Genomic DNA, 288,358 nt, shown 5'->3' with positions numbered 1-288,358 from the left:
TTTTTGGTTGCATCAGGAGAAACAATTCTATTCAGTATGATAAACTCTTGACTTAGTGGATTTTGGAGAAGTTGGACAGAGCATGTGTTCAAATGCCATTCATGAAAATAAGGCCCGCAGTATTGAAAGGTATTTTGATAGATCATGAATATTTACATAAATTATATTGCCCTGGCAGCGGAGTGGCTAGAATGCAGTATGGCAGGTAAACTCTGCCCACAGTCTGAAGTTCAATCCTGATGGGGCTCGAGGTTGACTCAGCCTTCCATCCTTCTGAGGTTGGTAAAACGAGGACCCAGATTGTTGGGGAAATATGCAAAAATGCTTTTAAAGGGCAAAAAAAAGAGAGGCTCTGATGATCACAGCTGAGCCACCTGATCATCAGGGCCTTTTTTTTTTACTTTTAAAAGCATTTTTTTTACAACCAATTCATCCAAATGTCTTTACATGTAAATAGCTGAGCAATTCCCATTCCATTTCTTCCTTCTCTCTTTGTTGACCCAAGCTAACTCCTTGGAGCAATATATAACAGTCCTATAATTCAGTGTGAGAGCCCTTTGGTGCTGCTCTCAGCAGATTCCTTTCCTACACTTCTCCAATGTACAAATCCCAGCAATAGTAATATCAAGATTTAGAACATGACTATTTTTAGTCTTCTATTGTTGCTATAGTTCTTGCTCCAGGGGTTTATTAATGGGGGTTGGGATTGCCCTGTTTGCAGAGGTGGGTACAAACATGTTTCTCTGCTCCAGCATTGCAAGTGTTTATTTTTGGTTGCATCAGGAGAAACAATTCTATTCAGTATGATAAACTCTTGACTTAGTGGATTTTGGAGAAGTTGGACAGAGCATGTGTTCAAATGCCATTCATGAAAATAAGGCCCGCAGTATTGAAAGGTATTTTGATAGATCATGAATATTTACATAAATTATATTGCCCTGGCAGCGGAGTGGCTAGAATGCAGTATGGCAGGTAAACTCTGCCCACAGTCTGAAGTTCAATCCTGATGGGGCTCGAGGTTGACTCAGCCTTCCATCCTTCTGAGGTTGGTAAAACGAGGACCCAGATTGTTGGGGAAATATGCAAAAAAATGCTTACATTGTAAACTGCCCAGAGAGTGCTGTAAAACAGCATGGGGTGGTATATAAGTCTAAATGCTATTGGTTAATGTTTTTTGCACAATTATATTACTTGGGTCAATTTGCAATTTTTACCCAGTGGCATAAATTAATGCAAATGATGTAACTTGATGCAAGTGATACAACTTTGAATCAAACAAACTGACATTTCTGGCTTTAACCGACACTTTTTTATCTTGGAACATTCCACTAAGTCAGGGGTCCCCAACCTTTTGCACCTCAGAGACCACTAAATTCATAATTTTAAATCTCACAGACCACTAATATGACCTGCCCAATGACTGGCTGGGTGGGCGTGGCTAGGTGGTCATGTGATTGGGTGGGCGTGGCTAACTCAATGGCCAACTCGATGTCATTCACATCGAGGGGCTCCTCGCTGGCTTCTACTCACCCCTTCCCTGCCAGCCAATCCTCGCCTCCCTGCCTGGGCTCCTTAGGGCCCCAACAGGAAGAAGTTGTTGGAGCTAAGCAGCCACCACAAGAAAGAGTTGGCAAAACAGCTGGGTCAGTTCAAATTGGATCTGACTGAGAAGGAGGCACAGCAGAAGCACCTCACTTAGGACTACGAGCATAGGCTTTCCAAGCAGAGGGTAGACCTGCAAGAGTACAAGGCCAGGTACTGGTGCCTGGAGGCTCAGGGGCTGAGATGGTCAGCCAGTCCCACTGGAACAAGGCCCTCTGGCTCCTTGCCACTTCCCTCCAGCCTTCACCCAAAGCCCCGCACCAGGAGGCTGAAGCAGACCCCAAGTTGGAATTTCTGCCCCCCTCCAACCCACACAAAAAGACCCTGAAGGGGGAGACTCTCTGCAGCAACACAAACATTCATTGTATGTATCTGGCCCAGGGGCTGCAGTTTGAGGACCCCTGATTTAGTGCAATATAAAAAAAATGTAAACAATTTTTCTGCAGACCACCAAAATTTTCTTACAGATTACCAGTGGTCCATGGACCACCAGTTGGTGACTGCTGCATTAAGTTATACTGTACTGTATATAGTTATACTGTATTGTACTGTACTATATCAGGGGAGAAATAAGGAAGCAATCCACATCTTGTGAGCTTCTAGCAAGAGCCGTTTGGTATAAGGGTTAAGGCAGTGCTGAAATCCAATTTTTTTTACTACCGGTTCAGTGGGCATGGCTTGGTGGGCATGATGTGGCTTGGTGGGCATGGCAGGGGAAGGGTACTGCAAAATCCCCATTCCCTCCCCACTCCTGGGGGAAAAATATTGCAAAATCTCCATTGCCACCCCACTCTAGGGCCAGCCAGAGGTGGTATTTGCCAGTTCTCCGAACTACTCAAAATTTCCACTACCGGTTCCCCAGAACCTGTCTGAACATATTGAATAGCACCCTTGGGTTAAGGGTCCAACTAGAAATCAGGAGACCATCAGTTCTTCTGCCATTTTAGGCATGAAGCCAGCTGGTTGACCTTGGACAAATCACTCCTTCTCAGCCCTAGGAAGAAAGCAGTGATGGGTTTCAAATTTTTTTACCGGTTCTGTGGGTGTGGCTTGGTGGGCGTGGCATGGCTTGGTGGGCGTGGCATGGCTTGATGGGCATGGAAGGGAAAGGATACTGTAAAATCTCCATTCCCTCCCCAATCCAGGGGAAGGTTACTGCAAAATCCCCATTTCCTCCCAATCAGCTGGGACTTGGGAGGCAGAGAATAGATGGGGGCAGGGCCAGTCAAAATTTTCACTACTGGTTCTCCGAACTACTCAAAATTTCTGCTACCGGTTCTCCAGAACTGGTCAGAACCTGCTGAAACCCACGTCTGGAAGAAAGGTAATGGTAGACTACTTCTCAAATCTTGCCAAGAAAAATGGAGGGACTTATCTAGGGAGTTGCCAGGAGTGAGGAGTGAGAAGTAGTAGTAGTATTAGGAGGAGGAGGAGGAGCAGGATAGCAGCATTGCTTTTTCCCCTAATCCAGATGGTCAGAGGGATGGGGAGCACCTCACTGCATCCATTTAGAAACCATTAGAAACCTGGGAACTGCCCTTCTGCTTGAAAAAGGTGGTGTGAAATCAATCTATCCATCCATCCTGTATTAGATGTTTTCTTAAAATCATTGACTAATTAAAATCTCAGTGGCCATAAATTGTCCACATCTTTGTAAAAACAATGCCTTTGCTATTTGGGAAAAAAAATTATTGGGAGCTCTCATTTAGTTTTCAGAAATTAAATTGAATGTATAATGTGTAATTGCATATTGGTATAATTTACTAAACCAAGAGAATATCATCAGAAATACGATGCTGTTTAAATTAACACTTTTCCAGAATAAATATGGATGGGGTGATGTGGTTCTAATTAGACAATGTGGTAATTTTCTGGCAGAGACAAAGAGAAAATGTTCCCTGCTTTGAATTCCTAAACTCAATGTCAACTGTTTCTCTCTTTTATTTATTTTATTCTATGCTTTTTGAGTTGCAGGAGGATAAAGGGTTAATTTTAGTTCCTAATCTCTGGCAAATTGCATTGCCTGAATTGGACTCTAACTATTTAAAAAATAATAGATAAAATAACAACCTTTCTAGCTAGAAAAAGATGTTCTTGTATGTGGTGGCAGAAGATCATGCTAATTATGTTTGCCTGCACCTTTTAAAGAGGAACAAATGTTCCAGTAGCCATATGGGCTTCTGCTGCAGGTTGAGAAGGCCAAATGAAATGTTAGAAATGAAACATGGTGTCTTCAAAATCATGTCTTTCTTGGAGTGGGTGATTGTAATAGCTTTAGCAGAGGAGAATCATTAGGTAATTTTCTCACACCCATTCAGTTCCTGAATAAATGCCACACCACTGTTTTTAGCCAGGATTTTATGAAAACGTTCCTCCTCTCAGCCAGCTTGAAAATCAGAATGGAGCAGAAGTGGAAACGGTTGTGGATGGCGGAAGAGGATGGCAGGAAAGCTGCACAGGAATAAAATGGGAAAAAAAGTCAAAAATCGTCACTCCCACCAAGCAATTGTCGTCTACAAACCTATATACTGCACGGGTCAGAAATAGGGCTGAGAAAATATCTACAGACCCCTCACATCCTGGACATAAACTGTTTCAGCTCCTCCCCACAGCTACAGAGCAGTGATGGGTTTCATTTTTTTTTATTACCGGTTCTGTGGGTGTGTCTTGGTGGACGTGGCTTGGTGGGCATGGCAGGGGAAGGATACTGTAAAATCTGCATTCCCACCCCACTCCAGGGGAAGGTTAATGCAAAATCCCCATTTCCTCCCAATCAGCTGGGAATTGGGAGGCAGAGAATAGATGGGGGCAGGGCCAGTCAGAATATATATTACTTGTTCTCCGAACTATTCACAATTTCCGCTATCGGTTCTCCAGAACTGGTCAGAACCTGCTGAAACCCATCTCTGCTACAGAGCGCTGCATGCCAAAACAACTAAGCACAGAGACAGTATCTTCCCTTGTGCCATCATTCTGCTGAACACCTAATTCCCACTATGCTGTCTTATGTCTAAGTATATTTACTCATGTAGTATGGCTGTATTACTTTTATCCTTCTCATCTTGTCAACGATCTTATCTTATTGGTATCATTACATTTAACCAATAAGGTATTCTATATATCTAAAAAAATGTCCCTGTCCATAAACTCCCAGTAACTGTAGAAAAAGATTGGGACTATGCATCAGATGGTCTCAGGTGGTCCAGAGTTTTGATCATTTATTTTCTTTCAATGCAAAGAACAGCTTTATAGGAATACTTTTCATTAGACCTCAAGTGAAGGAGAATTGGGTCAAACTCTCTTTGCCAATTGGAATCAAGATAATTAACATACTCCAACTAAAATCTGTGATATGTCTTTTAATAAAAAAAGATCTCCCCCTCCCTGCCTCTCTGCAGGCCATGTTTTATATCAGATTTAACTCACCTAGCTCTGTAGACAGCTGATCCAGAAAGATCAAACTGTTCTACAATATGCATGCTGTGGTCAACCTTTATATTTGAAATGTCCATTTATAAAAACATGGGCACGATTTTATAATCCCTGAAAACAGCATTCCAGGAGCTGCAGAATCTGTTGGATTTGGGCTGCAAAAATATTCTCAACAACCACTAGATGGCAGAAAACAGATTTTCTGAATCACTTTGCTGCAGTCTAGTGGTCATTTGCATTTTTGCAGCCCAGTTCCAGTTCCAAGGATTACGCTCCATTTTAGAGGGAGATTTCTAACTGCAGATGATCTGATACTATCTGATACTATTGTGAGAATCAAAAAATATAGCCTGTTGATCTATTAGATTCAATAAGTCCTATGGATGATAGCAGGCCCAGAAGAAAGAGAGATGAACCAAAGTTTTCAGCTAGGATGGTTTCAAAATGTACCAGAACTATTTGTAATCCTGCTGAGCCGTTGCTAACTGTGAAACATGTTTTTGCAAAGTATGCACTTCTATGGATTCATTTAAAACAGGAAGAATGAAACTGTTGGAAATGAGGAACTGAAAACAGGTGTTTATGGAAAGTGACAGTGAAGTTGTGAAGCATGTATGTGGTTAGAAAAAGAGCAGAAAGGATAGGGTTAGAGATCAGCTCTGAGCCCTTTGATTTATAGCAGTCCATGTAAGATCTGCTGTATATCATAGGACCACATTGCAATGGCTTGTTAATACAAGTGTATTACTGCTATTTTATTTTTTATATCTATTCATTTCTGATGTTCCAAATTATTAGAAACAATAAACCTCTGAATAAACCTTATAAACTTTATAAACCAATAAACCTTAAAGTAAGAGTTATAGCTTGTGTTGTTGTCTTCGCTTCCTATTGGAATTTTTATGACACTATTAAAACCTGCCTTTCAAAATCACACACACACACACACAAAAAGCAATAGGATGAGGATTAAGAGGGTCTAAGGATTTAGCAGAGTCTTAAAATGTGGGTATAAGGACCTTTAAGCAGGACCTTTAAAAGGACACTGAGAAGGCGGTTGGTTGGTTTCAGCAGGTTCTGACCAGTTCTGGAGAACCAGTAGCGGAAATTTTGAGTAGGTCAGAGAACCGGTAGTAAAAATTCTGACTGGCCCCACCCCTATCTATTCTCTGCCTCTCAAGTCCCAGCTGATCAGGAGGGAATGGAGATTTTACAGTATCCTTCCCCTGCCACGCCCACCAAGCCACGCCCATCAAGCCATCCCAAGCCAAGCCATGCCCACCAAGCCACGCCCACAGAACCGGTAGTAAAAAAATTGAAACCCATCACTTCAGGTACTGTATATAAACAGAGGGCAAACCCCACTTCCTTCTAGCATTGAAGATGTTACCTAGGAAGCAAGCAAACAACTAAATTCAGACACCACTACGGCCCACACAATACAGCCTTGAGCTACTGATACTCTCTTCTATTGGTACCTTAAGAGTCCCTTGGAGAGCCAGTATGGTGTAGTGGTTAAAGACACCACACTAAAAACCGGAAATTATGAGTTTCAGTCCTGCCTGAGGCATGAATCCAGCTGGGTGATTTTGTGTCAGTTCCTGTCTCTCAATTCTTGGAAAGGTAATGTCCACTTCAGAAACCTTGGAAGGAAAACTGCAGAGACTAATCTAGGCAATCACCAGGAGTCAACCTTTGACTAAAGGGACAAAAGAAAAGGCCCTCTTGTTCTAAACCAGGAGTCTCCAACCTTGGTCCCTTTAAGACTTGTGGACTTCAACTCCCAGAGTCCCTCAGCCAGCAAAGCTGGCTGAGGAACTCTGGGAGCTGAAGTCCACAAGTCTTAAAGGGACCAAGGTTGGAGACCCCTGGTCTAGACCATATTTGTAAATGTAAGGTAAATTTACAACAGAAGATTTTTTTTCCCACACGCACACTGAATTAGAAACAACAACAAATGCCATCCCTTTCTGTTTCCAGTTAACCACTGCCTAGGCTCACATTTGTAGAGTGCATGGTTACTAAGTTGGGCCTCTGTGGCTCAGACTGGTAAGACAATCTGTTATTAACAGCAGCTGCTTGCAATTATTGCAGGTTCAAGCCCCACCAGGCCCAAGGTTGACTCAGCCTTCCATCCTTTATAAGGTAGGTAAAATGAGGAGCCAGATTGTTGGGGGGCAATAAGTTGACTTTGTATATAATATACAAATGGATGAAGACTATTGCCTGACATAGTGTAAGCCGGCCTGAGTCCTCGGAGAAGGGCGGGATATAAATGCAAATAATAATAATAAAAAACCTAAGTTGGCCATCTTGACCTATCTTATAACTCTATTAAAACTTGCTTCAGTGATAGAGTCAAGAAATTATGGGGCACCACCCTTGATGCTTCACTGCATATCAACATAATAACTGTATTTTTAGCTGTTTCGTTCTCTCTTTCCTACATACGTGTACTTTCGGTCATGCCTGGGTGGTCTGGGAGAAGGTTCAGCTAAAGTGCATATCTCGCACCTGTGACACAGCCCACGATGTAAACTTTTCCTATATACAAATGCTTGTGTGAATATAAGAGGAAGTACAAAACTGTGTGGACGTGCTTGAAATGAACGCTGAACATGCTGGAACGAACTCTTGCTCAATAAATGATGTGTGAATATGCATTTGCTCGCACACTGAAAAACATCTCGAGTCTTGTGTGCAATCATTGAAAACCAACATACATTATCTCCTAAGCCATTATTTCTTCTACTGTCATTTATGGAATAAACCATAACTGCACTGGTTCTCACAAATGCCATAAACACTGGATTATAGCCAAAATGAATAAACCTCATTATCTTGGGAGTCCACTGAGGCATTGCCCCGATACATAAATGGTGGGAATATTTTACATCCTTTGCGCCATGAGGCAATGGATGCAGATTACATTATATGTATGCCACTTACGCAGTGAGGTCAGGAAGTATGTGACATCTTCAATTACAGGGGTCTCCAACCTTGGCAACTTTAAGACTTGTGGACTTCAACTCCCAGAGTTTTGCTGGCTGAGGAACTCTGGGAGCTGAAGTCCACAAGTCTTAAAGTTGCCAAGGTTGGAGACCCCTGTTCTATTAGACACAGGTGCATATTTGTGAGACCAGTTTGTCATGGACAGCAGGACCCACTAAAAATTGGAATGTTCCATTACCCCAGAAGTCCTTTGGCAGGCACTGGTCTAAAAACCTAAGGAGGCTGCAATAGTTGATAATCTGGCCATCTGGAAAAATGGCAAAGGGAACTCGGTTCGTGCCCTGTAAATGAGTGCGATGCTGGCAACAAAATGCTCAATAAAGCATCCTTATTATTTCATGCAGAACTGGCTTTCATCCGTCATTGGTGCATTCCGTTTCACCAGCCTGGCAACAGTCATTTAATCTGCCAGGCTTCTCGTGCGACCATTTTTATTTTGTTTGCTAATATGGATTTGGCAGCCAAGACCCAGGCTCCATTAAGCAAGGAAAATATTGGGCTTTTTTTTTTTAAAAAAAGTTTTCTTGCAAGAGCTTGTTTAGGGACGTCACAACTCAATTATGCTCCCACGCTATACAAGTGCTCAGGAAAATTATTAGCAAAGATATTACAAAGGGCCAGATGTTCAAAATGCCGAACGTGCACAAATCCTGTCCCCGTGAGGTTCCTGCTGGTGGAAACGTGAAAGGAAAAAAAACAAAATAGTCCTTTGCAGGTGCTGAATAGTAGAGCGTGGAGAGAAAGGATGACGCTTAAGGGATTTGGTCTGCCCATTTTGACAAGAAGACATCCATTTATAATGAAAAGAAAAAAGGTCACTCTCCACGATTGAGTAGCAAATGTGATTGCAGAAGGGCTGAGCACTGCCATGCATAGGAGAGAGCGAAGGAGATGATGAGCAATGAAAAAAAGGGGAAAAGAGCGGAAAGGAACAAGAGGAACAAAAGGGAGGGTGTTGTGCCTCGTCCGCTTTCCCCGCAGCCGGGGCCTTCTTATCTGCTTCCGAACGCTGAGGAATGTCCTAGCATGCCTCCCGGCCCCAGCCCTGGCTCCATGCCCCAGCCCTGGCTCCATGCCCAGACAGGCTGAGGAAGAAGAAGCGCCTCCAGCCCCCAGCCCTGGCTCCATGCCCAGGCAAACGGAGCAACTAGACCCCCTCCCCCTCCCCCACAGCATGTGAGTCTGAGGAAGGTCAATTACCGACAGCTGCAGACTGGAGTGACCCTCGCTTCAGGAGAATTGATAAGCGGCGTCAACAGAAGGAAGGGAGGGGCAGGCCGGGATAAGTGCTGAGTCATGGAGCCACACCCCATGGCCTATATAAAGGATCTGCTTTCTGGCATTCTCTGAGTCAGGCAAAGTCTACCTTATCTTGCTGAAGTCACTTTCTGGTCTCCTGCCTGCCTTGAAAACTTTGCTAGGACTTTGGCAGAGCTGCAGAGGCACGCCTGATTCGGATTTCCCTGACCCGGCCGTCAGCGGAGGAGTGGGACATGACAGAGGGTGAAGTTATAATGTACGTATTCACCAGTTTGTTGGAAATCAGGTTGAGAAGCTTGGAACAAGCTTGACAAGATTTTGAATGTGAATGAAACTGAGGGTATACAGTCCTCAACTTGTGGTTGGTCACTTAGCACCATTCAAAGCTATGACAGATCCAAGAAAAGTGGACTTACAACCTGAATCAGAAGTTCTAGCAGTCCCACCCACCTCAGGCATAAAACCAGTTTGGGCACTCAGGAGCACAGCTGCACATATAGCCATTTGTATTGTCCCATGGGTCCCATAAGAATGTTTTATATTTTTGCTGAACAGTGGCAAAACTGCACCAAAGTGAACAATGAGTTTGCTTAATGACTGCTGCATTCACTTTATGACCTCCAGGTTTGCTTAATGAACACCTCAAAAAAATGGGCAGGCTCCCTTACGGTTGTAACTTGAGGACTGTTGTATACTGAAGGATGCAGAGCAGAGGTGGTATTCAGCAGGTTCTGACCAGTTCTGGAGAACTGGTAGCAGAAATTTTGAGTAGTTTGGAGAACCGGTAAATACCACTTCTGACTGGCCCCACCCCCATCTATTCTCTGCCTCCCCAGTCCCAGATGATCAGGAGGGAATGGGGAATTTGCAGTATCCTTCCCCTGCCATGCCCTCCCAGCCACGCTCACCCATCCATGCCATGCCCACCCAGCCATGCCCACAGAATTGGTAGTAATTTTTTTTGAATCCCACCACTGATGCAGAGGGCAAGATTATTGTCATAGTGATAGCTTTGGGGGTGGGGGTGGGGGGGTGGTAAGATGAAAATATTCTCTATGTGGCTCCCCACATCCTCCCTGCTGTCTGAGAGTATGGGAGAGGGGTGAAGAGGCCAAAGAAATCCAAAGACTTATTCAAACATACAATAAAATAATGCTGCCAAAATTAGCAATATACATCTTGAGCAGTGCGTGTGGTGGACAAAAAGATGGCAGGAGATCTAGGTAGGTGGTAGGTTGCTCACTTCTAATTTAAAAGTGCTAATTGATCATCAGATACTCTTAATAGTCCCTCCCCTTGCCCCCACCCCAAAACCTGGCATGGAGATAGGGGCATTGGCAAGCAGAAGCCTCTTGTCAAGTTTGTTATTACTTGAACACCTACAACTTCTGGAGGTAGGTCGTTCCACTGTACAATCAATCAGTGGAATGACTTGCTTCCAGAAGCTGTAGGTGTTCCATCACTGGAAGTTTTTAAGATGAGATTGGACAACCATTTGTCTGAAATGGTATAGGGTTTCCTGCCTGAGCAGGGGTTGAACTAGAAGACCTCCAAGATCCCTTCCCACTCTGTTATTCTGAGATCAGAGCAAAAGATTATATTATTGGCATATGGGAAGGAAGTCAAACCTTCCCTGCCATTCAATCTCCCAGTAGATTCAATGCCATTCTGTTGTGGGAACCTAAGCCCCAGGATCTGCTCCAACAAGAGAAGATAATGTGTGGACTTACCACTTTAAATTTCAGGAGAGGTCAACTAGGCTTAAGGATCTCCCCAACCGATCTTCAAGCACATTAAAATTCTAAGATTTTGGCAAACAAGATTTCAGTCCATCTCCTACTGTGCTTTTTGCTTACTTTCAGAAAATTAAAACAAATGGAACACTAGATAATCAAAACAAATGTGAATCAGCTATTTTCTGAACCCGGTTAAGATTTTCATTCTGTTATTTACAGAATTACAACTTTTTTCCCATTCCAAAACTTCTAAGTAGATCCAGTCTAAGAATAATGTAATATGTAACATAGACTTTCCCATTCATTTAGTTCTAAGAAGCAACTTAGAATTAAGGAGAAATTTCCTGACAGTTAGAACAATTAATCAGTGGAACAACTTGTCTGCAGAAGTTGTGAATGCTCCAACACTGGAAATTTTTAAGAAAATGTTGGATAGCCATTTGTCTGAAATGGTGTAGAGTTTTCTGCCTGGGCAGGGGGTTGGACTAGAAGACCTCCAAGGTCCCTTCCAACTCTGTTATTATGTTATGTTAACTTTAAAAATCCTCTAAACTGGCATTGCCAGATTTCTTCCAAACTCATTTCTCACTATACAACAACCCCTTATAAACAGTAACATGGAATGACTGACATTTTAGATTAAAATATAGTCACAGAGATCTTAATTCAAAAGTCTCATTGGGATCAGGGGTGCCATGCTCAAATAAGAAGACAGGACATTAATGAATGCAGCTCTGAGATTTATTGGGGCTGAGAACATATGAAACGTCACATCAAAGCTAATTGTTTCTTCACAAGCCTTTGTGATTATTATGATTTTTTAAAAACAGTCACACCAAATCTCATTAGAAAATGGAACTGTTCAATGAAGTCCGCTGGGGATGCCATGAACAAAGGAGCTGAAGTCTGTTTCTGATGTAGATGACATCACCCACATCCAAACCAGTGGTGGGATTCAAACTTTTTTACTACCAGTTCTGTGGGCGTGGTTTGGTGGGCGGGCATGGCATGGCATGGCATGGCTTGGCTTGGTGAGCATAGCTTGGTGGGCATGGCAGGGGAAGGCTACTGTAAAATCTCCATTCCCTCCCCACTCCAGGGGAAGGTTACTGCAAAATCAACCCTCTGAATTTTGATCATGTGATCATGGGGATGCTGCCACGATCGTTTGAAAAATAGTTATTTTTTCAGTGCCATTACACTTTCAAAAGGTCACTAAACAAACAATTATAAACCGAGCTCTACCTTTGGAGAGCTATTTATGGTCGCGATAAGTGTATTACTAGCAATGCTCTTATATTGCTGCACACTCCCCATTCCTTCTCCTCTGATGGAGCAATGTATTTTGAAAGGAGGGGGAAAAATATATCCAAATTGTCTTATGTCTCCCTATAACATTTGAAGCACATTATTTCCAGGTCGGTGAATTTCATGAAGACTCCAAGGATGGGGATTAATAAATTGTCACTGAATTGAGAAATAACAAGGTGTTGTCCCAATACAAAACCTGATCTTTCAGCGAACTAGAACTATACTATATATTTTGAGAAATATATTTTGAGAAAAAGTGTGCCTTGTCGCTATGATTTTCACAGGGCTGCATCCATTTTCAGATCATCCCCTGTAGAGAAGCTTTATTTCCTTAATCTGCCCACCACCCCATTAACTCAAGTTAAATCTAATTACCCTGGCATTTTGCTTCCATAATTAACCTTGAAAGCATAGCTGATTGCTAAAATAAGCTACTTGCGATGCCAAATTGGGGGAGGGGGGCACAGATCCCACCAAACAGTAAAAATAAATGCAGGTTTCCTTAACAGAACATCTGCCGATACAGCCTTGAATAAAATAAACCTATTCTCAAGTTCTTGCATTTTAGGGATTGCTTTCTTTCTCCACAGAGAGCTGTCAGGAAGGCAAGGTTTGGGGCGGGTTGTGTGGGGTAGGTAAACAATTGTAAAAGTACTTTTCTTTTAAAGTTATGTTTTGCTCTGTATCATTTCATTTCCGGTTTCTGTGCATTGGGCATTTGTTTTCTGAAGTATTTGATGTTGATGATCTGAGATATAATATCCTCTTAATGTTAGTCTCAAGCTCCTGTCAGTAAAAACAAACGAACTTGCATACATAAGTAAAGGTAAAAGTAAAGGTTCCCCTCGCATATATGTGCTAGTCATTCCTTACTCTAGGGGGTGGTGCTCATCTCCGTTTCAAAGCCAAAGAGCCAGTGCTGTCCAAAGACATCTCCATGGTCATGTGGCCGGCATGACTATACACCAATGGCGCACGGAACGCTGTTACCTTCCCACCAAAGGTGGTCCCTATTTTTCTACTTGCATTTTTTACATTCTTTTGAACTGCTAGGTTGGCAGAAGGTGGGACAAGTAACGGGAGCTCACCCCATTACGCGGCACTAGGGATTCGAACCACTGAACTGCCGACCTTTCGATCGACAAGCTCAGTGTCTTAGTCACTGAACCACCGTGTATACCCTTGCGTACATTCAAGTATGCAAATCTGTGCAAATCTGTGCAAGTCTTCAATGGATAGTTAGGACTGCAGAAAAAACAATTGTAACCAGCCTCTCTTCCCTTGATGACCTGTATACCACATGAGACAGAAAGAGAAAATATCTACAGACCCCTCATATCCTGGACATAAACTGTTTCAATTTTTCCCCTCGGGTGCCACTATAGGGCATTGGATGTCAAAACAACTAGACACAGGGACATTTTTTCCTCTCTGCTAAACACATAATTCTCAAAGCACTGGCTTATGACTACAGATATCAGTAGGATTGTATTAATATTATCGTTCTAATCCTTCCTATTACCTATTCCTATTGGTATCTTATGACTATTGCTTTGTTGGTTATATCTTATGATTTATGATTTATGACTTTGTTGCTTGTATGTACACTGAAAGCTTATCCACCAGAGAAAAATACCTTGTACGTCCAATCACACTTGGCCAATAAAGAATATTCTATTCTATTTCTATTCTATTACAAAAGTCTTGTAAAAATGAATGAGATATAGAAATGTATATAACCGGGTAAAAAAACCCAGAGATCTAGGATGGAATGGATACTGGAATCTGCAGACTGCCAGTGTGTTGCTATTGGTTTCATCCTCGCCTTGAGTTTCTGTGTAGAGAAAATATAGGACTGGTGAGGTATGACTGCTTTTGACCATAACATTTAGAAGTGCTTATTCAGAAGAAAGCGATGCCTTGGATTTTCTTCTCCAAAGTCGAGAATTTAACAAGGCCTTTAAATCCCTGTAAACTCAAGAAGATGCAGTAGATGTGAATCATGCAGCTTTGGACTTAAGGAAAGTTCTAATGAGAAATGCCCTTTTAAAACACTGGTGCTAAATATATTACTCTGCTATGAATGATGGGAATGCATTAGAGCCTATGACTAGCCACCAGCCAGAAAAGTTTTGAAAAACTAACACAGGCCTGAGAGAAGTGGATTTATTTATTTATTTATTCAAATTTATATACCGCCCTATCTCCCGAAGGACTCAGGGCGGTGTACAGGCATTTAAAAGACATATAAATACAATATAAAACAACTAAAAAACTGATTCTAACAAGCCCGTAAATTTAGAATTAAAATATCAAATAAAACCCAATTTAAAACCAATAATTTAAAATCTAGCTCAGCCCTGCACAATTAAATAAATACGTTTTAAGCCCGCGGCGGAAGGTCCGGAGGTCCAGCTGACGAAGTCCGGGGTAGTTCATTCCAGAGGGTGGGGCCCCCACAGAAGGCCCTTCCTGGGTGTCGCCAGACGACATTGCCGCGCCGACGGCACCCTGAGGAGACCCTCTCTGTGAGAGCGCACGGGTCGGTGAGAGATATTTGGTAGCAGTAGGCGGTCCCGTAAGTAGCCCGGCCCAATGCCATGGAGCGCTTTAAAGGTGGTTACCAAATTAAAAAATTAAGAACTTAATAAGGGATTTCAGATTTCGGTTGTGTTTAAAACCAAGTATTGGGAAATTGATAGGTAGTTGATAGATAAAATCCATTCTGTAAAACTCCGTATAACTGCGAATGTGGATCTGGGGGTATTTCTTTAACAATTATACTTTCTGAAATTTGATGGAAATGGCTATTTGAAAGGTGGGAATTTGTCTTGCCTTGGATTTGCTTTTCTTAGCTCCCAGCAAATGTGGGGGGGGTGTGTGTGTGTAAAAGAAACCAGTTGAGTCTCTTCAGGAAGTGAGTGGCTTCAAATCCAATTTTTTCTCCACCTACCTATGTGCTCAAAGCAGTCAGTTTTCTAGCCTAGCTATTTTAAATAGACCACACCAGTGGTGGAAATCCAAATTTTTTTACTACTGGTTCTGTGGACGTGACTTGGTGGGCATGGTGTGGCTTGGTGGGCGTGGCTTGGTGAAGGATACTGGTGGCTAGGGGAAGGATACTGCAAAATCTCCATTCCCACCCTACTCCCAGGGGAAGGATATTGCAAAATCTCCATTCCCACCCCACTCTGGGGCCAGCCAGAGGTGGTATTTGCTGGTTCTCTGAACTACTCAAAATTTCTGCTACCGGTTCTCCAGAACCTGTCAGAACCTGCTAGATTTCACCCCTGAACCACACCCTGAGGTGTAGTCAAAAATGGTCAAGATGGTTTCTGCAATGAAGTGAAGTCTCACTCTTTCTTTACATGCACCAATACATAAGAAATAGTGAGGCTTTAATCACATGATCACAGCTACCATTTTGCTCCCCCCACCTACCCCACCCACCCCCGTTCCTTCAGATGCCTGTTGCTATTGAATTTATGATCTACATTTATTATTCCATTTTGAATTCTAAGATGATGATGGTGGATAGCAAGTTCTGAAAATTTGGCTTCAAATTCCTGGCCATTTATGGATTCCTTCGGTGGCATAACTCTCATGTTTTGCCTACCCACTGATAAAAATGAACAGCACACACTTATTATCAAGTAACAACTCAAAGAAAGGATGTACATTTTACTTCTGCTGATAGTTTATTTGTTTATTTAATTAATTTCTGTAGCTGCCCATCTCATATACATGATTCAAAAAATGTAGAAACAATACAAAAAATAGCCAAAGACAGAACAAAACTTTAAAAACAAGACAAATTATTTAAACCATAAAAACATAATGCATGTACTCTTTGTTGGAAATTCCTCACTTCTTTAAAGTGCCATAACCAGTAGAGTCTCTCCTTGCTTCTAATTTTTTAAAAAGAAGCTTACAGAATGGAGTTGTGTTACGTTACTACTGTCAATATTCTTTAACCAGAAGTTTTATCTATTGCTAATGGCTTTAGATCCAGTTCCCAGTTTGCCCAGCAATGTCAAATCATTATTAAAGGCTTTTTCTCCCTTCAGACCAGCATTCAAACTTCTGCCCAGGTATTAATTAAATAGGTCAGATCTGTAAATCAGGAAAAAAAGGCAGCAGATCCACATTTGCATCCTTATTTGTACACAATGACTGTCAAGTTGCCCTAAAATGATACTCTATTAACTTATAGTTGCTGATTTCTTTACACCTGTTAGAGGTTGGCTAAATGGAGTCTAGAATGAAGTCGGGGGCCAAAACAATTAAAATGTGTTGAAATGCCTCTGCTTCATCTCAAGAAAGTAAGAGCTGAAAGAAAGGTGACACCTTTCCAGAGGTAGGATTAGAAATTCACAGAAAATCCCTCTATGCTGTCCAGCTGTGCCACTGAAAGCAATCCTGGAGGACTCTCCGACAGCAGATGTGGTAGGCACATGTCTAACTTTTATTTGCCAATGGGCCTCTAAATAAATAGGCTGGAAACTATGCTCTAGAAAAGGCCAGGACTGAAAGACAAAGAAAATTAAACGGAATGCAGTAACTGCTATTTAAAATTAATTAATTTTAAAATCAATTGCCTATAAAATAAGATACTTTGTAAAATTGTTTGATTTCCCTATGTCTACATTCATGCACCCAGAGACCATGCAAATCTGGATTCAACATTCATAAAAATTGACACACTTGAGTTCAATAGTGTTTACTTCCTGGTAAGAATCTATAGGAAGCTACTATGGAAATTGGAAGAGATCCTTGGAGTACTTAGTAGATTATGTTGGTTGCCAAAAGGAACTAGATCAGTAGAGACTTTTGGTGTGTCTCAATTCTAAGGAAGTCTAAGATTTACATGTTGCAAATCTTATGCCCAAAGGCCCACAGCAAACTGAGATTTTGTGTTTTTTATCAGGGCAACCTGGTCTACTCAAATATGGGATGGAAGTTGCCCTGATAAAAAGCACAAAATGTCTCCCCTGGTATAGCTGACAAAGCGAGGAGAGCCCATGGCTTAGAGGTTAATACATCTACCTAATATGTAAGTAGCCCAGGTTCGAATCCCAGAAGGGTATGGCTAGCTGACTAGAACTAAATAGCTTGAAATAGAGCTACCATATTTTTTCGGTGTATAAGATGCATTTCTATACTCACACCCTCAAAAGATGGGTGGAAATGTCTATGCGTTTTATACAGTGAATGTTGCCAAAACCATGCCCACCCACCCCCACCCTTTGGCCTCATGCCTCCCAATAGGCGGTGGCAGTGATCCTGCACGGAGGTGCAGAGGCCGAAAATGAGACGTGCAGTAGGCGGCAGCAGCGATGGGTGGCAACGACAGTGACAGGCGGTGGCAATCCCCACAGCCTGGAACAGCTGATAGGTGCTATTTTGGGAGGCTGATCCAACTGCCAATCAGCTACTTGTGATAAATCAGGCAGTGCTGAAGCTGACCAGGCTGTTTGCTGTAAGGAAGTAAATTGCTGGGAGGCAGAGGCAGATTCCCCCCCCCCATTTTTCTCCCCAAAAGCTAGGTGCATCTTATACTTTGGAGCGTCTTATAGTCTGAAAAATATGGTATATTAGTCTCCCTTTATTTCTTTGTCGGTAAAATATAAATTTAACACAAACTGAGATTTTTTCAAAAGACCAGAACATGTAGCCGCAATGCAGGCTTTTCTCCTTAAATATTTGCTGGCGATGTTACAGTGCCAACAGAAACAGGACTGAGCGTGCATCACAGGGCATGTTTTATCAGACACCTATAAGTGAGCTAATCGCTCAGTGTCCTAACCTAATTTTTTCCAAGTCCTTTTGCACTTGAAGCACCCTTCATAGTTAGAGGAGACCAGTGGTGGGATTCAAATAATTTAACAACCGGTTCTCTGCCTTAATGATTTCTTCCAACATCCAGTTCACCAAACTCTCAGAAAGTTAACAACCGGTTCTCCCGAAGTGGTGCGAACTGGCTGAATCCCACCACTGGAGGAGACTCTCTAACACAAAGCTTCACCCTCACACACAATGGACAACGTGAGGAAGGCAGGTTTACCTTACTTGATACAATAAGGACATCTGTTTCTGTGTATCAGCCACCTGCTTTCATTATTTACACCCTCAATTTATTGAAATGCTTTCAACCACTTCTTCTTCTATTATTGTATTGTATTCCCAGTAATAAGAAGAGGGCTGGGTTAGTGTCACCAACACAGAGCACCTCTCACTCGGACAGCTTGAAATATGGCTACAGCTACTTTCCCAGGCACTCTCTCACAATTGCCCAAGGTTTCCCTTACACACTTAAAGAACATTAATCGGTGGTTGTGCTTCCTTCTGACTAGTGACACTTTATCTGGGGAATCCATCAACTGCTGTCCTCAACCTGTCTCCCACTAAAACTGTAAGGACAGTATATTCATTTCCTTGTTATTGAGGTAGTAGAGACTTCAGCCATTGGGGCAGCATCCATCAACCGAGGACACTTTTTTTTCTGCTGATAGGAGGGATATGTATTATTGAGGCTTAGAAGGACAAGTCTTCAATGAATAATATTAAAGACAATTCATAGATAGTACTTTCAAGGGGAAAAAGGCTCATCATCGTTGTTGTTGTTTTTGCTGAAAAATATGCCTGAAAACTCTCTGGAAAATTCTCTTGAAACAGATTGCAGAATGAACTGCTTACTTAAAAAAAACGATACTATGGCTTTGTGAACTTCCCACCAGTTATTCAACGCTTTCTCAAATGGTCCCCAAATCACCTCCCCACTTTCGCATTTTGAAAGGTTTATTTAGAATAGAATAGAACGGTGATAGCTAACCTTTTTGCCACCGTGTGCCAAAAGCAGGGGGACCGCGAGGGGGGGGTGGTCGTTTGTGCATGTGTGCCCACACCCATAATTCTATGCGTCCTGCCCTCCCTCTCATGCGCCCACCCACCCCCCAGCACTCCCTCCACTTTTGGCGTGTGATGGCCCAGTGGGCCTGGTAGGCTTGTTTTTTGCTCTATCCAGGCTCCAGAGCCTCTCTAGGAGCCTGGGGAGAGTGAAAATGGCCTTCCCCACCCCCCCAGAGGCCCTCTGGAGGTTGGAAATGGCCCATTTCCCTACTTCCGGTGGCCCCAGAAGGCCTGAAAATCAACTGGCTGACACGCACATGTGTGCCAGAGCTGAGCTCAGGTGCCCACCAATATGGTTCTGTGTCACCGGATGCCATAGGTTTGCCTTCACGGGAATAGAATAACAGAGTTGGAAAGGACCTTGGAGGTAAGCTAGTCCAACCCCCTGCTTTGGCAGGAAACCCTACACCACTAAATCCTAACCACAAATGGTTATGCAACATCTTAAAAACTTCCAGTGTTGGAAGATTCACAACTTCTGGAGGCAAGTTGTTCCAATTGTTTTAACTGTCAGGAAATTTCTCCTTAGTTCTTTGGGGCTGTTGTATTTCCAGTAACTCACTTGTCCCGAGGGGTTCATTCTTATCGTAGAATGGATCAAATGTTCCCATAGGATTATTTTATGCCAGAATTGTTCTGATCTGTTTCTTCCAAGGACAGCACAAAGGCTGAGTTACCCGCCCATTGCAAAAGCTGGCAGGGCCTGCTGAAATCTAGGTGGTACCTCTGTAGGATGCTGGCCCTGCTAGGAAGACCCACAATGCTTGGTTCTTCTTTTTAGGAAATAAGCCATGAGCAACACTAGTGAATTCCAGATGGATGCAATTAACTCACCAGCTTATTTTAATTCCCCTTTGCAAACCTATTAGCGCCTTTGTAGCCTTTTTTTCTTCTTTTCCAATTAGTATACGATAATCTCTCCCAACTGTGCCTGCTGACTTTATCTGACTTTCTCCACTGACTAGCAGCCATTCTCTGGAGACAATGATCATTTTAGCACTAACTCCGGCTCAAGACTGTGGGGCCAAAGCAATTAACAAGCCTTTGGCTTTGAAGAAGCACGTAGATCCAGGATAAACTCAAATTGAACGAATTGGGTCCAACTCACCAAACTGGTAATAATGAAGTTATTTTGTGTTTGTGTGTATCCAGCCGCTGATGCCTGTGCTTTGGCAGAACTCTCTTTCATTTTTCCTAGGTTTCTTTACTCCTTTCTCAACTATAAAGTAAAACATTTTGTTAAGCGCTGAGAACAAAATGTATGTTTTTCAACGGTTGCTTTTGTAAGACTGCAAAGCTCTCTTAATTAGAGATGCTGTTAAGATTAGAAGGACAAAGGATGTGATTTATTAGAAAAACAAGTCCAACTAACCTATTTTTACTTGCAATGTGCGCTCACAGCATGCTTTCCCTTGCTCAAATGTTGAGGCATATATCTGCAGCTTAATATCCCCCAGTTCTTTTGGACAAAATTTTCTCCTCACATTTAGGAGACTCTTTAAGGTGTTGTTGTCTTTCAAGAGGTTGGCAGATTTCATTAAAAGAACATTAGCTACCTCTGTGAATCATGCATTTGCCAATTTGGCTATCTATAAATACAATCTTAATACCAGCTTGGAATGCAAAGTGCTTTTTGGCTAATGGAAACAACTCATTCCAGAATAAGCATTTAAGCAGTGCAGCTATTAAAGTGAGACAACAAAAAGATGATTAGGGGACAGGAGGCTAAATCATGCAAAGAAGGGTTGCAGGAACTGGGTATGTCTAGTGAAAACTTGGGGTGACACGATAGCAGTCTTCCCATTCTCAAATTCCCATATTTGAGGAGCTGCCACAAATAAGAGAGGGGGTCAACCTTTCTTCAAAGCACCTGAAGGCAGGACAAGGAACAAGGGATGGAAACTAATCAAGGAGACAAACTAAAAATAAGGAGGAATTTCATGACAGAACAATTAACCAGTGGAAAGGCTTGTCTTCAGAAGTTGTGAGTGCTCCATCACTGGAGGCTTTTAAGAAGAGGCTGGGCAACCATTTGTTTGAAATGGTATAGGTCCTGCTTCAGCAAAGGGTTGGCCTAGAAGATCTCCAAGGTCCCTTCCAACTCTGTTGTTCTATTATCTAATAGTTGTGTTTTTCAAAATACATTCCCAGGTAACTAGCTGAGCTCTTTTATAACTGGGAACATTATCACAAAACAGCTTCTGGAACTATCCCTAAGGAATTGGCTGCTCTCAATGGTTCAACAGTCTAAAGCTTTGTTGTATTTATAGACCAGCTGAGCTCTTGGTTTCCAAGGCTTCTGCTTGGTGTCTCCAACCTCTCCAACTTTCCTCCTCCTCTTCCTTTGAACTTGTACACCATCTACCTCTGGAAAGTTCACAACAATAAAATAAAATGCAAGAAAACCAAGAAAAAATAAAGATGGCAACTGCAGTGAAGCAAGAGGTCTCATTCTCCCCTGACAGTGGCTCTTCTTCAGAGTTGGAATCATCCAGATCTTGGGGGCAACCTGGTCCCAGAGATCGGGCATGGCTTCAGTGGGCATTCATCCAGGGTCCCAATAGATGACTCTGTTTAATAGAAAGAGCCTTGCATATACCAACCCAGCCAGAATGAATTGGCAGGAGTGATGTTAAGGCAACAGGCGGTCCCATAAGTAACCGAGCCTCTATGTCATGCAGGGCTTTAAAGATGACAACCTGCATGTTGAATTGCACCTGGAAGTAAAGTAGCAACCAATGCAGCTCACAAAACAGAGGTGTTACATATCCATTTCTGCTGGTGCTATTGCATTCTGGATCACTTGAATCTTCCTAATGGTTTTCAAGGGCATCAGAACTGTTCTTTGTAATACTAGAAACTGAATCTAGTGGCCAATTATCAAACAGGCATCAGAGAGTCGCTACATCAGAAGCTTTTGTCATGGACATGCCTCTGGCCTCCTTTCTGGACATGAGTTTGGGGGTGGGGGTGGAGGAGGAGTCAGATGCTGGCATCTCTGGGGAAGGGATTGTGTGGGTGCCTGGAGACATGGACCAGGGAGTAGAGGGTCCCATCTTATGGAGCAGCCACAGCCAGAATGATCAGTTGGGCAGCAGGCTGAGTCCAAGCAGAGGGAGCCACACAGTGTTGGGATTCAACCGGTTCGCACCAGTTCGATGGAACCGGTTGTTAAATTGCTGGCTGGCCCCTCCCCTCCCCGCCCCTTCCAGAATTTGCCCCACAGACCATTTTTGCTCCCAGGAGGCTGCAGGGAGGCTTACTAGGCCGAAAAGGGGCCCCCCATGGCCTATTTTTGCTCCCAGGGGGGTGCAGGAGGCCAAGTGCTGCCTGTTACACCCCCTGGCCATGCCCACCATAGCCATGCCCACCCAGCCAGTCATTAGGGCAGAGAACTGGTTGTTAAATTATTTGAATCCCACCACTGGAGCCACAGCTACAGCAAGTCAACCTGGAGGCTTCAGGTGAAAAATGGGAACAGCTGCCTGCAGCCAGCAAGGATGAGGAGGTGTAGTGTACACCTTCCCCCCCCCCCAATCAAGGATGCACAGGGTGGAGAGGTAACAGGCGCAACACTGCTGGTCAGTCAGTTACTCTTGAGGAGGCAGCTTCACCCATCATAAGAGGCCATACTGGTGTTGCCTATTTAATCCCGCCCAAAGTAATGGGCATTGGTGGAACAATGTGTGCGGATTCCTTGCTTTATGATTCCTGCTTCTTCGTTTTTGCCTTCAAACTTGTGTTGAACTTTGGACCTCTGGTTTGTGCCTTGACCTGGTGCCTTGCCTCGTGGACTAATTCAAGGTTTTGAAACTTTTGCTTTGTTGAACCCCTTGTTCTGGCTTTTGCCTGGGAACTGAGACCGCCCCTCTTGCCGGCTCCTTAGAATTCCTGGTGGAACTTCGAGGGGATATGTGAGCCTTTGTTATTCAAGAGCTGCTGAGGACTATACACTTGGACTCCAGCAGTCAATAAAGACCTAGTAATCTACCATTGTTTGTGCATGTATGAGCACAGCTTTGTGGGAAGTTTACATTTTATTTTTCTTTGACTAACAGATAACCCTTTTCTAATTATATCTCTTCCTCATGAAAAAAAAAAATTCCCATAGTCTTAATATGCAATCATATCCGTACATTTTTAAAGTAAAACAAAAGCAAAACAGCTTTTTACTTTCTTCGAGAGAAGCCGAACACTGTTCTGTCCCTTTGAGGAAATTAAAGAGGTCAGGATATAGACAATTCTTTCCAGATATTGCGGACCTTACACTGAACTCAAATGTCTCATCAAGCTTTTGAATCCCCTGAAAGTATTTCAAAGCAATTGGGGTTAAATGTCAGCTGAAAGACATCATTAGAATCCAGTCCTCAAGAGACATGAACTCTGACTCTGTCTGATGGAGTTTAAGCTCAGTTTTAAGCCAGTGTTGTGAATCAATAGACGGTCTGTGTAAAAATCCTTTCATAACAGAAGTGGGATCAACATTCTGACAGGCGATCAAACTGATGGCAGTCACTGAAGTCTCAGAAATTTGATGGAGTGAAAAAAAAAAAATGAGCCGTGGGTGGGTGGGGGAGTAACTCCAAAACAACAATAAGAACAACAAAGCTTTGACAATTTTATTGTGAAGACCAGTATTTTAGAAGATTTATGAGCTCCCAGGAAGAAAGCTGACCTTTCCTCAAAGATGTGACATGGTTATGAAAGAGTGACATATGTAAAGATTCCCATTGATAAAAAGAACTGTGACCACCTTCAGGGGGGAGAATTTGCTTCCAGCCAGAACTGCAACACAATCTGTCATAAATAAAGCTCCGCTTATTAGAGAACGTCACTCAAAAGAAATTATAATTTAGAATGGCCAAATAGGCAAGGCTACCTCTTGTTCGAGCAAGATCTTAGAAAAGTTATAGCTATGTCACCATGGGCTGATACAGGCTGGGACACTACAAAATTTAAATTGTGCTTCCAAATGGCCTAGGCCCTAGGACAAATGACCGAGAATATGTAAGATTAAGGACTTCCCAAGATACCTTAAGAATACCCATCTCCTGTGTTTTTGAACCACTGTTTGGGTGGGCTTTTTCTAATGAAGTAATCAAAGCTAGAGTAATCAAATCATCCAGTTTCATATTTGTGACAGAGGGATTTATCAGCAGTGGAAGAAGTTAGACCAGAGCAAAACATCATGTGGAGAGGCCGAAGATAGCCTCCTGTGGAATGTATGCTTTGAGTTTAGAGATTTATTATTCTGCAGACTTCCTCTGAATATTACTAAAAGTGTTTCCAAATGTTTTGGGTCAATTGGCACACTCATTGAAAGTGTGGCATTAGTGCTTAAGAAAATGGCTGCCATGACTAATTTATCTTTCACAAACAGTTGTCATAATGTGTACAAATGAACATCAGCTTACCAGACAAACACCAATTTACTGGAAAACGAACTGCTAAGGAGGCTTCCTGTTACTTTCTCCAATCAAAGGGATGATGACAACTGAACCCCTAGTTAGTTAATCTTCAGTACATACAAAAATCCCTCTTAATAAAAAAAGTTCATATTATTTATTTGTCCCCAATTGCAGCTGCTTACATTTGACTATACTTCGTTATTTTCTCACTTATTTACTCTCAAAACATATTATTTTAGACCTGATTTCCAAATCAGTTAGGTTGAAAACAATTTTTTGTGGGTCTCTGAGAAATTCAAGTGATTATGTATCATCAAGTCACTGTTGAATCTTAATGACCAGTAGAAGGACCTTCATCAACTTACCTGTTCCTTCAGGTTCCTCAAAAGTGTACCAACAAAAGAGAATATCTGTGACTCAGGGTTGAACTGTGGGGTCCTAAGCAAGAAAACAACCACCTTCAAAGTCTGTAGAGATTCTCAGTCATCCAGGTCATGGTTGTTCCAAAGGTGCTTTTTTGTGGGAAGGGAAGGATTTATATGCTGACTACAGGAACCAGGAGCACTACTCCAGTGACCCTGAGGACACGAATAAACCTCCAAGTGAGTCAGCAACCCTCTAAAAGGATGCAAATGACCAGCTGTCTGCAAGGAATATAAATCCTTCCATTCCCCACCCTCCAGTCAGAACTGAAAAAGCTTCTCAGATGAGAAGTGAAACATCTTCAAAGAAAAACAAGGAAGTCCAGTTGCCTCTTGAAAAAGCAGCTTTGGGAATTACTTATAGATGGTTTTCTTGCCCTTTGTGAAGAGAGCAACCTTCTCTGCCTGGAAAATGAGGGAGACTATTTTGTGGCTGTAAGGTAATATTTGTTCCTTGGAGAAAAGATCTAGCAAGAGGATAGGAAGGAATTGGGCCATAGGGAGATTGTGAGGGAAAAAGACAGACTGATGTATGAAATAGATAACATTGAGGACCCCTTTCAAAAGATGGATTCCCAAAGAAGAAGATATATACAGGGAGTCCTCAACTCACATCTCTTCATTTAGTGACTTACCAAAGTTACAATGGCACTGAAAAAATGACTTATGACCATTTTTCACACTTACAACTGTTATAGCATCTCCATGGTCACATGATCAAAATTTAGAAGCTTGGCATCTGGCATGTATTTATGATGATTCTGCAGTGGCCTGCATCATATGATCCCCTTTTGTGACCTTCTGACAAGCGAGGTCAATGAGGAAGCCAGATTCACTTAACAACCATATTACTTACTTAAGTGTTAAGTGATTCACTTAACAACTCTGGCAAGAAAGATCATAAAATGGGACAAAACTCACTTAACTGTCACGCTTAGAAACAGAAATTTTGGGCTCAATTGTGGTCATAAGTGAAGGACTATCTGTAGTCTCCTTAGCACCCAGAGTCATTTGGAATGAGGCATTTGTAAAGGTTCCCCTCGCACATACGTGCTAGTCGTTCCTGACTCTAGGGGGGTGGTGCTCATCTGCATTTCAAAGCCGAAGAGCCAGCGCTGTCCGAAGACGTCTCTGTGGTCATGTGGCCGGCATGACTCAACGCCAAAGGCGCACAGAACGCTGTTACCTTCCCACCAAAGGTGGTCCCTATTTTTTCTACTTGTATTTTTTATGTGCTTTTGAAACTGCTAGGTTGGCAGAAGCTGGGACAAGTAACAGGAGCTCACCCCGTTACACGGCAGCACTAGGGATTCGAACCGCCGAACTGCTGACCTTTCGATTGACAAGTTCAGCGTCCTAGCCTGTGAGCCACACCCTTGAGGCATTTTTACATTTGCATAAATAAATACAGGAAAAGAAATATCACAGCACTGATGGGGCAAATAACATTCTGTTGGTTCATCTCTCTAAACTGTGGGGGTTAAAAATCAGAAGGAAGGGCTAGAGCTATAATTCACCAAAGCTGAAGAATTAACAAAACCTTAGGAAGAAATGGAGAAACCAGAACATATTTTATGTCACCATCATTTGGAATTGATTTTGATTTACCTCTGTTTAAGAGAAAGAGAAGCAGAGGTGGAGGAGAAGGGCATTTTTGAGAAAATGAGAAAACACTTTGGCAGGCAGAAAAGAACAGAGGCTAAGACATTGTTTGCCAAAGGAAAATGAAGAAGCTCTTTTGTAAAAAAAAATAAAAGGCCCATTTGTTTGGCACCTTCATTCAAAGTGGAATTGCTATGTAAGATAACAACAGGCTATTTTGATCATTAAGTTTTTGTGACCAGTCATCCAAGAGACCATTTTCTAATTTCAATGAATAAAACTAATAGATAGCCATGATTAATCTTGACCACAATAAGCCCCTCGCTGTTATATTGATTTGACCCCACTGATAAGACGACCATAGATCCAGCTATCATAATTGGCAGGTTAAAAATATGGCTCTTTCCTCACCATTATTCAGTCACTACCTGAATTATTTCTTACGATGCTTATAACAGAAGATTAAATTGCACTGTTGGGGGGGAGGCAGCTTAAAGAAACATATCCCAAAATACCACTAGACCTTTTCTGTGAATCTTTCACACTTTCTTCAACTCCCTCCCTCCCTCCAGCTCAGTTCTTTGACATCTCAATTTGAAATGTACCCAGATGAAACATGATTGAAATCTTTTGGATGGCAAGTCATTTAAAGTAATGGAGGTAATATAAGGCAGGGGTCTCCAACTTTGGCAACTTTAAGACTTGTGGACTTCAACTCCCAGAGTTCCTCAGCCAGCAAAGCTGGCTGAGGAACTCTGGGAGTTGAAGTCCACAAGTCTTAAAGTTGCCAAGGTTGGAGACCCCTGATATAAGGGGAAACCTAGAAGGACAGGATATAAAAAAGATGCAATGACTTGCTCACAAATTTATTGGTGGCATCTGGAATGGTGGCATCTGGAATGGTCAGCTTTTTTGATAAACAAATCCATTCTCTTGTCCAGGACTGGCAAGGTTTGTAAGCCTCCTCTGATATGAGCCATTCATAGATTCTTTTTTACATTCGAGGGTGGACTAAGTGTAGTTGCAGTTATACGGCCTTCTCTCAGATCCACTTTGGGATAAGATCAAGAAGATGTGTGGGGAAAGGGTGGGGATGGGGAAGTGGGATCTCTTGTCTCATGAGCGTGAGACTCACCCTTGTTGTGCATTTATTGACTTAATCAGAGAAGGAAGGACAAAGTCTTCACTGGTTGTGCTTTGATTGAAGCCTAGCAGGAAACTGAAAATTATCCATGAAAGTTGAAGACCTGTATAACAAATTTGAATTAAATAAACTCTACTTTTTGTTTACTTTTTGTTTCTTTCTTTTTGTTTCTTTTTGTTTACTTTTTGTTTCTGAGAGTCCCTTGGACTGCAAGGCAAACAAACAAGTTAGTCCTAGAGGAGATCAACCCTGACTGCTCTTTAGACGGCCAGATCCTGAAAATGAAACTCAAATACTTTGGCCACCTAATGAGAAAGAAGGACACACTGGAGAAGAGTTTAATGCTGGGGAAAATTGAGGGCAAAAGAAAAATGGGATGACAGAGAATGAGGTGGTTGGATGGAGTCACTGAAGCAGTAGGTGTGAGTTTAAATGGACTCCAGAGGATGGTAGAGGACAGGAAGGCCTGGAGGAACATTGTCCATGGGTCGGACATGACTTCGCAACTAACAACAAAAACAACTTTTGTTTGAAAAAATGCAGAAGCAGAAATCTATTCAAATCCTGAGACAACACAGGAGGAATCTGCCTAATCAAGAAACTCCTTTAAGAGTTATTCCAAAATGGTTGCTACCTTGCTTCAAAATGCCAGAAGAGACATCTGGATTGTGAAAGGAACCTTCTTTATGACATTCAGCCTTTCATCCTCTCTGTAAACCCTTATTTGAAGATGACTGACATATTTCTAATGCTGTGCCCTGTTCCAGGCTTCTCCAGGTCCTTAGCTGGACCTCAGCTGGAACTGTTTGGTAAATTTCTTCATCAACCCTCCAGCTGTTCAGGGTTCCTTTTCATAGGTTTTGTGCTGCTCCTAGAGCAGCAAGTGGGATAAAGGAGGGGATCCCCTTTGTCTTTCTTTGCTTCACAGGGGACTCCCTGCTTGCCTCTTCCAGCAATGGATGTGATCCAAAACTCAAAAAGGTCATAGCAACAGATGGTACCTGGAAACATGAGTTTTCATTTATTGTGATACTTCAACCAACTCTGGCTCTTTACCATATTTAGCAATCCTAAATTAGAATAGAATAGAATAACAGAGTTGGAAGGTACCTTGGACGACTTCTAGTCCAACCCCCTGCTTAGGCAGGAAACCCTACACCACTTCAGACAAATGGTTATCCAACATTTTCTTAAACATTTCCAGTGTTGGAGCATTCACAACTTCTGCAGGCAAGTTGTTCCACTTATTAATTGTTCTAACTGTCAGGAAATTTCTCCTTAGTTCTAAGTTGCTTCTCTCCTTGATTAGTTTCCACCCATTGCTTCTTGTTCTACCCACAGGTGCTTTGGAAAATAGCTTGACTCCCTCTTCTCTGTGGCAACCCCTGAGATATTGGAACACTGCTATCATGTCTCCCCTAGTCCTTCTTTTCATTAAACTAGACATACCGAGTTCCTGCAACCGTTCTTCATATGTTTTAGCCTCCAGTCCTCTAATCATCTTCGTTGCTAAAGGAACTGGGATCAAGGGAAAGAAAATGGGAAAGAGAGTGGCCAATTGAATCTACACCCTAACAGAGACCTCACATTTAGGCAGGGATGGCCCACTGTGAAGATTGTAGCCCTTCAGTTCACTTCTTTCTGGACTGGCTTTCCAGTAGTTGATTGGCTGTTGCATGTCTTTGCTGTCCAGCAAGGCAACAACACTCCATCTCTCCTGTGCCAGGAACAAAGGGAATTTGCTCCCCATTATCAGGGAAAAGAGGGTTTCAGCTTACAGGTTCAAACCATTCTACTTTCCTATTTATCACAGATATTTGATATCTACTTTCTCATTATATTTCCATCTTTCAGATAATTTAAAACAACCAGTGAATCCTGGTCATCACCTATAGCATTTTAGGCCTTGTCCCAAACCCAGATTTGATTCAAATAGATCTGGGACCAATATTACTCTTGGATCCCAATTTTTAAACTGGAAAAGGGAATCTCATGTTAGTCTTAAATGAGGCATGTGAGACTGAGAGGCAGTTAAAATAGTGGTTTATTGGGCTTAGATGAGGTTCAAGTCTAGCCAATTAGCCTGTAATGTCTTGCTCAGCAAACTATGATTTTAAAATCCTGAATTTGCCTTATTTGTGTGCAATTTCATTAACTTCTTTCAGACTCAAATGGAGAGCTTTACTTGTAGATCTAAGCTGAGATCTACATCCATTGCCAACCCTCACTCCAATGTATAATGAGTTCTTTTAGTGAAGTGTGGCTTTTAATGGGAAGGCACATACTTTAAGGAAATTTTTTCCAGAAGAAAATCAGTACAATAGAAATATTCATATCTGCTAATACATCAGAATCAGAAAAGGGAAATACTTATTGGAACTAATTAGCATCTATATTATGTCACCAATCTGAAAAGATGGATCTCACAAAACCAGAGAGGAACTAAAATAGTACTGGAAATCCTTGCTTAACAATCTGTTGTTTTATGACCGTTTGAAGTTACAACAGCCATGGAATGGGTGCTTTAAGGCACATAAAGGACCCCCAATTGTTGTAAATGGTTGCACAGAACCCACTGGGGGTCACATGTTTAATCTTAATGTGAACCGTTTAAGATTTAAGCTTAATGTGAACCGTTCCAATCTTGATTGCAGAAAATATGACTTCAGTAACAGAGTTGTTAATGCCTGGAATGCACTACCAGACTCTGTGGTCTCTTCTCAAAATCCCCAAAGCTTTAACCAAAGACTATCTACTATTGACCTCACCCCATTCCTAAGAGGTCTGTAAGGGGCGTGCATAAGAGCACCAGCTTGCCTACCATTCCTGTCCTAATGTTCCCTTTGATTGTATCCAATTCGTCTATTATTTCATGCTTATGCTTATGTATACGCTTATATATCATATAGTTATTTCATGCTTATACTTACATATACTATTGTGACAAATAAATAAATAAATAAAAATAAAATAAAACATGTCTGCATATCAGATGGGTCAAGCTTTTGGTGTTCTGCAGTCACAGGATTTGTGATGTTTTGTTATGGTTTCCACCATTTTTTGCTGTTTTTTGGTATTCAAATGAATAGTTTCAGTTAACAACCATTGTGCTTGCTTAACAGCCATGGCAGTTGCTTAACGATGCCTGGAAAAAGGGCTAGAAAATTACTTCTAGTCATGTGAGTGCCTCAACTTATGACCTCAATGACTTACTACCATAATTATGGTCATAAATCAAAAACTACCTGTAATGTTTGCCATTATTGGTGAAGGCTTCCCTTTGGTGTAGTGGTTTTATTTTATTTTTTTATTTTTTATTTTATTTTATTTGCATTTATATCCCGCCCTTCTCCGAAGACTCAGGGCGGCTTACACTGTGTCAAGCAATAGTCTTCATCCATTTGTATATTATATACAAAGTCAACTTATTGCCCCCAACAATCTGGGTCCTCATTTTACCTACCTTATAAAGGATGGAAGGCTGAGTCAACCTTGGGCCTGGAGGGACTTGAACCTGCAGTAATTGCAAGCAGCTGGTGTTAATAACAGACTGCATTAGTCTGTTGAGCCACCAGAGGTTAAGGCATTAGCCTTGAAATCAGGAGAGTGTGAGTTCTAGTTCTTGCTTTAGGCATGAAAGCTGGCTGGGTGATTTTGGATCAATCACCTTTTCTTAGCCCTATTCACTTCAGAGTGTTGTTGCTGTGGTGAAAATAGAAGGAAGAAAGGAGTAATGTTTTCTGCTCCGGGTTATTTATAAAACTGAAAAAGGTAGGATACAAAAGTCTTAAAAAATGCATGAAAGTTAGTTGGAACTGAAGGAAAGTTTACTAAAACTAGTGGCTGACTTGTGTGCCCATTTTTTAATTTCTATTTCACTGCCAGGAAATATCCTGCATACAATGTAACTGCAACTGTCATTCACAGCAAATAGCAAATTGTGCAGCAAAGGAAAGGAAAGCATTGTTCTACATTCACAGCTCTGTTTGTTCCTGAGTTGTACTAAAAGCTCACTAGTGTGTCAGTTAGAGATGGGGAGAATTCCAATTCCTGTGATTTCGTCTCTCTCTGTGTGTGTGATACCTGACAATATCTATATCTATATTGTTGCCATTACGGAAACTTGGTGGGATGAAACTGACAAATGGAACATACAGCTAGAGGGATATAAATTATTTAAAAGAAATAGACCAAATAAAAGAGGAGGTGGAGTTGCACTATATATAAGAAATAACTACATCTCTACAGAAATAGAGCACAACAATGATGAAAATCATCTTGAATGTATTTGGGTCAATATAAAAGGGGTGAAAAACGATATTGCCATAGGTCTATACTATAGGCCACCCAACCAAACAGAGGAAGTAGATGAACTTTTTGCTAGTCAGCTAACTAAGGTATGTAGGAAGCACATCACAGTAGTAATGGGGGATTTTAACTACCCTGACATCAACTGGGAAACAAACTCTGCACCAAGTGGAAGATCCAACAGGTTCCTAACAAACCTAGCAGACAATTTTGTTTCCCAAAAAATAGAGAAGGCGACAAGGGGATCAGCTATATTGGACTTAATTCTCACTAACAGAGATGAAATGATAGAAGGTGTTGAAGCTACAGGAACCTTGGGGGCAAGTGACCACACAATATTGGAATTCAACATTAAGCAAATACAAGTAGTAGAACAAAGTCAAACTAGAGTCTTGGACTTTAAGAGAGCTAATTTCAATAAACTTAGAGAGAGCTTGAGAAGGATTCAATGGATGAGAATCCTCAGGGGGAAAACAACTCAAGAAGCTTGGGAAATTTTGAAAAGTGAGATTATAAAAGCACAGTCTAACACAATACCAATGAAGAAGAAAAATAGTAGATCTCAAAAGAAACCAGCATGGATGCATAAAGAACTATCTGACAAATTGAAAGACAAAAAGGACAAATATAAAAAGTGGAAAGAGGGGCAAATAACTAAGGCAGAATATCAGCAAATAGCCCAAGCCTGTAAAGATGAAGTGAGGAAAGCTAAGGCTCACAATGAACAAAGGCTAGCGACAAAAGTAAAAAATAACAAAAAAAGCTTCTTCCAACATGTTAAAAACAAGAAAAAAGTCAAGGAAACAATTGGCCCACTGCTGGGAGAAAGTAGCAAGAAGATGACAAGCAAATTCTAGTAAATCTTTGTTGGAAATAATTGATCAATATGGGAATGTCTCAGGGTTTAAGGTAAATCAGAAAAAGACAAAAGTGATAATAAAAAATATGGCCAGACAACAGAAAGAAAAACTAGAGGAAGTAACAGGATTTGAAATTGTAAAGAAGGTTAAGTACTTAGGGGTTTATATTACGTCGTCAAATGTGAAATTGTATAAGAATAACTATGAGGTTTTATGGCAAAAAGTTCAGAAGGAGTTGATTGTTTGGAAAAAATTGCAATTATCTTTGCTGGGGAGAATTGCTGCTATTAAAATGAATGTTTTACCTAGATTTTTATTCCTCTTTCAGATGATACCAATAATTAAGAAAGATAAGAATCTTGAGGAATGGCAGAAGCGAATTAACAAATTTATATGGGAAGGTAAAAAAGCTAGGTTAATTAAAAAGCTAGGTGAATTAAAATGAAAATAATTCAAGATTCTGGGGAAAGGGGAGGTTTAAAAATGCCTAATTTTAAATTATATTATGAAGCAGCTGCTCTCTCTGCAATAAGTGATTGGTTTAATTTAACAGAGGACAGAATTTTGAATATAGAAGGTTATGATTTGCTATATGGATGGCATGCATATTTAATTTATGACAAAAAAGTGGATAAGGCCTTTAAAAATCATGTGCTAAGAAATGCCCTTCTGCGTGTTTGGAAAAAATATTCTTATAAACTAAATTATAAGGTTCCTATATGGGCAAGTCCTAGACATACAGTAGAAAATATAAACATAGAACAGAATCAGGAAATGATTACATATAAAGATCTTTTGTATACTGAAAGAGGTAATTTGCAGTTAAAATCTCTGCAAGTATTAAGAGAGGAAGGGAAAAATTATACTTGGTTTCAATATGAGCAACTACGTGCTAGATGGAAGGGAGATCAGAAAATTGGTATAGAGCAGAACGAGGGAAATTTGGTAAAGCAAATTAGAAATCAGTCTCAGGAGTATATAAAGAGATTGTATAATGTGTTACTTGAAATAGATTCTGAAAGGGACTTGGTAAAGGACTGTATGATAAAGTGGGCACAAAATTTTCAGGAGCCAATATTATTGGAAACGTGGGAAAAATTTGGGTTAGAAATGTTAAATTCACGAGGCACAGAATCTGAGAAAATTTTATAAAATGTTTTATAGATGGCATCTAGATCCTAAAAAATTATCGTGTATGTATCCAGAAATGCAAGCAAAATGTTGGAGATGTAATTGTGATGACGCTACATATTTTCACATTTGGTGGACTTGTAAAGACATAAAGGCCTTTTGGATAAAAATTTGGTGGATTTTACAAAATGTTTTGAAAAGAAGATAAAGTTCCTACGTAATTTTTCTTGTTGGGAATTATTACGGATTGTACAGTAATTGAGACTAAATTGATTTTAAATCTAATAACTGCAGCAAGATTACTAATAGGACAATATTGGAAGAAAAAGAAGTACCAACAATAGAAGAATGGATATTGAAAGTTGCCAATTTGGCTGAGATGGCTAAGATATCAGCCTTTTGAAAGACAATACGCAAGAAAGATACTTAAAGGAATGGAAAAATGGATTGACTATATTCAACGTAGATATCAGACTAAGAGTTATCAGACTGTTTTGAATGATTATGATGTATTATTTTGATTGCTTTTGGGGAAGTTAGGAATTGATGATTGTAGGGGTATAATCAAGTTGGGACGAAAATTTTTAGCATATGTTTGTTTTATTTTAACTATACCTTGTGCTCGTTCCGGGAAGTCGGGGAGGGGTTGCGAAGGGAGGGGAGGAGGGGGAAAGGGAAATTTTGTAAAACTTTTTGAAGAAAAAAAGAAAAAAAAGAAACACAAGTTAAAATAGGGAAGAAAATGGTAAGTGAACACCTGTCTACCCTAGACGAGTTCAAATCACCAGGACCGGATGGATTACACCCCAAGGTTCTGAAGGAACTGGCAGACGTGATCTCAGAACCACTGAACTATATCTTTCAAAGATCCTGGGGCACAGGGGAGCTGCCAGAGGACTGGAAAAGAGCTGATGTAGTTCCCATCTTCAAAAAAGGAAAAAAAACAGATCCAGGAAACTACAGACCTATCAGTCTGACCTCAATACCGGGGAAGATTCTGGAAAAGATAATCAAGCAACGAATCACCGAACACCTAGAAGCAAACAAAGTAATAACCAAAAGCCAACATGGGTTTGTCAAAAACAGATCATGCCAGACTAATCTTATCGCATTCTTTGACAAAATGACAAAATTAGTAGACCAGAGGAATGCTGTCGATATAATTTACTTGGACTTCAGTAAAGCATTTGATAAAGTAGACCATAACCTACTACTAGATAAAGTAGAAAAATGTGGGTTTGACAGCACCACCACCAGATGGATTCGTAACTGGCTGACCAACCGCACTCAACGTGTAGTCCTCAACGGAACTACATCCACATGGAGAGAAGTATGCAGTGGAGTACCCCATGGCTCTGTTTTAGGCCCAGTACTCTTCAACATCTTCATCAATGACTTGGACGAGGGGATAGATGGGGAACTCATCAAATTTGCAGATGACACCAAGCTGGCAGGAATAGCCAACACTCCAGAAGATAGGCTCAAGTTACAGAAAGATCTTGACAGACTTGAACATTGGGCGCTATCTAACAAAATGAAATTCAACAGTGAAAAAGTAAGGTTCTACATTTAGGCCAAAAAAACAAAATGCACCAGTACCGTATATGTGGTACCTTGCTCAATAGTAGTACCTGTGAGAGGGATCTTGGAGTCCTAGTGGATAACCATTTAGATATGAGCTAGCAGTGTGCAGCAGCTGTTAAAAAAGCCAACACAGTTCTGGGCTGCATAAACAGAGGGATAGAATCAAGATCACGTGAAGTGTTAGTGCCACTTTATAATGCCTTGGTAAGGCCACACTTGGAATATTGCATCCAGTTTTGGTCGCCACGATGTAAAAAAGATGTTGAGACTCTAGAAAGAGTGCAGAGAAGAGCAACAAAGATGATTAGGGGACTGGAGGCTAAAACATATGAAGAACGGTTGCAGGAACTGGGTATGTCTAGTTTATTGAAAAGAAGGACTAGGGGAGACATGATAGCAGTGTTCCAATATCTCAGGGGTTGCCACAAAGGAGTCGGGCTGTTCTCCAAAGCACCTGAGGGTAGAACAAGAAGCAATGGGTGGAAACTGATCAAGGAAAGAAGCAACTTAGAACTAAGGAGAAATTTCCTGACAGTTAGAACAATTAATAAGTGGAACGACTTGCCTTCAGAAGTTGTGAATGCTCCAACACTGGAAATTTTTAAGAAAATGTTGGATAACCATCTGACTGAGATGGTGTAGGGTTTCCTGCCTGGGTAGGGGGTTGGACTAGAAGGCCTCCAAGGTCCCTTCCAACTCTGATGTTATGTTATGTTATGTATATCGGGCTTTACACTATGAATCAGGGGTGAAATCCAGCAGGTTCTGACAGGTCCTGGAGAACTGGTAGCGGAAATTTTGAGCAGTTTGGAGAACTGGTAGTGGAAATTTTGAGTAGTTTGGAGAACTGGCAAATACCACATCTGGCTGGCCCCAGAGTGGGTTGGGAATGGAGATTTTGCAATTTCCTTCCCCCAGGTGTGGGGAGGGCATGGGAATTTTGCAGTATCCTTCTCCTGTCACACCCACCAAGCCACACCACTCCCACCAAGCCATGTCTACGGAACCGGTAGTAAAAAAATTTGGATTTCACCACTGCTATGAATCCCATAATAGATCATTGAGACCTCCCAGGCACATGGGTGTTCTTTTTCAGAGGGTTTTATGAATTGGCTGCCTCTCTGAATAATATGAGGAATTAAAAGTAGTTTTGTGATGCTTTCGCTTGGATTTCTGGTTGGGCATTGCTGAACCTGTAAGATGTTGAAAACACCAAATTGCTTTGAAAAGCAAGAATTGGAAGACTTTTAAATGGGTTTGGAAAAAGACAAGGCCATTCTGGGGGAAAAAAGTCCTTGTCTGCCATTAAATCCTCAAGTTGCATTATCTTTCAATCCCACTTGAGTATCTGGTTCTGATCTTTGCATTCCCTGCTATTTCCATTCACCAAGTGCAAATGAGCTCCTTGTTTTTATTTATTTTATTTGTTAAATTAATTTGCCACCCATCTCGTTTTATTTGGTTCTATAGGAAAGGTCATGGGCTCAGCCCACTAGAACAGAGGTCTCCAACCTTGGCCACTTTAAACCTGGAGGACTTCAACTCCCAGAATTCCCCAGCCAGTTGCCAAGGTTGGAGACCCCTGCACTACAAGATCTTCCTTATGTCCTTCAGGTGAAGGTGCCAAAGTAGAAAAGACAGGTGACAAAGCTGTTATTCCAACCTCCTTAAGGGACAAGCTGAACCCTCTCCATGAAATGAAACAACTTTCCCCGGGACAACTCGCCCTGGGAGTTAAATAATTAAATTGAATTAAATAATTCAATGTAATTAATTATTTAAAATAATTAAAAATTATTTTGATTTTTGTCATACACATTTCAGTTTGTCCCTCCTTTTGCATCCTTTCTTTAATGATACCCTTCCACCATTTCTTTGGTAGTAGTGTAAGTCTTATCTCATGGTGTGTTGTCCTGTGGCTAGTTGGCCATAGCAAGCTGGCCATAGCAAGTTGGCCAAGTTGAGTTGTCCTAGAGCCACTTCTCCATTTGCTCTTTCCCATTAGGAAAAAAACTGAGACTTCCTAGGATAGGTTTAGCAGGAGGAGTGGCAGTATAACTCTGACTGTATCAACCATCTCTAGGAGGTATGTACATTATCCAATACTAATTAATACTATATTTCAATTATTTCTTTGATTTAGAATAGATTTATAGGGAAGATACTGTTCTAAGTGCAGAGAGTGGGAATCAAGCTCAGTTTCTGAAAATGTACATTTCATAACTTACGAGTAACCCTTTTCTGTATGCCCATAAAGGATATTCTGAAAGCCGCAAGGCATTTTTTCTCTTGATCTGAAAGTCTTGACAGGTTCATTATGGGAGAGGGAACACCTCAAATGGGCAATCTCTAAGATTAACACTTCACATCCTATTCTTCTTTAGTCTCATTCACACATTATTCACACATCTCACTTGCCTAAGCAGGCAATTCTAATGAGCTAGCTTTGCATGTCCATGTCTTGCATGGCCTATGCCTTTGCATGTCCATGTCTATGTAACATATTAAAAACAAATCAGAGATTTGCTCTCTGGCTGAATGAAGCTACTGTTCATGGGGAAAAAGCCAATTGTTACTTTCAAGTGTAGAATTTGTCATTTACTCATAAGCCCAGGTAAGTGTGATAAAATGAACTTGGTCTTTCCATCAGTTTCTTTGCAAAGATACAGTTTGATGTGAGGAATGACATAATGTCTCTAAAACATCTGGGTATAAAGTTATTTGATGTAATAATAATAATAACAACAACAACAAAAAGAAGAAGAGTTGGAAGGGATCTTGGAGGCCTTCTAGTCCAACCCCCTGCCCAGGCAGGAGACCCTACACCATTTCAGACAATGGTTATCCAACATTTTCTTAAAAATTTCCAGTGTTGGAGCATTCACAACTTCTGAATAGAATAGAATAGAATTTTATTGGCCAAGTGTGATTGGACACACAAGGAATTTGTCTTGGTGCATATGCTCTCAGTGTACATAAAAGAAAAGATACGTTCATCAAGGTACAACATTTACAACACAATTGATGATCAATATATCAATATAAATCATAAGGATTGCCAGCAACAAGTTATAGTCATACAGTCATAAGTGGAAAGAGATTGGTGATGGGAACTATGAGACGATTAATAGTAGTGCAGATTCAGTAAATAGTCTGACAGTGTTGAGGGAATTATTTGTTTAGCAGAGTGATGGCCTTCGGGAAAAAACTGTTCTTGTGTCTAGTTGTTCTGGTGTGCAGTGCTCTATAGCGTCGTTTGAGGTAGGAGTTGAAACAGTTTATGTCCAGGATGCGAGGGATCTGCAAATATTTTCACGGCCCTCTTCTTGATTCGTGCAGTATACAGGTCCTCAATGGAAGGCAAGTTGGTAGCAATTATTTTTCTGCAGTTCTAATTATCCTCTGAAGTCTGTGCTGTTCTTGTTGGGTTGCAGAACCGAACCAGACAGTTATAGAGGTGCAAATGACAGACTCAATAATTCCTCTGTAGAACTGGATCAGCAGCTCCTTGGGCAGTTTGAGCTTACTGAGTTGGCGCAGAAAGAACATTCTTTGTTGTCCTTTTTAATGATGTTTTGATGTTAGCTGTCCATTTGAGATCTTGCGATATGATAGAACCCAGAAATTTGAAGGTTTCTACTGTTGATACTGTGTTGTCAAGTATTGTGAGAGGTGGAAGTATGGAAGGGTTTTCCTAAAATCTACCACCATTTCTACGGTTTTGAGTGTGTTCAGTTCCAGATTGTTTTGGTTGCACCACAAGGCTAGTCGTTCGACCTCTCGTCTATATGCGGATTCGTCATTGTCTCGAATGAGACCAATCACTGTTGTGTCATCTGCGAACTTCAGTAGCTTAACAAATGGATCATAGGAGATGCAGTCATTGGTATACAGAGAGAGAAGTGGGAGAGCACACAGCCTTGGGGCCCCTGTGCTAATTGTACAGGTATTTGATGTGATCTTGCTTAGCTTCACCTGCTGCTTCCTGTTTGTTAGGAAGCTTGTGATCCACTTACAAGTCTGTTCCGGTACCTGTAGCTGGTTTAGCTTAGTTAGAAGAATGTCTGGAATGATGGTATTGAATGCTGAACTAAAGTCTACAGAAAGGATCCTTGCATAGGTCTTTGGAGACTCAAGATGTTGTAGGATGTAGTGCAGAGCCATATTAACAGCATCATCTGTTGATCTATTTGCTCGGTATGCAAATTGCAAGGGGTCTAAAAGCGGATTCGTGATGGTTTTCAGGTAGGAAAGCACTAGCCTTTCAAAGGTTTTCATGACTACAGATGTTAGAGCAACTGGTCTGTAGTCATTCAGTTCCTTGATGGTGGGCTTCTTGGCACTGGGATGATGGTAGGCGTTTGAAGCAAGAAGGAACATAGCACATCTCTAGTGATTTATTGAAAATATGGGTGAAGATGGGGCCAATTGGTCAGCACAGACTTTTAAGCAAGAAGGAGTTATCTTGTCTGGGCCTGGAGCTTTTCCTGGCTTTTGTCTGTGAAATAGGTCCTGCACTTCCTTTTCTGTGATCACTAGGGTTGTGAACCCAATGAAATGGGGTCAGTTGTAGGAGGCTTGGCTGTTGTTGCTGTGTCTGAGATGGGGTTGTGGAGATAGGTGGCTGTAGTTTCCTTTCAAACCTGCAGTAAAACTCATTCAGGTCATCTGCCAGTTGTTGATTACCTTCAGCCTGGGAAGGAGGTTTGCCATAGCCGGTGATATTTTAAGAGTTTTCCACATGTTTGCTGGTTCATTTGCTGAAAATTGGTTCTTTAGCTTTTCAGAGTAGCTTCTTTTGCTGCTCTTATCTCCTTGTTAGTGCATTTCTGGCCTGATTGTACAGCATTTTATCACCTTTTCTGTAGGCTTCCTCTTTGGAATGTCGTAGCTGCTTAAGTTTAGGTGTAAACCAAGGTTTGTTATTACTGTGTATTCGCAAGTTCCTTGTAGGTACACATAGGTCTTCACAGAAGCTGACATATGATGTTACAGTATCTGTGAGTTCATCCAGGTCTGCAGAGGTATCTTTAAAAATATTCCAATCAGTGCAGTCAAAACATGCCTTTAGCTTTAATTCTGATTCCTCCGTCCAGGTTTTCACTGATTTAATTATTGGTTTTATGGCTTTAAGTCTTTGCCTGTAAGCAGGTACAAGGTGAATCATGCAATGATCAGAGTGTCCTACAGCTGCACGTGGTAAAGACCGATAGGCATCTTTTAGTGTTGTGTAGCAGGCAAGTTGTTCCACTGATTAATTGTTCTAACTGTCAGGACATTTCTCCTTAGTTCTAAGTTGCTTCTTTCCTTGATCAGTTTCCACCCATTGCTTCTTGTTCTACCCTCAGGTGCTTTGGAGAACAGCCCGACTCCTTTGTGGCAACCCCTGAGATATTGGAACACTGCTATCATGTCTCCCCTAGTCCTTCTTTTCAATAAACTAGACATACCCAGTTCCTGCAACCGTTCTTCATATGTTTTAGCCTCCAGTCCCCTAATCATCTTTGTTGCTCTTCTCTGCACTCTTTCTAGAATCTCAACATCTTTTTAACATCATGGCAACCAAAACTGAATGCAATATTCCAAGTGTGGCCTTACCGAGGCATTATAAAGTGGTATTAACACGTCACGTGATCTTGATTCTATCACTGATGAGGATCTCACATCATTTCCAACACATTGCCTGGAAAAAAAAATAAACATCTGCCCTTAGAGTCAGTTCTGAAGATAACTGAATTGGCTGTCCATATTTGTGTGTGTGTGTGTTGTTGTTGGTGGTGGTGGTAAGGGATACAGGTGACTAAAACTGTTGCTAATCTTTTTTGACACCTGAAATGGAAATAACTTCTGTACACAGTAATGTAAAAAGAAATGTCTTTAATGATGTCCAAGATCTGGGACTTAAGGTGAGTCCTATGATGCTGAGTCATGTAAGGGAAGCCTCTTGGTGCTTGCTTTTTCAAACTGAATTCTGTTGGAGACCTTAGTTTTCTCCACCCATATACTCCATACCAGCCAAATAAAATCCCATCTTTATCAGCTCAAAGAAATGGAATGTTGAAGCAAACATTCCATTAACATTGTGCACACCAGAGATGTTGTAGTAGATTTTGTCACCCTGGTTGTTAAGAATTGCATGTTGCCTTTCTCTCGTTCATTTATACACAAATACAGGATTGTTATTTAACCTCCTGTTCCTTTTATGTGCACTTTCACTTTGCTTTTTTAAATATATTTTTGAAAACTTCCTGGTATCTGTCAAGTTGATGAATTTAAAAGCCTTCTAAAAGCTAACCTCTTCACCCTGACATGCTCAAACCAATTTTTCACTTCTACCTCCCCTTTTCTATCTAGACATGAAAGAAAAGGCTCTGAATATTTTATGTGCAGTGTATAATTACTAAAGGCACAAGAATCAGGATGTTTTTTTTTTTACCTTTGTCAGTTGGCAAGCTGTGTTAGCTAATGTTTATGCTGTATTTTAGTTTTAGTGTTAGCCTGCCTTTATAGTATATATTTATTGTTTGCATGCCTGTGTTTTCTCTCAACTTCTCATTTGTGTAGTCTTGCATTTATTTTGTCATGATTTTGCACCAGTTTCTGTTTTTTTCCCTCCAGCAAGGAAAAAAAAAAGTACACATTTTCAGATGTGTTTCCCCTGATACACTTATTTGGCAACAGTCACATTTTTTGCAAGCAGTTTCTCTTAATGTAATGTATTTTTAATCATCTTTTCTAAGACTGCATATACTGTAGTTTGCTGTGCACTGTTGCTAAACATATCAATATTTGCACATATATATATATATTTAACCTGAGAAAGTAGTTTTTGGTTGGTTGGTTTTAAATAAAATTTGAGTTGTAGTTTAAGGGGAATTAAGTGTAATAAAAGGCTTAGAATAATTAATTTCTTTTCCTATATACTTTAGTAAGAGATCTCATTCTTAAGGCAAAAGAAGCAGAAAGGAGGAGGATGGGCACCACAAGTGGTAGATTATCTACTTCTTCCCTACATCAATATGGGGGGAAGAAAGCTGGAATAACAACTTAGTTCGAAGTAGTGATGTTGCTAAGTCTTGCTAGAGTCATACTCTAAAATATGAAGGTTGAAACCAGTGGTGAAATCCAAATTTTTTTACTACCAGTTCTGTGGGCATGGCTTGGTGGGCGAGGCATGGCTTGGCTTGGTGTGCGTGCCAGGGGAAGGATTCTACAAAATCCCCATTCCCTCCCACTCCTGGGGGAAGGATATTGCAAAACCTCCATTCCCACCCCACTCTGGGGCCAGCCAGAGGTGGTATTTACTGGTTCTCCGAACGACTCAAAATTTCCGCTACCGGTTCTCCAGAATCTGTCAGAACTTGCTGGATTTCACTCCTGGTTGAAATCAAGAGACCTTCTGTCTTGAATCTACTGCCCAAGCAGTCTTGAGCTAGGAAGCCTGGTGCACAAAATCAAACTAGAACTGGAACCAGAACTGGGACCAGAAATGATGTGCAGAGTTTGAGACTATATTCAATTGCATATTGGCAGGGATTCCTTTAGAACATAGAATAATAAAGTTGGAAGGGAGCTTGGAGGTCCAACCCCCTGCTGGAGCAGGAGACCCTATATCATTTCAGACAAATGACTGGTCCAGTCTCTTTTGGAAAGCCTTCAGGGATGGAGCACCTACAACTTCTGAAGGCAAGTTATTCCATTGGTCAATTGCTCTCACTGTTAGGACATTTGTCCTTACTTCTAGGTAGTTTGCTTATTAAACATACTGTACTGCTTTCAGTCAGATACCTTTTTGACACTTATTCTTAAAAGGTAAAGGTAAAGGTTCCCCTTGCACATACGTGCTAGTCGTTCCCGACTCTAGGGGGCAGTGCTAATCTCCATTTCAAAGCCAAAGAGCCAGCGCTGTCTGAAAACGTCTCCATGGTCATGTGGCCGGCATGACTAAATGCCAAAGGTGCACGGAACGCTGTTACCTTCCCACCAAAGATGGTCCCTATTTTTCTACTTGCATTTTTTACATGCTTTCGAGCTGCTAGGTTGGCAGAAGCTGGGACAAGTAACGGGAGCTCACCCTAGCTCACTAGGGATTCGAACCGCTGAACTGCTGACCTTTCGATTGACAAGCTCAGTGTTTTAGCCACTGAGCCACCACGTCCTTATTGTTAGATAGGCATTAAATACGGACTTAACTTTCAGTGACCAATTATTCATTTTTCAGTTAAATCTGAAAATACAATACATGGATAAGAAAAAAAAACATCTTCAGACTTCATATATCATATAGGCTTCTGCATTGGCCGACTAGAGCTGGCTACATCTTTGTGTCAAGTGACATTTTGTTAGCAAACCCAATTTTGCAGCCTGGCAATGCACAGAAAAGTCCATAGTCCCATTTTATGATAGGAATTTCACAGGAAAAGATGGGGGAGGAGGGGGAGAGTATGTAATCACTTTTATTATTACTGTTTGCTTGTTTGTTGTTGTTTATTGGCTGTGACTCCATTTGAAAAGAACATGGTACCATTTGAACCCACATCATGCAGGAAAAGGTAGCAGGCAAGTTACAAACAAAAGTTACATTCACAAAGTCTCTACTTGAAGTCACCTTCTGGTTGATTTGGAAGGTGCTGCATGCATTCGAGAGAGGGGGAGGGAGAAAAGGAGAGCTCCCTCCCCTTATTAGAAAATGCCCACCTAATTACATGTTCTGCTCTGTTTATTATGTGAGTGGAGTGTGAAAACAAGCATGGTTTTAAAAAGACATTGACTGAAAGATGTTGCCGACGGAGCACATAGAATCGCGGTTAACACGGAGTCAAACGTATACAGAGGTAACGGGATCAGATATAAGTAGGACATTACATTCAGATCACAACAAGAGATTCCTAATGGTTGATTCTAATGTTCTAAGAGCCTGTTTGAAAGAATGCATTAAACATCACTGGAGTGCTGTTTCTTGGTCGAAAGTTAGGGCAGATGGAAACAAAGCTAACATATTGTCCTGGAAACAGAGATGGAAATTCCCAAAATGATATAGCACACAATCTAAGGTTTTGCTTCCTGTTTGTTTCCTTGTTTCAAACACAGAATAGCATTGTGATTTAATATTGCAGTCTGATTTTATATGGCTTTCTCTAAGGATAGATGCAAATTCATGAAGCTCCACTGCCAAACTTAACTGATCCCTTGGCTTCTCCCAACCCTCAAAGGGATTAAATACACTGCTTTATTTATATTTAATTAAACAGAGATGTAGGGGAGACAACACAGAAATGAGGGGAACTGTTCAAACTTGGGTAATCAATGAAAAGCATTTGTACCTGAGATAGAACTTATCGAGATGGAATTTCAAAACCCAAATAAATGTTGAAAAATGTTATGTATTCTGGAGGAACAAAAAGGATATGCAGAATCTACGGAAAGAATCACACTTCTCTTTGGTCTTCTTAATGTGTATTCACTGGCTGTGTGCTAGATGTCAAAATTTCCGGAAATGGTCCCAAAATTTATACAAATTAAAAGCTGAGAACCCAGGGACTGCGCTGATCTTCCTTTTCAAGGTGGAAAGCGCCCATTATAATTGTGTTCACACAACCACCAGCATGTTGAGGGAGACAACCCCTCAAAACCGGCATTGCTTTCAGGTATAAATCACATGTTCAGCAACAAGTCCAGGGTATGTTTTGTCGGTTCAGATTGAATGGGATGGAAGAAAAACATTTTAAAAAAATGAAAAGCCCTGCATGCCAAAAAATCCCCCCACCCGGATTTCCTTATTTTTGACATCCCAGTGGTAAATAAGTTAATACAGGAAAACACTGAGATTAGACCTATTTAATGCTTGAAGTAGAACCATCCTGAAAGGATCCCACCATATAATTTCATCATAGTTTGTCCCTAAGCTTACTTTAATAGAGCTGATTTAAGAGAAATACATTAGCTTTTCCTCCAATCTTAGATTTTTTCCCCCCAGTGATCCACCATGTATGTTTTTATTTGTTAAAAAAAAAATAGGAAAAATGTATGGCTTTAAATCCTATTGGACACAAGATGGAATTGTAATAATATTCTGGGCAGGGGGTTGGACTAGAAGACCTCCAAGGTCCCTTCCAACTCTGTTATTATTATTATTATTATTCCCTTTATTTTAGCAGGGACAAAAGCTGATCTGTTTCAGAAGCTCCAAACTGAACTCAAATCAGATTCAAAAGACCAGCGTACAGAATTATAGCTGGCTATCACAGGTATGATCTTTTAACCTACAATGAAATAATATATTTCTTCTCATTTTAATGAAGAATGAAACCAACCCTTAAACAAATTGGATTTTGCAAGAGGCAAAACCGGTTGCATTTCACACCAGGCAAGGACTGACTAATTTCAAATACAGAGATGAGCATTGCTGGAGAAGACCTGGGCTCATGTTCAGTGCACCAATATAATTAGGGGAAGGTGACTTTTTCTGGCACACAAAGCCATGTTCCCAGCTGCCTGAAATTACATGAACTAGTCAATGCTTACTGTTTGGATAATCGTGTGAGATTTTGGTGATGGCTCATTGGAACTCATCATCTTTGAAGGCAGATTTGACCGTTGCACTGACTGCTGCTATGTTTAAATCATTCTTTTACATTTTTAAATTTAATTTAGAAAATGCAAGAGTTGTATGGATAGTGCTGAATGGCCAGGCATTGAAAAACAGCAATCATTTGCTGTGAACATTAGCCTTGGCAAGGCATTTAAAATTCTAAGCATGGAAGAGAAGCAGGAATACCTGACCCAAGTCAGCCCTACTTCCTCTACCTCTGATCTCATCTTAATGGCAGGGAAGATCTGAACTGAATCTTGCTGAATGTGGCCTGCACAGCCAAGAACCCTGATTGGGCATATCTGCTGACCATAGAGTGGATTTGATTGTGGTCATAGGAATATGGCTTGAGGTTACCTTTAGATCAGGGGCCTCCAAGCTTGGCAACTTTAAGACTTGTGGACTTCAACTTCCAGAATTCCTCAGCCAGCAAAGCAAAGCTAAATAAATAAGGCCACGTGCTCACTCACAAATTTAAATGGATTTAAAAGTAATTCCTTGAGAACTATAATTCTGGGTAAGAAGAGGACACCAGGAAGCTAATCAGAAATCCTTTTTTTCCATCTTTGCAAAAGTTCATTTTCTGAAATTCACGCGGGGAGCTCAGATCAATTAAAATAGCGCATGAAAAGATGCTTTCTTGTATTCATACTAAAGATAGAACTTCAGCGGCCTGAGCTTTTAACTAAATCTGAGAAGGAACAAATAAAGTTAGGTAATTGCTTTTTGCCAGCCTGGAAAAATAGGAAAAGATGCTGAATTTGGAAGTTGCTGGCTAAATTGAGAAGCATGAAGCAATATCCCTCATCCAAGTATATTAAGAATCTATTGAAATTAAGAGACGATTTTGGGAAGATCACCTTATTGTCATGAAGGCCTCTATTGAGACTTTCCTGATGATGGAATGAGGATGCTGGGACCAAAGGCTTGGATTGTTTCAAATGACCCTTTGAAGAAGTACTCTGTAGCAGGGGTCTCCAATCTTGGTCCCTTTAAGACTTGTGGACTTCAACTCCCAGAGTCCCTCAGCCAGCAAAGCTAGCTGAGGAACTCGGGGAGTTGAAGTCCACAAGTCTTAAAGGGACCAAGGTTGGAGACCCCTGCTCTGTAGGAATAAAAATTATGTGGGTCCCAATGGCTTTGAAAAGCTGGCAAGGAACGTGGCATTCTTGACCTTAGGATTCGTAGGTCTAGAATGTTGTTTTCTATCATGGTAGCTGTATTGTATATACTTGTGTTCCTGTCAATAACACTGCACTTTTTTTAAAAAAAATGTTTTTGTTATGGTTTCTATAAACTACCTTTTAAAACTTGTAATGGGAAATGTTATAAGTCAGGATTTTTCAAACTGTTCTGGAGTTCTATGAGAATGTAACGGTTTCTAAGGCTAAAGGCAAAACAAAATTAAAAAATTGAGTGCAACCAATTCTTTGCATCGCCAGAGCTTTGTTTCCTGATCAGGATTTCTAGATTAAAAAAACAACAACTAACTAATAGTTTAACAGTTTTTAAAGTTAGATTTTGTTTAAGCAACACAGCCTGAAAAAGTTAGAAAACTCTTATGGTAAGTGACTGAGGAAATAACTAAACAGAAAATTTATTTCCCCAATCTAGTCACTGGCACATGGGGGAAATACTGTTGTTCTTAGAAATGGAAATCAAATAATTAACAAGAAATAAAAAATGAATCATGTGCTCAAAGTCAGATTTTGAAGAGAACACAAACAAGGTTTAAAAGCTTCATTTTTCTTTGCTTAACTGGGTACAATCCCAATGTGATAGAATTACAACTAGGTGGGACTACAACTAATTCTTACTTCAAAATTCCACTATTGCCAACCCTAATGTCAACACATATGAAGGATTTGGAAAAACTTTTTAGGGGAATTACGCTCAAGTGATTCCTTTCTTGGAAACTGATACCTCTTTTCACAAGAGGGGTTGCCAAGATTGCACGTTAAAAGAAAGCCCAATGATCTCTTTCCCTTCCCCATTTAGAAATGCTGTGCTCATCCTTGTAATCTCAATAATGAATGTCTTTATAATTTAAAATAAAAAGTTTCAATATGGCTGCACCACTCGCCACTTAAGCACATTATTTCCTGACAAAACTTGCTGGGATGATTCCCCCACTGAGCTTTATTATAGACATCAGGAAGATGTTTTGAGCATTCACGCTTTCTTTAAAACCCATTAATAAGCTGTTTTATTCAGTAAATTTATTGCCATGCGTAGCCCATTATGCAATGTAGCAATAGCACTTAGACTTATGTACCGCTTCACAGTGCTTTGCAGCCCCTCTCTAAGTGGTTTACAGAGACAGCATATTGTCCCCAACAAACTGGGTCCTCGTAATGTTACTTTGGCTAACAGGGACAGGAAATTATTTGAATGCTTCCCCCAAACAAAATATTTCACTTCAGGAAACCAAGAGATTCCCAGACATGTTAGCTTTTTTTTTTGCTTTTTTTTTTGGTTAAAAAGAAAGATATATGTAAAGATTTTTTCCCCCCTAAATGTAAAAATACATTTCTTCTACATTATAGTCATTCCCACACCTGACTTCCCTATATAGGCTGTAGTCATACAAAAAGCGACACTATCACATGATGCCGCAGATCATGGGGCCCAGTTCTGATTCCCATACTAAAGTGAACACAACTGTCTTTTCCCACTGGGTATAGGTTAGGTATAGGGAGACACCAAGAAAACCTTGAGGAAACTATTCAGAGTTGATTACAACAACTGATGCAAAAACAGAGAAAGGATCAGGCTGAATCCTCCCTGATTCCTGGGATATAAGAGAGAAGAAGGGAAAAAAACATAGTCAGGATTGGTAAGACACTGTTATGATAACTAAGTGATTCTCAAACTCAGCCTCTTTAAGACATACGGACTTCAATTCCCAGAATTCTCCAGCCATCCTGCTGCTGGAGAATTCTAGGATTTGAAGTCCACAGACCTTAAGGTTGCTGAGCTTGAGAAACAAGAGTCTATTTCAGTTGATAATGTTCTACTCGAAAACTCTAGACTCGTTTCCTGATCAGATCAACTTCAAAGGACTAATATTGGTAGTTCCAGTTCTGATCGTGGGCAGGATTGATGAATTTGACTTGATGCCAGGATACTAGAGAACAGAAGCAATGCAGAGCAATCTTTTGCAGTTTTGCCAAATCTGGGCTACAAACATCCAGATGATCACCAGATAGCACCAAACAGTATAGACATATATTCTTAATTTTAAAGGTCAGGAACTGAATTTAGGATTGTAAAAAAAATAAATAAAAATACATAGAATATTGCTGAGCTATTAAACTATAGACATTCCCTGATTTTGAACCAGGCTTTTAGTCTGCTTAGTTTTAGTAAGTGGCTATCAGGCATAAAACAAGGATTTTTATTATGATGGCACGTAAAAGCACGTAGCACGTAAAAGATAACTGACATAAGCCAATGCAAATTGGACTCTGAATCAGTATGAACCATTGTCATTTAGTTCCTTTGATTCTCTTTGGATGGGAATTTAGGTGTTGTACATGTACAATAATAGTACAACTAATAATATGTATTTATCTGGAATATGTTGGCTTCTGTGTGACCAGTGACATGGAATATTGGCCTACAAATTGATCTCAGGCCTTAAATTGTTAAATGACTTTGAATTTTTTTTTAGGATTAGTTCAAACTTCAGTGAAGAAGCTTTTAACACCTCTGAGGCGCTATGCCTCTCAGAGATCCCTTTAGTAGCTAACACCCTGATTGTTATAAAAAAAAGACAGAGAGAGAAAGAGAAATTTAACAGGATAACTCTACCTGCCTGTTAACTAAAGAGTTAACATAGAGTTACCAGTTGTCCAACAAAAGAACAACATGAACTCCTTTTTGTCTATGTTCAATGTCCTCCATCCAGCAGGCACAGTCTTAAAATCAAATATTGTCAGGCTTTTTGAGCATCTAACAGGCTTTCTCTGCAGCTTTATAATTGTTTTCCAGTTGCTAAGTTGTATCTGACTTTTTGTAACCCCATGGACCATAGCACGCCAGGCCCTCTGTCCTTCAGTGTCTCCTGGAGTTTGCCCAAATCCATCAATGACATTATCTAACCATCTCATCCTCCTTATCTTTCTCAACATCTGGGACCTTTCCAGTGAGTCCTCTCTTCTCGTTAGATGGCCAAAGTATTTGAGCTTCAGTACCCGTTCTTCCAAGAACAGTTTCTCTAAAAAGTTCTAACAAGTTAACCAGCACAGTTTTATGACCTTGGTTAATTAAGTGCCTCCTGGGCTTGTGCTGCTGCCTGAAATTGACAAGACTTTAATCAGTTACTTGATGAATATTTTTGCCTTCTCACGTCTGATTTGGAAGAAAGGGTATTTCTGATGCTGGGAAAGATGATTTTATATACACATAAGGGAAAGTCCTTTTTTTTTTTTTTGCAGTTTATCACTGCACTGATTTTTGTTGTAGATGTCAAGAAAATAAAAATTAATCTGTCCTCCATTCCTCTCATTTGTCCTCCTTTTCACTTGTTAGTGTCCCCCTTCCATCTGTTCAGATATCTGGTAGCCCTAGCTTTGTAGTGTTTTGTATTTGATATCAAAATATATTTGGAACCTGCAGAAGCTCGGACACACTATCGGTTTATGACATCTTAAATCAGATGAATCCCTCCCTCCATCCCTGGATTATGTAACTGTCCTTTTAGCATGGGGTGGCCACAACTCCCATTTTCATCAAAATTGCAAAAGGGGCCTCCCGCTAGAAGTCTGTCTGATGTCACAACCCAGGACTAGGTACAGGGCTTGAAGTGGGGTCAGCACAATGTGACTTCCCTCACACTGACTGGTTGGATCCCTTCCTGGGGATGTTGCTGACTTCCAGAGTTGAACCTGGTTCTTCATGGTCCCCCTAGGATTATGCTAGAAGGGGAAAACATGCTATAGGGTGTGAAAACAGCTTTTAAACTTAAAATTCATTCATTTGTATTAACTCTTCGCTATGGCTATTCTCCCAGTAAAAGTGAGTTGCCAAAATGATTTTGAGAGCTTTGATCCTTATTGAAAAAGTACAAGTGGGCCTCTCTATCCCATATGCCCTTGGAGTAAAACATATTTCTGACTACTCTCTTCCATAAAGTGTGTATACTTTACTACTAATGTATAAGCTACTAATTTCTCTCGTTTAGAAGATAAAGACAGAGCTGAATAGTCCCCCTTGTGTGATTAAAAAGGTTATTTGATGGAGATGAATATGGAGTTGTATTTTGGAGAATATTCCATTTTTCTTGTTGAAGTTACAACAAGATGTTGCACACAAGAACAACCTTTGCCAGATGTTCTGCTCTGCCTTCTCTTTCCCTTCCCTTCCCATCTGGTTCTGGATTCTACTTATTTCAGTTTTCTGAGCTTATAATCATAAAGTGATTAGAAAAGATATATTAACTGGGACAATGATCAATAGTTTTGCCCCCCTCCCCCAGTGACAATAGGAGGGGGTAAAAAATTAAATGGAGACTGAGGATAATGCATCACTGAGAAATCACATGAATGATCCCAGACAATCAGGAATCAAAATGTAATATGTGGATTGTGTGTAAGAGGAACTGACAGAGGAACGTAACAACAACAAAAAAGGATATGATTCTTATGTCTTAAGGTATGTGATGAGGCCAAATAAAATTACGAGGTGAGAGGAGAATAAAAAAGAAAAGAAAGGGAAAGGAACATATACAGTCAATGTTTTCATAGGCATCATACAAATTACAGCTAGTCCTCATTAGCAACCACAATTGGGACTGGCAATTCTGTTGTTAAGCAAAGCGGTCATTACATGAACCCGCAACTGTGCTTACAACCTTTCTTCAGCTCTCTTTTGCTTTACAAACTGGCAAAAATCGTAAATGCGAGGATTGATCTCAAAGCTACCTTTTTGTCACCGTTGTAAATGTGAACGGTCGCCAAACAAGGCGGTCACTTAACGAGGACTACTTGTACTGAAACAGGGATGGTTTGGGTTTTTTTTCTCCAGAGACTGTCAAGAGTTAAAAATGACTACCTTCACTCTGCTATTTCTCTCTCCTACACTGTGATGTTGGGGACAGCCTAATTCCTTCTTAGACTTTTCCTGGGCAGGGAGAAGCTACCTGTAGCTCGCTTTGGCTGAAGCTTTCTTCTTTCCGGAAGAGGCAAACTAAATGTGCCCCTCTCCCTTTCTCTGTATAAGAAAACACCTGTCCTTTCGTTTAAAAACACATGTAAAACTATGGCTTTAGAATAATAATAAGAGGAATAAAAAGTTGTGTAGACTGCAGCTCATTAATCTTTTCCGTCCCTTTGGAGGCATCGTCTAGAAGTGAGCATGTACAAAATCAGGAATGGAAGGGAGGGCGGGGCTCAAGGGAATGCCTGGGATTGGAGCAGAGCATGGGAAGGGAAGGGGCGTGAGAGGTGGTGGTAAGTCTAAATTCCCCATTGGTCAATGAGAAATCCATTGCTTTACTGTCCATGGACAGGCTGGCAGTCTGTCGCAGTTTACTTCTTAAACATATCCTGGAGCGGACCCGGCAGGTATTTAATAACGGTATCTAGGATGCTTTCCTCTTCCTCCTCGTCCTCGTCCCCACAGCCCGGAGGGATGGCCTTCTTGGGACGCGTCAGGCTGCCTTCTGCATTTGCTTCCAGGGCGGCTTGGGCCTCTGCTTCTCTTTCCTCCTTCTTCTTAATGCCATACTAGAGAAAGGGGAGAGAAAGAACAGGGGGTTTAAGCAATGGATGGAAACCAACCACGCAGAGAACTAACCTAGAAACAAGGAGAAATTTCCTGACAGAACAATTAATCAGGGGAACAGCTTGCCTTCAGAAGTGATGGGTGCTGCATTGTGGGAGATTTTTAAGAAGAGATTCGACAGTTATTTGTTTGAAAGGGTATAGGGCAGGGCAGGGCAGGGGTGGGTTTCAATTTTTTTTGCAACCGGTTCTGTGGGCATGGCTTGGTGGGCGTGGCTTGGTGGGCGTGGCAGGGGAAGGATACTGTAAAATTTCCATTTCCTCCCCACTTCAGGGGAAGGATACTGTAAAATCTCCATTCCCTTCCCAATCCAGGGGAAAGTTAATGCAAAACCCCCATTTCCTCTTGGGAGGCAGAGAATAGATGGGGGGCGGGGCCAGTCAGAATTTTTACTACCGGTTCTCTGACCTACTCAAAATTTCCACTACCGGTTCTCCAGAACTGGTCAGAACCTGCTGAAACCCACCTCTGGGCATGGCTGTCCAATTCCCAGCCCATGAGCCAGATGCGTCATGCATTGGCCACGCTCATGCCCAATTTAGCAAAGATCCCAATATGTCATGTGACGCCGCTGTCATGACGTGAGATTTTACACCTGTGGTATAGGGTCTCTTGCTTGAGCAGGGGGTTGGACTAGAAGACCTCCAAAGTCCCTTCCAATGCTGTTTTTGTGTTATAATCAGAGAAGATTACCGGCTGAATGTCAACATTTGCTTTAGGGCAGATGACATCATGCCAGAGCCGATTCTGGCCAATGTTGCACTCAGCCTTTCAATCAAATAATAGTTTTAAATGTCAGGCCAGGTGGTGAATAATAGAGCTGAGGAAAGAAGGGCTAATTTCTCCTTAAAGCAAAGAAACATTACAAGCCAGCTAAGCCCTTAGACTCTCCTGCTCTGCCGCATAAACATTAGAAATGCAGAATTCCTCTTTAAAGCCCATGGTAGTCCTCAATTTACAACCCATAATTGAGCCCAATTTTGTTGTTGTTAAGCAAGATAGTTAAGTGAGTTTTTTTGCCCCATTTTACAACTTTTCTCACCACGGTTGTTAAATATATCACTATAGTAGTTACATTAGTAACATAGTTGTTAAGTGAACCCTGCTTCATCCGTTGACTTTGCTTGTCAGAAGTCTCAAAAGAGGATCACATGATCTTGGGACACAGCAACCGTCATAAATACGAATCAGTTGCTAAGTGGCTGAATTTTGATCATGTGACCATGGTCATGCTGCAACAGTCATAAGGGCCATGTAACTTTGAACAGTCACTAAACGTATAGTTGTAAGTCAAGGACTAGCTATAATGTATTTAGAGACTATGCAACCATACACATAAGTTAGACATTTGTTAAAGAATTTTGCCCCATTTTACAACTCTTCTTGCCTCAGTTGTTAAATGAATCACTTCAGTTGATAGGTTAGTAACCCAGTTGTTAAGTGAATCTGGCTTCCCCATTCACTTTGCTTTTCCGAAGGTTGCAAAAGGGGATCACATGATTTTGGGACACAGCAATGGTCATAAATAAACTGTGAAAAATGATAATAATTTATTTCTTTCAGTGCTGTTGTAACTTTGAACAGTCACTAAAAAAAACTGTTGTAAGTCAAGGACTACCTGTACCACTCGACAGTGCTTTATAGACCTCTCTGAGTGCTTCATAATGTCAGCACAATCTGGGTCCCCATTTTATTGACCTCGGAAGGATGGAAGGCTGAGTCAACCTTGAGTCTCATCAGGATTGAACTGCTGGCAGTGGGCAGAGTTATCTTGCAATGCTGCATTCTAACCACTGCACCACCAGGGCAGTGAGTATGGTATGAATGAATTGTTCCAGGAACCAGTCTAGGCTTTTCCCAATTTGGGAAAGGCTTTAAATGGCACCTGCCCATGGTATCTTTCCCCATCAAGAATCATATGGGTGCCAGGAGCACTTACAGGATCTGATTCTTTCACCTACATGACAACCAAAACCATGTTGTGACCTTGAGCCGCAAATGCCACTTTTTGTAATAAATGTGTGCAACTCTATGATCATCTTCTCCCAGCCAGGATTGCATTCCAATCTATGGAGCTTTATCATGAAAATGGAATAGGCCAATAGTTGCTAAATAATAAAATGCTTGCACCTCATTTTAAAAATTCCAGAATAAAGAGTTTTGGCTTTTTAAAAAAAAAAACAATACAAAAGAGAAATCTATCAAATCCCCTGCCTTCAGCTTTGATTCTTATGTACAGACTCTCAGTCTTGAAAATATCCTGTGGTGATGAGGTGTCATTTCAATTATGCAGCATTAAGGATGCACTTCACAAGCAAAATGACTTAGAGAGGTCAGATCATCTTCTATAAAATTATTCATCTGTCGGATCCAAAGTAATTGCTTTCCCTGAATGGTCCCTACACCTTTTCTGTTTGGCTTTGCATTCTAATTAAACCACTGATCATGATGAAACTCAATATAGACATGCAAAAGGGTAGTTGGTGAGGGGAACACTGTTCAGACTAGCAAAACATGTGATGAGAATAAGTGAAGAACCTGAAAAGAAATTACGTGGGATTTCAAACAGATTTAAAGGATTATTTCAGGACAACACTTTTAAGCAATGCGCACGGTTTGAATATGTAAAGTGCAGATGTTCCTTTGATGGCTTATTTTTTTTTTTATAAAGAAAAGAGAGCTATTAAATTAAGTCGGAGTGATTAGTGGCGCTACCGATAATTCATCTCCATAAGTTAGCAGATAAACAAACTATATCTTTCAAATGAAGAATATACACCCAGCGAGGCCCCAAGAAACCCCTCGATAGTTTTCATAGTAATTAATTCATGCAGCCACTTGATTAAAGGCCAGTTGCTTCAAAGGTCAGCAATCAGCATTATGATTGCAACAACTTTAACTACTTCCCCTGAAATTAATGAGATTTTATTCTAATACTATCATGGGATTACATGCAGAGGTGGGCGGGACATGGATTAACAACCGGTTCGCCCAGCACCGAACATGTGAGTGTGCGCGCACGCATGATTGCGGCCTGCGCATGCACTTTGCTCATGCGTGCAGCTTGCATGCATGCACGCGGCTTAAAAAAACGCAGCTAAATAGGATGGCATAGCGCCAGGGTGGGTGGGCGAGGGCGGGCCCACCTGTAGGTCGCAACTACCTGTTCGCTTGAACTGGTCCGAACCGGCTGAATCCCACCACTGATTACATGATCTATTCATGCAGATCTTGGATGGAAAGAAGTAACCTTAATAGTTGCTTCCATTGCATCTTATGACAATTTCAACTTCCCCTGCTTTATGAAAACCAACCAATGTTCTCTAGATGGCTTAGGCTACAACAGATCCCTACAACAGCCTAAACCATCTAGAGAACATTGGTTGGTTTTCAAAGTCAAGGCCCGGGGACAGATCTGGCCTGAGGGGTGCTTCGATCTGGCCCACAGGGCCATCCTGGAAACAGGACTGGCCCACAGTGCCTCTGCCAGCAAAAACTGGGCTCTGAAGGGCCGCTAGTGGTCCTCCCTAGCTCCATTTTCTCTGGCAGAGAGTTGCAGGAGGCCATTGCAACTGAAAATGGAGCTCAGGAGGTCATTTTCTGGCAGAGCACTCAGGCTACCACAGGTGTCCCCGACTTGAGTGATGTTGAGCTGGCCATGCCCACCCTGGCCATGCCCAACCCTGTCCCCCTGAAATCAAACACAACCCTGATGTGACCCTCAATGAAATCGAGTTTGACATCCCTGGGCTACAGTTTCCACAAGTTTTCCTCATTAATAATGCTGCTTGGGATTGATTGGAGCTGAAGTCCAGCTGGGTTACTTTTTCTAAAACTCAACCATTCTTCTTCATCCACAAAATGATACAGTTATTACATTGATCAGTCTAAAGTACAGGACACATTGCATTTTATCACTTGAATGTGGAAACTTTCCTTCCAGTGAAATAGTAGGTATGTGAGGCAATAGGATCCAGTTTTGGAATGCAGTCACTATGGGTAAAGAGTCAAAAACCAACCTGAAGCCCAACTGTTTCAATTATGGTCCTAATGTAACCTAATTCAGATCTCTTTTGCTCTAAATGTTGGATGGATGGGTGAATGGATGGATGGATAGATAGATAGATAGATAGATAGATAGATAGATAGATAGATAGATGATAGAGAGAGAGAGAGATACTGCATTTAGCATGGCCCCAAGAAACAGTCCAAAGAGTTGAAACTCCTTTACAAAAGTTAACTGTAATTATTTTAAAAAATCCTAACTTCAATAAAAATATACTGCAACTACACTGAAGCTGAAGGCTTATATATTGCATTTCTGTTGCATTTAGCATTGAGTAGCCCCCGTCCTACAAACAATAGAATTAGTAAAGAGGAAGATAATTCCATGGACAAAATGGAGATCCTCCATGTAGGTTTTGAACCCTGAAACCTTTATTCTGCTTAAAAATAGTTCACTGCTCCTTCCCCAAGGCAAGGCAAATTTATGGAGGGAGATACTCTCCACTCAGACAGAAGAAAATCAAATCATTCCTTGCAAGACAATAACTTTCAACAGACTCAGTATACAATATTGGCAACTGCTCAAACAGGATCATGCATATTTTGAGTCCGGGATTTTTCATCCTCTATTTGATGACTACCTTTTACCGTGCATGTAATTTGACAGGTGCATCCATTTCTGCAATTTTCTCATTGCAAACTATATTATGAGTTTTCCCCCCTCAATGTCCTTGTTGATTTCTTATTAGTTTTCCACTAACTTGAGTGAGTCCAGCAGGAAAGGAAGCTGGGCATTTATCAGGATCCAAGAGTAGAGACGTGGGAAGACCACAAGTAATGCTAGATGATTATTTTTTTATTTGTATTAACTCAGTGGAGATCAGCCCCTTTCCCCCATCCAGAAGTAGTAGTAGTTTGAATTAACTCATCACAGCTTATGTGGAGCTTGAAATTAAACACAACAATGACTCTCATTATTCAAAACCGTTCCCTACCACTCTGCAACTGACAGCCCAGTGTTATGCCTGGTTAAATGGAAGTAAATTCAACTGAGTTCAGGACGACATGCATCCAAATAGAAGGAGATAAAACAGGAATTTTGGTATTTATATATAACAAAATAACAGAGTTGGAAGGGATCTCAGAGCTCTTCTAGTCCAACCCCCTGCTCAAGCAGTAGACCTATACTATTCTAGCCAAGTGGCTGTCTAGTCTCTTTTTAAAAGTTTCCAGTGATGGAGCACCCACAACCTCTGAAGGCAAGCCATTCCACTGGTTAATAGCCTCACTGTTAAGAAATTTCTCCTTAGTTCTAGGTTGCTTCTTTCTTTGATTAGTTTCCATCCATTGCTTTTTTTTCCTGCCTTCAGGTGCTTTGGAGAATAGGTTTTTTTTAAATTTACATTTATATCCCGCCCTTCTCCGAAGACTCAGGGCGGCTTACATTGTGTAAGGCAATAGTCTCATCCTATTTGTATATTTATATACAAAGCCAACTTATTGCCCCCCCCAACAATCTGGGTCCTCATTTTACCTACCTTATAAAGGATGGAAGGCTGAGTCAACCTTGGGCCTGGTGGGACTCGAGCCTGCAGTAATTGCAAGCAGCTGTGTTAATAACAGACTGTCTTAAAGCCTGAGCCACCCACGGTTGACCCGCTCTTCTTTGTGGCAGCCCCTCAAATATTGGAACACTGCTCTCATGTCACCCCTAGATCTTCTTTTCACTAGGTTAAACATGTCCAATTCCTGCAAGCGATCTTCCTATGTTTTAGCCTCCCGGCCCCTAATCATTTTTGATTGATACTTTAGGCTGTTCCCATATATGGGACTTAAAAATCATATATACATTTGGTTGTGCGGGTTAGGTCCCTGGGAATGTTGGTGGGGATGTATTCTAGTCAAAAAGAGGGCCGTGAAAATATTTACAGACCCCTCGCATCCTGGACATAAACTGTTTCAACTCCTACCCTCAAAACGACGCTATAGAGCACTGCACACCAGAACAACTAGACACAAGAACAGTTTCTTCCTGAACGCCATCACTCTGCTAAATAAATAATTCCCTCAACACTGTCAAACTATTCACTAAATCTGCACTACTATTAATCTTCTCATCGTTTTCATCTCCCATCTCCTCCCACTTATGACTGCATGACTCTAACCTTGTTGCTGGTATCCTTACGATTTATATTGACTGTTTCCCTATGACTATCATTAAGTATTGTATCTTATGATTCTTGATGAATGTATCTTTTCTTTTATGTAGACCGAGAACATATGCATCAAAGACAAATTCCTTGTGTATCTAATCACACTTGGCCAATAATTTTTTTTATTCTATTCTATTCTATTCTATTCTATTCTATTCTATTCTATTCTATTCTATTCTATTCTATTCTATTCTATTCTATTCTAAATAGCTTTTTGTTCAATAAGGGCTGGAAACATGGTTTTAAAAAACCATTGAGGTAGTTCTCTCAGGGCTCCTCCCTGACTCCATCCTTTTTTACATAACAAATGATTTAATATTCATTTCTGGACCTTAGGGACAGATCAGAAGAATAAACAGGTGGACAATAACGAGACAGAAAAAGATATTTAGGAGGTGCCAATGCCTTAGCAGATCCTCAATGCCAGCCTTGCTTTACCTCACACCAATCTCCCTGTAATGTTATTTTTAGGCTATCATAAATCCAATGGACACCTTTATAAAAACATCCCAGGCAGAAAAGATATCATGCATTGAGGGTCACTGAATCCCCAGCTGCCGGTTTGTTTCCATAATTAATCCACCCAAGAAAAGGAGACGACGATGAACCATAATTATGCAGAAGAAAAAGGAGATGAAGCAAAAGGAATAATTAATGACTATACATAATGAATTTTATCCTGAATATTTGCCTGTGGTTATTTTGAGGACAAAACAGGGAGAGGGGATTTCAGAGGCCTCTGCTTGAAATGCCTATATGCATGTTTTCCAGCCTCTGAAACATAATTGAAAGTTGGATGGAGGTATTTTTAGACCAGATGTAAAGTTTGCTCTCTCTCTCTCTCTCTCTCTCTCTCTCTTACTCTTTTGTAGGGTCTTGCCTTCATTTTGTTCATATTTGCTGTCTGCTGTCTTTATTGGCTTAAAAATAAGAGATCTGTCAAGTTTCATTTCTCATTGTTTCTCAATAATGCATTCTATTCCAACTGGCCTTCGGAACTCAACTTCCAACGAAGGGCAAAAAACCCCAAAAAACCCTTTTCTACCAAAAAGGCCATGATTTCTATTGAAGGTGTTGATACAGCATCTGTCAATTCCTGACAAAGTCCCCTCACACTAGTTCTTCCTCACTTGCTCAGGCCCTGGCCAAAGTAACAATGAAGAGAAATATCTGTGTCAGCCCTTAAGGGAAGGACAAGTCAAGAAACAGGCATGGTATGGATTCCAGACAGACTTTATACTATGACAAAAAAATAGAATTTCATATAATAGTTTTGGGAAAAAAAATTTTTTTAGCATATGTTTGTTTTATTTTTAACTATACCTTGTGTTTGTTCCGGGAAGCCAGGGGGGGAGGGGGGAGGGGGTTTGTGAAGGGAGAGGGGTTGGGGGGAAAGGGGGAAAAAATTTTTTTTGTAAAACTTTTTGAATTAAAAAAAAATAGAATTTCAAAAGTCTGTCCAAGTTTCTCTCTGCCCTATTTTATACTAAACAAAATCAAGGCAGAGTAATTTTGAGTTTCTTTCTCACATTCTCCTCTTTCTGAAGGCTTTCTAAAACACACACAGACACACAGAGACACACAGACACACACACACACACACAGACAGAGAGAGAGAGAGAGAGAGAGGGATTTAATTGTTCACCCCTTCCCTATTCTCAAGGTTAGCGTCACATTATTTCTCAAACTGCCCCTTCATGCATCCATATCTGGCTTTCCTGGTGCTCACAAAGGTCTAAAGGCAAATGGTGATGCCATCCAGCATTTGATCAAGGAATTGAACTGAATATGTCTAGTCTAGCTAAGAGAAGAGCTAGAGGTGACATGATAGCAATCTGCCAATATCTAAGAGCTGTCACAGAGAAGAGTCAACCTATTCTCCAAAGCACCTGAAGGCCAAACAAGAAGAAATGGGTGGAAACTAATCAAAGAGAGAATCAGTCTAAAACTAAGTAGAAATTTCCTGACAGTGTAAACAATTAATCAGTGGAAAGGATGGCCTCCAGAAGCAGTCGATGCTCCATCACTGGCTCACCATTTGTCTGAAATGGTATAAAGTCTCTGGCTTAGGAGGTTGGGCTAAAGACCTCCAAGGTGCCTTCCAATTCTGTTATTCTGTATTCTATTCTGTATCTCATTATCTTCTCCTCTAAAAGGTAGCTTACAATGTTCTAGGGATTCCTGAACAGGCAGTACCAGGCTCAAAGAAGAGTCTCCAATGCTTTATTTTTCAGAATGTTAATGTCATGGCTGTATATGAAGCTATTTGAGTACCTGGAGCCATGGTTAGGTTAGGATTAACTAGGCACGACACATTTCCTGCAATGCTTACAGGAATGGAAAGATTTTAAAACAATTTGTCATCTTGATAAAGGTGCTAAACAGAAAAGGACACACCAAAAGAGAAAAAAAACACAAAAAAGTGAAGTGTACCAGGCCTTGTTTTCTTTCCTAGAAATATTAGACCTTTTAAAGGTTATTTAGGGTAATATTACCTTAGTACAATTAAGCACCAAAGATGCTCCATTAATTTACATTAGGCATCTGTTTTGGGGTGGGCTGTTTACCAGGTGTGAAGAGCTCAATTTCCCTTCTCATAAGCTCATTCATTATCTCCTTCATTAGCCTATGAACAGGATTTGCAACAGGAACATGGGCATAAGGCCCATACGGATTGCCTTGGCAACAACATGGAGATAAGTCAACAAATTGGCCATCTTGCCTTTGCCATGAAGTTGGGCTACTGAAGCTGCAAATGAAATATATACCCTCCTGCCCTCTGAGTGAGCACAAGGGAGGAAAGGACAGCTGAGAATGAAATCCATGGAACATTTGTGTTGTTTTGATGCTCTATTGGCACCTCTTTGGCATTCTGGCTAGAATTTCCCTTGCCAACCCTGGCCATGTTCTCATTTCTGCACTCCTCTCAGGCAATCTACTTTTTATTATCTTCAAACATCGGTGACATTAGTGTATCACAATATCATTCAACCAGGCACAGCCAATAGGGAATCTTGGGCTTTTGCCTACAGGGTAAAAGAGAGCAAACAGGAGAAATATCAAAAAGAACATTGATCCATAATGAATGCATCCCCCCACCCTGAAAATGCCTGGAAAAAAGAAGTCATCTAAGATGTAAATACTTTTCTATGTTATACATATAATGATATACATATGCTTTCTTCCTAGCAATAGAGATGATGATCTTAATTACGCAGTTTTAATGATGAGCAGCTCCAATGATGCATTGCTATAATACTCCCCATTTCCTTTTCCCTCAAAGTAGAAGAATTTGAGAACTAGCTGTTGCCTCCATTGGTGAAGTTGCTTGAGTTGAAAAGCTCAGCAGAGAATAACAGGAAAACCAGCAGAGAACAGATACACCAGGTAAAGGTAAAGCTTCCCCTCATACATACATGATAGTCGTTCCTGACTCTAGGGGGCGGTATTCATCTCCATTTCTAAGCTGAAGAGCCAGTGCTGTCTGATGACAATTCCGTGGTCATGTGGTCGGCATGACTAAACGCCAAAGGCACATGGAACACTGTTACCTTCCCACCAAGGTGGTCCCTATTTTTCTACTTGCATTTTTACACGCTTTCGAACTGCTAGGTAGGCAGAAGCTGGGGCAAGTAATGGGAGCTCACTCCAGTAGGGATTCAAGCCACCGAACTGCTGACCTTTCTGCTCGACAAGCTCAGCGTCTTAGCGACTGAGCCACCGCGTCCCCCTACAGAGACACTAGGACTGAGTCAAATCAAAATGAAATCCTCATTTGTTCCGGGGAATGACCTTGAGCAAATTACTGACCCTTAACCTACCACACAGGGTTATTGGGAGAATGAGAGTATAACTAAAACAGTTTAGAAGAAAAACAGAAATTAATTTTAATGGTCAAATAACATAGAATGGTGGCGTCCAGCTTCCGCCTTCACTATGAGAATTTTGATGACATCACTTCCTTGACTTCCTGGTTGACTAACTGTACTCTGGACTCGTTGCTCCTGTGAGTGCCCCCTGGTGGATCCGGAGGAAATTACAAGGATACTGTGCCTGCCTGAGGATTTTGTATTTTTTTTTCCTTAATGGCAAAAGGTCAGAGACCAACTGCTGGAGAGATGGAGAGAATTTTGGAAAAGTTATCTAATATGGACAAGAAATTGATGAAATAAGAGCAGAAATTGTGACTATCCAAAAGGATTTAAAGGATACTCAACAAGTTTCAGCAGAAAACAAGCAGAAAGTGGAAGGTTTGAGGGTGAGATGCGGGCAGTGCAGAAAAGAGAGGAGACGACAGGCAATGCTGTGCTTGACCACAGATGGATAAAATGTCTTATTTCCTTAGGTTTCAAAATTTGGAAGAAGTGGACCAAGAAGACTTGAGAGATGTTGTGACTAAATTGTTGGGAGAATTTCTTGGGAGAGGTGTTGATTTCATGAATTGGGATGTGGATCGAGTTTATAGAGTTAATTGCAATATGCACGCATGCAGTTCCCAGAGAGGTTCATGTCAAATTTGTGAGAAGAGAGACGAGAGATGAAATTCTTAGAAAACATAGGAGTGGGGCACTGATTTACAGGGGCAGGAGATAGCCATTCTGAGGCAGATTCCCAGACAGGTACGTGAAAAAGAAAGAAATATTATTTTTGTCAAGCAAATTGTACCAGAAGGAGTGGGCTTCAGATGGCTGATGCCAGAGGGATTGATGATTTTCCGGGAGGGCATTACGAAAAAATCAGTACAATTATGGAGGCTACGGCCTATGTGGAGGAACACAAAGCCCTCCTGGAATCAGATGACCCAGGAATTGAAGAAGGGAGGTTATAGATCATGGGGCGGAAGCGGCTGCCGCTGTTGCGGCCCTGGAGTTGGGTCAGGCTGAACCCAGAGTTCTGAGATCCAAAACTAGGAAGTGATAAAGATATTTGGGATTGTGTTGGTTTTCCTTATTCTCTTTTGTACGATATTCTGTTTATTCTTGACTCTTCTTTATTACGTATTTAAAATTTGTAAACTTAGCTACTTCGTGTCACCTGCTTGCCATATGGCTGTTGTATGTGTTAAAAAATTTGAGTAAAATTCTTATTTTAGATAAGAAAAATGAAAATTTACCATACCTGATATGTATTTGTATAAACCTTTTTTTGACTAATAAAAACTTTTTGAATTAAAAAAAAAAAAAAAAAAAAAAAAAGGTAAAGCTTCCCCTCATACATACATGATAGTCGTTCCTGACTCTAGGGGGCGGTATTCATCTCCATTTCTAAGCTGAAGAGCCAGTGCTGTCTGATGACAATTCCGTGGTCATGTGGTCGGCATGACTAAACGCCAAAGGCACATGGAACACTGTTACCTTCCCACCAAGGTGGTCCCTATTTTTCTACTTGCATTTTTACACGCTTTCGAACTGCTAGGTAGGCAGAAGCTGGGGCAAGTAATGGGAGCTCACTCCAGTAGGGATTCAAGCCACCGAACTGCTGACCTTTCTGCTCGACAAGCTCAGCGTCTTAGCGACTGAGCCACCGCGTCCCCCTACAGAGACACTAGGACTGAGTCAAATCAAAATGAAATCCTCATTTGTTCCGGGGAATGACCTTGAGCAAATTACTGACCCTTAACCTACCACACAGGGTTATTGGGAGAATGAGAGTATAACTAAAACAGTTTAGAAGAAAAACAGAAATTAATTTTAATGGTCAAATAACATAGAAGTCTTCAGGGATGTACACAATGGGTAGGATTATCCGGTTAATAGCAGCTTCCATGACATCTTCTTACCTAAAAGAAAGGGAAAAGGGGAAGGTCCACCCATTTATAGCTTGATACTAAGATTCAGCCTAAGATCTACTACTGAAGAGTAAAGGACACAACTTTCACCCATCTAAGCATTTGTATACAGGGCTTGGGTTGTCAAAGGCATAGCTATACAGTAAGGCGGGGAATGTTCTCAGCACATAAATCAGGATTCTCTTTGGAAAGATTTGGAAACAAGTTAGGTACGTAAGAGATAGCAGATGTCCATACAATTGTTTGTTTACATTTTCCGCCAGTTTTTGGCTCAAGGCCCCAAATCCATTATAGAAACATAACTTAGCAGTGTAAAACAGTAAGCCCAGTTATTGGATTCCATCTCATATATGGCTTGGTGTCTCCCCAGAGTTACTCCAGCCTCTCTGTTCATGCCAGGAAAATCAGCTGGTTGCCCCCCATATTCAGGAGGTGTTGGGAAACTGACAGCAAGGCAAGGAGGAGGGAATCAAGCAGGGAATTAGCCCTGAGTTGCTGTGCAGCTGCAAGAGACCTAGAACTGACCCCTCCCGCTCCCCAAACTCCATGGAACCTTATCTATCTGTTTCCAGGAGAAGATAATTAGATAATTATCTTAGATAATAATTATCTTAGATAATTAGAACTGCAGAAAAAATAATTGCTACCAACCTGCCTTCCATTGAGGACCTGTATACTGCACGAATCAAGAAGAGGGCTGTGAAAATATTTACAGATCCCTCACATCCAGGACATAAACTGTTTCAACTCCTACCCTCAAAACAACGCTATAGAGCACTGCACAACAGAACAACTAGACACAAGAACAGTTTTTTCCCGAGTGAAGGCCATCACTCTGCTAAACAAATAATTCCCTCAACACTGTCAAACTATTTACTAAATTTACACTACTATTAATCTTCTCATTGTTCCCATCACCAATCTCTTTCCACTTATGACTGTATGACTGTAACTTTTTTGCTGGCAATCCTTATGATTTATATTGATATATTGACCATCAATTGTGTTGTAAATGTTGTACCTTGATGAACGTATATTTTCTTTTATATACACTGAGAGCATATGCACCAAGACAAATTCCTTGTGTATCCAATCACACTTGGCCAATAAAAAATTCTATTCTATTCTATTCTATTCTATTCTATTCTATTCTATTCTATTCTATTCTATTCTATTCTATTCTATCTATCTATCTATCTATCTATCTATCTATCTATCTATCTATCTATCTATAAGCAATCTGGAGAGATTCTTGTATTATAAGTAGAATTGCAATGAATTAGTTAATTTGAATTTTATATGTGTGGATCTGGTTGCTTGTTAGGTTAGATGGGCTGAAGCCCAGAAACATTATTTTCTGGTGATGGAGCCAGCCCTTTGAAATGATCTCCAGTTGATGATTCATTTGTCTCTGACAGTGTCTACCTTCCAGGAAAAAAAGCTGAACGTGAAGCTTTTCCAGAGAGCTATTGGGACTTGATGCCATATATTTTGTTTGGGCTGGATCTTTTCTTAAGCTTTTTACATTGATATATTGACCATCAATTGTGTTGTAAATGTTGTACCTTGATGAATGTATCTTTTCTTTTAAGTACACTGAGGGCATATGCACCAAGACAAATTCCTTGTGTATCCAATCACACACGGCCAATAAAAATTCTATTCTATTCTATTCTATTCTATTCTATTCTATTCTATTCTATTCTATTCTATTCTATTCTATTCTATTCTATTCTATTCTATTCTATTCTATCTATCTATCTATAAGCAATCTGGAGAGATTCTTGTATTATAAGTAGAATTGCAATGAATTAGTTAATTTGAATTTTATATGTGTGGATCTGGTTGCTTGTTAGGTTAGATGGGCTGAAGCCCAGAAACATTATTTTCTGGTGATGGAGCCAGCCCTTTGAAATGATCTCCAGTTGATGATTCATTTGTCTCTGACAGTGTCTACCTTCCAGGAAAAAATGAAATCCAGAGTTAGGAAAATATAAAGATTTCCGGTTGAGTCCTGTCCAACTCTAGGGAGCTTTGCTCATCTCCATTTCTAAGCTGAAGAGCCAGTGCTGTCTGATGACAATTCCGTGGTCATGTGGTCGGCATGACTAAACGCCAAAGGCACATGGAACACTGTTACCTTCCCACCAAGGTGGTCCCTATTTTCTACTTGCATTTCGAACTGCTAGGTAGGCAGAAGCTGGGGCAAGTAATGGGAGCTCACTCCAGTAGGGATTCAAGCCACCGAACTGCTGACCTTTCTGCTCGACAAGCTCAGCGTCTTAGCGACTGAGCCACCGCGTCCCCCTACAGAGACACTAGGACTGAGTCAAATCAAAATGAAATCCTCATTTGTTCCGGGGAATGACCTTGAGCAAATTACTGACCCTTAACCTACCACACAGGGTTATTGGGAGAATGAGAGTATAACTAAAACAGTTTAGAAGAAAAACAGAAATTAATTTTAATGGTCAAATAACATAGAAGTCTTCAGGGATGTACACAATGGGTAGGATTATCCGGTTAATAGCAGCTTCCATGACATCTTCTTACCTAAAAGAAAGGGAAAAGGGGAAGGTCCACCCATTTATAGCTTGATACTAAGATTCAGCCTAAGATCTACTACTGAAGAGTAAAGGACACAACTTTCACCCATCTAAGCATTTGTATACAGGGCTTGGGTTGTCAAAGGCATAGCTATACAGTAAGGCGGGGGAATGTTCTCAGCACATAAATCAGGATTCTCTTTGGAAAGATTTGGAAACAAGTTAGGTACGTAAGAGATAGCAGATGTCCATACAATTGTTTGTTTACATTTTCCGCCAGTTTTTGGCTCAAGGCCCCAAATCCATTATAGAAACATAACTTAGCAGTGTAAAACAGTAAGCCCAGTTATTGGATTCCATCTCATATATGGCTTGGTGTCTCCCCAGAGTTACTCCAGCCTCTCTGTTCATGCCAGGAAAATCAGCTGGTTGCCCCCCATATTCAGGAGGTGTTGGGAAACTGACAGCAAGGCAAGGAGGAGGGAATCAAGCAGGGAATTAGCCCTGAGTTGCTGTGCAGCTGCAAGAGACCTAGAACTGACCCCTCCCGCTCCCCAAACTCCATGGAACCTTATCTATCTGTTTCCAGGAGAAGATAATTAGATAATTATCTTAGATAATTATCTTAGATAATTAGATAATTATCTTAGATAATTAGATAATTATCTTAGATAATAATTATCTTAGATAATTATCTTAGATAATTATCTTAGATAATTAGATAATTAGATAATTATCTTAGATAATAATTATCTTAGATAATTAGATAATTAGATAATTAGATAATTAGATAATTATCTTAGATAATTATCTTAGATAATAATTATCTTAGATAATAATTATCTTAGATAATTATCTTAGATAATTAGAACTGCAGAAAAAATAATTGCTACCAACCTGCCTTCCATTGAGGACCTGTATACTGCACGAATCAAGAAGAGGGCTGTGAAAATATTTACAGATCCCTCACATCCAGGACATAAACTGTTTCAACTCCTACCCTCAAAACAACGCTATAGAGCACTGCACAACAGAACAACTAGACACAAGAACAGTTTTTTCCCGAGTGAAGGCCATCACTCTGCTAAACAAATAATTCCCTCAACACTGTCAAACTATTTACTAAATTTACACTACTATTAATCTTCTCATTGTTCCCATCACCAATCTCTTTCCACTTATGACTGTATGACTGTAACTTTTTTGCTGGCAATCCTTATGATTTATATTGATATATTGACCATCAATTGTGTTGTAAATGTTGTACCTTGATGAACGTATATTTTCTTTTATATACACTGAGAGCATATGCACCAAGACAAATTCCTTGTGTATCCAATCACACTTGGCCAATAAAAATTCTATTCTATCTATCTATAAGCAATCTGGAGAGATTCTTGTATTATAAGTAGAATTGCAATGAATTAGTTAATTTGAATTTTATATGTGTGGATCTGGTTGCTTGTTAGGTTAGATGGGCTGAAGCCCAGAAACATTATTTTCTGGTGATGGAGCCAGCCCTTTGAAATGATCTCCAGTTGATGATTCATTTGTCTCTGACAGTGTCTACCTTCCAGGAAAAAAAGCTGAACGTGAAGCTTTTCCAGAGAGCTATTGGGACTTGATGCCATATATTTTGTTTGGGCTGGATCTTTTCTTAAGCTTTTTACATTGATATATTTGATCATTAAATTATATGTACCACGAAGGTCTGTGATTACTGCTTTGCAAAGAATCAGAAAACATAGGAACCCTCAGGGAAGCTAAGATAAAATAGAAGACAGAAACGAAAGGAAGTGATAAGGTATTTGCTGTTAGAAGTGTTGGAGCCAATGGAATAAGGGCGTATGGATAGAAGAGCTTTGTGCCAGGAAAAAAATGAAATCCAGAGTTAGGAAAAATATAAAGATTTGATGCTGCAAGTGCAAAACATATAGGGGAGAAGTGGGAGGAGGAAAGAGTGGAAGGTCCAGGGAGGCAATCATCTGGAAAAAAGGAAATAGATGAAAAGTAAGCAACTCAAAAGGGATAAGGGAATGAACTGGATGGGCTGTTTATCTCTTTGGAATAAGGAGGTCTAGCCATGATTAAGCAAGATTAAAAGAGAAGAACATGTTTTTCTTCCTGTAGCGCACTGCCCATCTGGTGCTCTAGAGGGCAAAGGGAGTGACCTTGAGGGACAGGAGAAAAAGTCTCTCGTTATCCCTCAAAATAATGATCAAATAAAAGAAAGCTAAGTATGAGGCAGGAATGTATCTTGAGTGAATGTTACAGAAAAGAGCCCCCCCCCACCCCCAGTTCTCATGAAAATAAGGGGAAGAAGATGGGAACTGCACCCAGATTTGCAAGATTCTGGTACTACTGTATAGTTTTACGTTAAAATTAGTAGTGACTTACCTAGCATTGGATTCCTATTCTGAGCTATCCAGAAGGACTGAAGGTGCCCACTCTCTGTAGCTAAGGGAGAGGAGGGACAGCCCAGGTTGCAAAGCAATAAGGGGTTTCTCTTGGCAACACCTGGCCAGATACACAGAGAGAAACTGGCAGATGTTCACTAGGAAGAAAGGCACGGATTGGATTGATCATGGAGGAGTCAAGGCTTGAAGACCCAAGAGTAGAAGTAGACTTCACCAGGCAGACTAGCATTGAAAAGATCCAACCCAGAAGCAGGGTTCAAGGGCTGTCCAAGCTGAGGAATTCAAGGAAAACCATAACATTAGACATCTGTAGACCCAACAATTGATTTGGGACATTATTCAGAAAAGCTGGCTTTTTGAAATATGTACTCTAACCCTTTATGACTTCTCAGGGTTGTAGGAGAAGGAGACACAAAATTCTAATTCATGACAAGGTTCCTCTACAGGAAAAAAACAAAACAAAAATTCACCTCATTTATTCCTATGCCTGTGCGATAATGTCTCAATTTCTGTATCACTATTATTTTATTTATCACAGGCAGTAAAGTTATTCTGACAGGCCAAGAGGATGATTCGAAAAAGCACACTTTACCAGATATACAAACGTGATTTTTCAAATTTCTGATCTAGCTTACAACTCTAGGATTCCTAGTTAATCCCTCATCCAACTACTAACTAGCTGTAACCTTGTTTCATTTCCAAACCCAAATAGGTCAATAGCATCTGTGTGCATACCAGTCAGAAGTAAACTCTACTGAAATATACATGAGTAACTTCTCTACGTAAGATGTGATCTCCTAGGAGCTTCTCTCTGTGTGCTGGTAGTTGTTCTTCCTCCCTCTTTGAGTTCAGGAATTGAAATAATTTGGGCCAAGCTGTAGGAGAAGCAATGGTAGCGCATACTATACATGCTGAAAAACTGTTTCAAACCACAGATGGTACTTTCTTCCATACTACCGTGTTTCCCTGAAAATAAGAACCTGTCTTATATTTGAATTGGCAAAATCTGTTTGCAACCTGCATAACCGCTGATGACCTCTATAGAATCTTCCTACTTGAAATCAATAGAATCATTAAATTATATGTACCACGCATGACCACCATGCCCAAGAAAAACAAACTACCCATATCAATAAAAAAGCTTCAATCAAAAAAAAAATCCCTCTGGAAAAGAAACAAAAAAGGCTATGTTACAAACTTCAGAAACCGTTACAGAAACATATGCAACCAAATAAAAACTGAATGCACAAATTACCACACCAAGCAAGAAGAAAACCTTCTACGCACAAATTCCAATCGTGCCTTTTATAATTTTGTCAACAGTAAACTTAAAGATTCAAGATCCATCCCACCACTAAAAGATTCTAACAACAAAGAATGCAATGACGAAACAGTCAAAGCAAACCTCTTCAACATTTTCTTTGGCTCAGTTTTGTTAACTCCGATAACACATATCCAACATTCCACAAACGAACCAGCAATGACTATGATGTTTTAACTCATATAGATTTCACAGAAGACAACGTTGGTAAAGCTCTTCACAACTTAAAACCATCGCTTTCTATTGGACCTGATGGTCTATGTGCATATTTCTTAAAAACTTTCCATTAATATAGCTGAACCCCTAAGTATTATCTTTGATAAAGCTTTCACTACCAGTTCTCTTCCCAAACTTTGGTCACTAGCCACAGTCATCCCCATCTTCAAAAAAGGAGACCCCAGCTTAGTCGAAAACTACAGACCGATCTCCCTTTGCTCGTCACCTGCAAAGTCATGGAATCTATCATCAATCAATCCATTACCTCACACTTAGAAACTAACAACCTACTCTCCAACAAACAATTTGGTTTCAGGAAAAAGTTATCATGTAACTTACAACTTCTCCACTGCAAAAACATATGGACTTCAAATCTAGATCAAGGCAAATCAATAGATGCAATCTACATAGACTTCTGCAAAGCTTTTGACTCAGTAGTACACGATAAACTTCTCCTTAAACTAACATCCTATGGCATCTCAGGACCCCTCCACAAATGGATATCTGCTTTTCTGTCTAACAGACAACAAGTGGTCAAAATTGGCAATGCTTTATCAAATCCTGTTCCTGTCAAGAGTGGCGTTCCTCAAGGCAGCGTCCTTGGACCAACACTCTTTATTCTATACATTAATGATCTTTGTGACCATATCTCAAGTAATTGTGTTCTCTTTGCTGACGATGTCAAACTATTTAACACCACAGACAACACTTCTATCATTCAAAACGACCTTGACCATCTAACCGCTTGGTCTAAAATTGGCAGCTCAAATTTCAACCAGCAAATGCTCAGTCTTACATATAGGAAAAAGAACTCTAAAACTAAGTACATACTAGATGGACATTACCTTACAGACGACCCCATCCCGTTAAAGACCTTGGAGTTTTCATGTCAAATGATCTAAGTGCCAAAGCCCACTGCAACTACATAGCAAAAAGCTCTTAGAGTTGTAAACCTAATTTTGCGTAGCTTCTTTTCCAAAAACACCACACTACTAACCAGAGCATATAAAACATTTGCTAGACCAATTCTAGAATACAGCTCACCTGTTTGGAACCCTCACCACATCTCTGACATCAATACAATTGAACGTGTCCAGAAATATTTTACAAGAAGAGTTCTCCATTCCTCTGAAAACAACAAAATACCTTATCCCACCAGACTTGAAATCCTAGGCTTAGAAAACTTGGAACTCCGTCGCCTTCAACAAGACCTAAGTTTAACTCACAGAATCATCTATTGTAATGTCCTTCCCGTCAAAGACTACTTCAGCTTTAATTGCAATAATACAAGGGCAACCAATAGATTTAAACTTAATGTAAACCGCTTTAATCTAGATTGCAGAAAATATGACTTCTGCAACAGGATCATCAGTGCTTGGAATACTTTACCTGACTCTGTGGTCTCTTCCCATAATCCTGATAGCTTTAACCAAAAACTTTCTACTATTGACCTCACCCCATTCCTAAGAGGACCATAAGGGGCGTGCATAAGCGCACGAACGTGCCTACCGTTCCTGTCCTATTGTTTTTCTTTTCTTTTTCCTATATATGTTTATATGTGTATATACTATATAATCTTTTTGTATGATGTTGTGACAAAATAAATAAATAAATAAATAAATAAATTTTTTTGAACCCCGAAATAAGCAGTTGGTGCATGGAGCAAGACAGTGCTCCTCTTGCCATCTTACCTGATTTCCAGCTCTGTCTCCCTAACTAACCAGAGGAAATGGCAGGGACCGACTGTGCATATGGTTAAATATTTTTGGGGAGGGCCTGTTTTTTTTTGGGGGGGGGGCTTATTTTAGCGCACGTGCTCAAAAGCCCAATTGGGCTTATTATCAGGGGATGTCTTATTTTTGGGGAAACAGGGTAGCAGGGAGCAGATGCTCTAATATATTAAGGTTAACAAACCCAAGATAATATTTAGAGGGCATCTAATTTTCAGAGCTGAAGTTTATTCAGCTGAAGTTGCCAAGATTGAAGAACCCTAAATTAGAGTTGCCTTATCCAGAATGCAAAATTCCGAGCAACTATCAGAGGGGAATAAACAGTTACTAATAATCCTAACATTTTACTGGAGTTTTTCAACCCTGATCTTATATTTCTTGGACGTGCGGAATTAACCATATGTTATCTGCTCCTTCCCTTCTCTTTGTTTTTCAACTGTTCTATGCTCGGCTGAAGGGCTGCCTCAGAGTGGACATGGAGAGGATCGAGCGCCTTTCAGGCCTGGTTCTCACCATCCTTCCTCCCACATGCTGCCCGCTCGCCCTTCACCTCGTTCGAGAGATGCGCCAGTCCCTGGCTCTGGCCTTTGCAGTAAGGCCCAAGAAAAATAAAAATAAAGCAGAAAGATTTAATTAATAGAAAAGAGAAAGAATAGTAAGACATCCACTAACTGACTGGTTTGAAAATGCCTTTCAAATGTGTTTTCATTTACAGTACAATGGATTGGAAATATTTGCTTGACTATGTGCTTTAATGTTCAAAAAGAATAATCTTTATCAGTATAAGCAGAGATGTATTCTTCAAGCTTCAATGTACTTTGCAAAAATCATTATGAATGCCACTGAAGAACATCATTTCTCACCAAAAATGCAATTTAAAAGTTAGATTTTACACTTAGGCAAGAAAAAACCCAAATGCACAGGTGGCTCAATTGGAAGTAACTGTGAGACGGATCTGTGAGATGGAAATTTATCAAACAGATCCAACCTAGAAATAGGAAGAAATTTCCTGATAGTGAGAACAATTAATCAGAGGAATGGGATGCCTTCAGAAGTTGTGGGTATACCATCACTGGAGGTTTTTAAGAAGAAATTTGTCCATAATAGTCTAGGGCAGTGTTGGCAAACATTTTTGGCACCAAGTACAAAAACAGGAGCACGCGCGCACGCACGGGAGCACCAGAAACCAGAAGTGCAATTCCCTGGCAAGCACACACTGGGAAACTGAGCTTCCGGTTTCTGGCATGTGCATGCGCACCAAGGAGCTGCTCTTCCGGTTTTTGGTGCTTCCGCACTTGCAAAGACCAGCTGTCCAGTGCTCATGGGTGCGTCAGAACCCAGAAGAGCAACAGGCGAAGGCTGGCGTACTCGGAGAGATGGCTCTGCATGCCACTTTTGGCACGTATGCCATAGGATCGCCATCACGGGTATAGGGTCTCATGCTTGACTAAAAAACCTCCAGGGTCCCTTCCAAGTCTGTTATTCTTTATAAATCTCTCCATTCAGTCTTACCAAAGAGAATGGTGATGAACAATATTTGGAAGTGTACATCAGGTCGCCTGATAGCAAAATCTCATCTTATGGATTAGTATCAAGGGGAAGATGACTGTTGTGACTCCGGCTCCCGAGCCTGTCCTCATGGAGGAAGATGACTCTGAAAGTGAAGGGGAGGAGCTGACAAGGCCTCCCTCTCCAGGACCCTCCTTTCTGGCAACGCCTCAAGTTCCAGCTGAAGGCCAGGAGGAGGGCATGTCGGAGCACCCACTTATAGGGAGTGATGAAGATCAATCTTGCAGTGTCGGAGGGAGAGGCGTGTACAGCAAAGGAAGAGGTGTGGAAGGGCCAGAGATTGCTGAGTCACTGAGCCATGCCCCACAGGGGATAAAAGTGCATGGGGTTGCTCTGCAGGCTCTGTGACGGACAAAAACTGCATATCGTGAGCTTCGGATGGGATATTTTTCAGAATTAAGGCTTGGACTTTGTGAATGATTTCAGACTACTCTTTGAACTCTTGGTTGCCCCAGCAACAGACTACAGATACGCTGACTCCTGTTTCTAGAGGTGATAAGAAACTTGGCAGGCATTCAGAAAGTGGCTGCCAGAACTTTTATCTGCTAAAGGGATTCAGGTCGGCTTGTAAAAATAAATTACTGGTAGATGTCGTTTGCTCGTGTGTCTTCCTATGTGAGGTGGGGGGACAGAACAATGACTTTGAAAAAGCTTCCTCTCTCACCATAACATGCAAGACAAGGCGAGGACTGGCTGGGAGGGGCGTGGCAAGGAGAGGCCAGGCGAGGCGCCACTAGATGTGAATGACATCGAGTTGGCCATGCCCACCCAATCACATGACCACCCAGCCATGCCCACCCAGTAGTCATTAGGGCAGAGAACCGGCTGTTAAATTATTTGAATCCCATCACTGCATATATCCATCATATTCCCCTGAACAGAAAAGTCATAGAGAATACATGCTGATTCTAAATGCTGATTTGGAATACCAGCTAAGAGCCAATATGTTCAGTACCAGAAATTTGTCAGGGTCTCAGTCATTAAGGGGCAAGCTGAATCCCACTGCAAATTCCAAGGCAGATTAATCTCTGATTGCATTTGGAAGAAGGAAATTAATTCCATTGTTGCAAACATCAATTTCTCTGCCATTCCCCACTTCAGTCTCCACGTTCCTCCAAATCTATTTAGCAGCAGCATCCCTAGCTCTCCAAAGTATATTTGTGGAACGCAGGAGGGGTGGGGCAGTGTGTGTGTGTGTGTGTGTGTGTGTGTGTGTGTGTGTGTGTAGGAAATCAGAATGAGTCTCAGACCAACAAGTTTTATTACAAAGCTCATCTGATGCAGCTGTATCCCACACCATTTAAATTGGGATGAAGTAGGGGAGAAGGGGGAGGAAATCAAGGGTAGTTAGCAGTGGTGGGTTTCAAAATTTTTTACTACCGGTTCTGTGGATGTGGCTTGGTGGGTGTGGCATGGCTTGGTGAGCGTGGTTTGGTGGGCGTGGCAGAGGAAGGATACTGTAAAATCTCCATTCCCTCCCCAATCCAGGGGAAGGTTACTGCAAAATCCCCATTTCCTCCTGATCAGCTGGGACTCTGGAGGCAGAGAATAGATGTGGGCAGGTCCAGTCAGAATTTTTACTACCAGTTCTCCGAACTGCTCAAAATTTCCGCTACCGGTTCTCCAGAACTGGTCAGAACCTGCTGAAACCCACCTCTGGTGGTTAGGTAGATGCAGGTTACATATAAATGAATTTGTAGTAACAATTGTAGCATGTTAGAAAGTATTGTGTTTGTTGAGACCTTTTGAAATGGCCTGAAACCTTTCATAGAGGTTGAGTTCAGCAGCCTCTTTCCTTGGCTGTGCTATTAAAATATATATCCCCCCTCAAAAAAAATGGCTACTTTGAGATCTGCAGTGGAATGTTTCAAAAAGTTGCTATTCTTTAATATTGCTTTGTCCTTGTTTGAGTGCTGTTGTCCGACATCTGATTGCTGAGAAGAAACGTGTTGGATTTTTTTTGGACTGATTGAGCACTGATTGGATTGGATTGAGCACTGGTGATGTTACCTAGTAGTTAGGGTAATGAAACATCTGGAAGAAAACAAGCAAGTTCAGAGAGCACCGAGGACCCCCCCTTATTCGATTTTATCCAGGTGGTTTCCAGGAATGCCCTTGAAGGGAGCTCCTTTCCCTCCCTCTCCAAGAAAAATGAAAACCACCCACATATTGCAGTATAAAATAAAGTGAAATTGCTGTGGAGTCCTTGAGCTTGGTTGTTTTCTTGCAGATGTTTCATTACCAAACTAGATAATTACCTAAATAACTAATTACCAAATGACTGGTAATGAAACTGTCTGCAAGAAAACAACTAAGCTCAGAAAGTCACCAAGGACTTCACAGCTCAGCCCTGTGCTACAAAAATTCTATCAGTAAGATGAAATTGCACTAATTACAAGGCTTCGGTTACCTATGTTATTCGTTCTTTTCAGAATTCCATTATGCTTATGAATGTGTTATTTTCTTGGGATCGGAGGTTGAAGGACATAAGACAGGAAAGCAGTCACTGGACTTAAACTTGACCGCCAGTATTTATACCTGATAGAAGATCAGACATGGACCTCACTCATCTCAATCGATTACTTTTATAGCATTGTTTCCTTAAACTTGTTTCTACGCATCCAGATGGCAGAAACAAACATTGTTAAGATCTGCATACTTTTTTTACTTGGACAAGTATCTGTATATTCTGTTGTGGTCCGCCAGCAGCCTGCGGAGCTGGAAACGGAGTCAGACAGCAATGAAGCTGAGGAAGAACATGAGCCAATCATGGAGGCTGGGGAAGGCCTGGATGAGGGCTCTGCATCAGAGGCAGCGGTGGGGCCAGGGCCATTGGGGAGTGATGTACAGACTCCAGAGCCTCCAGAGGCTGAAAGTAGCGAGGCAGAGGAACAGGAGAAGTCTGTTCCTAATGCATGCATGAGAAGAGCGGCCAGAAGGCAAGAGCAGCTAAAGCAAAGAGGATGACTCGGGAGTAGGGCCAAGAGATGATTGGCCCCTCCCATAAGGCTTAAAAGACCAGCAACGGCATTTGAGCTCTTGGCTGGAAAACAACGTTGATAGCTTTGTCTTGCTGCATTTGTTTCTTATCGGCGTCTTCTGAACTTTTGCCAAGAAAGGCCTTTGGCAGTTTGCCTAATTAAGACCAAGGCTGGTGATAAGACTGAGGAATTATGTTGGGAAGAATTTGCTTTGAATTAGTTTGGACTACGCTGAGAATGAGTTAATTCTCAGCTGTTCTAATAAAGCTTGTTTGTTTTTATATTGACTGAGTTTCCTACTACCTACTTGGGCCTGGGTCACAACATATTCTATCTCTTGCAACTTGTAAGTAGTTGCCCTCCTCTTCTCTAGCCAGTTGTGGAAACAACTTGGCCCAGAAAGAGGAGGTCAATAGAAGAGCAGTGGGGATGTTCTTGCTAGGAATAGGACTCATTCAGGAAAAAGATCCCAGTGAGCACCTCTTGGTCTTACCCAAGTATCCTCACCTCCAATAAAAAAAGGGCAACCCCATAAATGCTTTGATGGAGTTGAACTTTGAGATTTATATCTTCAAAATAGCCCTCTGTGCATGGTACACAACCAGAGGTGATATTCAGCAGATTCTGACCAGTTCTGGAGAACCGGTAGTGGAAATTTTGAGTAGTTCGGAGAACCAGTAAATACCACCTCTGACTGGCCCCGCCCCCATCTGTTCTCTGCCTCCCGAGTCCCAGCTGATCAGGAGGAAATGGGGATTTTGCAGTAACCTCCCCTTGGAGTGGGGAGGGAATGGAGATTTTACAGTATCCTTTCCCTGCCACACCCACCAAGCCACGCCCACCAAACCATGCCATGCCACGCCCACCAAACCATGCCTACAGAACCGGTAGTAAAATATTTTGAATCCCACAACTGTACACAACAGAATAAAATCCAAAGTCTATCAAGTGCCTACCATGCTAATTCACATATGTGTAATGTGCAAAAGCCTGCATTAATAAATTAATAGAAGTCAAGTTGGCATTCCCCTGCCCTATTGCTCTGCATTCTAATAATCACAAAATCATTCTGCTTCTTTTATTTACTAGCACAGGTAAAGAAAAGTTTAATTAAAGATGGGCACTGTGGTTTTTATTTTCAACAATCTGGTTCTTGGTTACCCGTCTCTTCCTCCAAATCTAACTAGTTCAGATGTTCATGAATATTCGGTTTTTGGCAAAGGAGACATGAGAAAGGAAGACCACACGTGCTCTGTTTGTAACTATGATTATCTAGGATATTAGTAAATACTTATTGTGTTTCTTTTCCTTAGTTTGTCTGCTTTCATTAAATGGCTTTTTTTTTTTTTTGAGAAAACCAAGGATATTTCTTCCAGCTCTTTTTTCAAAATGAATGCAGGTCACATCTGGAAATTAACATTCATGCAGCATCACTGGTACACCTGTAAGAGCTTTATAGTATATTTACAGTATATAAAGTGTCACAGAAATGATACTAAAGTGGGACATTCTAGGTAACAAAAATGGCAAACAAGACAGACACTGAGCTCAAAAGGTTCATGTTTAATCAGTTGGCCTTGCTGTGGTGTTGCCCATCTAAGATGTTGCATGTTGATTTTTTAAATATATCTTGCTGATGAATAATCAGCCAATTCTCATAAACAATTTTGAATTGTTAAAAAACAATCTGCATCATATAAATAAGATCCTTAAGGCAAGTAACTCATTCCTGAAATTCTGGAACTTATTGTACACAGCTGTACTTTATCACAGCTATGATGTAGGAAAAGGACTTTTTCTTAATTAACTCATCAAAAAAAGAAGCTGGAAAATTCTGACTATAGTTTCCAAGACTGTTATTTAACCCTGACTAGTATTAAAGATATCATTGTGAATATCATTGTGTAATTTTTGTTCCTTGGTTGTGCCCAATTATGGGATCAGTCCACAGGGATCTGATTTGATCCAGATGCTGCTACTGGAAGCTGCCTGATCATCTTCATGTTAGACTGGTAGATCCTTGCCTTGGTTTAGATCCTTTCTGGGAGTTGAAGGCCACACATCTTAAAATTGGTCAGGGTGGGAAACCCTATCCTAACTTAATAAAGGCATCAGTCACAGAATGGGAAAAGACCTCAGGGATCACCTAGTCCAAACCGTTGTTAGGTGCAGGATCGGCTAAAACAAGTTGACTGATGGCTATCCGACTTCAGCTTGAAGGTATCAAATAAAACTCATCACTTCATGAAGCAATTTAATCACCTGGTGGACAGCACTAACCATCAGGAAATCCCTCCTAATATCACACCTACATTAGTTTCTCTGTGGTTTCCAAGTCCTTGGTTGTGATTCAGTAGAGAATATCTTCATTCCCTCCTGCATATCCTTTAGCTGCTTGGAGTCATACTGTATCTCCTGTCAAACCTTTTGTTTGCTTGTTGGGTAAACAGATCCAGTTAACTCATAGGACTGATTTGCTTGTCCTAATCACAATTTAGTAACCTATTCATTCCAGATTTTCACTCACCATCATGCCAAGCTAAGGCAGAATAGAATGGGGCTATTGCTTCCTGTGATTTGAAATCTATCCTCCTATCAACTCAACCCAAAGCAGCTGGATTCTTTCAAATGCGCTACTACTAGTAGCGATTAAGGCATCAGGCTAAAAACCGGGAGACCAGGAGCTTTAACCCCACCTTAAGCACATGCCAGCTGAGTGACTTTGGGCCAGTCACTTTCTCTTAGTCCTAGGAAGGAGGCGATGGCAAACCACTTCTGAATAAAACCTTGCGAAGAAAACTGCAGGGACTTGTCCAGACAGTCTCTGACAATTGATCGAACAGAAGGGATTTAAAAAAAACCCAACACCTACCAATCTACCTCTCCCCCATTCTTGTAATTGTGCCTTTTTTCTGTTCTCCCCAGAAATAGGATTTTATGTTACTGTAAGTTGAATTTCATACTAGTTGGGCCCAGAATTCAAGGCTATGAGATCCTTTTGAGTATTTTCTTTCTTTCTCTCTTTCTCTTTCTCTCTCACCTTTTAACCACTTCAGATGTAAGAAGAAAATAACTGATCCCTTTCTATATACAAAAGCTAATGGTGATAAAAGTCCAGGGAACTGAAAGCAGAAAGCTCAGGTAAAGAACATTGGTAGGAATTTGTTATTCAATTTTCACTTCCAACCTCTTGTTCTCTCACCCAATATCTCTTACTTGAAACAACTGCTTTACTCAGCCTTATCGCAGCGCTGCTTTTGCACGCCAGTGATCTGTGTCAGATTCCAGATGCATATTTGCAATTTGCAACTGGAACAGCTGCAGGTTGTCAGCATTTGATAGAAATAGCACTTCAGATATATATTTTTTCTGTATTAAGAATCAGCTAATTGGAATATCAAGCTTATTGGAATCAGTTTCATTTCCCCCAGAATTTACAAAATTGCATTGCTTTCCATAACCCAAATCCTATCCTTATCCTCCTGAAAAGACAGTGCCTTGACTTTTAAACTGCCTTAAAGACAGAATTATTTGTCCACTACTGAATTATTTCTCTACTACTGATTATCTTAGCATGTTTCTTTAATTATGTATATGATTGCAAGTTACAACACATGCATATGGCCATGGCTATTTGAAGTTTATTTTATTCATCAGCTTTATATGACTATCCATCTCGTGAAAAAGTGGCTCTAGTTGCTGTACAATAAAAATGCAATAATAAAATTGGGATTCTATTCTATATTCATGTCTTATTTTAGAACAGAAAAATAACCTTGGCAGATTTGGGCAATCTGTCTCTATCTCTCCCTCCCTCCCTCCCAGTCCATCTCCCTCCCACCCGCCTCTCCTCTGACTGATAGAATATTTGATTTTGAGCTATGGTGGCGCAGTGGTTAGAATGCAGTATTGCAGTCTAACTCTGCCCACTGCCAGGAGTTTGATCCTAATTTGACTCAGCCTTCTAAGGTCGGTAAAATGAGGACCCAGATTGTTAGGGATAATATGGTGACCTTGTAAACTGCTTAGAGACGACTGTAAAGCACTATGGAGGGATAAATAAGTCTAAATACTATTGCTATTGCTATCTTCCATCATCTTCAGTTCCAGATGGACTATCTGTAAAGGATAGACAAGGTCCCATGGCACATCCTGTTCTTTGGATGTTGAATCACATTTCTGTACAACCATCTTCCAAGTAATTTCCAGCAAACTGACAAGACACTATCAATATATTATAACACTGTCCAATTCAGTTTAGATTGACCAATTCCTTCCTGAAACCACCAAGTTCCCAACATTCATCTCTGTTTGAATCCATTCTAGTCTCTCACACCTCCATCATGTTTTCTCTCCCAGTTCTCTTTCCAAAATTTCCCATAATTTAAAATTCTACTTTTCATGCAGTCCAACAGCCCAATGAATGATTTTTTTAACAAGATAAAAAATAGTGGAACTTTCAGAGAAGTATTTTCCTGTGAGGATCTGAACCAACTCTAATCTCAGTTTTTCTTATCAGCTAGCTAGCACAAAGTTTATTTATTGGCATGGATTTATGAACAGACAAGAAAAAAAGACATGGCTCAATGCAAGTTCAGAAGTCAGAAATGCTTTCATTCATTTCAGAGAATAGAATGGAATAGAACAGAACAGAACAGAACAGAACAGAACAGAATAGAATAGAAAACAGAGTTGGAAGGAACCTTGTAGGTCATCTAGTCCAACCCCCTGCTCAAGCAGGAGATACCATTTCTGAAATGTCTCTTCTTGGAAGCTTCCAAGATGAAGCACCCATAACTTCTGAAGGCAAGCTATTTCATTGATTGATTGTTCTCAGTCAGAAAATTTCTCTTTATTTCTAGGTTGAATCTCTCCTTGATCAGTTTCCATCCCAAAAATAGGTTGAGCCCCCTCTTCTTTGTGGCAGTCTCTCAAATATTGGAACACTGCTATCATGTCGGGTCTGGATGGGGAGAAACAGGCTCAAGCTCAATCCCTCCAAGACGGAGTGGCTGTGGATGCCGGCATCCCGGTACAGTCAGCTGAGTCCGCGGCTGACTGTCGGGAGCGAGTCATTGGCCCCGATGGAGAGGGTGCGTAATTTGGGCGTTCTCCTGGATGCACGGCTGTCTTTTGAAGATCATTTGACGGCCGTCTCCAGGAGAGCTTTCCACCAGGTTCGCCTGGTGCGCCAGTTGCGCCCCTTTCTAGACCGGGATGCCTTGTGCACAGTCACTCACGCCCTTGTGACGTCTCGTCTGGACTACTGCAATGCTCTCTACATGGGGCTCCCCCTGAAGGGCATCCGGAGGCTGCAGTTGGTCAGAATGCAGCTCTTGGTGATAGAGGCCTCGTGGCTCCCGAGTGACACCTATCCTGCAGGCTGCACTGGCTACCTGTGGCCTTCGGGTGCGCTTCAAGGTGTTGGTGAGCGTCTTTAAAGCGCTCCATGGCATAGGGCCGGGTTACTTACGGGACCGCCTGCTGCTACCAAATACCTCTCACCGACCCGTGCGCTCTCACAGAGGGACTCCTCAGGGTGCCGTCGGTAGCGACAATGTCGTCTGGCGACACCCAGGGGCAGGCCTTCTCTGTGGGGCCCCGCCCTCTGGGCAGCTCCCCAGGACTTCGTCAACTTCCGGACCTCCAGACCTTTAGCATGAGCTCAAAACTTACTTATTTATCTGCGCTGGACTGGGTTAGTTTTTTAAGTTATGGGTTTTTAAATGGGTTTTACTTCCAAATTTTAATTATGGCCAATTTAAATAAGTTTTTTATTAGTATTTTAATTGTATGTATTGTGCATTTTACTTGGCTGTGAACCGCCCTGAGTCCTTCGGGAGAAGGGCGGTATACAAATTTAAATAATAATAATAATAATAATAATAATAATAATAATGTCACCCCCTGGTCCTTCTCTTCACTAGAATAGCCATGCCCAGTCCCTGCAACCATTCTTATCTTATATGAAGGTGCTCCATGGAATAAACTATTTTGACTGAAGCCTTTCAAAAAAACCATACCACTGGTTAAAGGAGAAGAATGTTTCTTCCCTGAAGACTTCTTGTTACATAGAATAGACCAGTCTAGCAAACACCAATGCCTTTTCGCCACACGTCTTATTCTTGTATATAAAACTTCCTATCAAAGTTCCTATTTTGGGCTTCAGAATTGGACCTTAACCGCTGATATATCAAGGGGTCATCTCCACCAACTGGTCTGGGCAAATGGTAGGAAAATATTGGCCATCTTCTTTTTTTGGTTCTCCCAATTACTGAAAAGTCTCCAAAATTACTGTGAGGTAGATTAGCCTTCCTCATCAAAGAAGTTCATTTGAACTTGAAAGCAAGGATGCTAAAGGTACAGAAATTTCAGCAGCACTTCCCTCAAGAGCCTCCTTCTTCTGCTTTGCTATTTAAATCTGAATGACCCTGCCAGAGTGGTTAATACATGCAATTAGCACTGAAGCAGATCTGCAAGTTAAGAAGAAGCCGCTCAAGTCTTCCTCCCAAAATGAGTAATACAATATATTACCTACCAGACAGCTATGCTTTTAAAACTGCAGTCTGAGCAGCAGGAGTTCTTCATCATCAACAATCAATTATGATCTTTTGGACTTGCCTATTTTTCCCTGGAGGATGTCCCGAGTTCTTATCTAACAAACCAGTGGGCCTATCCTGACCCAGTTATAAGCCGTTACTATCTCCTGAGCTCTGGTTCTTTTAAGAAATGTACAATGCTATGGATGTAACAAGAGTAAAAAGGTAAAGATTTCCCGGTTGAGTCCTGTCCAACTCTAGGGAGCTTTGCTCATCTCCATTACCTAGTGAGAAGGCCCAGCGTTATCCAAAGACATTTTCCATTGTCATGTCGCCAGCCAGCCAAAGGTGCATGGAATGCTGTTACTTTCCAACCAATGTGATATCTATTCATTTATTTACATTTGCTACAGCTAGGTGGGCAGAAGCTGGGGCAAGGAACAGGGGCTCACCCTGCTGCAGTGTGCTCGGGTCTTGAACCCAGGCTGTCGGTTTTCTAGCTAACAAGCTCAGCATCTTTAATCGCTGAACCATCACGTCCCAATTAAAGAGTAGATCATTAAATTAAGGACAATTTGTGATAATCGTAACATCTGTGAGTTTCTAAGGGACATCAAGAACAAGTCCTACATCTATTTAAATGAATAGTTTCTAAATGGATTTTTTCCCCCCCTAAATGGATGAATTGAATTATTTGGGATGCAGATGGGAGAGTAGGATAAGATTGAAATAAGAGAAAATAATGTTGCATAAATAGAAACATTCCTTACTTCAGATGGGAACAAATGCACCAGAGCAAACAAAACACTAGAAAAATGAGACTGCCTAGGTAACATTTTATGACAAAATGGATACCCACACAACTTTATCAAAAGTTCCTGACCACTCAACCCAAGATAGCAAACATAAACCTTAAAAAGATGATGTCACATATCAAAAGCATCTCAGAAACAATCAACAGACTATTTCAACCACATAGCATCACCGAAGCACACAAATCAAGTAAAGTCCTACAAAATACCTTAAACCAAAACACCCAGCAACCAAAGAAGAAAAAAACAGTAGTCAACTAAAATTATGGGGTGTCAAACTCGTGACGACATGTGATGTATCACAACTTTTTTCCCCTTCACTAAACCGGAAGTGGTGATGGCCAGCGTGTGACGCATCTAGCCTGTGGGCTGTGAGTTTGACACCCTGATCTAAAACATGCAGCGTAAGGACTGTAATCAGGGGTGGGCTGCTGGGGGTTCGCAGCGGTTTAGGAGAACCTCTAGCTAAGATTCTGTGCAGTTTGGAGAACTCCCAAATCCCACTGGCCCTGCCCACCCTGTCCCTCCCAGGAGTCCACATGCGGCCTGTTTTAGATGCAGGTAAGTGTAGGGCGTGCACGGAGGCTCGGGGAGGGCGAAAAATGGGCCTACCAGAAGTTCAGGAAAACCAGAAACAGGCCTGTTTCCGGCCTCCAGAGGGCCTCTGGAGCCTGGGGAGGCCATTTTTGCCCTCCTGGAGGCTCGAGAAAAGCCTCCACAGCCCAGGGAGGGCAAAAACGCCCCCACACCATGGTGCAAGAGGCCGACTAGGCCATGCCCACCATGGTCACATGCACCCAGCAATTGGACAGAGAACCCCTTACTAAAATTTTGAAGCCCACCCCTGACTATGTAGTCACTATGTAGGACAAACAGGTAGAATACTAGCAGAGTGCATCCAGGAATACCAACTAGCAGTCAGAAGAACACAATGAAAACTACTTAATCTCACAATACATGAACAGACTCAACCGTAGTTTCAGCGGGGAAACTGTGAGCATCCTAAACCAAGCTAAATCCAAAATTGCTAGGGAATTCCTGGCAACATGGCATTGAGACAAATCAGCCATCAACAGATACATTTAATATTATTCAAGACAACAAAAAGCTAAGAAGGGAACAAAAAACACCAGAACACACCCTCACCAGTTGCCAAAGCCTCAGATCAGGGATCTGCAAACTTGGCTCTTTTAAAACTCGTGGACTTCAACTCCCAGAGTTAAAGTCTCTGGGAGTTAAAGTCCACAAGTCTTAAAAGAGCCAAGTTTGCAGACCCCTGATCTGAGGCATAGCAATAGCACTTAGACTTATATACCGCTTTAAAGTATTCTACAGTCCTCTCTAAGCGGCTTTACAGAGTCAGCATATTGCCCCCCAAATTCTGGGTCCTCATTTTACTGACCTCAGAAGGATAGAAGGCTGAATCAGCCTTGAGCCTGGTGAAATTTGAACTGCGAAATTGCAGTTAGCTAGCAGTCAGCAGAAGTAGCCTGCAGTACTGCATTCTAACCACTGCGCCACCTAAGCAAGAATTAACCCAAACAAACAATCAAACAGAAAGCAATACCCCAAACCAGGAATTATGGAGAAAACTACACACCCCATGAACACTGGCAGAGTAAACTATCATATACAAACAGGGATCAAATCCAGTGGTGGGATTCAAGTAATTTAACAACTGGTTCTCTGCCCTGATGATTTCTTCCAACAACCAGTTTGCCAAACAGCTCAGAAAGTTAACAACCAGTTCTCTCGAAGGGGTGCGAACTGGCTGAATCCCACCACTGATCAAATCCCACACTCACTAGCATTGATGTTACCTGGTTGGTAATGAAACATCTGCAGGCAAACGATCAAGCTCAGAGAGTACCAAAGACTCCATATTCCTTACTGTTTGCCTACTAGATTAATTATTGTTCCTAAAATTTCTGGTTGTTTTGACTTTAATGAGGAAATGGTTAAGTGAATATTATTTATTCATCTTTCTCCATCATGGTCTTTTGCTAGATTTTTAACAGGAAGCAGAATGTTACCACAAACACTGCAATTAGGAGGAGGAAGGTGTGTTGGATACCTTCTCCATCTTGAGTTATTTGTAAAAACAATACAGGTGGGACAATCTTTCTCACTCTGCTGCTGTTTTTAAAAATGAAAAGCAGTTTGTTTTCCAGGCTTATTCATCATTATATATCACCTCTAGCTAATATAAAGTTTTGATTAGAGTTTCTGGAAATGGATGTTAAAATAGCTGGATTAGATTGGAGAAGAAAGTTCTAAGGACATCAGAGAGTACTTTTAAAGATCTCTGTTATCATGCCATCCTATCATTAATATTTTTAGCTGAATTTCAAACCTTACAATTGATGACAGAATGGGCTTTAAATCTGAATGGCTAAAATGATGCTTGGAATAGGTAGACTTCACTGAGTCCCTGTTTTCTCATCTTACTTGGATATACAGGTACTTCTCAATTTATGACTGGTTGTTTGAAGCTATGACAGACTTCAAAAAAGCTACTTACAATCACGTTCAAGATTATGGCTGCCACCTCCCCACAATCACACAATTGCATTTCAGATGTTTGGCAATTGGTCTCACATTTATGACTGGTTGCAGCATTCTGCAGTCCCATGACCACAATTGTGATTTTTTTTGGGTGGGGGCAGCTTTCTGGCAGATGCTGGTTTCACTTAAAGACCACACAGTTTGCTTAGCAACTGCGGTCACTCCATTTATGGCTGCCATAAAAATGGTCATAAAATAAAGTCCTATCGTGGCCTTGACTTACTGTACCACAACTTAAGGACCAAAATTCCAGGCTCCATTGTGATCATAAGTTGAAGACTACTGTACCTGTAACAGATACATTTGTGAAATACTGCTAGACCAATGTGTAAAAATAAGTATGAAAGCCACCCCAAAGGCTCCATGATGTCCAGAGAGGCTTATGGAAGTTACGGAAGTAAAGATGATAGATGGAATCAAGGGAAATGGGTGGAACTTATTGTAAAGGCAGAGATAAGTCTAAAATGCTTTGGAAGGAATTCTCTGTTTTCCACCCCTCCACTACATAGCGAAACAAACACACCAAATCCAGACTCCAGGTAGAAATAGAGACATGTACATAATATGCCCTATTCTTTCACATCTAATACTCTTCCTGATATTTCCTTGTGCACCTCATTTTTCCCCACCCAATAGGAGTGAAATCCAGCAGGTTCTGACAGGTTCTGGAGAACCAGTAGCGGAAATTTTGAGTAGTTTGGAGAACCGGCAAATATCACCTCTGGCTGGCCCCAGAGTGGGGTGGAAATGAAGATTTTGAAATATTCTTCCCCCAGGAGTGGGAGGGAATGGGGATTTTGCAGTATCCTTCCCCTGGAGTGGGGTGGGAATGGGGATTTTGCAGTATCCTTCCCCTGCTATGCCTACCAAGCCACACCACACCCACCAAGCCACGCCCACAGAACCGGTAGTAAAAAAAAATGGATTTCACCACTGCCACCCATTCCTTGGTTCATGCTTAAGAGATGGATGGTGTTAAGATCTTTCTACTTACCAGTGAGTAAGCTGTATTATAATGACAAGCATCAGATTCATGGGTTTTCTTTATTCCCAGGACTTCTCAGGAAATAAAATTTGAGACTGGAAGGAGCAGATGCTTTGTCAGGCAGGTGATTACCAGTTTTTTTTAAAAAATAACATTAAAATGCTTAAAAATTACAGGAGGCCTCATTTACTCATTAATTACTTCTGTTCCCTACAGCCAGCTTTGTTGGCTGCTTGATAATTTTTATCTTTTGTTATTTCCTTCCAGAGTGTCTTTTTCTTTGGACTCTTTGCATATGGTCTTTAAGCAACTCCTAAATCAGCATCCCATTTGTCTAATCCCTCAGCTGTGCGGTTTATTTCCAGCTCAGCTGCAGTGCTTCGAAAACAATAACAAATCTAGCATTTGTCAGAAAGTGACGGAGCTCCCATTTGCCTGCGTGATGGGTCTCTGGTTCTCTCCCTCCCCACAGAGATTCAGCTGCGGTAGCTTCACCTGAGGATTTCACCAGCTTTTTAAACTTGAACAAAAGGATGGTGACTCGGCATTCCTCAGCTCATCCATTCCATCTGCAATCAGTCTTTTACACATCAGCAAACATATGACATGTTTGTGACCTAGCGTGACTTTTTACCCCTTTGCTAAACCGGGAGTGGGTGTGGCCAGTTCATGACACATCTGGCCCGTGGGCCGTGAGTTTGACAGCCCTGGAATAGAGCATCAGCTAAGAATAAGGAAGAAAGAAAGCATTTTTCCCTCCCTCCATTTTTTCTATTTTTTTTCCAATTGGGGAGAAAGTTGCTTGGCTCAGGTGACAATTTTCAACTTTGAACTGATGTCAGGGTAGATGACTGCAGGATACCTTCAGACTATTACTTAAGGAGTGAAAGCGGCAGTGGGATAGAGCTGTTCTTTGACTCATTAGGCCCCGATTCACTCAGCCTTCTGAGCAAAATTCAGCAAAAATATTGGCTTGAATTTAATGGGATATATATAAATAATGTTCCCAGCCTCTCTGTTGTCTTTCAGTACATTGTCCCAAAGGTGGCTTTCCAAAAGGTAACTGGACTTTGTTTTTTTTCCTGAAAATGTTTCACTTCCATCCAAGAAGCTTCTTCAATTCTGAGAAGCAAATTGCTTTCAAGCAAAAATAATAAAAAAAAAAACCCAAGAAAGTCCAGTTGTCTTTTGGAAAGCCACCTTTGGGACAACCATGACCTGGATGATTGATCTCCATAGATGTTTCCCTTCATTGTAATCACCTGACCTCCAAAATGATGGTTGATAAAACCTAACAGTACCCATACATCTTGATTCTACTCTTGGTTGCTATTGGAATAAGGGGGGTGGGTGAGAAGAGAAGACTCTTCACACAGGTACAACTAAGGACATCTTAAGTTTGCTCTCTTAAGGGGTCAAGATGAAAGCAACGAGTGGAGACAGGCAGAGTAGAATGTTCAGCTTATTTTAGTGTCAATAAACAGATCTAGACATTCTAGAACAGTGGCCGCCAACCTTTTGGGCACCAGGGACCATTTCCCTGGAGAGATATTTTTCCACGGACCAGAGGGGGCGTGATTTTGCATTCTGCCTGTACCCCAGAGATGAGGCTTTGCCTGTTTGTATGGCCCAGTTTCTAGCATGCCATGGCCCAGTGCTGGTCCACATACCAGGGGTTGGGGACCCCTGTTCTAGAATACGGATTTTAAAGGACAAACCACCCTTTACTGGGGAACAGACAGAAACAGATGTGTTTCCAAAGTGCCTCAGGCTGAAGAAAGTGCACAAGGCTAGTGACTGGCTAAGTAAGAAAAACTGTTCTCAGAACTTGGGGCAGCTAGAAGGACCTCCTTCCCCTACAGTAAGAAATTGTCCCCTGTGGCCCATTAGTGGTGAAAAAGACAGCCTTGCCATTATTCATACTTGGAAATGATGCTGCAGAAAGCAAAATGGGATTGTAAAAATATACAAGGAGACAGGAATGGAATTGACGAAAATGGAGTTAGGGAAAAAACAGTTTAGGGTGGGAAGCAGACTTAAAATGTTATTTACAAGACCATATGAAGCCAAGGCTGGCTTGATTTATGCCACATTGGGAACTACAAAAGCAATTACACGGCAATCATTTTTCCACTGAACTATAGGGCAACAGTGACTGCCTAGAGAAGGCAGTGGGGGGAAGGAGGGGAACCAGCTGATCTTACCACCAGTATGAAAAAAGTAGATACACAGTACTATGAACAGCACACAAGACTTATCTAGGAAGGAATACAATAGAGGCAGAAGCACACACGTAGATATTTTCACAAATCAATCAGGAGAGAGAACAAATTGGGAACCATGGGGGACTGCAACACAGCCTTAGTTATTTGAAAAGAGTGATTAAAAAAAAACACATCGGAATTAAAGCCACAGTCCATGAGGCCAAACTGGCTCACAAAACATGAGATGCTGTTTAGGATTGGTTCGTGTGTGGGCGTGCATGCAGGAAAGTTGTAGGACAGAAACGGCTAACTCTGTGCCTTCCCTAACCCAAAGTTGGACAACTTGGAGTCATAGTGACATGCAGCCCTCAGGCTAATTTTGGTTCAGGCCTCTGATAAGATACATCTGTTGTTTTCCCTCCGCCTGTCAATTAGTAGAAAGAAAACAAGTTGTCAGAAAAAGCATGAGGAGAAAAAAAGAATGAAAACGGGATTGCAAGAGAGGATGGACTCACATTTTGTTTCCACCCTACCATGTGGCCCCCAACTGTTAATTTTGCAGCTGGCTCAGAATGTAGTAGCAGGGCTAGTTATGGAGATTCCTCAGTTCAGCCACTTTTTTAAAAAATGCTGGTTATCACCAATAACGTTCTCTATGGCACAGATTTAAATTCCTATACGGCCAAGGGCCCAGTTATTTATAGGACCACCTGCCTTGAGGCCTTATCCTGAGATCAGATGAGATAGCTATACTCCAGGTCTCTTCTCTTACATTGTCTTCTGGTGGACCTCAAAGGCATGTCTTCTCTGTAGCTATTCTACAGCTACATAGAATGATCTCTCTCATATTTGCATACAGAATATACATACTAAATATTCCTGCCTGAGCAGGGGGTTGGACTAGAAGACCTCCAAGGTCCCTTCCAACTCTGTAATTCTGTTATTCTGAAGACAATGCTCTTCAACTGAGGGCATTTCTTCAGTCCCAGTTGAAAGTCTAGCTGAGTTATCTTTTCAGTGTATCCAAAACATCTCCTATTTAATCTGGAAAATAGATATTTGTAAATCTAATGAACAAAAAAAATATATATTCAGGGTATGAAACAGTGGAGATTTTGAGTGGGAAGAAGAATTAAATAGCCCTTGCCTATTACTTTCTCTCTGTAGTTGCAACCTGGTGGCCTGAGGATTCAGTTATTTATTTTTCCGCTGGAAATTTTATTTCATTTGCAAACTCTACAAGAAGATAAAATTGGGTGTTTCAGTTATGCTGAAGCTCCCATCATAAAGACAACAGGAGGGGGAAAACATCTAATAGGAAAAGCAAAAATAGTATGCGGGTGAAAAACATGGAGCTTTTCTCTTTTGATGTTTTGCCCTCTTTTATTCTCAACCTACAGATATATTTTTTCTCCAAAGCAATGCACAAAGTGACTCTAATGGTTACCAAAAGCTAAAGATTTTACTTTGAAAGCAGAGGGAATATTGTTAACCTATAAGTTACACCATATATGGTTGAAATGATGCAAATGAAGGGAAATCACTCCATTGGATTCTCCTGTGTGTATGGGTTGCCTACCAACAATTTTGTTGACATACCTTAATAAAGTTTGCACAAATCATTGGCATTCAAATAAACACATAACAAAACTCCTAGTGTTAGGAAGCAGAAAAAAATACCGTGCATTTCTGTATTTTCTTCCTGAATAGACTTTCTTTTTATGGTGCGGGGGGGGGGAAACCCCAAAATGGAAGAGGAACAGATATACTATGGGATGGTTGTAAGTGGAAGAGATGCTATGTAGATCAGCTGTAACTTTCCCTCAATGAGGAAATGAAATTGTTGTTGTCTTTTTTTTTTTTAATTAAATTTTTATACCACCCTTCTCCCGAAGGACTCAGGGCGGTGTACAGCCAAAAGTAAAAATACAAAATATATACAATTAAAACAACAGTTAAAACATAGCAGAATTATAAAGGCTGATAATTAAAATTAAAATCTTAAATTTTAAAATATTAACAAAACCCCAAAATTAAAATTCCACACTATTATACCAGTCCCGCTTGAAGGAATAAATGTGTTTTAAACTCACGACGGAAGGTCCGAAGATCAGGCACTTGACGTAGGCCAGGGGGAAGTTCGTTCCAGAGCATCGCCGCCCCCACAGAGAAGGCCCTACTCCTGGGGGCTGCCAGCCGACACTGTTTGGTGGACGGCACCCTGAGGAGACCCTCTCTGTGAGAGCGTACGGGTCGGTGGGAGGCAAAGGGTAACAGCAGGCGGTCTCGTAAGTACCTGGGTCCTAAGCCATGGAGCGCTTTAAAGGTGGTAACCAAAATTTTTGTTTTTTGGGAAGAGGAAATATTCAGAAGACCCTAATTTACTGCCTGTATATTAATTATGTGCATCCCTCAAAGAGATCTGACTACATTACACGTATTTCTGGAGAGGGTTTCCTTCCTTTTAATACAGCTCCTGACTTTCCAAGAATTGCACAACACCATTCATTCACTGAGGTGGTGGCATTAATCCCAAGAGATGGATGTGAACTCCAAGCCATGTAGCAATGTCCAAAAACAAACTATAATAAAGTAGTAAGTGACAGGACGTATCATTCATTCATATATCATGGGTCAGCAATCACCACCTATTTCATCAGTAGTGGTTGATGCACCATTAGAAGATCTGAAACATCGGGTTGGAGACATACCATCAAGAAAACATCCATGGTCACTTAGAGCTAACACTGACTTGACAATACATAATCCATATACAGTCCAGGGAAGCCCACTTTTCAGTAGAACCACAAAGACTTCCATAAAAATCTAAGTTTAATGACCTTTCTAAAAACCAACAAGGTTGGTTCTGACATGTTTCAGGCAGCCATGGAACTGCTCACCTTCATTGTATCTGGGAATAACACTCTTTCTGAATGGGAACCCAAAGGGGACCTATCCTTCAAAACTTACTGGGGCAGCAGGAAGCTCCAAAGGTATCCCTACAGTCCTGAGCCATGTAGCAACCAACAGCCTGAAGTCAACCAGCAAACACCAAAGATAGAGATTTATTATCCAGGCAAAGGGTGACTTTGGGCCAATTACTCCCTCTCAACCCAACTCACCTCATAGGTGGTTGCAGGGAGAATGGGAGGAAGGAATATTTTGTGTGTTTGCCACTTTGAGTTATTTATAGAAATAATAAAGGTAGGATATAATTAAATAAAAAACCAAGAAACTTCTGTAAGTGCTTGGTTTGTGAATTCTGGATTTGAAATAACTTCATCTTTAAAGTATCATTTCTGATAGCAAATGGAAATTTCAACCAGCAAATATTTAATTATATTTTTCTTATAGGATGTAAGCAAGAAAAATATTTGCTAGATGGCACTCCTGGAAAACTGAGAACAGTCACCCCTTCTAATAATATTTCAAAGGGCATCACTATGATGAGCAAGCACATTCAACAACGTTAAAAAAAGGGAAAAGAACAGCTATGGCATCTAGATGGGCTTTGTTGACTGGGATGAAAAGGAAATTAAAACTGTCAAGAATTGGGGGAAGGGGAAGCATACCACTGGTGCCAAAACACTTCTAGTAGTGTCAGATAAGCACTGTCGTACAATTTCCAGATGATATTTCAACATGTTCTGACAAGCAGGACTAGTAGAATACAGGATTGTTTTCAAAATAAGTTGCACCACATCTACAACTTGATGAACTGTGATGGTGCAGTGGTTAGAATGCAGAACTGCAGGCTAACTCTGCCCACAGCCAGGAGTTCAATCCTGACTGGCTCAAGTGAGCCAAGTCAGGACTGAAGATGACTCAGGATAACTCAGCCTTCCATCCTTCCGAAGTCGGTAAAATGAGGACCCAGATAGTTGGTGGCAATATGCTGACATTGTAAACCGCTCAGAGTGTGCTATAAAGCACTGTGGAGCGGTATATAAGTCTAAGTGCTATTGAAGTGAAGTATCATCAAGATACATCAACAGCAATAGCAATAGCAGCATCAAGAAGTGTTGGCAAACAAAATAACAAGGTAGGATATAAAAGTAAGAAATGAATTTTCACATATACTAGATTTTCTACATGCAGACCAATCTAAGTTGGCTCAAAATGACAGAGGTTAATGAAGAAGGTTGAGGACCACGTGCAGTAGTGACTTTTGTACAAATGCCCAGGTTCCTACAATAAGACAGCAAAGTGTACTAATGTTAGTGAACTCGCACAAGAGTCCTTCAGCAGTTAATTCTGCTGCATAGATTATTCTTGTTCTTTCACAGCATACTTCCAAGCAATTTGGTGTTGGTGTTAAACTGTGACTGTTAATGGAATCATGACATTAAAATGCAGCAGAAAGAAAATTTAAAAGTATAAAATAATGTTTATATATTATCATAAATAAGTAATCTAAGATAGGTTAATTGCTTCCCAGATTACTCGGAGCCAGCAGACAGAAAGCAATATTCTAAATATTATTCGAGACTGCATTTAAATAACTGATTCTCCAGCTTTTCTCCTTTTTTTTTTTTTGGCTCATTGCCCCAGTTTCCAATGACTGGAATAGAGATAGAACAACTGTATCAGCATAAATGCAATAAGGTTTACATGTATAAAGCCAAATGATTGATTCATCTTGCATTGACCATCTTGTCACTGATGGTTATGCTTACAGTTCTAGTAACAGCACAAAAACAGGAAACGTCACAATCCTTCTGTGCCAAAACGACATAGCACAGTGGACTTTTGTGAAGGTTATTCTAACTTTGTCGAAACCTTGGAGACTCTGAAAACAGGCCTCAATACTCTCTAAACATCCTGATTTATATAACACATTTCAAGTTTTACATAACTTTTCTTCTGAGCTGCGGAAAAGAATTGTGTTGGTTCTTTAACTCGGAAAATGTCCACTTTGTCTGAAAAATAAACAGCAGTGTCACAGCAAAAGCATTTGTTCCCACTAAGACCCTTGAACAAGTATATGTAAAATATGGAATCTACATTTTTCCTGAAAAACATTCCATTCTAATGGACCTTTCTAAGCAACCAGCTATTGCAGCCAGATGAAAGAGATTATTAGCATATGAATATCCATGCACTCAAAAGTGAGCTTACTCAATCAATTCTTCTTGAAGTGATGCGTCAATCTATAAATAAAAATCAACTGGATTTGGCTCAGTTCAATGCATTTTCATACAAAATGCATTCTGAATATGCCTTCTAGGGGAAAACACATTTATGTTAGCTGGTTATATCCTTCCATTTGCAGGAGACTGACTTCCGTTGAGGTTTCAGAGAACAATACTGAGAAAATATCTTTCTTCCATAGGCTTATCATGTCCCATGTACTAGAGAGGGTTTCCTAATGCTCAAGGGAAGAGTTTTTGTAAACTGGTGACTGAATGAAATGTTGATCAACTCAAACTGTATTCTGATCCTGGAAACATCATGAATTAAAATAGTTCTACATGATCCAGGCTGGTGTGCCTGTGTATATGCAAGTGCATAAGCTTCCTGATACACTTCCAATTAGTATCAGCTATTGAATATGCCAGAGGGATGCCGCAGGGATTCAAAGTGGATTCTATGGAAACCAGAGTTGGGAATGATTATTGAGATGTTAACCTATCATCTTTCAGCCCCAACATGATTTTGCTCTCTGGGGAAATTAATTGGTCAGTGATTTAATATAATGCCCGGAAGCCTTCTACAATAGAATAGCATATTCAAAATCTACACACCTAAATAAATGTAGCAGCTGTCATTGATCCCTACCTCAAACTCCATGCTGTGCTACCTTGACTTGGATGGATGTTCTTACCTTAGGAGGCAATACATACCCCCTAGCTTCTCATAATTCCTGACATTCTTCGCCCCCCCCCCATGAATCCACTAGAATCACACCCCCCAAAATTCAACAGCACATTTCCACTAATAGCTAATGCAATATCCTGCTGATTCCTGGCAATTAATAAAGAAATTAGATGCATTAAGAATTGGGATAGAGATAGAACATTGAAAGCAGCAAACCTCACTCAGAATCCATTGGAATGAAGCTTTATTCACTGGATGGACCTAAAAGTGTCATCACTCTGCTTCCTAATCTAGTGATCTTTGGCTTCTCAAAATAATATTAAAGACAAGTGCAGCCCATGGCTTTACAGATCGTGACAATTCCAGGGGTACTACTTGGTCACTTTGAGTGCAGGGTGAGATAAAACTGGTTCCTCAATCAAGCAAAAATTAGTAATTGCATTCAAATCTTGCCACAGGGAAAACTGTATGAGGGCATATTATTGTATCGCATTGCATTGCATTGCATGTGTTTGTTTGTTTTTTGTTTGTTAGATTGGTGTCCTGCCTTTCCTCTAGAACAGGGGTGTCAAACTCAAGGCCCGAGGGATGGATCTGGCTCACGTGGCCACTCTGGAAACAACAAAGGACTGGCCTGTGTTGCCTCTGCCAGCAAAAACAGAGCTTGGGGTGTCTGTGGGTGGCCCTCCCAAGCTCCATTTTCACTGGCAGAGGATTGCAGGACACCATTTTAGCCAAAAATGGCACTCAGAAGAGCCCTGGGTGGCCCTCCCAAGCTCCATTTTCGCTGCAGAGGGTTGCAGGGAGCCGTTGCAGCCGAAAATGGAGCTCGGAAGCCCGTTTTCGTTGGCAGAGCATCGGGCCATCACAGGTATCCCTGACACAAGTGACATCAAGCTAGCCATGCCCACCCTGGTCCCATGAAGTCAAACACAACCCTGATGTGGCCCTCAATGAAATCGAGTTTGATATCCCTGCTCTAGAACAGGGGTCTCCAACCTTGGCAACTTTAAGTCTGGAGGACTTCGACTCCCAGAATTCCTCAGCCAGCAAAGCTTGCTTAAAGGCTTAAAGTTGCCAAGGTTGGAGACCCCTGCTCTAGAAGGTCAAAGCAGCATAGGCAGCATTCCTTTTTCCAATTTCCCCCCCATACCAAGTAGGTTAGGCTAAGAGAGAATGACCTCAATTGAGCTGCCAAGGCTAAAGGTGGACTTGAAATGGGTCTCCCTGGTTCTTATCCAGCACTTTATAACTAAAAGATATTGGCCTATTGCAAAAGTCAGCAAGAATTGGATTCTTTTTCAAAAAATTTGTGGATTAGCTGAAACCCCTGAAATTATCCCTAGAGAGCTGTCTCTAGCTCTGTTTACTGGGTTAAACCAGGTTTCTCTCAAAGGTTAAATCACAAAAATAAATATTGCACATTTAAAAAAGACTGTTCATGTTTGTCAAGTTTAAAAAAAAAAAGGATCAGGTTCTCTTAAATCCTAGGAAAGAAAACTTCAAAGATTCAAAGAGTCCTGAAGAGGCTTATCTGGAATGGAGGTGGGAAAGTAATCATGCAGATGAAACAAAGGAGACAAGTGGCAGGAGCGGAGGGAATCGACTCTCACAATGGAGCAGGAAGAACTGGAGTGACAGCTGTGATTAGCAGAGCTCTTCATATAAGCAAGTCTTTGTTCCCACTCCAGCCTTAACATTTGAATGTATGTAAAGAAAAATACCACAGGGTGGTTTCGGTGTAGATGGAAAATGAGACAAAATGAAAATGTCTACTTTAATCTGAAGATTGTGTGCTGCCTTTTGACGAGGGAAGAAAAGGACGGGAGGTAAAGGAGGAGGAGGAGGAGGAGGCATATTCTTTGGGAGATTACTGTGAGCACATCAGGTAGAAGAAACATGTGTGGGATGGGGCTGGATTGGGGCAGCAGATTCTGCCCTAGATATATTCCAAAGCATTCTACAAACACAGATGGCAGGGATTTTTTTCTTCTCTCCCTTGGCACCAGGAAGACATCAAAAGCCATCCTCCTCCAACCTGGGGAGATACATATGGCAGATTTGTTCCTCCACCTATGAAAAACAACATGCAAAGCCTGGTTTCACAGCATTGCTACTATGCATATTCATTCCTACGGCACATGAATCCTCTATCATATTTCTGAGAGAGAATCAGAGCATTCACTGGTACAAAAACAATGCAAGGATGTTTATTTTCCGGGAGTTGGGAGAGTGACTGGGGTAGATAAAGGAGGGTGGGAGGCGGATACTGTCTGAACTGCCATCTTATGCTGAGCTTTGCAAACATTATTGCCAATCTGTCATAGAGTATGTGGGGAGGGATCTGGGGGAGAGGAAAAACCATACCCGCTCATCGTACTTTCCAGAGACAACCGCTCAAGGTCAAATTACAGATATCGGAATGTAACAGCTAACAGCCCATCAACCAGCATGCCATGGAAGAGACTGTTCCCAAAACAATTTATTAAAAGTTAATTGGACAGAATGGGCCTGCAAAGGAGAGGGTCAGGAAAGGGTCTAACGGGACAAAAGTTAACTGGAGAAAATTGACACAGGAATATTTAGTTCTGGCTTTGTTTTACTGTAATCCACTTGGCTTTTAGTAAACAATATATCTTTCACTACAATGGAGTCAAGGGTCTTTCTTTATAATGGGGCAGGTCTGACAGATACATTTTACATGCAGAAGATCCCAGCAATTGGGTGAGGAAAGTCTTCACCAGTAAAGTAGTCACTGTTGAGCCAACCTTTTATGTTGCTAATGCTGAATCTCCTTTTGAATCACACACAAAAAGGTTGAAGGGAATCTCTGAGCAAGGAATTACTACCTGCCCACCTCTGTGCTTATGTTGTTCAAATATCTCAGAACAGCAATTGTCCTTCTGACTTCCCCTCTAAAGCACCAAGTGAAATTAGCCTGTAATGGAAAGATAAAGTAGGCATAGATAACTAACAGATGCAGAAAGATTGGGGAGCATCTTTGTAATCCCCTCCAGCTTCTTTTGACCAGCCTTCAAAATTGTCAACGGGGTCAGCTGTGCTTATAATGGCTACTTTTCATAGGAAAAAAATATCGCATATGGTTTTGGAGAGCTGCTGCTTCTCAGGGAGGACAATTCAGAGTAAATGGGCTATTAGGTTGACTCAATACAAAGCAGTTTTTAAAAGATCTGGATTAGCATCCCTGACAGCAGCTTTTTCTTTTCACAGGCATTCAGGATAGTAACTATTTTGAAAGGAAGCCATAACTGATGCAATGGAGAAAAGTATGATGGCTTTGTCAAACGGAGCTTACATAGAATGCATAGTATTCAGAAAAAGAAAGAGTAGACTAGGTTGTTAGTCAAAAATTGGGTCATTTTTTGCTAATAGTAAGGACCATTACTGGCTAGTTTGGACACACAGGGCCTCTGTGGCTCAGACTGGTAAGACAGTCTGTTATTAACAGCAGCTGCTTGCAATTACTGCAGGTTCAAGCCCCACCAGGCCCAAGGTTGACTCAGCCTTCCATCCTTTATAAGGTAGGTAAAATGAGGACCCAGATTGTTGGGGGCAATAAGTTGACTTTGTATATAATATACAAATGGATGAAGACTATTGCTTGACATAGTGTAAGCCGCCCTGAGTCTTCGGAGAAGGGCGGGATATAAATGCAAAAAAAACCAAAAACATTTTGACCAGTACCGTAGGTCATAAATAGAAGCAAACTTAGTTTTATCTCAAGTGTGCTTCCATTCCATGCAAGCTAAGATTTCTAAAGTCTATCTTTAAGATGACATAATATTGCTTGTATCCCATCAAGTAGAAAATACACTGATATATTCAGGATAAATTCAGCCAGGATAAGTTCAGCTAGAACAGCTTGATGACATAAGCTGCAAAAGGAGGAGGGAAACTATCAGGAAGGGCCCAGAATTGATCTTCCCAGCCTAGACGATCAGAAGTTAAATCCACAGTACCGCTTGGCTTGAATCAGAAGCTAGTCTCTCTGTAACCGACTTTCCACAGCCTGGTGTCCTCTGAATGTACAATTTTCACCTGGTAGAAAATTATGGGGCTTGTTGTCTCAATACTGCTGGAGGCAGCAGACAATTCTAGTGAGACTAATACTAGGTAGCTTTATAATCTCTGGGAAGGTTGTAAAAAAGTATAATTTCTAGGCTTCTGGGGGAAGTAGGTGGGTGTTCCCATACATATTCACAAGTATAATTCTAAATTCCAAAGAGCTACATGGATGGATGGATGCTTCTATAAATGTCAGATACATGTAACATTTGATGTAACAAAAGGACTGATCTCAAATAATACTTAAACATATTTGCTTGGAAATAAGTCCCCATTTCAATATTTGTCTAGTCAATATGTTCAGTATTGGAGCCTTAAGTTTCATCTCTTGGCTTCATCTCTCCATGAAATACACTGTCAAATTTTATTGCCATTGTAGGGTGTTGAAGCAGAAAAGATAGCTTATCCAAGGGTTTATGAGAGGGTAAAATTGCTTTTATATTATTTTCCTGCTCTACTACATCCAGGACAATCGACAATCTGGAAACTGCTTGATATTTTCAATATAATTAATATTTTCTATTATGTCCATTTGAATTGTCCAGCTGAGAAGCAATGAAGCAAATGACTTCAGCAGACAACCAAGGATATTTTTTTTTAAAAAAACCTGGATTTGAGATTTTGTTTCAAAGATCTATCATTAAATCAAACTGATGTGCTTTAAAAAAAGGTATTTATTCCATTTAAAAAATAACAGAATTCATCTTCCTTTGTTCATAAATTCACATGCTAACTTTTACCATGAAAAAACAATGTCTGCTACTTCAAAGAAGAACTATGTTAGAACTAGACTAGACAGATTGCACAGACAAAAAACCCACAATTGTAATTTGACAATAGTATTGTCAATTCTACGGTTTTCCCAGTTGTAAATGAGTTGTGAAAACTGGACCATTAGAAACAAAAGTGTACCTTGTGTGTTGTAGTGCTGGAAAAATGGTTGCGAATGTTTTGGACACCAAAAAGAAGAAATCATATAATGCTTGATAAGATAAAAGTTGATTTTTCATTAGAAGCACTAATCATGAAACTAAAATTTAAGCCTTTTTGGTCACAAAATGCAAAGGCAAGAATCACTGATGAAGACCCTGTTGTTTGGAAAAACCAAAAGAGAGAGAGAAAAAAAAAAGGCCAACAAAAGTCAAAATGGCTAAATAATGACACAAACAGGAGCTGACAAGAACTTCAAGAAGCAGTTACTGGGGGACAGTGATAGCAAATGGATACCAATGGATTATAAAGAGACAGAAGCAATCAAATCTCTATATGAAGCAAATATCCACAGTTAATATAGATCACGGGTATCAAACTCACAGCATCACGTTGTCATCACGTGATGTATCACAATGTTTTTCGCTTCGCGGAGCTGGAGTGGATGTGGCCTGCATGTGACGCATCTGGCCCATGGGCCACCAATTTTATACCCCTGATATAGATCAATGTTTCTTAACCTTGTCAACTTTAAGTTGAGTGGACTTCAACTCCCAGAATTGAACTCCCACGCTGGCTGGGGAATTCTGGGAGTTGAAGTCCAAGCATCTTAAAGCTGACTAAGTTAAGAAACACTGATACAGATGATTTCTTCTTATATTCCCTTCAAGGTTGAATAGAGACATTTTCCAAATGGCTGCCAGGGTTGTCATTCCAACCATAAAAAGCATTTTTATGTTGCACTACAAAGCTCAGCAAGGGTCCTTACCATCCTTCCTTGAGCCATCAGCAACCCCTTCAGCTGTCTAATGGGGAGTACTTAAAACACCAAGTTGCTGGCAACTCACCCATTTCCTTGCAACAAGAGGGTGGGGGTGGGGATAATTAAACGCAAAACTGCAGGGGGCAATTTTTATTTTTCTTCAACCATTTGCACAGTTGCCACTTAGAGCCAAACTCTGGACAGCTTTCAACCAATAAAAACTATATAGGCGATCATGAAAGCAAGAAAAAGACAATAAAACCAAAACCAGAAAGAAGAATTAAAAAACTTGGTGCCATAGCCACACTTTCCCTGATGCAACCCGCCACTGTGACCTCACCCAATCCCAGTGTTTAGGGGAAGAACCAGCCCTTCGGTGCTTGCCAGAAGTTTAAAAGGGGAGATCTGTCAGATCTCAAAGGGGAAGATGTTCTAATTGCGAGGAGGGTGGGGGTTGTCTGCCATTCAGAAAGGCCAGAGAGCAATGGAGGACTTGATGCTTCTATTTCAGGACATAAGGAGTAGCTCCAGGAGATGGAACACAGTAGGGCAGGGGTCTCCAATCTTGGCAACTTTAAGACTTGTGGACTTCAATTCCCAGTCCACAAGTCTTAAAGTTGCCAAGATTGTAGAGCCATGCAGTTGGGGTTCCTGATAGTGAGGAACTGTTCCTCCTGCTGCCACAGAGGAAATGCAGCAAGATTGTGTGTGTTCACAGCGATGTCTTTGGAGTAGTACAGTGAATTTGTAAAGTGAATGTGCTCAGAATAGGAAGCCTGTTAGACTCCAGACGTTATAGGAATGTTTGATAAGGAACAGCTCAGGTAACCATACTTTTGGCTTCTAAGAAATATCATTATATTTACCCACCGAGTCAGATTTACTGGCAAAAAATGGTCCAGATCATTTATCAGAAAATGATGGTAACGCTGAAATTGTACCCTACAAATAAATAAATAAATCCAGTTGTGTTAGATAGCCAAGGCCAGACACATTGCCTTCTTCCTCAGAAATCCTAGCACAGCAGCTGGCAGCTTCACTGTGGACTCCAGTGAGGGAAGTGTTTATTAAAAGTAATACAGTGCTGAAATCCATTTCAATTATCTTCCCCATGCAAATGTGGATACTGTTTTTCTAATTCTTGTTCAGAATAGTTTTATCATCTATCTATCTATCTATCTATCTATCTATCTATCTATCTATCTATCTATCTATCTATCTATCTATCTATCTATCATTATCATCTGTGTCTGTCTGTCTGTCTATCATCTATCTATCTATCTAATCTATCTATCTGTCTATCTATCTATCTATCTATCTATCTATCTATCTATCTATCTATCTATCTATCCATCCATTCATCCATCCATCCACCCACCCACCCATCCATCATGTTTCAGGGTGCTTTGAAACCTACTTTATTTTGCAACCATTTCATCTTAATGGTTACCATCATGTCCTGAATGGAAAAGGCTCCAGTTATAAGAATTCCTTTCTGATGCAGGGCTTTGACATCAAAATGAATCAAACTGTGGGAGCAATGATGGCTTATAAAAAGACAGACTCACACCCAACCACAACTGGCTTGTAACTTAAATAATGTCAGAACTCTACCCGTCATCCATGAGAATTTCACCATTTCCTTTTTCCATGAAACGATATTGGTGAATCACTCTTCCCATCGAACTAGAGGAGAAATATTGACAAAATATTCAGGAAATATATTGGCACAGCATGACAGATAGCCCTTGACTTACAACACTTCATTTAATGACCATTCAAAGTTACGACGGCACTGAAAAAAGTGACTTATAATCAGTTTTCACACTTAGGACCATAGTAGCATCCCCATGGTCATGTGATCAAAATTCAGATGCTTGGCACTTGACTCATATTTGTGATGGTTGTGTGATCCCCTTTTGCGATCTTCTGACAAGAAAAGTCAATGGAGAAGCCAGATTGATTTAACAACTGTGTCACCAACTTAGCAACTACAATGGTTCCCTTAACAACTGTGCCAAGATAGGTTGCAAAATGGGGCAAACTCGTTTAAGAAATGTTTCACTTAAGCAACAGAAATTTTGGGATCAATTGTATTTGTACGTCGAGGACTACCTGTACTTTTAAACCAGGGGTCTGCAACCTTGGCAAATTTAAGACTTATGGACTTCAACTCCCAGAGTTCCTCAGCCAGCTTTGCTGTCTGAGGAACTCTGGGAGTTGAAGTCCATAAGTCTTAAAGTTGCCAAGGTTGCAGACCTCTGATTTAAACTATAAACTACTTTGAGATACATTTTCATGTGAAAGAAAGCAATATAGAAGTGTTAATAACATAAAAATTGGAAATATTAAAAAACACATAACTGAGAGAAATGCTACCAAGTTTAATTTTTCATGGCAAATATACATTGACATTTCTCTATTTTTCTAGAAATGGTTTTGATTTGTTCTGCACCGGAACTGCATTAAGAGATGGAAAACCAGAACCAGACCTGCCTAACTATAATGAACTCAGTTATTAAATGATGATGCTTAATAATCTAAACAAAGCCAATGAGAAAGGAGAAGGAAGTATGAAGGGAAACTCAAGAGGAACTCAAGAATTCTGGATGACAGAGATTAGAGATAGGAATGGGGATATATAAACAACCACCTCACCATAAATAAAACCCAAAATAACCTACTGAAGATTGGGCATGCTCAGTAGTTACAGAACATGAAATTTCCTGAGCGTGATAGGAATGGCCAGATGGTCTTACAGGCAGGCATGGTGAGAGAGAAGCAGACTTCCTGGATCCCATCAGATTGCATTGGTTCATGGAAGGGACTCAAAGCATGTTTACCCTGTCAGATCTTCTGGACAGGATGAGATAATCCGAGATAGATCGTTCCTAACATGGTCCATGCATTTGACCTTTCTTGGAATTTTGAGGCTTATTCAGAGACTTCAAATATAAATTCTCACCAGATAAAGGCTTATTTCAGTTCCAATCAAGCCCTTACTGCCATGATGAGGGACAATGATCAATTATACATCATACACGAAATGAATGTGAGCCAATTACTTTGCAATGGTGCATCTCTAGCCGTTAGCTCATCCTTCGCTTTAAAAATAAATAACCTTCCTTTGTCCTTTACTAGCTCTGTGTGTTTCCTGGAGCAGCATCTCATTATGTCATTCAAACCATACAAAAGAGCCATTTCCGCGGTTCTCAAAGGCAAGAAATATGACCGTTTCAAATTGCATTGTACAGCTTATATAACATACCAAGTGTGTGACTAGACACACACATACCCTTTTCTGATGAAAGCATCTATCTCTATTGAATTAAAGCAAGAATAAACAAGTTGAAAAATGATGTACAGCAACAGCATTGAGCATTGATCAAGCATTGAGGTCAAAAAGTTGTAAATCCCCCTTAATCAAGTCATGCCCTAAAAGAGGTCTTAATTCATAATGTGGCTTTCTTTAGAGAAAAAAAAAGTTCCCTAAGCATTTATTTCCCCAAAGTTTCCACTAAGAAAAATACATTACTAAACTTAATTGCTGACCTGTATCATAGCTCTTAACTAATTCAGATTTATATTGCACAGACCTTTACCATAAGCATTCCAAAAGAACAAGACTGGTTTTTCTCAGAGGTTCTTTAATCTGTTCTTTAATCATTCTGCTACTTTTGCTCATACTTTGAGGATTTAAAAAAAAATGCTGTAAGAAAGCAATACTGATCGATACTATGTGGCAAAAACTCTTGATTCCAAAGAGACATCTTTCTACCACTTGTATTACATAGAAGTCCTATTATGTTATCCTGGTGGTCGACTATGGCTCAACTCTAAAACAATTCAGCATTTAAATAACTTTGAGTGAAAGAGGTCTTTGCCTCTTGAGTAAAATCTCTAACATAGAAATCCATGTAACATTCATACAGGCCTGGTATCATAGATCAGGTGAGTCAAGATCTGATCAGTAGTATTTACATAGAATTTGGACTTTCGGGTACTTTTAGCAACCAGTATAAAAGGAAGGAAGAAAAGAGAGAGGAAAAGTCAGATTTTGTACTGGGTACATCATACGGACACTTGTGGCATGACTATCAGATTCCACCTTATGCTTCCTATGCTTCGCTATTATGTGGTGCCAGACTGCCATGAACTATGGGGAAGGGGGGCAAGGAGGAGTATGCTTAGAAAATTAAAAGTAGAGACTGTACCTCCTTGAGATGCTGTCTCAAGGTCGTCCAGCTGGAAATAGGAGGCTGCCCTTGGACTGACTGTTATGAAAACCTCTTGCATGGCCTTCATTGGTTTCAGTGGGGTGGACAGTGGGGAATATTGGGTGGGGATGGGGGTGGAGTAGAACTTAGCAGTTTTAGTGTGTAATACTCAGTTCTGGCTATTCCAGATCTTTAATAAAACTATACCTTTCTTAACAAATGGAGCCAAGGATTGTTTGTATTTAGAATTAGTCGTGCCCAGTCCAACAGTTAGCCAGAATTGCATTCTTTTACATTTACTATTCAGTTACATTATCTTTCCTCCACCCTTCCCTACAACCAGAGATTCCAAAGTTTCTGGTTATAGCTCTCTGTATGTATGTGTGTGTACGCGTGCATGTGCACACAAGAGATCAACTGCAAATAGAGAGGAAATCAATATTTCTTTAATTGATATTCCATCCTCCTACCCTCTGGAACGAACTTCCCCCCGGTTTACGCCAAATACCTGACCTTCGGACCTTTCGCCGCGAATTGAAAACACATCTATTTATTCGCGCGGGGCTGGCTTAAATTTTATTGGGTTTTTATTGGGTTTTTAAATTTTTATTATGAATTTTAATGGGTTTTTTAGTTTTATATGTTTTAAAGTCTTAGGCCAATGGTATAATAAGTTTTTTAATTCGGGTTTTAATTGTATATTGTATTGTTTGTTTTATTTGGCTGTACACCGCCCTGAGTCCTTCGGGAGAAGGGCGGTATAAAAATTGAATAAATCATCATCATTTATTTATTTTTATTTATTTATTAATCGTATTTATATACCGCCCTATCTCCCGAAGGACTCAGGGCGGTTCACAGGCATTTAAAAACATATAAATATAAATACAGAATAAAAACAATTAAGAAACTTATTTGAAAGCCCGTTAATTAAAATATACAAATAAAACCCAATTAAAACCCATGAATTTAAAACCTAGCTCAGTCCTGCACAATTAAATAAATATGTTTTAAGCCCGCGGCGGAAGGTGCGAAGGTCCGGAAGCTGGCGGAGTCCGGGGAAGTTCGCTCCAAAGGGTGGGAGCCCCACAGAGAAGGCCCTTGCCTGGGCGCCGCCAGACGACATTGCCTTGCTGACGGCACCCTGAGGAGACCCTCTGTGAGACCGCACGGGACGGTGACAGGTATTCGCTAGCAGTAGGCGGTCCCGTAAGTAACCCGGCCCAATGCCATGGAGCGCTTTAAAGGTGGTCACCAAGACCTTGAAGCGCACCCGGAAGGCCACAGGTAGCCAGTGCAGTCTGCGCAGGATGGGTGTTATACGGGAGCCACGAGGGGCTCCATCCGCAGCCGCGTTCTGGACTAACTGCAGCCTCCGGATGCCCTTCAAGGGGAGCCCCATGTAGAGAGCATTGCAGTAATCCAGGCGAGACGTCACGAGTGCGTGAGTGACCGTGCATAGGGCATCCCGGTCCAGAAAGGGGCGCAACTGGCGTACCAGGCGAACCTGGTAGAACGCTCTCCTGGAGACGGCCGTCAAATGGTCTTCTAGAGACAGCCGTTCATCCAGGAGGACGCCTAAGTTGCGGACCCTTTCCATCGGGGCCAATGACTCGCCACCAATGGTCAGCCGCGGATTAAGCTGACTGTACCGGGATGCCGGCATCCACAACCACTCTGTCTTGGCGGGATTGAGCTTGAGCCTGTTTCTCCCCATCCAGACCCGTACGGCCTCCAGACACCGGGACAGCACTTCGATAGCCGTTGGGGTGGTCCGTGTAGAAAAGTACAGCTGGGTGTCATCCGCATACAGCTGATACTTCACACCGAAACCACTGATGATCTCACCCAGCGGCTTCATGTAGATGTTAAACAGGAGGGCGAGAGAATCGACCCCGCGGCACCCCACAAGTGAGGCGCCTCGGGTCGACCTCTGCCCCTGGCAACCCGGACTGCGACCGGTCGGAGAGATAGGAGGAGAACCACCGATAAACGGTGCCTCCCACTCCCAATCCCTCCAACCGGCGCAGCAGGATACCATGGTCGATGGTATCGAAAGCCGCTGAGAGGTCTAATAGGACCAGGGCAGAGGAGCAACCCTATCCCTGGCCCTCCAGAGATCATCCACCAACGCGACCAAAGCCGTCTCCGTGCTGTAACCGGGCCGGAAACCGGACTGAACGGGTCTAGATAGACAGTTTCATCCAGGTGCAAGGGAAACTGATATGCCACCATATTTCTACAACCTTCGCCGCAGCGAAGGTTGGAGACCGGACGATAGTTACCTAAAACAGCCGGGTCCAGGGAAGGCTTTAAGGAGGGCCTCACCACCGCCTCTTTCAAGGCGGCCGGAAGACACCTCCACCAAAGAAGCGGTCGAATCGCCTGAGCCAGCCTCGTCATCTCCCGAGTGGCCAACACCAGCCAGGAGGGGCACGGGTCCAGTAAACATGTGGTGGCATTCAGCCTACCCAGCAACCTGTCCATGTCCTCAGGAGCCACAGGGTCAAACTCATCCCAAACAATATCGCCAAGACCACCCTCGAACATCTCACCCGCATCACCGCAATCTTGGTCCAACCCATCCCGGTTGAACGATTTTATCGTATAGATAACCGTTAAACTCCTCAGCACGTCCCTGCAGCGGGTCATCCCGCTCCCCTGATGTAGGAGGGAGCGGGTCACCAAACAGGGCGGCTGGGCGGTTATCTGCCGATGCAATGAGGGAGGAGGCGTAGCTCGCCTCGCTTCCTCAATGCCACTAGGTAAGTCCTAGTATAGGACTTCACTAGTGTCCGATCAGCTTCCGAACGGCTAGACCTCCAGGAACTCTCTAGGCGTCTTCTCCGGCGCTTCATCCCTCTCAGCTCCTCGGAGAACCAAGGGGCCGGTTGGGGCCTGCGCCAGGTCAGAGGCCGCAAAGGCACGACACGGTCTAAGGCCCCGCCGCGCCCGCTCCCAGGCCGCCACAAGTTCCCCAGCCGAGCCGTGGGCCACACCCTCAGGAAACGGCCCAAGCTCCGTCCGGAACCCATCAGGGTCCATCAGGCGCCTGGGGCGGAACCAACGTGTCGGCTCCGCCTCCCTGCGGTGGTGAATGGCGGTCAGAAAGTCTAAGCGAAGAAGAGAGTGATCTGACCATGACAAAGGTTCGATGACTATTTCCTTTAAGTCCAGATCTCTCAACCACTGTCCAGAGAGGAAAATCAGGTCCAGAGTGCCACCCCAATGTGAGTAGGGCCATCAACTACTTGGGTCAGATCCAAGGCCGTCATGGAAGCCGTGAACTCCCGAGCTGCCGTCGATGATGAGCCGGAAGATGGCAAGTTAAAGTCCCCCATGACTAAAAGTCTGGGGGTCTCAACTGCCACCCCAGCCAGCATCTCCAGGAGCTCGGGCAGGGCAGCTGTCACGCAGCAAGGAGCCAGGTACGTGATCAGCAAGCCCATCTGACACCTACGACCCCATCTCACAAAGAGGGATTCGCACCCGCAATCTGAGGTACAGTGGTCTCCCTCGGCTCTAGACTCTCTAATCACAACCGCCACCCCCACCCCTACCCTGGGCCTCGGCTGATGGAATGCACGGAAACCCGGCGGGCACATCTCACAAGGCACGCCTTCAGTGCCCAACCAGGTCTCCGTAATGCCCATAAGGTCCGCGGAACCCCTGTATAAGATCACAAACAAGGGGGCTTTGTTCACCACAGACCGAGCATTGCACAACATCAATCAAGGCCCAGGCTCTGAGGATCCTGACCATCCGGGAACGGAAAAGTCCAAGGGTCGGAGCGCGTGATCGCTTTAAGACATCGAGCACGCGCCCCGGAATTTGATATGACCTCGCCCGCCATACCTGCCCCTCCCACTTACCGTGTCAATAGGACCACCTCACAGATAGGAACAGACTCTCCCCATAACCTCCGAACCTGATAATAAAAACCGCCATGAGCATGTGCAGGAACTGGCCTCACCCGACGGGTTACCCCATTACCCGCCTTACCCTCCCACCCCTTAAAATTCCTCTCTAAAACCCCACAAGCTCTTCTTTTCGTGATGCCACCTCTGTGGGTCCCAAGACCCGTCATGGAGGCCGGCCTCGGTAATGAGGAGGGCCATTCCTGCGAGGCGGGGCACTGCAGGCGCAAGAGTTCACAAGCAGTATAATGCGAGCAGCTGAGACTAAGAATCGGCAAAGTAGAGGCTCCATCTCCGGATGGCAAGATGATGACTGATGGTACTAGTCCAGAATGAAGGCATACAAAGAATGGAACAGCAATTAGCACCGAATGACAGTCAAGATGGTATTCTGTCCGTGCCTAGTCCAAACATCCTGGAACCGGGGTGAGGGAAATGGTATTCCAGTCGCTGGCTACGCCCCTCCTCCGTCCTCCTCTGTCCCCAACTAAATCCCATGTCCCCTCAAGGAGTCCTAATAGGACCAAAACGCCATAGTAGTCTCAAAAAGGCCGAGGGGGCATGGGTGATGTTAAAATAGTCACAGTCATAGACTGGTTGCAGGGGCAACCCGGGTGCCTCCATCGTCTCCCCGCAATCCTCCAATAACCATCTCCAGACATGGCCAGGAAAAGAATCCTAACCACTCCAGAAGCCGGGTCTCCCAGACCTCTCCTCCAAGAGGCGAAGTCCATATAAAGGCTAAACTCTCCGAGAGGCTGGGGGTATGAAGGTTGCCAAGTCCATAATCCGCAGCAGGGGAAAGCCAAGAAACCATGGCAGCGAGGCAGATGGCAATAGGGTAGATGGAATACCTCCGCAATCATCCAGGTCGCCCACGATTGCAGAGGCTGGAGCCCAAAGGCTACCCCCGAAAAGTCCGGAGTCCGCAGTCAGAAGGGGGCCGGGAGACGAGCCAGAGGCTAGCAGCCAGCCGGCCAGACGAATCGGCAGAAAAACGGCCGTAAAAAACGCCGACTCATCGCCCCACCTCCGAGCCTAAAACATGGCCGCCAGAAACCACCGCTTGCCTACCGGCCTCGCTCGCAACCACATGTACGAGGGAGTCCAAAGACCTCTCATATGGCTGCCCGAAGTAAGATCTACCGGGCCGGGGACAGCAAGCGGCTAAACAGACGGCCGAGGCTTCGTCAACATCGGAGGGGCCTCTCGTCGCCGGAGCCGAGTCCTCAGAGCCGCGCCATCTTGCGCATGCGCAGAGCTTATTTCAGTATCATCATCATCATCATCATCATCATCATCATCATCATCATCATCAATCTCTCTAGCAAGAGTGACTCTGAATATCCATGGTGTCTTTGGAATTTGCCTCCAATTTGCCACTAAGTGTGTTGAGGCACCATTTTTCTCCTTGAAGAGATGGCTGCATATTTCACTAAAGAAAAATGGGAACTTCTGGGCATGGAGCAGAGAGAGCTATGATGGGATTAAATATTCTCTGGAATAGAACACCTTGCCTTGTTGCAGAGGGAAAAAAATTCACTGGGCAGCTTATGTAACAAAAAGTACTTATTTTTCCTATTATAGTTTCAAGAATATGCTATTCGTTCTTTTTTATGGATATATAGCATTTATTATTTAAACCTCTCTTAGTTTATAATAGATGTTATATAAAAAGAACAAAAAGGTAGTAGCAACAGGAATCAAAATACCAGTTCTTAAAGGCATCTACCATATGAATCCCCCCAAAAGAGACTTTGTGATTAATCTACTGACTTTATTACACTGTTCTATTGATTAAGATTCTAATTTAAGCAAAAATTGCTTGGAGAAATACAATCCTATATTTCTCTATGGGGTTTCGAGCATTCATCCCAGTAATGATGAGAAGGAGTCTCTCCTGTATTAAAAGTTCTTGCATAATTTAGCTTTGTAGGTAGGCAGAAGCTATTTATCAATGTACAATTATGAGAGAAAGGCTGATACTGTTAACTGAATGCCTTCAATGGGCCCATATTCTTGTTAAAGGATGGATCTAAATATTCATGTACACTTATGAAGTGATTGTTATATGCTGTAAATAAGCAGTGAACACGAAGTGCAAAGTGATGGGTTAAATAGGCCTATTTGCAGAAGCCCCTATATCAGTGTGGCCTCAGGAACCAGAAGGGACCGGTGAAAACGGGTGGATCCGCATGGATCGTGGCAGGGTCAGTCGGTAGGCTACCGGGTTGATGACTGCCTCGACAGGAACGGGCCGATGAATCGGTGGTCCAACTTCTTTACCGGGCGGTCGGACGGGAGGTGTTTGGTGGAGAGCCACACCCGGTCTCCAACTGCCAGCGGGGGCGTTGCCCGTCGGGAGCGGTCGGCGGACCGTTTGTAATCCTCCTTTGCCCGATTCAGCTGCTGACGTACCAACTGTTGGACCGCATGCAATTCCGTCAGGAAGGTCTGCGTTTCGGGAACAGGAGAGTCCGGTGGTGCCAGAGGGAAGAGCCGGATGGTACCCACATTGGCAAAGAACGGGTCATCTGAGTAGAGGTGTGCTGAGAGTTGTTAAAAGCAAACTCCGCCAGGGACAGGTAGTCGGCCCAGTTGTCCTGTTGCTGGTTGATGAAGCAACGGAGATACTGTTCCAGTATACCGATGACCTTCTCTGTACCCCCGTCGGTCTCCGGGTGGTGCGATGAGGACAGACATACCTGGACCTCCAACGCGCCATCAGGCTCTTCCAGAAGCGGGCTGTGAACTGAACTCCGGTCCGAAACCACCCTGTCCGGTAGACCATGGAGGCGGAAGATGTGCTGCAGAAAGAGGCGGGCGTTTTGCGGCTGTGGGCAGTCCGCGGCATGGGATGAAGTGTGCCATCTTGGTGAGCATGTCCACCACCACCAGCACCGTGGTGAACCCAGAGGACGGCGGCAGGTCTGTCAGGAAATCCATAGAGATCGCCCCCCAGGGTCTGTCGGGTGTCGGCAAGGGCTGGAGGAGCCCGGAGGCCCCGTGGCGGTCTTGGCTTGCCGGCACGGTACGCAGGATGTCACGTAGGCATGTATATCATGCCGCACTCGGGCCACCAAAAGGTCCGTGTCACCAGGTGGAGGTCTTGAAGAACCCAAAATGTCCTGCTGCAGGGTTGTCGTGGCACTGGGTCATGGCGAGGGCTCGGAGTGGTCCTGTGGGCACATATAATCGCCCGAAACTTGAGTAAGTCCTCCTCCAAGGTCCAAGGAGCGTGGGGCCCACCTCCGCTCTCCTTTGCTGCGACCAGGCGTCCTGGCGCTGCGCCTCGCACCTGGGCCCGCAAGTCCACTGGCTCCCGTGCTGCGGCCAAGGCTTCTGCCGGCAGCACTGTCCGTGGAGGAAGGGGGTCCTTGGCGCAGAGGTACTCTGGCTTGCGGGACAGGGGATCCGCCCTCCGGTTGTGGCCGCTGGGAATGTAGGTCACGGAAGTTGAACCGGGCAAAAACAACGACCACGGATCTGCCGCTGGTTTAACTTCCGAGCTGTGGTGAGGTGCTCGAGATTCCGATGGTCCGTTCGGACCTCCACCTGATGTCGGGCCCCCTCCAGATGGTGTCGCCAAGCCTCGAATGCAGCCTTGATAGCCAGCAACTCTTTTTCCCAGATAGTGTAGTTGCGCTCGGAAGGTTGAGTTTCCGGAGTAGTAAGCGCAGGGAAAAAGTGTGCCACCATTCGCCGGAGCCTGTAGCAGCACCGCTCCCAGAGCCACATTGGACGCGTCCGTTTCCACCACAAAAGGCCGGAGCGGGTCGGGATGCCTCAGGACGGGTTCCGTGACGAAGGCTTTCTTGGAGCCTGGGAGCAACGCCTTCCCCACACCCCCAGAGGCCGTCTGGAGGCTGGAAATGGCCCGTTTCCTGACTTCTGGTGGGCCCGGAAGGCCCGAAAATCAGCTGGCTGGCGCCCGCATGCACACTAAAACTGAGCTAGGGCAACGCTCGCCTGCCTACAGATATGACTCCGCGTGCCATAGATTTGCCATCACGGCCCTATATAGATAAAAACATCTCAGAAATATTTACATTTTCCATGAATATGTCAGAGCTTGCTGCAGCACACACAATCAGACACACAAGTAAATGAACTTCAGCAGGATTCAAATTATATAAGAAAAGTTCTTTATATACAATACCATACAGGAAAATTTAGCATACAATATCAGGAACACAGAAGCAATATTCACAGAAGCAAGTCATTACAGAGTAGAGAGATACAGAGGCTAATATATTGTACAGAGGCCCCCATTACAGAGGCCAAATTAACTCTTACATACAGTTCAGCAAGTCTAAGCCACGCCCAGCCACGCCCATAACTTTCTCTTATGGCCCCATACAAACAAATACTATGTTTCAGTTTCCAAACAGTCCCCATTGGCTGACCTGTTACCATGTCTATCCAAACAGTCCCCATTGGCTGATCTGTTGCCTATTCTAGTCTATGAATATTCATACTCTGACAGAATACTCCTCCTGATAAAAGAACAGTCAGTAGAATGGGCCATAACTTGTGAAATTCAGTTAGCATGGCCAATCTGTATGCCTCTTTCAGTTGACTAACAGCCAGAATTATTGATTCTCTTTGAAAATCCTTCTTGGAATTTCACAATTGTCTACTGCCATTTTTGAGCTACAATAAAGGCTTTTTTTTTTTACTTCATTCAATCTGTATGGACACCCGTCCCATCCAAGCAACTCTAGCTGGTGGATAGAAATAAAAGCATCAGTATAATTATAAAACATCAAGACACAATAAAAATGCCATCCAAGATCATCGGTGCAAATAACAATAATACAAACATTCACCTCACCTCCCAACTCCTTTCCTGAAAGAACAGCCAGAACTTAATGGTCTGCTAAAAGACCATCAAGGTTGGGGCAAAGCTAATCTTATAGACCCCTCACATCCTGGACCTAAATTTTTCAACTCCTACCCTCAAAACGATGTTCTAGAGCACTGCACACCAGAACAACTAGAACAAGAACAGATTTTTTCCCCAAACACCATCACCCTGCTAAACAAATATTTCCCTCAACACTGTTAAACTATTCACTAAGTCTGCATTACTTTTAATCTTCTCACTGTTCCTATCACCCATCTCCTCCCACTTATGACTGTATGACTGTAACTTGTTGCTGCATCCTTACGATTTATATTGATTGTTTCCTAGTATGATTTGATTGCTTATTTGTACCCTAGGACTATCATTAAATGTTGTACCTTATGATTCTTAACAAATGTATCTTCTCTTTTTATGTACACTGAGAGCATATGCACACTATGACAAATTCCTTGTGTGTCTAATCACACTTGATCAATAAAGAATTGTACTGTACTGTACTGTATTGCATTGCATTGCATTGCATTGCATTGCATTGTATTAAGGAAAAGGCAGACACAGTATCAGAAAATTGCCTTACACAATGTAAGCCGCCCTGAGTCTTCGGAGAAGGGCGGGATATAAATTCAAAAAAAAGAAAAAAAGAAAAAAAAGGCACATTTTCTTGGTTCCACCCCACGCAACTGCTTATAAAATAGAGCCTGGTGCTTTATCCCTCCTGCTAGTATCCCTCCTGCTATATCTGATGGGTAGGGCAATTGGAAACAATTGGAGGAAGACAGTCCTTCAGATACCCTGGATATATAGATAACAACTAGCATGTTGAACTGCACTCGGAACCCTTTGCAAGCCAGTGAAACCTACAAAGCAAAGATGCAAGGATGGGCATATCAAGGTAAATCCAGAATTGTCTCCACCACAGCATTCTGAACTAACTCCAACTTCTAAATGTTAATTCTACTTCGTCTATTGGCTGTATTGTTTAAATTATTAAAAGGGACTAATTGTTTTAAATTTCTAAACATTATTCAAGGTCAGAAAGAAAGTTGTCTAAAACAGCTGAAGGAGGGTCTAAGAATGGTGATACGTCCCCTTATCAAGAAACCATCTCCTTGTGTCTTCTGGATTTCTATTTCTCTTTTGTCTTTTCTCTCATTTACTCATACATTATCTAATATATTTCTCTGTAATCTTTTATTCATATTTCTTTTCTAACCATACATAAAATCTTCCTGTGTAAATGGAAAAGGGGAAAGGGGGGGGAGAAAGAAAATGTTATTATATAAATGTACATTTATGATGATATGTGTGAATTTAGCCAAATGAAAAAGTAATTGAAAAGAAAATAAAAATCGGGATTGCTCAAATACCACTTTGGAAAATATTAAGCTGAAAATGAATACAACAATAGAGAGAGAATGGAGAGGGATAGAGGAGAGAAGGGAGGAAGGAGAGAAGGAAAGAAGAAAGGGAAAAGGAGAGGAAGAAAGAGAGGGGAAACAAGAGTAGGAGAGAAGGTTAGAAGGGAGGAAGAAGGGAGGTGTGGGGGAAAGGAAGGGGAAGTAGAGAAGGAGAAGGAGAGGAGGAAAGAAGAAAGAAGAAGAGTAGATGGAAGAAGGGAGGGAAAGAAAAGAGGGCAGAGGGAGAAGAAGGATTGTTGTAAAACAAGGGAGATGAAATGATAGAAGAGCAGCCCCAAATATATTTAAATTGTTTAGGATGAAGATTGTATTAGTATGAAAGCTAAAAGAAAATATGTATGTTAGATAAGAAACTGTACAGTTAAGATGTTTATGAGAAAAAAGAAAAAAACTTTTTTAAAAAAAGAAAAGAAAAAGAAACCATCTTCTTAAACATTGATTGGACCACTCCCTTCCTCAAAAATGCATTCAGTATTGCCAGAGCCTATCTGCATGTTACATCTTGGACAGCGGTAGGTTTCACATTTTATTGCTACTGGTACGCCGTGCGCACACACCTTCCCCCATGCACCATGCCTTCCGCGCATGCGCTTTGCTTGCACGCACGTCTTCTGCACATGTGCTTTGCTCGCACATGTGTCTTCCGTGCATGCGCCCGGCCTCAAAACCGTGCCTAAATAGGACAGCATAGAGCTGGGGTGGGTGGGCAGGCCCACCTGCGATCTCAGCTACTGATTCACCCGAACTGGTAGGAACCGGCTGAATACCATCTCTGATCTTGGGGAATATTAGTTAACTAGGAGAGACATAAGTCTAGTATATATGTCAGTGATGGCTAACCTTTCTGCCGTCAGGTGCCAAAAGTGGGGGGAGCGCAGGGTGTCGCGCGTGCGCATGCACACACCCATAATACAATGCACCTCGCCCTGTGCGCATGCACGTGCAACCCCTCGCACTCCCCCTGCTTTTGGCATGTGATGGCCCGGTGGGCCCGTATGCCCGTTTTTCACCCTCCCCAGGCTCCAAAGGCTTTCTAGGAGCCTGGGGAGGGCGAAAATAGCCTCCCCCCTGCAGAGGTCCTCCAGAGGCTGTAAATGACCTGTTTCCTGACTTCCGGTGGGCCTGGAAGGCCCAAATATCAGCTGGCCGGCACACACATGCGCGTTGGATCTAAGCTAGGGTAATGCTTAAATGCCCACAGATATGGTTCACGCATGCCATAGGTTCACGCATGCCATAGGTTCGCCATCACGGATATAGGTGATCAAGCTTGCAGTCCTTCCTCAAGACTAACAAGATCAAAACTCAATCCAGATAACATTGCAAGGTTAATTCCATAGGACCTTAGCTTGGTTTGGAGAGAATCTGGGAACTTTATCCATCTGATGCCTAGCAGTTTTGTTAAAGAATCTCTGGCTCAACTAAATCATAGACCAAACCTTCAAATGGCAGCAATGGAAGACCAAATACTTCTGGGCAACATAAAGGATGTCAGATTTGCTGAACCATACTTCCAAGAATAATTTATTTTGGCTATGTTGGCCAAGATTTGCAGCTTAGCAGCTTCTGATTTTTTTTTACTTCTGATCTAAATCCATTCCAATCTATCTTCTGGCCAGATCAATTGCTGAAAATCCTTTGCTACCCTTGTATTAATATCAGTATTCAAAAGACAGGAGGACTAAAATCTTGCAAACCTCTCATGGATACTATCAGCTGTGGGATTCTGTACAGTTCTCAACTTACGACCACAATTTCTGTTGTTAAGTGAGACATTTAAGTGAGCTTTGTCCCATTTTCTGACATTTCTTGCCACATTGGTAAAATGAATCACTGCGGTTGATAAGCAAGGTACCTGGTTGTTAAGTGAATCTGGCTTCCCCATTGACTTTGCTTGTCAGAAGGTTGCAAAGGTGATCACATGACCCCAGGATGCTGTGACGGTCGTAAGTTATGAACCAGTTGCCAAGCATCTGAATTTTGATCACATGATCATGGGGATGCTGCAAAGGTTGTAACTGTGAAAAATGGTCATAAGTCTTTTTTTTTTCAGTGCTGTTGTAACTTTGAACAGTCACTAAGCGAACTGTTGTATATTGAGGACTATCCGTAGTCCACCTTTTAGAAAGTTGTATGTATTGTGTCTTTGTGATCCCATTTCTTTCTGCTTAGGGTCATATTTCCCAGTTTATGGAAAGTATCTCAATAAAAAGAGAAACCAGAGGTTTTCGATTTGCCTAACTCCAGTTTGTATTTGGACAGTAGATTAGGAAAGAACAGTCTATATTTTATTTCTGCTTCAATTATAGCAATGACTGCTATGTTTCCAGGTGTGTTATTCATTACAAGTTTTGTGCCAACTTTTTCATTTCTCTCTCTCTCTCTCTCTCTTTTCTTTTTTTTTTTATGAGGAGGAAAACTGAATCTTGCATATATCTGTAGTTATCTGTCTATTGTGTGACTGTAGTTGTAATTCATTCACGCCTGGAAGTCTTCTGATGTTGCAGTTGCCATGCTACGGACATGCATGTGTGAACCAATTCAACAGCTTCAGAGATGAAGGACTTTAGCAGTCAACACCACTGCTCTGCAGTTCATTTCAGCTGAATATAATAGGTTATTAAACATTCCTTCCCATTACACACTCTGAGAACCAATTGAATTGACACTTATTAGGAGCAGAGGAAATGTTCCAAATACTGTAAGTCTACTCTAGTTGAAATGAATCACAAGAGGAGCCAATTTATAAATGCCTTATTGAGTAGACATTATAATGTCAATGTGCAAAAAAGCTAAACCAAGCCAGCTGAGGTCCTTGGAATAAATTACAATGAAATTACTTTCTCTGAGGGGGGGGAAATCAAGTTGCTTCACAGCTGCAGCATTTAATATTGATGTAATTGCTCTGTCTTACCTGAAATATACAAAGATATTAAGAATCATGTGGCCTACAACAGTGTTTCTCAACCTTGGCCTCTTGAAGATATGTGGACTTCAACTCCCAGAATTCTGGAAATGGCTGGCTGGGGAATTTTGGGAGTTGAAGTCCACACACCTTCAAGAGGCCAAGATTGAGAAACAATGGTCTATAAGATGGTAGCCCCACAACAGAGGTGGTATTCAGCAGGTTCTGACCAATTCTGGAGAACCGGTAGCGGAAATTTTGAGTAGTTCAGAGAACCGATAAATACCACCTCTGACTGGGCCCTCTATTCTCTGCCTCCTGAGTCCCAGCTGATTGGGAGGAAATTAGGATTTTGCAGTAACTTTCCCCTGGAGTGGGGTAGGAATGGAGATTTTATAGTATCCTTCCCCTGGTGGGCATGGCCCACTAAGCCATGCCCACTAAGCCATGCCACGCCCACCAAGCCACACCCACAGAACCAATAGTAAAAAAAAATTGAACCCCACCACTGCCTCACAACACTGAAGAAGCAACTCTTATTAGGAGAAAAAGATGAAATAATCATTTCGGTTTTCTTTTCTGAAAATATTAATGCTTACATTTCTAAGGATTACTGAAATTTTTAAATATTTAATTAACCACCTTTCCATATTTAATTGTAATTGGTATCCAGTGCAGCATAGTGATGTGTCTGCTTTTATTATCCAATAGCGTATGATGATATCTAACATGCCATATCCTTTATTATTTGGCAATATGTAATAGATGCCATGCAGAAGTGCTTATTATTTGACAAGAGTTGTAAGAAATATGTTATGATATTTTACAGCTGACATGGTGTTTGACACCTTCCAAAGTCAGGTGTGTCAGTCAGTCTGTTGCACTCCAGGCTACAGATATTTGATACTTAAGAATTTAATTTTCAAGTTCACATCTGAAATATGAATTGTAAAATATCTATTGTTGGAATTATTAAAAGAGTTGCTTTATTTTGCTGGTGTTAACATTCAGAATCTCCACCAGTTCAGGTCTTCCAATAAACAAAGGAACCCCCGCCCCACCAAGTACTAAATAAGCAGGTTTTGTTTTGTTTCAGGACAATGGATGTGATTTATATTCTCCTGAGATAAGAGGCTTTCATTAAGCTCTTGAATATGACAATAGGAAGTTTTCTGAGCTTCATATAATGTCCTTGATTTTTATGTGACTTCTTTCAATTATTTTTAAATTGTGGAAGAATGGAAGGGAGGGAGGGAGGGAGGGTCGGAGGAAAGGAAGGAAGCAAGGAAGAAGGTCTATGCAGTTTATAATCATCAGAACCAAATAAAATAAAATAAAAAATAGGTAGGAATCAAACAGAAGTAGTTTTAAAAAATACATGGGCTTAGCTGAAGAAACTTGGAGATAAATTGTTATTAGAAGTTGGAATTACATGTTGTTGAGTTTTAATCTTGAAGGAAATTGGACATTCACAACTTCCTGAATTAAAAAAAAATCCCCTTTCATTGCTTTAAATTATTCAGTGCCTTCTTCAGATGAACTTTAGGTGTCCTTTTATTCTGTTCCTAACTACCATTTTTTGTAGGATTTATTGATCAGCCCTTTAGGAAAAGCCCAAAAATCTGATGAAAAGACCACGGATCCTGAAATTAACTCCAAGTTGTCTTTTCCCCCTATTTTTCCACCTTTTCAAGTTGACATTTGTTTTAATGTCTAAATTTAATTTTAAATCCATTAGAATCTGAATTAATCTATTTTTATGACTTCTACTTAATTGTTAAATTATTTCTACCATTGTGCTTCTACTTTTGTCCTTGTAGCACTTAAGCAGAGCCATTTCATGGAAATTAAAAAACAACAACTTCAAACCTTAAAATTTAAAAATAAAATAATTGATAAACATTTTTTAAAAAGGCACTGTTGTTGTTATTGTTTTTTTTATTTTATTATCATTATTATTATTATTATTATTATTATTATTATTATTATTATTATTATTATTATTATTATTATTATTATTATTATTATTACATTTACAATATATTATCACCCAACTCAAGTATATGATTCAGGATTGCTAACAATATTTTAAAAGTTTATATATAATATGAAACATACAACAACTCAGAAAAGATTTTTTAAAAATCATCAGTCCAACTTTCAACATATCCAGGAGATGGGTTCAATCATGCATTTGGGGCCCCAGGTTCAAGCACAGAGCCAAGTCTTCAAGGCTTTATGGATGACCAACAGGTCAGGGTTTGAAGGAAGGATATTGTCAGCTTCCTAGGAGATGGGATTTGGAACATTCTCCTGCCAGATCTAATAGAACATATAGATATTTTCTTTTTTTCTAATATGATGATGGCCTGATTAAAAACTGAAATAGAGATAGAAATAAGAATACACACCTTTATATAAAGCAATAGTTAGATGGAAAGATTGGATGTTGAAAGATGGTATAATTAGGTATCTTTAAATAAGATGATTGGTACTTGAATGGTGTATTGTGACTTTTAAACAAATAATGAAGGACTATGTTTTAATATAAACATGTGTATTAACACTAGGATTAGTAATGGTGACCTGACTAGAAGCTAGAATAGAGGTAGAAATAAGAAATAGGGAGGGTATTAGCAGATATGATTTTCATATAATAGAGTATAAGTAATAATTAGATGGAAATATTAGAGGTTGGAAGATGGTATTACTGTGTATGCTTAATAATATCATTGGCATTAAAATGGGACATTGAAATATTGAATAACTACTCTAAAACTATCATGTATATCAATACTAGGATTATATAAGTTTGACTAATGTAACAAGTGTTGTTGTTGTTGCTGCTGCTGTTTTTATCACAATTAACTTTACCAGAGGTGGGTTGCTACCAGTTCGCACCGGTTCAGGAGAACTGGTGGCGGCGGTGACGGGAGGCTCTACCCACCCACCTGGACACTTCTGCACATGCGTAAAAGTGCCCCCCCCCACACACAGGCGAACTGGTAGTGATGGGATTTGGAACCCATCCTTGAACTATACCCAGAGGTCACACTGTTCATGTATTGAGATTGATGTATATTGAAAAATAAAAATCCAATAAAACTTTTTTTTTAAAAAGAACATATAGATATGGGTAGTTGATTAAGCACAATTGCATATAAATTAGGTTTGAGCTGTTGTGTATATCATTTGCTGCCTTTAAGTAAGGTGATGCTACCAAAAACAATTGTGTATTTTTTTCACCAACTGAGCTATTTTTTATGATAATTATATAACAATGAATTTTGAAAAAAAAATCTCAGCCTACTGCATCCCACCAAGAAGCAATTACAGTCATGTCTACACATCCATCTATAGATTGCAAATCTGCGACTTTCATTAGCTATTTCCTAAGTGATGTTGGGGTCCTGTCAGGTTTAAGTCATATTCTTTCTTATTTTGCTTCTAATACCATATTAAGCATTTCTGGAATTTCTCCCTGGTAACATTGAACTAAAATAATGTTTATACCACAGGTGTCTTTCTATTATTTATATTATTTGCTGATTCTCGGTTCAAGCTAATTTAGCTTTTGGAATTTTATATAGATTATTTATTAGATGACAGGACCCAAATAATAAATTATTTATTGCAATATTTTACCTTTTTGCGGTTACCCCCCGATGTTCTATTATATTCTCCATTGCAGTGGACTGCCAATTATATCTCCTAGAATATAGGAGTTGACATTCACTAACTTTATTATGTTGTTATACCTTTCCCATATGTAACATTTTTGTTCTGTTCTAAGATGGTAATGAAGATATATTGTACTATAAATATACACAAAAAGCAAATATAAAGAACCTAAATTAACCACACAAAATTAAACCTGGTGCTAGATGTACCTCAGGTCACAAATTTATTGCAAAATTATATCTTAAAACTATAGAAAACAATAATATCAGACAATCTCAGTACTACTCTGTCTGATTATTCAGTGAATGGGTTATAGCTGATAAATGCAGTGGCTGAAAAACTCTGGATTGAAATTCATGCCATCATTAAAGATAATGCAAATAGAGAATTCTATAATACAAAAAAACAAAAATGAGCAATATGATTATCTCCTTGGTATGTTGAAAATAGCTGAATAAAGGTGAAAAGCCAAAAGTGAACGAGCGAGAAAGAGAGAGAGGAAAAATTGCCAAATTAAAATAGAGAAAGCAATGAAAAGCAAAATGATACAAGTAGTTCTATCTAAATAATCACTGCAGAGAAACTGTGGAAAGAAGTATGCAGAAGCCGGGATCTTTCTTCATATTTTTAAAAGATATTTATATTTTAAGAAAAAGCCCTCTAAGATTATGTCACACAGACAATGCCAATCTAATGCAACGGTAACAGTGGTGGGTTGCTACCGGTTCTCCCCAGTTCGGGAGAGCTGGTAGCGGAGATGTTGAAGTGATAGTGAACCGGTTGGCTCCGATTGTCATCTGGGCCCTCCTGCCCGCCCTTGCTCTATACTTACCTTTATTCCTCCATTTTTAGCCTAGCTAAAAGGTGCGACAGAGCGGATTGCAATGCCTCAGCTGTTCAGCCAGTCAATGCGCGTGCATAAAGCACAAAGCGCATACGCAAAGCAAACCGGTGGTAATACCAGTTAGAACCCACTACTGAACAGTAATGCAAAGAGTAGAAGTTGATAGTAAGAGAGATTATCTTCCCAAGCTCAAAAATTCACAGGGATGCGAATGTGGCCATGAAACATATGCTTCATTGGAGAAAGACTATGATATATCTAGGCAAAATATTAATGTGCAAAGACATTATGCTGACATCATGCTGACAACAAAGGGGCATATTGTCAAGTTTCCCCAGTTGTCAAATGTTGCTATAAAAGCTGAGGGAGGAAAAGTTGAATGACGCCTTTGAATGATGGTGTGGAGAAAATTTTTGAGAATACCTTGGACTGTAAAAATAGCATTCTTCAGATTCAAAAATAACAGATTAAGAAGCATTAAAATCGAGAAGCTGATGACATAAATCAGTGAGTCAAGATCTGATCAGTTGTATTTATATAGAATTTGGATTTTTGGGTAGTTTTAACACCCAGTGTAAAGGGAAGGTAGAAAAGAGAGAGGAAAAGTCAGATTTTATACTGGGTGCATCATATGGACACTTGTGGCATGACTGTCAGCTGCCACCTTATGCTTCCAGTGTTTCGCTGTAATGCAGTGCCAGACTGCCATGAACTGTGGGAAGGCAGAGCAACGAGCGGGATGCTTGGGAAATCAAAAGTAGAGATTGTATCTCCTTGAGATGCTGCCTCAAGGTCATCCAGCTGGACGTAGGAGGGAGCCGCATACCAAGCTGAACTTGGACTGACTGTTATGAAAACATCTTGCATGGCTTTCATTCGTTTCAGTGGGATAGACGGTGGGGAATATTGTGGGGGATGGGGGTGGAGTAGAAGTTATGGGTTTTAGTGTGCAATTCTCAGTTCTGGCTATGCAATGCTGCAATACACTTGACTTCTAATAAAACCATACCTTTCTCAACAAATGGAGTTTCTGTTTATAGGTTAAAATTGTGGCAAGTCTAACAGGTAGCCAGAACTGCATGATTTTATATTTATTATTAAGTTACATTATCTTTCCTCCACCCTTCCCCACAACCAAAAGTGACAATGTTTCTGGTCATAGTTCTCTGTATGTGTGTGCGTGTGTGGGTGTATGTGCATGCACACGTGTGCAGAAGAGATCATATGCAAATAGAAGGGAAATCAATACATTAATATCTCAGACATATAATGTGAGAATAAGCAAAATTAGAAAAATATTCTAATGCTTGGAAAAATCAATAACAGTAAAAAAAAAGGAGGCTGATAGAAGCAAGATGGCTAGATACTATCACTGATGACACACAATTAGGACTTTTCAAGAACTCAGAAAAGTGTTACTGATGGACAGTCCTGTTGAAATGGTGTCCATCAGGTCATGAAGAATGAGAAGCACACAGATTTTTCAAAAAAAGGAGCAGGATTGCTTATGTCTATGTTCAACAGGGATGGAACTAAAGAATACGTTTTGTTAAGGCCCTATGCTGCCCTACAAAAGCCAGATGCTGGATCATTGGCTTTTAGTGTTTACTTCATTTGTAGCTTCCTGACATGTCCCATTCCTCCTCTGATGGCCGGGTCTGGGAAGTCTGTATCAAGTGTGGCCATGAAGCCTCTGCAGCTTTGCCAAATTCCTGTCAGAGTTCTCAGGGCAGGCAGGAATCCAAGGTGTGACTTCAGCAACCAGATGAGACTTTGCCTGACTCAAGGAATGCCAAAAAGCAGATCCTTTATATAGGCCATGGGGTGTGGCTCCATGACTCAGCACTTATCCAGGCCTGCCCCTCCCTTCCTTTTGCTGACGTCGCCTCTCCATTCTCCGGAAGCGGGGATCTGTCCACTGTGTCTTTTCGTCCTCCTGCTCAGCTGCCGGCAATTCTAGCTCGTGGCTGGCTTCGTGCTCACACGCTGTAGGGAGGTTTGTTTGCTCAGTCTGTCCGGGCATGGTGCCAGGGCTGGGGGCTGGAGGCATGCCAGGCCATTCTTCTTCACTATCAGTCTCTGGCTCAGATAGCAGGAGATGGGAGGGGCCCGGCTGAGGAGAGGAGGGCGGGCGAGGCACAACACTTCCTGCAATGAACATCCCAAAACCTATGGGTTTCTCATTTTGCTAGGTTGCAGCCTTTATGAGCTATTGTACTCTCTGCAAGCAGCTATCTAAATACTAGTAAAGGTAAAGGTTCCCCTCGCACATATGTGCTAGTCGTTCCTGACTCTAGGGGGCGGTGCTCATCTCTGTTTCAAAGCCGAAGAGCCAGTGCTGTCCGAAGACATCTCCATGGTCATGTGGCCAGCATGACTCAATGCCAAAGGCACATGGAACGCTGTTACCTTCCTACCAAAGGTGGTCCCTATTTTTCTACTTGCATTTTTTACGTGCTTTCGAACTGCTAGGTTGGCAGCTGGGACAAGTAACGGGAGCTCACCCCATTACGCAGCACTAGGGATTCGAACCGCTGAACTGCCGACCTTTCAATCGACAAGCTCAGTGTCTTAGCTACTGAGCCTCTTTATCTAAATACTATATACCTCCAAATATGATCTACAGTATCACCTCCTGTTCAGTAAGCACACTGAACTGTTTTCTTACTACAATAAAGAATCCTTCCAGTGTCAGCATCTCCTCTGAGCAAGCCATCTATGTCATGCAGTCCCTAGCTCTTACCTACAAAACACCTTGCTTTGAGAAGTTCAGAGAAGTGCTTTGCAAAATAGTCCACAGATCTGAGATACCAGAAAGAAGTATTGGGGTGGAAAGTAATGATCCTGGAGAGTAAAAGAAGCAGGGCTTGGTCCTACTCTTCTAATTCCATTAGCTGAGCCATAGGATGCATGATATGAATTGATTGAATCTGCTAACCACTTTTCCCCCCCAATCATTTCCACTTTTGCAAAGAGATCCAGATGTGAGTACAACACGTCTTAAACATTAATCTGATACAATGGTGGGTTTCAAATTTTTTTACTACCAGTTCTGTAGGTGTGGCATGGCTTGGTGGGCGTGGTTTGGTGGGCATGGCAGGGGAAGGATACTGTAAAATCTCCATTCCCACCCCACTCCAGGGGAAGGTTACTGCAAAATCCCCATTTCCTCCCGATCAGTTGGGGCTTGGGAGGCAGAGAATAAATGTGGGTGGGGCTAGTCAGAATTTTTACTACCGGTTCTCTGAACTACTCAAAATTTCCGCTACCGGTTCTCCAGAACTGGTCAGAACCTGTTGAAATTCACCTCTGTCCTCCTACAGTTATAGTATCTTCTCTATTAGATCCTTCCAGTGTGGCTCCTAATGGCACATATAACCAAGCCACAGTAGAATTAAGGGATGTGACACCCTGGGAACCCTTATGGAAACATTTCCTTCCTTTCCCTAGTAATAGATAGAAGGCATAATATTAAAACTTGTATTTGATAGGACATTGTAGAAAAATATATATTAAGCCTCTCATCATCGCCTTGCTTGAGAAATATGATATATCCACAATTATACTGTGTTGTTTTGAATGAATTTATTGTAACTAGATTGAAAATGGAAGCAATACCCAATATTATAAATAAAAATGTTTCTTAAAGATTACAGTTCTTTATTTCTACATCTCCTTATACAGATAAAAATGCCAAAATCCAGTCTAAACATCTGGATGGCTGTGTGAAGAATTATAACAAAAAATTAACAAAATTTCCATTTGTCAAACAGCTACACTGCTTGCATGCATACACATATGCATTGTGACATCTTAGGTTTTTGGGAAGAACTTAAGGGCATACCTGTTAAAGAACTGGCAGGTATGACTTCAAAGTGCTGTGAATAATAATAATTTATTAAATATACATGCTATCCAGCAGGGGTGAAATCCAGAGGTTCTGACAGGTTCTGGAGAACCGGTAGTGGAAATTTTGAGTAGTCTGGAGAACCGGCAAATACCACCTCTGACTGGCCCCAGAATGGGGTGAGAATGGAGATTTTGCAATATCCTTCCCCCAGGAGTGGGGACGGAATGGGGATTTTGCAGTACCCTTCCACTGGAGTGGGGTGGGAATGGAGATTTTGCAGTATCCTTCCCCTGCCATGCCCACCAAGCCACCCCACACCCACCAAGCCACGCCCACAGAACCGGCAGTAAAAAAATTTGGATTTCACCACTGCTATCCAGCTATCAATGACTCTGGAATACAAATATTTGAAATAATGGGGAAACTTTATTGCTATGTACAAAGCTCCTAATTTTCTTCCTCACTGAAAATGGTTTGCTGGTGGCAAAACCTGAGGCTCCTTATTTATGTCAGCCCTCATCATTGAAGCATGCTGAAAATCTTATCATTGGTAACATATCAATAATTAAAACGAAACTCTGCTAGGGAGTTCACTTCAGTCACTTGGGATGTAAACAAAGTTTTCTACAGCATTGTGGACTAACATAGTTAAACAGAGGCAAACGTTCCTCTTGTTGGAAGCTTTTGACCTTCAAATATGACCATAATAAAATTTTGCCTACAGGCAGCTACAGGAATACTCTCAGAAGCAGGAAAAAAAATCAGAATTTTCAGACAACAATTTTTTTATGAATTGGCTTTCTTGGGGATCTCTAGAGAACCCATTCTCCCTCTCTCCCTCCTTTCCTCCCTTCCTTTTCTGCCTACCGCCAATCTCTCTCAGGTACACATATATACTTGTAGAAGAGTTTCACTCAAACTAGGAGATTTAATAAAAATTGTTATGATTTTGTTACTGTTATGGTTTTGTTGCTTCCTTCATGATGGAGGTCTTGGCTGAAGCACTGAAATACTTACGGATCTATTGTCATGTGGAAATTTCAAGCAATTATTGCTTGAATTAACTAAAGTTAATACCTTTAGTTTATTCCACTTGGCAAAGCAGAAACAACACAGAGTAAATAAAAGCCTCTCTCACTGTTGTATGATGACTATCTCGGTGCCATCAGAAGCAAATCCATGAGGAAGAGTAATGGGAGTATCTTCTTGTTCATGATGAGGTGCCATCTAGGTCACCATAATCCCATCACTATTATAACTATAATGGAGCTTCCAGAACTACTGTCAGAATAAACTTATTTTCCTCATTCATCCTCCTATCCCATCCTTTCTTTTTGTCTCATGACATGTAATTCAAGGAATTCAACTAACAATAAGTGATACCTTAAACCAGATGTAGCTTTCCTGGTTACCCAATTTTATGCTATATCATCCATTGTATTAGTCTAGTACCTATGGTTGAAATTTAGCACAAATTTTGGCGATTGCCACTGCTCTGTGTATTACAGTTACTACCATGTTTCCCCGAAAATAAAACCCTGCCTTATATTTTTTTGAACTCTGAAATAAGCGCTTGGCCTTATTGCTATGCGCTCAAAAGCCCAATTGAGCTTTTTATCAGGGGATGTCTTATTTTGGGGGAAACAGGGTATATTAATGTATTTTATGCAATTTTATTACATTTTAAATCTTTTCTAAGTTTTATTAAGAATAATTACAGGTTTATGTATTTTATTATTGTGATCTGTGGTAAAGGTTCCCCTGGCAGATATATTCTAGTCATTCCTGACTCTAGGGGGCGGTGCTCATCTTCGTGTCAAAGCCGAAGAGCCAGCACTGTCCAAAGACATCTCCGTGGTCATGTGGCCAGCATGACTAAAGACCAAAGGTGCACGGAACGCAGTTACTTTCCCACCAAAGGTGGTCCCTATTTTTCTACTTGTATTTTTTTTATGTGCTTTCAAACTGCTAGGTTGGCAGAAGCTGAGACCAGGAACGGGAGCTCATCCCGTTACATGGCACTAGGGATTCGAACCGCTGAACTGCCAAACTTTCGATCAGCAAGCTCAGCATCTTAGCCACTGAGCCACCACATCCCTTCTGTGGTCTAAAGGCCTTAACAAAGGTTTCATGATGACTGGAAATGAACTTGATAGTTTTCATGCTGACATCTGGATAGTTTTCTTTTTTTCTTTTAGGACATGCTCACAAGGCCCTGGAGAACCAATCATGTCCACCCTGTTGTCTTAATTGGATCCTATGTATCCTAATGAGCCATGGTGGCGCAGTGGTTAGAGTGCAGTGCTACAGGCTGCTATTGCTGACTGCCTGCTGCCAGCAGTTCAGCAGTTCGATTTTCACTGGCTGGGTTGATTCATTCCTTCTGAGGTCAGTAAAATGAGGATCCAGATTGCTGTTGGGGGCAATAGGCTGACTCTGTAAACCACTTAAGAGAGGACTGTAAAGCACTATTAAGCGGTATATAAGTCTAAGTGCTACTGCTATTGCTCAGCTCTAATATCTTTGAGATCTGTTCCTTTTTAATCATGAGGTGAAACCTATTTTATAGAATAAAGAAAAGATCCATTGCTAGAAGGCGAGGGAAGAAGCTGGTATTTTGATAAAGAAATAAGAAAAGAAAGATAAAACAGAAAGTGGAAAAACATTGCAGCATGGGCGGGGTTCCCTCTGTTTCTTATTTCTTGCTGTCACAGGAAATTATTTTTCTCTAAATAATTAGCTACTGAGACAATAAGGGAACTATTTCTGAATTTGTTACAGCTTTCTTTCATATGGGTTGGCTAGATTTCTTCATTTCTGATTATTGTTTTAAAGAAAGAATTAAAACATAGGAAAAAGACTTGCCCATTTAAAATAATACCTGTATAAATTATCTTATATGAAATCTCTATTCTGATGGAGAATCTTTCAACCAGAAAAGAATAATTTCCTACCCTTTCATATTTTGGGAGATGGATCAAACTAAGTTCAAAACAAATTCCTGTTCAAGAGTGATTCAGATTCAGAACAATTGTGTGTTTTATGATGACAAACCTAAAAAGATTGATTCATTTCTATTACTATCTAAGCCGGAATGAATAAAAGCTTTATTTTCTTTTGTCAACTGTTTATACATGCATTTCTCTCTACAATGTTGATTAAGGCAATACTATTAGCTATTGTATCTATATTGTCTACTGAAAATTAAGCAGGGATTTCATACAGGACTTTTGTATTTGACCATGGAGCTTCATCTCTGAGGACCTTCTCCCAGCTAAAATAGCCATTTATATGAGAATCTGAGAAAATGTATTGCTAACAAAGAGTGTTGCTGGATGAGGCATTTATTTTATCTGTTATTTAGCTGCTGACTTTAGAAGGGGGATGTCAAGATCCCTGAGTTCCTTTCTTAAAGTTTTTTTCCTTCCTTCAAACTGGATTTGATATGAACATCTCTTTAAAGAGAGTATGCCTTTAAAAGATTATCCTAAAAGTGAAACAGTTGGGCGCTTACACAGTATTCCTTTCAGAAATGGAAATTAGTACTGTCCCAATTGTGGTACCCAACAGCACCATCTGCTTTCTTCTCATACAAAAGGTAACTCATTGAAACTTGAAAAAGAATAAGTAACAGGGAAAAGATGCTTCCTTAAAAATAGGTCTAGATTCAAAGCCTTAAACTTTGCCAATATTTTATATGAATTTGGGGAAAAAGCTTCTATATTCCAACAGTTGATAGTTATGGTCTGATATGATCAGATCACAAGATCATTAGTCTTTAGGCAGATCTGGATTCCTTTTGAGGTCTTTATTATCTGATAATCTAAGGCACAGCTGTCAAACTCTCTATGTCACATTGCCATCATATGACGTTTTGCGACATTTTCCCCCTTTGTGGAAGTGGGGTGGGAGTGGTCTAGCATGAGACGCATCCAACGCATGGGTTGCCCTAATCTAAGGGATCCCCTCCTCCCACTTAGGATGTTTTCATAAAGTCATGATTTCAACACCATCTTATTCGCATGTTAGGTGAGTGAGGGACATGGTAACAGCCTGCGTACTTCAGGATTCTATTCCAAGAATTGTTTAAAATTTCCTCACTGCTGTTTTCCAGGTGCTGGAGCTTTCCCCTCATTCCCAACCCCTGGAAATTTATCAGTACTTATAGTGTTTTTTAATCTCTTGCTTAGCATCCTGTTGCATGGGATGTTAGGGCTATGAAAGTTTGCAACACACAGGAATATGCACGAAGCACCACTTTTCAACTTATTTAGGCAATCTTTTTTCCCCAGCTCCTGTGATGGCTGCTTTAGAATCTGCTTTTGGCTCTGCACAGCCATTTTGCTTTGCTGGAAAAAATGCACCTGAGTTTGTAGCTATGCAAAGCTTCTTCTTTTCTTTCTGAATCAAAAGGCAAATAATCACACTGATTTCCCTTCAGTCAGCTGCAGTTCACCAGTTCTTTGTCTGATAGAAAAGTCTAAATTCTTTTATCGTGGCACTGGTGATCTAACTAATTTTTTTGCATGTGGAGAATCCTATCTATCTGTTATTATACGCAGGTACTAAGGAACAAAAAATAAGTCACAAAAATATGGTCTGGAAAAGTTAGTCAGAGCCTTTTTTTAAAAAAAACCTTTGTTTCCTTTATTCGGGATAACTGAATGGAGCTCAGCATTTACTGGCCACATACCCTTCCTGATGCCTACATGGAGTTCACAGCAGATAGTTTTCTCTTTCTGTCCTGATACAGAAACATTTGCCACTCCCTAGGATTGAACTCTCAACCTTCTGAGTGGGAAGCAAGTGTCTTCACCTCTAGGCACTCTTAGTCAGAATTTATAAAACACTTGGCAAATCTTGTTCACCATAACAGTTTACTGCATTCCCACTTCTGAAACCAGTATACCAGTTGGAATAAAGTTATCCTTAACATTTGCACTTGTCTAGATTCTGAATTGAGGGACGGAGTGGCTCAGGGGCTAGGATGTTGAGCTTGTCGATTGAAAGGTCGGCAGCTCGGTGGTTTGAATCCTAGTGCTGCCGTGTAATGGGGTGAGCTCCCGTTACTTGTCCCAGCTTCTGCCAACCAAGCAGTTTCGAAAGCACGTAAAAATGCAAGTAGAAAAAATAGGAACCACCTTTGGTGGGAAGGTAACAGTGTTCCGTGTGCCTTTGGCGTGGAGTCATGCCAGCCACATGATCACGGAGACGTCTTCGGACAGCACTCGCTCTTTGGCTTTGAAACGGAGATGAGCACCGCCCCCTAGAGTCGGCAACGACTAGCACGTATGTGCGAATGGAACCTTTACCTTTACCTTAGATTCTGAATTACAATGCTTCAAACTGAAGAAGGTATCCAAATCCTTAATCCTAGGACTAGATCCTGAGTAATATTCCTGGGCTTCGCTCTGGAATGATCAAATTGCCTTTATCCAGAAGTTCCTTGCTCAACAGTCATCTGCCATTTTTCAAATGTTGGAATTGATTGAAGTGCGACTCAGTAAGTCAAAACTTTGCCATACATGCTAAATTTCATTTCATGTTTAATACCTTTGCTTTTTTTTTTCCTTTGCTTTTCAGTAGCTGTCTTCAGGGCTGCTTTCTCTCAGAGAACTCTGCCCAGCCTATAAGATCTAGAGGGGAAGGCACCCTTTCAAATCCATTTCTGAAGAAGCATTAACACCATGGACCATATGGAATGTGTTGTTCTTTTGTGGTTCCTTTTTTTAGGATCAATGCTCCATCAGTGATTGCACTGGCAACACCCTTGCTGGCATTTAGGAAAGTCCCAAAGAGTTGGCTATTTCAGAACAGTTTAAGGATATTTATTTTACTTTTAAGTTTACATTTTTGGGACTGACCACATAGGACACTGTGGGCAGCATACCAGGATTAAAAACTGCCATGGTGCCTTCCCAGCCAATCTGAACTGATGAGCTGGTGTGGTTCAGGTTCCTTCATTTCAACAAGCTCTTCTATCAGAACCTAAGAAATGTGGCTCTTTGGTCACTCTGCCTGGTTTCTGTGATGAGATCTGGATGGTCCCCATCCTGTTGGCATTTTGAAGGGCCATAAACATCTGCCATTCTCCCAGGCTTTGGGCTACAGTTGCTAGTGGCCCCATTGCTGGATTTTAGATGATGGTGGAATGGTTTGGGGTTTGCTGGGTTCACCAACTTCCTTCCTTCCTTCCTTCCTTCCTTCCTTCCTTCCTTCCTTCCTCCTCCCTCCCTCCCTTTCTTTCATGGCTCACATTACACAAGATAATATAGTAAGAAAAACAAACAGGAAAACAAAACAGGAGGGAAGGAAGGTTTAAATCCATAAATGAAGCCATATAAAGGATTGATAACATGGTGGTTCCTCCCCGCTAAAATATACACTTTTTATTGTGGGATGAGATATTCCTTGGTATGATGGAGTAAGCCTTGTTATTTGTTTTTCTATTATAGTATTATCATGTTTTAATTTTCATGTTTTCATTGCATTGGAGTACATATGTGTTGTTTACAGCTGTCTGCAACTGAAGCAGGTTAGAAGCCAAAAAAATAAAAATTAAAAATAGCAACTATAATTTTATTCAGTCTCTGAAATGATCTTATACCTCAAGGCACAGTTTGATAGTTTCCAATTCAATTTTGTTTATTTAATCTCTTTCAAATTTATTATACTCTAGATTTCTTGGACCAAAAGTCCCATCACCCCAACTTTTTATAGGTTAACCTCTCTTTTTTGGTGTTTATTGTGCAGACGAAAATTAAGGAAAACCTTTATCATCTGTCTGTCTGTCTGTCTGTCTGTCTGTCTGTCTGTCTGTCTGTCTGTCTGTCTGTCTATCTATCTATCTATCTATCTATCATCTATCTATCTATCTATCTATCTATTTATGTCTCTATGTTTCTATCTCTATCTATCTATTTATGTCTCTATGTTTCTCTCTCTCTCTCTCTCTGTATCTCTCTCTCTCTCTCTCTCTCTATCTATCTATCTATCTATCTATCTATCTATCATCTATCTCTATGCCTATCTATCTCTATCTATCTATTTATGTCTCTATGTTTCTATGTCTCTCTCTCTCTCTCATCTCTCTGTATCTCTCTCTCTCTCTCTCTCTCTCTCTCTATCTATCATCTATCATCTATCTATCTATCTATCTATCATCTATCTCTATGCCTATCTATCTCTATCTATCTATTTATGTCTCTATGTTTCTATGTCTCTCTCTCTCTCTCTCTCTCATCTCTCTGTATCTCTCTCTCTCTCTCTCTCTCTCTCTATCTATTTATCTATCTACCTATCTCATCTATCATCTATCTTCATCTTCATCTACCTACCTACCTACTTTCCTATAAATACAAACAACAATTTAATTTGATCTCTTGGTACCTGATATTAATAATGAGACTCAGAGGGAGTTACAGGTTCAGAGCCAAGAAGCTGATCAGGGAATTCTGGAACTCCCAGGAAAATATTTTTATTGGAATTGTACACAATGGAGAGTCTAAAACAATTTCACATCATGACAAGCACACCTCACAAAACTGGCATGCCCTTGAAAAGAAGTCAACTCTGAAGCCAGCCAACTATAAATAAATCATCGACCTATCAAATATGTCTAAGCATTGGGCTTTGAATCCAGAAGGATAGAAAGTATTCTAGAGATCATTTTGGACATTCTTATGTAAGTCTCCAAAACTCTTTTCTCCCCAGATAGTTCTTGCTGAGAATGCAAAACCTGCATGGGTCAGAATTTATTGCAGGTTGAAATACTTTCTCTTTTTCCTGTTTAATGCTTCAATATATAGTTTGTGAAACTCAACATTACCAGGGCTGAGAGAAGAACTGGCTAGCTTGCTTCATGCCTTAAGCAGGACTAGAATTCACGGTCTCTGATGACAACAACGATGATGATGATCATCATCATCATCATTTTGCAATCCCCAAAGAGTTCCAAGTAAAACTTTTCTGCAAAGGTTTATCCGGTGCAAAATGTTCCATGAAATTATTTCATACCAAGTAGTGATGGCATTGCTCCTGAGAATGCTACATGTCCCTGAGAATGTTTCCATGATTTTTCTTTTTATCTTTCCCTAGAGCAGTGGTCTCCAACCATGACAACTTTAAGATTTGCGGACTTAAACTCACAGAATTCCACAGCCAACATGGCTTGCTGAGAAATTCTGGGAGTTGAAATTCAGAAGTCTTAAAGTTGCCAGTTTGAAGTCCCCTGTCCTAGAGCCAGGCTGCATTCTCGATCACCTTTCTGGACCAAGATCAGATCGTGATACCTCTAAATAAGCTGAAGAACTTTGAGAGGCTATTTGCACATGCTTCATGTCCCTTCATCCCCCTGCCCTGGGTTCAAGTACAGTCTCCAACGCTTGGAGGGAAACGCTTGGAGGACTCTGATAGAGGTTTTTTTTTTAATGAATGCATTTTACTACCAAGTTTTTAATGACTTGGAGAAGTGTCTCTTACCTTGTCCCGAATCCCTTGCCTCACAACCTCCCGTTCAGCCTCCATCTTGGCATATTTCGCTTTCCTTTCTTCTTCCTGCTGTCGGAGTGCTTCCTGTCGTTCTTCTTCTTTCTTGGCAGCATCAGGATCTTTCTCCTCCTCTCCTCCCAACATCTTTCCCATGTCTTTGGTAGCCCCTAATGAAAAAAGCAGAAGGCCAAGTTTGTGATGGTAGCTGTGCTGTATTGTTCCTGGATTTGAACCTTTCATGGAAGGAAGGTAAACTGTTGGTTTGGAGTAGCAAGTAATCTCCAAAAAACTATATACTGTAACTAAAAAGGAACAGCTGCCTCCTATTTTTCCGCACCAAAAAACAACCTTGTGAACTGGGCTGGGATGAGAGAGAGAGGAACTGGCCCAAAGTCATCCAGTTGGCTTCCATGCCAAAGGAAGGGCTAGAACTCAATAAATAAATAAATAAATAAATAAATAATAAACAATAGAACTCAGTCTCCTGGTTTCTAGGCCAGCCACTGAACCACTACTGATGAACAAGGCTTTTTTGGGCTTACTGAGAGATGTAGCATCACCAAAATCCAGAGAAATGTTACCAAATAAAAATCATAACTACTGGAGACTGTGCATTGCTTTTGTTTATTTGATTTCACAATTTGGGCAACTACCCTAATCATTTGAGCCTGGTGGTGCACAAATATTATTAAACATGGGATACTATTTCAAAGGCCTGGGATGCTACCAAGAGCAAGCACTTCTGAGACCCCATTAGATGACCCCATAAAGGACTAAAGCATGCCCACCCTATCTGAACTAGTGTAACTCAGGTGAACTGTGAGTAGCATTCAGAACTGCTACTTTCCGGACCATCTTCAGCTTTTTTGTTTGTTTGTTTGTTTACATTTATATCCCGCCCTTCTCCGAAGACTCAGCGCGGCTTACAGTGTATAAGGCAATAGTCTCATTCTATTTGTATATTTTTTACAAAGTCAACTTATTGCCCCCCGAACAATCTGGGTCCTCATTTTACCTACCTTATAAAGGATGGAAGGCTGAGTCAACCTTGGGCCGGGCTTGAACCTGCAGTAATTGCAGGCTGTGTGTTCTAATAACAGGCTTCTTAACAGCCTGAGCTATCACGGCCCCAGCTTCCAGGTGGTCTTTCAGGAAAGCCCCATATAGAGCACATTGCAATGCAATTTGCTGGTAGTATGGAAAGACATCTTAAATCAAACATTTTGATTTCCCCTGGACATCTTTGTTAGATAAATGAAGCCACAGCAGCTTGAGTTCTAGTTAGTTGATCCATAGTTAGAACTCCCGTGATTGTAATAAGGTATTTGGGGAAACTGAATTCAGGCATACCACATCAGAAGGAAATATGCGATTCTTGCTTCTTAAAGCTGATTTATAGGCTAATATTAAGACCCAACAGAAGCTTAGTTGGAATACATATGAAGGTTTAGGTAAGGCTGAAATTTTGTTTCATTTTTAAAATTGAAGATATCATTCAGTGAAATTAAAGGCAGTGAAATTGTTTTGAGTGAGTTCAAGGATCCATCCAGCATCATATTTTAGACATTAGTTCCACTTGCCCTATGGAACTACACAAATAGACATGATGGCAATTATCTTTCACTGTCTGTTACAGCATCTAACATTTGTAATAAATAGAAACAAAGAGACACTGGTTAATCATGGTTACCCATTGTTGAAACACCATTCCCTCCCTCCCTCCCTTTTTTTCCTTTTGTTTCTGTGTCTTTCTCTCTTTTTCTGTCTTTCTTATCTCTCTGTGTATCTCTCTCTCTCTCTCTCTCTCTCCTTAAGCTAATGTGCATCACTGTAACTTTTTTATAGATATCTAGAAGTTAATTATTTCTCTAAAGCAGGCAGAATTATTTTTATTAAAGAAAATATCCTTGACATTTTAATAATCAAGTCATTACATGAAAACTTTTTTTTTTTAAAAAAAGAGGTGAGATTATTATAGTTGAACAACTTATTTTATCTGAACCTTAATTGAAGGTCAATAAAGCCTATTAAAAGAGTGAGTCAATCCAGAGTGGGATGGGGACGTTTACTGCTGTGTTTTCAAAGATGAATAATTATTCCCTCCTTTAAAAATCAGATTTCCCCCCATCTCCTACTCAATTGTGTAGAAAGGTAACTGGGCGGGTAAGGAATAAGCATTAGGGGAAGACCTGTTCATTTACAAAGACAAGACCAGATCTTCCAAGGACCGTGACAAACTCTACACTACTAACCAGAGCATTCAAAACATTTGCCAGACCCATTCTTGAATACAGTTTACCTGTCTGGAACCCATACCACATCTCTGACATTAATACAATTGAACGAGTCCAGAAATATTTTACAAGAAGAGTTCTTCCCTCCTCTGTAAACAACTAAATACCTTATTCCACCAGACTTGAAATCCTGGGATTAGAAAACTTAGAACTCCGCCGACTCCGTCAAGACCTGTGTTTAACACACAGAATCATCTATTGCAATGTCCTTCCTGTTAAAGACTACTTCAGTTTCAATAGCAATAATACAAGAGCAAACAATAGATTCAAACTTAATGTTAACCGCTTCAATCTTGATTGCAGAAAATATGACTTTTGTAACAGAGTTGTTAATGCTTGGAATACACTACCTGACTCTGTGGTCTCTTCTCAAACTCCCAAAAGCTTCAACCAAAAGCTGTCTACTATTGACCTCACCCCATTCCTAAGAGGACTATAAGAGGCGTGCATAAGTGCACAAAAGTGCCTACCGTTCCTATCCTATTTGTTTCCTTTCAATATATGTGCTTGTATATAATGTTGTGACAAAAATAAATTTTTTTAAAAATGGCGTAAGCATAGACGGCAGTGAATCCTGTTTCCTGTTCCTCTGTCTTTAGGGATGACTCCCCACTGCCATTCACTACTGTCACACATTCAATATTCAGTTTAGAAATACTTGTGTCTGCTACCCAGCTTGCTCTCCAGCTGTGGAAAACCCAGGTGCTACTGAATATTTTGTTCCAACAGAAGTCCATTTCTCCAAAATGCAGTACTGAGGGAGACACAATGCTGGAAATGCTGGCAAAGGTGGCCACCAAACAGTTTGTTTTGGAGTGTTGAGAAAATGCTGTCAACCGCTCCTACGCAGACTGCACTGGCTACCTGTGGCCTTTCGAGTGCACTTTAAGGTTTTGGTTATGACCTTTAAAGCGCTCCATGGCTTAGGGCCTGGGTACTTACGGGACTGCCTGCTGTTACCGCATGCCTCCCACCGACCCGTACGCTCTCACAGAGAGGGACTTCTCAGGGTGCCGTCCGCCAAGCAATGTCGGCTGGCGGCCCCCAGGGGAAGGTCCTTCTCTGTGGGGGCTCCCACACTCTGGAACGAGCTTCCCCCGGGTTTACGCCAAATACCCGACCTTCGGACCTTTCGCCGCAAACTGAAGACACATCTTTTCACTCGCGCGGGGCTGGCTTAAGTTTTATCGATTTTAAATTTCTTATTACTAATTTTAAATGGGGTTTTAGTTTTTTATATATTTTAAAGTTTTTAGGCTAATTATAATAAGTTTTTTTAACTTGCATTTTAAATTGTATATTGTATTGTCTGTTTTTTACTTTTGCCTGTACACCGCCCTGAGTCCTTCGGGAGAAGGGTGGTATAAAAATCAAATAAATAAATAAAATAAATGGAGAAGATAAAGACTTGAAACATATGCTTGAATGGACCATGTCACCATCCTTTCCTCTGCCGCCCCCAAAGCAACAGTTCAGCCTTGTAGAGCCCCAGGATAATGTATAGATAGCAAATTGCAACAACTCAAGGTTATCTCTGTCCACTGACCATCTTTCATGTGTGACCATATTTATTGCATTGGAGAAGTCAGGTAATGTTTTCACTCAACTCAAGCAATATAAATTGAGCAGAACCTTTTAAGAAAGCATCCCTAGTTAGAGATATAATTTGCATAGAAGATCAGGAGGCTACTATTTTGCTTTATGAAATGGAATAATATTCTCACAATCATTTAATTACTTGAGAGCTACGGTATTCTGTTTAAGACCTCTGACAGCCAAGTATTATTGAGATATGTGGGGACTGCTTACAGAATACGCAGCCATCATTAGTTGTGACGTCTGAAGATTACACAAATTGTAATATTAGTATATCAAAGATGCTAAGTTGGAAAAAACCTGCCAGGTACATATTTGAGTTACATATTTTTAAAACATGTGTGTAATTATTACTGAGAATTTTTCCATGGGTAAAAGACAAATGTAAAGAAAAAGGGAAAGGACAGGAGAGAATACAAAATGAAAGTACAAAAAGTAAAGGAAGGAAAGAAAATTAAAGAAACAAGAATCAGAAACTGTTGTGTTCTGGATTCTCTGGCTTTGAGTCCAGCTGTGAAACAAACATTTGTTCCCGTCTTCCCGTTCTTTCCCTTTATTCATGTTGGCAATTTTTTTATTTGTTTTGCTGTAAATAAACAATGAGTTTGCTATGATTTCACAGAGATCGAAACATGTCACAGCAGGTGTGTAGTTTAATTGACAGAAACAACTTTCATGCACATGCAATCTGTTTTTCAAATTGTTTTATTCTACTTTCAGAAATGCGTTTTCCCTCTGATTTCAGATACTTCTTTTCCTCCATAATATGTTTCAGAGGGGTTTCTCTCTTTCTTTAAAACACATTTTATTTATTTTATTACAAATCTGAAAAAATAAAAATGCAAAAAATACCCTAAAGACAGACAGACAGTCTGTCTGTCTGTCTAATCTATCTATCCATCCATCCATCCATCCATCCATCCATCCATCCATCCATCCATCCATCCATCCATCTACCCATCCATCCATCCATCCATCCATCCATCCATCCATCCATCCATCCATCCATCCATCCATCCATCCATCCATCTATCTATCTATCTATCTATCTATCTATCTATCTATCTATCTATCTATCTATCTATCTATCTATCATCCATCTATCTATCTATCTATCTATCTATCTATCTATCTATCTATCTATCTATCTATCTATCTATCATCAATTATCAACAAGCAAGCTATAAACAAAACATAGTTAATAACAAATAAAATAGGAAAAGGGAAAATATGAACAATCTAATAATAGCACCTATATATTACATCTTAAAGAATAAATTAACCTTTCAAATTTAAAACAAATCTCCACTGTAAAATATCATGAAATCTGTGCCAAACCAGAAACATAGTGTGTCATTTTTTTTATTAGGAGAAAAAAAATGTTCTTTTCAGAAAGTAGAATAAATGATCAGGAATCCCTCCTCCCCACAAACCCACACATATTATTTATAGGTATCTTAGTCTGTCTGGGCAAAAATCTATATTAATTTAGAAAATGTAAGAAATGTAAGAAAAATTAAGCTATGGAATGCCAAATATTTATTCAAGTAATATAAAAATGCTTCCAAATGTAATTATGTGTTTGAAAAAGTAACTATATTATCTCGAGGTACAATGCAGACTGGTTAAAATATTGGACTAAGAACAGGGTGGATCCAAGGTCCAAGTCCACTGGGGGATTTTCGGCCAATAGCTCTCCTTAGAAAGGAAATATTAGGGGAGGGAGAGAAGAGAGAGCACACTACTGAGTTCTTGGTGGAAAAAAAATATACGTTTAACAAACAAAAACTTTTGATGGATTGTGGGATCTTTGGTGCTCTCTGAGTTGGTAGTACATTTGATTACCAAACTAGGTAACATTATCAGTGCTAGAAGAGAGTGGTTGTTGTTGTTGTTAGTTGCGAAGTCATGTCCGACCCATCGCGACCCCATGGACAACATTCCTCCAGGCCTTCCTGTCCTCTACCATCCTCTGGAGTCCATTTAAACTCATGTGGTATTTGCTCTTATTTTTATATACTAGTGGCTCGCCCTGTCAGCGTTGTTGCTCAGAGAGCATCAAGGGCCCGACTGTTCAACCCTTGAGCTACAAATATTCTCTTCTATCAGTGTTTGATGAATGTTCAACAAGTGTGTAAATTTGGCCCAATATTTACTACTTTATTTTAGCTCCTGTGGAATGAGCGTGCAAGCTCATTATGAGGCTCACCTTGGTTCTACATGTCCTTCCTCTTTTAATTGCCTTCCCTTCCGTCCCCTCTCTTAGAAAGTTTTATAAACTCCCAAGGTGAATTTCCTGATGTGCCAACCAGCACGTTAAGGCTGTACCAACCACAGGAGAGGCCTTTATTTTGATAAAAATTTGAATGAAGCATTGCTTCAAAGCTGTTTCAAACAAAAAAGTCCTCTCGTTTCCAAAAAAATGAGAAGAGACCTGTCTTCACTCTATTTTACAGACTTTCCACAATTTCTACGAATGTTTAACTTATCCTGGAAGTGGTTTCTGTAGAATTCTATCCAAATCACTATAACAAAAGAAAATTAAACTCCCCCACTCCCATTTGAACACCACTTTAGGCCAAAATGACAACAAAAAAAGCCAATTTTGTGACTTACAGCAAAGTGTGAATCCAATCTCTATCATCAACTCATACCCTATAAAAGCCCTGGTCTCATTGGCAGCATGAGAAATGAATTCTGGAATCATGAAATCCAAGAAATCCAAGATGCAGAAGGTTGCAGATTCCTTCTAAGGATGTCTTCCTTGTTAAAAGGTTATAAATATAAGCCCACCACAACTTCTGGCAAAGAAAACTGTAACAAGCACATAGGAAAGAATGATTTTAATTATGCTCCCTCTGTGACTCTAATTTTCCTTCAGCTAAAGCAAGGGAGCATTCCAAATAGAATCCCATCTGCCTTCAAAACTCTTGCATCATTGTGTTGTTTGCATAGCCTGAGCTGGAATCATTCAACATGAAATGTTAACCTGTTGCTAATGAGACATTAGTACTTAATCTCAATGACAGCAAAACAGAGAGAGGGAGAAAAAAACCCAACCCTGACTATTTGCCACAGAACCTAATTGGAGAATGAATAGGCTAATGGGGTTTAGTCACCCCAGGAGATCAAAGTAATCCTCCTTGAGTTTCTGGTGTTAACTACTATGAGTTTGGCAAGGAACAGAATGATGGGAATCATATGTTTTTTTTTACAATTACTATTGGCACAATAGTTTCGGGAAGCGTATCTTCTCTTTCTGGGCAATCACTGGATTTTCTATTTTGAGCAAAGTTCTACAAGTCACTCTCATGAAGACAGAAGAAAAGAAGGACTACTTTAATAACTAGAATAAAGTATATATAAAATAAAGGAATATTTTAATAACACCCTAGAACTACGCCAGCTACGGTCTGACCTAAGTATAGTACACAAAATGGTCTGCTACAACGTCCTACCTGTCAATGACTACTTCAGCTTCAACCGCAGTAATACACGGGCAAACAATAGGTACAAACTCAAGGTAAACTGCCCCAAACTCGATTTCAGAAAATACAACTTCAGCAACAGAGTGGTCAATGCCTGGAATGCACTACCCGACTCCATTGTTACAGCCTCAAACCCTCACAGCTTCAATCTCAAACTGTCTACCGTGGACCTCACCCCATTCCTAAGAGGTCTGTAGCGTGCCTACCGTCCCGGTCCTACTGTCCCTATTTATTCGTACTCATTTCCTGTGTTCATGTCCATGTTTATACTTATACCTGTTTTCTCATACACATTTGACAAACTAAAAATAAATAAAATAAATAAATAAATAAATAAAATAAAATAAGATAAAATAAATAAAACATAATATAGGTAAATATATCTTCATTGTCTATTGCCTCTAAGACTTCCAAAATGCTTTCAGAAAGAATGGTGCTCCACTCAAGCCAGGATAAATAACTCTTTCTCCTGCCTTTACCTATAATCCTTCCATTTATAGCAGGGGTGTCAAACTCAAGGGTGCTTAAATCTGGACCAAGGGCCTCCTTGGAAACAATGAAGGACCGGCCTGTGGTGCCTCTGCCAGTGAAAACAGAGTTTGCGAGGACCCTCCTGAGCTCAGTTTTCTCTGGCAGAAGAAATGGAGCTTGCGAGGGTCTCATGTGGCCCTCCTGACCTCCACTTTTGCTGGCAGAGGGTTGCAGAAGGCCATCGCAGATGGAAACAAAACTTGGGAGCCTGTTTTCGCTGGCAGAGCACTCAGGCCACCACAGGCATCGCCAACACAAGTGATGCCAAGCTGGCCATGCCCCAGACCACACCCCCAGCCATGCCCCGCCCCAATGTCAAACACAATCCTGGTGTGTCCCTCAATGAAATCGAGTTTAACATCTCTGATTTATAGTGATTGAAGCATATTTGGGTTTATTTAATAACTTGCAATGAAAGTTTTTAGCTGACTGCATTAAAAATCATCGAAGATCAGTGCTTGCTCAGCACTTTCCATCTGCCAATGAGATGGAGTCATTCTCCACCTCCAAAATTTCAGGTGGGAAGCAGGCAGTGTCAAAGGAAGAAAGCAAAGGGAGCCTGAAAGTATAAGCCCTAAAAGTTGTACAACTCTCCAAAGGGGTATCTCAATAGAGTGAAGATTCAATGGAATCTCCCTATTGTAGCCAAGAATTTTATCAGGTGGCTTCAAAGCAATTTGTAGATGAGCTGAAGAACCTGATTGTATGTCCTTATATTGTTATGGAAGAAATCTACATGGTCAGTCACTAAGAATTGATACTGATCTGATGGCACATAATCAATCAATCAATCAATCTGCTGTTTGCAGTGTGACTTAGGTGACTTTTCTGCTGCTTCTGTGGTTCTCACAGACAAACTATAAAGTTGCAATCACTTTTTCCATTGTGAGATGTATAGCGTCTGGAGATACTGTGAGCAATCAACCCATGAATTTCACTTCCTTCCATAAACTCTCTGCCCTTCAAAGCAGTTTGGGTTGCAAAAATAAAAATAAAAATATTGGTTTAGGACTCATTTACATTCTTAAGTCTCAACTTCTTTAATGTATCCAATATAGACTTAACATTAAGTTTCTCCTGGACAGTTTGAGTGTCATATTTCTACCCTGATTTTGTCATTCTAACTTGGAAGTCTATCCCAACTGCCAATACTCCGAAAAATCAGCTGATTTTTATCCCACTTTTATGTATATATTATATAGTCAACTCAAGCTGGCCAGCATGCCTAAAACTCCTGTCTCTTTTTTTGCCCATAACAAGAAACCTATATGGTGAATTGGGCTGAAAGAGAGTGACTGGCCCAAGGTTATCTAGCCAGCTTCTGTATCAAAAGGGAACACTAAAACTCAGAATCTCCTACTATCTAGGCTAACACTTTAACCACTACACCAAATTCAGTTTCTTATATTAGCTGGTTCCCCATGCACACACTTCTTCTCCTTTACAGGATTGGTTTATCCCACTGGTATGCAGCCATTCAGCAGACTGTAAATTTCTTTTTGAGAACAAAATCCTAAGAATGAGTTTAATACAGAGGTAGTATTCAGCAGGTTCTGACCAGTTCTGGAGAACTGGTAGTGGAAATTTTGAGTAGATCAGAGAACCATTAAATACCACCTCTGACTGCCCCGCCCCCATCTATTCTCTGCCTCCCAAGTCCCAGCTGATCGGGAGGGAATGGAGATTTTACAGTATCCTTCCCCTGGAGTGGGGTGGGAATGAAGATTTTACAGTATCCTTCCCATACCACGCCCACCAAGCTACACCCACCAAGCCACGCCCACAGAACAAGTAGTAAAAAAAATTGAATCCCACCACTGGTTTAAATACCCCCCTTAATACAACCAACCACAAGGAATCCAGATTCAGAAGGGATTCAGACATACAAAGAAACTTTAGTGAAGGAGAATAAAATGGAACATAAGAAATTTAGCTTGCCATATATGATCAATTAAATCTACCCCTATTTCTTCACACATTTATTTCAGAACTGGTTTTTAATGGCACTTCTCAGGCAGCATAGCTATCCAGTATATGTTCGGGAAAGCAAGAAAGATTCATAGCCACCTCTTTCTTCTTCTTCTCATAACTCAGCTTGATGGGTAGAACTAATTTAATCTGAATTTAATGGATATTCCATTTAAACTATGTCTGAGGCAGAAGAAGAGTGCATTTCAATATCAAACTCTGCTGTTTGATATTGTTTCCCAAATGAAATTACACAATGGCAACTGGCTGGAAATTTATTTTTAAAAAATGGCCTTCCATAAAAATAATTTGAAAATGTGAACTTGCGTGCAGTGTTCCATAACTAAGTTGATATGGAGATCGAGGCCAAAGAAGAGTCAAACAGTGTTTGAAGAAGTAAACAAAATGAGGACATCTTAAAAATATGGATACATTAAGCTAGCATTCATGCTTGGATTACATACCTGTGGGTATCAGATAACAGGTGTTTCTCCCTGCCAAAGCCTTTGCTCTCAGGATTCTTTCCCACACCTGGTCTTTTTGTCTAGACATGGATAGGAACATTGAATTGCTTGCTGAATCCACTTACAGCAGACATTTTTGTAAATGCATGCTGACATTCTGTATTGGTTTCAGATGGGCTAATCCAATCTAGAAAGAGGTCTAACTGAGGGTTCACCTCCCTCAATATTATTTACATAAACAAAGATTGCTACAACCAGAGGGGCAAATGATTTTAACTTCACAGATCCATTAATAGCATCGCTGCTGTTTAGACCTAATTTTCATTTACACAAATGTAATTTAAAATGAAAATGCACGATGTTGTTAGGAATTAGGCTGATATAGCAGGAAGTACTCAGACTAGTAAGAGCCATCATATCAACAAAATCCCATCTGCTTCCATTAACTTGGAACGGTAAGGAGCACGATGGCTCATGTGGTTAGGATGCTGGGATGGAGGCTAGCAAACCTGTGTTCGAGACCCGAGTGCTGTCATGGGGCTGGGTTGAGCTCCTGTCCTTCACTCCAACTCCTGTCGTGGACATGAAAGGAGTCCCAACTGGTTGTCCCCCAGGCAATGGTAATATCACCGGCTAATCCTAACCCAAAAGTGCCTTGGTGCTTCTGACACATGTATGATGCAAACCTAGAAAGGTGGGAAGGAAACACCTAAATTTAAACCCTGACATATAGAGAGGTTTGTATTTCTGGGAGTTGCAGAAGGCAGATTATTCCTTATAGCTGTTCTCTTTTTGTCTTCAGTAAAGAATCTACACTACCTGAACTGTTTCCAAAACCTATTGCCAACTGAGACAATGACACGCAAAAAAATTGGAGAGCCAAGAAATATGGGGCAGCTACAACCTCTGGCTGCAACGTTAAGAGTCCTTGTATTGCAACAAAGAAAATGAAAAAAGGGCCATGGTGCAAGAGATATTCAATTAGATTAGATTTTCAGCATAGATATCTGTCATGGGGTGATTGTGTGATTTCATAACAAACAGTGCTGTTAATTGAGCCATCACATCTTATTTCAAATTCTTTTGTATAAACTTCACTGTATTACGGTAGATTTCTCTAGAGACCAAGACTTCTCTGAGCATTCTTTTCTCAGAGTTTTTCCTACAAGTTCTGACACATCCCTCTGCATCCTTTGCTGCCTGTCCTATGCCTCTCTAGGATGTTATTAGGCTTGTGACATTCAGAAAAAATATCCTATAATCTTTCTGTACTTTGCTGAGAATAAGGAAAGTTCTGGTCAGCTTTCTTTCACTTATTTTTCTGGCAGTAACCTCCCTCCCAATAAATAAGTTTTTTTTGCAGGATATTGTCTGATTTTATTGTTAATTAGATGCACTTTTAATAAGTTTTGGGCTGTATTTTAACTGTATTTTGATTACATGTTCTATTTTTTTTGGTTTTGCTACCTTGAGCACAATCTGTGGTTACAAAGATAAGTGATTAATGGTCAGACTGAATTAATAAATGAATGAACCCCCAATATACTCTCTCTCTCTGTGTATATGTGTGTGTGTGTGTGTGTGTGTGTGTGTGTGTATAAATAAATGTGACTTAAAATATTCATTACAAGTATACTTTTGATTACTTATCACTTCTTCTTGAAATGCAACAAATTATCTCTTCTTCCAATATTCCATCTATCAATTAACAATTAATTAAGCATAATCATTTCAAGAAAATTCCACTAAGGGTTAAAAGAAGTCTACAAATCTATTTTAATGTTGATCAAATAAAGCAATTTTATATTCCTTCTTTTTACTTCTAACAAATTTAATCTTTTATCCATTCAAATAATGTCATAGAACTTGATTTCTTTTCATTATTGTTGTTTTTGTTTTTGTCCCATTAGATTCTTCAAAATTCGAACAAGCATTTTTTATAAATCCAACACAGGAAAATTATTCAGGTCACTCTCTTGGTTTATTGTTTGTATATTCCTTTTAATTGGTAAGATATCAGCCAGTTTTTGAGCAAGTGTTTTAATTAGCTACTATCTTGTTGTTCAATTCTACACTTATGATCACAGCCATGATTTTTGAATGAATGATAATACTGAAGATGATAAAAAGCATTTTTTTCTCAACCACATTACATTAAAATTCACAGTTTTCTTTCAGCAGCTTCCATCACTTACTGCAATGAAGTCAAATGATTTTTTCCTTCTTTTTGATTACTGTAAATCTCTAGATTTCATTTCAGTTTCCTCTTTGCATTTTATAGCTGTATTCTCTCTCATGATTTTTGTAATTTTTGTAATTAAAAAATTACAACAGTCGTGATGATGAAGCTAGGTTTTACATTAAATTATAATCGAAAAGAAAATTTCTATAAGATGATGTATTTAGCACAAGATAAGTTATCCAAGATGTATAAAGGTAAGTCAAATGAATGTTAGAAGTGTAAAAGCAAAGAAAGGACTTTTTATCATCTAGTGTGAACATGTGACAAAGCAAAACTTTTTTGGAGTACGATTCATATTTTAATATAGAAAATTTTGAAAATGGAGATAAAAATGAAACCAGAACTTTTCAGCTGGGCCTAATGGAAATAGAAATAGAGGGAAAAAATGGAACTTTGTTACTATCCTGTTTCCCTGAAAATAAGACCCAACCGGAAAATAAGTCCTAGCATGATATCAGGATGCTCGTAATATAAGCCCTATCCCCAAAGTAAGCCCCAGTGAAGATTGTCAGCCAGATGGATGCATTTAGTACTGTATTTTCCTCAAAATAAGACCTAACCAGAAAATAAGCCCTAATGTGTCTTTTGGAGCAAAAATTAATATAAGACCCAGTCTTATTTTCAGGGAAATATGGTATATATGTTGACAGCAGCAAGACTATTGTATGCACAAAAATGGAAGGACACTTTGATTCCTACCATGGAATGATGGTTGCAGAAGTTGACAGAGTTGGCTGAAATGGCACATATTTTTTTTTGTTTACATTTATATCCCGCCCTTCTCCGAAGACTCAGGGCGGCTTACAGTGTATAAGGCAATAGTCTCATTCTATTTGTATATTTTTACAAAGTCAACTTATTGCCCCCCCAACAATCTGGGTCCTCATTTTACCTACCTTATAAAGGATGGAAGGCTGAGTCAACCTTGGGCCGGGCTTGAACCTGCAGTAATTGCAGGCTACTGTGTTCTAATAACAGGCTCTAACAGCCTGAGCTATTCCGGCCCTATTTGACCACTTTGATTAAAGAAAAGAACATAAGTATTTTTGTTTCCACATGGAGACCGCTTCTGAACTTCAGGCTTGATGTGAAAAAGAATGAAACTTTGACTTTGGGTTTTACGGATTAGACTGATAGATCTTTATAGAAATGGCTTGTTTACACTATTATGGAAAAGCAAAAAGTTGTGAGTTGATGTTTATACCTTATTTTACTGTAACCGAGAGCGTTGGAAGTCAATGCTTCTTTTTCTTTTCTTTCCCCCCCAATCTTTCCTTGCTTCTCTTCCTCCTTCCCCTCCCCTATTCACTGCTCTTCTATTTACTTTTGCATTTTATAAAACTCTATAACTGAATAAAAAGATGCTTACGATAGATGATGAAGCTAGGTTAAGGGAAGAGGTATGAGAGGAAATAAACAATGTTGAAAAGGTCAACATCAGATAGTGTGCTTAGTTGAGGGGGCACCTTGCTCGGTCAGCAGTTTGTTCAATTGCTTCTAATACAGAACCTCAAGAATGAATGGATAAATGACAAATAATTTGATTTCTAAATAAGCAATGTTCTGGACTTATGGCCCTGCATATCAGGATTCTCCAACCTTGGCAACTTTAAGCTTGGCGGACTTCAACTGCCAGAATTCTGCAGCCAGCAAAGCTGGCTGGGGAATTCTGGGAGCTGAAGTCCGCCAGGCTTAAAGTTGCCAAGGTTGGTGACCCGTGCTGCATATTGTTTTCCTGATTTGTGGAACTATAAAAACCTCACGGGACGGTTTCGTATGCCACTTCTGGCACGCAGACCGGCAAGCGGGCATGTCAAAGGTTCGCCATCACGGCCTTAGAGGCTTATAATAATATTTTTGAGAGTCAGTGTGGCATAGTGGTTAAAGGATTGGACTAAGACCAAGGAAACTAAATTTCATATCTACTTTCATTCGTGGATCCTCACCTAGAAACTTGGGGACAGTCACTCATTCTTAGCCTAATCTACCCATAGTGCCATTGTAAAGATAAAATAAATGGAGATCCACATCTAAATCCCTTGGAAGAAAAGTGGTTATTGGTTTAATTGATTTGACTGATTAACGTGCACTTAAATTTAAATTTCCATTGAAATAAGGAGAAACTTCTTGACAGTGAGAACAACAAACCAATGAAACAGCTTGCCACCTGGAGTTGTAGGTGCACCATTGTTGGAAGTTTTCAAGACAGGATTGGACACCCATTTGTCCCATAAAAGGCCTCCAGCCAGGGCAGGGAATTGGACTAAAAAACCTAGGAGGTCCCTTCTTACCCTATGGTTCTATGATTCTTAGTTCTGACTCCACCCATCCCTTTCTTAAGGTACCACCTCCTTTAGGGAGCATGTCCTTCAACTCATTACACAAAAGGGCTTAGAAATGTCATACAGTCCTATTAGACTGTTCTTCCAGTCTGGCCAGAAAATGCTACACAATGAACAACTGTTCTGCATGCAAAGCACATGCTGTATCTAGAGCTGTAACTCCATCCTTAACAGCTGTTCCCCATGTAGTTACTATGGAAGTAAATATCAGCATAAATTATTGCCTCTTGCCTGATTACAGCTTGATTATATTATACAGGAACAGAAATTCTTTCATTATTCCAAATTGATTTCCAAAATTATATTGTCTTGATTTTCATCCAGACACGTTTAGACATTTTTATCACCTTGTGATAAAATATAATAAAAATAATGTTTAAATGGTCTATCTCTGCACCCTAAGTGCCAGAAAGAAATTTCATTTCTAAAATAACTCACCATAGAGTGCTAGTGGACAATCACTTAAATATGAGCTAGCAGTGTATAGCAGCAGCCAAAAAAACTAATACAATCTTTGGTTGTATAAACAGTGGCATAGAATCAAAATCATGTGAAGTATTAGTGCCGCTTTATAAAACCTTAGTAAGATCATACCTGGAATAGTGCATCTAGTCTTGGTTATCACATTACAAAAAAGATGTTGAGACTTAGGAAAAAGTGCAGAGAAGAGCAACTAAAACGATTAAAGGCTTGGAGACTAAAACATTTGAAGAATGGTTGCAGGAACTGGATACAGCTAGTCTAGAGAAAAAAAAGACTAGAGATGACATGATAGCAGTATTCCAATATTTGAGGGGCTGCCACAAAGAAGAAGGAGTCAACTTATTTTCCAAAGCACCAGAGGGCAAGAAAAGAAACAATGGATGGAAACTAATCAAAGAGAAAATCAAACTGGAATTAAGGAGAAGCTTCCTAACAGTGAGCACAATTAACCAGTGGAACAGCTTGCCTTCAGAAGTTGTGGGTGCTTCATCACTGGAGGTTTTTAAGAAGAGACTGGGCAGTCACTTGTCTGAAATGGTATAGGGCCATGATGGCGAACCTATGGCATGCGTGCTGAAGTGAGACATGGAGCCATGTCATCTGGCATGTGCAGCGTTGCCTGTTCCTCTTTTTTTTAAAAATTTTTGCATTTAAACCCCGCCCTTCTCCGAAGACTCAGGGCGGCTTACACTATGTTAAGCAATAGTCTTTATCCATTTGTATATTATATACAAAGTCAACTTATTGCCCCCAACAATCTGGGTCCTCATTTTACCTACCTTATAAAGGATGGAAGGCTGAGTCAACCTTGGGCCTGGCGGGACTTGAACTCGCAGTAATTGCAAGCAGCTGTGTTAAAAACAGACTGTCTTAGCAGTCTGAGCCACCAGAGGCTCTTCTGGGTTTCTGGCTTGAATGCACGCATGATGATCAGCTGGCCTTTTTGCAAGCGGCAGTGCCGGAAACTAGAAGCTCTTCTAGCTGATCTTTCATTTTCCTTCATGAGCGTGCACACCAGCCAGCTTATTGTCACGTGTGTATGCGCACCAGAAACCCGGGAAAGTAGCCGGGTAAAACCGGAAATTCAGTAGCTGACACCAGAAGTTAATTTTCGGGTGTGCACATGCACCTTGGGCAGCTCCTCTTCTGGGTTTTGACCCAGACACAGGCGCATGTGTGTGCACCATCACTAGTATAGCGTCACCTGTTTAACGATGGGGTTGGGCTAGAAGACCTCCAAGGTCCCTTTCAGCTCTATTCTGATAGATAGACTGGTTGGTTGGTTGGTTGGTTAGTTGATTTATTGATTGATTGGCTGGTTGATTTGCTAACCAGCTCAGGGGAAGGTTGGAGAAAGTTTTGGATAGAAGTTTGAACATACTGACAATTTTAAATTTTATTACATATTGCGTGGTCTTATTTTAAAGCTTGTACATAATTTTTTGAAACGCTATCAAATTGCATTGACAAAGGAAGTCATGGTGAATTATAATTACATTTCAAGTATGTTTCTAAGATACATGGAAGTTTTCAATATGATTGTATTTCAGCTTTCTAAAACTTTTCTATTGATCTACTACTATAGCGCATAGGAGAAGGCTTAAAGATTTATATTGTTACTGCTACTTTATATTACTGTGGGTCCTCCTTACAAAAAACAAGTTTAATTTTTCTCTCATAAATTGGGGTACTGCTAAGATTTTTACCTGATTAAAGCCATATATAGTGATCTGAGAATAAATCAATAAGAATTACCTCTGAGTCAGTTTGTACAGGGCTGTGGTATTAACTGATTCATCACATATATTTGAATCGATTAAACTTTTGGATGCTTAATACCAATGGATGAATACAAATAGTTTTGAAGAAAAAAATCCATTTAGAATTAATATAAATGTGAGCAAGTATTCAAAAGCAGCACTTTATGCAATTTTTATACCTTCTTTGAGCACAACTCCGATTAAATCCTTTGAAACCTGAATTTTTGTCTTGGATTTTTTATACTGTTTATTATGGCAAATCACATCAAAATTGGTGTGACAAGCTAACTACAATTAAATTAGGGCACACACATAAAGGCACTTAAGAATTATTAGCCAAAGATGTACATTCATTGTATTCAGAAGAGCTTTCTCTTAGATAAAAATAGGATTTTGAGTCCTTATATCCTAATTTATATGCAATTACTCTTCTAATGTAATGGGTAGTGAGACTAACCTTGTGAGACCGAGGAAGAACTGCAGCTTAGACAATAGTCTGATAACATAAATCCGAGTTCAAAGCAGCAATAGAGATGAAGAAACATCTCGGAATTCACTCCCCCTAATTCTCTAGAATATAAAGGCAGGGAGGGGGGAAGCACTTAGAGACTTGCAAAATTCTCTTACGGTAACCCTACAATAAAGATAGGATTAGTATTCTTGTAGAGCTGACATATAAGCATATTCAATGCTATACTTTTAAATATATCTTCTGGGAGGGAGGAAGGGAGGGAGGGAGGAAGGAAGGAAGGAGGGAAGGAAGGAAGGAAGGAAGGAAGGAAGGGTTTGAATTGGAGATTTCTAAACTGGTATCTAGTAGATCAATGGCACAATAAGTAACAAGAGCTCAACCAGACCTTTTACTCAGGATAAGCAAACATCAGTAAAATGGCCTTTGTGGTAATATAGATTAGGTAAAAAATATGATCTGTTGTCATTCACTTACCTTGGCTTGAATGACAGTTGAGTAGATTTCCGGTTTAGAACATTTTGCTCAACATCATAGAGCAGCGATGGCAAACTTTTTAGGCACAGAGTGCCCAAACCGGAAGGCGCATGCCCCCCCCCATGTGCATACACGTGCACCCCTCCCCCAAGCATTGGAAACCTGACAAACAGCTGTCTGAGCTGGGGTGACGGTGCGCGTACCCACAGAGAGGGCTCTGCATGCCACAGGTTCGCCAACATGGTCATAGAGTCTTACACTCCGTCAAAAAGAGACTCATCCACTTCTGCCTTCACAGTTTAAATCCTCAGGATTATCTATTTCATATCTGCTCTCTGAAGCATCTTGTACCTGATTGTCAGCACTTCAGGCAAAGGCTCTGCCTTGGCCTGATCTAGAGATACCTATTCTGAGTACCTGTAAAAGTGAGTTTGTTTGAGAAGAAAGAAGTTCCTTTAATAGGGCTATGAAATACTGCTTTGTATTTCATTCTGAAAAAAATGGTTCAGAATCTATGGGAACGTTCAAGAAGTAGCCACAAGGTTCCCTCTAATCGTATGACATCTGAAGAAGGCAGCTGTGTGATGCTTGGAAAGGATACAACTGCTTTAAAGTGTTCTGAACAGGTGCTGACTTTGGACTCCAAGTGCTCTGGAGCCTATTTTTAGAATCCAGTTTAAAGTTTTACACAGGCAGCCTTACTCTTCGGGGTCCAGATGGAACTGGTATGAAATATTTCAAAGTCTAATCAATGAAAGGAACCTGGTAATTCTCTGCTGAAGATCAGGGAAAGACGGCTAATTTCATAAGGGATTTTGGTGACATTTCGTAAGAATGAAGTAAGGAAGGAAGGAAGGGTGACTACTGAAATTTTCTTTATTTGACTACTAGATTCACAAAGTATCAAATGATCAAGAAGAAGATTAAATAATCCAGAGAAATACACGCTTGAAAAATGCATATATTTTTAAAAACCTGTAATTTCATTATTGATATAAAGGCATTTACCATATAAAATTTTGATCAAATTTATCATTACAAAATACACAGCCCAGAAATTTATCATTATGTACAAAATACATATCCTAGAAATTTATCATTACAAAATATATCGCCATGGCAATTCAACATGATGGATTGAAACCTCTACTGAAACAAATTCTTTAATTCTCTGTTTTTTCTGCAATGCAGAAGATGAGGAACCTCACCTAATCAAGAGGAAAATGGCATTTCTTTGTATGCATGCCTTCCTTCTGAATATATTGACTTCCATGAACCAAATAAGCATCTACAGAAAAGATTGCATCATTCTTGATCATAAAACACAATTGTGAAAGTTGCTTAATTGGATTATTAAAAGGGGGGTTTACAGACTATTAATCTGTAAGAAATAGTTATGAGTATTTATCCAGAGGGAAATATTCAAGGAAAATGCAGACAATGTATATATTTATGTTTATGGGAGGAAAATTGACAGTGTCTGAAAATGCATATATCTCAATTATTGAAATTATGTTTAAAATTAATTTCAGGATGTTCATTCATGAAATATTGGGAAACAAAGATAGTTGTTTTATTAGAGATATTGAAAAAGTGGGTGAAATTATTCTGGATGAAAAACTAACCCACAACCAAAAGCTTTTTTTAAAAAAAAACCTTACAACAACGGTGATATGTATTCAAATTAGGTCACAGTTTCTCAGTCCTGTTAACATTTTCTCTAACAGATAATTTCCATCTGTCCAACATTTGCTCTTGATAAATATATTGAATATGGAGCTTAAAATGTTTGCATTTCTCCTTAAGATCACACATACCACTATGGTGAAGTTTCTGTTTGATGTATTAGAATAAGAAACCTTTTCATTCTTCTCCTAGAATTTCTTAAAGAAAGCTTGTATGGAGAAGAAAGTGCAGTGCTTTTCATCCCATCCTGCCAAGTAACAAAGAAGTTACAGTGTTTTAAAGAAGTCTCATTATGGTTGATTCTTTTTACCCAGTTAGATTTAGAACTGGTTTGAACTGAATCTGGATAGATCACAGGTTTGAATCAAACCACACCCTCTTGGAATCTCATATTTGAATTGGACCTTGACTGTGGGATCCTTGAAGCTTTCTGAGCTTGGTTGTTTTATGGCAGTTAGTTAATCTTCACTAAGATTAACACTAGACCAACAATCAAGAAGTAAACAATATCACAAAGAACTCCAAAGAGACAAACAAGCCTAAGCATTTAAAACCTATTGTTTTAAATAGGTTTCAAGCAAACCAAACCTATTGTGTCAACAATACCATAATCAAAGAACTACCAAAGCAGTAAACAACAGCTTAATATAGGAACTATCAAGACCATGCCCACCGACACTGACAGGTCAAGCCATTAATATATAAAATGAAAGCAAACCTCACTTGCTATTAACACTGATGATAATACCTAGTTTGGTAATAAAACTTCTGCAAGAAAATAACCAAGCTCAGAGAGCACCAAGGACTCCAAAGTTCAACTCTGAGCTATAAATATTCTTGTCTATTGGATCTTGACTAATCTGCATACTACTAATGCTAATTGCTGTGCCACACATGATAGTGCTCCGTATGGGGCACCCCCTTCTTTCTTTACCTCCGGCCAGGTAATGCTAAATAAAAAATGCTAAACATTTTTCCTATTAATTCTTTCCCCTTAAGGCTGGTCTCCTCCCTTCCATTATTCTGCCTTCCTCCCCCAATTAAAGCTAATGGCAATGGCGGAGAAAGTGTTTCACAATAGCTAAAGAAATGTACATCAAGGCAAAATGTAAATAATCTCTTCTCTAGAGCCGCAAGTCTGATCTAATCTGCGATGCCTGCAATGGCTTTAAAAACAACTGCTTTGTTGAAAACATTTAATGTGGTCTACAGTGGCAGGGAGAGTGGCTTATGCCTCTTTCATTGCTACTCACAATTGATGCTACTTGGGCACTAGTATTAGTTAATATATCCACAGTGGCACTTTTATATCTGTTGATTTATTTTTCATTCGAGCCAATCCTCAAGGAGTGGTATTCAATAAAAAGAAAAAAAAGGAGAAAAAGACAAACTAATGGAAAGAGATTTTCTGTATGGAACCCCCTGCAGCCTTAACAGATTATCTGCTAGTAAAATAAAACATGCACTTTTTATGAGTTTCCAATCCATTTCTATTCACCCAGGAAAAATCATGAAGCTCGAAGGTTCCAATCAGTCTCCTTACGGCAGGAAGGGATGCTGGGCATCTCACACTCTAAATTTGGTTTAGAGAGGAGGGCTCTTTGAGCCCACAGACTACAAATAGTAAAAAGTCCCAAGTATATTCAAAGAGCAATTGTCCTATTAATCAAGGAGGAAACAGCTGTGTTTATTCTACTTTCTCCAGTTTGGCCAGGAGACAATCAGTCCAAAGCCCTTCAAAGTTATACAGCACTGTGACCGATAAAGAAAACATAATTTGAGATTATTTCTAAACTGTAGCCTCTTTGACATGGCAAAAAATGCTTAGCTTTCCAATTCAGAGAGACTTGTCTATGTTTGCAGCTTGCCTGTTTCAAATTTCCACCAATTGCTTCTGATACCACAAAAAAAAAAAAAAAAAAAGCAAATATTATGAAAGAAGTAGTCACAGAAAGCATAAACATCAAATAGAATGGTACCCTGGAACTCAATTCCTTTGAAACTCATCAAATTTGGTACTTAACGAATTTGACTTAAAAATTTTGTCCCGATATTCGTCATTTGTTCAGTACTCGATACTCAAGCTAGAACTTGTCAGTGTCAGCTGCCTTATGACTCACTACATTATTCCTTATGGGGAAAAATTGTTTGGTACTCATCATGTCTCCTGGAACCAATTAATAATGAGTATTGAGGTATCATAAGGGATGTGGTGGCTCAGTGGCTAAGATGCTGAGCTTGTTGATCAAAAGGTCAGCAGTTCAGTGGTTTGAATCCCTAGTGCCGTGAAATGGGGTGAGCTCCCATTACTTGTCCCAGCTTCTGCCAACCTAGCAGTTTGAAAGCATGTAAAAAATGCAAGTAGAAAAATAGGGACCACCTTTGGTGGGAAGGTAACAGCGTTCCATTTGCCTTTGGTGTTTAGTCATGCTGGCCACATGACCATGGAGACGTCTTTGGACACCGCTGGCTCTTTGGCTTTGAAATGGAGATGTACACCGCCCCTAAAGTCTGGAATGACTAGCACATATGTGCGAGGGAGTTACCTTTACCTTATCGAGGTACTACTGTACTGTGCTTTTGAATTAAGAGCTTCAGAAGTTTTTTTTTTTAAAAAAGGGTATCAGTCAGGCATTAAGATATCATAAGAAATCACTATAGTTCTGTAGCTAAGCTTTGATTTAGGAATATTTTAAGAACATTAAGCGGAAACACATAGGATCAGATCAAAAGTCCATTTGCCCCCAAATTCTTCTCCTATAATAGCTGACCAAATGTCATTGAAAACCTACAAGAAAAACATGGTCAGAATCACAGCCTTTTCTAACAGTGTTAACTGTTAACACTGTTAACTAGATCAACTAGTAACTAGCAACACTAGACTCAACAACTGCCTCAACCTCATCTTCTGCAACAGCTTAAACTCAATTTATGGACTACAAATAAAAGAACCCTTTTCCAATAGTGACCACAGTATGATTGACTTTTGTTGCAATATATGCCCTTACAAAAATCACCATAATAATGGGATACCCAACTACAACATCAAAAAAGCCAAATATGATCTCATAGACACTCATCTCTTGATTGGCAAATTCTATTCTCTGACTGTAACACTGCCAAAGACCATTATAACATTTTCTTGCTCAAAGTCAATAGAGTTATTAAACTATATGTACCACTAATCATCACCAAAACCAGGAAAAACAAATTACCCATATCAATAAGAAAACTCCAATCCAAAAAAAGAAAAAGTCCCTCTGGCGAAAAACTGGCTATGTAGCTAACTTTAAACGCTGATACAAAAATATATGCCATTAAATAAAGACTGAATGCACCAATTACCACATCAAACAAGAAGAAAACCTTCTGCGCATGAAATCCAACTGTGCCTTCTATACTTTTGTAAACCACCAACTTAAAGACTTGAGATCCATCCCACCCCTAAAAGGACCTAACGGTAATGAATGCAATGATGAAGCAGTTAAAGCAAACCGCTTTGTTACCAGTAATGGCTCATGCCCAACATTCCCTAGTCGTACCACTAATAACTACAACAATCTAACACAAATAGATTTCACAGAAGATAATGTTGAAAAGGCACTACGTAGACTAAAACCATCTCTATCTATTGGATCTGATGGACTAGGTGCATACTTCTTAAAAAAGCTTTCCACTACTATAGCAGAACCCCTAAGAATAATCTTTGAAAAATCTTTCAGGACCAGCTCCCTACCCAACCTATGGTCACTAGCTACAGTCATCCCTAACTTCAAAAAGGGAGACTCCATTCTAGTTAAAAATTACAGACCAATCTCTTTATGCTGTGTCACCTGCAAAGTGATAGAATCAATCATCAACCAATCCATTACCCTCCACCTAGAAACAAACAACCTACTCTCTAATAAACAATTTGGTTTCAGAAAAAAATTATCCTGTAATCTACAACTTCTACACTGCAAAAAACATATGATCAGGGCAAAGCAATAGATGCAATAGACTTCTGTAAAGCCTTTGATTTAGTGGTACATGACAAACTACTTCTAAAACTAAAATCCTATGGCATCTCTGGACCCCTCCATAATTGAATAACCATGTTCCTGTCAAACAGACAAGTGGTCAAAATAGAGAGCACCCTATCAAATCCTGCACCTGTTAATAGCAGTGTCCCCCAAGGCAGCGTTCTAGGACCAACAATCTTCATACTATACATAAATGACCTTTGTGACCTTATTATAAGTAACTGTGTTCTCTTCGCCGATGATGTAAAACTATTTAACATCACCAACTATTACCCTTCAAAAAGACCTTGACTTTGTGTCAGAATGGTCAAAAAATTGGCAACTCCAAATTTCAACCAACAAATGCTCTGTATTACACATTGGCAAAAGGAATCAGAACACAAAATACAAACTGAGTGGACATGACCCTCACTCTGTCAAGGACCTTGGAATACTCATATCAAATGATCTAAGTGCTAAAGCCCACTGTAACAACATTGTCAAAAAGGCATTAAGGGTTGTAAACCGAATCTTGTGTAGCTTCTTCTCCGGTAATAGTACACTACTAACCAGAGCATATAAAACATTTGCTAGACCAATTCTCGAATACAGCTCGTCTGTCTGGAACCCACACTGCATATCATGCATTAATACAATTGAATGTGTCCAGAAATATTTCACAAGAAGAGTCCTCCATTCCTCCACTCACAACAAAATACCTTATGCCACCATACTTGAAATTTTGGACTTAGAAAATTTTGATCTACGCCACCTTTGGTATGACCTAAGCATAGCTCATAAAATTATCTGCTACAATGTCCTACCTGTCAATGACTACTTCAGCTTCAACCACAACAATATATGAGCACACAATGGATACAAACTTAAAATGAACCGCTCCAAACTCAATTGCTGAAAATATGATTTCAGCAACAGAGTGGTCAATGCCTGGAATACACTACCTGACTCTGTGGTTTCATCCCAAAACCCCCAAAATGTTAACCTTCGACTGGCTACTGTTGACCTCTCCCCATTCCTAAGAGGTCAGTAAGGGGCGTGCATAAGAGCACCAGCGTGCCTATTGCCCCTGTCCTAAAGTTCCCTTTAATTGTATTCACTTCAAGCTTATACTTATATATATTATCTAATACGTACTTGACAAATAAATAAATAAAATAAAATAAAAATAAAAAGTGCTGCCAGATTTACACACACACATTCACACACTATCAAAACATTAGCTACATATCAATAATATTACCCTCTGTTTACATTTATTCCTAGGATATGAAATAAATTGCAGTTCTTTTTTTCCAGTTTGGTTGCTGTTCAAAACACTCCAGGGAATAAGTCTCTTGAAAAGTATTTTGAATAAATATTACATTTAATACTTTTATTATTGTGAGTTTCTGTTGTTGTATATTCAATCCAAAGGCAAGCAGAGCCGCTAGCTATAAAATGGAATATATCCAGGAATCATAAAACAATGGAAAATTAAACAGCTGTTCAAACCAGAGATGACAATGTCTTCCCTTGTGATTCAACTATGCAGGAGAAGGCAGGGAGGCTGCAGATCCTGGTAATATCTCTACCACCTATGAGAATTTTTTTCTAATGTTTACTTCTCCTTTGAGAGAAAATACAAATCATCTCTTGCCAAACTGAATGAGAACTACACACTGTCCCCAATAACCAAGTATGTTTTGTTGCTGTTGTTTCACAGGCAAACCAAGATCCCACCCCTTTCCCAAAATATGCATGCGCAGAGGGTAAAAAACAGGTTGCTTCCTGGTTAAAACCAGGAAGTAATGATGACCTGGAGGGTGGGCGGAGTCTTGCACCGCCATTGCTACCGGTTCTCCAAACCACCCACCACCATCGCTACCGGTTCAACTGAACCAGTCCGAACTGGTAGCATTTCACCCCTGTTTTAGATTTTTATGGGAGAAAGGAAAAAGAAGGAAGCCAGTTTTTATTCTGTAGGAAGCAGGAGGGGAAAAGCCATTTCCCCACTAGTGAATTTCAGCGTCTTCTTGCATTGCTAAGCTATCACTGAAAAGTTCAATACCTATCCTCATTTCTGTTTTATTGAGAAGATGATTGGATAACTAGATCTATAACTCATTAGTGACAACCTTGCCAAAGGGCATTTCCTTACTAATGTCTCATTAGTGTCTTCATAGCATCACTCAACCCCTGTTGAAGGGATATAAAATTTGTCTTCATAACTATTACTCTGCACAACGGTGTTTGGATAAGTCTGAGAGATTCTGGGTTCTTGGTGTTCTCTGAACTTGGTTCTTTTCCTGTAGTTGTTTCAGTAGCAGTCTATGTAAGATCAGCACTGCATGGGAAAGTGAATTTGGCTGTGTTCCCCTTTCCTCACTCACGTTTTCCAGGTATTATGAATCAGACAATAGCGAAAGAATATTTCACTACATCTGTCTGGTTTGTTCTGCAACCCAATAAGACAGAAACAGACTTCAGATGATAATTAGAACTGCAGAAAAAACAATTGCTATCAACCTGCCTTCCATTGAGGACCTGTATACTGCACGAGTCAAAAAAAGGGCTGTGAAAATATTTACAGATCCCTCAAATCCTGGACATAAACTGTTTCAACTCCTACCCTCAAACGATACTATAGAGCATTGCATTCCAGAACAACTAGACACAAGAACAGTTTTTTCCTGAACTTACTCTGGTATGATGCTCAATTTCATGTTCCCTGGGCCTTGTGATCTTAAATAATTGTCAAGCACTTTGAAAGGAAAAAGAGCTGTACAAAATTTGCAGAATGTTAATCATCAACAATTGTTAAAGTGAGAAGCAAAAGAGACTACATTTCCCAGAGGACCATCTTGTTTGTTTGCCATTAATTCTTACACAGTTCACTGACACTGATTATTTTGCAGGCAGTGTGGAGAAAATCAGAACCAAATTGATGCCTAGGACTCTAAATGGCAGACAGGTCTCCAACCTGATGTCCTCCAGGTTTCAAGAGACTACATCTCCAGAATGTTGCGGCTTGAAAAGTTATGATCTCGGCATACTTCAACAGTACCAGTTGGAGAGGCTACATTTTTTTAAATTTCTTTTTGTCACAACAGTATACACAAACAAATGTTATAAATAAAACAGCATACCTTGAAGAAAGAAATATATATATAACATTAGGACAGGAACGGTAGGCACTTTTGTGCTCTTATGCACGCCCCTTATAGTCCTCTTAGGAATGGGGTGAGGTCAATAGTAGACAGTTTTTGGTTGAAGATTTTGGGATTTTGAGTAGAGACTATGGAGTCAGGTAATGAGTTCCAAGCATTAACAACTCTGTTGAAGAAGTCATATTTTCTGCAATCGACTTTGAAGCGGTTGACATTTAGCTTGAATCTATTTTTTGCTCTTGTAATATTGCGATTGAAGCTGAAGTAGACTTTTATAGGAAGGATATTGCAATAGATGATTTTGTGTGTTAAACACAGGTCATGTCGAAGTCGACGGAGTTGTAAGTTTTCTAATCCCAGGATTTCAAGTCTGTTGGTATAAGGTATTTTGTTTTTTTCAGAGGAGTGAAGAACTCTTCTAGTGAAATATTTCTGGACTCGTTCTATTGTATTTATGTCAGAGATGTGGTATGGGTTCCAGACGGATGAGCTGTATTCAAGAATAGTTCTGGCAAATGTTTTGTATGCGCTAGTTAGAAGTGTAGAGTTTTTTGAAAAGAAGCTGCGTAAAATTAGGTTTACAACTTGTAGAGTCCTCGGACTTACGACGCCTGCTCGCGCCTTGCCAACAGCAGACGGCTGCTGATTGGCTAAGGCGCGAGCCGGCTAAAAGAGCGGGAAAATCAGCAGCGTGGCGATTGGAGCCGCTGTCTGACAGCTCGGGTTTAAGCAGAGCTGTCAGAGCTCTCCTCAGACTTCTTCGTTCGTTCGTTCTGTTCGTTCAAGCGTTGTGCCAGCCAGCGCCTGTTGCACTGAATAATAAAGCCTTTTGTTCCTTCCGTTGTCGCCTCATATCTCCCATGCCTTACAGTATTTAGCACTGGCGACGAAGGTGGGATCCTTTTTTTTTTGAGGCTTGACAACTAGAGAACAAGCAACGCCGGCTACTTCATTCACCTTGTAGGCATGGCGACCCAGCCATCATTTGGCCCATTTGAGCCGGCCGCAGAAACGTGGGACGTTTTTATAGAAAGGTTTGGATGCTTCTTACAAGCTAACGAGTTCACGGAAATGTCAGACCTACGTAAGAAGGGGTATTTCCTCAGCTTGTGTGGCCGGGAAATGTTTAAGACAGCTAAGGCCCTAGCGGCTCCACAACTGCTACGTGAAGTTTCTTGGGAGGTACTACTGGTCAAGTTAAAAAATCATTACGCCCCTGCTCCGTCAAGAATAGCCCGAAGACACGCATTCCGGCGGCGTTTCCAAAAGGAAGGGGAATCGGTGTCTGATTACGTAGCCGCACTCAGGTCAGAAGCATCACAATGTGACTTCCATGACCTGGATGATGCCCTGGCGGAGCAGCTGGTCAACGGAGTGCGAGATATGAAACTCCAACGTCGATTGTTGGCTCGCAAAGAACTGTCATTGGCAGCGGCCATCGATGAAGCTCAGGCGACCGAAATGTCAGAGAAATCTGCGAATGAATTGCAGAATTTCCATGCCCCAAGAGGGACCCAGTATCAGGAATCTGCCGTAAATCAGGCAGATTCAGATGGCACGGGGTCTTCCGATGAGGGGGACAGCGTGAGCCGCCTCAGAACCGCGCCACAAAAGAATCGGCCTCAATCGACGAGACCTTCCTCGCTCAGGTGTGCAGGCTGTGGAGGCAATCACGACAGGGCAACCTGCCGTTTCAAAAACGCGAATTGCCTGCGATGTGGAAAAAAGGGTCATCTGGCGAAAGTCTGTCGGGCCGTGTTGCCAGCCGCTGACACCTGGTCGGAGCCACCCAAAACCAAGAAACCACAACGGAGATCTTGTAACCGCACTGACAACTGCTTCGACGTTAATCATGCCGCCACATCTAAAACCAGCAACAAGATTTACATCACTGTGAATCTGGAAGGAGCTCCCTGCAAGATGGAATTGGACACAGGGTCATCCAAATCCTTGATCTCATGGGCCACCCTGAAAAGCCTGCTGCCAGAGTTATCAAAGAGTCAATTAAAGCAGTGTCCAGTTCGGTTGAGGGACTATCAGGGTCACCCCATCCCTATTATGGGGTGCAACCTGTTTAAAGTCAGTCACGGTCGTTTCACCGGTCGTCTTCCCCTGATTGTAGTGAGGGGAAATTTGCCTAGCCTTCTGGGGCTCGATTGGTTTGAGGCATTCGGCCTCAACGTGTTAGGAACCCATGCAACGGAGGCAGACCCTTTTGATGACGTCTTCCAGGAGTTTTCGGATGTTTTTGATGGCCAATTAGGTGAATATAAGGGGTCGCCCATTTCCTTTAACCTGGATCCTCAAATTGCCCCCATACGCCTGAAGGCTAGAAGGGTGCCTTTTGCTCTCCGACCCAAAGTGGATCAGGAGATCGATAGGCTCATTTCTCAAGGGGTTCTTGAACAAGTGGATCATTCCCCTTGGGAAACGCCTATCGTGGTTCCTATTAAGCGGGACGGATCCATTTGGATCTGTGCCGATTACAAAGGAACCATTAATAAAGCCTTGCAAGCGAATCCATACCCGGTCCCAGTAGTGCAGCATTTGTTGCACTCGCTGGGGCAAGGTTCCATCTTCGCCAAACTAGATTTAGCGCAGGCATACCAACAGTTGCCGGTCGATGAAGCAACGGCCATGGCACAAACCATCGTTACGCACCGGGGGGCTTTCAAGTGCAAACGCCTCCAATTCGGCGTTTGCGTGGCCCCCGGGTTATTTCAAAGCCTTATGGAGCGGTTGCTCCACGGGCTCGAGGGTGTCGTCCCCTATTTTGACGACATCCTCGTCTCAGCCACCAACCGAAGTGATCTGTGCGCTAAGCTCCGTGCCGTCCTATTGCGAATTAGAGCGGCAGGTTTAAAACTCAAATGCAAAAAGTGTTTATTAGGGGTGCCCAAGGTGGAGTTCCTGGGATTCCTAGTGGACTCCCAGGGCATCCACCCCACTCCTTCTAAGGTAGAAGCTATTAGGGACGCCCCCACTCCAGCTAATAAAGCCGAGCTGCAAGCCTTCCTAGGCCTGCTCAATTTTTACGCCATCTTCTTGCCCCACAAGGCATCTGTAGCGGAGCCTTTGCATAGGCTCCTAGATGCTAAATCCCCTTGGCGCTGGGGGCGTGACGCAGAAGTGGCATTCCAAAAAGTAAAGTCCTTGCTCACCTCATCAGCTGTGTTGGTTCAGTATGATCCGCTACAGCCTCTCACTCTTTCCTGTGACGCGTCTCCCTACGGGATCGGCGCCGTTTTAAGCCACATCCTACCCAATGGCTCCGAGGCTCCAATTACCTATTATTCCCGGACGCTCTCCGCGCCCGAACGGAATTATAGCCAATTGGACAAGGAGGCATTGGCGGCTGTGGCTGGAATCAGGAGATTCCACGAGTATGTTTATGGACGTTTCTTCGTGTTGGTCACAGATCACAAGCCCCTTTTGGGCTTGTTGGCCGGTGACCGCCAATCGCCGACCATACTGTCGCCCCGCCTATCCAGGTGGACCGAGTTCTTGGCGGCATACAATTACCGTCTAGTATACTGGCCAGGCCGGGAAATTAGCCACGCAGACGCCTTGAGCCGCTGCCCGCTTCCGGTGGCAGCAGTCGACCCGGCTCCCATTTCCTCGGTGCTACTCATTGATGAGTGGCAGGGGCCGGTATCGGCCTCTGACATTGCCAGAGGCACTTCCTCCGACCCTACCCTATCCAAAGTTATGAACTGGGTGCTCAGGGGGTGGCCGTCCTCAGCTGTCCCTCCAGAGTTCCTACCTTTCCAGCGCAGACAGCATGAGCTGTCTGCGCTGAAAGGATGCCTCTTGTGGGGAAATAGGGTAGTGGCACCCGAGTCGCTTAGGGCGCCAATTTTAAATAGCCTTCACGATGCCCATCCTGGCATCGTACGCATGAAGGCCTTGGCCCGCAGCTATGTGTGGTGGCCCAAATTGGACCGCGACATAGAGCTGTGGGTCGGACGATGCCAGCGTTGCCAAATCTCCAGACCAGCGCCGGCAGCCGCCCCTGTCAGGGACTGGGAAGTCCCCAGGTCACCTTGGGCCCGAATCCACTTGGATTTCGCGGGACCATACCAGGACCAATCCTTTTTAGTGATCGTCGATGCCTACTCCCGCTGGGTGGAGTTAGCACGAATGCAGTCCACCACAGCGGAGGCGACCATTAAGGTTTTAGAACGGCTTTTTGCAACCCATGGGTTGCCCGACATCGTAGTGTCGGATAACGGGCCCCAGTTTACGTCAGCACCCTTCCAGACCTTCCTTGCCAAGCATGGCATTCGCCATGCCCCTACGGCGCCTTTCCACCCGGCCGCTAACGGCCGGGCAGAACGGGCAGTAAGGTCGGCAAAAGAGGCGCTGGGCCGTTTGGGGCCCACAGATTGGCACGCTAAAATATGCCAGTATCTCCTGGCGCAGCACGCTTCCCCCTGCCCAGTTACGAACCTGAGCCCGTCGGAACTATTAATGGGGCACCAGATCAGGACTAACCTGGACCGGCTTCATCCATCGTACTGCCCAGAAAGATGCCCTAGCGGGGAGGGTGGAACCAGGTCCTTTGCAGTGGGGGATTTGATTTTCGCTCAGAATTACAGGTCAAACCCCAAGTGGGTGGCCGGCCGTATCGTTAGTGTAACCGGACCCTGCTCTTACAGGGTCCGATTGGAAGACGGTCAAGAATGAAGGCGGCACATAAACCAAATCCGCCGGCGGCTTCCCTCGCCCCAGGAGGCAGACCTGCAACCTCAAGAGCTATCATCGCCCCCTATTGCAGACCAACAACTACGAGGTCCATCAACAGCCCCCTTTTTACACCAACAACGACAAAGTCCACCAATGCCCCCCATGGCAATCCAACAACAACCTAGGCAGCACCATGCAGCTAATGGAGACTATATACAAGCTTACGGCCCACCCCGTCCAGGGCCCGACTTCAGTCTGGCCCCGGCTGTCCCACAAGCTGTTCCGGAGGGACTCCAACCCTCAAAACCCGGAGCGGTCTCGGCGGGGGACTTACCTGAGGCAAACGGTTCCAAGCTGTTGACCGGTCCAGAGTCGGCGGCGAGGGCAGCGTCCCAGGCCAGGCCCAACAGAGCCTCGGCTCCTCCTTCTCGGCTGGGAGCCGCCCAGGCCAGACCCGACAGAGCTTCAGCACCTCCTCCTGTGCCGGGAGCCGCCCCTGTACTCAGGAGATCTGGGCGGAGTCGACGCCCGCCCGCGCACTTGGCTGACTACGTGTGCACTAACTGGGAGGGAAGGGGTGTAGAGTCCTCGGACTTACGACGCCTGCTCGCGCCTTGCCAACAGCAGACGGCTGCTGATTGGCTAAGGCGCGAGCCGGCTTAAAGAGCGGGAAACCAGCAGCGCGGTGATTGGAGCCGCTGTCTGACAGCTCAGGTTTAAGCAGAGCTGTCAGAGCTCCCCTCAGAGTTCTCTCCGGTGTTCTGTTCGTTCAAGCGTTGTGCCAGCCAGCGCCTGTTGCGCTGAATAATAAAACCTTTTGTTCCTTCCGTTGTCGCCTCATATCTCCCATGCCTTACAGTATTTAGCACAACTCTTAGGGCCTTTTTTGCTATGTAGTTGCAGTGGGCTTTGGCATTAAGGTCATTTGATATGAGAACTCCAAGATCTTTGACAGGGTGGGGGTCGTCAGTTAGGTAATGTCCATCAAGTTTGTACTTGATGTTAGGTTCTTTTTTCCAATATGTAAGACTGAGCATTTGCTGGTTGAGATTTGGAGTTGCCAAGTTTTAGACCAATCAGAAATTAAGTCGAGGTCTTGTTGAAGGGTCGAAGTATTATTAGTGGTATTAAATAGTTTGACATCATCAGCAAAGAGAACACAATAACTTGAGATGAGGTCACAGAGATCATTTATATATAGTATGAAGAGTCCAAGAACACTACCTTGGGGAACGCCACTTTTGACAGGAACAGGATTTGATATAGCATTGCCAATTTTGACCACTTGTTGTCTGTTTGACAGAAAGGCATTTATCCAATTGTGAAGAGGTCCTGAAATGCCGTAGGATTTTAGTTTGAGGAGTAGTTTATCATGTACTATTGAATCAAAAGCTTTGCAGAAGTCTATGTAGATTGCATCTATTGTTTTTCCTTGATCAAGGTTGGTAGTCCATATAGTTTTGCAGTGGAGAAGTTGTAGGTTACATGATAATTTTTTTCTGAAACCAAATTGTTTATTAGAGAGAAGGTTGTTTGTTTCGAGATGGAGTGTAATGGATTGGTTTATGATGGATTCCATTACTTTGCATGAGACACAACATAGAGAGATAGGTCTGTAATTTTCAACAAGGCTTGGATCTCCTTTTTTGAAGATAGGGATGACTGTGGCTAGAGACCAGAGTTTTGGAAGGGAACAAGTTTTGAAGACTTTATTAAAAATTATGCTTAGGGGTTCAGCTATATTAATTGAAAGTTTTTTTTTAAAGTATGCACATAGTCCATCTGGTCTGATAGATAATGATGGTTTCAGGTTGCGAAGGGCTTTTTCAACATTATCTTCTGTGAAGTCTATATGTGTTAGGTCGTTGTTATCTACTGTGGAATCTATATGTGTTAAGTCATTGTTAACATTTTTGGTACGATTGAGGAATGTTGGATATGTGCCATCACTGTTTACAAAGACTGAGCCGAAGAATGTGTTAAAGAGGTTTGCTTTAACTGTTTCGTCAGTACATTCTTTGCCATTAGGTTCTTTTAGTGGTGGAATGGATCTTGTTTCTTTAAGTTTATTATTTACAAAATTATAAAAAGCATGACTGGAATTGGTGCGTAGAAGGTCTTCTTCTTGTTTAGTGTGGTAAGTGTTACATTCTGTTTTTATTTGGTTGCAAATATTTTTGTAGCGGCTTTTGAAGTTTGCTACATAACCCTTTTTGTTTTTTTTCCAGAGGGATTTTTTTTTTGATTGCAGCTTTTTTATTGATATGGGAAATTTGCTTTTCCTTTTGATTTTCGTGATGATTTGTGGTACATATAGTTTGATGATTTTATTGATTTCAAATAGGAATACTTTATAGTGGTCTTCTGTAGTGATACAGGTTGAGAATAGATTTTGCCAGTCAAGAAATGAGAGATCATTGTTTATAAGGTCATAGTTGGCTTTTTTAAAATTGTAGTTTGGAGTACTATTGTTGAGATGATTTATGCGAGGGCGTATGTTTAGATAAAAGTCTATCATGCAGTGGTCACTGTCGGAAAAGGGTTCTTTTACTTGTAGTCCATAAATTGAGTTTGCGTTATTGCAAAAGATGAGGTCGAGGCAGTTCATGAGTCTGGTATTGTTAGTTACTAGTTGTTCAAGGCCAAGGTTTGTAATTGCGTTGTATAGAGTAGTATGGATTGGTTTGGTTGTACATTCATTTGTTATCCAGTTTTTAGAAGGTAGATTTAGGTCTCCCAGAAAGATGAGAGGATATGGGCAAGAGGTAGCCCATGTTAGTAGTGAGGTTAACATATTTGCATGAGCGATGTCGTAGTCAGGGGCTCTGTAGCATAGTATGAATCTTAGTGTGGTATCGATGGACAGGTCACATACAATAGTTTCAGGTAGAGAAAGTTTATGTGCAACTTTAACATTTTTTAAATATTTTTAAGAATATTTTTTAATTTGAGCAATAAGATGCAGATTTGTCTTTCTGCAAAAAATTATTAAGAGGACATTTGATATTGCAACTTCTGTCTTCTTTCTTGTGCCATCAAGACTGTTCTTCACATCATGCATGTTCCAGGAGCTACAGATGTCAAATATTTCTTTCAATGCCAGAATAATTTCCTTATAGGAATAGCTGGAGGCCATCTATCCACTTGTTTCCAAAAGTGGTATTTCTGGGAATTCATCAGACTTCTTCTGCCTACCTTGGTGGACAAGGGTGATTTTGCTATTTTCTTTGGCTGTAAGTAGAGTTCCTGGAATCTGGTGAGAAAAGTCCTTAGGATGTCCAATTAAAATGATTCAGTTTTCTAGGTTGGCAATTGCCTTGATTGTTCTTGAGTGTTGTAAGCCACCCAGTCACTCTCTTGTGGGATAAGTGTATAAATATAAATAAAAATTAAATAAATTCTTTCCCCCCATCTCTTACTTATTTCTGTTAGGGGTGTAAGCATGCCAGTTGTTTCATTTGCCCCCTCCCTACCAAAATTGATATGGCACAGAGCAAGCACATAATTCACTTAATCAAGTAACAACCACTTCAGAATAATACTGAACTCAAAATTGTACTTAGAAAGCCTGCATATAAAAGTATTAAATGTGTCACTTTGGAAAAGCTGCATAGTGTTGTGACCCAGGCCCCAGTAGGTAGTAGGAAACTCAGTCAGTGTAAAAACAAACTTTATTCGAACAGTTGAGAATTACTTCATTCCCAGTGTAGTTCAACTAAATTAAAGTAAATTCCTCCCAACACAGATTCCTCAGACCTATTACCAATCTTGGTCCAATTAGGCAAACTGCCAAAGGCCTTTCTTGGCACAAGTTCAGAAGATACTGATACAAAATAAATGCAAGAAGACGAAGCTATCAATGTTGTTTTCCGGCAAACCCCAAACACCGTTGCTGGTCTTATAAGCCTTATGGGAGGGGCCAATCATCTCTTGGCCCTACTCCCGAGTCATCCACTTTGCTTGAGCTGCTCTTGCCTTCTGGCAGCTCTTCTCATGCTCCTCCTGTTCCTCAGCCTCACTACTGTCAGTCTCTGGAGGCTCTGGAGTCTGCACCTCACTTCCCAATGGCCCTGGCCCCACTTCAGCCACTGATGAAGAGCCCTCATCTGGGCCTTCCCCAGCCTCCAGAACTGGCCCACGGTCTTCCTCAGTCTCATTGCTCTCCGACTCCATTGCAGCTCTGCAGGCTGCTGGCAGACCACAACACAGAGATTGCACTTCCAGGAGAGCAATGGTGGACTGAAGATGGCCCTATAAGAGTGGAGTCAATGATCATGGTCAAAAAAGGAGCTAGGGAGTAGATTGGCTGCTTGGGATTTCTTTCTGGATTAAGGAAAGGACTAAAATCACCTACAGGTTTGCTCTATTGAGAGCCTCTCTGCAAAGAGATCATAAACTAATGATCTCCAGTGGATTTGAGAGCTCTTTGAAAGGAGAAAACATCCTGCCTAAACCATGTTTTGATGCCTTCAAGGGACACTGAGTTCATCTGCTCTCTCTCTTAACTACTCTAGGAAGTTGCTTGTTAATGAGTTTCTGGATACTAAGAACCTTTCAAAAGACACACTGTATTACATCAGGAGATTTGCCTTCTACCATGGATAAAAGAAACTCTAAGTAAGTTTAAACATTAACAAGAAAAGCTTTGATTTTTCGAAAACAGCAAAAGGAGGAGCAAAATTATTTTGGAAAGTCAAAGAGCTAGACAGACTTGAAAGAATATTTCCCGTGAGGTGTTTAATTTTTTTTAAAAAAAGAAATAGATGAAGTTTTTTAAATTAACTGTTTTGTTCATTTGAAAATAAATAGATGATGAGAGGTGATTTGAAGGCTTGCTGGAGTGAACTGGGAACAAAAGAAATTGTTTCTTAAAAGAAAACAATGGAGCAATAACATAAACTAAAGCTGTTTGGGAACAATATGCTCAGAAGTTACTTAAAAAATTGTTTGATACCATAGCAAAGGATTTAGAAGAACAGCAGATTTTAGTGGATCAAATAGAGGCTGAGACTGATTTGAATGTGGATTTTGATTTTTAAAAAATGGTGGTTTAGAAAACTGATATGGAAAAATATGCTGTTGAACTGAAAACGGATTTTAAAATGGCGGAATATAAAAGTCATATGGAAAATGATGCTAAAGTGATGTTTTAATTATAAAAGGGGAAACCTACAAATAATAAATCAGAAGAGTGACTTTGAAAGCCCTCTCATCTTAGATTTTAAAAGGAAGGTGTTAAATTAACCAAGCTGTTCCTGAGAGAAAAGAAAGTGACATTATTCGAGCTATTCCTGAAAAGAGGCAAAGTGAAAATGATAAGAAATCAACTTCTGGAGCATTATTTGATGGGATTAAAGATCAAACTTTTCAAAAGAAAACAAGTTTATGAAGTGAATTATATGGCTTAAAAATGGATGTGTTCTTGTTTCTGGTAAATATTAATGGGATTTTTTTTTACTAGAATTGAATATGTAAAGAGTAATTATTTAAATAAATTGTTTAAAGAATAGTTCTTTAAACATAGTGTTCCAATATTTGAGGGGCTGCCAAAAAGTAGATGGGGGTCAACCTATTTTTCAAAGCACCAGAAACCCAGACAAGAAACAATGAATGGAAACTAATCAAGGAGAGAAGCAATTGAGAATTAAGGAGAAATTTCCTGACAGTGAGAACAATTAATCAGTGGAAAAGCTTCAGAAACTGTCATCACTGACATTGTCATCCGGTCATCACTGGAGGATGGAATCTCCTGCTTGAGCAGGGAAGACTTCCAAGGTTCCTTCCAACTCTTTTCTGTTCTGTTGGAAGATAATTCTTTTGTTTTATGTTTTAGAGAATGTGATAAATCAGATTAAAAAATAGAGAGGGATCTTGGAGTCCTAGTGGACAACCATTTAGATATGAGCCAGCAGTGTGCAGCAGCTGCTAAAAAAGCCAACACAGTTCTGGGGCTGCATAAACAGAGGGATAGAATCAAGATCACGTGAAGTGTTAGTGCCACTTTATAATGCCTTGGTAAGGCCACACTTGGAATATTGCATCCAGTTTTGGTCACCACGATGTAAAAAGATGTTGAGACTCTAGAAAGAGTGCAGAAGAGCAACAAAGATGATTAGGGACTGGAGGCTAAAACATATGAAGAACGGTTGCAGGAACTGGGTATGTCTAGTTTAATAAAAGAAGGACTAGGGAGACATGATAGCAGTGTTCCAATATCTCAGGGGTTGCCACAAAGAAGAGGAGTCGGGCTGTTCTCCAAAGCACCTGAGGGTAGAACAAGAAGCAATGGTGGAAACTGATCAAGGAAAGAAGCAACTTAGAATTAAGGAGAAATTTCCTGACAGTGAGAACAATTAATCAGTGGAAAAGCTTCAGAAACTGTCATCACTGACATTGTCATCCGGTCATCACTGGAGGATGGAATCTCCTGCTTGAGCAGGGAAGACTTCCAAGGTTCCTTCCAACTCTTTTCTGTTCTGTTGGAAGATAATTCTTTTGTTTTATGTTTTAGAGAATGTGATAAATCAGATTAAAAAATAGAGAGGGATCTTGGAGTCCTAGTGGACAACCATTTAGATATGAGCCAGCAGTGTGCAGCAGCTGCTAAAAAAGCCAACACAGTTCTGGGGCTGCATAAACAGAGGGATAGAATCAAGATCACGTGAAGTGTTAGTGCCACTTTATAATGCCTTGGTAAGGCCACACTTGGAATATTGCATCCAGTTTTGGTCTCCACGATGTAAAAAAGATGTGGAGGTTCTACAAAGAGTGCAGAGAAGAGCAACAAAAATGATAAGGGGACTGGAGGCTAAAACATATGAAGAACGGTTGCAGAAACTGGGTATGTCTAGTTTAATAAAAAGAAGGACTAGGGGAGACATGATAGCAGTGTTCCAATATCTCAGGGGTTGCCACAAAGAAGAGGGAGTCGGGCTGTTCTCCAAAGCACCTGAGGGTAGAACAAGAAGCAATGGGTGGAAACTGATCAAGGAAAGAAGCAACTTAGAACTAAGGAGAAATTTCCTGACAGTTAGAACAATTAATAAGTGGAACAACTTGCCTGCAGAAGTTGTGAATGCTCCAACACTGGAAATTTTAAAGAAAATGTTGGATAACCATCTGTCTGAGATGGTGTAGGGTTTCCTGCCTGGGCAGGGGGTTGGACTAGAAGACCTCCAAGGTCCCTTCCAACTCTGTTTATTATTATTATTATTATTATTATTATTATTATTATTATTATTATTATTATTATTATTATTATTATTATTATTATTATTATTTTCACTGAGGCTAAAATATATGTGTTACTATTTCTGATAGCTTTTAATAGACGTTTTCTGAGCAGGTGATGACTTTTTAATAATTTGATTAATGATAAGGGATGTATAGGAAGAAAATATTTTTATTATGATGATAATGATGATTACTTGAAAAGGGGTTAAATTAGAGAAATTACTTATACTTTTCTGGAGGGAGAAGAGAATCATCTTTATCTTTTATTCTTTTTTTCTTCTCTCAATCCTTTTGTATTTCTTTTTTTCATTTTTGATATCTTCTTTTGTATTAATTTTTTATCTTTATGTTTGCAAACTTTAATAAATATTCAAGGGGAAAAAAAGGAAAAATTCCACAGGTTCAGAATAGTTACATTCAAACTTGTGTATACCGGAGAATAAGTTCAGCCAGAGAAAGATGTATACAAAAATAGTTTTGCATACATCAATTGTATGTGTGTGTTGCTTTTCATTTTTCAAGAGTAATTTGCATTATAATGTATAGTAAGCAATATATGAACCCCTGGAATATTGATATGGACTGCATATTACTGTAAATTAGAGATGTCAATTAAGGACTGGCCAAGTCCTTTGGAGCAAAGAAGGACTGGAAATGGACTATAGTTCCTAATTGACTTCAGGAGTGAAACAATATTCCATCTGTTCTATACTTATATACTTGGAGAAGTGCATGTAATTCTACAGCAGTGCCCAAAATTGTGGAAATCTTTTGGGAAAAGTGTATTTTTGAGGTTTGATGCCTAATAACACCACTTTTTTTTTGGAGTTTCAAGATAATCATATTCCACTGCTGGAATGGAATTAACCCTGTTAGGTTCGGGAAGTAACGAGGCTGGAGACCAGGGTAGTGACAACAGCTCTTTAATATAGGGTGAACCCAGCAACCGGCTGGGGCAAAAACCTCTCCTTTTATACAGTTCTGCTGGAGGCTTCGTCCAATCAGCAACGTGCTGATTTCCCGCTCAAATATTTAAAGGCACAACTGTTAATACATAACACTCCTCCCCTCCCAGAAAACACTTGGTCTTATTTACATATTTATTCACATGTTATTTTTCGACGTAGTCACGCAAATAACCTGGGCGTCTCCTAGTTCTTTCTGACCTGCGCGGTTCAGTTCTGGGTGGTGTTTTGAGCTGGTCGGAGGGCTGTTTCTCCTCCCAGCTCTTTCTCTGGGCCATCGGGCTCTGGATTATTGGCCGACTCTTTTCTTGGCCATCCGGCCTTGGATTAATTTTGGAATTTTCCTTGCTGTTTCCCTCGGGGACCTGATGGCGTCGCTGGAACTCTGGGACCTCAGCTAAGTCTTGCGCCTCCCGGGTCATTGTCAGCTGTGGATTCAAAGTGGTATTGGTCATTACCTGTCTCTGTTGGTTTGGTTTGGTCAGTTATTCGTTTCCTTAACTGATCTATGTGCGCCGCCACATTCGGTTGTCTGGTAGCTCTACCACGTCGATTTTGGCCCTGTTACTTTTGTTACTTGTCCGGCGACCCAACTCGGGCCGTCCCCATAGTTTCGGCCCACACCGGTCGCCTATGCTCATTTCCTTGTTTTTCTAGCTCCCCTTGTAACCCTCGGGTGTGTAATGGGGTTCAAGCGATCAAGTGGGCACCGGAGTTTCGTCCCATTAGCAATTCAGCTGGGCTTTTCCCGTGGCTGTGCTTGGGGTTCTGTGCTGGGCGGCTAGGAAAAAGTCTATTTTGTTTGCCAGTCACCTGGCTTGAGCCTGGACAATGCCTCCTTAGCGCTCCGGACGGAACGCTCTGCAAGGCCATTCGGCGCAGGGTGGAAAGGTGCAGAGAGGGCATGTCGGATGCCTTCCTCTGCCAGGTACTCTTCAAACTGGGCTGCCGTGGTGGGGCCCATTGTCGGACACCAGAGTGTCCGGCAACCCGTGAGTTGCGAATAGGTGGCGCAGGGTTGCGATTACTGCTTCGGCTGTGGTGGACTTCATAAGTATGATCTCTAACCATTTGGAAAATGCGTCCACCACCACTAGGAACGTTTGGCCGTGAAAGGGGCCAGCAAAGTCAATGTGGATTCTTGACCAAGGCCCTTGGGGCTTTTCCCATTCTCTGACTGGGGCTGTTGGGGGTAGAGGTCTGGACTCTTGGCAAGCTTGGCATTTCCCTACCCTCTCAGCAATCTCTGCGTCCATGAGTGGCCACCATACATAGCTTCTAGCTAACCCCTTCATCCTTACGATGCCTGGGTGACCCTCGTGGAGGAGGTCCAATACCTTGCCCCTTAACTTAACAGGAATTATTACACGATCACCCCATAACAGGCACCCCCCTTGAGCCGAGAGCTCATCTCGTTTCTTAACAAATTCTTTGAACTGTTCGCCCGGCGCAGCCACCCTCTCTGTACCCAACCGAGTACAGTCCTTAACACAATGTCGGTATGATGCCGAGCCACTTCCTTTGATGTGACTGGGCCAGAGTCCAACGAGTCAATAAGGAGGATGGGTGTCCCGGAGTGGGGTCTTGATCGCCCCTGGCAGTGGGCATCGGCTCAATGCGTCTGCATGCCCCACTTCTTTCCCGGTCGATGCTGCAGCTTGTATGAGTAAGCGGCTAAAAATATAGTCCATCGAGTCAAGCGTGGCGAAAGTGCCACAGGCGTTGGCGATCGCCAGCCAGTAATCCCAGTAACGGTCTGTGGTCAGTCACGATTTCAAAATTCCGCCCAAAGACATACTCATGGAATTTTTGACCCCTGATACAATGGCTAATGCTTCTTTGTCTAATTGGCTGTAGTTCCTCTCTGGGAGGACATCGTTCTAGAGTAGAACGCTATAGGGGCTTCTGTGCCGTTTGAAGTCTATGGCTGAGTACAGCCCCACCCCATAAGGAAACGCATCCCAAACCAGCACTAGAGGTAGTGAGTCGTGATATTGGATGAGCAGGCTATCACTTGAGAGCAGGTTCTTTACTGCTTCAAAAGCCCTATTTTCTGACTTTCCCCAAGACCAAACAGTATTTTTCCCTAAGAGCCTATGCAGCGGTTCCGCAACGGTTGCTTTGTTCTTCAAAAAAACCGCGTAAAAATTAACCAATCCCAGGAATGCCTGCAGCTCTGCTTTGTTTTTGGGCGCTGGAGCCTTCCTAATTGCCTTAACTTTGCTCTCAGTAGGGTGAATTCCTTTCTTGTCTATCCGGTAGCCCAAGAAATCGACCGATTCGACCCCTATCTGACATTTATTTGTCTTGACTTTTAATCCGGCTGTCCGGAAAATGCTCAAGACCTTTCTTAACCGCTCCCCCAATTCCTCCATGTTTTCCCCTGAAATTAGGACATCATCGAAGTAGGAACTACCCTGGGAGCCCTTGCAGTAGTCGTTCCATCAGGTTTTGGAACAGCCCTGGTGCCACACTAACCCCAAATTGCAATCGGGTGCACTTGAATGCCCCCTGTGCGTCTGTCGTTTGGGCTTGACTGTGCGGGCGTCTACTGGCAGTTGTTGGTAGGCTTGGGCCAAGTCTAACTTTGCAAAGACTTGCCCTTGCCCCAAGGAGTGCAATAAATGTTGCACCACGGAACAGTGCAGTGCTTTTCTGTAAGGCTTTGTTAAGCGTCGCCTTGTAGTCAGCGCAAATTCTAATTGACCCGTCCGATTTGATGGGGTGACGATTGGCGTCTCCCACTTTGCGTGATCGACTGGCACCAAAACCCCTGATTTATGAGCTTGTCCAGCTCCTTATCAATTTTGGTTTTAGGGCAAAGGACTCTCCTCGCCTTAAGCCTAATGGGGGCTACCTGGGGTCTAAGTTGAAGGAAATAGGGGTCCCCTTGTACTTGCCCAGGCAGTCCTTGAAGACATCTTGAACTCGTTAAAGAGAATGTCTTTCAAATTGCAGTCACTTCTGTAGATGCCAGTCACTCCCATGCCCAGGGCACGAAACCAGTCTAGTCCCAACAGACTGGGCAGAGTTCCTTCGACGATCGTGATGGGCAGGGTCTTTTGTGAGGCCGTACTCGACTCGGACGGAGGTGGTCCCTCGAACAGGGATGCGATTCCCTGGTAGTCGTGCACTCGTGGCCGCTGTGCTTGCAGATGGCGCTTCGCGACGGACGGCAGCGACTTCGCCAGGGTGTCCCAGGACATGATGGTGATCGCTGATCCCGTGTCCACTTCAAGCCTGCACCGTACTCCCTCGATCTTGGGCTTTGTGAAAATCTTCTTTTCCACTTTGGTTGAGGCGCGGCCTATAATGACAGTCGTTTGGTTAGACTTCGCGCCTTTCTTGTTTGAACCAATCGCGGGCCGCCTTTCCGGTTCCGCGTTTTGATTGGCCGATTTGAATTTTCGGCGGGAAGGTTGGGCCGCTCTGCAAACCTGAGCTAAGTGTCCTTTCTTCCCACACCGCCGGCATGTTGCGTCTTTAAACCTGCAGCGTTGGCGCTGATGCTGCCCTCCGCAGCTTCCGCACTCGTCACGGTCCTCAGTGTCGCGTTTCTCGGTCCGGCAGACCCCTTCCTCATCCTCGCCCTCACCTTCGGATTCGGACTGAATCTCCTCCTGGTGTACTGGCGTTGGCTTTGCGCTCGTCTTGGATTGAAGAGGCTTTTGCAGAGTCTCTGCTGCTTTAGTAGACATTTCGTGTGCTCTGGCCTCGTCCAGAGCGGTGGCTAGTGTCAGGTTGCTCCTGGCTAGCAGTCGTCGCCGTAGGCGGATGTCCTTGACCCCTCGGATGAGTTGCTCGAGTAGCACTTCGTCTAAGTCTCGGTATCCGCAGTCCTTGGGCGCTCTTCTTTAAGCGGCCATGTAGTCACCGATGGACTCGCCCTCCATCTGTCTCGTTCTCCAATTCAAACCGCTGCACGTATTTGGACGGCGTCGGTGCGAAATGGTTCTTCAGCAAAGTCTGCAGAGTCGGCCACGATACCGATTGTATCGGCGTTGGCTCTGCCAGGGCTTCCGCAATCTCGATTACCTCCGGCCCGCAATGGCTTAGGAAGTAAGCCCGCTTGCGGTTATCAGGGATCCCCTGTAATTCGTTGGCTTCTAGAAAGCTTTCGAAACGGGTCATATATGTTCCCCATTTCTCCTTGCCCGGTTATGCGGTGCGGGTGGCGTGTTTGCCATTTCGCGTTTCTGCCCTGAGTTTGCTGGGTTCGGGACTAGCGTGCTTCAGCTCGGTTCTGGTTCTCCTTAGCCTCGAGATCCCACCTTCGTCGCCAATGTTAGGTTCGGGAAGTAACGAGGCTGGAGACCAGGGTAGTGACAACAGCTCTTTAATATAGGGTGAACCCAGCAACCGGCTGGGGCAAAAACCTCTCCTTTTATACAGTTCTGCTGGAGGCTTCGTCCAATCAGCAACGTGCTGATTTCCCGCTCAAATATTTAAAGGCACAACTGTTAATACATAACAAACCCAATTGAAAATCCATGGAGCTGACTAAAGAAACTTATTAGTCAGAAGCGACCCAGTAATAAAACCCAGTTAATAGAAGCAATCATTCAATCTTGGTTTCACATTATAACAGCTGCAGAACAAAAAGACTTGGTTCATTCCATGGGAAGACATTGTAAGGTCATAATTCACAGTAAAGGTTACCCAACTATTAACTGATACGGTGATAATTTTTGCATATCTCATTTTTTTCTATGTGTTTCACTTTTCTTCTTGATACTGTAACTGCTATTCTAATAGGAAATCCTTCATAAAAGTTATTTCATTACATTCTTGATTAAATTATCTTTTCATTGATATATAATTTTATGGTACCACTCCCCCAAAAAGTGGTGTTATTAGCTAGTTTTAGAAAATACACTTTTCCCAAAAGGTTTCCACAATTTTGGCCACTACTGTAGACATATGCTTGTATAGGTGCTTCTGTTTGTATTAGGATAATTATATTGTCTACTTTACTTTACAAAAGACACTTTGACAGATGTCTGCCTGAATGATAGTCCTCTCCAAATCTATCTTAATGAACTCTGTGAAGGTTGAGCAGAGGTCACAGCTGCCCTAGAGCCAGTTCATGCAGATGAAGGAAAAAGTTCCTTGTTCACAGTCATCCTTCACATTAGGGAAGTCTATTTTATTGTAAATTAAATTACAGTAATTGTTTTTAGTAAATTAAGATGTGAATGAAGCAGATCATTGCCTCTTCGCTGTAGGGCTAACCTGTTTCAAGTGGTTCTCAATCTTTTCTTCAGCACAGACCAGGGGTGAAATGCTCCCGGTTCGGACCGGATCAGCCGATCTGGTAGCGATGGCAACAGGTGGTTCAGAGAACCGTTAGCAAAAATCCCTGCCCCGCCCCATTCCCAGCCGAGTCACGCGATCATCAGAGGTGTTTTTTTTACTTTTAAAAGCATTTTTTCTACAATTTCTTTGGCCGAAGAGGTTGTAGAAAAAAGGCTTTTAAAAGGCTCCTCTGGCGATCCCAGCTGAGTTGCCTGATCATCAGAGGCTTTTAATAGCATTTTTTCTACAACCTCTTTGGCCAAAGAAATTGTAGAAAAAATGCTTTTAAAAGTAAAAAAAAAAAAAGTTGGCCACGCCCACCCAGTCACATTCCCCACCACCACCAAGCCACGCCCACAGAACCAGTAGTAACAAATTTTACATTTCACCCTAGTACTTTTAAATACCTTTTGTGGCCACGGACCCCCAAGAACTTAACTCAGGATTTAAATCATAACATTTCTTCAAGCCTTCATGGACCCCCTGTGATGATATCGCTGCTCCCCCCACCCCTGGGATCCATGGACCAGTGGTTGAGAACCAGTGATTTATCTCCTTTTTAAGGTACTTCCGAGGTGCTGTCTTAGGTAGGTTTCCATTACATTTTTATGGGCTGAGCTATACCAGAAGGCAGCCGTCCCTCCAGTTGTTTATTCCTTTTTTAAAAGTCATTTTGGCTGCTGGCTGATGCTGTGTTTTAAATGAGCAAGTCCATTCTGGGAGGCAGCAATGGCTAGTATGAGCAAGAAGTCATGCTTTATTTTCAGTCCCTATGGAGAATGGACTATAAATACAGCCCACAGTCTACATAGATATATAAACCTTACAGAGATACATGGATTTTCAATTCTGCCATCTTAATGTTGTTGGGGGTGGGGGGTTTGGGGGTGGTGGTGATGGGAAACAGCATGAGGTAGAGATGATGGAATATTTTTTAAACAGAATGTTGGACTTTCAAGCACAGAAAAAATGCCACAGTTTACGGAAACTTTTCCTTCATTGCAGAGCATTTGCAGTCAATGGCCATCATCTCCAAGCACCATTTCCTGGGCACAATTATTGCGATGAAGGGAAATGTAGTTTGATGCCTTTTGATGGATCCAAATTAGAGAATTAAGGTCCTTTGGAGGTCAACAAGTTTTAATTGAAACTTTAGAAGAACATATGCAAGAGTGACAGCATGAGAAGAACTAAAGGAACCTGAAATTTACATTCAAGCTAAGTTATTTATGATGTGTTATGTATCTCCAGCACTGTTTTCCTAACCTTCATGTTTTCAGTACGAAAATTAATATTTATAGCATTTTCTTCTTTTACTGTCCAGCAAACATAGACACTATCAAGATGTTCTGCAGACATTTTTGCATTTTTAATATCAGCTAGGAACTATCTCTCAAAAGGAAATAAAATATTATTGAAGCAGAAAATATAATGCAATGGTTGAGGCTTCCACAGAACAAACAAAATTATACCATTAAAATAACGTATATCTGAAGAAATAGTGTGCGATGTTGTCTTTTTATGCAAAACCGTATGATTGAAATGATGACTAGATAGCAGTCATTTTAATTCTTTGTTTGCAATATTGTTCACATTTACTTGGACGTATCCTTTTTTTAATTCTGAGAGGGCTTATCTCTGAATAAATAAGCATTGGGCAGGACATTATCATCAACATATTTTTCCACTTAATAAGATTTACCAAGCAAAGATTTGAAACTTTGCTTCTTGTTTATGATAGATCTAGTCTTTTACTTTGGCAGTTTAAATTATGCTTTTTCCAAGATGTTATCTTTTTAAATGAAAAACTGAAGTTTGCATTTTGATTAAATCTCAGTGCATTTTATCAGTTAGCCTAGGGACTTGAATATAAGTACAACTAACTCCAATAAACCTTATTATATAACTATGCATAGAACCGCAATCATGTTAATTCTACAACATTAGGCATGGTGCCATCAGATGTAGTCTGGGGGTGCATTTGTATATATCACAACAAATCTCTGCATTTCAAAACCCATCTCTGCATTTATCCTGACTCTGTCAGGAAATTAGAGGTGAGGGATTTCCATGAGTGAGCAGTTCACGTTAAAGATGGAGGCAGATTTCAAAAAGAATGAGCAGTCATAATGAAGGAAGAAGATCCATACGAGAGCCTTTGGCAAAGACCACACTTGTTCTAGAGTATTCTAGCAATGACACTTCAGCTGCAGGTCTATGGAGATGCTCAGTCATCCAGGTCATGGTTGTCCCAAAGATGCTTTTTCAAAAGGCACCTGGACTCTCTGCCACCCTCCCTCCCTCCTTCCCTCCCTCCCTCCCTCCGCCTCTCTCATCCAGTTGCCTTTTGAAAAAGCACCATTTTATTTTATTTATTTTATTTATTTATTTTTCACATTTTTATACCGCCCTATCTCCCTAGGGACTCAGGGCGGTTCACAGCCAGATAAAATATACATATAAATACAAAATAAAACATCAATTAAAAAACTTATTACATAAGGCCGAATAATTAAAAATAGCAATACAAATAATAAAACCCCATTAAAACCAAATTCAAAATTTAAAATTCTAGTCCAGTCCTGCACAGATAAATAGATGTGTCTTAAACTTGCGGCGAAAGGTTCGAAGGTCAGGAAGTTGGCGGAGTCCTGGGGGAAGTTCGTTCCAGAGAGTGGGAGCCCCCACAGAGAATGCCCTTCCCCTGGGTGTCGCCAGTCGGCACTGCCTGGCCGACGGCACCCTGAGGAGTCCCTCTCTGTGAGAGCGCACGGATCGGTGAGAGGCATTCGGTAGCAGCAGACAGTCCCGTAAGTAACCCTGCCCTATGCCATGGAGCGCTTTGAAGATAGTTACCAAAACCTTGAAGCGCACCCAGAAGGCCACAGGTAGCCAGTGCAGTCTGCATTGGGATTACTCCTCAGTGTTTCATGACCTACTGATCACAAAGGGGCAGTGGGGTGCAGATAAAGAGCTAAAAAGTTTACTCTGTTTCTAATCTTTGTCTATTACTCTGCTGGCTCCTTGTCTAACAGATTGTTAATCTGAAATTACTTCCTTCTGCAGTCTTTTTACAAATATCTGGACAACTCACAGGTCCTTTGGTTTCCTCTTGGTTGGATGTAGCTAGCTTGTATTTTGCCTATTGTTGTGGTCTGCCCACAGCCTGCAGAGCTGGCAGTGGAGTCAGACAGTGAGGAGGCTGGGGAGGACAATGGGCCAGTCCTGGAGTCAGGGGAAGGCCTGGATGAGGGCTCTGCATCAGAGGCAGAGATGGGGCCAGGGCCGTCTGGGAGTGATGTGCGGACTCAGAAGCCTCCAGAGGCAGATAGCAGAGAGGCAGAGGAGCAGGAGGAGTCTGTTCCTAGTGCATGCATGCGAAGAGCTGCCAGAAGGCAAGAGCAGCTAAAGCAAAAAGGACAACTCAGGAATAAGGCCAGGAGATGATTGGCCCCTCCCAGAAAACTTAAAAGAGCAGCAACGGCTCCTGGGATCTTTGTAGGAAAGCAACATTGCTACATTTGTTTCTTGTCGGTATCTCTTACTTCTGAACTTTTGTCAAGAAGAGCCTTTGGCAGGGTGCCAAAGTAGACAAAGATTGGTGATAAAAGGACTGTTTATGAAGAATTTGTTTTGGACTTAATTTGGACTAAGCTGAGAATGAAGTAATTCTCAGCTGTTCTAATAAAATATGTTTGTTTAGGACCGATTGTGTCTGGTAATAATTACTTGGACCTAGGTCACAAAAACCTATCCCTGTAATGTAAAGCAGGGGTCTCCAACCTTGGCAACTTTAAGCCTGTTGGACTTCAACTCCCAGAATTCTTTACATCAGGACATCCCTGATGTAAAGTATTTTCTGTAAGTACTTCTTTCTATTATAGCAATAACACCTCCTCGTTAACCAGATTTGTTTTGCCAGGAACACACACAGGCACACCCTGAACACTTTAATCTCTATCAAGGAATTCCCCCCCCCACTTGTGTTCACAAGGAGGAATTGCCTGTCATTTCACTGTGCAAAATACAACCTGATCTTTCCATCATCTGACCAATAGGCATAGTCAACGAAAGAAGGCTTGGCCTCTGTTTGCGATAGAATAAACCCTCTGCTTGGTGTTTGGTAAATGTTGTGATCCAGGCCCAAGTAGGTAGGAATAAACTTAGTCTGTGGAAAAACAAACTTTATTCGAACAGCTGGGAATTACTTCATTCCCAGCATCGTTCAACTCAAAGTAAAACAAATGCCTCCCAACACAAATTCGTCAGTTATCTCACAAAACTTAGTCCAGTTAGGCAAAATGCCAAAGACCCTTCCTGGCAAATGTCCAGAAGCCACAAAAACAAAGACGTACACAAAGCAGAAGACAAAGCAGAAGACACAGCTACAACGTTGTTTTCCGGCAAAGCTGAAACGCTGTTGCTAGTCTGTTTTAAGCCTTATGGGAGGGGCCAATCATCTCTTGGCCCAACTCCCGAGTTGTCCTCTCTGCTTGAGCTGCTCTTGCCTTCTGGCAGCTCTTCTCATGCGTGCATTAGGAACAGGCTCTTCCTGTTCCTCTGCCTCACTACTATCTGTCTCTGGAGGCTCTAGAGTCTGCACCTCACTTCCCGATGGCCCTGACCTCACCTCAGCCTCATTGCTGTCTGACTCCATTGCCAGCTCCGTAGGCTGCTGACGGACCACAACAGTAAAGAAGGGTTCTGTGCAGTGGTGGGATTTAGCCAGTTCACACCACTTCAGGGAGAACCGGTTGTTAACTTTCTGAGCAGTTTGTGGCGAGAGAGAGAGACAGAAAGGATTCATCGTCTGTATTAATAGTGCAGCTGTATTTCTGATTTGAAAAAGCTCCTCTGGGTGCAAACCCTGGATTGCCTGGGCTTACATTGTCAAAAACAAAATCTATCTTTAATGAGTCATATCCAGAGAGCTCAAGCAGAAAGGAGAAATCTGCATGATCTATTGTAATTACCATTTCCCCCCCATTATACAGCATCAAAGAATAATCCAATAACACCGCAATTCACAGGCATTGCAATTTCATCCACCCACTACATACATGTAAAAGAGAAAGCTCGCTAAACAATCAAGCCAGAATCTTAACAGTCCCCTAAAACGATGTTTTATCATCAACAACCACCTATTTCAATCAATAAACGAAGGGCAGATTTAGTTGTGGTCTTTGAATAACTGAAAAGCTCTCAGGCAGATAAGGGAACTGCACTGGTTAAGCAGGCAGGATTAGAAAAACTGAAAAGGGAGCTGATTTCTGTTCAATGTTAGAAGAATCGCTAATTGATAAGAAAAAAAAAGGATACACAGCTTGGAATGTGAAGCAGACTATTGCAGTGGATTACATGAATCCCCCTTGTCATGGTTACAAGAGCTCTCAAATTAGGAGGAGGTAGAGCAATGGTAGGGCAAGGCCCATATGAAACATGAAACAAACAGCCAGAGACTAAGGTCATGGCTAGAGCAAGCAGTAGTGCCAAAAATGAATCCGTATTAAGAAGGATGGTTGGAGTCTTCTAGTCTTCCTATTACGAGAGGCCAGCCAGAGGGAGCATCTGAGGCACATTGTCTTGCAGAGTGAAAAATTCCTCCACAGTTTCAGGCAATTAACAACATCTGACCTCCTAGGGAAACATCTTGTTTGAAGCGTTTAAGTTTGTGCCTCACAGTTTGCAGGGATGCCATCAATTGCAGTTCTTGGCTCGGCTGTGCATAACTCCTTAATAATGCTGTCTATGGGCACAGTCAGATCCCTCTGTTGAATTGCAATCTACTAGTCCTTGAACCAACAGTAAAGTATGCCAGCATAAGATATCTTATTACCCACTTGCCAAACTCTATTTTACCTCCAAGATGAGGGCAGGAAGTGTTGCTGAACTTGACCAGTTTCATTTCCTGTCCCATAGAGTCCATGGGTGGCTATGTGCCTAGATTGGAGTAGGCAAAAGATTGATGCAGCATTTAGACTTATATACTGCTTCACAGTGCTTTACAGCTTTCTCAAAGCAGTTTATAGAGTCAGCATATTGCCCTCAACAATCTGGGACCTCATTTTACCGACCTTGGAAGGATGGAAGGCTGAGACAATCTTGAGCTGATGAGGATCGAACTGCTGGCAGTCAGCAGAATTAGCCTGCAATACTTCATTCTAACCACTGCGCCGCCATGACTCATATAGCCAATGGTGTCAGAATCAACAGTATATAGCTGCCAGAACTTGGCTCCCTCTTCTGATTTAAACAAAATTTTAGTACAAGACCAGAGAATGCAAAACTATGCTTATAAGGAGCTTCATGAAGTCTGATAATGTCAAACTATTTACTAAATGTAAATAATGTCAAACTATTTGTAAATGTAAATAATGTAATGTAAATAAATTTGTAAATGTAAATAACTATTTGTAAATGTAAATAATGTCAAACTATTTACTAAATCTACACTACTATTAATCTTCTCATCATTTCCATCACCAATCTCTTTCCACTTATGACTGTATGACTGTAACTTTTTGTTGCTATCATTAAGGGTTAAATTGCAACCTATGACCATCATTTGTGTTGTAAATGTTGTACCTTTGATGAAGGTATTTTTTTTCTTTTATGTACACTGAGAGCATATGCACCAAAACAAATTTCTTGTGTGTCCAATCATACTTGGCCAATAAAATTCTATTCTATTCTATTCTATTCTATTCTATTCTATTCTATTCTATTCTATTCTATTCTATTCTAAGCGCATCAGAAGATGCTGGTCTGGTATTACTTGGGTAAATGCCCCTAAAGAAACCAGGTGTCTGTCTCTGTTAGAGCTCAAGGTATAGTGGTCACAGACCGCAGTGCCCAGTGATTGAGCTGAGATGTGCCCATAACAGACCAAAATGGCCAATAGGAGCTGGGGAGAGCTTACCACAGACAGCATCAGCAACCACATCATTGATTAAAAACATGGGCAAAATTGTGTTGTGAGAAGAAAGAAAGCACTGCTTTAAAACTGGAGCACCTAAAGATGATTTTAAGTTGCTTCAGCTGTAGACGAGAGATGGCACAAGGAACATAGCATTCCAGCTAACAGGATGTGTCACATTGGGGATATAACTTTAACTAGTTTTCTGATCTTCCTGTATACATTCCTTTCTCTTCTCTAGCTGATCTATTGATTCTACCTGTTTTAGTGTGGCCAACACATGACTTCCCCTTTGGCTCTCAACTTCTTCCCAGACATAAGGGGCATGTATAAGAGCACAAAAGTGCCTACTATTCCTGTCCTATTGTTTCCTTTCAAATTAATATAGTTTTTGCATACTTTTGCTCATATATATGCTTATGTGATATGTAGTTATTTTATGTTGATGCTTGTGTATATTGTTGTGGGCCGGTTTAGCTCAGGCTGGTAAGGCCTGTTATTAAGAACACAAAGCCTGCAATTACTGCAGGTTCGAGCCCGGCCCAAGGTTGACTCAGCCTTCCATCCTTTATAAGGTAGGTAAAATGAGGACCCAGATTGTTGGGGGGCAATAAGTTGACTTTGTAAAAATATACAAATAGAATGAGACTATTGCCTTATACATTGTAAGCCGCCCTGAGTCTTCGGAGAAGGGCGGGGTATAAATGTAAACAAAAAAAAATAAAAAAAAATAAACAGGATACTCCTTCACTGCAGATAGTTTACACCACTGTAGAGATCCAGATTGGAAGGCTAAAGTGTGCCTGGGCAGATGCATGTGTACATAGTACCCAATAGGAACATCTTCAAACATCTACATTTTTTCCTAAACTCATGAAGCTCCCCTGCAATCCTAGGAAAATAGAATAGAATAGAAGAACAGAGTTGGAAGGGACCTTGGAGGTCATTTAGTCCAACCCCCTCCTCGGGCAGCAACCCCTACACCATTTCAGACAAATGGTTGTCCAATCTCTTCTTAAAAACTTGAAATGTTGGAGCATTCATAACTTCTGGAGGCAAGTTGTTCCACTAATTAAAAGTCCTGTCAGGAAATGTTTTAACAGTCAGGAAAATCTCTCTTTTAACTTAAGATGTTCCTGATATATGCCCGTGCACACTATGAAATACATTTTAACTTTGACCAGCTGGTCATGTGTTAGCAATATCATAGTGGTTGTCTTCTAAAGGTAGATTCTACACTGAGTAACAAGTAGGGTTAGGTGACTTTCATAATATTTTCCAAAGCAACAGTCCTATTGTACACAAAATGGCCACCCCAACTTCATCCAAATAATTTTTTGAGAAAACTGGATGATGTCTTTGCAGACAAAGCAACCAAAATATTTTAAGAGAACTCAACGGAACTGGAAATTATATAAAAGAACCTGACATTGGCATGAATAAGTTTGCTGAACTGGTTATATTTTTAATCACAAATGACTTTTTCCTAGGGCACAATATTTCAACCTTCCCTTGGCTCTCATGAACTCAACGTATTTCTCCTCACCCTCCATCCTACTTATTTCACTCAGACAGTGCCAAGTTATTTAATGACAAAAATTTAACAGTATATGACTTGCAGGGAGAGATTAATATTCAACTTAGCCTCTGGCACTTGTCTAGAGAAGCAAGAAAACTGGAGCATTTAATAGTCAGCTTTGCAATCTGGCAAGCAGTTTCAATCTAAATTTCTTCTGACAGATTTAAAACAGTCACAACTGGCATCTTTGAATGGGTTGGGTTTTTATACTGCATGCATTTAAAGCTACACTAGGGTAGGCTAGGTCATTATAAATCTGCAGCAACGACAAAGTCAGAAAGTAGGTACTGTACAGTTTCTTTCTTTTTTAAATATCTGCATACTTTGCATACCTTCCCAATTTAAAATGAAATGCCTCCCAATTTTGCTATCAAATCCACGATATCTAATGAGACAAATTAAATAATAGTTACGCCAATATTGGTTATGCAAATCCTGAAGCTGATGTAACCTTTCACCCACCCCATTTTTGTCAGCGGGTGGGTGGAAATTCAAACATCTGTCAAGGATGGAATGGTAGAATTGACAATAAAGCAGATAATGTGATTCATAATTCCCCAGCTACACTCGGGGCTGCTATAATTGTGAACACACTTTCCTAAGAGTAAATACCATTACATTTAATGAGGCTTTCTTCTGGGTTGAAAAGTATAGTTAAACCTGGAGTATTGATTGTCAGTCGTTAGGCAACGCCAACCAATTCGGATCAGGTTAAGACTGAAAAAGTTCACAGAGGACCAGTCTAATGATGGCTATTAATATTGATAGCTGTGTAATATCTCCTGAATCATGGACAATATGCCTTAAATGTTGGTGTTAGGAAGCAGTTAGGCTGGGCTAAAAAGAGCTGATCTCTTTTTAGCCCAGCTTGATGAGCATCCCAAACACATCCAATTAGCTGCTGGGTACCAAATAGTGTTGGATGGGATAGGTCTGATTTATTTGAGGAGTAAATATTGAATTTAGGTCGGCAGCAAATTTGCATCAGTAGACAGTAGCTTTCCAAAATTACTTCAGATTTTAAAATATTTGGAAATAAATATTTTAAAGTGTTTTGGAAACTGCATTTTCCAAAATTTTATCAAACCTAAAAGAAATTTAATGGCTTAAGGGATTGGACCACTGAACACTAATTATTTGGAGCTTCGATTGTTTGTTCTTAAAAGTTTGCTTGTCAATCAATCAATAAAGTCTTTATTTGGTCATAGATCAGCAAAGGTTGCTTTTAACAGGAGTACAAAAGTATAATCAAGGAAGGAAAGGTAGATAAGCCTCCAAACCCAGTGGTGAAATCTAAAATTCTTTCCTACCGGTTCTGTGGGCATGGCTTGGTGGATGTGGCTTGGTGGGGTCATGTGACTGGGTGGGCATGGCTATGTAACCATGTGACTGGGGGATCAAAAGACAGAAACTCACTAACAATGTCCTGCTGGAGCAGGGTTGGACTAAATGTCCCCCAGGTCCTTTCCAGCCCTGGATTATCCTCTGAAGCTGCACTTAGTGCCAGATTTGTAATCCGTCCTTCCTTCCTCCCTCCCTCCCTCCCTCCCTCCCTCTCACTCTTTCTCTCTCTTTCAAAAACGAACCCCCTAGCCCCCATTTTTTGCCTACAACCCCCATTTTTTACCTAGCAGGCTTCAGCTGTTTTACCTTTTAAAAAATGCTTTTAAAAGATTAAAAAGGAGGCTCTGATGAGTTGCCTGATCAGATTCAGCTGAAGAGGTTGTAAAAAAATGCTTTTAAAAGTAAAAAAAAAAAGGCTCTGACGATTGCATGGCTCAGCTGGGCATGGGCGGGGGGAGGCAGGGATTTTTGCTACCAGTTCTCTGAACCACCAGCCATCATTGCTACCGGATCACCTGATCCAGTCCGAACCAGGAGCATTTCACCCCTGCCCAAACCACTTTAGTAATAATAGTAGAAATCTCCAGACACATTATGGAGAGAGAGAGAAGTTCCCTGAGAATCGGCTCTACAACAAGCCCAAAAGTTTGGAAGAATACAGTAAAACCTTTGATCACAGTGACCGACTCAGATCCCGCAATGGAAATCAAGATCGCTCACAAAAATGATCAGTGGAAGGTTTAGAACAAATAAAAGAAGTGCTCCTTCATACCAAGGCTACCCAGAAGGTTGATGTCCTTGATGGCCTGTATTCTGACAGATTGCTTCTTTTCTCTGAGGGTTCTTTGTTTAATGAGTGATCGCATAAATTGGCTGAATTTAAAAATCTCCACCATCCTGCCTTCCATCCATTAGAAGGCAATGGGTGGGTTTCACTTACCTTCGCTATTGGTTTGGAACTGTGAGTGTGCATGTGCGCAGAACCTTCTGCGCAAGCGCAGAGCTTCCGTGATGACATCCGGGCAGGTGGGCGGAGCCTCCCGCCGCCGCTACCGGTTCATTAGAAACCCACCCCTGTAGCAAGGATGTCAAATCTATTATGAGAAAAAGAATCCAGCAGAGGGATCAAATGCATTATGGAAAAAGAAGATAGCAACTTCCTGATCCAGGTACTTCCCTCCCCCCCCCCTCAAGGAGTGGGGAAGGCAAGGAAGAAAAGCTCTGGATTCTGCCGGCTCCAAGTATCATCCAAGAATACTGCTTGTTGATCCTGGATTTAGCTTCAAAATATAATGCAGAATTTCTTGTCACCTAACTGCTAACCGGTTGCAAAGTGGAAAGGGTAGGTATCCCTGCATTTTTAATACTAGCGAAGAAGTAGGAGCAGGTGCATCTTGTCAGGCAAGCTACTCTGGCTTCATTGCACACGCTTATTAAATTGGCAAGAGCCCTGCCTTTTTTTTTTTTTTTTGCATCTGGACACCCTGGTCTCCGGATATTCAAGCCCTCGTAATAAGTTTAAGATTGCAATCTGTATTTTCAATGACTGATCTATGTTTTCAGACCACAGTAGGAAAAAAAAAACCTGCAGTGATGGCGTATTGCTACAGATGGCTTTCTTGGAAACCATTGGCTGTAGTTGGAGTTTGAAAGTTTAATACTCCCCCCCCCCCAGTTGCTTTGAATGAGGCTAGGTCATGCCTGTTTTATCAAGATACGGGATTTCACGTTTCCATAGATCTTAATTGAAGAGATAGAGATTAATGATTGGAACTCTGCGTGCATTTGTTAGGGGGCCCAATTTACCATAGCTCTTTTTTTTTTTCATTCTGTAATTTCCTTAGTAGACCTAGCAGTGCCTGTAATAAATCTTGATCTCAAAAAAAAAAAAAACATCAGGCACTGTAACATTCAGATTGGATAACCTAAATGGGCAGACTGCATAGTGCTCTAAGGCAGGGGTCTCCAACTTTGGCAACTTTAAAACTTGTGGACTTCAATTCCCAGAGTTCCTCAAGCCAGTTTTGCTGAGGAACTCTGGGAGTTGAAATCCGCAAGTCTTAAAGTTGCCAAGGTTGGAGACCCCTGCTCTAAGGGAGTGCTTTGCTTCAATTTGTGCTACCATCTCTAGGCTGCAAGAATGCTACTTGTTTTGTAGCATTACTACCTAGTGATCACTGGAGTTTTGCAGCCCAGACATAGCCTGGCTTCAGTAATAGGGCTCTATGTGGAGGCTAGCCTTGAAGAGTATTCAGATGACACAGAAGCTGCATAGACAGCTCTAGGGACCCCCTGGGTGGGGGGGTGTATGACTATTGTTGTGCAAGCTGGGGTTGTTAGCTTACTGCTGCACAAGCTGGGGTTGCCAGTTTACTTCTGAGTCCAATTCAAGATGTCAGTTTTTGGCTCGTCCAGAACATGGTTACAAGAAATGATACAACAACATATAGATTTAAAACCTGAACTGTTCCTATTGGGTAACTTACCAGAGAAAACACTGTGAAGGGATATGTGAGTCTAAGTGCTATTGCTAATGAAGTTGCATTGTGCTGACCCTCAGTGCTAGCGCCTTTGCAGCATGGATACCTCGCTCACAGAGGCAAACGACAGCTACATCCTTTTTGTTGTTGTTAGTTGTGAAGTCGTGTCCGACCCATCGCGACCCCATGGACAACATTCCTCCAGGCCTTCCTATCCTCTACCATCCTCTGGAGTCCATTTAAACTCACACCTACTGCTTCAGTGACTCCATCCAGCCACCTCGTTCTCTGTCGTCCCCTTCTTCTTTTGCCCTCAATCTTTCCAGCATTAGGCTCTTCTCCAGTGAGTCCTTCCTTCTCATTAGGTGGCCAAATTATTTCAGTTTCATCTTCAGGATCTGGCCTTCTAAAGAGCAGTCAGGGTTGAACTCCTCTAGGACTGACTTGTTTGTTCACCTTGCAGTCCAAGGGACTCACAGGAGTCTTCTCCAGCACCAGAGTTCAAAGGCCTCAATTCTTTGGCGCTCAGCCTTTCTTATGGTCCAACTTTCACAGCCATACATTGCAACTAGGAAAACCATAGCCTTGACTATACACACTTTTGTTGGCAGGGTGATGTCTCTGCTTTTTAGTACGCTGTCTACATTTGGCATAGCTTTCCTCCCCAGGATCAAGCATCTTTTAATTTCTTGGCTGCATCCTACATCCTACAGACCAGCTAATGGTCACATTGAGCTCTTTACTTCTATACCTGTTCAATCTACTTGATGTTATAGAAACACGAGATTCTCTTCTCTCCTTGTCATATCCTCACCTCAATGGAGATGAGTGATTCTTCATTATTTCCTGATACAATGTCTTTGGGCTGCATTAGGGCATTCAAATTCTCAGATGCACACAGGAGAATGGCTAGCCACCATGCACTGTTAACAAACATCAACAGAGACATGCCACCTGGGCAGGGGTGGGCTTCAAAAAACTCAGCAATGGGTTCGCTGCCCCGTTGCTGGGTGGGCACGGCTATGGTGGGTGGGGTCTAGTTGGCCTCTTGCACCACGGTGGGGGGTATTTTTCACTCACCCCAGGCTCCGGAGGCTCTCGTGGAGCCTGTGGGAGGGTGAAAATGGCTGCCCCCTGGCCCTCTGGAGGCAGAAATAGCCCATTTTTTGCTTTCCCAGACCTCCACTTGAGCCCTGTACTTACCTGGCATCCAAAACGGGCCATGTGGAGACTCCTGGGAGGGACTAGGAGGGGTGGGAGGGGCAGGGAGGAAAGGGCCTCTGTGGCTCAGACTGGTAAGACAGTCTGTTATTAACAGCAGCTGCTTGCAATTACTGCAGGTTCAAGCCCCACTAGGCCCAAGGTTGACTCAGCCTTCCAATCTTTATAAGGTAGGTAAATTGAGGACCCAGATTGTTGGGGGCAATAAGTTGACTTTGTATATAATATACAGATGGATGAAGACTATTGCTTGACATAGTGTAAGCCGCCCTGAGTCTTCGGAGAAGGGCGGGATATAAATGCAAATAAAAAAGGGGGGGTAGGAGGGGCCAACCAGGTGTGGGATTTGGTGGTTCACCAAACTGGGCAGAATCCTAGCTAGAGGATCACCCGAATCCATGCAACCCCCTGCAGCCCACCCCTGCACTTGGGGATATTATGTTAAACATACATATAGCTCTATCCAGATGCCATCATATTTGCTTCCAAGTCTAACAACTTGAAGGTAATAGTATAAGGTCTGTATTTCACTGTTTTTTTACTAACACTTTTTTAGGCCAACTCTTCTGTCTGTCCTTCATGTGATCTGAAGAACATCTTAAATCCAATATGACACAGGCTTTTGGTTTCTTCATTTTCGTCTCTCACAAAGATGCCATACTGTTTATTAACTAGAGCCTTCTCCCCCCCCCCCATACATTTTATTCAGTTTAAAAGTTCCGTGTCCTTCAATTTTCATTTGACTTTCCTCCAGAAAAAGGAAATAAAATGGCGTCAATTATTTTTTCTTCTCCAATTATCCTCTGATCCCTTCAGCTTTTCTAAGTAGCTTCGCAGACCAAGGTGACCTGATCTCCACAGCTTAAAGCAGTGTGGATCAATAGCATGTGGCCTATATATTTAGACAGCAGTAAGAAATCTTCAGCTCTTTACAGAGAGCTAAAAAGAGACTAACAAACTCTGATACAATCCAGCCTGTGAAAACAGATATAAAAACTCCTAATGGTCTGGGGGTTATTACTGTCACATAGCTTTTGTTCCCAACTCAACTCAAATGAGTAAATTATAAACTATCTTGATTGTGGCCTTGAATCTTATTGATTCCATTCTTAAAATGAAAGAGTCATGTATTAAAATGTGGGGTGTAATCAGTGGTGGGATTCAAATAATTTAACCACCGGTTCTGTCCCCTAATGATTCTTCCAACAACCAGTTCACCAAACTGCTCAGAAAGTTAACAACCGATTCTCCCGAAGTGGTGCAAACTGGCTGAATCCCACCACTGGGTGTAATCCATCACTCATATTGTCTGCATCCCTGCATTTAATAAGTGAGAAAGTAAGTGAATAATGTTCTGTTGTTAAGAGGAGTGGTCCTCCTTCATCCTTAATTGCACAGCTGCTTCAGAAAAGGAAGAAATTTGCTGTGAGCTATAATAATATATTGATTTTGCAAATTGAACTGGCTTATTAATTTCATCATAAAATGGCAGGGCAGACTGGATCTTGAAGGTGGATCTTGAAGGCAGCTGTCAACTGTTCGACTAGGGAAGTCCAAATAAGGAGACATTCTCAGGAGCTTTGAATTTTCAAAAGTAAAACTTTATTGGATACACCATTTTGGTACTGAAGAAACAAAACCAGCTCTGGTTTTCCTGCACAAATGCTTGCCTAGTTAAACAATAGCTTCCTCTTCTCCCCACTCCTGGGTGGTCACATTGTCCATTTATGAGACGTCCTTTTGTTATGGGAACAGTCCATCTCTTTCTCAAGCACCTGAAGGGGTGACCTTGATGGCTGCCAAGCTCTCACGATTCACACTCAGCATTCTACTTCCCCCTTTCCTTTCCCAGTTCATTGGCAAGTTGAAAAGCATTAAGGTTTGAAAGAAGCAAAGCGGTTATATTTTGACAGCATCTCTGAGCTGAAAGTTTAGAGTTCAAATGCCAGAAACCCCTGCTTTCTACGCATAGCAATAACACCGACTTATACACCACTTCACAGTGCTTTACAGCCCTCTCTAAGCGGTTTACAGAATCAGCATATTGCCCCCAACAATCTGGGCCCTCATTTTACTGACCTTGGAAGGATGGGCGGCTGAGTCAACCTTGAGCCTGGTGAGACTCAAACTGCCAAATTGCAGTCAGCCGGCAGTTAGCAGAAGTAGCCTGCAGTACTGCATTCTAACCACTGCGCCACCACGGCTGATAGTCCATTTCTGGTTCTTCAATTTACAACACTATCAATAATAGTTGTTGGGAATGACCTCTACCTGGCTAGATGGACTAATAAGCTGTTTTGATATCAGAGACAAGAGATTCCCACCTTTACTAAGATTACCAGATCTGACAGCTTAAATTCACTCAGTGTTGACATGGGTGAGTACAGAAACAGGCCAGCAGTTAGGAGGACAGCTCATCCAACTTCCAAAGGTTGTAGGGTAGAAGTAAGCATGGGACAAAGTGGGTCCTTATAGAAAAAGAAAGAGTCAGTCTAGAAGTGATAAGGGCCTCCGATATCTATGCAACCCTAAAACACCAATAAGTTCTGTGTGTACCTTTACTGTTCATATAATTTTGTAATGCTGATGGAAAATTACTTTTATGAAAAAGCAGACGTTATCTTGCTTGGCAGAGGCGTGTGTTGCAAACTTAGAGGAATATTTCTACATATTGTAACTGTGTACAACTGTGTAACCCCTGGAACATACTGGGTAAGAATAGGGAAATGAAGGTGACTAGTGACTAATGACACGTGTCAGAGGATGTCTCGTATCATGAAAGGTGACATAAGGTGTAAGATAATTCCATATATAGACAAGTTAACTGGAAACCAATTATGTATCATTTCGTATTTTCCTGTTTTCTACTTTCTGTATCAGAAGCTATAAAAGTATAGGCTTGGGCGGTGCCACACGTCCAGGCTTTGTTTTCCACATGAGTGGAAGTCTGTACCTATTTGCGCAGATATTAAATAAATAATTCTTGTTTCTCCAATCCTTCATGGTCTTTTCTCCTTCAATTGAAAAGTGGGCATAGCCCCATATCAGAAGTATCAAGTTGTCATGTGACTGAGAAGGAAAGTGACTGGAGCCTTGTTCTTTGAAAGGAACAAGGCAGTTGGGATTGAGTTTATGGAGAAAAACCAGTAGACCAAAGATCTCCTTCTGCATACTTGAGCCTGATATGTCAACTTCCTTATGTCTCCTGCTTAAGAAATTATCCTTCAGCTTAAACACAAGTTCCTTTCCTTCATTTTTTTCCTATTAGTCAATGACCCAAATAAATATGAAACTGAAAACTGAAACTCCTTGTTTTGCATTTTTATTCAAGGGTAAATGGAACACTGCTGCTAGAATTTTCAGGTTTTCCCTTGTTAACTAGGCCTGTCATGAGTTTCATTAAAAATCAGCAGTGATCATTTTTATTTTTCCTCCTCCAGTAAAGCCTCCCACAGACAACTGAAATGCCTTTGTGTGGCATAAGGGCTTGCAGCTCCTATCACGAAATGGTTTTCCATTCCAATATCAGCAACAATAGCTAATTTTCCTGTGCTCCTAACAGTACAATCATACCTGAGGTTTGTGTGGGAGAAAAACTGATCAAAATACCAACCCACATATAACCTCCATATCAAACAGGGTCACTAGCTTAGTCAAAGGACAATTGGGTGTTTGGAATATTCAGCAGCACCAGATGTAATAAGCATTAGCAAATTGAAGTGAACATAAGTGAAAAGCGTAAATGAAAGCATTAACCTCAGGAGTGAAATCCTGGCTGCCAAGAATTAACTGGTCTGGGAACTCAAGATTTTTAAGTAGTGGCGATGTTAAACACACACACACACACACACACACCAAATATATACACTTTTTGTTTAATCTAAACTATTCATTGTATATTGTACAGAGCATGCATCATCTCATTCTTCCCACCCACATTTCAATAGGGCCTCTGTGGCTCAGATTGCTAATGCAGTCTGTTATTAACAGCAGCAGCCTGCAGTTACTGCAGGTTCTAATCCCACCAGGCCCAAGGTTGACTCAGCCTTCCATCCTTTATAAGGTAGGTAAAATGAGGACCCAGATTGTTGGGGGCAATAAGTTGACTTTGTATGTAAATATACAAATAGAATGAAGACTATTGCTAACATAGTGTAAGCCACCCTGAGTCTTCGGAGAAGGGCGGGATATAAATGCAAATAAAAAAATAATATTCAGATGAATCAACCCACTCACTAACCTTATCACCCACACCAAATATTGTCTCCTGTTGCACAACTAAGGACTTTCTGTAGTTATTATTGTAGTCCAGGGGTCTCCAACCTTGTCAACTTTAAGCCTGGAGGACTTCAACTCCCAGAATTCCCCAGCCAGCAAAGGTTGGGGAATTGAAGTCCGCCAGGCTTAAAGTTGACAAGGTTGGAGACCCCTGTTGTAGTCCATCAAATGGAAGAATGATTTGCATAAGTCTGCTGAAAGGACTTGTGACTCCAACTGTCCATGGCCTTCTCTATTCCGCCTTTGCTACGGATTCTGACACTTCTTTGTGTTTCTATATAATCAAGTCCCATTCATATATAGTTCCAGGAAAATTCTACTTCATTTGCAAAATACCAAACACATTTGGGCGCACATGCAATGCTTCCTCCTTGAGGCGCCCTGAAAGGCAAATGTTCTTTGAAAACACTTGCCCCTTGATTTTCCTGATTGGATAGAGCTTTGCTTTGCTTCCCTTACCCCTTTCCCCTTTCCCTGCATGGATACATGGCTGGGATGGATATGGGAAATGGGCCTTACTTTCTGTGGTTGTTCCATGGAGGCTTTTTCCTGCAGAGATTTCCAATTCACCCAGAAATAGTCTTTTTTTTTTTCCCCTGAATGGTTTCGGAGAAATATTCCCCACACAATCATGAATTTGATTCCAGCTCAATACTCAATTCATACTACTACATGTAGAAAAAAACATATACCGGGTATTTTCAATGGTTCTAGGCTGCTTACAAAGTTATCATGGTAAACAATACTACTATGCAGCCCACCACTTGATATGTCCCTTGATTCAAGGGTCTTCTTAGCTACATGCAAAAACTCTTTGCGCAAAAACTCTATGCCAGTGTTACCACATATTGCTGATCATCTTTTTTATTTATTTATTTTATTTATTTAATTTTGTCATAACAATATACACAAGCATCACACAAAAAGATTATATAATATATAAACATATATATGAGGAGAAGCAAGGAAGTATAAGCATATATATATATATAGGGAAAGAAATAATAGGACAGGAATGGTAGGCACATTTGTGCTCTTATGCACGCCCCTTAGAGTCCTCTTAGGAATGGGGTGAGGTCAACAGTAGATAGTTTTTGGCTAAAGCTTTTGGGGTTATGAGAAGAGACCACAGAGTCAGGTAATGCATTCCAAGCACAGATAAGTCTGTTACAGAAGTCATATTTTCTGCAATCCAAATTGGAGCGGTTGACATTAAGTTTAAATCTATTGGTAGCTCTTGTATTATTGCAGTTGAAGCTGAAGTAGTCTTTAACAGGAAGGACATTGCAATAGATGATTCTATGAGCTAAACCCAGGTCCTGTTGAAGGCGACGGAGTTTTTGAAGGGCTACTGCTTGCCAGGGTTTTCTCAAAAAAAGGACAATACTCATTTTGCAGGGTCCTCACTCCCATCAACTTGGCTTTCTTGTCATGGTGGGAGGGGTTAAGAAATAATCATATCTAGAGCCCAGTAACACTTTAGGATCTAATGAATAGGATGATATTATATCCCATGCTTTGGGGGTGAAGTGTAAGATTGGAGAGATCAGTTAATCCTATACATGTGTCTTATATTTTGAGACAATATATCCACCCATTGTTAATCTAAGGATAGTTTTTTATTAAATTCAGCTCCACCATGTAGTTTTCTGGCTTTACTTTGCTTTTACAAGAAATTATGAAAGAGAAGGTTAACTTGTTACTGTACTAGAAGATACAAAATGGGTAGGGATGTGTAGCTTTTTTCCAGGCTGAGAGTCACCACTGACCTTGAGTGGCCTGGGTTTAATCATTTTTTCCCCTTCTTCATTTAAAAAAATAAAATGTGCTAATAATTTTTGGAGGTGTTGGCACTGGGGAGAGGCTTAAACCCAAGGCTTAACCCAAGTATAAATATAAAACCAGAGGAAAAACTATAAGATTACAACCTATAGTCTAAAAAGCTATAAATGGTTGAGACAGATAACTATAAAATATATTTATATTTATTAAATATAAATTATATAAATATAAATTAAATATAAATATGTAAGAAATACTAGGTTCTATAAGATGCTATAACAGTTTAGAACTATCCTAAATTGTGCTGTGCTTCTTAAACATTGGCATGGATGAGCAAAGTGCTGTTCTGTAGGACCTTAACAGAATAATTAGATAAAAAAACGAACTATAATACATTTTATATAAAAATGCTTCCAGCGATTATTTTTAGCAGCGCTCATATTCTTTCTATTGTTCCTTTTTTTAGATCTTAGAAAAATAGTCCCCTTAACTTCAAATGGCCTTAATCCCATTTTCTTCCAGGATGGCTCCAGATTGTCTATTTTTGCTAATCATGTCACTGTGGTTTAAACAAAGCTGGATTGCCCTAAAAAAAATGCAATAGCAAAACTCTTCCTTTTTCTACTGATCTACACACAGTGAGATGCACTATAAGGCAGGGAAGATAGAATTCAGAAAGACCACACTCAATTGGCAATCTGCAGATGCTGAGCAACCAGAAGAGCTGGTATTTCCCCCCACTATCAATCAACCAGGCAGGAAGGCACGTGGCCAAAAGAACTCCCAGCCATTTGCACCATGGAAACAAGAAAAATTGGTGGCCCAACTTGTTTTGCATTTCTCATTAATTTAGAAAATGGTAGAAGGCTGGCCGCCTTGACAAAAACCAGATGACTGCAAGGCATTGAAAATGTGACTGCCGTTGAAACTAACATGGAAATTTGAGCAGAATGTGAGAGCCAGGATCATAATGGGTACAGACAGCTGAAATTATTTTATACCAATGTTAGAGGGGCTACACTAATATTGACATGCTTCCAATTCAATTCAAAAAAGCATTAAGAGTTGTTAACCTAATCTTGCATAGCTTCTTCTTTGGTTATATTGAACTGCAAACTAGGGCATACAACATTTTTGCCATACCAATTCTTGAACACAGCTCATCTGTCTGGAACCCGCACTGCATATTGGAGATTAATACAATTGAGCGAGTCCAGAGATATTTCACGAGAAGAGTCCTCCACTCCTCTGCTCATAACAGAATACCTTATGCCACCAGACTTGAAATTTTGGACTTAGACAACTTAGAACTTGGCCATCTTCGGTCCGACCTAAGCGTAGTACATAAAATGATCTGCTACAATTTCCTACCTGACAATGACTACTTCAGATTCAACCACAACAATACACGAGCACACAATAGATACAAACTTAAGGTAAACTGCTCCAAACTCGATTGCAGAAAATATGACTTCAGTAACAGAGTGGTCAATGTTTGGAATGTGGTTTCTTCCCCAAACCCCCAAAATTTTAACCTTACACTGTCTACTATTGACCTCACCCCATTCCTAAGAGGTCTTTAAGGGGCATGCATAAGTGCACCAGCGTGCCTACCGTCCCTGTCCTAATGCCCCCATTTATTCGTATCCATTTCATGTATTCATAGTTATATTTATACTTATATCTGTTATTTAATACATGCTTGATGAAAACAAATAAACAAACAAACAAATAAATAAATAAAATGTCTTATTTGCCTTTAAAGTCCCTAACTGCGATTTGGAGAAATTTCCTGACAGTGAGAACAATTAACCAGTGGAACGTCTTGTCTCCAAAGATTGTGGGTACTCCAGCGCTGAAGGTTTTTAAGAAGAGATTGAACAGCTATTTATCTAAAATGGTATAAGGCTTATTGCTTGGGGGTGAGGTTGACTGGAGGATCTCCAGGATCCCTTCCCATTCTATTATCCTGTTTTGTTATTTTGTTATTCTGCTATGATTCCATCAAGCCCCAAGAAAGTCCAGAATGGCATAGGATCTCCTGCCACGGGTAGTGGGTTGGACTAGAAGATCTCCAGGATCCCTTCCAACCCTATTGTTCTGTGTTCTATTTTTCACCCATCATTGAATTTCAGCTTCCATCTATCCAATCTGTATCGCCAAGGATGAAGTATATTGGGAGACAGAATTCAGCAATCTCTAGAAGAGGTGGGCGAACCACCAAAGCTCCTGCCCACATTAGCAAAATATATCACTTTTATCTCCAGGTTTTTTTTAAATGTATAGAAATATTGACAGCCATTAACCTGTACATCATCCCATTAAGAGAGAATTTCTATGCATTTTCCCATAATTTTGGTAATACTTTACACTTATACACACACAGAATAAATGCATGCACATATTTTATCCTATACATTCTTTTCACCGATCAAGACTTTTTAAATGTAAATTCCTCTAATAAAAACCTTCTATTTATGTGTAATTATTGCTGTTCACAGGTTATTTGTGGCACCTTGTTCAGATATACTTCTGATTAATTTTGATCTGGAAAAGAAACACATCCTGTAGCCTCTGATGCCAGTGTTCACCACATTGCCAAGTCTAGTGGGAGCACGACCACAAATTACCTCCAAGCAGAATTAGTGGCAGAATTATTTTCAGTGGTGGGTTTCTACCAGTTCGCCCTGGTTCTGCTGAACTGGTAGTGGTGGCGGTGGGAGGCTCCGCCCACCTGCCCAGTCGTCATCACGGGTACTCTGTGCATGTGCAGAAGATTCTGTGCATGTGCAGAAGGTTCTGTGCATGCGCAGAAGTGCCCCACACGCGCGCTCACAGTTCTGAACCAGTAGTGAAAGTAAGTGGAACCCACTACTGATTATTTTGTATCTTTAAGGGTCTACATCAGGGGTGTCAAATTTGCGGCATGTTGGCCGGATGCGTCACTTGCTGGCCACCCCCATCCCCATTTTAGTGAAGGGTAAAAAAGTCACAATACATCACGTGATGACAATGTGATGCTAGGAGTTTGACACCCCTGGTCTACATATATCAAAAATCATAACCTTAAAACAGTTTGCAATCTAAATAGTTTAAGTGGTGCCTCTATGAGTTTGCCCATGTGTACAAATCATCCATAGAGACTCTTTTCTAATGGACTATCCTTCTTGCTCCAGTAATAATAGCATATTGTTTGTCTATTTGTTATTTGTCCAATTGTCAGGGTTCCAAGGAACACCCCCAACAAAATAAATCTCTGAAGCTTGAGGTTCCTCAAAGTTCCAATTTATTAGAGATGTCATGTTGGCACAGCTGGGAAAACCCAAAACTGAAAGCTTCCAGGTTTTCCACACCCAGTTGACAGTTCACAGCCCCGCCTTACTTCCACAAGTTCATCACATTGTCTAATCAACTCTTCACACTCAATTGGATACAATCTTCAGGCAGTCTCCATCAGATGCAGATAAAAGTCCTTGAATACAGAATGTTGTTATGTCTAACTTTCTACCGCTCCAACAACAACTCCCTCCCAACTTCCCCAGCTAAAATATGTGGCAGTTAAGAAGCAAAAAGAAAATTGCCTTCCAAAACTGACAGCAATAGTCTATTGTTAGTCTATTATTTATTTCTTTATATTGGTTTATTGATTTCCCTGTCTCTTTTATTCATAGTTATATTAATCATTGGGGGCACTATGTAACCCGTGTCCTCCTTATTGGGAATTATCAGATATGGGTGGGCCCCCATACAAAGGGGCATGAGATAATGTTAACACCTGCTCTGAGAGCATAAGGGAAGGTGGACTGATTATCTTGCATATGTCATTTCTACTTTAAATGTGATTTGTTTTCGTTACATTTGAAAGGTATCCTGTTACTATGAGATAGAGCCTGCATATTTTTAAACAATAAATAAGAAGCTTGCAGTATGAAGTGCAGTTCAGGACAATTGCATCAGCATCACGAGGAAAATAGGAAATGTAAAAATAGTTTGAAATAGGTCAATAATGACCTTGGCACAGAAGAGTGAGCACAGTACTTCAGAAGGTCCAATCAAGAGAGCAATCTAACTTACATGCCCTTCACCCCTATTCAAGTATGAGCACTTCTGGGAAAGAAGAATCCTTCAGTATATCTGGAGACAGGATTATGACATAAAGCGTGGGGAAGGAGATTTAATCTCATTTCCTATTTTCAGAACCAGAGCCCAGTCTTTATAGAAATCTAAGAGTTCAAGGAGAAGTTTGAAACCCTGGGATCAAGACTGCTTTTTTTTTTCTGGATTTTTGCACCAAGCTGAAAGTTCTGTTTGATGCCCTAAATAGCTCCTTCCAATTCCATGCTTCTATGATTCTCCGTCTGAATTATTCAAAGCTCACTGCAGGCACAAACTTGTTAGATGGCCTCTGTAAAGCCTCTTATTCTGACAGCCTCAGTCCCTGCTCCATGGAGTTGAGTTGATGGTGGTGATTATGACACCAAATCTAAATGCATGGCGGTTTAGAAAGAAAATTATATATTATTAATGAATTAACCATAATGCACAAATTATGAAATTGATTAGAATTACGAGATAAATGTGAGTGAAGTGATATGGGCACTTCAAAGCATTCCAGTAGTAAATACTAAGTGGTGCATTCTGACAGCAGATTCCACATTTGCACAGTACTGTCAACGGGGTAGTACTTTAGTCAGAATTCAAAATTCTTAAGAGAAATCCCCTTGTCAGTTTCTCAACACAATGGACATGAAGTGTTGTACCACATTGCACACTGTTCATTAGTTAATTAACCACAGCAATCGCTCATCAATTGCTATTTTTACACTAATTGTCAGCCCCTATGATGCTTGCATGCTGCCATTGTAACGGGAGGAGGGAGGTATTGTAGGTATTTGGGAGGGGGGGGAGTGAGCGGGTGGAGATGTCTCGAAAAAGGGAGGAAACTTCTCACCGTCTTCATAGCAGCTGCAGTCAGAGCTGATAGCTGTCAAGGTCAACTGTTCTGGCATACCAGATAGATGGGTCCATCTGAAGAGGCACACCACATGACACTTTGGAGAGAGGTGGATCAGACACTTAACTTGGGTCCTTGGGGGGAAGGATTTGGGGATGCTTTCGATATGCAATTTCCGTGCCTATTGCCTCAGACTTTGCTTTTCTTTCGTTGCATTCAGTTCATACTCAGTAAAAGTACCTTTCTCTACAAACATGGAGTTGGGGGGGGTTTTCTTTCTTGAGTTTTGAAAGGAGGCACACCTGACACTAATGCTATTCTGTGTTTTAACTTTGTTAAAGGTGCAGTTGGTAAGTCTTGAAATATATGATATAAGGTTGACTCAGCCTTCCATCCTTCCGAGGTGGATAAAATGGGGACCCAGGTTGTTGGGGGCAATATGCTGACTCTGTAAACCATTTAGAAAGGGCTGTAAAAGCACTATGAAGCGGTATATAAGTGCTATTGCTATTGCTATAAGGGAGCCAGTTTGAGATAGGTTAAGATGTCAGGCTAGAAACCAAGAGACTATGAGTTCTATCTCAATCTTTATTTATTGATTAGCCTTTGGGCCATATCAAAATTGTGAGTTCTAGTAGCAATATGCTGACTCTGTAAACCGCTTAGAGAGGGCTGTAAAAGCACTATGAAGCGGTATATAAGTGCTATTGCTATTGCTATAAGGGAGCCAGTTTGAGATAGGTTAAGATGTCAGGCTAGAAACCAAGAGACTATGAGTTCTATCTCAATCTTTATTTATTGATTAGCCTTTGGGCCATATCAAAATTGTGAGTTCTAGTAGCACGCTAGGAACAAAGTCAACTGGGTGACTTTGGCCAAGTCACTTTCTCTCAGCCCTAGGAAAGAAACAATGGCAAGCTGCTTCTGAAAAACCTGGACAAAAAACTGGAGGGACTTGTCCAGGCATTCTTTGAGAATTGGACCTGAATTGGAACAAAAGAGATGGATTAGGTGGGTGGGTGGGTGGATGGCTGGGTGGATGGATGGATGGTTAGGGTTAGGGTTAGGGTATAAATGCTTGGGGATGATAAGTGCAAAATAAATGGTGCCAAAAACTTCTAGGGAGAACATTCCATCACTGAGATATCATCCAAGAATCAATCCCCATATGCCATTTTCTGAAGCTGAGATTATATGAAGATGGCCTTCAAAATATGTTCTATGTGAAGAAATGGAAAATAAGGCTATCATAAAGCAAATGCCAGTCCTCTACCATTATCTTTATTTCTAACAATGGGCTTCCATTTATCTAAGGTTTACCATTTATCTGTAGAAAATAAAAATGGATGGCAGCAGTCAAAACTCTACTATAATAGCCATTTTATGAATACTGAAGATCTCATTGATAGCCTTTTTCTGGGAGTCATCACATTATCCTTTCAAAATAGACCAAACAGTTGAAGAAACTTCTTTACCTGTAATTCTGGAAATTACTGTGATTCTGGAACTATTGCTTAGAATGTTTCTCATTTGTTCTCAGCAAAGATTTACTTAGAATAAAAGCAGATGAATCTTTAACCAAAAACGAACTCTTCTTTAACAAAAGGGGAAAACATATCAGTGTGTCTAAATATTTAAAGAACTTTGATAAGAGCCCTTCTTCACCAGAATATAGATAACCCCTGCTGAGAAGCTAATATTTCAATCAGTGTTCTTTAATAAAGATATTCAAAAGCCAGCAGGTTATTCGTCTAAAAGCTTCTGCTGACGTTTTCTAGTGATTGCTTGCTATAAAAGTATTACATTCCACCAGAATCCTGGTGGGAAATGTTAAATGTGTAAGAATTTCTGGAGATTCTTGTTAGCACCAGATGTAACAAAAGTCTAACAGGTCTTACATTACAAAACCACATGTTCTAGAAGGCCACTGCCTTCAAATCAACGGCAAAAGTAAGATGACTAAACCAATATCACTTTCAATCTGGATATACACAAATGCAGGGGTGGGCTTCAAAAATTTCAGCAAAGGCTTCTCTGCCCGGTTGCCCTGTGGGCGTGGCCTAGTCAGCCTCCTGCACCACAGCAGGGGGGGGCATTTTTGCCTTCCCCGTGTTCCATTTTCTCAAGTCTCTGGGAGGGTGAAAACTGCCTCCCCCAGGTTCTGGAGGTCCTCCGGAGACCAGAAACAGGACCATTTCCAGGAGGCCCATTTTTCCCCCTCCACGAGCCTCCGCGCGGGCTCTGAACTTATTCACATCCAAAATGGGCCATGTGGAGACTCCTGAGAGGGGAGGGGAGGGGTGGGCAGGGCCAGCCAGGAGTGGGATTTGGAGGTTCTCTGAACTGGCCATAATGTTAGCTACGGGTTCTCTCGAACCTGGGTGAACCTGTAGCAGCCCACCCCTGCACAAATGGTAATAACAGATCAAACTTTCAAGATTTCAGAGTTGAAATAAAATATATTTGTGCATCTTGAAAGCTGGGATGTACTCTTTTAAGCAAATAGTCCATTTGACTCAAGGCTAATTCCCAGCTACGGTTGCCGACCAACTGCAGTAGAATATTTGTAGCCTGTATTTATTTTTTACTCAATTGATATCCATATTTTATTTATGCAAACTTATGACAGTTTTAAAAATGCAAAACGCAACACAGAATCATAAAGTTGTTCCAATCGACACTAAATTAAAAATAATTTACATTTTTTTAAAAAAAATCAAATTCAGCCAAGTATTATTAAAATAACTAAGCATTAGAAGTTTGGTAATAGATATTTTTTTTTTGCCATTATCCAAACTGCTGGGAATATAGGTGCCAAACAAATCTGTTTGGGAGATGTATTCCATAGCCAGAAAGATACACAGAAGAAAAGTCTCTATTTTGACTACAAAATAGTAAGCTTTTGGAAATGGGCATATCTTCAGAAGGGTCTATGACAATTTGCCATGGCCAACTTGCCATGGCCAAGTCACCGTGGTCAACTTGCCCCGGCCAACTTGCTGCAAGACGACTTGCTGTGAGACAAGAGTTATACTATAATATCAAAAAAAAAAATAGTGGAACAGAAGCATTAAAGAAAAGATGCAAAAGGAGGGACAGAATAAAGTGTGAACTGGAAAAATTAAAATATTTGTTATTTCTTTTAAATAATTAAGTATAATTGTTCAATTGTCCCACAGCAAGTTGTCCCATGGTGAATTGGCCATGACAAATTGACCTGCAGAAAGTTGGCCATGGTGAGTTGGCCACAGTGAGTTGGCTGTGGCAAGTTGTCCTATTCCCTTCAAAAGGACTCTACAAATAGATGTGTTGCTTGTATTTGCTAGAAAGAGTAGTTTCTAGGTACTTGCTAGAAAACTAATGGTTGAAAGTTCTTTCCTGTATCCTCATTCTAATGGATGAGCAGGACAATATAAATTCTTTTTGTTATAGTGTCCTGTTCTCTTGCTGCAACAGCTGAAGCTGGGTTGTAAAATCTGTTGTGACCCAGACCCAAGTAGGTAGTAGTAAACTCAGTCAGTTCAAAAACAAACTAACTTTATTAGAATAGCTGAGAATTAACTCATTCTCAGCGTAGTCCAAAGTAAATCAAAGCAAATTCTTTATAACACAATTCTTAAGTCTTATCATCAACCTTGGTCTAATTAGGCAAACTGCCAAAGGCTTTTCTTGGCAAAAGTTCAAAAGCAGAAGACACCAACAAGAAATAAATGCAGCAAGACAAGGCTATCAACGTTGTTTTCTGGCAAAGAGCCTAAATGCCATTGCTGGTCTTTTAAACCTTATGGGAGGGGCCAATCATCTCTTGGCCCTACTCCCAAATCATCCTCTTTGCTTTAGCTGTTCTTGCCTTCTGGCGGCTCTTCTCATGCATGCATTAGGAACAGGCTCCTCCTGTTCCTCTGCCTCACTACTGTCAGCCTCCGGAGTCCGCACATCACTCCCCAATGGCCCAGGCCCCACTTCTGCCTCCAACACAGAGCCCTCATCTAGGCCTTCCCGCGCCTCCAGGACTGGCCCATGTTCTTCCTCAGCCTCATCACTGTCTGACTCCATTGCCAGCTCCGCGGGCTGCTGGCAGACCACAGCAGAATCTAGATGAGTTTGGCCAACTTATAGTTATAAGACTTCTAGTTTAAGCAAAGGAATGCCAAAGCTGAAAGTCTAGCAACTTCTAGATTAAACCTCCACTCTCTCTCCTCTTTGTCAGCAAGAAGATTTAATTCCCCTTCTTATCTGTAGGGCATGAGTGTCAAACTCACCATGTCACGTTGCCATCATGTGACATATTGTGACATTTTTTCCTTTATGGAGCTGGAAGTGGGCGTGGCCTGCGCATGACGTATCCCGCCTGCAGGCCACCAGTTTGACACCCTTGTCCTAGGGCAAGGGGAAACAACATTTTTGCATTTTGTTAGGAGGAGTGCTTTCTTTTTTATGTATCTTTTTTAGCAGTGAAAGTATCAAGAAGAAAAGCAATAATTGTGGCATCAAGGGAGATCAAATGCTGAGCTCTTTTCCCAACTGTTTACGTTATTGCTGTTGAGCTACTACTAACTCGTTATGACCTGATGGGCATTTTTGGTCTGATTGTCAGTCAGCAAGTCCTTTGATTCCTTGTAAGGTCCTATTTGTGTCAGCAGTGATATTATCTAGCTCTCTTCCTTCTGTCAGTATCTTTTTTAATTGCCTTTGATTTTGTTAGCATCAGGATTTTTTTTTTTCAGAGACTTGAGCGTTATGTCAAAAATGTTAAAGCTTTAGCTTTATTCTTAGTACTTCTAGGGAACAATCTGTTTTTTCTTCATGATGCTGAATGATTTATTCTTCTGGTGGTCGAAGATATTCTCAATGCAATTCAAAGGCATCAATTTTTCTCTATTCAGCCATTCTGATTGATCTAGTTTTCACAGCCACATATTACAATTAGGAAAACTTTGACCTTGAGTAATTTTGTTCTCTCCGTAATGCAGCTACATTTTAATATTTTGTCTAAATGAGTCATGGTCTTCTTTCTAAGCCGCAGAATTCTTTTTATTTTATTGTCACCACCCTTTGAAGTTTGAGCCTGAGGAGAATATAAACTCTGCTACAACTTCAACTTTTTGGATTGGGAGTCACCCAGAGTTTCTTGTAAGATGGTACATTTTTTTAAAAAATAACTTTTCTTTTTGCATTGGTGTGCCATTGTCTGATGATATAAATGTGTGTGTGTGTGTGTGTGTACGTGTGTGTGTGTGTGTGTGTGTGTGTGTTGAGTCAATGTTGATTCCTGGCAACTGCTTGGATAAGTCCCTTCAGTTTTCTTGGCAAGATTTCAGAAGTGGTTTGGTATTGCCTCTTTCCTAGGGCTGTGGGAGAGTTGTCTGGCCCAAGATCACCCAGCTGTTTTTGTCCCTGAGATGGAATTAGAACACAGAGTCTCTTGATTTCTAGCCTGGTGCCTTAAGCCAGGGGTGAAATCTAAAATTTTTCCCCTATCGGTTCTGTGGGTGTGGCTTAATTGGTGGGCGTGGCTTGAGGGTCAGATGGCTGGCTGGGCGTGGCCAATAACTATAAATAATAAAAATAATAAACAAAGTATAAAAAACAATAAGAGTTACCAAAAATCAACTTTCACACTTTATACATACACAACACAACACAACACAACACAACTGACTCACACACAGTGTAAAAGCAGCTGCACTTCACACTTCACACAGCCACAAAAAGCTGAAAAACCAACTTTCACACTTTACACACACACAACTGACACACACACACACACACACAATACCACATACAGCTTTCTGAGATTTTGTGTGTTTGTGTAGTTAGAGTGAAACACTACAGAAACACGCCAAATCTCAGAAAGCTGCACAAATATTTTATTTTATTTTATTTTATTTTATTTTATTTTATTTTATTTTATTTTATTTTATTTTATTTTATTTTATTTTATTTTATTTTATTTTATTTTATTTTATTTTATTTTATTTTATTGTGGACTTCAATTCCCAGAGTTCCTCAGCAAGCAAAGCTAGACAGCATTAATCACTCAGTGATGAAATAGATTAGCTAAGTTTAGATTGGTTCAGTCTGGTGCTAAAAGCGAAACTGGGACTTTCCGACTGCGAGAAAAGCCATGAGGTCGATCAGTAATCAGGTAAGTGGCTTAGACTCTTTTAAAAGGAGTTTTTCTACATGTTTTCTACAGAAAATATGTTTTTTAAGGTTCTTCTGATGAGGAACTCAGGTGAGATCCCCAGAGTAGCCTTTAAATATTTTTTTTAAAAGTTTAAGGTCTCTGCGAATCTCAGCTGAGGGGCGGGATCCTCAAAGGCTTTTTTTAACTTTTAAAGGCATGTTTCGGCTGAAGCAAAACCGGCTTTTAAAAGTAAAAAAAAAAATTCTCTGCAGATGGTGGGGCTCAGCAGAGGCAGGGGGGGAGGGGGCCAGGGATTTTTGCTACCGGTCCTCCGAACCAGCAGCTGCCATCGCTACCTAATCGGGAGAGCCGGTGCGAACCAGGAGCATTTCACCCCTGCCTTAAGCACAATATCGAACTGACTTTCCAGGGAATGAGAAGGAGACTGAAAAAAATACGACATTTTCTGGAACCATGTCAGGTATGAGGATATTTAAATATTTTTATTTAAGATTGTATTTGTTTAGCAGATGGGAAATATTAACAACTTTCCTTTTCCTTTAGATATTTTAACTATTTTTCTGATAGTATTAGTTCTTTGCCTTATTGATTTTTCACAGTGGATTGCAGCCCACTGGCTAGAGTAGTTGGTTGACATGCACTTGTTCCTAGGTCCCAAACATCCTCAGAAAGGGCTGGAAATTCTCCAGTTGAAATATCAGCTTTCTTAACCATGGTGACAATCTGAACTACGGATAATGATGTGGCTCAACAGAAAATATATTGTAATATGAGAACTCTTTCCTTAGTATTTGAAGCCTATATATAGCATCATCCTTCATCTGACTAATGGAGTGGGACATCTTTCGTTTTCCCATTTTTGTTAGGTTTTCCAAAATCACAGCAGGAATATTTACTGATTTCAGGCGAGAAATTTATAGAATTGCATTCTGTTATGGAAGGTAATAGAACTGTGTCCCAAGCAAATTTAATATTCCTGTTAAAAGTCAGGTTCCAAAAGGCTATTTTTTGCTCTAATGGTTACACTAAAGGTATTGATTTATAGACCAGCACAACTTGGAAAAAGCCCTTAATCCAGGAATCCCTGGTCACTTCATTTGCCAAGAATGAAGAATGTATATGATAACCAAGAAGCAATGGTTAGATTGGAATAGGGATCTAAATGTTTCTAAATTGGGGAAAGTATTAAACAAGATGATGATTTTATGCTGTTATCTTTATTTATTTATTTATTTACCTTATATGCCAAATAAATAAAGAAAAATTCAGGAGTAGATGATGTGTAAATTGTAAATAAACTGGCAGGGACTAACAACTCGGATATGTTATTCACACCTTAGTCACCACCTCATTGACAAACCTCAGACATATTTTGATTGTTGGAAGCAAGGAACACTTAAATAATCTCCTGGTTAAAGTCCTAGTCTATGGCTCATCCTGTAGTATAAAGGATAATATTGCTGTCAATTCTCAAAATGACCCTAGCTGAAGCCATATTTTTCCTGCTTTGTTTTTTAGTTGCCATACTTATGTGGGCTGGCAGAGGGACCTATGGAGTGTAAATGTCAAGGTTCCAAGAAACATCCATAATGAAAGAAGACTCCGAGGCTTAAATTTACCCAAAGTTCCATTTTATTAGAGATGTCATATTGGCACATCTAGGAAAACCAGAATCTGAAAGTTTCCAGGTTTTCCCCACCCAAAGGAAAGTTCAAGTCCCTGCCCAGCATCTACATGTTCATCACATGGTACAATCAAAACACCATCCCAATGGGAGATGACTCCCAGTCACACCCTTCCAGGTGCAGGGCAAGATGTCCTTGACTCTCTGAGAAAGGAATGTTATTATGACTATATACCACCTCTGCTCCATACAATCCCCCCCTCCCAGTTTCCCACAGCAGTAAATATGGCAGGCCTGAAGGCCCAATGCAAAAGATGGCTTCCAGGCCTGACAATAGAAACTTTTCCTCCAATGTGCCAGATATAACAATGATAAGGCTCCTGAGAACCAAGGCTAAATCAGTGTGCCCAGTGGTGGGTTTCAAATTTTTTTACTACCAGTTCTGTGGGTGTGGCTTGGTGGGTGTGGCATGGCTTGGTGGGTGTGGCAGGGGAAGGATACTGTAAAATCTCCATTCCCTCCCAATCAGCTGGGACTTGGGAGGCAGAGAATAGATGGGGAGGGCCAGTCAGAATTTTTACTACTCAAAATTTCAGCTACCGGTTCTCCAGAATTGGTCAGAACCTGCTGAAACCCACCTCTGAGTGTGCCCTAGCAATTGATTGGCAGGAGGGAGTGCTGAGAAGTTCATCATCTGCTTGATCAGCTAACGTGACCTGTGACATGAGGGTGTGTGTGTGGACAGTATCTATTCTTCAATTGTACCAAAAACGTGGGAATTATTCAATATTGGTTTCACACATTGCTCCCAGAAGCACGAAGCTGAAGCCTGAAGATGACGAATGAGACTTCGTCGAAACGTCGCCAAGACACTTCCAATTTTACACGGGAGAAAACCCGAACAACCAAAGACCTATATACAAACACCCGTGAAAACCTCAGAAAACAAATATATATATATATATATATATATATATATATATATATATATATATATATATATATATATATATATATATATATATATATATATATATATATATATATATTATAATATGTATTATATATTATAATATATATATATATATATATATATATATATATATATATATATATATATTACTAAAGTAGCATTCTTGGTCAGTTACAGATTTTTACATAATGTCAGCTGTCAAATATGGTTAGATATCAAGTGTTAAATATCTAAGAATATAATCAAATATAAATATCAAATATTTGGTGAAACTTTAGTCAATATCTCAGCAGATGTGTTATGTCTGGCAAGAATGGTATAGAGATTTTCTGTCTCTTTTGTTTAATGGCGAATAGAAGCAAGAGCCTCTGAAGAAATCTCTTGTAAAAAAAAAAAGCATTAAAACATTAAAAAGACATATTTATCTTATAGCTCTTTTTTTCCCTCTCCCCCTTTCCCCCCACATAACTAACCCTTACATCTAATTCAATTACAAATTGCAAGTATAGAATGACTCTTTTTCAAACAGTGGCACATTTTGAAGGTAGAATGTTTAGTACCAAATTTTCTAGGACAGAATTTTCAAGACATTTTCTCCCCTTTTCATTTTCATCCATTCTATGAGATCAATAATCTCTAACAGGAAAAAGCAGCTTCTATATTACTGGAATAGTCCAATTGCAAGTTTTATTGGTACTTTTTAGAAGACCCATCTTGTTATTGAAGTCAGAGATCAGTAAGGCCCGAGTCGATAAAAATAATCTTTTTATAGAATATAACCTGGCACTTTCCTAAGACTTCTGGATGCTATGCCTTGAATCCATCAAATGCTTCATTTATTTCATCACATTACAAAACCAAACACACGCCTAGCCTCATTTAGAGGTCGTGCTTCTTATTTTTGCTAGGTCGTCAGCCGTTTCACCCTTGAGTTATTAACTTCCAGGTAGATGCCTCATGGTGTTTGTGATTAGTTTTAGGGTCATCTCTCAAGAGGTCTTGAAATATCTTCTCTTGTTACCTCACTTTGCTTTTGGACTCACGTTCCACCCCTTACAGTTCATTTTCATTAATTTTTGTTCAACTGCTGTTCAGACCAAGAGCCAGTGTGATAGTGTTGAGAAAGCAAGAAACCAAGTGATTGTGAGTTCTAATCCTCCTTTGGGTGCAAAGCCAGCAAGGTGACCTTGGAATGAGCCCATCTCTCTCAGTGCCTAGGAAGGAGTCAAAGACAAATCATTTCCAAAATCTTGCCAAGAAAACTACAGGGATTTGTCCAGGCACCACCAGGAGTCAACACAACTTGAAGAGACATATTATTATTATTATTATTTTATTTACATAAAATGACAGTATACACAGCAAACAAGATAACTATGCTGGATTTCGTATCACAGATCACTAGTCGAACACTTCCCAAGCGTTTAGGACTGCGTGATATATCAGCGAATTATGCAAGCAGATCCTACTAAGGTGGCCTTCTGCAGCTGACCAATGGTGATCTTGTCAGTGCCAATCATTTTTAAGTGCTTGCCTAGGTCTTTAGGCACAGCTCCCAGTGTGCCGAGTACCACTGGAACCACCTGCACTGGTTTATGCCAGAGTCTCTGCAATTCGATTCTCAAATCTTGATATCTGGTGACTTTTTCAAGTTGTTTCTCATCGATTCTGCTGTCACCAGGTATAGCAATGTCGACTATCCACACTTTTTTCTTTTCCACAATCGTGATATCCGGGGTATTGTGTTCCAAAACTTTATCAGTCTGTATTCGGAAATCCCACAGTAGTTTTGCATGCTCATTTTCAATCACTTTTTCAGGCTTATGATCCCACCAGTTCTTTGCTACAGGCAGATGGTAGTTGTGACACAAGTTCCAGTGGACCATCTGAGCAACTGTGTTGTGACGTTGTTTGTAGTCGGTCTGAGCTATTGTCTTACAACAGCTCAGTATGTGATCAATGGTTTCATCCGCTTCTTTGCAGAGTCTGCATTTGGGATCATCAGCAGATTTTTCTATTCTGGCTTTGATTACATTTGTTCTAATGGCTTGTTCTTGGGCCGCAAGAATCAGGCCCTCTGTTTCTTTCTTCAATGTTCCGTTGGTCAGCCATAACCAGGTCTTTTCTTTATCTACTTTTCCTTGGATCTTTTCAAGGAACTGTCCATGCAGTGCTTTGTTACACCAGCTGTCAGCTCGAGCTTGCATCACTGTTTTCCTATATTGATACTTGGTTTGCTGTACTTTTAGCAGCTTCATCTTGTTGACCACCATCAAAGCTGGTTTAACACTCTTTCACATAATCTGCCAGAGCATGTTTCTCTTCTTCGACTGTCTGCTTCACTTGCAAAAGTCCTCTGCTTTCTGGGCAAATATAGCCTGTCAATGTCACTACACGGGTGCAGCGCATAGTGTATGGTCATAAGTTTTCTTGTTTTCCTATCCAGACTGTCCTGCTCTGCCTGTGTCCAATTTACAATTCCAGCAGTATCTCTGATAACAGGTATGGCCCAGCTGTTTATATCCTTGATGGTGTTTCCGCCATTCAGTTTACTTTTTAATGGTTTCCTGACCCTTTGCGTGTATTCTTTGCTGACCACATTTTTCACTTGCCCATGCTTGATATTGTCCAGCTGCAGTATGTCCAGGTATTTGTAGGCTTCGGGTTGGTTGCACTTGATGGTTTGTCCATTGGGCGTTTCAATTCCATCACTTTCTACAATCTTCCCTTTCTTCAGTGCCACTGTGGCGCATTTGTCCAGGCCGAACTCCATGCTGATGTCACTGCTGAAAACTCGAACTGTATTGGTCAGTGACTGGATTTCAATTTCTGATTTTCCGTATAGCTTCAGGTCATCCATGTACAGCAGGTGAGAGATTTTCTGTGAATTTTTAACAGTTTGATAACCCAGGTTAGTTTTCTGTAAAATTGTTATCAGGGGGATCATAGCAATGATGAATAAGAGAGGTGACAAAGAATCACCCTGGAAAATCCCTCTTTTGATGTTGACCAGTCCGTAGTTTTCATTTCCAATAAACAGTTCCATTTTCCAGTGCTTCATCACATTTGTAATGAAATTACCGATGCATTTGCATATTCCGATGACGTCCAGGCACTTGATGATCCAACTGTGCATTAGTGAATCAAATGCTTTCTTGAAGTCAATCCAAATTGTATGCAGATTTGTTTTTCGGCTTTTGCAGTTCTCTAGAATCATTTTGTCAATCAGAAGCTGATCTTTTGTTCCTCTGCTTCCTCATTTGTTTCCTTTCTGCTCTACTGGCAAGATGTTATTTGCTTCTAGGTAGTCCTAGATCCTATCAGCTATGATGCCAGTCAACAGCTTGAACATGGTTGGCAGACATGTTATTGGCCTGTAATTTGCAGGTGTTGCCCTTTTTGCTGGATCTTTCTGTATCAAATAAGTTTTCCCGGATGTTAACCATTCACTGATGTTTCCTGTCTGCAGCATCTCATTGAATTGTTCAGCCGTGTAGGCTGGTCAGTTATTTGAGCCAAAAGCCATGCAAGTGATCTTTGCCAGACGATGTCCAGTTCTTGATTTTCTTCACTCTCTTACTTATTATTTCAGTAGTTACTTATCATTTTCAGTTGGTCCATTTTGTTCTTGGAGAATTTTGTCTCAAAGTCCCTGATCCACCCAGCATTTTTGTTATAACCTTTCTCAGTCTCCCACAGGTCTTTCATTATTGTTTATTTATTTATTTATTTTATTTTATTAAACTTTTATACCGCCCTTCTCCCGAAGGACTCAGGGCGGTGTACAGCCTGCATTAAAACAATTTATATACACACTAAGATACAATTAAAAAACTTATTCCATAAAGGCCGAAATTAAAACCGTCCAAATTGACCATATAAAATACCCAGTAAAATACAATTAAAATTTAAAATTTAAGAATTTAAAAATTTAGCAATTAAAAAATCAGGCCAGTCCCGCTTGAATGAATAAATAAATTTTCAGTTCCCGGCGAAAGGAATTGTTGTTGTTGTTGTTGTTGTTGTTGTTGTTATTATTATTATTATTATTAAATTTATTTGCCATCCATCTCAACCTGGTGCTACTCTAGGTGGCTCACAACATAAAAACAACAACCAAAAAGGAAAGTTTAAATAAAGCAAAGGTTAAAATAATAGAACAAGGAAAAAGAATATAAAAACATGCATTCATATGACAAGTAAAACAGTTAGGCATGTGGGGAACAGAGAGTGGGAGTGGGTGGGTGAAGTCTGCTGCCAATCTTACATCCACCTCCAGTGTACAACTCCCCACTGAGTTCCCAGACTAATTTGCAGAGCTTTAAAGCAATTTAGGCTCTTATGGAAAAATAGGAAGTTGGGGACAGATCCTAGAGGGCAGGATGTTCCCAAGGGAAAGTGCTGTGGCAGAGAAAATGCTTCTTCTGGATCCCAACAATCAGAGTTCTTTGACTGAAAGGATCCCCAGTAGATTCTGTCGGCTAGCCCAAATAAAATATACTATTGAATATATTATTCAGACCACCATTCTTCTGGGTTTCAATTATCTTCAGGATTTTTTAGGCAGGTGTTGCCTTTTTAACCTCTCTTTAGTTTCTTCTTCACTAGCCCCGTTGCTTTTAAGAAGTTTCCCCATTAAGTAGCCAAATGCAATATGTAAGACCTACTGATCAGAGTTGGTATTCAGCAGGTTCTGACCAGTTCTGGAGAACCGGTAGTGGAAATTTTGAGTAGTTCGGAGATTTGGTAAATACCACCTCTGACTGGTCCCACCCCCATCTATTCTCTGCCTCCTGAATCCCAGCTGATTGGAAGGGAATGGCGATTTTGCAGTAACCTTCCCCTGCATAGGGGAGGGAATGGAGATTTTACAGTATCCTTCCCCTGCCACGCCCACCAAGCCACGCCCACCAAGCCACACCCACCAAGCCATCCCACACCCATTAAGTACCCATAGAACTGGTAGTAAAAAAAATTGAAACCCATGATGACCGTTTCCTCTTTGCCTTCAAATTAAACGTAATAGAATTGTATCTCATCGATTTCACTGTCACTTTGTCTCATGCTTAATAATCTACATTTTTGTCATGCCCATGGTCAACATGTATGCACTTAAATGTAGGGCCATATTCCTTCTAATAATAATAATAATAATAATATTTTAATTTTTATACCGCCCTTCTCCCGAAGGGACTTCTAACTAATTCAAAGTCCCATTGCTCTAAGGCAGGAGTCTCCAACCTTGGTCCCTTTAAGATTTGTGGACTTCAGCTCCCAGAGTCCCTCAGCCAGCAAAGCAAAGCAAAGTCCACAAGTCTTAAATGGACCAAGGTTAGAGACCCTGCTCTAAGGCACAGTTATTTATTTATCTAGAACCAGGTTTTCTTTTCCATGGCATGAATAGAAATGGACCCAGTTCCATATGTGAATAATTTCTTTTACCATCTGAAGACCGCTCTCAGCATTTTGATCAGATGGCAAAAGTATACCCTTAGATCTAAATTATATTTCTGGCCAGATATGGGCATTCAGGATGATTCTATGAAAGTATCCATTTTCTAGTTTGTCAGATCTTATACATTCTGTGATATAAAAAGCAACAGCTCTCCAAGTGTTTCCATCCCAGTTCTTTTCCATAAAGTCTGTATCTAAGGATCACTGATTTCCACTTATCTTCTCTGATCCACCAGGTTTCTGTTATACACAGTCTAATTACTTCATCATGACTAAAAACATAAAGAAGTCAAGGCAAACAAGAATTCAATTTATTAGAAAGCTGAGTTGAGTTTACAAAGCAATCCTGAACATTACTTCTATGTTTGGTACATATCCTGTTCTTCATCCCTCAGTTTAGCCGCAAACTGGATTGCCCAAAATTTTGAAATGACAATATGTTCAATAAAACTGTTCTTAATTTCAGTTTGGTCCAGATTAGTGGTGGGATTCAAAAATTTTTTTACTACCAGTTCTGTGGGCGTGGCTTGGTGGGCTTGTCTTGTCTTGGTGGGTGTGGCTTGGTGGGCATGGCAGGGGAAGGATACTGCAATTCCCACCCCACTCCAGGGGAAGGATACTGTAAAATCTCCATTCCCTCCCCATTCCATTATATGGATTAATTTTCATAAGCTTGTTAATATAGTGTTGCAAAAATCAACATGGTTTAAAGATATGAATGTACTTTGAATTATAATACGCCAAACTTGAAAAGTATAATTATATTATTATTATTATTATTATTATTTATTAAATTTTTATACCGCCCTTCTCCCGAAGGACTCAGGGCGGTTTACAGCCATAATAAAACAACAGCAATATACACATAAAACCATAATTAAAAAACTTATTATACAAATGGCCGAATTAAAACATTAAAAATAAAACCCCGAATTATAAAATATTAAAACATTAAAACTAATTAAAATCCTATTAAAATCCTATGCCAGTCCGGCGCGAACAAACAAATAGGTCTTCAGCTCGCGGCGGAAAGTCCGAAGGTCCGGCAGTTGAATTATGCTATGTTGAATTATGATATGATCAGTAATTCTTCATATGAAGAATTATTGATTGTAATGGGAGGCAGCAAAAAAAGATTCTAATGTTAGAAAGAAAGATTTCCAACCTTCAATTGCCAATACGTGCTCACTTTCATCTTAGCAATGCTTTTCTATAAATGTAATGAAACAAGTGATCAATATTATTCTGTTGTCAAGGTTTTTTAAATTGTACAATTACAGAGTAATTTTTACACTGAATAACGTAACACACATTTCGGTTGTTTTTATTTTGTCTTTGTAGTCTTTTCTTTTTACTATTTATTTCCTTTTTCCTTTCTTTCCTTTTTCATTCTAGCTCTATAATTCTAAGATGGCACAAACGGTATGTTTCAGTGGTGGGTTTCAAAAAAAATTTCTACCGGTTCTGTGGGTGTGGCTTGGTGGGTGTGGCATTACTTGGTGGGTGTGGTGTGGTGGGCGTAGCAGGGGAAGGATACTGTAAAATCTCCATTCCCTCCCCATTCCAGGGGAAGGATACTGCAAAATCCCCATTTCCTCTTGATCAGCTGGGACTTGGGAGGCAGAGAATAGATGGGGGCAGGGCCAATCAGAGGTGGTATTTACTAGTTCTCCTAACTACTCAAAATTTCCGCTACCGGTTCTCCAGAACTGGTCAGAACCTGCTGAAATCCACCTCTGGTATGCTCCTAAGTTATGTCTCCTGAAAAAAAGAAATAGCACAAACCTTGGAAGACAGCCAAATTGCAATGATCAACTTCATACAGGATTCTTATAGGGGGTTTCACAAAGTTTTTACTGCATTTGTTGTCGGCAACCTCATGAAAACTCATGGGATATGGTTTGTTGCTGAAAGGGGTGGTAATCTCCAGCCTAGTTCAATATATGAACTCCAATCACATAGTGCAGGGGTCTCCAACCTTGGTAACTTTAAGACTTGTGGACTTCAACTCCCAGAATTCCTCAGCCAGCAAAGCTGGGAGTTGAAGTCCACAAGTCTTAAAGTTGCCAAGGTTGGAGACCCCTGACATAGTGAATATCAGTAAGCACAAATTAAAATAGAAATCTACCAGTCGAATGTCAGTTTCTGTAAAGGCAATCTGAGCAAAACACAGGTATTTTTGTAATCGTACAGTATGTCACACGCTTCTCAGAAGAAGACCCTTCACAACTGACAGAATGTATTTGCATCAAATGCTGGTGAACTGCACACAAGTGTTTTTGGTTTTTGTATTGCTTGTCTATCTAAAGAAGTAGGATTTTATGCTCATCAGCACGGATGCAGTTTTACATCCAGGTTAATATGATTTGTATAAATTAATCGTGGAACATTTCGTGGGTCAATTCTGGGAGTTGAAGCCCACAAGTCTTAAAGTTGCCAAGGTTGGAGACCCCTGACTTAAAGAACTGCTCTCTATTAGCCACATCCTTTCTGATATTCAAATCAGAATCAACCCTTGAAACAACCTTCGCTGTTCTTCTGAACTCGTCACATTTTAGTACCCATTCTCTAGAATATTCTTCCCTTTTTCAATTCTTTCAAAGTATGGATGGAACAGGACACAACTGAAAAGTGAGTGCAAGGAGCAATAAGTCCCATTCATTGCAGCAGAAACACACATTTAATAGAATATTGTCCCCTAAATATACTTGCCTAGACATAGCTACCATTTTTTTAAGGTAATAAAGAATCTTGAATGTAGACCCTTGCCTTAAGTTTTTTCAAACTAGCCCTCCTACTAATAAACTGCACCATAGGAACAAACACTCTCCATGTATCAGTGCGTCTCCTTCAGAAAGGTCTATGGATTTAACAAGCAACTGCTATTTCAAACTTCTATTACCAGAAATATGGCAATCAACCTTTGGGTGTTGTATAGAACTTATTCCTCTGTCCTTTTGAATATTTCAGACCAGAGAAAAAATGCAAAGCTGCTTTAAGGAATATATAGCAAAGAAAGGATCTATTAACCTACAAAAACTTGGTGGTAGATATAGTTTGTTTAAGCATACATACATACATATATGCATACCCTATTTCTCCAAAAATAAGACATCTGCTGATAATAAGCTCAATCGGGCTTTTGAGCACATGCGCTAAAATAAGCCCCCCCCCAAAAAATAAGTCCTCCCCAAAAATATTTAAATGCAGAGCTGGAAATCAGGTAAGATGGCAAAAGGAGCCCCATCTTGCTCCATGTGCCCCAAAATAATAAGACCTCCCCGAAAATAAGGCCAAGCCCTTATTTCAGGGTTCAAAAAAATAAAAGACAGGGTCTTATATTTGGGGAAACACGGGTACTTTTATTTACATTGCTGCGCTGCCAGTTGGTCAACTTTGCAAAAGTCTGATTGGAATATGCAGGAATGGTGAAGCCTTTCAAAATGAGCTGCCCTGCAACTTCTGTTTCTAATCCTCGACAACATTTTAATCCTTGACAACAAAAGTGTCGCACTTTTCTTTCTGTGTCATCTCAGCCTTTCAGTGACAGTTATGCAACCTGCTACACAGTCCTTCTTAGCTGTGAATCTGGACTTGGTCTGGTCCAGATGGATTGCTTCCCTGTGATCTGCTGTGATGCTTATCTCAATGAATAATGCTGCGGAGCATTGGGGGTTGTCTGGTTATCCGTTTCTGTGCTCTGAGTTTTCTATTAGTCCTTCTACACCTTAATCTTCCTTGCACACAGAAGTAGATTGACTGAGGGAGAACCAAACTCTGCCCTTTTTGTCAAACCCCAAAGCAAGAAAGTAGAAGTGAAAAGCCCATTGTCATGATCAGATCTAGACCTTAATTAACTTCCGACCTGTCAGCTCAAATTTCCAGCTAATTTGTTCTGCATTTCCAAACTTGGATTGGCAATGTCTTCAACAACTGATAAATAATACCGACTCTGTAATTTAAATCAACTGGATGATAAACTGTTTCATTATGTCACATTTCGAACAGCTTTCCCCATTTCAAGTTACGTCTATAGCTTTAGGGAACCTTTAGAACTGTTTTTTAATGACTCAGTGTCAGCTCCTCCTGTGGCCTGAAAATGTGATAACAAAGACTTTTGCCAACATTTGTATCACCTACATCAGTGGCCCTCAACCTTTTGTGCACCAGCATTGGTTCCATGGAGAAAAGTGTCAACCCTGAAGTGAATCTGGCTGAGGCCGTCTTGGAGGCTTCGGGATTGCCACAAAGAAGAAGAAGGGATGGGGAGGAGGGAAGTAGCTAGATGGGGTTTTGTAACCAAAACAAGAAAATTTTCCTGTGGGAACCAAGACTAGGTGACTGTCTAGCGGAGGAGTGAAGTAACCAAGCAACCGGTCAGCACCTTGATTGGACAGCGTGACCAGTGACTTGGGGGAAAGGGGAAACCTTTACTTTTACTTTCAGAGTCGGCTTTCACCAGTTGTGCCAATATGTTCTTTCCAATAAATTGTTCTTTGAGGAACTTGCCTGCCTCAGAGTTCTGTTTTCTATGGATGCATTATTTGGAATGCTGACGAAAGGTTTTTCCATGGACTGGAGGGGGCGTGGCTTTGCATGCTGCCTGCATCCCACGGATGGAGCTTCTCTTGTTTGCGCGGCCCAGTTGCTGGCAGGCCACAACCAGGTGCCAGTCCGTGGACCCCTGATTTACAGGGCTAAATAATGTGTGGAATGACAAGAGAAAATAGAGACGATATAGGCTGTTTAAACATTTTAGATGGTGCAATACACACACATGCATGCACACACCGCTAGGTTGAACTCTAAATAAATGCAGGAACCTCACACTTTACCCACAAGAATTTCTCTTGTTCTCTTGTTTGTTCCTTTGAAATAATTCTTAAGACAAGCTTTCTTTCATCAAATTGAATGAAAGCTGGCAGCAAAACATGCAGGAAAATGTTTCTGTCTAGAACAGGTAATACATAACCCTACATAATGTCTTCCCTACGTAACCTCTTCAAAAATGAGTAATATGTACAGTCTTCCATAATCATGGGAACTACCTTACTTTTGGACCATGGGTCCACATGTGGGGTGGGTTTCACTTACATTTGCTACTTTTCACTCATGCATCAAAAAAAGCTTCTGCACATGTGCAGATCGTAACTGATGATGTCCGGGCGGGTGGGTGGAGCGTCCTGCCACTGCTGCTACCGGTTCGCCTGAACCGGGGTGAACCGGTAGCAACCCACCACTGGTCCACATCCATTAGATACAGACATGGAACAACATAAGGCAGGAGAGTCGAGGTGTCAAGACTGATTCACACTTTCATCTACATTTCTTCTTCACTCAGAGCTTGACAAAAACAGGGAGGGAGGGGTGGTTGCAATACAAGAGAATGGCATTCAAGCACCCATAGGCACCGTGGACATTGCTGGCACCCCAAGTACACACCGAGAGGTGTCCTGGCATTGCAGACTGATTCCCATAACAAAAGGAACATGTTTGATTGGTGGGCATTTTGGACTGTGGGTGGTCCATAGAGTAAAGGGGGAATTAACTACGCTTGCTTTTACACAGGAAACCCCTGAGCTGGTTTTGCTTCTTCTATGCCAATATGGTTTCTTCAGTAAAGTTTATGCTCTTGGTAAGAATAATGTCCCAGGAGTTTCTTTTTCTGGAATTGCCAACTGGATAGTTGACACTGGGAATGTAGAAAAAGAGAGAAGAGTTACTTGAGGCTGGTGGGACAACATACACCAGTGGTGGGATTCAAAAATTGTTACTACCAGTTCTGTGGGCATGGTCTTAGTGGGTGTGGCATGGCTTGGTGGGCATGGCAGGGAAAGGATACTGCAAAATCTCCATTCCCTCCCCACTCCTGGGGGAAGGATACTGCAAAATCCTCATTCCCTCCCCACTCCATGGGCAGGTTACTGCAAAATCTCCATTCCCACCCCACTCTGGGACCAGCCAGAGGGGGTATTTGCCGGTTCTCCGAATGACTCAAAATTTCTGCTATTGGTTCTCCAGAACCTGTCAGAACCTATTGGATTTCACCCCTGTTCTGCAGGTTTCCTTTCTGTCTTCGGCTATTCCCCCGTATCTCATCAGATGTTTGGCTGCACCATCCTAGCAGGCAGGCAAAAGCAGCGAAGGCAACTTTTCTTGTTGTTGTTTTCTTGCCTTTCAATAAAAGCTGTCAGATGGAGTTGCCTATTTGGTAACACCCATCATTTATTTATTTATTTTACTTTATTTATTTTATTTGTCACAACAGTATATATAAGCATAAGCATGAAATAACTATACGATATATAAGCATATATATAAGCATAAGTATGTAATAACTATACGAAATTTGGATACAATCAAAGGGAACATTAGGACAGGAACGGTAGGCACATTGGTGCTCTTATGCACACCCCTTACAGATCTCTTAGGAATGGGGTGAGGTCAATAGTAGATAGTTTTTGATTAAAGCTTTGGGGATTTTGGGAAGAGACCATAGAGTCTCTTAATCATACATAAACAAACATAATCAGTTTGTTTATGTCCTTTCCTAAGGTTGGAGAAAAAAAATTGGAGGTGTTTTAACTATGGACTTACAACTCTTCTTGTTATTCACTTTTATACAGTATGTTGTGACTGTCTCCTAACTGTGTTTCTCTTGGTGGCTTATTGGCAAATTTTGTAGTCTTGCAAATACAGTACAAAAACAATTAAGCCAGAGAGGTGTGCAAAGTCAACGTTTTACAATGTTTTACTTTGTATATTTATGTTGTTTCTATATGGCTGTACACCGCCCTGAGTCCCTAGGGAGATAGGGCGGTATAAAAGTATGAATAAATAAATAAATAAATAAATAAATAAATAAATAAACGGGTACTATTGCCAATCATCAAAAACGCTTGAGCATTTATAATAGGGAAAAAGACAACTGAACCCAAACTGCTTTCCTTTCTTTCTTCCTTCCTTTCACTCCTGCTAATGAGAGCTTTTCAATAATATTGATCTTCCGTACCTCTGCCCCTCCAATTTATTCCCTTACAAAAGAAGTATTTGTTTGTCTATTTCCTGGAGTGCAGTTCTCAAGATGTTACAGAATTTGTTCAGAGGTACGTCAGATCATTTTATTGCTTCAGGAGATTGGAAGAGATTGTTCCTGATCTGAGGGGGTGGGGAATCAGTAGGAGGAGACCTATCCCTAAGAATTCCTGTATAATTGAACAGAAAGATGGGAAGTTAGAAAGAAAGGAGTGCAGTGGAGAATGCAGTGAAGGGTCTGGGACAACTCGCCATGGCCAAGGATGCAAAAGGAGGAACAAAAATGAAATGGGAATGCCAAAAATTAAAATTATTTTTAAAATTGTTTTAAATACTTAAATTGAATTGTTGAATCGTCCTGCAGTGAGTTGTCCCACGATGAGTTGGCCACAGTGAGCTGTCCCGCTGCAAGTTGGCAGTGGCGAGTTGGCCATGGTGAGTTGGCCGTGGTGAGTTGGCTGCACTAAGTTGTCCTATTCCTGTTGTGACCCAGGCCAAGTAGGTGGTAATAAACTTAGCCCGTGGAAAAATAAACTTTATTCGAACAGCTGGGAATTACTTCATTCCCAGCATCGTTCAACTCAAAGTAAAACAAATAGAATAGAATAGAATAGAATTTTATTGGCCAAGTGTGATTGGACACACAAGGAATTTGTCTTGGTGCATATGCTCTCAATGTACATAAAAGAAAAGATACGTTCATCAAGGTACAACATTTACAACACAATTGATGATCAATATATCAATATAAATCATAAGGATTGCCAGCAACAAGTTATAGTCATACAGTCATAAGTGGAAAGAGATTGGTGATGGGAACTATGAAACGATTAATAGTAGTGCAGATTCAGTAAATAGTCTGACAGTGTTGAGGGAATTATTTGTTTAGCAGAGTGATGGCCTTCGGGAAAAAACTGTTCTTGTGTCTAGTTGTTCTGGTGTGCAGTGCTCTATAGCGTCGTTTTGAGGGTAGGAGTTGAAACAGTTTATGTCCAGGATGCGAGGGATCTGCAAATATTTTCACGGCCCTCTTGCCTCCCAACATAAATTCCTCCGTTATCTCATAAACCTTAGTCCAATTAGACAAACTGCCAAAGGCCCTTCCTGGAAAACGTCCAGAAGCCACAAAAACAAAGACGTATACAAAGCAGAAGACGAAGCTGAAGACACAGCTACAAGGTTGTTTTCCGGCAAAGAGCCCAAACGCCATTGCTGGTCTTTTAAACCTTATGGGAGGGGCCAATCATCTCTTGGCCTTACTCCCAAATCGTCCTCTCTGCTTGAGCTGCTCTTGCCTTCTGGCAGTTCTTCTCATGCGTGCATCAGGAACAGGCTCCTCCTGTTCCTCTGCCTCACTACTATCAGTCTCTGGAGGATCTGGAGTCTGCACCTCACTTCCCGATGGCCCTGGCCTCACCTCAGCCTCATTGTTGTCTGACTCCGTTGCCAGCTCCATAGGCTGTTGACGGACCACAACAATTCCATGCAGTGAAAACCAGCATCTTCACCATTCTTACTCTGTTAAGCAATTTAGGCAAATCTAAACAAACCCTGAGCATCTCACTATTTTTTTCCTTCTCCTCACTGAAATAAACTTGAAAGTGATGTATACTGCCCTGAGACTAATTACATTGATTAAAATGGTCAACATAGCCAAGAACAGCGAGAAGAATGTTCTGCTTGTTGTTCTTTCATTGATTTATGGACAAATGAAGCAGTAATGCCATCAGATGAAGGTCTGGGAATAGAAATCTAAATTGTCCTTCAGCTGAATGAAAGGTTGCTGTCCTACTTGTCACGTGACTGAATGATGGACATTTGGATGGAAATAAATATTAAGATATAAACATGGTATTGCAATGGCAGAAACTCATAATGCCCCACCTATTCATCTGAAGAGGACCATGATATAATACCATAAAATCTGCAGTCTCAAACAAGGAATAGAAACCCACAATTATTAATTACAGGTAGCCTTCCAACACAAGCTCACAGAATTCCATTGATTGGGGAAAGAGGTAGCTCTTTACAGCCTTCTGAAGGTTGAAAGGGTGGAGCCTGCCAGATCTCAAAATATCACCATCAGTTTTTCTCCAAGTAAATGGTTAAAATAAATTGTTCCTTTGCACAAAACATCTCTGCAGAATATCAAAAGAAACTAGAAGGTTGAAATGAGGCTCAGATGAGGTTTGGCTTTACTTCCCAACCCTTCAGTCCCAGCTTATAACAGTAACAGAGTTGGAAGGGACCTTGGAGGTCATTTAGTCCAATCCCTTGCTCATGCAGGAGACCTATACTAAGGATTCGAACTGCTGAACTGCTGACCTTTCTGATCGACAAGCTCAGAGTCTTAGCCACTAAGCCACCTAGCCAGCTTGTGATGAGGGGCTTCCCCTTCTGCTTAGTTTTGGAAGAATAGATGAAAGCAATCAACCTTGGTTGAAAGTGTGATTTTCCTCTTATCAGCATCTTTCTGTCCCCTTGGAGGTGAAAGATGTCCTCATCATAGGACAAAATTATAAGACAAATTATTCTTGGGAGGCATCTGGCTGTAGACATTACATCCCTAATGATCAATTATTCCTTTGCTTGGTGATTGAGCAATAACCTTATGTTTTTGTTATGGAAAAACAGATGATTGTGCAGAAGAAGATCCATATCCTTTCCATGGGGAACTGGAAAACCTTTCATCTGAAAGTCCCTCCACGTCAACAGAATAACACAACATGGATTACTATAATTGCACAAGACATTTGAAATGACTTGCAACTTACAAGCGTACTAAGGTTTCACAACCAATTTGTTTGCGGAATAGAAATCTAATTTAGTTATAGGAAGGCAAAGGTCTTCCCATAATATTGTGTTGCATCAAGCTTGAATCATATGGGCCCATTATGTAAATTACCTAGTGGCATTGAGGGAAGCGAGGCGTAGCTACGCCTCCCTCATTGCATCGGCAGATAACCGCCCAGCCGCCCTGTTTCGGGTGACCTGCCCTCCTTCACCAGGGGAGCGGGATGACCCGCTGCAGGGACGTGCTGAGGAGTTTAACGGTTATCTATACGATAAAATCGCTCAGCTTCGGGACGGTCTGGACCAGAATTGCGTGACTCAGATGAGGCGCCTGAGGGTGGTCTTGGTGACATTTTGTGGGATGAGTTTGACCCTGTGGCTCCCGAGGACATGGACAGGTTGTTGGGTAGGCTGAATGCTACCACGTGTTTACTGGACCCGTGCCCCTCCTGGTTGGTACTGGCCACTCAGGAGGTGACACGAGGCTGGCTCCAGGCAATTACGAGCGCTTCCTTGGTGGAGGAGTCTTCCGCCGCCTTGAAAGAGGCGGTGGTGAGACCCTCCTCAAGAAGCCTTCCTGACCCGCTGTTTTAGGTAATTATCGTCTGTCTCCAACCCGCCGCGCGAAGGTTGTAGAGAGTATGGTGGCATATCAGTTTCCTTGCACCTGGAGGAAACTGTCTATCTAGACCTGCTCCAGTCCGGTTTCCGCCCGGTTACAGCACTGAGACGGCTTTGGTCGCGTTGGTGGATGATCTCTGGAGGGCCAGGATAGGGGTTGTTCCTCTGCCCTGGTCCTATTAGACCTCTCAGCGGCTTTCGATACCATCGACCATGGTATCCTGCTGCGCCGGTTGGGGGATTGGGAGTGGAGGCACCGCTTATCGGTGGTTCTCCTCCCATCTCTCCGATCGGTCGCAGACGGTGTTGACAGGGGGCAGAGGTCGGCCCGAGGCGCCTCACTTGTGGGTGCCGCAGGGTCGATCCTCTCGCCTTCTGTTCAACATCTATATGAAGCCGCTGGGTGAGATCATCAGTGGCTTCGTGTGAGGTACCAGCTGTACGCTGATGACACCCAGCTGTACTTTTCCACACCGGCCACCCCAACGAAGCTATCAAGTGCTGTCCCGGTGTTTGGAGGCCGACGGGTCTGGATGGGGAGAAACAGGCTCAAGCTCAATCCTCCAAGACAGAGTGGCTGTGGATGCCGGCATCCCGGTACAGTCAGCTGAGTCCACGGCTGACTGTCGGGGCGAGTCACTGGCCCCGGCGGAGAGGGTGCGCAACTTGGGCGCCCTCCTGGATGAACGGCTGTCTTTTGAAGATCATTTGACGGCCGCCTCCAGGAGAGCTTTTTACCAGGTTCGCCTGGTGCGCCAGTTGCGCCCCTTTCTAGACCGGGATGCCCTGTGCACGGTCACCACGCCTCGTGACGCCTCGCCTGGATTATTGCAATGCTCTCTACATGGGGCTCCCTTGAAGGGCATCCGAGACTGCAGTTAGTTCAGAATGCGGCTGCGCTGGTTATAGAGGGAGCCCTCGTGGCTCCCTGTGATGACACCTATCCTGCGCAGACTGCACTGGCTACCTGTGGCCTTCCGGTGCGCTTCAAGGTTCTGGTAACCACCTTTAAAGCGCCCATGGCATAGGGCCGGGTTACTTACGGGACCGCCTACTGCTACCGATACCTCTCACCGCCCGCGCGCCTCACAGAGAGGGACTCCTCAGGGTGCCGTCAGCTAGGCAGTGTCGCCTGGCGACGCCCAGGAAGGGCCTTCTGTGGGGCTCCCACCCTCTGGAACGAACTCCCCAGGACTCCGCCAACTTCCAGACCTCCGAACCTTCCGTCATGAGCTTAAAACACACCTATTTATCTGCGGACTGGACTAGTTTTAAATTTTAAATTTTAAATTTTAAATTTTATAGGGGTTTTAATTGGTTTTAATATTTATATTATTTTTAATAATTAGGCTTTTTGAATATGTCTCTTAATGGTTTTCTTAATTTGTATATATATGTTTTTTATCTGCCTGTGAACCGCCCTGAGTCCTTCGGGAGATAGGGCGGTATATAAATTCGAATAATAATAATAATAATAATAATAATGCCCTACCTATTCATCTGAAGAGGACCATGATATAATACCATAAAATCTGCAGTCTCAAACAAGGAAGAGAAACCCACAATTATTAATTACAGGTAGCCTTCCAACACAAGCTCACAGAATTCCATTGATTGGGGAAAGAGGTAGCTCTTTACAGCCTTCTGAAGGTTGAAAGGGTGGAGCCTGCCAGATCTCAAAATATCACCATCAGTTTTTCTCCAAGTAAATGGTTAAAATAAATTGTTCCTTTGCACAAAACATCTCTGCAGAATATCAAAAGAAACTAGAAGGTTGAAATGAGGCTCAGAGGAGGTTTGGCTTTACTTTCCAACCCTTCAGTCCCAGCTTATAACAGTAACAGAGTTGGAAGGGACCTTGGAGGTCATCTAGTCCAATCCCTTGCTCATGCAGGAGACCTATACTAGGGATTCGAACTGCTGAACTGCTGACCTTTCTGATCGACAAGCTCAGAGTCTTAGCCACTAAGCCACCTAGCCAGCTTGTGATGAGGGGCTTCCCCTTCTGCTTAGTTTTGGAAGAATAGATGAAAGCAATCAACCTTGGTTGAAAGTGTGATTTTCCTCTTATCAGCATCTTTCTGTCCCCTTGGAGGTGAAAGATGTCCTCATCATAGGACAAAATTATAAGACAAATTATTCTTGGGAGGCATCTGGCTGTAGACATTACATCCCTAATGATCAATTATTCCTTTGCTTGGTGATTGAGCAATAACCTTATGTTTTTGTTATGGAAAAACAGATGATTGTGCAGAAGAAGATCCATATCCTTTCCATGGGGAACTGGAAAACCTTTCATCTGAAAGTCCCTCCACGTCAACAGAATAACACAACATGGATTACTATAATTGCACAAGACACTTGAAATGACTTGCAACTTACAAGCGTACTAAGGTTTCACAACCAATTTGTTTGCGGAATAGAAATCTAATTTAGTTATAGGAAGGCAAAGGTCTTCCCATAATATTGTGTTGCATCAAGCTTGAATCATATGGGCCCATTATGTAAATTACTTATTCGCATCAATTAATAATGAAATACATCTTCTTCTGAAGGAGGGAAGAAGTCTTACTGGTGAAATATCAGCACTAGGTACATTTTCCTCCCAAACAAATGGATGGCTTCCAAAAAGATACATTAGGTAGAAACCAGGAATATTGGCTGAAAAATAACATTCTAGGGGTAATACATGAGATCCCTGGGCTCAGATGTAACATTAATAAATTTAACTGGTCCAGCTTCTGCCTTGTTGTCATTCTGGCCTCATCGGAATTATAAGCCATCAAGAGTGAAATCTGACATTTAAGAAAGGCTGAGGAAAGCAGCTGGGCCATGCAATATTCCATTAACTTTCTATTAAAGAAATGTCAAGCTATCTTGTCTCCAAAGAAAGACGTGACTTCATTCCTTGAAAGTCCAAGAAAGGTCCAGGTGTCTAAAGCCCAAGTGGGAAGGGTAGACTATCAATGGTGAATTGTGACTAAGTACCACTTCCTTGAAGTTGGAAGCCACCAGCCATCGCTGTTATGGAACCACATCTGTATTTGATTGACTCCATCCATTACACTGGTGACACATTCAATTTGGTGATGAAAGTGCCAAACAAGTCTCCATCAAACCTAGTGCTTCAGGTTCATATCAGCTTGCCCTGTCCTCCTTCCACCAAAAAGAAAATAATTAAGAAAATGGTGGGGGGAAAAACCCAATTATCACAAAGTTGTGGAATTAAATCTGCTGATGCTAATTATGAGTGTAAGTATCATTCTGAATGGTACTTTAATTAAAAACTTAATTCTGGCCAGATTTTATGAAGCTCCAGCCAAGCTTCTTTTTAAAAAAAAAGATGTTTTGAATTTAGGACTCTGGTCCCTAGAAGCTTTACTTCAGAAGCTTCTTTCTAATTATTTTACAGAGGGAACACACTTTCTGCCCATTCTCAAAGGTCCCTTTTGTATTACAAGAACTAGCCAGATATGGAGGAGAAGATGGTTTATGGCTAGACCTATTCTAAAATCGCATTGTATTCTGCTTCTTATCAGGAGTAGCTGGGTTAGAGAGAAGTGGTGAGCATCATTCTCATTCCCATGAATTTAGTGCCTCCCTTTGCACCATGGAATAGAATAGAATAGAATAGAGTAGAGTAGAGTAGAGTAGAGTAGAGTAGAGTAGAGTAGAGTAGAGTAGAGTAGAGTAGAGTAGAATAGAATAGAATTCTTTATTGGCCAAGTGTGATTGGACACACAAGGAATTTGTCTTTGGTGCATATGCTCTCAGTGTACATAAAAAGACAAAATACATTCGTCAAGAATCGTAAGGTACAACACTTATTGAGAGTCATAGGATACAAATAAGCAATCAGGAAACAATCAATATAAATATAAATCATATGGATACAAGCAACAAAGTTACAATCATGGATGGCATGGCAACCACTGAACTATGGGGACAATGCAAAGAAATCGTCAGGACCAAGTCCAGAGATGAGACAGTGAAATCCAGTCATGTCCAGTCCTTCGGTCTTTAGGGATGAAGGCTAAAATATATGAAGAACAGTTGCTAAGTGAAACATTTGTTAAGTGAGTTTGCCCCATTTTATGATCTTTCTTGCTATGTTGTTGAAAGCTGTTGAAGGGGAAACAAAAAATGGTCACAAGTCACTTTTTTCAGTGCCACAACTATGAACAGTCACTAAATGAACTGTTGTAAGTCGAAGACTACCTGTATAAAATAAGTAACTTTGAAAACCTAGGTGGAGCCATTGAGAAGTACAAACATAGGCTGTTTTTAGATGGACCTTCTTGATTACACAAGATTGCAATGGACTTTTGCAACTGAGAAGCTATCCTTGGATTTGATTGGGTCAATGAAAAGAGTTGTGGATTGCAGGAGCTATTGGGCTATTAATTCTTCCCAACCATTTTATCAATGACCAACCACCGGCATTTTCAACCTGATTCCAATGAGTCACTTTCTTATCCTACTATATATATATATATATGTTTTCTGAGGTTTTTGTGGGTGTTTGTATGTAGGTCTTTGGTTATTCGGGTTTTCTCCCGCGTAAAATTGGAAGTGTCTTGGCGACGTTTCAACGAAGTCTCATTCGTCATCTTCAGGCTTCAGCTTCGTGCTTCTGGGAGCAATTGCTTCTGGGTCATATATTTCCTAGTTTCCCATTGTTTTTGCAATTTCCTGAGCCACCCCAAATATATGGTAGATTCTACAAAAAGCTCTGATTAACAAAACTGAACTCTGAAAAACAACTTGAATCAAAATAAAGGAGGGACGGGGCTGCACTAGCAAAAAAAAAAAAAAAACCATGTCATTAAAAAATTGTCAAGTATATTTCATTATTGAGATAATGAACAGTGAACTCCAGATTTCTTACTACAGGGTTTTGTTAAAAAAAGTAAAGTTTTTTTTGGTTTGTTTTAGGAATATTGCCAGAGGTGGGATTCACATAATTTACCTATCGGTTTGCCCAGCAACGAAAATGTGAGCGTGCGTGCCTGGCCTTCCGCGCATGCGCTTTGCTCACGCACACACCTTCCGTGTATGCACCCAGCCTCAAAAACATGCCTAAATAGGACAGCATAGAGCCGGGGTGGGCGGGTGGGGTGGGCCCAAACTGGTCTAAACCGGCTGAATAGCAGCTCTGAGCATTGCATAATATTACCAGAATACAAGGTGGCAACAGCATGCTTTCAAACGGTACTTTTTTTACTCCTTGCTTTTAAAAAAATTGTTTAGTTTGAACATATGTTGCACACAGCCTCTGACGGCTATGAAGAGCTACATGACAAAAATAATGAAGGTCAGAATTGGGTCATGTGAGGATAAAAGACTCAATGTGCTTCTTTTGCCCCTTAATCCACCTTCTCAAAGGAAAAAAAAGTAGGTAAAAACTCACCGCTTGTAAGGTTGAAGGTGAGAAGACAGTGTGGTGACCTAGGCCCGAGTAGTTATTACCAGACACAATCAGTCCTAAACAAACATATTTTATTAGAACAGCTGAGAATTACTTCATTCTCAGCTTAGTCCAAATTAAGTCCAAAACAAAGTCCTTCAGAAAAAGTCCTTCGGCCTTATCACAAACCTTTGTCTTCTTTGGCAGCCTGCCAAAGAATTTTCTTGGCAAGAACCCCACACAGTTCAGAAACAGGAGACGCTGACAAGAAACAATTGTAGCAACGTTGCTTTCCTACAAAGAACCCAAGAGCCGTTGCTGCTTATGGGAGGGGCCAATCATCTCCAGGCCTTATTCCTGAGTTGTCCTTTTTGCTTTAGCTGCTCTTGCCTTTTGGCAGCTCTTTGCATGCGTGCACTAGGAACAGGCTCCTCCTGTTCTTCTTCCTCTCTGCTGTCCGCCTCTGGAGGCTCCAGAGTACGCACATTGCTCCCAGATGGCCCTGGCCCCATCTCTGCCTTCAATGCAGAGCCCTCGTCTGGGTCTTCCCCTGACTCCAAGACTGACCCATTGTCCTCCCCAGCCTCCTCACTGTCCGACTCTGGTGCCAGCTCCCCAGGCTGCTGGTGGACCACAACAGATAGATAGAAGCTGATTCCATTGCATCCTAACCTAGATTTGAGCTTCTCAGATACAAGTCCCAGGAGCTGATATTGCTAATTCCTTTTCCCATTGCAATTAATGAACAGAATAGAAAGTAAATACTCCAGACTCAAGAAGCCATTTAAATTATTTAACATATACCTTTTTACAACAGGTATCCCAAGCTGGAGAGCTGAAGATGAAATGATATATTCCTCAGTTCTTAACCAGCCTGCTGAACTTTCGTTGGGACCAGGCTAACCACAGAGGGGGTGTTTTATTTCTCTGAGCCCCTTCAGAGTATGCTGATAAGAGGAGCAGATTTGTTTAGAAAAAAATCGTTGAAAAGTGAGAGAGAGGCCAGCTACCATTTCAGTGAGATCAAAATGCTGTAATCTGCTACAACAAACTCTGTCACAAAGAAGAGTGTTTATTCTTGGCTGTTATTCTCCATTCAAAAATTCACACCAGAAACTGTATTTGACAAAAAACACATATTGCAACAAAAGCATATTTTGATTAAAGTTGTATACAAATATTACATAGTATGCCCAACTAAAGGTCAATGCTGCTTCAGTTTTTCTGGCTTGCATCTATCCAGATCTTTGATATGCCCAGCTAGACAAAAAGGATAACACCTAACATCATAAAAAATTTGGAAAGGACCTTGGAGTTCTTCTAGTCCAGGGGTCTGCAAACTTGGCTCTTTTAAGACTTGTGGACTTCAACTCCCAGAGTTCCTCAGCCAGCTGACTGAGGAATTCTGGGAGTTGAAGTCCACAAGTCTTAAAAGAGCCAAGTTTGCAGACCCCTGGACTAGTCCAACCCATCTTCAAGCAGAAGAGATCCTACACCATTTCAGACAAATTGGCTTTCCTATTTCTTCTTGAAAAACTCCAGTGATAGAGCATCCACAACTTCTGGAGGCAGCTATTTGTATGAAATGAATGAAATAGTGCAGTGGTGGTATTCAGCCGGATCTATCCAGTTCAGGCGAACCGGTAGCAGCAGCTGCGGGAGGCCCTGCGCATGCACGGAGGTGGTGCGACAAGCAAAGCATATGTGCATGTGTGCTCACATTTGCGAACTGGTAGTGAAGATAGGTGAATGCCACCTCTGAAATAGTGGGATGATGTCCCTCTGTCAACATGAGAATGCAGATCTTCTCCCAAGATTTAATAGACACCTTGCTTGTTTTTATCCAATCTGGGCCAGTAATAGATAATTGCTGATATAACCAGCATCCCTGCTCTGTGAAATTCTAGCTGTTGATGCATAATTCCCACCCGGCTAACTTTGGCTGACCTCAGAAGCTAAGTAATATTATACCTGAATATTTTGGTATTTTTCTTGTGGCTATTTTTTCTTTTGATTCTGGGATTTTCATCATTGTAAGCTACCCTGATGATGTGCTAGATTGCACTTTTCACTGAAATGAATTATTAAATAAATATATTGGTTTCTAGCAGATACTAGGGTTTGTTTGTTTGGTTTTTTTCCTAGCAGTATCGCATGTCTCTTCTTGTTCCCTGGAATATGGTGAGGATATATATATATTGCTCCGAGAAACATTGCTCCCAGAAGCACGAAGCTGAAGCCTGAAGATGACGAATGAGACTTCGTCGAAACGTCGCCAAGACACTTCCAATTTTTCGTGGGAGAAAACCCGAATAACCAAAGACCTACATACAAACACCCGCGAAAACCTCAGAATATATATATATATCTATGTGTGTGTGTGTGTGTGTATGTATATGTATGTATGTATATATATATATGTGTGTGTGTGTGTGTGTGTGTGTGTGTACACACACACACACACACACACACACACACACACACACACACACACACACACACACATATATATATATATATATATATATATATATATATATATATATATATATATATATTGCACATATATATGTGTGCAAGGATTTTCATATGTGTCTTGCAATCAATTCAAAATGTTCATGGGCCATGAAGGAGTGGTTTGAATTTGATTTGGCGTGATTTGGTTTGATTTGATTTGTCAAAGTCTGTGATTAGCACTGGTAGCTAGTTATTTTATTCTCTTTCCTGGCTTTCTCAATTCTTGAGGTACTGATACTTGAAGCTGAGGAGGCTGCTCTGTCCCCAGACTTTGAATAAGTAAACAAGGGAAATGAAGATATGTTCCTGGCAACAGCAAATTGATGTTATGATGGGATGGGTAATGTTATGTCCTTGGGACAAGAAATTGTGTGGGGGGAGGGATTTATGTTTACTATTGTGTAAAAGAACTGGGGATAAAATCAGTCCAATTCAAGATTGAATGTATAGCTCTAGAAATGAAATAGTTCATCTTTTTCTGGTCTGCAACTGAGAGAATGGTCAGAGCCCAACTGTGTCGCAATAGCACCTAGACTCACATACTGCTTCACAGTGCTTTACAGCCCTCTCTAAGCAGTTTACAGAGTCATCATATTGCCCCCAACAATCTGGGTCCTCGTTTTACCGACCTCAGAAAGATGGAAGGCTGAGTCAACCTTGAGCTTGGTGAGATTCAATCTGCCAAACTGCTGGCAGCCAGTGATCAGAAGTAGCCTGCAGTACTGCGCCACACATGCAATGCCTGTGCTCCTTCATGTCTTCACATGGCAGTTCCTACAGAGAATTCTACAAAAACTGAGACACTACATATGTGTGCATTTTCCTCCAAGGACTATGCAAATCCTCAAATGCTAGTTTTCTTAGAGAACAGAGATGGGCTGATTCTAGGCTTAAGGACAAAGAAATTGAATTCATTTCAAGCACAAAACTTGATCTCTTTAGCAACAACAATCCTTGTGTCTCCTTCCAAGTCAAGATGCAGCCTTCTGTCTGAGTTCAGTTGATTTAGTATTAAATGTTATTTTGTTGTTGTTGTTCATTTTAGTTCTTGGAGCTCAACAACTACTTGTTCAGATCAGGTTCACAGTGTTCTCCAAACTCTTTTGCGCTCATAATTGAAGACCTGCCCTTGCTCTGCCCTTCCTCAACATCTCTAAATAAACTTGTGCTACCTACCAAGGTGATCTCATCACAATTTGGGCAATCTATAGTGGTCTGATCTCGAAGATTTCTAATATTGGAAGAAGCAACAAGAATCTAATCACAAGGGTCATTCTGAATTGAGGATGGTCTAGTTAATCACAAAATACAATCCTCCCACTTGTCTTCACTCCTTTCTAGACTATTGGGTTTTACACAAGCAGGAAAACTCCCCTTTTGTAGATTATGGAGTTCTGGAGCAAGAGATAAAAATCTAAACTTAGCAAAATATTAACTTTAAATTAATAACATTAAGGAGAATCTAGATGAAAGATCTGACCTCCCTTATACTACTTGGATGATCCTGAATAGATTGAGAGTTGGAGTGCCTAAAGGTAAAAGAAATATGCTCAATATGCACAAATATGCTCAAGTAGAGACTCTTGGCAGATAACAACATGCTTTGTGAATATGGAGGGACACAGAGACCAGCCCATCTGCTGTTATGTCGGCTACTACCAGAAACATGGTACCAATGAGGCAGGGGTGAAATCCAGCAGATTCCGGACAACCGGTATTGGAAATTTTAAGCAGTTCGGAGAACCGATAGCGGAAATTTTGAGTACTTTGGAGAACTGGCAAATACCACCTCTGGCTGGCCGCAGAGTGGGATGGGAATGGAGATTTTGCATTATCCTTCCCCTGCCATGCCCACTATACCCACCAAACCACGCCCACAGAACCGGCAGTAAAAAAAAAATGGATTTCACCGCTGCAATGAGGACTTATTTTTGGCCAATGACAAAGCAGGAAGGAGGAGGAGGAGGAGGAGGAGGAGGAGGAGGAGGAGGAGGAGGAGGAGGAGGAGGAGGAGGATTAATTTGGACTGGATCATTATGAGACAAACCCATTTGCTTCATCTTGGGTGTATGATTTAAGTTCTGGGAATCATGTAATACAGAGCAAAGCCTTCAAGGCTTTGATAAATAATTCAGTGTTAAGAAGATTTTTCTAGCGTGATTAGTCATTGTTTACTCACAAAGATTTGATACACCAGACTTCTGTGTGTGGTCCACTAGACTAGGAATTTGGGACACCATCATGCACCCCAAATCTTACCCAGGTAAACCCACAGGGAAATCCAGGGAAGGGCCGTAATAGCTCAGGCTGGTAAAACCTGTTATTAGAACACAGCAGCCTGCAATTACTGCAGGTTCAAGCCCGGCCCGAGGTTGACTCAGCCTTCCATCCTTTATAAGGTAGGTCAAATGAGGACCCAGATTGTTGGGGGGGCAATAAGTTGACTTTGTAAATATACAAATAGAATGAGACTGTTGCCTTATACACTGTAAGCCGCCCTGAGTCTTTGGAGAAGGGCGGGATATAAATGTAAATAAAAAAAATTAAAAAAAGGTCTCTTGTTATGAACAGTTCTGTATTTCACTTCCCGGATACCATTTTTTCCCCCTTTTTCTCTATTTGTTTTCTAATGGCAAAGCCTGTGCCAAAAGTGTCCTCATAAAAATGTACTTTCGCTAGTTAGTCATCTGCCCTCCTGCTGCATTTGTGAGTTAATCGACTTCATTTACAGATGCATCAGAATGATAAATAGACAACTAATGTCAACATACTTCATGGGTTTGCCACCAAATGAAGGATGAAGGCGGTTGTTGCTACAGGGTTTGCTTACTCTTGCTCTCACTGCTCTCGGTGTTTTATTTTGCCTTTTTTTTATAAATGACCGCCTCACATTTTCAACTCTCAGAGGGAAGAACCAAACACCGATTTCATCAAATTGCTGTGGCATTTCTCTGTAATACCAATGAATATGGAGGAAGAAATACCGCCTTGGAATGATTAAACTAGATGCTGCTAGCTCCTTTTCAGCATTTTTTCCCCCCCCCTGGTTAGGGAAGAGAGAAAATATTGAACTCCTGATATATATGTTAAATTTCCCTTTGGCCCCGCATTTCCAGTCTAACTGAGATTAAAAATATTGTGGCTCCTTAGAGTTCATGTAATTTATTTTTACATGAGTTGTTCTGCATCGTCTCCATGTCATCGGTTAGGTAATTTAATCAACGAACACTTGGATGAAAATAAAGTTGTGAGTTTGTCTCATTTTTCACACCTTTCTCCATTAAAAACATTATAACTAAGTCACGGTTCAGTCAAAGTACTGCAGTAGTGGGCACCCACATCCAGGGGTGGGCTTCAGATCCTTTAGCAATGGGATTGCTGCCCAGTTGCCAGGTGGGCGTGGCCATGGTGGGCGTGGCCTAGTCGACCACTTGCATCATGGTGGGGGGCTTTTTTGCCCTCTCCAGGTTCCAGAAGCTTTCCTTGAGCCTTCGGGAGGGCGAAAACGGCTTCCCTTGGGTTCCAGAGGCCCTCCGAAGGCCAGAAACAGGCCCATTTCTGGATTTCTGGAACTTCCAGGAGGCCCATTTTTTGCCCTCCCAGACCCTCCATGTGGCCCCTGCACTTACCTGGAATGTTGAACGGGCCACGTGGAGATTCCTGGGAGGGGCGGAGTGGGTGGGAGGGGCAGGGTGGAGTGGGTATGGCCAGCCAGCAGTGGCATTGGGGGTTCGCTGAAACCGGGCAATCCTTGGCTAGAGGAACCCTGCCCGAACCCTGCCAAACCCCCAGGAGCCCACCCCTGCCCACATCTTAGAAACTGTTTGGCATGTTTGAAAAAAATATATGGGTGTCCACATTCAAAAATATATGAATTTGAACTTGGCCTTAGGAGATTCCTCCATGTGGCACAATTACAACACAGGTTTGCCTTGAATGCATACTCAATTAAAAAAAAAAAACATCAGCCAAACATAGTTCTTTCTGTGATAGGGAAATCTTCCTGGAGTATATTCTTGCCAATGTATATTGCCAATGTATGCCTGCTTGCCAATATGAGACCCAGTTTGATATAGTGGTTAGGACACTAGACCAGAAAACAGGAGAATATGAGTTTCAGTCTTCACTTAGATCATGAGAGCTGCTTGGGTGATTCTGTCTCCACCCCAATTCATATCATGTAATCCAAATAATATTTGTCAAAACCTACCTTTGCATTTCAGAAACACATGAATGTGTTTCTAAAATGCTACATACTATGGAAAATGATTCTCACTTTTCAAATGCTCAATGGCTGAATTCCATCTTAGATTAGAAATCCCTGACAAAGCAGAATAAGTGCCTGGGTGTTCTGTTGTGTACACAAGAGAGTGTTGTGTAGTTTTTAATATGTTTTCAGTCCAGGGCAGCTCATACAGGTAGCCCTGGACTTACAACAGTTCATTTTGAAGTTACAACGGTAATGAAAAAAGTGACCTAGGACCAGTTTTCACACTTATGACCATTGTAGCACCCCACCCCCGCCCATGGTCACGTGATTTACATTTGGATGCTTGACGACAGACTCACATTTATGACAGTTGCAGTGTCCTATGGTCACGTGATCCCCTTTTGCGACCTTCTGACAAGCAAAGTCAATGCGGAAGCCAGATTCACTTAACAACCGTGTGACTAATTTAAGAACGGTAGTGATTCACATAACAAACGTTAGTGAGAAAAGTCATAAAATGGGTTAAAACTCACTTAACAAATTTCTCACTGAACAATATAAATTTGGGGCTCAATCGTGGTCATAAGTTGAGGACTCTATTGGGCAGAGTTTTTGTCAGCAAGGCTTGACAGTTTGCTCCATTCAAGTGGTTGTTCTTTTAGCCCACTTATGTTGTTTCCCTTCTTTCCACTATCAAATATTTATTTATTTATTATTTATTTATTATTCACACTTTTATACCGCCCTATTTCCATAGGGTCTCAGGGCGGTTTACAGCCATATAAAAAAACATATATATACACAGGGTAAAACATTAATTTAAAAAACTTATTACATAGGCTGAATATTTAAAATAGAGATATAAATAATAAAACCCATTTAAAACCAGATTTAAAATTTAAACATTTAAAAATTTAAAATTCTAGTCCAGTCCTGCGCAGATAAATAGATGTGTCTTAAGCTCGCGGCGGAAGGTTCGAAGGTCAGAAAGTTGGCGAAGACCTGGGGGAAGCTCGTTCCAGAGGGTGGGAGCCCCCACAGAAAAGGCCCTTCCCCTGGGTGTCGCCAGTCGGCACTCCCTGGCCGACGGCACCCTGAGGAGTCCCTCTCTGTGAGAGCGCACGGGTCAGTGAGAGGCATTCGGTGGCAGCAGAAGGTCCTGTAAGTAGCCCGGCCCTATGCCATGGAGCGCTTTGAAGATCATTACCAAAACCTTGAAGCGCACCCGGAAGGCCACAGGCAGCCAGTGCAGTCTGCGCAGGAGAGGTGTTACGTGGGAGCCACGAGGGGCTCCCTCTATCACCTGCGCAGCCACATTCTGAACTACCTGGAGTCTCCGGGTGCTCCTCAAGGAGAGCCCCATGTAGAGAGCATTGCAGTAATCCAGACGAGATGTCACGAGAGCATGAGTGACCGTGCATAGGGCATCCCGGTCTAGAAAGGGGCGCAACTGGCGAACCAGGCGAACCTGGTGAAAAGCTCTCCTGGAGACGGCCGTCAAATGGTCTTCGAAAGACAGCCGTCCATCCAGGAGGACGCCCAAGTTGCGCACCCTCTCTATTGGGGCCAATGACTCGCCCCCAACAGTCAGCCACGGCTGCAGCTGACTGTACCGGGATGCCGGCATCCACAGCCACTCCGTCTTGGAGGGATTGAGCTTGAGCCTGTTTCTCCCCATCCAGACCCGTACGGCTTCCAGACACCGGAACAACACCTCGATGGCTTCGGTGTGGAAAACACCTCGATGGTCTGGTGTGGAAAAGTACAGCTGAGTATCGTCAGCATACAGCTGGTACCTCACACCGAAACTACTGATGATCTCACCCAGCAGCTTCATATAGATGTTGAACAAGAGGGGCGAGAGAATCAACCCCTGAGGCACCCCACAAGTAAGGCGTCTCGGGGCCGACCTCTGCCCCCCCATCAACACCGTCTGCGACTGATCGGAGAGATAGGAGGAGAACCACCGATAAACGGTGCCTCCCACTCCCAATCCCTCCAACCGGTGCAGCAGAATACCATGGTCGATGGTATCAAAAGCCGCTGAGAGGTCTAATAGGACCAAGGCAGAGGAATAACCCCTATCCCTGGCCCTCCAGAGATCATCCACCAACGCGACCAAAGCCGTCTCAGTGCTGTAACCGGGCCGAAAACCGGACTGGAACAGGTCTAGATAGACGGTTTCCTCCAGGTACCGGGGTAGCTGACATGCCACCACACTCTCTACAACCTTCACATGAGCGGGTTGGAGACCGGACGATAATTACCTAAAACAGCTGGGTCCAGGGAAGGCTTCTTGAGGAGAGGCCTCACCACCGCCTCCTTCAAGGCGGCCGGAAAGACCCCCTCCAACAAAGAAGCATTCATAATCCCCTGGAGCCAGCCTTGTGTCACCTCCTGTGCGGCCAGCACCAACCAGGAGGGACACGGGTCCAGTAAACATGTGGTGGCGTTCAACCTACCCAGCAACCTGTCCATGTCCTCGGGAGCCACGGGGTCAAACTCATCCCAAATAGTCTCAACAAGACGGCTCTCTGACATCCCACCTGGATCTACGCAATTTTGGTCCAGGCCGTCCCGAAGCTGAACGATTTTGTCATATAGATAACCACTAAACTCCTCAGCATGTCCCTGCAATGGGTCATCCCGCTCTCCCTGTTGAAGGAGAGAGTGAGTAGCCCGAAACAGGGCAGCTGGGCGGTTATCTGCTGACGCAATGAGGGAGGAGACGTAGCAACGTCTCGCTTCCCTCATTGCCACTAGGTAGGTCCTAGTATAGGACCTAACTAGTGTCCGATCAGCCTCCGAACGACTGGACCTCCAGGAACTCTCTAGGCGTCTTCTCCGGCATTTCATCCCCCTCAGCTCCTCAGAGAACCAGGGAGCTGGTTGAGACCTACGCTGGGTCAGAGGCCGCAAAGGCACGACACGGTCCAAGGCCCCCGCCGCGGCCCGTTCCCAAGCCGCAACAAGTTCCTCGGCCGTGCCGTGAGCCAGACCCTCAGGAAATGGCCCAAGCTCCGTCTGGAACAGTAAATAGCATTACTGATAGACAACAAGGAAGATAATATAATATTAACATATTTTGGTAAGCAACTTCTTTTTGAAAATCAGCAGAAAAAAACAAAATATCTGGGTTTGGACCCATAGTGAATAGTGGAAGATACCTTGCTTCCTGGGACTTGTAGGCAGTGAAGGTTTTCTCTCAAAGATAGTCCTGAACAAACATGAATTTACATTTTGATTGTCTGCAGGGCCCAGACCTTTCCTATAATAAGGGCTATTACTTGTAAAATTACTGAAGCTATCCTGCATCATTAATCATTGTACAGAGATTTAAATAGCATAAGGGGGTTCAACAAGCTATCTCAACATTTATTGCAGTTTGGAGGAACTTGAATTGGAGGTTTTCAGGAAATACTCCAAAACAAGCTTTTGCCAAAGTCAAAATCAGGGCTGAAATCCAGCAGGTTCTGACAGGTTCTGGAGAACCGGTAGTGGAAATTTTGAGTAGTTCAGAGAACTGGCAAATACCACCTCTGGATGGCCCCAGAGTGGGGTGGGAATGGAGATTTTGCAATATCCTTCCCCTGGAGTGGGAAGGGAATGGGGATTTTGCAGTTTCCTTTCCTGGGTGTGGGGTGGGAATGGAGATTTTGCAGTATCCTTCCCCTGCCATGCCCACCAAGCAACACCACGCCCACCAAGCCACGTCCACAGAACTGGTACTAAAATAATTTGGATTTCACCACTGGTCAAAATTGACATTTGCCATGACTCAATTGAGAAAGGGCATACCCAAATGATGCTCCACACTGCTACATGTCATGGAAGAAGATACCAAATATACAACAAACTAAATAACATACAGTAACAATTCAACCAAGTAGATCTATAATTCAGAGCAACCAGTTCAGCTGAGTATGGGTAATGTGCTATCTGCCCTGGCTGTACATGCTGTAGGTGCAGACATCCTGATCCTCACTCAGCTTTTGGTGTAAGCAGTCATCTTCACTCATGGTTCAGATTCAAGAATGTGAAATGCAGTGGTGGGCTGCAACTGGTTTAACAACTGGTTCTGTGATGTGGGCTTCACACGCTTGTGCGCCTAACGCGCTTGCGCGCAGTGTTCAAAATACAGCAATTTGAAGTTCAGCGGCTTACCTTCTAAGGCAGCCCTTAGAAGAGTGGAGTAGAAGAGTGGAGTAGAAGAGCGGAGGTGCGGAAATCAGCTGTGCTACGTGAATCCGCTGAGCCAGAAAGAAGGAAATATAGGACAGGATAAAGCAGGGGTAGTTGGGGAGGGCCAGCTGATTGTCAGAACTACCGGTTTTCCCGAACTGGTCCAAACCAGCAGCAGCCCACCACTGGTGAAATGCAAGTTTTGCAGAAACAAGTGCCATTTTAAATAAGTATGTCACGTAAGGTCCATTAGTGAGAAACCAAAGATGGTACCAAGAAGCCACATCGTTTAGTTTCACATGAACTTAACCGTTCAGAGGACAGTGCGGCTCACTAGCTGCAACACATTCAGAATGTGTACAAGAAGGAGCCTTAAAATGAAGCAACGTTTGTAACAATATTAACTAATAGAAAGATGGAAGATACCAAGATGGAAACTGACTCTGCACCTGACATGTCCATTAACAACCATAATATATTCGGTCGACATTTTAAGAATACTGGTTGAGGACATTGTGTTTTCTCCATGATTATAATAGTCATTAGAATAGAATAGAATAGAATAGAATAGAATAGAATTTTATTGGCCAAGTGTGATTGGACACACAAGGAATTTGTCTTGGTGCATATGCTCTCAGTGTACATAAAAGAAAAGATACGTTCATCAAGGTACAACATTTACAACACAATTGATGATCAATATATCAATATAAATCATAAGGATTGCCAGCAACAAGTTATAGTCATACAGTCATAAGTGGAAAGAGATTGGTGATGGGAACTATGAAACGATTAATAGTAGTGCAGATTCAGTAAATAGTCTGACAGTGTTGAGGGAATTGTTTGTTTAGCAGAGTGATGGCCTTCGGGAAAAAACTGTTCTTGTGTCTAGTTGTTCTGGTGTGCAGTGCTCTATAGCGTCGTTTTGAGGGTAGGAGTTGAAACAGTTTATGTCCAGGATGCGAGGGATTAAGAAACTGACTTTTGATGCTGTGCTTTTATTGTTCATGATGATCTTAAAAAAAAAAACCACCTTGTTACTGACCATTGATTGTTCTCCTTTTGGTTGTTGGCTGTGCGTAGTCCCAAATTGCCAGGTTACACAAGCACACAAATTGCTTACTAGTCTAAAACTGTGTCTCCTATTGAATGGAACTACACTCACGAAGTGTCCTTGCTATTATTGTTGGAGTCAAGCAGTTTCACACCTGTATCTATGGCCATGGTCTCAAAATTCCTGTTGACCGTATGCCTCTTTGGGAATGTTTTCAAATATCAATGTTATCATTACACATGGAGCACTAGAGATAATTATATGTTTAAAGCTTATGATTATACACTTGCCTACATGCCAAGACAAACAATAACCAGTACCGATGCTCAGATTTGCCTACAAGAAACACAGTGTTTTGTACTACAATTAATTTAGAACATCTTATTGTTGGAGATCTTTCACTTCAGGAGTATCAAATTATAAAATTAACTACTCAGGATCCCAAATTATTAAATATATTAAACTTAACTGTGGGAAGGTTGGCTGGCTGACAATCTACCGCACCAGGAGAATTTAAGCCATTCAAAACCCCACAGACATAGATGTCTGCATGAAGGCTGTCTCTTCAGAAGAAAGACCACATTGTTATTTCAGAGGGGAGACATCAAATCATTCTAAGTGCACTGAGCGCAGCACATAAACGTTTTGGCTAGAAATTATACATATTAGGTAGAAACTGACTCAAACATCATACGTGACATAATACCCCAAGACCACATAGCTTCCGATTCCTAAGACCTCATATTGATGTTGAAAGGCCATTTCAGGGAAAGAACTTCCTAATTGTATAGAGCAGGGGTCTCCGACCTTGGTCCCTTTAAGACTTGTGGATTTCAACTCCCGGAGTTCCTCAGCCAGCTTTGCTGGCTGAGGGACTCTGGGAGTTGAAGTCCACAAGTTTTAAAGGGACCAAGGTTGGAGACCCCTGGTATAGAGTCTTATTTAAAACAGGTGTAAGTACTTTTAGCATTCTCACAAATGTCTTCAACCAAGAGCACAACACCAATTATTTGCAACTCGTTGGTTGCCTGATCTGACTCAGACAAGTCGGCATTTATTTCAAAGGACTTGAAAGATTTTATAGACATAACCTTGTCCAAGCCATCACTATTCCCTCCAATTATCACCAGAAATTCAAACCTGCTGTGTTCCTTTAAAAGCCGACTGCCTCCTGGGGACTTAAAGAAACATGTCTGAGATACTGCTGTATCAGCTCTTACTCTCTACTCTTGTATATTACACTTTGTGAAAGAAACTATGAAGCCAGATCCCTCTACTAAAATTGGGATCTTGAGACCCGTATTGCCCCAGATTTAGTGCGAAAGTGGACTAATATAGCATCATCACATTGATCAGTTGAGGCCTTCCTCCCAGAGTGAATGGGCAACAATGTATTCATTGAAATATCGTACCCTAAACATAGATAACACTTCTTGAAGTATCTCCATAATCAATTCATGATGACACCAGACCTGGTTCTTTGCTTTCAGTATATAATCCCTTGAATCTTTTACATCAGTTGACTTGAGGGATCATCCATGAAAAAGGTTCTCTCTCTTTTTTTCTTTTTTTTTTCTTTTTTTCTTTCTTTCTTTTTTCTTTTTGCCCCCTTGTCATTTGGAAACAATTTATTTGCAATAAATTATTGAAGCATGGTTGCCAGAGTCAAGATAAAGGTAGAATTAAATAAAAGGTGAATAAAAGGTCTAGTTGCAGTTATAGTCAAAGAGCAGAAAGGTTGGCAAACTTGCATTTAAAAGAAAATACCATAGAACAATTAGCCAGGGCAAATATCTCTCAGTTGATTTAAGAATTATTATTCCCTTTAGGTTGCATGAAGTTATGCTATTAAAGAGAAACCATACTAGCTCAAAATCTGTCTATTTTTTTATACTAAGGTCACCCTGAAAATACATAATGAAACATATTCTTCTTCCAGTTTCTGTATTCCTTTCTCTTTAATTTGAGTTTTGCAGATTCTCCAAATTTTTTCATACAGGGGCAGTGCAGGATCATATCCCTAATGGTTTAAACTCACTAGTGAATATATACAAAAGAATCACATTTTAGGAGGAAATGCAAACACCTGAAAAAACCACATACCAAGCTGGATTTTGATCAGAAATATGGGCAAGACAATCTCTACAAATCATCAGGTGTATTTTTTTCCCCTTTCCTGTACATATATAACTTTGCATTTTTTTAAAAAAGTGGAAAAGCAGAAGTGCATTTTCATATTAAAAGTAACCTGCCCTTTTCAAATGCTGATTTCAGAATATATTAAAAGTGTTTGTTCCCATATAATTCCTTCAGGGCTCCTGCTGTTTCTTTTTTTTGTCAATGTGTCAATTTATTCCAACCTCTGTTTTCTTTCATTTAACTACATATCAATCCAAAACAGAATTCCCTACTTGTGACACAATTGCTAATTTTGCCCAGTTTATTTTAGGAAGAGCCATGCCAAGAAGACACTTTGAAAGTTTAGAAAATAAGGCAAATTTGCTCCATACATTCATTGACATTCTCAAAAAATTTCTAAAGCTTAGTGAGATAGTGAGACCACAATCTTTTCTCTCCAGGAAAATTTGTCAAACATGCTCAATAATTTTAGCTTTAATAATGCTTCCTTTGATTCATCTATACATACATGGAGCGCTAATTTTCATTATCTCTTTAAGTCAGTTATAATACTATTTTTAGACAATTATATTTTCTGTTTTCCCAGTCCAGTCCTATGGAGGGAATACAGATTTCTGCTCAAATAAAGAAAAATGAAATTCACTGATGAAATTGAATGGAGACCACCTGAGACCAGTCATTTGCTTACATTCAATATATCAAATGGGTATAGAACATCATAGTCCATCCCTTGCAATTACTTCAGTCAAGACTTCTTTTTCTGCAAAGTAAGCCTGTTCATTGAAGCAGTATAATTTTACAGATGGGTTCATACAGGTGATAATTGTGTCTGTGTGTGCGCGTGTGCATGCACAGTTGAATGCTAGATAGAAAAGACATTTATTTGCTATACAAATTGGATCTACAAAACATGAATGTATGTATATGTCTCTATCAAATTCTCTTCTTCAAGAAGATAGACACGTTCACTAAGTGTAAAGGAAGGAGTGGTAGAATCTGGAGGCAGAGTTAAAAGAGGCATCAGCCTACAATTCCTACATAGCCACAAGCAAGCTATGTCCAATCCCTCTTGAATTTTGTTTACCCTTTAACTAATACCTACCAAGTGTTAACTATTAGTTGAGAATATTCCTGTCCATAGGCATGTGTAGCAAAAAAATCAGTTTAATTGGACCTGACTTTTCTGCCTGACACTAAGAGGATACATAACTCTATTCCCTCTAGTCTCTTGTCCTAGAGGAGATCAACCCTGACTGCTCTTTAGAAGGCCAGATCCTGAAGATGAAACTCAAATACTTTGGCCACCTAATGAGAAGGAAGGACTCACTGGAGAAGAGCCTAATGCTGGGAAAGATCGCGGGCAAAAGAAGAAGGGGACGGCAGAGAATGAGGTGGCTGGCTGGAGTCACTGAAGCAGTAGGTGTGAGTTTAAATGGACTCCAAAGGATGGTAGAGGATAGGAAGGTCTGGAGGAATGTTGTCCATGGGGTCGCGATGGGCCAGAAACAACTTCGGAACTAACAACAACAAAAAACAGCTTTATTCCCAGTTCAATCCATTATTTCCCCCCTCCCAGCCACTCAAATTTCTGTACTCACGGGGCTGTTTTATTTATTAAATTTTATGCCTCCCATCTCCCCTACAAGGTGACTCAGAGTGGATTTTTAAGGACCTCTTATTAGCTTCTCCTTCCAAACACATGTGTTTCTGAAGGTCCCTTGAAGTTTAGATGAGCTAGGAACTGGAGGCACAAGGACTGACACTCAGAAAATTAAATCTCAATAGCATTTATAAACTACTTCATGGTTCTTTGCCACCCCCAACAATCTGGGTCCTCATTTTACCCACCTTGGAAGGATGGAAGGCTAAGTCAACCTTGAACTGGTCAGAATCGAACTGCTGGCAGTCGGCAGAATTAGCCTGCAGTACTACATTCTAACCACTGCGCCAACACAGTTCTTAAAGTAAATAAAATTATTAGAATAACAATTCTAGCTGGCAAGGCTGATGAGGCATATGTCATAGCAGCTCTGCCCTTATTAACCACACAAGATAGCCAAAGTTTCTATCAGATCAGCAAGATGAGATGGCAGGTTATTCAAGGAGGCAAGTAACAGTCTGGATTGAAAGAGAAACTGGAGCTGGTAAAGAAACTCCCAAAAGACATGTGAATAATGTTCATAACCATTTGATACACATGTCACTGCAATCATTTCAGTTCTGAATTCACATATTACATTTATTACTTTAGCATATCTGTTTAAGAAAATAACCAAAATAGAGATAGCTTTGGATATTTCTTTCTTACTTCATTTAATTGTCTTTCCTTCTTCATTGTGCGACCCTATTTTTTTCTTTATTGTTTTAATTTAAAAGCAGAACGCTACCTTTAAACACAAATCTGGATGGAGAGTAAGGAAATGCAAATGAACTAGAAAAATTTCAGAACTAATCAACTTCAACAAGCAGGTATTTCTGCTTCATTTGCATTTCCTTTCTCTCCAGCCAGATTTTGTGTTCAAAGGTAGCTCACTGCTTTTAAATTAAAACAATAAAGAATTGAGGGGTTTTTTTTTAAAAAAAAATGGAGTTGCACAATGAAGAAAGAAAGCCTATTTAAATAAAGTAGGAAAGAATTAGGTAAGGGTGAAATTGCTTCTTGAAGCACCTGGCTTTGGCTCACAATGAACAGTCAACTTATATGCAGTTTTCATTTCTTCATTTTCAATTCCAGTGACTACGTCGATTAACAATAATGGGATCTATAGAACCTTTTGTTGATTTTTTTTAAAAAAAAATTATATGTGAATTTTTGAGTCACCTTTCTACAACAATACAATAAAGTATTACATAAGGGGGGGGGAGAGAAATAAAAAGTAAAGAAAAAGTAAATTTTAAGGAAGTCTTGTATAGGGGCTACTCAACACCTATGCAATCATATCAACTATGGGTCCTAGAAGCAACCCAAACCCCCTCATACCATTAGAAAGATGATCTAGTCAAAGGAATGAATTATAGAACAAGAAACTCATTAACAAAATACCACCAGACTTGAAATCCTGGATTTAGAAAACTTAGAACTCCGCCGCCTTCGACATGACCTGAGTTTAACTCATATAATCATCTATTACAATGTCCTTCCTGTTGAAGACTACTTCAGCTTCAATTGCAACAATACACGAGCACACAATAGATTTAAGCTTAATGTTAACCGCTCCAATCTTGATTGCAGAAAATATGACTTCAGTAACAGAGTTGTTAATACTTGGAACACACTACCTGACTCTGTGGTCTCTTCCCAAAATCCCCAAAGCTTCAACCAAAAACTGTCTACTATTGACCTCACCCCATTTCTAAGAGATCTGAAAGGGGCATGCATAAGAGCACAAGCGTGCCTACTGTTCCTGTCCTATTGTTTCCTTTCGTTATATCCAATTAATATAGTTATTACATACTTATGCTTATATATATGCTTATATATTGTATAGTTATTTCATGCTTATGCTTATATATACTGTTGTGACAAAATAAATTTAAAAAAATTAAAAAAAATTAAAAAGATTACAATAATTTCGACTGCCCTATTCAATTTATACTTGGTGTGTCTGATCTGAGTGAAGAATCTTGGTAAAAAGTGCTTTAAGAAGAAACTTTTCAAGAAAACAGTATCTATTTCTCTCCCTGATTTGATTAGAAGTTCAGATACTCCAAGCTTCCGAAGTGGTTTATCCTGCCATCTAGCAGGGAGTTCAAGTATTGTATTTGCTCACAGTGAATAAGCTCAAACAATGAACGTTCATGAAGGGGGTGGGGTGCGGGTCAAAACATTGAGAGTTATGTGCTAAAAAAAGAGGTCCAAAAGGCAACATGGCCATCTATGTTTGTATCTATTTATACAAACCTGTTTTCATCTGACTTACAATAAACATTATGGACCATTTCAAATCAGTGTCACAAAATAGTTAATGGAAGACAGATGTGCAAAGTGGATTAAGTCCAGCCATTAAAATCTAAGTGAAATATTAAAACTTCAGCTTCTCCTTTTCAATCGGAAGTGAAATAAAATTGGTCTATAAAAGAAAACAGAGTTAGGGGGAAAACTCAAAACCTTCTTTGACAGAAGGGTTGCTCCATAAATGCCCCATAAATATAAACATAAATATAAATATAAACCCCTGAAAAGACCTTGTGCTTTATATTTCTTTAATTAGCTAATGTAAAGAATGTCTTATCAGCAAATTTCTCTTATGGGTGATGATCTCTAGGCAAACTGGTGTTTCAAACCTGTCAAGACAACAGTGTCCCTATGTTGTGCAGAGTGCAGACCATCTCAAACCTCTACTTCTTATTTTGCTACCCTATCCTATGGCTTTCAGAGAAAAGTACGATATAATTCCATAATCCAGAAATTAGGTCCATTCAGAAATGCATATGCCACTTTTTCTTTATGTATACATTGAAAACATTACATCATTACAAAGTACACACACACAAATGCACCAAGAGAGAAAAGTAATGCAGAAAATATATTCTACCCGATTGACTTAAAATTCAAGTTACCATAAGCTCTAGGATCAATTAGGATGGTCCACATTCAATTCCTCCTGTTGTTATATTCTGCCCCTTTAGTTTCTTGTGCCGAGCTGATACTACCTTACGGGATGATTTCATGCCATAGAGTGCGCAGTGTGCATACATCAGAGAACGTGGGCATGTTTTGAGTTGCCACTCATCTATCTCTCCAGCCAGATGTATTCCTAATGCCCCTTGGTAGTGGATGTGCTCTGTAATTGTAGTACCCTCAAGCATCAAATTTACAGTACAATATAAATACCTATTCACAAATAAGCTCCACTTAATGCAACACAATTTATTCCCAACTCTGGCCTTACTGTGCCATCAAAGAGTGCCCGATTGCCTATCATTTAATTTATATCAGAATTCTATTTCTGTGCTATAAGAGAGAAATAGTAGCTGAATGGCTCACTTCAGAGCCAAAAATGTCTTGAATTGGGCCTCTATATTTTCTCCAGTTTTCATCATTCCTACTCAGTCAACTTTATAAACTTTCTCGACTAAAAGATGATCCTCCTCCTCCTCCTCCTCCTCCTCCTCCTCCTCCTCCTCCTCCTCCTCCTCCTCCTCCTCCTCCTCCTCCTCCTCCACTACCACCAGCAGCAGCAGCAGCAGCAGCAGCAGCGGCTTGCATTGCTCTGAATTTAAATAGCAACTACTTGGATGACATTGTTCCAATGTCAATATTGCTGCAAATAAATTCTGGAATTCTAACTGTCTGGCAATTCTGAGTAAAGTCAATCTCATAAGCAGGCTTGCCATTGTTTCTAGGTAATGACAAAATCACATTCTGAAACGCACATCAAAGGACTCGGTAGATTTAATTTGCTTTGTTTTATATTAATGTGTTTGTGCAGTGACCAACTCCAACTCCTTTAAAATTAGCTTATTTAAAATTACCAAACAAATCAATGGAAGCCAACCCTGTTATTATAACCTCAGCCTGATCCAAAGTGGGAAAATGCGCTTTTATTCCCAAAGTATTTCTAACCTGTGTGGTAAACATTGCCTCTCTGTCCTTTATATTGATTCCCTGATTTATTTCACCAATTGGAGAACATTTGCAGGCTGAATTTGTAGAAAGCATATTTTGAAGCATTTTCTGAGAGCCAGTTTGGCGTAGAGGTTAAGGCACCAAATTAGAAAACAAGAAACTGTTATAGCAACTTGTAGTTCTTCACTTTAATATAATAAAACAGATCTTTTTGAAAAGGGACAATCTAGGAGAAATGAAATCTAAACACATTATGGTGTATAATTTTAAATAATGCATGTGTCACCTTAGTCAAAACATTACTGGTTTCCCAATAGATGTTTTTAAATTGATACAGTGAGCAGTTTTCATGTTGATTCCCAATGAGTTTTTGTAGCACAAAATTAACAAAATTAAATATAGTGCATGCGTATATTTCTAACCATTGGTTGTGCATGTCTACAAGCAGCATGACTTTGAAGTAGTTCATATTTCTATCTTTAAAATAGGTGGCAATTTGATTTGAGTTAAGATGATAGAAACGTGAAAACTACTGCTTCTCCCTCCCTAATCCTTAACCTACCCCATTCCTTTATGATTGAAAAATTAATGTATAACGCATGTACTGCCAAAATAGATGGTATTGTGACCCTGAGACAACTGAAATCGAGTTTTCAAAAGTGTCATTTTCTAGTCAAAAAATGTTCACCCAAAAAAATTATTTAGAAAGATATAGCAAAAAAGAGGTATGTATTGAGAATTAATGTGATAGAAAAGCATCTCACAATAGATAAAAACCTTGCTTAAAATGCACATTTTGGGGGAAAACTATCCATTTTTTAATCTTTAGGAAAAATTCATAAAATAAATGTAGATGAGTCATATTTTTTAAAAAATAATTGACTGGAATAATATGGAAAAATCTAACACCAATATCAACCAGATACAGATAAATCACATATATATTGTATGCTAGTATATTCCATAGACTGTCAGATATAGACCCATAAATTATGTCACTGGCTTCAGGAGAACATCATGAGTTGGATTCAATCATGATTAGAACATATTTATTTCATGTTTTATTAAACTCAGAGGAGTTACTCCAAGTATTCTGTAACTAATTAACTCAATCCAATATATAAAAATGACATCTCTCCTACGATCCGATGTTTCTAGTGAAATCCAAGCAAGGTTGTTAGCCTCAGAAGAAATTCACAAGAAGTCAAAAAAGACTAAAAAAAACCCCCAAACCCTTAATTGTTTCAGAAAAGTGTAGAGAAGAAAAGGTTACGAAAAAAGAAATAATGAATAATTTTAAAAGCAATCTTCAGCACCAACAGTTATAAATTTCTAGATACCAAATAATAAAATCAAGGCACAACATATTAAGAAGGACATGCTGTGAATATCTTCAGCAGTTTGCTGCTATTGTCACAATGGTAGCAGCAGCACTTAGCACTTAGACTTCTATACCGCTCCGCAGTGCTTCATAGCCCTCTCTGAGGGGTTTACAGAGTCAGCCTATTGCCCCCAACAATCTGGGTCCTCATTTTACCCACCTCGGAAGGATGGAAGGCTGAGTCAACCTTGATGAAAACAATGCTATGGATTTTAAACTGTGTATTTTTTTTAAAAAAAACAAACAAGCTCCACCCCTTTTATATGTGAGTATAATGTCACATATAATCCATGTATAAAAAGAGCAGTGCCTTGACATTGCTTTTGTCATCCTCATCCCTCCTTATCATTCTCCTCCCCATCCACAACAGATACTGTTGGAGTTGCAAAATTCTGACAGAATTATTATGCTGAATTTTTTCAAACTAAATTCAGTTTCTAGAACAGGCTTCTTTTCAAGCAGAATACTTTATCAAGCCCCCTTAAGAAAGCACAAGAGATCTGTGCTGCTTCAGGGAAGATTGAATTATAGTTCCCAGAAATCCCAACGAGTATTAATTAGAAATGCTGGGAGATGTCATTAAGTGACACATCTGGAGGACATAAGTTCCCCATCTCTACTATTCTAGTATTATCCTATTCTCTTTTAGGTTGGCACTCCTACTTAGAGACGTCGTATAATTTCCAATGTAGTTTTCCTTTCTTGTCCATAGGCATGTGTAGCAAAAAATCAGTTTAATTGGACCTGACTTTTTTGCCTGACACTAAGAGGATACATAACTCTATTCCCTCTAGTCTCTTGTCCTAGAGGAGATCAACCTCTTATTTATTCAAGCGGGACTGGCATAATAGTTTTGATTTTAAATTGGGGTTTTATTAATATTTTTAAAATTTAAAATTTAAATTTTAAATTTTAAATTATCAGCCTTTGTAATTTGCTATGTTTTTAATTGTTGGTTTTAATTGTATATATCTTGTTTCTTATCTTTGGCTGTACACTGCCCTGAGTCCTTTGGGAGAAGGGCGGTATAAAAATTTGATAAATAAATAAATAAATAAACCCTGACTGCTCTTTAGAAGGCCAGATCCTGAAGATGAAACTCAAATACTTTCTTGCCCATTGAATGAGTGTTTATGTTCTTCAAGCTTCAAATGTTGTTGATAGGGCATGTCAAAATTTTCAACTTTCAATTTCCAAACATTATGGGTGCTCAAAAGCTGTGACATGCCTCGGGGATTGTGAAGCTATTTTGGTTGCTTTAATATAATTAAGATGTGCTTGGTAAGCAACTACACAAATATCAAAACTTTTTAACATTTTGTTTGTTTCATTTGATGCACATAGGAAAAACTTGGACTCATCTTTATCATCTCAGATTGCATAATCACAATTAATGATTTCTCATTCTAGGAAGACACTTTTTTTTTTTGAACATCAAGAAATAAAACCCTCATGTAAGAACAAGAATTGCCTAAGAAGGGGTAGACTCTCTTTCACTGCATGTGTTCAAAAATGGAGAGTCATCTTTCAAAATTCCTATATTTGGGATTCTATGGAGCAGGAGGCTCCATGCATTGTCTAAACAGATCTACAATTAGGAGTGTGAAAATCCACATCAGAAACATTTTTTATTCCGAGGTTCATCCCATGTTTTTCTTTTTTAATCTAAGCAGTCTTCTCAATAGGCGCGCTTGAAATTTCAGCAGTGAAAATAACGTCAGCGTAAAATATGAAATATTGCCATGTTCAGTGATGCAATTGCTATATTCACACATCAACCGAATGAAAAGGATTTATGGGCACGATGGGCATTTTCCAGAAAAAAGAAAAGGGTTTAATGGAATCCACATCTTTGCTTCCTTGCTAATTCTCAAGCCAAGCCACTAAGCAGGACACTGATTTCTGGTATGCCTGCTTTTCTCTGCAATGACCAAATTCAATGAAGTATTTATGCTGAAGGGGAGCCATGCAGGGAAAAGAGCCTTCTGGGTCCTTTGCTAGCCCTTTCCTATGGATGCAGCTCTACCCATAAAAAAGCTGAATCATGTTAGGTACTTCCAAGAATGAAGTCCTTCAAAAAAAAAAAAAAAGGAATTCGAATGAAATGAGATTTCTGCGCCTAACCAGAGATAGAACCGCAGTCAAACAAAATGGAAAAATAAATATTCCTTTCTTGTATTTCGAGGAGCTCACTCTTCATTTCATTCGTTTGCAAAATAAGGTGGGGGGGAGGGGAAAGTGTCTTATTTTCCTCATACGTAAGGCAGAATTAAATGGAATAGAAATGAGGCTGATGAAGTAAATAGCTTCTTAATGTGTTTATATTGCAAATCGTATCCACACAGCATAACGTAAACAACAATCCTACCACTGACAGGATGAATCTTGAGGTGGAACAAAAATCAAAGCCAACATGACTTGCAAACTATCTGAACAACGGTCTGCGCCTTTCAACTCAAGGCTTAATAGGATTTGGAAATGCCGATCAATGGAGGAGCGTTTTAAGATATGCTCTATAATGTATCGGATGAAGTGAAGGAGAATGAGTCCACCATAAAGACATTCAGAATAGCAATGTCATCCAGCAGTTTTCTCAACTGCACTTTCTTATTCAGTCCCTGGGAACAATCCTCCCCCCCCCCACATGTCCACGGATGTAATAGGACAACCATTCAAAGATTAGACAGTGGTCAAAACAGTTCACGAAAAATAAACTATGCTCATGAGCAAGCTGCACTGGATCTCTTATTGCAACGTTCCATGTCCATATATCCCTGTTATCAAAATTCCTGGAGTCATATTATATTGCAACTAGCAAATAAGTTGAACATAGTCTGAGCGATATGGATTTTCCTTAAGAACCTGGAGAAATTTTGAGCTGGTTGAATGAGCTAAAAACATGCGCTTAATTCTTTGTAAAATTAGGCTTGCCGATATCCCATCCCTTGAATGAAAGTAATGACAGTTTAACTTACTTAAATGTGTTCAATCTTACCCTGCAAATTTTTCCTCTCCTATAATAAATTGGACAGTTATTTGATTCATTGTGAGGAATCACTGGTGAGCCCATAGTAGAAGAAATATATACGATATTTCTGCATTCAGGACAGATCATTCAGAAACCACCATAGACTTGAGACAGTTCTCACTCCTGCCCCCTACTGGATTGAAAATTCAATAATGTAATAATGCTTCATCTAAAACAAACGATCTATGGGATGCTTAAGGTGTACACAATGTATTGGGAGATGGGAATGTAAAAGGGGGAATGTAAATTATTTGTATATTCCATTTAGTAGCTCAGTGATGCAGACCAAGGTTCTTTTCACCAAAGCTGTCAATAGGAAATCTGCATTGTTCGCAATGAAAACTTCACTGCAGAGAAAAAGTCATGAATTCAGGTCATGCGCAACAGCACCCACCACATCAACTGGGTTTTTGTTATACATTCCATGTTGACGGTTTACAATTCTATCCATTAAGCAATTACTCAATAGCACAATTTAGTTCTTACCTCCTAAAGCTTGTTTCATTACAAATTCCATGATGATGGCTTTAGATTCCTTCCCACCGGAGCAGTTCTCACATGCAAGTCAGGTGGAGACAAATTCCTGAGGTTCAGCCTGCAGCTGAATTTACAAAGAAAGAGGGGGGAAAAGCATTAGGGTGGGCAATATCTCTCTTCTCCTAGTTCCTTCTGCAGTGGATCTACTTGTCTTTTAAGAAATCTGCTAGGTTGAAAACGTTTGGCATACATGCATAATGAAAATGCACACAGCATGTCTCACACTGAAGTTACTTGCTTGTGCTTTGGATAGCTAGAAAGTATAACATAATCTGTGAAATGCACTTTAGGAAGGCTGATAAAGGGTAGCTGCTAGGTTATCATGGGATAGCCTGAATTTATAGGGAGTAAAATCTGAATTTAGGTTGAAATCTGAATTTAGCCTGAATCAGATTACTGTTTGCTCTGAATTTTGTAAAAAAAAAAAAAATCTCAGTAGAATTTAATTTTCAAAGAAATGACAGATGACTATAGCCATTTTCTCTGTCTTAATCTATTTTCCAAAATGACTATTTAATGGGATTTTCCAGAGTTGGTGTTCCCCCTCTTTTTTTAGATTGCACCATTATAAGGTGCTCCAAAGTTCAATGTAAAAATCATAGGGTTTAGTCCTTTCCTATCTGACAGGAAGTTAAACTTCAGTAATCCTTAGGTGTTGCTTGAAAAAAAGGCCCAGAATTGGGGAAGTAATAGCTTTTCAAAACAGAGGCAGTGCTGGGGGGCATTTGAAGGTTGAAGTACTTGTGCTCTTGGAATACTCAGCAGCAGCCTTCTCTGCTGGTAGCGTCTAATGGACAGTCTCATCTGCATCACTCACTAGGACAATCACGCTAGTCAAATTAAGTTAAACACCAAATACATTTTAAAATATGCCATTATTTGAAACCGACATCACTATTACAAATGCAAGGAGAACTAAAAGCTAGATTAATCCTATCTCCAAAACACAAAGATTTTCATACATACATATATATATACACACACACACATCATTCAGAAGTTTTCTTTGGACTAGCACAATGGATTTGATTATAGTCATTGTGGCACAGAATTTCAGATTGTGGCCAAAGTTAAGGCAGTGATCTTGCAAATCAGTATGATTATGAATTTTCATGCACAAAACTCCAAAAGTAGATAACACTATTAAAAAAAAAAGAACAAGAAATTTAGCCAATAATAGCCCTTCTCCCGTGATTCTGCAGAGAAAATAAAACATGCTACAAATTATTCCAAAACAAAACAAAAATGTTTAAATTAAACTTAAAAAGAATGCCATTGAAAAACCCTAATTAGCTGCATTTTTCTAAAGAAGAAAGGAAATAGGACTTCATGAGAATTTATAAAGAGGAAATACAGTGCTGCACCAATTAACCATTTTCTAGCTGAAAACTTCTGACTGAAGAACGATTAACATTAGTGGTGGGATGGATCAGTTCCTGCACCAAAGAGGTACATGTTTCAAATTCCAACGAGGTTGTAGTGACACTACATACATCACCATTGCAAATTGGGGTAAAAGGTTTCTTTTTGCTTACTTTTTTACAAGAAGCATTTAAATAGTAATGTATCATCGGAGAGTGTGCTTGGGAAGCCCAGTCCCAGTGCCTTGCAGCTCTACTTTAGAGTGGCATTCATGTGCACTACATACACCAAAACACTATCCCATAGATCCATCACAATACTTTCCCAATTCTTCTGCACAGCCAAATATCAATTTATGCAATCATAAAGTCATGCAAACCATCACCATCACCACTATACAGCGAGACGGGAAATTCCGATTCCGTGGGGCTGCTCTGAACAGCAAGGTATTTGAAGGAGAAGAGAGGAAAGAGACTGTTCAGCACCAAGGACACTTCTTCGCGTCCGGGCAGTGCCAGCCTACAGTACTACTTGAGATATACACTACAGAATACGAAAGCATCAGCACCCTGGACAGCACCGTCCTTTTCAAAGAAGGGGTTTGGGACGTGTGGAGGGGGGTACCTTTCTCGGTGGCTGCGCTCCCGCAGTTCCGCGTTCCCTTTAAGTGGCAGCGAAGGCAAAAAAAAAGCTGCTTTTCTTCTTTTCTCAGCAGATCAAGCACCCTCTGTAGCCGATTCCATGTGTGCCTCAGGAGCGAAAGCCTCTGTTTGAAGGATATAGGAGCGGACGTAAGAAGTTCTCTCCTTCCAATAGGGTTCGGGCGCGACGGTGAGCCAGTAGCGGAGAACGAACGAGCCCACAGCGCCTTTACTTTCACTACTCCCTCTTTTTATCACGGGATTTCCGGACCATCCCACTGACACTATTCCCTCCTTACTCACAACGACGGCTCCTTCCTCCTCCTCCTCCTCCTCCTCTTCCTCCCCCCGCTCTACCGAGGCTGCTGGATCGGCATTTCTCGCCCAGCATTCGCCGCCGCCTCCCACCCCTACCCCCACCCCCAACACACACACACACAACACACACACACACACTTGCGCCACTCCACCATCCCACGGTAAGGGGTTGCAAAAGCTTATAGCAACTCATCTTGCCGCAGGAGTCTGCCGGTCCCATACCTACAGTTGGGGAATAAGGGGGATCGGTCGGGGAGGTGAAGGGGAAACCTAGTGTAACCTATAACCTGAACTCTTTTTTAATTAAAAAACAAACAAACTATTGTTTTAACAGGACAGGATTGTCCTCAGGCTTTTATTGAACGGAACACATCTGCTGTTTTCTTTAATAGCTTGCGGGGCTAGAATTTGGGGCGGGGGAGAGAGAAGGGAAGGGGGAGCCAAGTCAGCAGTTTCTGTGCAAAGCCTCTCGGAATCGGCTCGTGATTACTCTGCGTTATATTCTCAGGAGTCTAAACATCTGGGACGGGAAAGAAAGCTAGGATACGAAAGCGGGGGGGAGAGAGAGATAAAGAAGAAGCTGGAGACGAGTATAGAAAGCCTGGAAGCCGGTTAGAGCGGGCTTTCTGGTGCATTACGGAAGGATCCCCCTTTGAGCTGTTGCTGATGGTGTATCGATTTTGCAGCGTGCTTTGCCTTGCCCCTCCCACCCTCACGTTCCTTCCCCCAAAGGGGCGTCTGAAGGTTAACGGTACAGTACGGCTGTTAGTAGGGGTCTGTCAAGCTGTCGAGACGCAGTCCTTCGCGAAAGGCGTGTCAAAAATAAAGTAAACCAGGACAGGAGAACGCCTGGCTCGGGGAAAGAAGTGGGCGGGAGAAACAATACACACAAAAAGAAAGGCAACCTCCCCCCCCCACCCCCAGCCTCCCAACCGGGGTGGGAAAAAGCCGGTTGTGAAAACGGAGGGTGCTTCTGAGTTGGGGGTGAAACTCTCCTCGCCGCAGACCTTCTCCCGCCCACCCTCCCACCCCCCCATCAAAATGCTGCAATCGGGTTGTCATCCTGACTCTGCTGCAGACCCGGTCAGCTGATGCAGCCTCCCAAAGGCTCCCGAGGTACCTCTGTTCTTGCATGACGGGAAGGAAGCGACCCGAAGAGGCTGTAGCGAGGTGCGGGAGGAGATGGGGAGGGAGCTGTAGCCAGAACGACCAGGAAGCAGTCCAATTACAAAAAGGCCCTTGAAGCCCGTGGAGACGGCACGGGAGAGAGCCGTTGCTAGAAGGCAGAGAGGGAGACGGGGAGAGAGAGAAGCGGGTGCTGAGCCTCCAGCTGGATTCAAGGTCAAAAAAAAAAAAAAAAAAAGGTGTGGGGGAGGAAAAACCAGGCTCGCGCGTGTGGAAAAGGGAAGCGGTTAGAAGGCTGTGGGTGTGGGAGCCTGCAAAACCCCGACCGTAGCCTCTCCTTGTTCAGTAGAGCTTACTTCCAGGTAAGCATTATGTGGATTGGCAGCCGGTCACTTTCAGAAGAGATTTCCGATTTCTTTTTCTCCCCAGAAAGAAAAGAATGGACAGAGGTGGATTTGTATGGCAATTTATTTTTAAAAAGAAAGAACGTTGTGATATCTTAAGGATTAATACTTTTCCCCTTAACGTATTGCAGCGTTTAACTGACCTAAATTATGACCCACAAAACTTTCCACTATAATAAATCTATTTGCTTTTAAAGCAACACAGGATCCTTGTTTTTTTCTGTCTCCTCAACTCAGATTTGTTTTATTCCTACTCTTCCACTTTCTTCTATTCCCTGGGGCTGATTGCATTTCTCAAACCTTCCCCCACCCTGCAAATTTTGGGTTCTTTTGATGATCACAGAAACCGTAAAAAGAGTGGCAGATCAAGCACTAAAAGACCTGAGTTACATTTCAGTTCCATCCACATACATTTACGTATCACCCTGAAAGCAACTCTTACGCTGACCGGCTAGAGTTCAAATAGAAAGTATATCAGAAATGAGGCTTCTGTTACTTTATTTTTCAGTAACATCCCAGCCTAACTTACATTGTTAAAACAAGATCAAAAATACTAAATCGTGCATCCCCAACACCAGATCACATCAGTGTTTATATTGAAAGCTATGGAAGTCAAAATGGAAAACAACCCATACCACAGAATATGAATGATGTGATCTCTAAACTATTTACAAGAAACTGTACACTAAACTAGATGTGTGCATGAATTATATTACAGGTAGTGTTTGATTTATGACCACAGTTGGGACCAGAATTGTCACTGCTAAGCAAGACAGTTGTTAAGTAATTCACATCTGATTTTACTACTTTTTAAGATAAGGTAAAAGATAGATAAAAGATAAGATAACTTTTATTGTCATTTTTTTTTACCGTTGGCACACTGACACACATTAAAAATGAAATTCTGTTGCCTGCTGTGTACCCATACAAAACAACATATACACATTATATACACGTGTGTGTGTGTGTGTGTGTGTGTGTGTGTGTGTGTATCAGTGGTAGGTTGCTCCCAGTTTGCCCCAGATCAGGTGAACTGGTAGCGGTGGTGGGAGGCTCCACCCATCTGCCCAGACATCTCTGCATTCGCATCAGGGGTGGGTTCTACTTACATTTACTACCAATTTGCAGTGGGTTTGCTCACTTGTGCTTGCTTTCTTCGGCGCATGCGCAGTCTTACATATAGGAAAAAAGAACCCAAACACTAAGTTCATACTAGATGGACATTACCTTACAGATGACCCCCATCCCATTAAAGACCTTGGAGTTTTCATGTCAAATGATCTAAGTGCCAAAGCCCACTGCAACTACATAGCAAAAAAAGCTCTAAGAGTTGTAAACCTAATTTTGCGTAGCTTCTTTTCCAAAAACACCACACTACTAACCAGAGCATATAAAACATTTGCTAGACCAATTCTTGAATACAGCTCACCTGTTTGGAACCCTCACCACATCTCTGACATCAATACAATTGAACGTGTCCAGAAATATTTTACAAGAAGAGTTCTCCATTCCTCTGAAAACAACAAAATACCTTATCCCACCAGACTTAAAATCCTAGGCTTAGAAAACTTGGAACTCCGTCGCCTTTGACATGACCTAAGCTTAACTCACAGAATCATCTATTGTAATGTCCTTCCTGTTAAAGACTACTTCAGCTTTAATTGCAATAATACTAGAGCAACTAATAGATTTAAACTTAATGTCAACCGCTTTAATCTAGATTGCAGAAAATATGACTTCTGTAACAGAATCATCAGTGCTTGGAATACTTTACCTGACTCTGTGGTCTCTTCCCATAATCCTAAAAGTTTTATCCAAAAACTTTCTACTATTGACCTCACCCCATTCCTAAGAGGACCATAAGGGGCGTGCATAAGCGCACAAACGTTCCTACCGTTCCTGTCCTATTGTTTTGTTTTTTTTATTTATTTTATTTTCTTCTTCCTATATATATGCTTATACCTCCTTATATTTACTCAAATATGTGTTTATATACTATATAATCTTTTGTATGATACCTACATATATTGTTGTGACAAAAGAAAGAAAGAAAGAAAGAAAGCTCCCTGATGATGTCGTGGGCAGAGCCTACGCCTGGTTTTACTACCGGTTTGCAAGAACCAGTCCGAACCGGGGGCAAGCCACCACTGATGCGCATGTGAGGAAGCTTAGTGTGCATGCGCACACGAGTGAACCGGTAGTGAATGAAATTGAAACCCATTACTGATGTGCACGTGTGTGTGTGTATGTGTGTGTGTGTGTGTGTGTGTATGTGTGTTATGTATGTGTACACAGCAGGCAACAGAATTTCATTTTTAATGTGTGCCAGTGTATGTATACACATGTATATATGTATCAGAAAACAAATATACATATTTATACATACAAACATACATATACACACACACACACTCATACATATAAATACATATAAATGTTCATTACTGTCCATCTTGAGTACATATTGGAAAGAGAAAGCATGATAGTTCACAAAGTTGATACTGTATGGAACAAAACTATGACTGAATCTGGATGTTCAGATACCAAAAAGCCCACAAAATCCCAGACAATCCTGCAGTCATGCTCAAGCATCGCTTATATGCTATGTCCTGGATAGACAGAAGTGAACTGCCAATAATCTTCCCTGCCATCCTCACCACTCTGCACCACCTTCCTGTCTGAAGCAGTAATGCTTCCAGACCAGATTGTAATGCAATAAGACAGGATGCTCTCAATTGTCCCTCTGTAGAAAGTGGTAAGGATAGGGGAAGGACTTTTGGTAGAGTTATTAAGCAAACCACTGCATTTGTTAAGGTGAATCGTGTAGTTGTTAAGTAACCAAGGTATTGGTTACCACCTTTAAAGCGCTCCATGGCTTAGGACCGGGCTATCTACGGGACCGTCTACTGCCGGCCTCTATCTCCCATCGTCCGGTACGTTCCCACAGAGAGGGACTCCTCAGGGTGCCGTCAGCCAAACAGTGTCGACTGGCGGCCCCCAGGGGGAGGGCCTTCTCTGTGGGGCTCCACCTGTGGAATGAACTTCCCCTCGGACTTCGACAATTACCTGACCTTAGGACCTTTCGCCGCGAACTTAAAACTTATTTATTTCGTATGGCTGGACTAGCCTGATTTTTATCTTTAAATTTTAACTGAATTTGATGGGTTTTTAAAGTTTTGTAATTTTATGGGGGAGTATGTTATTTTAACATTTGGGCAAATTTAAATTAGTTTTTTAAGGGATGTTTTTAACTATTGTGTGTATTTGTATTTTATCTGCCTGTTCACCGCCCTGAGTCCTTCGGGAGAAGGGCGGTATACAAATTAAAATATTCTAAAAAATATTCTATATTCTATTCTAAATGTGGCTTCCCTGATTGATTTTGCTTGTTGGAAGCCGGCTGGGAAAAGTTACAAATGACAATCATGTGATCCCAGAACACTCCCACTATCATAAATACAAACCAGTTGCTAAGTGTTCAATTTTTGATAACATGACCGTGGAGATGCTGCAACGACTGTCATAAGTGCAAAGACTAGTCGGAACTCACTTTTTTCAGTACTTTTGTAACTTTAAATGGTCACTAAACTCATCACTATAAGTTGAGGATTATCTGTGCTTGATTTATCAGGTATAGTATAGATGACTTATATGTGAACAGGTGTCATTGAAAGTCACTATATTTAAAATTGATGTGAAGCACTTGTGTGTAGCTATGTTTCCACCTACTGTAGTGTCATCTACATAGGGCAGATGTCTATAAAGATTCTCAGTTATCCAGGTCATGATTGCTCCAAATGTCTTCAAGCAAAAACAAAGGAAATCCAGTTGCCTTTTGAAAAAGCATCTTTGATACATATGCCAGACTTCAATTCCTATAATTTCCCAGCTATCAGGACCTTAAGAAACCAATACTGAAAAGGGTCAGCTAGGGCAAGACTCTTTTGCCTTCAGAGGCCTGATGAGGAATTATTTGTATTAAGTAATTTGCAAATATTTTCTAATCCCTAAATAATTTATGCTAAGAAATGTATGCGCTTCAATCCCCAAAATGATCTTTCTCACAAGTCAGAAGGCCAGGTGGTGAAAATTGGTGCCTGCAAATATAATTGTTCAAGTAATGCTTTTCTGAATTTTGAAAGATTCTTTGGAAAAGAAGCAAAAATAAAAAAGGCCACACACAAATACAAATAACAGATAAAAATGAAAAATGTACACAAAACTTTATATTGGAGACACTAGTCTAAATGTGCATGAACTTTGATAAATATGCTTGGAAAAAATATTTCAGCATATACAACTCACATATATGGATGCAAGATTCATTAAAAATTTTCAGGCAGACTTTTAAAAACAACAAAATGACAAATGAATGTGAAAATAAATTGACTTAAATAGAGGTGTGAGAAATGCAGTTTGACAATTCCATCAGCCCTAAAAATAATTTCAGCTTTTATCTAAAAAGATGCAAAGCACTCAGACTTCCAAAATCTAATATCCCTTCCAAAATATTAGATGAAAACAAAAAATAAATCATAATTCATCTACAAGCAGCCTCTACACTATGTAATGACCAAAAAGGTGGCCTAATGATAGAGGTGTCACCCATGGTTTTCAACCAGCGACAACTCTTCAAATCCTTGCTTGCTTAGCATGACAGCAGTAAATTGACATGCTTCAGATGATATTCTACTGCAGTTCCTTATCACAAAATCTCAGGTGTAGCACATACTCTTCTTCGTAAGTAAGAGGAACTGTTTGGCTTCCCAGAGGCTGAGCAATGAGAAGACCACTCTAGTAGAACAAATGACATCATTTAACATTACACCTTGAAATTGGAACCCCCTTCTGAGTTCAGACATGGAATACTTCCCTTATTTCTCCATGTGTTTCCCATATCTCTACACAAGTTATTGTAATGCTGCTTCTTGTCTCTTATAAAGGTTCTCTGAAATTCTTTATTAAGTTCCTTAAATTTTTGTCTTTCTTGACTTGGGCTTCTCTTTTCTTCTTGGCAATTTTCACAGTCACCCAGTTTTGTTTCTTCATCTTTGACAGTCTTTTTTTCATACTCATCATTAACAACTTCTATCAGTTTATTCCACAGTTTTATCAGATTCTTAGGTTCAGGACTTCAAAACAATTCCTGATGTTTTCCTTGGGTATATGCTCAAGACCATATTGTTGGAATGACTTGGCCTCCTCTTCTTCCTCCTTCCTCTCCTTCTCCTTCTCCTCCTTCTCCTTCTCCTTCTCCTCCTTCTCCTTCTCCTTCTCCTTCTCCTTCTCCTTCTCCTCCTTTTCCTCCCTCCTCTTCCTCTCCTTCTTCCTTCTTCCTTCTTCCTTCTTCCTTCTTCCTTCTTCCTTCTTCCTTCTTCCTTCTTCCTTCTTCTTTAGCTTCCAAATTAAATTTGCACATGAGCTGTACCGCAATTAGCTCCTGGCCTTATCTTTGATGCTAAGATTGAGTTCCTTCAACTACTTTTAGCAATGATATTGTCCATTTTATTTCTGTATACCCCCCTCAAGATATGGTGGAGATGAAGTTATTGTCTTCCTGCTGTTTAGGAGTTACTGTTCACAGTAAGCCTGCTCAATTTTTAAAAGTTTAAGAACAACAGCAGAAAAAGAAAAGGAAAAAAAGAAAGGAAGAAAAAAAGAATGGACAAAAATCATCATTACAACCCATGGTAAGATGGGAGAAAGAGGTTTTGAAAGTTCCTTGATTTTTAAATATTTATTTATTTATTTATTTTGTCGAGTACATATTAGATAATATATATAAGTATAAGCATGAATTGAATACATAAAATGAATACAATTAAAGGGAACATTAGGACATGCTGGTGCTCTTATGCACGCCCCTTAAAGACCTATATAGAATGGACTGGACAACCCAAGTTCCATAGACTGCAGATTTCCCCTGTGTTTAGTTCTATTATCATCTGTTGTAGTCTATATTTTGTATCCTATTTTACTTAATCTTTTCAACCCCAAAAAAGTTTTTAATGAGCAGAAGGAATTACAATTCTACTGCTGTCCCCCTGGGATGTTGTCATATCAATATAATGCTTCCCAAAGGTTTCAGTCACCAAATGAAACACAAATAATATTGAAAGCACAGCTTTAGCTATAAAAAGGTGGTCCAGCCCTGGACTAAGAAGACCCTGACAAGTTAATAACTTCTCAATCAGATTAGAGAGAATCTTTCTTCACAGACATAAAGCAAGCCAAGTGCCAAAGAGATGGGAGTTCTTAAGATTGCTTTGATGGCTGTATTATCTTTCTCCACTGCAGGGAATGCCTTTCACTAAGCTATATTACTGCTGACTGAAAATAATAGGGAGATGGTGCTGGGTGGAAGTGATGGGACCTGTAATCCAACACATTAAGAAAGTGGCACCAATGAGGTTCCAGCCATTACGCACAATAGCATTCAAAATTAATATATCTTGATTATGTTTTAAAATTCTAAGTAAAAGATATAAACAAAAGGCAAAATGCCTCCAGGTATTTTTTTTAAAAAAAGAAACTAAATAAAATAGCCTGCAGACATGAAGCCATGGACAGCTTCATCTGTGTGGCTTTAGTGAGCTTAGATGGGTTATAAAGAAAGACATAATGTGAGTTACTTTTGATGGATAGAGAAGCAGAACTGTAGAGTGTCCCATTCATGCATGCTCATATAAAAATTGCCACAAACTTTTAGGGAAAACAAATAACCCATGTTGCTTGAACACCATGCTTTTTATGGGAGCATGGTTACAAAGTCAGAGTGAATTAATAGCTATCCATCCAAAGCATGCCACTAGTGGTCCAATTAATAAATATCCATTAATGTATACAGTTGGGCATGAAGCAGACTCGTACATATTTCAGGCACCTACTTATCTTTCCCATGTTCCTCCATTCATGCCTGAAAGTAATCTAATGGTTGATACGTGCACAATGCTGTCTTTAGGAAGGCAAACATGCCACAAATATCCTCTCAGTTATTTCCTGGAAACCTAAGTGACATATGATGAAATAAGCTCTAGAATTCCAAAAATGCTCTCAAAGAATTAGAGACCACTTGCTATTGACTTCCTCCTGGTGAAACCAGCTATATTTAGAGGGCAGACCAACCTGTTGCTGCAGTAAATGAAATACATCCATTTCCTCTCTGAGAAAAGGCAAGGAGTCCTACTGAAAGATGAAAACTAAAACTGTATCTGCTCTCTGGGAACTCTAGATCTCTACTGGAACTCTGCAAACTATGTTTGATGGTTGTCTTCTTTACAAATGGCATTTCTACCCCTTCCAACCTCACCTACTACATTTAGATATCGCCACCCTAACTTCTATTTATCAGCAACAGAAGGATTTATGCCAGGGGTGAAATTCAGCAGGTTCTGACAGGTTCTGGAGAACAGGTAGCGGAAATTTTGAGTAGTTCAGAGAACCGGCAAAAACCACCTCTGGCTGGCCCCAGAGTGGGGTGGGAATGGAGATTTTGCAGTATCCCCCCCACCGTCACACCCACCAAGCCATGCCCACCAAGCCACACCCACCAAGCCATGCCCACCAAGCCACACCCACAGAACCGGTAGTAAAAAAAAATTTGAATTCCACCACTGGTTTATGCTTGTATAAATACAGGCAAATAGTTTTTAAATAAGATGGCTTGGAGGATAGCTAATCAGGCTGCAATGCAATTGTATTTAGTGAAGCTTACATTCCTGAGATGAACAAACAAATCCAGCAGGAAGCTGGGAGAGGAATCCATTAGAATTTTATGCATTGTGCATACAAAGGTCTCTGAAGTGAACTTAATAATTGAGTGTGACAATTAATATACATGAAACCCTAGAATCATCTTGTTTGCCAAGTTAGAAAAGAATTAATTTTTACTTAGTCTGAAACATCGTGAATAATCTGCAACGGTACTTCTGCCTTTGCAGGCTACTTCCACATTGGTGAGTCTGAAGTCAGTGACAAAGAAAAGCAGTGATGGAGATGGACCAAACTAAGCCAATTTGAATACGTATTTGGGCAAAGTTTCAGAATTATGTTTAGAATAGAATAGAATAGAATAGAATAGAATAGAATAGAATAGAATAGAATAGAATAGAATAGAATAGAATAGAATTTTATTGGCCAAGTGTGATTGGACACACAAGGAATTTGTCTTGGTGCATATGCTCTCAGTGTACATAAAGGAAAAGATACGTTCATCAAGGTACAACATTTACAACACAATTGATGATCAATATATCAATATAAATCATAAGGATTGCCAGCAACAAGTTATAGTCATACAGTCATAAGTGGAAAGAGATTGGTGATGGGAACTATGAAACGATTAATAGTAGTGCAGATTCAGTAAATAGTCTGACAGTGTTGAGGGAATTATTTGTTTAGCAGAGTGATGGCCTTTGGGAAAAAACTGTTCTTGTGTCTAGTTGTTCTGGTGTGCAGTGCTCTATAGCGTCGTTTTGAGGGTAGGAGTAACATGTACAGTATTTGGTCATTGCGTTAAAAAGCCATGAATGCCCATGAGTTGATGTTTGTAAATTTTCACTTCCGTTTCAGATAGTTGCTTTCATCAGGTGTTGCCATTTTGTGGCGTGTGCTTTGCTCCTGAATGATACATCTGAAAACCAAAATTTGAATTCCTATTAAGGAGTAAATTTTTAGTCCCAGTTCAAATGCTTAAAAAATCTGGGCAGTCCTTAGGAAATGTTGATCTTGATGGTCTCTAAATTGAATCACCACATAGTGCCAACTGTGCTGTTATCAAACACTAGTCTCTTACTGCAAATTATTAATAACATTATATTGTGTTTTCAGATACAAACAGAAAGAAATAAGTATTAACCTAACCTCACACCAAGCATAAGGTTAAATGTTATATTACATGGCAGGTATTTACATTTTTCAAGAAATACATTAGTGGTTTCACAAACTCTATATGGAAAATAGATAAAGAGGAAATTTGTTCCAGAAGACAGTACTTGCAGAGCAAGCATTCAGTTAACAATAAATGTGTATTCAGCTAAATATTAAACCATAATGTGCTTTGAAGACCACAATGCACAATAAGCTATGAAATAAGCTGTGCGGTACTTTTGATTTTTGGCCTAACTAGATCACTAGAGCTAGTTTAACAAATAATTTTAAAAAGCCAAAGCGTCATGTAAGGTTTGAAGCCAGCAGGTATGTTACTGTACCAATGTTTCATGTTAATGGTGGATATGAATAGACAAATATACCAAAAAAATTGAAAGAGAAGCCAATTATCAACCTTCCAGGAGAAGAGCCATGTTATTGTACAGTAGCCCAGAATCAGGTGTCTGGTAGCAGAATGTAGCATGGCAACTTGTAGTATGAGCTTGCCTTATGTGGGGCCACCTGATGTGGCTTCAGAGCATTCCGCTTTCAGGTGCTTTAAAGATGTCCTTGAGAAAGAAACAAGTAATGACTGACGTTACTGTCTTACCATAATGGACAGATCCAAATCATAAAAATGCATTCAGCTTAAATTTAGTGATTTCCAAATTGTTCCAAAGCTGTAATAAACATAGACAGGATTGTGTAAGAGTCCTTCAGAAGTAAAATAGGGTTTTTTTTAAAAAATATTATTTTTAAAATATTTTTTAACATTTATTTTTAATATTTTAATATTTTAATATTTTTTAATTTTTTTAATTTTTTAAATATTATTTTTTAAATTAATATTCTGCCTTTTCTCTAAAACCTAAAGAGAGAGAGAGGGTGTGTGTGTGCGTGTGTGTGTGCGTGTGTGTGTGTGTGTGTGTGTGTGTGTGTGTGTGTATATATATATATATATATATATATGTTTTCTGAGGTTTTTGCGGGTGTTTGTATGTAGGTCTTTGGTCATTCGGGTATTCTCCCATGTAAAATTGGAAGTGTCTTGGCGACATTTCGACGAAGTCTCATTCGTCATCTTCAGGCTGGTGTTATCAGCTTCGTGCTTCTAGGAGCAAAGACACTTCCAATTTTACGTGGGAGAATACCCGAATAACCAAAGACCTACATATATATATATATAAACCAACCCCAAAATAAATTGGGTGCCTGGTAACATCATTTCAAACTAACAAACTTTATTAAAAGATGTAAGCGTACTTTTATTTGTCTGCAAAAGTGCAACCAGACTCCTGGTTCTGGGCTACTGTACACTAACATGGCTTTTTCTCCTGTAATAATTGGCTTCTCCTTCAATTTTTTTTTCTCACAAAAATAATCCAGTGAGGTGAGCTGAAATATGACAGAGCCCAACTCTCTCAGCCCTTAAGCATTTCTCCATGCGGGCCTGTCATTATCCTTAATGTTCCTCAGAAATCATAAATGGGCCCAGAGAGAAAGCTCTCTCATAATCTGAGAATCATGCTGTGAAGCTGAATGGAGGCAGATACAGAGGAAAGGTTTTTATTTATATTTATAATGCCCAGTTGAACTTCACAATTGGCTTCCACACCATGTATGGATGACCACCAGATTTGTCATGCTGAAAGACTTTTGGAATAGTTAGACATTTTCATATATTGCTTTGATATCACATAATATTCAATCTCTAACATAAGAGTAGGCATAATTTTACAAAAAAAATGTACATTGATAATTGTCATGTGATTCAATTCCCACTCTAGGAAAAAAATGTGATGTCTGATCCATGGTAGATAACATGTCCATACCATCCTTAAAAACAAATCCACTCAAGATTATAGCTGTTTGATGTTTTCTGTCAACCTATCAAGCCAAAAGAAAATTATATTGAATTCTCCCAAAGGAAGTTCAAAAATAAAGGTGCTAATTTTGATAACTAAATGGAAAACCTGGCTTTCAAAGCAACAAACAAACAAAAAATGATGGATCAATGGATTGAAAAGCAGATAGATTCATGAAGAAGGCCTTCAACAGATGTATTTATATTGCGAGGAACATAGATGTGGAAACCCATTATATTCATATCATGCTCCTAAGTTGTAGATATTTGAATTGGCCTTCATGGAGTTTGGCTGTTCCTTTCTATTTTCAGGAGTTGTTGACAAGTGAATGAGTGGATGCTTGTATTCCTAAATTCTGTCAAAGAATCTCTTGTGTACCCTGACAACAGAGCTCGAATAGGAAGCTTTGTGACCATAGAAGATGCATCTCATCTACTCTTTGAGATCCTTTCATCTAGAAATGCCCATGTCCGAATGTAAGCTCTTCTGCACGCAAAGGTCTATGATTTATGGTATGAATAGACAACCTGAGATGCTCTAGATCAGCCATACCCAACCTTTCCAACTTGGCAGCTGGAGGTGGGGGGACATGAATGGCAGTCACACATGCATGCACACTTCCATTTGTGTGATCGGCGAGTGCATGCACTCTCCAATCAGGAGAATGGAGCTTCACACCTGAGTGGAGACTGCATGTGCTTACACGCAAAGCTCCACTCATGCAAGGCACTTGCACTCATGTGCGAAGCTCCACTCGCATGAGCAGAGGGCACTTGAGTAGAGGGTGCTTGTGTTCGTGAGCAAAGCTCCACTCACACGAGTGTAAGCACCCTCTGCTCGCATGAGTGAAGCTTTGTATGCAAGTGCAAGTGCCCTCTGCTTGCATAAATGCAGCTTCGTGCGCACACCCTTGCCCATCTCTCCCACGGCCCGGTTTTGATCAAGCCGTAGGCTGGTTTTGAATAGGTCATGGGCCATGGCCTAGGGGTTGGGGACCCCTGCTCTAGGTAGTTTAGCCCTCACCAGTCATCAGCCTTCCCATCAGTAAAGCAAATGACAAGGATTCTGGGAGTTGTAATCCGAACTATCTGGAAAACACCGTTCCATTATACTTCTTCAATCCATCAAATTCTCTAATTTTCTTTCTGACAGGTCTCATGCTACAATTTTTGAAAGTATCTAACTCCTTACTGGAGAGAGGGGGGAGAATCTACACTTTTCTAAAAGATGAATCATTCTGATGAGTAATGTGTGGGCAGATGAAATTTTAAGTATCCTGTATCTCTGTTTAGTATGCTGCTATTAAAAAGGTGGCTGTTTAAGAATCACTGGAGGAAATATATATGTTTGTATGTGTGTAAATGAGTGTGTGTGTGTGTGTGTGTGTGTGTGTGTGTGTGTGTGTGTGTGTGAGAGAGAGAGAGAGAGAGAGAGAGAGAGAGAATGTTAGTGCTTTAATGGAATTCTTCAATTCAACAAAGTTTTGACTGACTGAATCTTTCAGTGTGCTGTGGGATCAAAGTAACTTCCTGGACTAAATTAACAGATTAACAGAGTTGGGAGGGACCTTTTAGGTCATCTAATCCAACCCCCTGCCAAGCAGGAAACCCTGCACCGTTTCTGACAAATGGCAGTCCAGTTTCTTCTTGAAAGCCTCCAGTGATGAAGCTCCCACAACTTCTGAAGGCAAGATGTTCCATTGGTTGATTGCTCTCATTGTCAAAAAAATTCTCCTTATTTCCAGGTTGATCTAGGTCCTTGATCAGTCTTGTCTGGATCCAAAAAGTTGTTTTGGCATACGTGCAGATAATGCTTTCCATTGGATCCGAACAGCTGGCCAAATTCAATTCAAATCCAGCTTTTGAGGAGGAGTAAAATGCTTTCATAGGGGCTCAGGGGCCAGGATGTTGAGCTTGTCGATCAAAAGGTTGGCAGCTCAGTGGTTCGAATCCCTAGTGCTGCCATGTAATGGGGTGAGCTCCCGTTACTTGTCCCAGCTTCTGCCAACCTAGCAGTTTTGAAAGCACATAAAAATGCAAGTAGAAAAAATAGGGACCACCTTTGGTTGGAAGATAACAGCGTTCCGTATGCCTTTGGCATTGAGTCATGCCGGCCACATGACCACGGAGACGTCTTCGGACAGTGCTGGCTCTTTGGCTTTGAAACGGAGATGAGCACCGCCCCTAGAGTCGGCAACAACTAGCACATATGTGCGAGGGGAACCTTTACCTTAAAATGCTTTTGCACAAGTAATATAAATAATGCCCAGTAATAACAGAACCCAACCAACATAGATGTTAGTGTCATATGGTATGAAAATACCAAAATCTCACAGAATAAATAACGCCTACTGGAAATATAACTCTGCCAAGCATAAGGGATCCACAACATTCTTGTCTTCTCTTGCTGACAAGTTCATTTTGTCAGAAAGTGAAAAAAAGAATGGAAGACTCTGCTATTCTACAGCCAGTCCTCAACAATTGGGAGGAGACTTTTTTAATAAGTGAAGGTAAGTGGCATCTGTGAGGATAGGAAAAGTAATGTTATGCCCTAATTCATGATATCCAGAGGAGATACAATGGGCAAGAGTCATGCATATCAGAGGTGGTATTCACTTACCTTCCCTACTGGTTTGCTTCGATCACACATGCCTCCTCTGCGCATGTTCACGGCCTTCTGCACATTCTCTTTGACCATGCATTACATCCGGGCAGGTGGGCGGAGCTTCCTGCAGTTACCACTACTGGTTCGCCCAAACCGGCCAGAACTGGTTGAATCAGTGGTGAAATCTGAACTGGTTTACTACCGGTTCGGTGGCTGCACATGCGCTCTGTGCACCAAATGCACACTACGCACACATGCGCAGTGTGTACCACACACCAAATGCGTGGTGTGCTTATGTGCATGGGCAGTGCATGCCAAAAGGCATGGGAAGGAAGGTAAGTAGAACAGCATGTGTGTGAGGGGGTGATCAGCTGTGGCGTGCAATTGTCGGTGGCTTTTTAAAAACCTTTTTAAAGCATTTTTTTACTACCTATTTGTGCGAATAGGTAATAAAAAAATGCTTTAAAAAGTAAAAAAAAAGGTTCCAACGATCGCGCGGATCAGCTGTGATCGTCAGAGCCTTTTTTTTTACCTTTTAAAAGCATTTTTTAACAAACTATTCCTACCATTCAGGCGGGAAAAGTGAGCAAGCCAGAAAGAAGCGGCAAGCGGACAAGCAGGCAAGTGGGCAAGCGGGCGACTGGGCGATTGGGGGGGCATGGGTGGCTGGGGGGAAGGATTTTTGCTACCAGTTCTCCAAACCACCCGCCATCGGATTGGCTGATCCGGTCCGGATTGGCTGATCTGGTCCAAATCGGGACCATTTCTGGGCTGAATCTCACCACTGATGCATATATATAGTGAACTTTAGTGAGATAAAATTCAGGTGATATCCAGTGGCTACAGATCTTAAACTTGAACAATATTGATGAATTGGCTAACAAGATGCAAATTACCTCAGTTCTGACTTCTTTACCCCGATCTATGATCAAATCAATCAAAATGCTTGTTCTTATATTCAAACACTTTTATATTCAGCAACACCTATTCCAACAACCATTCTGTTCTAAGGCTAGATTCCTGAAGGTGTGGCAAGAAACAATGAATGAAAACTTACCAAGGAGTGAAGCAACCGAGAATTACAGAGAAATGTCCTGATAGTGAGAACAATTAACCTCCAGAAGTTGTGGGTGCTCCATCAAGCTTTTCAAGAAGAGATTGGACAACCATTTGTCTGGCATGCTATAAGGTCTCCTGCTTCAGCAAGAGGTTGGACTAGAAGACTTCCAAGGTCTCTTCCAATTCAAGTTATTCTGTATTCTGGATTTAATCCAATAAACTAAACCCAAGTTAACAAAACACAATTATTTTGTTCATATAACAGTCCATTATAAAACCAAACACACCACTGGAAGCTAAAATCATAAGACTACATCTGATTTACTTTGGCCATGTTATGCATGCAAGTTCATTGGAGAAGGTAATGATGCTAGGAATGGTTAGTGAATAAAGAAGGATTGAGCAAAAACATGTGCTCAAGAGTTGATAACAATCTGATGCAAAGTTGAACATGCAACAATGAAAAGAAGCGGTGCTTGGCAAGGTAGTATGGAAAGGACTTGCCTGTAAAGCCACCAAGAGTCAGACACGACTAAATGGTTCAAAACAACAGTGTAACGTTCCATAATCAAAGAAATAAACTAAAATGAACACAACAGCTTAATCCACCCAATATGCTATGACTGGATTCCCACAACACTTCAAACCACAGGCTACTAACTTTATTTTAGCCTACTTGAATCTTTCTTCCGTAGAAATTCAGATCTGTCAGAAACACCTTCCTCCCATATCTATTTTAACAAAATTTAAGCAGAGAAACAAAGCTGATTTTTTTCTATTCTAAAAGATAAAGATAAAATACACACTCAAGTACTGTAAACCTGAAGTTTTCTTAATAAGAGTATGGCAGTTAGAGGGTGGGATTTTTTTTTACTTCTCACAGTTCCGAACACACCTGGCAACAGCTGGAGGCTTCCCATTCCAGTATTAATCAGACCCAGCCCAACTTAAGCTTTCAAATTCAGAGAAGGTCAGCCCAATGTTGCTACCTGCTGAAAAGGGCAGGATCTCTATTCAGGCACTTGGTTGTTCATTCCACCCACTTAAATTGCTTTTCACCTTAGCTATCAGATACAAAGCTTTGTATTTATGAAGCAGGTTAACACAAACAAGTTTTGATACTGAAGTATAACAAAGAACCAGTGACAAAAACAAAGACAAGAAACAATGGATGGAAACTAACCAAGGAGAGAAGCAACCTAGAACTAAGGAGAAATTTCCTAACGGTGAGAGCAATCAACTAATGGAATAGATCACCTTCAGAAGTTTTGGGTGATCCATCACTACACATCTGCACCTCTATAACTTTCTGGTTTGACAGACAGACACAGACTTCAGAGGATAATTAGAACTGCAGAAAAAACAATTGCTACCAACCCGCCTTCCATTGAGGACCTGTATACTGCACGAGTCAAAAAGAAGGCTGAGAAAATATTTACAGACCCCTTGCATCCTGGACATAAACTGTTTAAACTCCTACCCTCAAAATGACACTACAGAGCACTGCACACCAGAACAACTAGACCAGGGGTGAAATGTAAAATTTGTTACTACTGGTTCTGTTGGCATGGCTTGGGAAGGTTAATGTGACTGGGTGGGCGTGGGCAACTTTTTTTTTTTTACTTTTAAAAGCATTTTTTCTACAACCTCTTCTGCCAAAGAGCTTGTAGAAAACATGCTTTTAAAAGGTTCTGGCGATCAGGCAACTCAGCTGGGATCGGCAGAGGAGCCTTTTACAAGCGTTTTTTTTAACAACCTCTTCAGCCGAAGAGGTTGTAGAAAAAATGTTTTAAAGGGTTCTGACGATCCCAGCTGAGCCACACAATCATCAGAGGCTATTTTTTTACTTTTAAAAGCATTTTTTCGGCTGAAAAAATCTGATGATCGCGTGGTTCAGCTGGGGCGGCGGGGGGGGGGCAGGGATTTTTGCTACTGGTTCTCCAAACCACCTGCTGCCATCGCTACCGGATCAGGTAATCTGGTCCAAACCGGGAGCATTTCATCCCTGAACTAGACACAAGAACAGTTTCTTCCCAAATGCCATCACTCTGCTAAACAAATAATTCCCTCAACACTGTTAAACTATTTACTAAATGTGCACTATTATTAATCTTCTCATTGTTCCCATCACCCATCTCCTTCCACTTATGACTGTAACTGTTGCTTGTATCCTAACTATTTATATTGATATTGATTGTTTCCTGATTGCTTATTTATACCCTATGACTATCATCAAGTGTTGTACCTTAGAATTCTTGATGAACGTATCTTTTCTTTTATGTACACTGAGAGCATATGCACCAAGACAAATTCCTTGTGTGTCCAATCATACTTGGCCAATAAAAATTCTATTCTATTCTATTCTATTCTATTCTATTCTATTCTATTCTATTCTATTCTATTCTATTCTACTAGAGGCTTTCAAGAAGAGACTGGATGGCAATTTATTTGAAATAGTATAGGATCTCCTGCTTGAGCTAGATGACCTCCAAGATCTCTTCCAAATCTATTATTCTATGTTCTAAAGTTTTAAATACACACAAAGTTTCATTACATTCTTATATTTTGAAGTTTTAAGCTCTATTCTTTAAGCCCTACTCTACCCTCAAAATGACGCTATAGAGCACTGCACACCAGAACAAGAAGGTGAATTTTCTCTCACTTCTTTAAATGTACATTTTAATACAGCTTCAGTTACTATTAATAGAGCTAATTTTAAACCACTGAATTAACTAATGTACAATGGTAAAACCATAGCCTTACATGAAAATCTGCTGAAACAGACAACACCTTACTTCATTATACCATCACCTCACAAAATCAAGATTTGCGCGCCACCCAATTCATAGTTTAATTCAGCTTTTACTCATGGCACTGTTATGTTTTAAAATCATTATAATGGCATATTGATCTTCTGCAAAATCTTTGAATCACTACATTAGCTGCATGTATGCAGTCTTTAGAAGCAAGAGTTACTCAGCAACCTAAACAAACAGATCTACCATCTGGAGGAAGTTAGGTTGACCAGAAGGGTCTTATGGTTACAGAAAAGGTACCTTTCAACTCATGAAGCATTCCTGACCTCCTTTCAAGTTGTCATAGGCAGGGAGATGGGAAAACCAAGCCTCGCAGCTGCATCGAGGAACTTGCACTTCAGTCAAAACAAAGCACATTCCAGCAGCAATGTCAACATCATCTCCAGGCGGACCCACAGTGGCAAGAGGGAGTGACTTCTATAACCCATGAAATTGCTTTGTTGGGGAATGTGACTGACGACATACTTTGTAGGGAGGGGGAAACGGGGTCAGAGCCAAGGTGTGAATTAAGTGAGGTCAGAGTTGGCTTCATTTGGTTTGTGCTCCTAATAAATAACTGGATTTTTTTGGAAGCTTGGCTTGAGGCTCATGATTTAATTAGGCCATCGGCTGGAACACTGACACCAAAACTCATCACCACCCATTCAGATCTTGGCAGGAAAGGATGAGCAATTGATGACCAGCATCTTTTACTCAATTAATTACATTATCTGAAAACTACAGATAGTAGTAGTTTGCAAGCTAACTGGAACTTATAAGAAAAATTCCCATTAAATTTCCCATTAAAACTGGAAAACAGTGTGCTTGTCTGTGTATGTGTTTGTGTGTATTTTTTGTGTGTATTTTGTGTGTAAAGATATGTCAGGTGTGCTCTTGTATTATGTATTTTAAAGAAGAGGCAATCTCTATCTCAAGAAAAAGGATAATTATAAGCAAAGTAAAATAAAATAAAATCAAGACAGCAATGCACATAAAAACGGCTCCAATCACACCATCACATCATTTTATTTACACCATGAGGACACCTCTTCCCTCTTGCCATTTAAGAGGATAGTATGCAGGTCTGACTGCATGCATATACAATTTTTGTCATGGTGGCACAGTGGTTAGAGTGCAGTATTGCCGGCTGACTGCAATTTGGCAGTTCAAATCTCACCAGGCTCAAAGTTGACACAGAGCCTTCCATTCTTCTGAGGTGGGTAAAATGAGGACCCAAATTGTTGGGGGAAATATGCTGACACTGTAAACCACTTAGAGAAGGCTGTAAAGCACTGCAAAGCTGTATATAATTCTAATTATATTTCTATTGCTATTTTCATACCCCGAGTCAAATGCACAAGAAAAAAACATCACCCTATCTTGCTGCCGAACATATATAGGAAAAGGTACTACAATATGAACTGAGATAAGAAGAATTCCATACCATTTCCCATTGTCTATTCCTCATGAGTTACTGGGGATGAGCCTTGAATGAAAATGCCAGCAGCATGCTCCATTCCCTGCAGTTCAAGAAGCTGAAGGCAAGATTCAGAGTAGCAAGCTGGTCAAGAAGAGCCCATGTTTGATTAGTATAAGAAACAACCTTGTTCAGGATGAATTTATGCAACTCACCAAGCCATAATGTGGCTTGTTTGGCTCTGGATCAGGGTGATTTATGTACCCAGATATTACAGTTTTCAGACTGTTTAGAGCAGGGGTAGTCAACCTTTTTATACCTACCGCCCACTTTTGTATCTCTGTTAGTAGTAAAATTTTCTAACAGTTCCACCAGTTCCACAGTAATGCGCTGTGTATCGTCATCTGCGCATGCCTCTCACGCATCGTGGATTGGGTTGGGGGGGGGGTACCGGCTACCAGCTCTGCTTGTCTGTTACAGCTGGGTGGTGTGGGGGGGAGATGCGTGAGCTATTCTGGGATGAGGCTCTTTTGTTTGCAGTCACACTATAGCGCCATTTAGTTTAACTTACGTAACGTGAACTAAACTTATGTGCGGGCAATACAAATAGTATATTTTCAGAAATTTAAATTGTCATGGGGAATTTTAGGAAAACCTAATGAAAATATTTTTAAATAATGCTATGAAATTTTTTTAAAAAGTCAAATTAAAAAAAAGGAAAGTTCTTCAGTATCGGACAAAACCCCTACCACCCACCATGAAAGCTGGAACGCCCACTAGTGGGTGGTAGGGACCAGGTTGACTACCACTGGTTTAGAGTATTATGAAAATCCAATTGTGATGAATTTAATACACAATGATTCAATAAATCATGGCTTGATACAATGTATGGCTCCATTTTTGAACTTATCTTCCCATGTTTCTGAACAATGCCCTGCCTAGAGATGCAAATCACATCCTCTGAACATAAGATCCTGGAAAATGTAAACCAGAGCAAACAGTGGATATATAAGATAAGAAAGTTCCAAAAATCTTGGAAAATGTGCTTGACAGAAGAACTACAGTAAGTGTTCAGTCTCCAAGGAGCTTCACTGACCTTTTACTTCTTCTTGGCCCACTGGACAACGGTTTGTAAAATAAAAACAATCACCCCATTGATTGCAACACCAATTCTTTGTCTTGCAAAAGAAAACTAAGCTCAGCTCCAAGTTCAAGCAAAGGGGGCTTATGTGGTGGGTGGCTGCCTGCAGGAGCAGGGATTGCGAATTTATTTGGTCTCACATATGCAAATCAACAAACACTGAAATTAACTGACTGCAACAAGAGTTATTCAAAAATTGTACTTTCCCCAATTTTATAATGCAATTTGCCTACTAGAAAGGAGAACCTAAGGGAAAAGCCTTCATGAAAATGTATCTATTGCATGTTGGATAGAGCGAACAGTTTGCAAAAACCAGATATGTTAATACACCAGCCTAGAAAGACATCAGGAGACTGTGAGTTGTGACTGTGAGGACTAGTCCTGCCTTAGCCATGAAAGCCAGCTGGGGGATCTTGGCCTGGTCATTGTCTCTCAGCACAATTCAGCTCATAGGGTTTTGCAGGGGCAAGTAGGAGGAGGGAGGTGTGTTGGGTATGTTCACAATTTTGAATTATTTGTAACAATAATAAAGGTGGGGAAATAAATAAATAAATGTGTGAACAAACCTGGGTAAGTTTGGAAAAATAGGCACCATCTTACACATAATATAAACTTTGTATCAGACCCGCCCCCTCAAATCCAATGAACCAAATTTAGAAAAATAAGGGACTGACATTGACATTTGTCCACCCTGATCACATATCTATAGCACAGAAGCAACCCCAAAGCTCTCATTTGAAGTTCTTATACAGGAATACAAACTCTAGATAAGAAGATGTAAAACTGGTGCTGACACAATTCCTTGGTTTTTCCTGTTAGCTGTTTGGTCGCATTGTTCAATTACAAGCTATGACACTATTGGAGACAAATTTGCTGTTCTAATTGAATTAGCACCATGTCACTGAATTTTATCCTATTAATCAACTGCAAGGAAAAACTACTGATGGCTACACGCGTGGCACATCAGTCGTTTGAGGTTGAACAAAGCATGTTAGCAATCGTGCTTATGTTTATCTCTTTCCTTAGCCCATTGGTATTTGTGTGGATGGTGGTAGCTGTGCAGAACTAGATTTGAAACAAGCTTCAAAAAGATCTAAGATAAGATGCGGCATAAGAAAGAAACTCATTAGAGACGTGAACTACCCATAAAGTGGGTATTTGAACAACATCTTGTAATCCTAGGATATGTACTGCTTTTATGTCCCACTGCCTTTTATGGAATGTATTACTCAAATCCTAGATTATCATAGAATAGAAGCATTGGGAGGGAACTTCTGAATTCATCTAGGCCATGGGTGTCAAACTCAAGCCCCAGGAGCTGGATCCAGCTTGCAAGGTGTTTAGATCTGGCCCATGGGGCCACCCTGGAAACGGCAAAGTCCCTCTGCCAGCAAAAATGCATCTCGGGAGGGCCACGTGCTCCATTTTCGCTGGCAGAGGGTTGCTGGAGGCCATCCTAGCCAAAAACAGAGCTCATGAGGGCCACATTCCCTCCCACCCCAAGCTCAATTTACACTGGCAGAGGATTGCAGGAAGCCACCCCAGCCGAAAAACAGAGCTCAGGAGCCTGTTTTTCCTGGCAGAGCGCTCAGGCCACCACAGGCGCTCCTAACACGAGTGATGTCAAGCTGGCCACACCCACCCTGACCACGCCCACCCCATCCTCCCACGGTCAAACACCACCCTGATGTGGCCCTCAATGTAATTGAGTTTGACACCCCTGATCTAGGCTAACTTCTTACCTAATGCAGGAATTTACTGCTACCCCATCCTTGACCCACGACCAGCTGTCCCGTCCCTCAGACAGCCTGTTCTGTAGCTGCTATCATTCAAAAAATTCTCCTGAAGTCCAACCAACATTTGCTTCCTTATAATTTAATCCCCCCTCCCCCTGGTCTTTTTTTTGTCATGTCTTTCAGAATGACTTTCAATACTTCTCCACATAGTATTTAAAACACTATTGCAATCTTAATCACCCATCCATGGGCTGATTAATTTTCTTGCATGGGAACTTTCCCCATTAATTAATTAATTAAACTTGCTGTCTGACTGTCAATGATTCTAGTGGGCAGCTCACAACAGTCAATGTAGTAAAATCAATAAAACACACAAAAAATAAAGATAAAAGATAGCAAGTGCAATGAAGCGAGGGTTCTCATTCTCCCTTACCAAAGGCCTGGGTGAACAGTCAGGTCTCCAACACCAGAGCGGGGCCCAGTTGGATCTCTGGGCAACCTTATTTTAAATGGCACATACTACTACTACAAAGAAGGCTTGTTTCTGGAATTATATGACCTGCTTTAATCAAAGGAAGGGACATGGTAGCTCAGTGGCTAAGACACTGAGCTTGTCGATCAGAAAGTTGGCAGTTCAGTGGTTCGAATCCCTAACACCATGTAATGGAATGAGCTCCCATTATTTGTCCCAGTTTCTGCCAACCTAGCAGTTCAAAAGCATGTAAAAATGCAAGTAGAAAAATAGGGACCACTTTGGTGGGAAGGTAACAGCGCTCTGTGCACCTTTGGCATTTAGTCATCTCGGCCACATGACCACGGAGTCTTTTTCGGACAGCGCTGGCTCTTCAGCTTAGAAAACTTCATAGCCTCCAGACACTGGGATGGATGGGATGTTGGCCATCTCAAATGGCTAACTCATGGTCAAAAGAATGCCCCCCCGGGGGAGGGTTTGCAACTTAGGCGTTCTCCTGGATGATCGGCTGTCCTTAGAAGAACATATGACGGCCATCGCCAGGGGAGCTTTTATCAGGTGCGCCTGATTCGCCAGTTGCATCCCTTTCTTGACCGGGATTCCCTACGCACGGTCACTCATGCCCTTGTCACTTCCCGCCTGGACTACTGCAATGCTCTCTACATGGGGCTCCCCTTGAAGAGCACCAGGAGGCTCCAACTGGTCCAGAATGTGGCTGCGTGGGTAATAGAAGGGGCACCGCAATGCTCCCATATAACACCTGTCCTGCGCAGCCTGCACTGGTTGCTGGTGGTCTTCCGGGTGCAATTCAAGGTGTTGGTCATCACCTTTAAAGTGCTTCATGGCAAGGACCGGGTTACTTATGGGACCGCCTACTGCCACCTATAGCCTCCCATCGGCCTGTGCGCTCCCATAGGGAGGGCCTCCTCAGGGTGCCGTCAGTCAAACAATGTCAACTGGCAGCCCCCAGGGGGAGGGCCTTCTCTGTGGGGGCTCCAGCCCTATGGAATGAGCTGTCTCCGGGGTTACATCAACTCCCCGACCTCTGGTCTTTTAAACGTGAGCTCAAGACCTTTTTATTCCACCATGCGGGGCTAGTTTGATGAAATTTTTAAGCAGGGTTTTAGGATGGTTTTACCTTAGTTTTAATTCTATTTGGCCATTTTATAATCAGTTTTTTAATACGTTTTTAATTTTTGTCTATGTCTATGTTGTTTTACTTGGCTGTAAACCACCCTGAGTTCTTCGGGAGAAGAGCGGAATAAAAATCTAATAAATACAAATAAATAAATAAATAAATATAATTAGGTATCATTAGCATATCAGCACTTAGGGGCTCTGTAAAGATTTTGAAAAGGAGGGGAGAGAGAGTAGAACCTTGTGCCCACCCCCTACAGGAGG

The 288,358-nt window shown here is 41.0% G+C and overlaps 1 protein-coding gene across 1 annotated transcript; it reads right to left on the bottom strand.

The window, feature by feature from the left end:
- Positions 1–52,836: 52,836 nt before the first annotated feature.
- CPLX1 (complexin 1) lies at positions 52,837–263,188 on the bottom strand. Its single transcript, XM_058172795.1, has 4 exons — positions 263,137–263,188; positions 261,100–261,214; positions 136,766–136,941; positions 52,837–53,040 (listed from the first exon to the last, which is right to left on the bottom strand). The coding sequence occupies exons 2-4, from the start codon at positions 261,128–261,130 to the stop codon at positions 52,843–52,845; spliced, it is 405 nt and encodes a 134-aa protein (XP_058028778.1). The 5' UTR covers positions 261,131–261,214; positions 263,137–263,188; the 3' UTR covers positions 52,837–52,842.
- Between the last annotated feature and the right edge of the window lie 25,170 nt (positions 263,189–288,358).

This window comes from Ahaetulla prasina, chromosome 2 (genome assembly GCF_028640845.1).
Source record: "Ahaetulla prasina isolate Xishuangbanna chromosome 2, ASM2864084v1, whole genome shotgun sequence".
Taxonomy (NCBI): Eukaryota; Metazoa; Chordata; class Lepidosauria; order Squamata; family Colubridae; genus Ahaetulla; species Ahaetulla prasina.
Note: the sequence above shows the minus strand (reverse complement) of the source record. Positions and strands in the feature narration are given on the sequence as shown.

Bases quoted from the DNA above. Each gene is read 5' to 3' on its own strand.
- CPLX1 (XM_058172795.1), bottom strand. From the start codon at position 261,130: ATGGAATTTGTAATGAAACAAGCTTTAGGAG. The intron at 136,942-261,099 runs GTAAGAACTAAA...TTTTTTCATTAG, and splicing joins AATGAAACAAGCTTTAGGAG to GGGCTACCAAAGACATGGGA. The intron at 53,041-136,765 runs GTAAGAGACACT...CCCTTTCTCTAG, and splicing joins GGCAAGGGATTCGGGACAAG to TATGGCATTAAGAAGAAGGA.